Source organism: Camelus dromedarius, chromosome 21 (genome assembly GCF_036321535.1).
Source record: "Camelus dromedarius isolate mCamDro1 chromosome 21, mCamDro1.pat, whole genome shotgun sequence".
NCBI lineage: Eukaryota > Metazoa > Chordata > Mammalia > Artiodactyla > Camelidae > Camelus > Camelus dromedarius.
In genome coordinates this window covers 10390947-10674564 of record NC_087456.1, presented here as the reverse complement: position 1 = coordinate 10674564, position 283618 = coordinate 10390947, and the positions used below count along the sequence as shown (strand labels likewise).

At 47.0% G+C, this 283618-nt stretch overlaps 8 protein-coding genes across 20 annotated transcripts; 3 read left to right on the top strand and 5 right to left on the bottom strand.

Annotated features, from left to right (window-relative positions):
• Positions 1-19894: 19894 nt before the first annotated feature.
• UTP25 (UTP25 small subunit processome component) lies at positions 19895-42872 on the bottom strand. Its single transcript, XM_010992149.3, has 12 exons — positions 42667-42872; positions 41893-41932; positions 40934-41180; positions 38981-39151; positions 37300-37388; positions 35183-35593; positions 33235-33454; positions 30577-30779; positions 29256-29438; positions 29014-29126; positions 28100-28345; positions 19895-20980 (listed from the first exon to the last, which is right to left on the bottom strand). The coding sequence occupies exons 1-12, from the start codon at positions 42777-42779 to the stop codon at positions 20737-20739; spliced, it is 2280 nt and encodes a 759-aa protein (XP_010990451.2). The 5' UTR covers positions 42780-42872; the 3' UTR covers positions 19895-20736.
• Positions 42873-62113: 19241 nt separating this feature from the next.
• Positions 62114-78377, top strand: IRF6 (interferon regulatory factor 6). 2 transcript variants are annotated; one of them, XM_010992150.3, is made up of 9 exons: positions 62114-62336; positions 66155-66237; positions 66792-66968; positions 70480-70684; positions 71669-71797; positions 73817-73975; positions 75009-75401; positions 76100-76218; positions 76885-78377. In XM_010992150.3, exons 3-9 carry the CDS (start codon positions 66795-66797, stop codon positions 77107-77109), a joined length of 1404 nt encoding a protein of 467 aa, XP_010990452.1. In that variant the 5' UTR covers positions 62114-62336; positions 66155-66237; positions 66792-66794; the 3' UTR covers positions 77110-78377. The 2 variants fall into 2 exon arrangements, with proteins under 2 accessions (XP_010990452.1, XP_064333224.1); XM_064477154.1 differs by having other exon boundaries at positions 62116-62173.
• A 2863-nt stretch (positions 78378-81240) lies between these two features.
• LAMB3 (laminin subunit beta 3) lies at positions 81241-225011 on the top strand. 7 transcript variants are annotated; one of them, XM_064477147.1, is made up of 25 exons: positions 81241-81300; positions 92406-92545; positions 96944-97128; positions 180366-180465; positions 188903-189047; positions 199679-199793; positions 200329-200402; positions 204363-204554; positions 205884-205947; positions 206328-206521; positions 208901-209021; positions 209709-209897; positions 211129-211284; positions 211651-211847; positions 212141-212252; positions 212983-213361; positions 214609-214769; positions 214876-215096; positions 215353-215550; positions 215869-216013; positions 219738-219945; positions 220343-220484; positions 220905-221081; positions 221771-221924; positions 224480-225011. In XM_064477147.1, exons 3-25 carry the CDS (start codon positions 97074-97076, stop codon positions 224614-224616), a joined length of 3636 nt encoding a protein of 1211 aa, XP_064333217.1. In that variant the 5' UTR covers positions 81241-81300; positions 92406-92545; positions 96944-97073; the 3' UTR covers positions 224617-225011. The 7 variants fall into 7 exon arrangements, with proteins under 7 accessions (XP_064333217.1, XP_064333218.1, XP_031294502.2 ...); XM_031438642.2 differs by lacking the exons at positions 81241-81300; positions 96944-97128 and adding exons at positions 81501-81635; positions 187830-187894 and having other exon boundaries at positions 188893-189047; XM_064477148.1 differs by lacking the exon at positions 96944-97128 and having other exon boundaries at positions 81245-81441.
• Positions 81498-86966, top strand: C21H1orf74 (chromosome 21 C1orf74 homolog). The gene is made up of 2 exons (XM_010992155.3): positions 81498-81635; positions 82144-86966. Exon 2 carries the CDS (start codon positions 82238-82240, stop codon positions 83027-83029), a length of 792 nt encoding a protein of 263 aa, XP_010990457.1. The 5' UTR covers positions 81498-81635; positions 82144-82237; the 3' UTR covers positions 83030-86966.
• On the bottom strand, positions 83469-105742 carry TRAF3IP3 (TRAF3 interacting protein 3). Of its 2 annotated transcripts, XM_031438645.2 has the most exons (17): positions 105506-105742; positions 104459-104597; positions 101603-102006; positions 99621-99768; positions 99421-99484; positions 99135-99159; positions 98843-98872; positions 98654-98749; positions 92669-92740; positions 90253-90393; positions 89991-90128; positions 88642-88777; positions 88014-88076; positions 86437-86496; positions 85200-85336; positions 84346-84459; positions 83469-83725 (listed from the first exon to the last, which is right to left on the bottom strand). In XM_031438645.2, the coding sequence occupies exons 3-17, from the start codon at positions 101945-101947 to the stop codon at positions 83633-83635; spliced, it is 1662 nt and encodes a 553-aa protein (XP_031294505.1). In that variant the 5' UTR covers positions 101948-102006; positions 104459-104597; positions 105506-105742; the 3' UTR covers positions 83469-83632. The 2 variants fall into 2 exon arrangements, with proteins under 2 accessions (XP_031294505.1, XP_010990456.1); XM_010992154.3 differs by lacking the exon at positions 104459-104597.
• Positions 121734-156348, bottom strand: HSD11B1 (hydroxysteroid 11-beta dehydrogenase 1). Of its 3 annotated transcripts, none has more exons than XM_010992153.3 (7): positions 156282-156348; positions 143202-143315; positions 142346-142476; positions 141488-141599; positions 141174-141359; positions 123809-123952; positions 121734-122351 (listed from the first exon to the last, which is right to left on the bottom strand). In XM_010992153.3, exons 2-7 carry the CDS (start codon positions 143287-143289, stop codon positions 122131-122133), a joined length of 882 nt encoding a protein of 293 aa, XP_010990455.2. In that variant the 5' UTR covers positions 143290-143315; positions 156282-156348; the 3' UTR covers positions 121734-122130. The 3 variants fall into 3 exon arrangements, with proteins under 3 accessions (XP_010990455.2, XP_064333223.1, XP_064333222.1); XM_064477153.1 differs by having other exon boundaries at positions 143202-143337; positions 156282-156347; XM_064477152.1 differs by lacking the exon at positions 156282-156348 and adding an exon at positions 145788-145824.
• Positions 163760-164800, bottom strand: G0S2 (G0/G1 switch 2). The gene is made up of 2 exons (XM_010992152.3): positions 164648-164800; positions 163760-164490 (listed from the first exon to the last, which is right to left on the bottom strand). Exon 2 carries the CDS (start codon positions 164457-164459, stop codon positions 164148-164150), a length of 312 nt encoding a protein of 103 aa, XP_010990454.1. The 5' UTR covers positions 164460-164490; positions 164648-164800; the 3' UTR covers positions 163760-164147.
• An 876-nt stretch (positions 225012-225887) lies between the features above and the next one.
• On the bottom strand, positions 225888-254098 carry CAMK1G (calcium/calmodulin dependent protein kinase IG). Of its 3 annotated transcripts, none has more exons than XM_010992157.3 (13): positions 253982-254098; positions 243817-243937; positions 238947-239075; positions 235640-235714; positions 233912-234050; positions 233088-233211; positions 231704-231779; positions 230546-230658; positions 229712-229790; positions 228201-228288; positions 227538-227962; positions 226838-226965; positions 225888-226701 (listed from the first exon to the last, which is right to left on the bottom strand). In XM_010992157.3, the coding sequence occupies exons 1-12, from the start codon at positions 254019-254021 to the stop codon at positions 226875-226877; spliced, it is 1500 nt and encodes a 499-aa protein (XP_010990459.2). In that variant the 5' UTR covers positions 254022-254098; the 3' UTR covers positions 225888-226701; positions 226838-226874. The 3 variants fall into 3 exon arrangements, with proteins under 3 accessions (XP_010990459.2, XP_010990460.2, XP_031294509.1); XM_010992158.3 differs by lacking the exon at positions 253982-254098 and adding an exon at positions 253201-253417; XM_031438649.2 differs by lacking the exon at positions 253982-254098 and adding an exon at positions 251575-252352.
• Positions 254099-283618: the final 29520 nt, after the last annotated feature.

Below are 283618 nucleotides of genomic sequence, written 5' to 3'. Positions count from 1 at the left end.
CTCATGACAGATGACTGGCCTTTGTCAATTAGCCTCCCTGAGGGGCCCCTGTACCCAGAGGAATGGGTCCATAATCACCTAACAAGCACAGGAACTCAGGGGCTAACCCTGTTAGGGTTATAAAAATTGATCTGTGCATATTCAATATAATTAAAGAGTCTGCATTCATCCATAGAAGGCCGCAGTGGAATTTTCCACTGATGCCAAATGAAAATGGAAACTTAAGAGAGAAGTGGAGGTAGGAAGGCAGGAAGCCAGGACCACCAATTTTCTTTCCGGTCTTAGGAAATACGAGAAGAAACCTTTTTTAGATGGTAAAGAAAAAGAGTGAAGCAACAGACTCTGGATACAGAGAACCCAAGAGACCACATGTTCCACGACTAGCAGAGAAAAGGGCGTGGGGAGGGGCTCTGAGCAGTGGAATCCTTGAGCAAGACCGGCCCAAGAACCAAAGGGAATCGGTGTCATTTTTGCCAAGGGAGTATAATCTGGATACTCTAATCGGCCTTCTCCAGACACGTATATCTGAAGAGTTGTGCTCAGTTCACAGCCAATAAAATTGTATGCATTGAAATGTTTGCTTTCACCTGCACCAACCAGGAAACCATGGCTCCTGGATTTAGAGTCAAACAGAATCCTGACCCAACCACTCATGCATTTTATGACCTTGGTCAAACTACTTAATTTCTCTAATCCTCCACTTCCTTATCTGTAAAGCTGGGGAAAAAAAGTTCTCTCTCTCTCTAACATTTAATGAGTGTTTTCTATTGTCAGATGCTACACAATCTACAAATACAGTCTTCTTTACTCTCCACTGTCACCCCAAGAGGTAGGTGTTACTGTCTTTTGACAGGTAAGGAAAACGAGGCTTAAAGAGATAACCCCAACTTGCCCAAGGTCACACAGCTGGTGAGGGTTAGTGCTGGAACTGACACTTGGTCTAACTCCAGAGTCCACAACCTCAAACTGGGTGGCGCTGCCCCTCTGGCTGTCCTAAAACCATCTAGTTGAAGGAGAAGGGAGATTTTCCATGCTTCTGTTCAAATACAGCCAAAGGGGTACCCTCCCCACCCCCATCACAGCAAGAACTACAAAAAGAGTCCTCTTCTGCTTCTTTTTCAGTTAACAAAAGGCACAGAGGCTTTTTCTAGTTTCTTTTCGGTTTTGTTTTACCTCAGTGGCTTAGAATTATCCTAAACCTATAGACTGGGAAACGCAAATCTCAGCCCCTGGGTTTCCAGTGAACAGAATTATTACAAGGAACTGCCAGTTGTCAGGCTTCCTCGTTACCCTCCACAGGGCAAGGGCACTGCCAAAACACGGTCCCTGTTTCTGTGGGCCGTCAGTGGCTGCAACCTTGGAATTCAACCTCTCCAGCTCATTAGAACAACAAATTACCCAACATGAGACTGCGGAGTGCATTCAGACGGAAAATGGTCTCGTTCTTTACGAGGTGATTTAATTAGGAGCCAATTCCCCATCAGCTCAGTTGTCAGGGCACAGCCAGGGCAGCCACTGAGTAAACCACTGGGCCTCTGCCTTCCTGGCTTTGTCCTTCCTGCTGCCGCCTCTCGGATGAGGAGGAAAGAGCAGTTCGAGCTGGCAAAGGAGACAATGAGGCCTGAGGGCCATTTTGTACAGTCTTCTCAGAGCCTACTGACTCCGGCTGTGATTCTCCAATTTGTAGCCTGATTCTCCAGCACAGGGATTTTGAAAGCTTTTTGCTTCATCTGCTTCTCCCTTCTGCTCCTTGCCCCAGTCGTGACCTCCTGCAGCTCTGGTGGCTGAGAAAACAAAATGAATTTCAACGAGATCCTTGCTGAAAGTGTGGGACTCTGAAGGATGTTTGGGGTGGAGAACCAGAAAGAAATTGCATCAAGTTTGGTCGGTGCTGTCCAGAGGCTGAAAAGTTTCTAAAGTTGCCTTGGAAACTGAATTACACCCACGTACAAAAGCCTGTGTTCCATCCTGGACCAGTCTGACTTTGACATTTTGGTTGCATTGCCATTACCTTTTCAGCACTCAAACGTATAGAATGTTGATCTGTATAGATGATATGTTATTCTGCATCCTACATAGGAGCCTCCATCCCCCCGTCACAGATTTGGGAATAAGCAGAGGGAGAGTCCCCGAGACCCATGGGAACTTTTCTCGTTGTAATTTCCTAGAAGGAAGGGGCTAAGATGAAGTTTAGGATTAGTGACTATAAAAATGTACATCAGTGTTGAGAGGAGCAGGGCTCAGGGAGTTTAGTCTGGAAAGAATTCATGGAGAAAAGTGAGCTTTGAACGTGGTTTGAAAATATGTGACAGATTCGTGGCTCCCTTTATGCATATTTAAATTTTTTTTGCCCAAGAAAACCAAATAGTCTCAATTCTTTCTACTCACTTATGAAAAGTGGCATATGAATGTAATCTTTCAAAGGGAAATATTTGTTCACACTGTTGTAAGAAAGCATTCCTTTTCATTTGGTGTGCGGCTGTGATGGCATATGAGTAATTCTGTCACCTGGGGCAGTGTTTACCAAAAACTGAGCTGAGCTTTCAGTGGGTTGTAGAGTCAGTTGAGTGGGTCATGACCAGCACTTTTTAAAAGGAGATAATTGAATAGAGCAGAAAAGAACAGAAAACACCAGCTTATGATGGTAGGTGTGCTCTTACATGCACACTGGGTCACAGTATAAAATGCAGTTCTTACAGCTCTAAATTTGGCATCAGAACACCGAGGTTCTAATTTTGGCTCTTCTATTAACTAACTATGTGGCTGTAAGCAAGTACTTAATGTCCCTTCTCTAAACTTGCCTTTTAGCATCTGTAAGATGAAGGGCTTTGGTAAAATTCTAAGCTTCAGTGATTCCATAGAATATGAAAAATATAAATTTATTCCTGCATAAATGTACTATATCCCAGAGTCAAGGAGAAATTGGTTGAGGGTGTTTTGCATTATCTGCACTGTTGCTCCTCCAATGACATCCATGTAACTACTCAAGACTTAGCTAAGAGAAGCCCTTGGAGCCATCCTGCCACACTGTCAAAGGCACTCAAAGTTTATTGCAGGTTTTATGGAAGGGATATATCAAGTCGTGCTGATGTTTTAGAAATAAATCCATCAAAGACAGAAATCTTGGCACAGTGTCTTGCTTGTGGTCTAAACATCTCCTCTACTAATACTTCATCTCCCTGAAAAAAGAAATATAACAAGAAATACAAAGCTCTGTGGAGCTGGGGCCGAGCCGTGTGAGTGTAGAAACCCACCTTCCCCATCGCTTCCCATTCACCTGCAATGTCACATACCCATCCCAGAATGAGACGTTCCCTTCACATGTTCTGCACCCTAAGCTACTCCTCACTTCTCTGCAAATGAGCAAAAGTCTGACTTTGACCTCCACTGGCCGTCCCCCAGCCTTCAAGTGCAATCTGTCATGGCATTGCTCTGCAGACCAGACCCAGCCTGAGCCGGGACTTCTTGGAGAAGTCATGGCCATCAGTCTTCACAGGAATGCACCGCAGATGGCCCAGCCAAATTTCTGTGTGTCCTACACGTATTAAGTCATAACGTCCCTGAACCTGGTCCCCTCGGGCACCTGAAATTAAGATCTAAAGCAACTGAAGTCTCGATAATTGATTACAGCACAATTATAGCAATAATTGCAGTGTTTTAAAATTGTGTAATTACTCGTTTATCTCCCTCATTTCACTGTGAGTAACTTGAGGTGTTCCATTTAGTCACTATACCGTTAGAGCCCCCAACAGCAAGACCATGTGGCACATTCTAGGCTCTCCATAAATGCAGCTGAAATTCAGGTCATCACTGGAGAAGAGAGAAGGAAAGATGTTCTCTTAAAAAACAAGTAAACTGTTGGTGTTCTTATGTGTGGGATCTCACATTTAAATGTATTGTGTGTGGTATCAAAGTAATTCACTTCTAACCTAAAGGAACTGCTGACTCTTAAAAAGACCTGGAGATCACCTGGACCCAGGGTTGACAAATGGTGGCCTAGGGGTCAAATCCAGTCCATGGCTGGTTGTTATAAATCAAGTTTTGTTGGAACATAGCCACATGTTATCCATACATGCTCTTGTGCTACCATTGCAGGGTTGACTACTCATGACAGAGACTGACTGGCAAAGCCTGAAATATTTACCTGGCCCTTTACGTTAAACGTTTGCTGCACCCTGATGTAGACAAAGCACCTTTCTGATTTTATGTGCAAGGACAGCGAGGCCAGGGAGAGTAATGACTTGTCCAGACTCATGAGCAGCACAGCTGAGAGGATGCTCCGGGTCTCCACTGATCTGTCTCTCCATCATCTCTTTCCTCACCTGAATAACAAAAGCCCACTTGGACGATCTCATTCAGAAGAGCCAGGAAACTCTCCCGGGTCCCTCTGCTCTGCCAGGGAAGTTTCCCTGAGCCTCTCAGAGCTGCTGCATGATGTCCTGGTTCCCATGCATGTCTATCTGAAGGAGTGACAAGGTCTAGGCGTGAACCCGAACTTTGCCCACCTTGGAGTCAGACACCTTTGGGCGTGTTTGGAGAATCCTGGCAGGGACTTCCAAAGAGGGCTTTCCCATGAGACTCCCACAAAATGATTCACCTTCAGGAGCAAAGGGGAGATTTGCACAGATCTGGGTCCATGTGAGAGGAGCAGAGAAACGGAAGCAGGTGTTTCTCCCTCCAGGCACTAAGGATACCTGCCTGAGTCCCAGGGAGACAGGCTGCAGGAAGGAAAAAAATGAGCACTAAGTGAGCGGTTCCCAGCACCTGGCAGGGGTGTGGAGGGCCTAAGACAGGGGATTTGTGGCGCTGCTGTAGAGGGCTTTGGCACAAGGAGTGATGGTCCGCAGTTGTCTCCAGGTGGCTTCGGGGGCGTATGTGAGCTCTCTCATAGAACTGCCAGGACTGGAGAAAAATGACGGTGCTCGTGATAACCCGGAGGATTCTTCCGTGTGTGCATGTGAAACGCCCCCTTGGGGTCCCCTAGAACCGTCAGGGAAGACTGCAAGGAGGCCAGAGATGTCATAATAGCAAATGGGGCTGAACAAGTGAAATGATATTGTTTTTAGCCCCGGCTGATTGAGCAGGTAGCACTGACAGTTACCAGCGCTAGTCCCCACACCTGCCTCAGCCGGTGTTAGAGGGCCAGAGAGGCCGAGTTTGGGCTCTTCCCAAGCCGTATCCTCAGATGTGGACAGTTAGGCCTCTGAAGCTCTGTTGCTGAGTTTATTAACCCTGGTTCAATAGGGCAGGGAGAAACTCCAAGTCATTCAACAAGCAATTCCCTCACTGTCAGACACCGCCTGCCTATAAATATAGTCAATGTAGTTGATGGTGCTGGCACAGCCAACCTAAACTTGAGTGGGATCCAAAGGGATGGCTTTTGGCCTGTGAAGGAAAGAGCAAAAGAAAACAAACACTTGTTCAACAACCAAGAATCCCATTTATAGCAGGAAATACTGGCTTATAAATCTAAGGCTTACAGTAAATCAGACGGAGAGAGAGGTCAGTCTGTTCCATGTGGGTGGTATCACGCGGAACTAAAGACCATGGAGGGAGGTGTGAAAATGGCAGAAGTGAGGGCAGGGAAACTAGGCAGGGTCTGCAGTTTGGGTTCCATAACTTCTGAAAACCATTCTCCAGGCTCACATGTGATCCTGTGTGGTGACTTTAGTTGTAGGCAAATGGTATCTTTTTTTTTTTTTAATATTTTTTATTGATTTATAATGATTTTACAATGTTGTATCAAATTCCAGTGTAGAGCACAATTTTTCAGTTATACATAAACATATATATGTTCATTGTCACATTTTTTTCTCCGTGAGCTACCTTAAGATCTTGTATATATTTCCCTGTGCTATACAGTATAATCTTATTTATCTATTCTACAATTTTGAAGTCCCAGTCTATCCCTTCCCACCCCCCACCCCCTTGGCAACCACAAGTTTGTATTCTATGTCTGAGTCTATTTCTGCTTTGTATTTATGCTTTGTTTGTGTGTTTTTTTTTTTTTTTTTAGATTCCACATATGAGTGATCTCATTTTTCTTTCTTTCTTGCTTACTTCACTTAGAATGACATTCTCCAGGATCATCCATGTTGCTGCAAACAGCGTTATGTTGTCGGTTTTTATGGCTGAGTAGTATTCCATTGTATAAATATACCACATCTTCTTTATCCAGTCATCCTTTGATGGACATTTAGGCTGTCTCCATGTCTTAACTATTGTAAACAGTGCTGCTATGAACACTGGGGTGAGGTGTCATCCTGAAGTAGGGTTCCTTCTGGATCTATGCCCAGGAGCAGGATTCCTGGGTCATATGGTAAGTCTATTCCTAATCTTCTGAGGAATCTCCATACTGTTTTCCACACTGGCTGCATCAAACTGCATTCCCACCAGCAGTGTAGGAGGGTTCCCCTTTCTCCACAGCCTGTCCAGCATTTGTCATTTGTGAATTTTTGTATGATGGCCATTCTGACTGGTGTGAGGTGATATCTCATTGTAGTTTTGATTTGTATTTCTCTGATAATTAGTGATATTGAGCATTTTTTCATGTGCCTATTGATCATTTGTATTTCTTCCTTGGAGAATTGCTTGTTTAGGTCTTTTGCCCATTTTTGGATTGGGTTGTTTGGTTGTGGCAAATGGTATCTTATCTTATAAATAAGACAAAAAATATTACACATGCCAGTTAATGTCATGCCATCACGGTGTCTAACAAGCCACCTAAGGATCGTCTGATGCTCCAAGAGAGGTTAACTGAGTTAGATTCACTAATTATTAATGATGCGGGCCCAGACTCTATAAAGCTAGGTGCTAATTTGAGAAGACTGCTAGGCTGCAAATGACTTCTGTTCAGTAGAAACGCAAATGAATTCTGTCACACAGAAAACATAACCTCAAAGGGTCTGATCTTATTGCCACATAGGACAGTAACTAGTTCTATTTACTTTGCAAATCTACTTCCACAGCCTTTCTTCTAATGATCATGTGAAACGATCCCTTGCATTCTCTTCTGATTGGGCTTTGTCATCCTGCTAGTTCCTTCACTAATGAATTAGGCAAATCTTGGACTATATGTCTGTATGAGAATCATGTTTTTAACATTTTAAAGAACCCCTCTCCTCCATAATTCACTGTGGGCTTCCCCGTTTATAATTATCCACCTTATTCTCTATGCATTGTAACGAATTAGACTCATCTGGCTTTCATTTCTCAGCTGGCAGATTAGACAAGGTCTTTTTGTTTACAAAAAAAAAAAAAAAAAAAAAAGAAAGTTCCTTTTAGTCCTACTTCAAAGCCAATTCATTTCAGCAGGTTGCCTGGTGACCTTTCGGGCCTAGTGTTGCACTGGTTACTCCATGAATCACAGAAGAAAGGTCAGAGCACTGTCCTTACGTATCTTACAGACCAGCAGGGGAGATGAATCTTCTGCATTTTTTTAATAGTCATCTGCGTTGAGACATTGCTATGATATGCTCAGACCAGTTAGCTACCTTGAGCTCTGAGGCTAATCTAATTTTATTCTAGGATCTAAAAAAAAAAAAAAAAAAAAAAAGGCAGCAAGAAAGATGAGTGTAGCTGTAACAAGTTCCTGCCTCTCCTGGCTCTCACCCAAACTAATCAGCCTGGGAGATTGATTTCCCCTCCAGCCAGCATCTTGTTCAGCATTTCTGCTCATCATGCTTCTGGCACTGCTTCCTCAGAGGACTGTCCATCATTCCTAAACCATCGCTGGTCCTCTTGATAAATCAGCAGACAGATGCTGGGGATACAGAATGGAAATTCGGAAAGTATACCTGATTCACAGACTCATTTCTTCCTTCTTGTTACCTTGGCTTCTCACATCAGAGAGAATCATCAGGCAGTCTGGCAGGGAACCAGGAGGAGTCGGGGGGGGTGGGGGGTGGGGATGGGAGCACTTGGACTAAAAGGAGGAAGATTCCTGGGATGAATCTGAGGGAAGAATTAACTTCTAAATGGGGTGTCCTCTAACCTCTCTGAATTTTTATAGGTCTATCTTTGAGAAATATTTTAGAGAATGATGCTGACTGTACAGTTTCTTTAAGGTCAGAAACAAAGGCCAGCGTGTTCATTGTTGATACAAAGAGAGAAGGAGGAAAGAGCGGGCTCTGGCACCCACATGTCTATTTGGATGAGAGGCTAAGAACTTGGTGGGGGTAGAGTGACGAGGTGATGGGGACACATCTGGTCATACTTCTATTAAACTGCTTTATCAATGGAACCCAGCTGGGGTCTCCCAGTCCCTTCAAATCCAGATAACATTTGTTTGCACTGTCTGGATTATTCAAAAGCTAGAGCCCTCTCCCAGATTCTACAAATTATTAGGGGGGTCTATATGACCTTGTTCAGCTTGGGCTCCAGCTTTCTGCCCCTGCTGAGTTCTTGTGCTCTGCCCTGTACCTTCTGGCTGTTCCTTTATTCTCACCTTGGCTTTAACTCAAACGTGAAAGACGCTGGCCCCCTTTCCATAAAATAACCATTCCCACATGGAGATGAAGGAGGTCTATGGGCAGAAGTATAAACCATTTGAAATTGAGTAATAGATATTCCTCTTCTTAAAAGTCCCATGGCCACTCTGCCTTGTTGCTCTGCTGGCCTCCAAATCCTCTTGTTCTTTTATGCAAAGGCGCTGTGGTGTAGTCAGGGACATGAAAGCCGACTGCCACAGTTCATCCCTTAGTCTAACCCTCACTAGCTGTACACCCTAGGTAAGTCCCTTCACCTCTCTGTGCCTCACTCTTCTGATCTGTAAAATGGAGATAATAACCGACTTACTTCATAAAATAGTTGCGAGCATAAAAGAAGATACATATGCCAAAAAGCACATTGAAAGATGTTCAGCATCATTAACTATGAGGAAAATGCACATCAAAACCATGACAAGATACCCTTCACACCCATTAGGGTGGCTAGAATTGTAAGTTCAGATAATAACATGTGTTGGTGAAGATGTGGAGAAATCAGAACCCTTTGATTACACGGCATCAGGAGTGTGAAATGGTGTAGTTGCTTTGGAGAACAGTCTGGCAATTCTTCAAATGGTTAAGCATAGATTTACCAGCTGATTCGGCAATTCCACTCCAAGAGAAATGAAAACATATGTCTGCACAAAAAGTGTCCCTGAACGTCTACGGCAGCACTATTCACAATAGTGAAAAGGTGGAAACTATCCAGGTGTCTATCAACTGATGACTGATAAACAAAAGGCGATATAAGCACACAATGGAATATTATTCAGCCACAAAAAGGAACAAAGTACTGATACATGCTATAATGTGGAAGAATCTTGAGAACATTATGCTACATAAAAGAAGCCGGTCACCAAAGATCACGTTATATGAATCTGTTCATGTGTAATGTCCAGAACAGGGAAATCTCCAAAAAGATTACTGGCTGCTTAGGGCTGAGGGGTGGGATGGGGGTTGCTAAAGGTGGTTCATAGCTAAAGGATATGGGGTTTCTTTGTGAAGTTTTGATGAAATGGGCTACAAATGACCATGGTGATGCCTGCACATATCTGTGACTATTCTAAAAACAACTGAACTGTGTACTTTATTTTTTTCTTTTTCCCCGCTGGGGGAGGTAATTCAGTTTATTTATTTATTTATTCATTTCAATGGAGGTGCTGGGGATTGAACCCAGGACCTCACGCATGCTGAGCATGTACTCTGCCACTGAGCTATACCCCACCCCAAATTGTGTACTTTAAATGAGTGAACTGTATGGTATATGTTATATCTCAAGAAAGCCTTTGTTTAAAAAAAAAGAAGATGTATATTTATATTTATAGCAGTGCCTGGCACACAGGGAAGTACTGGGTCCTGAGAGGAAACAACAGCACATTTAGATGAGTTATGAAGGAGAGATGAATGAACCTTCCATTCACAAAGGTGTAGTAAGCGTTAGGGGAAACTAACAAGGTAGAGTGTCCCAGAGACAGGAGGAGGGAATCCAGAGGTGGGTCTGTCGTAGCAGAGGGGGGCCTGCCAGGGGCTGTGGTTTTCATGGTGAACGCAGCCACTGCCTGCCAGCAGCCCATCAGGGAGGAGCCAGGAGAATGAATGCTTCCTCATGGTCATGTCTCATCCGCTGGGACTCACTGGCATCAGAACCCACGGGAAAACGTGACATGCTCGCTGAGGAGCCCACATATGTCATCTATACAAGCTGACCTCCTGAGGCAGAGGCAATTAGTATTACGCGGACCAATTGAGCCTTCCCCCTCTTTCAGTCTCCTCCTAACAACCTCATCTTAGGACCAGTCTGCTAGGACCCAGCTTTTCCCACTGAACAGTCCAGCAATTCACTCAGTCACAGCTGGGGCTCCCCTTCCCAGGTTTGTGCAGAGGTCTTAGAGAGCCTTATAGAGTCTACAACATTGAGGAAAGGCCTTCTGATCTGGTCTTCAGTCACGTCGGCCTCTGCTGACTCGCTCACTTTGCAGACTTGCGCGATCTCTGACAGGGAGCAGCTGCATTGCTTTGGACCACGCTGGGGCACAGGAGGTCTTTGTTTGCAATGCTCTTCCCTGTCTGGACGAAGCCCTCAATACTCTGGCTGCTTCTGCCTCTTCTCCTCCAAGCTTGGCCTCAATGTCCTCTACCTCCAGGACCAGCTGACAAAGTTCTCTTGGCCTAGAAAATGTTGCTTCACCGTTCCCCCAGGGCCCCCCAAGGAAGGGAAAACACGAAGGGCTGCTGACTTCTGCGTGGGAATCTGCAGGAACATCTTCAGCAATGAAAACAGAACATAAATTAGTATCTTGGTAAGTCACCCTGCTTTGCTTTGATGGAGTTTAAGGAAACTGCCACACTCTTCTCACTCACAAGCGAGGTCTCTGTGGAGGTGCAGCTGCAATTCTTGTCATGGGGGGAACAAGCATAGGACTCAGCTGGTACTTCCTCTAAGCTCAGACTCCCGGCCCAAAGGCAATCCTACAAATGATGGTTCCTGGGTCAAATTCCTTTCCACGCCCAAGAGCCTCAGGATGCTTTTCTGACCAGGGAGGCTGAGTCAGCACAGCTTGATTTTATCTTTGTCTGAGGTTTCATAACAGAACAAAACCGGGACACCTCCCTGCCCACCCTAGTGGCTGGGAAGAACTCTGTGACAGGTGTGTAGCCACTACATCCATTCCTCCTCCCGTGGACACCTCCTCACCCCGTGTGGCTAGAGGTGGGAAGGGAAAAAAGGCAAAACCTCTAACCCCAGGGTGCAGGGTGACCACCTTCTGGGATGATTAGGACCCCAGGGAGAAGCTGTGCTCAGACTCTATCTAATGAAAAAGGATGAATCTGCCACTGGGGTGCAGGAGCGTGGGGTGATGCAGTGGCTGAGGGACTCAGAGGGAGCAGTAGGGGGCAGAAGGACTCACAGCCCCCGAAGTCCTTCATCCCCGTGGCTCCCAGAAACCAGCCTCCTGCAGGAAGCCTTCTTGGGCTTTGCAGAGGAAAGGGAACCAGTATCCCTCCTGCTAGAAAACGTAGGTTTCCCCTCCTGCCAGCCTTCATCACTGCCTCTAAGACACACACATGGTGTGCATGTTTCATTTTGTCATCTGTTTGGATGTTTGTTCCTTTGGTCCCCTGGGGAGGTTCCAGGATGTCTGCTCCCTCCCTTCCCCTTCACGCCCACCCTGGGGATTTACCACTTGTGAACTGGCACGTTAGGTAGTCACTTGGGTTGACAGTGCCAGCTTTCCTCTGCAAGATACACAAGGAACTTTTCTTGAGGGTGGACAATGGTTTGGAAAATGAAACAAGGAGTAAGATAGAGTAGTTGTCCTCAGCCTCATGGACAGATCTGGACAACCAATGGGAAAGTCCAGAGGAGGCTGCAATTAAATTTGATAGTGAATGATGATGATTTCACAGAGATGATTATTTGAAGAGGGGCTTGAAAGACGAGTAAGAGTTCAACAGTGGCGACCGGGCATTCTGTGCAAAGAAACAGGATGGCCAACGATCTCTATCCACTGACCTTGCTTTATTTTTTTCCAGCAGTTAGCACCATTTGAAATCATATTTTATCTAGCTTCTAATTGTTTATTTTCTGTCTCCCCCGTGTACTCTAGTTCTCCGAGTGCAGGAAGCATGTCTGTCCTAGGTGCCCCAAAGAATTCCTGCACATCGTGGGTGCTCAGTACATATAAGTGGGGCATGGACGAATCAGTGGGCAGTCCACGCAGAAGGGAGAGAGGGGACTTTGAGGAACTCTACAAGTACACATGTAGTTTTCTTTTATCCTCATAACTCCACCCCCAAGAAAGACGTCAGTCACTATCTCCAGCTTATAAATAAGGAAACTGAGGCAAGACAAAGGCAAGCAACTTGTCAAAGGTCACACACCCAGTAAAAGGTGAAGCTGAGATCGAAGCCCAGGCCAGCAGGTTCCAAAGTCTGAAACTACACCAGGAAGAGGCTAACAAAGGCTTGACTAAGTACAGCTGTGGGAAGGGAGTGAGAGAGAAGAGCTCGTGCTTAAGAGGTGCTGCACTGATCAATGGACCAGACGTGGCCACAGACTGCAAGGGGGGAGTCCCCTGCAGATTCATCTCCATCTGATCCCCTAGTCCTGACCTCCCGCCCCGCTGGAGTCAATCACACTTGGATGACAGAAAAACACGTGGCACTGGCCACTAACTAGCTGTTTAAATTGAGAAGACTTATCTAACTTCTCCATGCAACTGTTTCCCCTGCAGAATGGTGATGGATACCAGGTTTAAGGTTGCTGTGAGATGACGCAGGGAAAGCACCCAGGACAGTTCCTGGCCCCAGGTTGGTGTTCAGTAAATATTCACTCACTTCTCTTTACCCACTGCCTCCTGGCATCCTTCGGTCTGGCAAATACTGTTCCCGAGAGGAGGGCCAAAGGGGAAGGAAGGGTTAGGAGGACATCTGCTCTGGGGCAGGTGAGGAAATGGAGTCTCAAGAAGGAAGTGAGCGACAAGGCAGGCCGGGAAGAGGCGGGGGGTAAGAGGTAGGAAAGCGCCCAGCAGTTTCCTCCACGAGGAAAACTCTGACCCCCTAGAATGAAGGTTCAGACAAACAACCAGAATTCTAAGTCACGTGCCTAACCTCTTCTGTGCACAAAAGGCATTGCCAGGGCTGAGTGAAGGGGAAGTGAAGGAACATTTGACTTGGGCCTTATTTGTACAAATTTGGTTGTTTCTCCAAAGGAAGTTACTCATCACGTTATTAAAATTTGGGGTCTGTGTTTAAAGTGTTAATTTTTAAAAGTTATTTGTAAGTTTAACTACAGATTGCACCTAGTAGAGATTTTTCCATTTCTTAAAACATAGGGTATACTGCTCCTCTCAAACTGTTTCCTGAAATAAGCATGCTATTTGTGGAATCATTTTTATAAGGTGTTAACTTATAAACAATTAAATTATACCACAAGTTTTTGTTAACTGTTTTTGAAATTTCATTTCCTATGTGCTGGCTTTTTTTTTTTTTTTTTTTTTTTTAAGGCCTGGATCTCTGGCCTTTAAAAAAGCTCAGGAGAGCACAGGACAGCAGCCCCAGAGGCAGCCAGAGGGGAGGTGAAGAGGTTGTTACTCATCTTGCTTACAGCGCCACCTGGTGTTTATATGACACATACAAATGTCAAGCTTCCTTCTCCTTAAGCCCTGGAATTTGCTGAGTAAAATTCCCACAGCCATTTTCTGAAGCAACGTCTCTCAAAAATTTTTTTTATTCACTTAAAAAGAACAAGCCTTATAAGAAAGAATAACCCAAAATAACAGTTGATGCCCCACGACTTTCATTTTCTTTTAGCTCTGTAGTGTGAAAGGGACGGTCTACACGTAACACTAGTTAAGACTGACTGAGCGCTATGTGCCAAGCAGTGTTCTAGGTGCCCTCCAGGGATTAAGTCACTTAACTATTTTAACAACTCTTGGAGACAGGTATTACTATCACCATGCCCATTTTACAGACGTGACAACTGACACACAGAGTTTAAGGAATTTGCCAAAAATCGCACAACTAGAAAGTAGCAAAGATTTGAACTCAGGCAGCCTTGTTTCAGTGCCCGTGATTTTAACCACGGTTAAGCTGCTTTTCTGTGTTGGTGTGTGTTTCAAGAAAAGAGATCTTCTTAATTTTTATTTGGCTTGATATTAAGAATTTAATATCTCTGGGTAAAGCTCGATGGACCAAGGATAAACGGAGCAGCAAACAAGTTAAAAATATGCCTTCAATAATCCTCTGCTATATGAGACATTAAGCTTCTCAGAAGCATAGACTGCCATTTAGAATGTCATACAACCCAGGATGGCATACAAAACAACTTAATTAGCGTTAGTTTATAACAACCCCCCCCCCCAATATTATAATCCTCTCAGTCTTTTTAAGAGTTCAACAACTTTAGGAGCTCTCTCATTTTAAAAGGGTAATAGCTTCAATCTATTGAGTGCTTTTTGTTTTTGTTTTAGAAAAGCAATTATCTAGTGAAAAATGTGGGTTTGGGAGATCCTACCACCTAGATTCAAATGCTAGCTGTGTTACTGACTAAGCAAGTTACTTCACATCTCTAAGCATCCAGTTCCTCTACAGAATAGGGAAAAAAGATGGTGCATACTTCAGATGAGTGTATGAGGACTGACTGATTTAAAACACACAGAGAGCTTAGAAGAGTTTCCCACAGGTAATAAGTGTGCCCCATAATGTCTCACTGTAATGCAATGTGCCAGGCACTGTGCTAAACAGATTACCAAAAAACAAACAAACAAAAAAACCCACCTTTTAACGCAAGGGTCTCTCTATATAAACTGCTGGCTATTATTACTATTATTAATGCAGAAACGTATCTGGGAGAAAGCATACCAACTTGCTAACAATAGTTGTCACCAGATAGGCGAAGTTTTGATTTTATTATTTTTCACTGTTTGACTTGTCTTTGCTGAATGAGCACTGGTTGTTTTTTTAACAAGAAGACCAAAAGTAAAGAAGGACTTTTCTGAAAAGAACTAAGGATGACCGCCCTGGGAAAAAGAAGTCTCACAGAGGACGTGGCGGATGTCTTTGAATGGCTGAGAGTTAACAAGCGGAAGAGAAAGACTTGAACTGTGGAACTTCAGATATGGAGTGAGGACTGATGGACGGAGGCTTCACAATCTCTAGTGAGCAGAGCTGACTGAAAAGCCGCCAGTGAGTAGCTTATCCTTGAAAGCATTCAAGCAAGGCTGGAGACTGCCTCTCAGAGATGACCTATAGGAGACTCATGGGCCAAGAGGCAGATTGGATCACAAGACCTCTAAATTCCTACCAAACTGGGGATCTAGACTCATCACCTAATATTGCTTTGAAATACACCAGGAGAGATGAAAAAAAAGGTGGTCACCAGCTTTCAGAGAACTGAGGGGTTTTTCTTTTGCCAATTATCTTTCTGCTACCATTAGTGTCCATAAATGCTACAAGACATATGTCCTCCCTCATTCTTATGAATCCAGTTGGACTGGAGATGACAGAAGTGGTGGCACAAAGTCAGGGACACCTTAGCTCTCACTCTCCACTGTCACCAAATGGCCAGACATCAACCCTGAAGCACAGTCCCTAAGTTGGTTCCTGCAGAAACCAGAAGAAGGAATAGGCAGAGTCTATTTAGAAACTTCAGGACTGGTGATCCCATTTTCGTCCTCTGCATCAGTTAGGAGTGGCCAATAGAGCGTGGCCTCAGTGGCTTAAACAGATGAGGGATTTAGGTTTCACAGAAGGGAGACCATGCAGAATGGAGACAGCAGCCTCGGGATGTGATCAGAGAGCCTGGCTCCTTCTTTCTGCTCCGCCCTCCTCCGTGCACGGAGTTCCATCCTCAGGAGCTTTCAGCCACCACTTCTGTGTTCCAGGCAGGTCAAAGGGAAGAACAGGAGCAAAAGTGGTGTTCCTCTCAGTTTTAAAGGGCTCTCCTAAGAGTCTGCCCCAAGGATAGTGCTCGTTTCCCTGGCCACACCTTACCGCCACGGGACTGGAAGACGCAGTGTTTTAGCTGAGCACTTTGTCACCCAGTAAAATCCAGGGTCCTGATACTAGAGAAGTAGGAAGTGAATGCCACTTTTCCTCACGTCTCTCTGCAGGATAGCAGGGATGGTCCCCCACTTATGAGAAAGCCGAGAGGCGGCCAGGAGGACCTGTGCGGAGCCACAGCGGGTTGGTGGTGGTGTTGGTGCTGGCAGCCGGCTCAGGGCCAGCTCTGAACAATGATGGAGAACACAAAAGGCAGAAATCCATGAACATCTGTGGACAAACAGCAGCTGTGAGCCCAGGGCCATCTCTCGGGGGGGAGAGTCAGATGGGAAGATGAGAGGGGCTGCAGAGGGCAGTGAGGACGAGGGCGGCAGGATACCAGGCTCCATGTCATTCCCCGGGCTGTCAAGAGCTAGACAGCTTTGGCCCTGGCTCAGTTGGGAGAACAGATGGGCAGGAATTCAGCACAGCTTCCAAATCAGCCAAGCATCAAGACTGCCTTCCTTCCATGTCAGCCGAGGCTACAGTTCCCACAGGGTCACAGCCAGCTGCAGAGGCCCAAGACTGAAGACCGTGACAGCCTGGCCAGGGACGGCCATCCCTTGCCCACTGTGAGGGGCCAGGAGGAGCACAAGCAGGTGCAGGTGTGAGTTCATCCCAGCAGTGAGAGTGACACCTGGGTGGAGCTGCCCACCACATTCAGATTTCTCCCATTTCAGCCGACTCCTTTGGGGCATAGGACTCTAACTACTGAGACAGGCAGCCCATTTGTTTGATTAAGGAGCTGTGTTCTTTCTCGTGCCCTCACCTCCCACAGGAATGATGGTAATGTGGCCAGAGGCGTAAGGGGAACCCAGGAATTACACTGAGTTGTAAGCAATGCAGAGGGCCTCCTTCCCACATCCGACGACAGAAGGGCCTCACAGAAACAAGGTACACTCGATGAGGGGACAGGAACACGTGTTCAGCTTCAGAAAGAGGACACAGAATGCAGACTTTACTGCAGCTCTGGTGAGAGCATATGGTAGAGGAGGAAGAAATACGAAGTCTTTAGAAAGAGACCATTTTCTGATGTCACACGGAAAGGGTTTCTGGGGCTCACGGAGGAGGGAGTGACTAGGCCTGGGGGAGAGAGGGAGCTCTTCTCTATTTCCCTTTGCAGAAACTACATCAATTTTGGATTAGCTGTGTATCTACTCCCAGTTCACTGACTGTCATTAAAAGTGGAAATTTGTTTAGAATTCTATTTAGCTAGAGAAGCCAAAAAGCTTTTTAAAATGAGAAGTCTGGAGTAGAAACTTGGTATGAAGACCACTACCATAACTCCTCTAAAGAGAGAGCAGTGGGGGCGGGGGCGGGGAGGAAGGAAGGAGAGGGCACACCAGTTGTGAGGCTGCTCCCTGCTCCCCGAAAGGAGCAGTCTGTGCTTTTCCACCACATTCCTTCTCCACGACCGGCTGGCGCCTTGCAGCCCCCTGCAGGTTGCACAGTGAGGCTCTCTGGATGATTACAAAGCACTCCCAACCCTATTCCCTTACCCCAGGCCTTCTGTAATCTTGAGACCCTAGACTCATCAAAGCCACACTCTGCAGCCTGAAGACCTGCTCGTGTGGCCACGGGGAGGCTAGGCAGAAGGCGGCCAGCAGGCTTCCGCACCACCTGCCTCCCCTCCTTCCTCAGGGGCCCCCACGAGGGCGCAATCGGGGCTGGGAGGCTGGGCGAGCCCCCCTTGGCCCTCTAGGGTGTGAGGAGTCAGCAGGGATGCACACCCATCCCGCCGAGGCCATCTGCACTCAATTATAAGCCCTATGGAAGCCAGCAGAGGGCTGTTTAGCTGCTGCTGGTTCTCTGTGATTAGCTAGTTCTTGTCTTTTGAATATTGCATACGGTGCAGCCAGCTGTAGAAAGCATTCATGATTCAAAGCCTTTTTTCCCCTCAAAAAGAAAAGTGCTAAGCTAGTTGTTCTTACTATGGGAAGGAAAAAAAAAAGTTTAAACTCTTACTTCCCTACCTTAAAATTCCACCTCTCCCCAGGACTGGGACCATTCCTTTGTCTATCTTCTACCGGCACTACACAGGAACTTGCTGGCTGAAAAGAAGCCTTGCTAATATCAAGATAGTGTATAATTCCAGCTCAGGCATTGTTATCCGTCATCCAGCAGACGCTCTTCTCTGCCTTATTTTGTGTGAGAGATCTGATGTTAAGGCATCCTTTTAATGAAACCACTCCAGAGATTCAAGTCTTTGCAATCAGTTCAGAAGCCAGGGCCACTGCCAAGGCTTACTTTCTTTCCCAGGTGCTGAGCCAGGAACAGAAGCAACACTGCTTTGTTTGCACTTGAAACCCTCCGTGTTCTCTGTGGGCAAGAAGCAGTTAGCTGGCTATGAGCCAGCATTAAAATCAACAGGGATGCTTAATAAAATGTGTATTCCTGGGGCTACATGAGAGACTTGAAACCCAGGCTCACATGTGAGTGGAGATCCAGAGAAGATGGAGGTTTGGGAGTCTGTGAATAGTGATAATGAAAGCCATGAGATTAGCTACAATTCACAGGGAAAAGGATGCAGAAATAGAAGATGGGGGTAATCAGAGTCCCTTCTTCCTCACATCTCTGAACTAGGCAAATAAACTTACTTCTTTTCTCATAATATACAGGCTGGAAGGTAAATAGCAACACAAATATGCCAATAACCTCAGGGCACTCGATGGATAAGTTTTTTGTAGCATGGGTTTGGCTGGCTTAAGACGATAAATTTTCAAAACTTCAGGAACCCATCTATATATACGATGAATAGTTCTACTGTCCAGGTTGAGAAAAGAGAGAAATAAAAATGCCTGTTTAAATATTTAGCAGAACATTTCATGTTTTTTCTCTATTGATAAGCAACTTTAAGCATGTCTAAGTAGAAAAAAAATCTATACCAATTATGGATCGTTCCACTGAGGATACTGGAAGCCATGTGTCTCACCATCTGAGAAGAGAGTTACAAATATGGAAAGGGAGAAGACAAGACGAACCCAGTGGTATTAGTCTGAAACCAGAGGTATGGTGTAAATTCATGGTTCTCAGCATATGGATGCAGAAATAAATTTAGATACACACATGCAAATACTCCTGAATTCTGCCTACTGAGATGGCCTGGGACCAGTGGTTCCACAATAGTACTGAGCACACCTAGCATTCAAATCTTCATTTTAAGATAATTTTCCACTAAAGAAAGCAGGGCTGGAGTAGGAAAAATACAAGACAAACCTGGGATGTCTCATAATGTCAGAAAATAAAGAAATGCCCAGGTATAAGAGGGACATGTGAATAAGACACAGGAGCCAGCCTGAAGGAGCTCCCACTGGCCACAGCTGAGGCCATTCAAGCACCTAAAGGAATAATGATAATAACTGATCATAATCCACTGACTAAAAAATGAAATGATGAGCCCATACTCATAGGATTAATATAAATGAATGAATAAAGGGGGAAAGAGTGATTCTACAGTGGAAAAGTCTGGCAAGCGCCACCGTGAACAAGTGGTCAGTACTGTAGTGACGGGACAAGGGGATCAGGCGCCCGAAGAGAAGAGACGCAGCAGCATCACTTCTGTGCTGCTCCTGCCAGATGTGCAGTAACCTAACCTAACAGGGAGCAGCACGCAAAATACTCTTCTAAAGTGTCAAGGTCAAGAAAGGCAACAAAAAGCTGAGGTACCACCCAACACAAAGCCCACTGCAGCTTATGTACACCTCTGAAGAGCATCTTTTGCTATAAAGGACATTATTGGGACATTTGGCAAAATCTGAATGGGGTCCAAGGATTAGTGGCTATTTCCTGATTTGAGGTTGCATAGAAAAATCTCCTTGTTTATAGAAAATACACATTGAACTCAGGGATGAATTTTACGAGTGAGAGGCCCATCAAGTTGGTAATTTATTCTCAAATGATTTGGGTTCTGTACTTGTAAGTTTTCTGTCTGATAATATTTTGGAATAAAGATGTTTTTTAAAGGTACAACTTTTTTTCAACTTTGTTATATGGCTTAAAAAATGACTATAGCAATGATGAAGCCAATGGTGTTGAAGACGAATACTGCAACATCAAGAGTTTCACGCCATTATTTCTTGAAATAAAACAGAAATTGATGGTATTGTATATAATGTGATTTTTAAAGTGTATTATTTTAACTAAAACATTTATTATTACGAGTTAAAAAAAGATCAGTGAATGAATACTCTTCTAGGTTGAATTAAAATAGAACATTTAAGGTTTAAAAAAGTTTGGCTGGGGTAAAAATAACAGTTTTGCAAAACCTGTGTGATCCAAAATTAAGATGATATTCAGCAGCAAGAAATATTCCAATTTCTCGTAACCAGTTCTCACAGGCAAAGAAATGTATGCCTTACTTTAAGAAGGCGTCAAACAGAAATAGGCCAAACTGAAAGAATTTACCAAGTGTAATAAATTAGATGTAAAAAATCACCATAAAAGAATTTACAGCTTACCAAAAGATTCACAAGTAGAAGACTCTTTCTATCAGCTTCTCAGAGTCCCATTAGCTTTGTACTGATCTCTGAAAGATGTGTTTTACCAAAATTCGGTTTACATTGACCTTTTCAGGGAATATGACCTGAAAAGAAGTATCTGATAAGACACTGCCTTATCCTTCCTTGCAGCAGTCCTGCTTTGTGTAAGTGATCAGAGAGAGTCAAGAGTCACGTATCACGTCAAATACCATCTCCTGTCCAACAAGTTCTCATCTCTCTCCAGTAATGAAGAGGTGGACGTTCTTCTTGGACTGCAGCATCTGTGCAGCGCGCTCCACACCGACCACGGCGGCCAACCTCTGGGCGTCGTACTTGGAGTAGAGGACAGTGCAGGTCCAGGTGGCTTCCTCTCCTCTGGTGGTGGCTCTCAGCATGTTGCAGACTTCACTGTAGAAGTGGGGATATGTTGGCAGCTCATAGAAAATCAGGTTCCTGATACCTTTTATTGTGTATCTGTCAGAAGGAGAAAGAGAGGCTATGTCTACATGAGAGAATTTATGGAAAAGCCACCTATTCGTGTCATAGGCACATAGTCACTCTTGCTGCTTCATGCTCGAGGAGGATAATGGTACAAATGACAGACCAAAAGTTGCTCTAACTTCAACTGGAAGGGCTTAATTTTGTGACAATTTTTGAATTCCTAATGTTTGGCTTCAGATAATGATAAAATGAATCTGCATTTCTTGAGCCTACTTGAGCAGACTGAAGTAGGGTGGTGAAGAATAGATCAGGATTAAAAATCTGTCACAGAAAATTTAAAAAGCAGGCACTTCCGATTTAACATTACCCTTGTTATAATCAAGCAAAATAGAATGTTCTATAATGGAGAAGAGGTCGGACCTAGTACATAAAATAAACCGCACAAACTGTAAATGCATTCTCATTAGTCTTTTTTTGTCACTCTGTAGACACGTTAACTCCATGGCAGATGTCCTGACTTCATCCATTTATAAAATCTTGCCTGAGGACCCATTAGGCATTATGGGAAAGTGATTAGTTTCAACAGCTTCTGCATTTCTTTCCCTGCTGCACAGGGCTGCACGGTGGTGGTGGGCGTGTACACCCTAGGGACTGGCCTTACAGTTCCCGTTGAGGTCAGTCATTCCCTCTGGGGCTCCGTAACAAAAGATTTTATACGTTGACAAGGTTCTGATTTTTCCTGTTCGACTGCTGATGTTACACTCCCTTGGGAATTTCATGTTATTCACAAAGGATAAGCTTTCCTTTCCTTTTTATCCCAAGGCTCATCCTGATCTCTCTGGAGATCCTCCTCTTCCAAAATGTCACTGCAATCCATTACTTGGTTCACCTTTCCACAAAGAAGGGATTCTATTGGCTAATAAAGTTGAATAAACACAGTTCTCCCTCACTGGTTATCAAAACAAATGAAAACAAACACTGGGTTCCACTTCTGCTTAGTGTGTAGAGAACTCAGGAGAATACTGCTCCCATGCTAACAAGAAAAAGGCAGACTATCTACAACAGCATTTCTTTGCTTGCACCCAGACAGCTGGCGGTGCGCTGGTGTATGTTTTAACAACTGGCTCTCAGTGGGGAGGGGAAGGTGCTGATTTGAAGCATTTGCCAATTTCTGCGGTGTAAATACTCTACCATGGCCAATTTCGAGCTATCAATGTCATGATGCTGAACTTGGAGCTGGGAAGAGACGCTCATACCGGCGCTAGAGAGTTTCAGCCCATCACTAACTGAATTCCAGAGTGACAAGCTTGTGTGAAGACAGGACACACGAACTATTTCACCTTTGACAGAGCACGGGAGGAAAAGTGGGTGGCTGCCAAGAAAGTGGGTAAGAAGAAATCCACACTTTTTAAAAAAAAAAATTGAAGTACAGTTGATTTACAATGGTGTGTTACTTTCAAGTGTATAGGAGTGATTCACCCACACATTTATACATTCTTTTTCAGATTCTTTTCCATTGTAGGTTATTCAAGATATTGAATATAGTTCCCTGTGCTATACAATAGGTTGTTGTATATCTATTTTATATACACTAGTGTGTATCTGTTAATCCCTAACCCCTAATTTATCCCTCCCCTCTCCACACTTACCCTTTGGTAACCATGTTTTCTATGTCTGTGAGTCTGCTTCTGTTTTATAAATAAGATCATTTGTATCACTATTTTAGATTCCACATATAAGTGATATCATATGATATTTGTGCAAGGAAGCCACACTTTTAGCAAGTCCTTAAAGGGCAAGTGTGGATCTGCACGGTAGTTCAGAATCCCTGGGTTTCCCGGACATTCCTTGACTTCACATTCACTCACAAGGTCTTCTCCACAGGCCTCCACTGGGAGCCCTGGAGAAAGGCTGGAGGCAAGACAGAGGAGGTGAAGGGCTTGGTGGAAGCTGAGAGGAGAGCAGGACACTGAGACAAGACCCACCAGCATTGGGCCCCTCACTAAGCCACTGTCCGCTGGAGGAACTGGCAGTCTGTGCTGCATGGAAGGTAACTATGGTAACAACTGGACTAGATCCACAACTCCCATACCAGGGGCTTGACAGAAGAGGTGTGCCTAGGCCAACCACTTACTCAGGCACTACATTCAACTGACAACTGCAAAAAACACAGAAAAGCAAGAAAAAGACATTAAAAACATGAGGTATCATTCTATCAAGTCACTGGGAACAAGTAGGGTTCTGCAGAAATAAACCAATGGAATGTAAATTATTATTATTATTTTATAATTTGACAAATTTTGATGTATACACCAATGATACCACCACCACAATCAAGATAGCTAACATTTCCATCACTCCCCAAGAGGTGCAAATTTCTAATTCCCAATTTATCCCTTCCCATCCCCTTTACCCCCTGGTAACCATAAGTTTGTTCTCTATGGCTGTGAGTCTGTTTCTGTTTTGTAAATAAGTTTATCTGTGTCCTTTTTTTTAGATTACAAATATAAGCCATATCATATGGTATTTTTCTTTCTCTTTCGGACTTACTTCACTTAGAACGACAATCTCCAGGTCCATCAATGTTGCTGCAAATGGTATTACTTTATTCTTTTTTATTTCACACATATATATATACACACCACATCTTTATCCAGTCATCTGTAGATGGACACTTAGGTTGCTTCCATGTCTTGGCTATTGTAAACAGTGCTTCTAGGAACACTGAAGTGCATGTATCTTTTCCAATTATATTTTTCTCCATATGTATGCCCAGAAGTGGTACTGCTGGATCATATGGTAAGTTTATTTTTAGTTTTTTAAGGAACCACCATACTGTCCTATATGGAGTATAAATTATTATGCAGGTGTATTTGGGGCAGGGAGGAGGGGAAGATGGAACGAAGCAAACAAGTGGCAATGTATAGCAAATTTTAAATTGTCTACAGTCTTCGAGCAAACAAACTTTCCTTTCCAAATTTATCCTAAGGAAATACTGAGGTAACTATGCCATCAACTATGCATACGGATGTTCTTGGCGTTATTGTGTATAATAGCAGAAAACAACAAAAATCCACACATGTATTAAAAAGAAACTGGGTTAATTATCTATCCATACAATGTAATACTATGTAACCATTAAGAAGGATGCTATAGGCACACCTCATAGACTACCTATTAATTACACAGAAAAGGTATCTTTACAATGTAGAGATCTAGCAGACCCACCTTGACCAAGTGACTACATTTAGCATCACCAAAAATGGTATAAACTGACACCACAAGCCTCTTGGGCAGATGCAGTGGAAGAACACAATATCCTCTATGTAGAATTCTTACCAAAAAAAATGTTTAAGTTTGTGGTCCCCAAACTTTGCTGCTCATTGAATCACCTATTTTTTTTTTTAAATACCTATACTTGGTCCCGACCCCTAGACACTATGATTTAATTCATACTGGGATATGGCCTGGACATTCAGATGTGAAAAAGCTCCCAAGGAGATTCTAATGTATAGCAAAATTTGGGGATACTGATTTAAATAATAAGAAAACAGACAAATCCACAGTGTGGTACATTCTACAGGAAACCAGACTGGACTCTTCAAAAATGTCAGTATCATGAAAAAGAATGAAAGAGAATCATTTTAGATCAAGGTTTCTTCTTGGCACTACTGACATTTTAACCAGGTATTCTTTGATGCAGGGGCTGTCCTGGACACTGCAGGACGTTTATCAGCATCTTGGCCTTGACCCGCTTGAACCACTAGACCACTAGAACAACCTTCCAGCTGTGACAACCAAAAATGTCTCCAGATACTACCAAATGTTCCTTGAAGAGCACAGCTGCCCCTGCTTAAGAACTACTAAGACAGACCAAAGAAATATGTTAACTGAGTGCAATGTATGATTCCTAGCTGAATCTTGGATTAGTGGTGGGGAAAAACAGCCATAATGGTCATTTTGGGGACAACTAGGAAAATTTGAGTGTAGATTAAATATTAAATGATATTATTGCAGTAATGTTGAGTGGTATGTTAAGGGTGTTGTGATTAGATCAAAGGAGGTTGTTTTTAAGGGCTACAATCTGAAAGAGTTAGGGGTTAGAAATCTCCTGCAATTTACAGTCTAACAGTTCAGGAAGAAAAAATGAGATGTGAGTCAAGAGAGAGGAGACAGAGAATGTGGGTGTGTTCAAACGTAGCAAAGTGCTAACAGCTGGTCAAATCTAAGAGAAAGGAGTTAGAGATGTTCATTGGTACAGTCTTAAAATATCTTTTGAAATAAAATTTTCCCAAATAAAAAGTTGAGGGGAGGGAGGATGTGACGGAACTATATATATTAACTTAAAAATACATCCATGTCATACAAACGTCTTTACCAAAATGTTAACTTATTTATGTTCTTTATTCAATGAGCACAGAAAATATTTAAGATAAAAGAAAAAAAATCCTCATGTGCATACTGTGATCCCAATTTTCTAACTTTTTAAAATGTCTATGGTCTGTGTGTGTGCATGTGCACATATTTTTTACATAAAAAAGACAGGAAAGGAATACACCAAAATTGGTATTTATATCAGTGCAGTGAGATTATAGGTGATTCCATTTTTTAACCCTGTATTTTCCAAGTTCTCTATAATAATTGTGTAATATTCTTATAATCAGAGAATTTCTAAAACAAAATAAAACCACAAAGCCAAGAAAAATGTCTCTTAGTACTACTTTGTCCACAGCAGAGACTGGGTATCTCCTGGAAATAAGAGAATGTGACCAGGACCTCTTCAGAGGGATAATTAGTGCCAATTCCCTAAAATCTTCAGAACCCCTTCCCCTGCCTTCTTCCACCCTTGTACGTGCCCTGGGTCTTCAGTGACCCCCTACAAATAAGGCCCAACACCCCAAAAGGACCTAAAACTAAGGGTATTCTAGATGTCTACTTAACCTGCCAACTGCTGAACATAACTGACTTGAAAGGCTTTCCCACACACTCTGTAAAGTCCAGGTCTGCTACTTCTACAACTGGGGTTCTCACTGGGGTAGGGGGACTCAGAAACACCCCAGCAGCCTTTCCAACTCCAGAAATTTCTCCTCCAGAGTCTGCCCTGCTGTGCTAACCCACTAATAATGCTCCGAGAAAGAGCTGTGAACTGTCCTTCCTTCAGGGACCCCATCATGTGGGGTCCAATCCTAAGATTCTATTGGTTTCATATCCCCGAAAGAAAAAAAAAAAACTTTAGGTGGGATTTTTTTTGCTAGCTTGTAAATAATACAAATGAATTGTATTATTTCTAACACTGCCTACTTCCAAAGAGAATATAAATACAGAATTTCAGAGTTGGATGGATACTAAAGTTTAAAATACATGTACTTTACCCCAGGCCAAATCAAAAAATCAAATCACAAAGGCACTGCAGATCAAATCATCCATCATCACCTTGGTGACCAAAAAGTTCTAGTTGGGAATCTTGAGATAATTGGCAGCTGCAGAACTCCAAGGCACATTATTTCCATTAACCTCAAACACAGGCTACACCCACTAACCTGGTCCAGGGTATAAGCAAATAGCACATGTTAGGTTTGTCTTTATAGTGACTTTGGGGGCAAAACAGTTTGGTCAATAAAAGAACAGTGTAAGACAGGAGACTGCCCTGCCTACTTCAGAGAAGGGGCTCCTTTGACATCGCACCCTCTCCATGAAGAGCTGCTGTTTGAGAGCGGTCCTCTCCCCAACGTAATTCACTCTTGCTATAGACAGCCACGCTGGGAAGTTTTCCAATCCAGCCACTTCATTTAAAGGACTTGCTCTGGTGTCACGTCAAGCAGTCGGAAAACGAAGGGCTCTTAACACCTGCTGAGTGCAAACTCCCCCAAAACACCACTTTCCAACATGAATGAAAACCGCCACCTAAGGCAACAAGGCAAATGATGCCGCCAGCAAGCAGGCATTCATCAACACCCTTGGGACAAACAGCCCTGTCTGGGTAGGCAAGAACGAAGCCCAGCAAACACAAGTGTAGTCATTTCTCCTCTCCACTCACAGGTCACCTGGTCAGCATGATGCCCCAGGAGGTCACGTCATGCCAGCCGGCTTCGCCCCGGCAGGCTGCTGGGTTCCTCCCTCCCCATCCTGGTAAGGAGAACACTTCTGGGGCACAGCACCCTAATGTCATCATCAACTGAAAGGCAACACAATGCCAAGGTGCATCATCTAATCCGCTCCAAAGTCTAGACAATTTCTGGCCTTAGGTGTCAGGGATTCTCTGAGAAAACGTGCCCTTTGTTAGTATATGACTGAGAGTTAATGAAACAGTAAAGTCAGAATTGAAATTCACTGGACGTTATTGTGAATCAGGAAGGAAAAGGTTATAGGATGCACTTTCCATCTCTCTAGGTAAGGGCTTTTACATTTGGCAGCAGAGAGGATTAGCAAAACAATAAAACAACTGAGCTCTGGGGGCACAAAGGGCTGCAACCATCCCAAACAGTTAACAGAAGGCTCAATATTAGTTAACACTCTAATTAGAATTTTTTTTTAAAAAGGCCAACCCAACTTATTCTGTCAAAGTCACATGGTGGGGAAGGTAAGCAAACATTGAAGCCCTTGAATATTCAACTCTAAGCCCCTCACCTTCAGCTTCCTGTAAACATCAAGGGGCCCCCTAGTCCTGGTTCTCCTTGGCGCAGAAGCAAGCGCGGGGGCACCCACTCAGGACGCACCAGAATGTTCTGAATACGCGTGCTGTGCTCAGCTTCCATCTCCACAGACCACAGAGTCCCCAGGATTTTCTCTGTGCTTCTGTGACAGGTTCCTCCCTCTCCTGTATTCACTTAAGGTGCCCTGTCGAGAGCTGTTCAACTCTGTAAGGTTTTTCTAGAGGGGCAGACCTACAGCTACAGGAAAGTACCCCAAGTGTGGGCCCGCTCCAGAGCCACACACAGGTTACGCTGTAGTCACCCATTCGTTTCTACGTTTTCCAACAATGCCCACCTTGGGAGAAAACCATCCACCCAACCAAGAAGAGTCTAATCAGTCCCAAAACTCTAGCTTCTCTGCAGTCAGTGGGGTGACGGAGGACCTCACAACACGGCAAGCCTACCACGCGCTCAGAAGCAGCCCTCCGGGGAGGACACTGGAAACCTGGCCCTGCTTTACCTTTTGTAGAAATGGAAGCGCTCTGTGAGGAGCAGGAACTGCTTCTCTCCTTGAAGGAAGAAGTGTCTGGCCCTGGAGACACCCGACTTCTGGGTGTACTCGCAGATGTGGGTGAAGTTCAGTTCCTCCTTCTTGAAGTAATTTCGGAGACGCACAAAGTCAAAGTAGGAAGGGACATAGATAAGCGTGTGAGACATGACTGCATCACGATACTGAGGCAAAATCTTGTTCACAAAGAAGTTAAACCTGGTTTGGAAAGGCAAAGGGCAAAGTCAGTGGTCTTCAGTTGAGCCCCTAGTGTCACCGCTAACTGCATGATGCTGGGCAAGTCACAATCTCCCTCCAACTCCCCAAAGAGGACAATTTGGCCTGCCTCATCACAGGAAGACTGTGTGAAGGGTAAAACTTGTTAAGTACGTTAAAAAACAACTGCTACCACTATTCATCATAAGGAACAGATGTGACACCAGCCAGTCAACAAATAATTACCGAACACCTACCGCATGCTAAGCACCACTCTGCTACCATGGGTCCCGCGACTAAACATAATGAAGAGACGGGAAAAATATAGAGAGAATCAGAAAAAGTTCTTGCCCCAAAGGGCTTACAATTAAGTTGTTGGCATCTACCATTAAACAATATAATGTAATTTTAAAATGTCAATCTAGGAGGAAGCACCCCTGATTTACTAACCCTGCCACTAACTAGCCGGAAGAACCAGGGCAAGGTACCATTTCTCTGGGGCTTCAGTGTCCTCCTCTGTCAGTGGCATGATTGGGTTCAATTATTTCATTTCGTTTTATAAATACTAATCAATAAGGCCAACGTGGTACCTAATTCTAAATTTGTACACCAAAGTCAAATCTCTCTCTGTGGCCCCCAGGCATCCAACAGGACTGGGGAGGGATGGGTACCTGGCATCAATCACTGAAGCTAGGTTTTCAGCTTCCATCCTCTGGAAGACATGTGGGAGCTGCACCAGGACGTGACTGATGGAGCCAGTCATCGGGACGTTCCTCACAGCCACCTGCCAGGGGTCAACGAGAGCATCAGGAGGTAAGCCATCCCCGTGCTGACCAAATGCTATCCTCTCCTGCCTCGTGACTCAAATACACAATACTTCAGGAGGAGTCAGAGAAATAAGGAGAGAACCCACCTGGCCTTGCACGTTGACGCAGTACTTGTTGAACACGGAGTTGATCTGGGCATCCTGCAGGGCCCCGAACAGCAGCGTCTGGCGATAGTACTTGGACCAATTATTGAGGCTCCACATCCGCACACGAGAAAAGTCCACCCCATGTGAGTCCAAGGGCAGCAGGTTCATGTGGTTCATCAAATGCTTTGAGCAGAAATAATACTACCATTAATATTGATTGAGCACTGCTAAGCATTCTAGAGGTCTAGCGTCTTATTTACCCCCGTGAAGTACAGACTATCATCTCCCAAACCACGACAAGAAAACTGAGGCTCAGACGGGTGAGTGACTTGCCCAGTCAGGCGAACACCCCCGACAAGGTAAGTTCAAACTAACCACCTCATGGACCTTTCAAAAAGGATCAAGATGGTACAGAAATATTTCTTTTAAAGGAACTTTTGAAAAGTTACCCTGGTCATTCTACAGGCTACTCAGTTCCAGGCTCGGACAAGAAGGGAGATGACAGGGAAGACAGAACTGCTGTCCTTCCGTGACCTGGTTCCCAAAACATCAGCAGAGTCCCAGAGAGACTGCATGTGCCTTTTCCTCAATTAAAGACTGACTCAACCATCAACAAGCCTTTTCCATTTTAATTGTATTTTAACCTTGTAATGTATATTGAAGGGAAACAATGTATTCCCTACTTTATAAATAAGTAATCCCTGTTATTTGTCCCAAACTTCCTCCAAGCCCAAGGCGGTAGGAAAAGTAAGTTCTCATATGCCTTATGAAAACAAACCTATTGTTTCAAAGCAGTTTTTCGATCCTAAAACTAAAAACACTGCAGAGTATGTGGAGAGGGAGACAAAAATCACAGCACAAATTACAGTAGGGGGACAAAAACATCATATATTTCTCTGCAAAACAAGACCACACATTAAGAGATGTGAGCAATGTTTTCTCATCTCCACTGAAGACTAAACAAGAGAATGAGCATAAACTGTAAGAGGAATTATTTTAGATAAAGACATTCCTGGTGAGGAGGATTTTCAACCAACCAACCAACCAATCACACTAAAGTGGTCTATTAGCAGAAGTAAACTTTAAGGGGAAGAAATCTTTTCAGGAGATTTGAAGACATTGACAAGAATTTTTATCTTTTTGGATACTTTACTGACCAATCTGTGGGTAGAAGATGGGACAATATTTTCCACTTTCAAATTGGAAAATGTGGAATATTTCCCTGTTTCCAAACTACCTGAGTTTTAATCTGGACTTCAATAACCCTTTCAGACGCACACCACTGAGCTTCATGTCTCTAAATGTGAACGACCAACGTTACCAGGACATGCTCCCAGTTCTGCATCAGGTAAATGTCAGCTTGATCAATGATGAGAAGCTCAATAGAAGACAGAAAGTCAAAGTCTCTCTTCTTCTCTCCTTCTGCACCAAGGATGGTCCTCAAGCCCAGCGGGGAGGCAATGAGGATGTCCGAGGAGTAAAAGGGGGCATAGAGTCGGATGCTTCTCTGCAGTACTGCCACTCCTACAAAACAGCCAGGTACACGTGTTCATCAGCCACTGCCAAGCCACCAGCTTTCACCCTCTCAAAGTGCCCCCTCCCTTGTACCTTCCACACCCTCCCCCTTAGTGTATAATGGTGCTCAAACTGCTTTCTCTAGTAAGAGCAGCAGCAGCATCCCCCCTTGCATCTGCAGTCCCTTCTAGCTCTCACCTTCTGCCTTTCTCTCACCGGCAAACCTTCCAGAAGATTGTCTCTACTTTAAAATCTCCCACTCACTCCTCAATGCACTGCAATCTGCCTCTGACTCTCAGGATGCCACTCTTGCTAAGGTCACCAACAGTTCTGAGTTAGCAATTCAATGGCATGTTAGTGTTTATTACCATGAATGCATAAGCAGTGTTTTGAATATACCCTCCTTGAAATGTTCTTTTCCTCATTGGTGGTCTCTATGACTTCAACTTCAACTTCTCCTATCACAGACCTGGTCCTCGCAGGACACCACCAGAGCCAATAATCGTAAAAAACCCACACAGGGGACACCCCTCGGGCGCCAGACTCAGGCAGACAAGGGGTGGGGTGGGGTGGTGGGGAGTGCAGATTGCATTTCTGGACTCCACAGGACTGAAACAAGACAGCAGTTTGAGAGGCAACAGAGAACTAGGGAAAGGTTAAACAGTACAGTTCATCTCCCACACAGGGCTACTCTTTCCAGACAGGGAGAGGTAACTGTTTCATAGAATATACAGAAACAGAGAGTCAAGCAAAATGAGGAAGCAGAGAAACATGTTCCAAATGAAGGAACAAGATAAAACCCAAGAAAAGAAAAAAAAAAGTAATGAAACAGAGATGAATAATTTATCTGATAAAGAATTCAAAGTGATCGTTATAAAGAAGCTCACCAAACTTGGGAGATGAATGAACAAACACTGTGAGAAACTCAAGAAAGAGACAGAAAATGTAAGAAAATTCTAAACAGAATTTACAGAGCTGAAGAATATAATAAGTGAACTGAAAAATACACTAGAGGAAATCAGCAGCAGACTGGACAACACATAAGACTGGACCAGTGACCTAGAAGACAGGGTAGTGGAAATCACCTCAACAGAACAGCAAAGAGAAAAAGTATTTTTTAAAAATGAGGACAGTTTCAGGGATCTGTGGGACAACATCAAGTGCACTATCGCTGGCATTAAGGAGTCCCAGAAAGAGGAGGGAGAGAAACGGGCGGAAAACTTATTTGAAAAAATAATGGCTGAAAATTTCCCTAACCTGGTGAAGGAAACAGACATTAGGATCCAAGAAGCACAGACAGTCCCAAACAAAATGAACCCAAAGAGATTCATGCCAAGACACATTATAATTAAAATGTCAAAAGTCAGAGGTAAAGAGGGAATTTTAAGCAGTAAGAGAAAAACAATTAGTTACATGTAAGGGAATCCCCATAAGATTATCAGCTCATTTTTCAGCAGAAACTTTGCAGGCCAGAAGGGAATGGAATGATACATTCAAATATGCTGAAAGGAAACAATTTCCAACCTAGAAGGAAGAAAATAAAAGTCAGACAAGAAATAATGAATAAATGAAATGGAGATTAAAAATAAAAAATAAAAAGATCAATGAAATTAAGAGCTGGTTCTGTGAAAAGATAAACAACCTTTAGCCAGACTCATTAAAAAAAAAGAGTATCCAAATAAATAAAATAAAAAAATGTTATAACCGACACCACAGAAATACAAAGGATTGTAAGAAATTACTATGAACAATTACACACCAACAAGTTGGATAACCCAGAAGAAATGGATAAATTCCTGGAAATACACAATCTTCCAAGACTGAATCATGAAGAAACAGAAAATGTGAACAGATCAATTACTAGTAATGAGATTGAATCAGTAATCAAAAACTTCCAACAAACAGAAAGTCCAGGACCAGACGGCTTCACTGGTAAATTCTACTGAACATGTAAAGAAGATTTAATACCTGTCTTTCTCAAACTATTCCAAGAAATTAAAGAGGATGGAATGCTTCCAAATTGATGTCACATAACCAGCAAAACATTAATACTGAAACCAGACAGAAACACCACAGGAAAAAAGAAAATTACGGGACAATATCCCTGGTGAACACAGATGCAAAAATCCTCCACAAAATATTACCAAACTGAATTCATCAATACTTTAAAAGCATCACATCAAGCAGAATTCATTCCAGGGATATAAGGATGGTCTGACAAAGTGCATATAGAGGCAATGTACCTCAACATAAAAAAGGCATATACATCCACCCCATTAGCCAAGGTGAGACTCTCTCCCTTGGCAGATAAGATATCTCAAATACACCCTGGTTCTGCCAGGAGGCTGAGTCAGTGACCTATGAGAGAATGCCTAATTCCAGGCTTCCAGGCTTCCAGCTTCCAGCTACGGGCACCTCGCACCTCACGTGCCTCACGGTCTCAGGTTTGACAAGGAGGAATTACCGATCCTGAAGTGGTCATCGATGTTGCCGACAAACACAGCTTCGTAATCCTCAGGCCTCTTCAGGTTGGGTGGTCTCTCCTCGGGATCTGAGCCATACTCTCCATTAAACCTCTTTTTGTTGCTTACAATGATTTTCTTCTTGCTGTCGCCCTCAAGGAGGCTGATGAAGAGCTGTACCACCCGCAAAGCGGCTTCCCGGAAGGGCACCACTATCAGCACCTGTGGAGGGAGGGAGTGACGGGCAGCCTTGGAGGTGCAAGGGGAAGGAAGCACAGCTCGAAGTGAGCCTGCCGAGGACATGGTGCTAAGGAGCCCTCTGTTCTGCAGCCCGCGGCCAGGGACCATATGCACGTCACCCCCTCGTACACAGGACCTGGCTCAGTACAGGAGGCTGAGCATCTTTCATACCTACAGCAACACGTCCTACGGACTTTCATCTCACAGCTAACTGGGAGGCAATTCTTAAGCAGAATGTGGAAATACCTTTCAAGATAAGCTAATGTCCATAACAGAGTTGTCCACTAGCAAAGACCTAAGGACATAAACACACAAAGTTCTTTGAGGACTAGAAAGTTACTGGCTTTTGTCTCCCACAGAACTTAGCACAGTATTTTGATCCATAAGACTCAAAGATCACGCTGAATAAACAAATTAGGTGTAAGAAGTAGAGAATAAAGCTAGTAAAGAAAAGGACTAATGCATCATTACTTCCCTAGTACATTTCCTAGTGTATTTTCCAGAAATGATGATAAAGCGCTCCTGAAATAAGGTCGTATTTCAACAGGAAGTATAGGACTCAGTTTTCCAAACATTTCCCAAAATGCTTAATGTTATAACTGTTGTGGAAAAAAAAAACAGAAGATACTTAATAAATGATTAATTTCTAACTATCCTTTTGTAAACAATAGAATCAATGAAAATAACCCCAGTCAGATCAAACAATTCATCAAATTCTAAATGTGCTTTCTGGGTAATCTGCCTCTTGCTCTTTTTTTGCATTTTTAAATGGAAACAGATAATCTTATTATCCTCATGTTTGAGATTCTGAAAGTTGCCAGAAACGCAACTAGCACAGCCAGGAGGGTTAGTGATTCAGTCTGCTACAATGCAGGGATGATGGACTGATTCTGAAGAGGGCCAAGTTATCATCCTGGCAGTGACAGTAAGTGTCTAGGCTTTGGTTTCCCCAGTTGTCAAACAGGGGACCTGGACTACAAAATCTCCAAGAGCCACATCGGTATTAAAACACCAGAATCTTATTAAGCTCAATGAGAACAATCTAAGAAGATGAGGCTTCAAGATGGAGACATGCAGGCTAAGGGATGGGGAATGGAAGGCACAGTATCCAGCTCCATAACAGCATGGAAAGTGTAGACAGAATTAAGACATTTTCAATCTAAGACCCCAGTCCACTGGAGCTTAGGCTTAGGAGCCCAAATAAATGGGATCATCACTTTAAATAACTATACAATGGAAAAATGAGGATCTTTATTTTTCAAGGTTTACATATTTATGTGGCTTAGTGGAAAGAATCCTTGGTTCTAGTCCCATCTCTGCTACTCCTTCCCTGGTCCCCAACGAATCTGGGTCCACAGGTGTAACAGGTAGAGACTGAACAGAATACTCCTTAAGGTCCCAGCCAGCTCTGACACTCACAAAAAAGAGATCTATGGTAGAGTGTTACTTATGTATGCTCAGGGTTTATCTTTAAGGATAACTGTCATGGAGGTACCTCCTACTCCAGTTTCCACTTGAACCACTGTCAGAAAGTCCACTGAACCGTCTGCAGCACTGCTCTGACATCACCCGGCCCATCTAACAAGCTCACTCTTGGACTCATTCATTATTCCAATCATTACAACACCTGAGAACATGCTAAGTGCCAGGCAGCTGTATGGTAGAGCCTTACAGCCTCCTTGAGGGCAAAGTTCTCCTGCTGCCACTCACCTTGGGCCTTGTTAGTCCTTGGTCCCTGAAGTCGTCATCATCACCCACCCCAAGTTTCTGGCTTCGGCGTCTGCTGTTGTTGCCAAGCACCTGGGCATTGGCTTTGAGGACGTGGTTTATCACATGCAGGCAGTACACGTGGCGGATCTCTTCCCCGTTCTTCAGGGCAGTCCTTTCTGGGTAGAGCAGGTCACGGTAAGAATTCATAATTAAGAAGAGCTCCTTCTGGAGGGGTGTGAATGGGCTATTTGATTTTTGGGTTCCAGAGAGGAACTGGCTGTTGGTCTTGATCCAGGTGGATTCCAGAGGTTTCTGGAGATGAAGTGACTTTAAGTCAACATCCTTTGGGGGTTTAAAGGTTTCCAACTTCTGAAACTTGGATGAAAAGACAAGCTGGCCCAAGATGGGCCACTGGGGGAGAGATGGTCGAGAGTTAAGTCAGACGTGAGTTATAGTACCCTACCTTCACACAGTGCTTTATAATTCACCACAGCCTCTCATGACTTAGAGATCCTCTCATTTAATCCTCACAACAATCTCACAAGGCAAACACTATAATGCTCTTCTCACAGTTTAGGAAATGCTGAGATTCAGAGGTTGTATGGTTCAGACAAACAGGAGAGAACAGAGCTAAGGACAAGAGCCCAAGGTTTCTGACTTTAGAAATCTTGTGAGCTCTTGGCTGTATCAGTGGGTCACAAACTGCCATGGACCACATAGAATGTCAGAATTTATTCTAGATGAAAAAAAAGGGCCCAATGGTCAAATAACTTCGGTAAACACCGGAAAACCTAATCCCCCTCAGGGAGAGTCACATGCCCATTAGATACTAAAGGTTCTGCTGAGTCCTGTAACAGAACTCAGTTCCATGCCATCTAACCCAGAGTTTTTCACATGTACTTGGGCATGAACAAATTTGGTTCATTGTACTGGTTTTTTGTTTTTGTTTTTTTTGTGGGAGCCATATCTATTAGAATCCTAAAGAATAATATTTTGTGGAATACCAGTTTGGAAATGTTTGCATTATAACTGTTGATCTTAGCAATTAAAAAAAAGGATGACCTTAGCAGTAAAAAAAAAAAAGAATTAACTACTGATATATGCCAACAAATGGGATGACTCTCCAGGAAATTATGCTCCATGAAAAAAGCCAACCTGTATGATTTTATTTATAGAACACTTTTCAAATAAGAAAATTATACTAATGGAAAACAACTTTAGTGGTTACCAAGGGTTAGGCATCAGGGAGCAGGAGGTGGGTGTGGTTATAAAAGGGCACCAGGGAATAGGAGGGATCTTTATGGTGCTGAAAACGTCCTGTATGTTGACTGTGGTGGTGGACAGGGGAACCTATGCATGTGATAAAACTGTGCGGAAGTAAATAACACACACAAATGAGTAAGAACAAAAAACTGAGGCAACCTGAACAAGACAGGTAGGTTGTATCAATGAAAATCATACCAGTTCTTAATTGTGACACTGTACTCTAGTTTTGCAAAATGTTACCATTGGGGGAACTGGGGAAAAGAGCACGTGGGCTGTCTTTGCATTGTTTCTTACAACTGCATCTATAATTATTACCGCTATAAAAATTTCAACGAAACAAGGATGGCCAACTCTTAGGAATAACATCAGTGGTGGAAAACAAGCACCATAAAAACAAAGCAAAAACTGCTCCATACCTGAGTAATTTTGTTGTGAACCTGTCTCAGATATTTCAAACAAAGGAACAGCAGTAGCCACCGTTTCACTGAACACTTTCTATGTACCTGCCAGTAAACTAAATTACTTTTTAGACGTAGACATTACTGTCCCCCTCTAACACATGAGAAGAGTGAAGATCAAAAAGGTAGATTAACTTGCCTTGGGTCCTGAAATATCCCCTTGCAGGTGCGCACCTGTCTCAAGGGCACTCTTATCTTACTGGTCCCTGTCCTCCAGCTTCCCAGTGTCTTTTCTAGCTACACCTGTGCCCTACTAGGCTCGTCCAGCCTTCCTATGTCCTGCTCCCCATCAAGCCATCTCCCACTGGTATATATCATACATTCAGGGAGCCACTGAAACCCAAGACAACTGCTGCTGCCTCTCTGTAACTGGGATGACTGATCAACACTTACTTTTAGCTGGTGGGTAGTTTTGGTATTTGTGGCAATGGCCTGGATTTCTTTTTCTTTCAGTTCTTTGTTCACATGTTGTACAAATGGATCTAATTCAGAATAAAGAATATCAGAACACTTAGAGCAAATGGCAGGAATTTTTCAGTCTTCGTTAGTGAAAAGTATGCTGTTCTTCGTGATGTTAAATCGTCTTTTTTTCCCATCAACTTTCCCATCATTTATCCCAGTCCAGAGCTTAAAAGCTTCTCACAGGTTCATCTCCCTAAAGCATCTCTCCAATCACATTGCTTCCCAGCTCAAAAATCTCTGAAGAAACGTCTTGGTCTGAAATTCAGGGCACTACGGCATATACCTCTCCAATGAATTATACATGTTTTTGAATTATACAGCCCTCAAATTCTTCTGCCACTGTGGCTTTCCATCATTTAAAAATCCTATCCTCTCTTTCATTTCACTTTTGTATATCCAAATCGTATCAGTTTAATGTTACCCCCGGACTCACAACAAATAACTACCTCCCAGGAGCTTACTGTGTCGGGCACTGTGCTGGCTCCACTAAGAGGCCAGCTGTGGTCTCCTACACAGTCATCGACCTCTTCTCAAGTCCCCCAGCCTACCCACAACCCAGCCACCCCAACACATACACATGCACGTCCTACCTCGTCTAACTAGACTGCAAGATCCCTGAGAGCAGGTTCCATGTCTGATTTAACTTGCACTGGCCACCTAATCTTCTCTTCAGTCCCACTCATTAAGAAGCAAAGTTAAATGACCCATCCAAAGATCCAAGTATTAACACTTCAAATGCAGTGCGCCTTATATTAATACCTAAAGTAAGCAACCAGAGAAATTTTAGAATAGCTAAGCTTCCCAATGTTTCCTCCAGAGTTTTTAAAATTTTTGCTAGTTCAGAATGGGGTTCATGCCCTACTTCTACCTGCTGCTTCTCCCTCTTCCCAAGAAGAGCCAACAGAACTGAATGAGCCAAATGAGGATTGAAGTTACAGCTTCAATGACAAGCTGGTTGAAGAATGGCACTGGGACCAAAAAAGGCAGTCAGGACACAGAGTGAGACCAACCTGACTTGCCCCCCAGGCACAGGCTGAGATGTGGCACTTGGGAGAGAACAGAGACCTGCCTAAGCCTACCACAGGCAGGCCCCGTCCAGGAGACTGCCACGAGGCAGAGAGGCTGGGGAGACAGGGTGGAGCTTGCTGGCATCTGAGGTGCTCCCTGGTAATAAGGACCAAGCAGATTAGCCACTCCCAGGTCTCGCAAATCTGGAAAATGACTGCTCCAATATGGAAGACCCAGTGAAGGGTAGAGAGAAAAGTGCAAAGTAGTTTTCTCTTCTTTCTCTTTTTCTTCCTTCTCTGCCTGGGGAGGAAATCAGAAGTCTTCCCCTGACCTCATCTGTGGAAACGTGAAGTCTGGGGAACTGGCTTTCCCTGCTATCACTCTTAAACTGTTTATTCTCCTAAACAGCCCCCTACTCCCATCTCTGCTTAACCACTGAAAAACACAAAATATCTTTGAGAAGCACTTCTTCCCAGCTCTAGATCTAGCTGCTGAACTATCTGTTTTCATTGCTGCTCATTCCAATAACAGGAAGTTTAACGTGTACTAACCCATAATCTCCCATAAGCATCCGGTGACCGCAAACAACACACACTGTGCTGACCTTGTGATGCTTTCAGAGAACAGTTGCCTCCACTTTCCTCTTCGAGAAAATTGGTTTCTAGGCTGAAGAGTGACTCGTGTTTTGCATCTGTAAACTCCTCGGGGGATTCCTGTGATGTGCCAGGTGGCCCGTGCCCATCTTTTCCCTCAGGGTCAGCAGGTAAGGCTACACCTGCAATTTTGAGAAACATTCTATGCAATTCTTTACTACTCATAAACACAATTATACCTCTGTTGACAAATAAACATCTAATTCCTTAGCCTACATCAACACTGATGTTCACTGTTATTACTTACTTTTAAGCAAATTCAGGTGGAAGACATAAGTTTCAATATTAAGCCTGACTGTTGACCAAGTACGTGTAAGGATGTTCAAAGCAGCACTGATTATAAGAAATAACTGAAAAAAATGGTTTCATCATTTCTATCAATGGGGTACTAATTAAACTACCATATATCATTTACAATGGAGTACTAAATGATAAAGCAAATGTGAACCCACAATTACACACATGAAAAAAGGTCCATGTTATATTATTAAAGAAAAGAGTAAGTTACAGAAATTTAGGAGACCATTATACACATACACATAAATATATGCATATACTCGTGTTTGCTCATATATCCATAAAAAAGTATTCTGGAAGGTTATATAAAATGTTAAAGGTGTTTATCTCAAGGTGGTGGAGATACAGGTTAACTATACTACCCCCTGGGATAGCTCAAGTGGTAGAGTGCGTACTCAGCATGCATGAGGTCCTGGGTTCAATCCCTAGCACCTCCTCTAAAAACAAAATAAATAAACCTAATCACCTCCCCCAAAAAACCCAAAATAAAAATAAATAAGTAAATAAATCTATTTTTAAAAAAGAAAAAAGTTACCCTGATATTCAGACAATGGACTACTACTCCAGTAATAAAAAGAAATGAACTACTAATACATGAACAACATGAGTGAGTCACAAAAGCATGAGTACTCAAAGAAGCCAGACACAAAAGGGTACTTATTGCATACTTTCATTCATGTAAGTTTCTGAAACAGGCACAATTAAGTGAAAGAAAGCGGGTCAGTGGTTGCCTAGTGTCAGGTCTGGGAAACTGACTGCAAAAGGACAAAAAGAAACTTTTTGTAGGTATTGGGAAATGTTCTGTGTCTTGATTTTGGTGGTGATAATACAGATACACACACTCGTCAAAACCTATCGAATTACATACTTGAGTACACATTATTGTATGTAAATCATACCTCAATAAAGTTGATTTTAAAATTAAAGAGAGGGGCATGGGCTCATAGCTCAGTGGTAGCATGCATGCTTAGCATGAGCAAGGTCCTGGGTTCAATCCCTAGTACCTCCATTAAAAAAATTTATATATATATGTGTGTGTGTGTCTATGTGTATGTAAGTGTGTGTGTGTATATAAAGTTAAAGAAAAAAGTCATCTAGAATCTGAGTGAAACAGAGTTTCTTTAAGCTTTCAATCCCAGCTCTTCTCTGAAACCTCCCCTCAGTTTCCCTGGCAGCGTGCGACCACCCTGCATCTTCAGCATCTTACACTAGCTGTTCCGCTCAAATCTGCTGCTTGGGAAGTTCTGCATATTTTATGTCCATCTTCCATTAAACTTAGTTTCTCTAAGGAAGGAATAGTAATCTAATAAATTGAGACTCTGCCAAAACCAGAATTATGTTCCCTTTCCTCTCAATCAGGGGAACTTCAACTAGGACTCATGAAGTCCTGGAAACAGTAAGCAAATAAGTCATTTCTGCATTTTTCTGGCCAGAGGGTCCTATGTTTTCATTAGATTCTGAAAGATATCACCAACCTCAAGAAGGTTAAGTATCTCTGCTTCGGATCCATGGGCTTTCAGCCAGCCCATACAGTACAGGGCACTGTGCCCATGGGGCAATCTGTCTAGCCCCAGCAAAGATGGTGAACCCACACCAAAGACACTTACTCTCCTGCATTTCAGTAGACTCTGCCGCCATCTCCTCCTCCACACTGATGTCACTAGCACCATCTTCATGGTTCATTTCTGCCTCATCTACAACACTGTCTTCTTCCTCTTCTTCGTCATCATCGTCCTCCTCCTCCTCTTCCTTGGAAACATTCTTTAACGTGGCAAGTAGTTTATGGTAACCAGAAACTTGTTCTGGTTCACTCTCTGCTTCACTTTCAGAACTTGAAGTATCTGAACTCTCTGACTAAAAGGAGAATGGGAATTTTAAAAACAAAAATTATGTTGCTCTAGTTGTTACTCCACGAGTATCATCAGGCCCACAGTGTAACAGGTTCAGGCTTTTCTAAATAAAAATTAGCTTTTCTGTAAATACGCAATCCTATCTATTCAACCAAGCCAGCACCAAATTTGTTTAAAATAGCTAATCTAGCTGTGTTTTTAGAAGCTCTTCATCTTCTTTGAACTGCTAATGTTCCACATGGGAAGAAAGTCGACGAAAAACATAGAGCTTCAGGTTACAAGGTGATCTAAACTATGTGTCAGACGTTTGGCATTTTTAAAGGAGCCAAAGGAACATTACAATAAAACAAAAAACTACCAGTTTTTTTTTTTTTTTACTTTGTTGGAATGAGATAAGACCTCTGATGATTCTGCACTCTATTTTACGTTAAACAAACATAATACTTCTTAGGATTTACCAAGAGCCCCTTGCTAAGTCTCCTTAACAGGTTCTAACAGGCTAATCTCTCAGAGCAGTTTCAAACTCTTTGTACCATACTAGCTATCACAATGGCATTTTAACAGCCATCTGCATTCAAAACTAAGTAATATTACTAAAATAAGAGCTTACATCTAAAACTGAAAAGAATAGAAATGTAGCCAAACTCTACTATTATACATAATCTTAAAAATAACAATTCAGCATCAACAATCATAAAGAAAGTATAAAGCATTACCGGTTGACAAGTCTGTGGTTTTGCCTCCTTTGTAGAAACCCTAGAAGAAACAAGTAATGTTAAACTCTAACTACTAGTACAGGACAATTAAAAAAGACTAAGAATACAACTTTAAATGAAAATAGCATAATATACCATTATAAATACACTATAACTACTAGTTATGTAAAAACTACATAACCACTTGGACAAGGATTGTAAGAATATTACAGATAATTATTAACAAATAAAAGGTTTAACGAGATCACACGACAAATACTAGTCACACAATAACTCGCTCTCATCCAAAAGATGGAAAAACTTGGCAAATAAAAGCCTTTTTATTCTAGCAAACTTCTTAATTAGACTGTCCCACTGTTGAGAAGGTGGCCCAATGTGGTGGGATGAGCACTAAGACCATAATTGAGGGTCTGCACACTAACAGAGGAACCTACAAACTACATCAGTGGTGTCCCAAGGTCCCAAGTAATTCTTTAAAAACACAAAATGCAAAAACAATCTAGAAAATCTCTGACCATACAAAACCCAGCCCCCCCACACACACAGGGGGCGTGCAGCATAAAGCTACCCGCTCAACAAAAAGTAGGAAGACCCGTGAAACGCCGCATCTCAGGCGGCAAGCCGCCAGGACCCTCCAAGCCGAGGGCAGCGTGGGAAAAGGAGGCAGCTGCCCCGTCACTATCCCCCGGGAGACCGGCGGGCCCAGCGGGGAAACGCGGGCTTCCACTCGGAACAGACGCGGGCAGAGCTGGCCCCAGCCATGCCCCTCCATACCTGTCATAGAAGGGATGCTCCTCGCCGAAATCCCGAAGATGCCTCTTCTGCTTTTTAGTCAGGCTGCTAAGCAGCTGGCCCTGGCTCCGGCTACGGCTCCCGCGTTTGCCCATGGCGAAAACATCAAGTTAGCCCACCTCAGAGAAGCACGTCTTTCACCCGGAAGTAGTCTCGTCGACCCACTCACGCGGGATCGCCGACGGCGCTTTACGGTTGAAGCAGGGTGCCATAAAGCAGGGCCGCTTTACGTCGCGCTTGTACGACAGGCGTTAGAACTTCCTGCTTCCCATTCCGCCTCCTAGCGAGACTCTTTGGAAGCACATGCACTTAAGCTTAGCTTTTCTCTGAGCCCTAGAAAGAACAAGACAGGTAGGCTTTGGGCTTCCAGGTGTGGGTAAATGGGTGGGCGTGCTTTGTGCATCTGTTTTGGTTGTGGGAATCAGCCTCCATAAGCGTCTAGTAGAGGGGATGGTTAAATGCAGTGCCTTTAGCAAAATACCAACCAACATTTAAGGGTGCCGGCACATTCATCATCACAACAGTCACGGTAATAAGCCTGATAATGGAGATAAAAAAGCCAATGCTTAGAAAGAGTTACGTAAACACTACCAAGACAGGAGATGGAACACTAAGTCTGTCTGATGCTACCACAGGCTTTTCCCACTAGGATCGGCCACGTGCGTGTGCTATGGGGCAGAATGGAGAGGCAAGGCTAAGATTCCTGCCCTTACCCTACCCCCTCATTTTCTGAAAGTATTGCAAGAGCCCCTAGTAACAAATCTGTTCCGACACTTTTCATGTTTTCATGTTCGAGCAGAAATACCCCCAGAGAGATAATATGACTTTCCTAAATCACTCAGAAAGTCGATGTTAGAGAAGGCAATAAAACTCAATCAAGTGTCTCAAAACTGAACCCAGGCAAAGAGGGATGGAAAACTTTCAAAGGCGGAAGTAACCAGTTCTGTATCTTGATCATGGTAGTGGTTATACATTGTATATAATTACCAAAAGTAATCAAACCATACATTTTAAATTTATAAAGTTTAATGTAAGTAAATAATAACCTCAACAAACAGGAAAAAGCAAGAGACACAACTGGACTTCATTTGCCAGTGACATGCAGAATGTGCAGGGCTACTTAGGACCATGGGATACACAGAGACACTTTTTTTCCTAACAGTAACTTATATGTCATGTTTTATAAATACAAGTGCTAAATCATAGACCGCAGAATTCACCTTAATATTTAAGGTAAAACGGGAACCATCAAAGACGGTGTTTATTTGCTCTGCTATTAGAGGAGCTTCTGTGGGAGAATTTGAGCTTTGCCCAGAACCTTGTCACACCTATAGAAGTTGTACTAGAACTATTAGAATGCTATTCTTGTGGTTCTAGTGACCATCCACTACTCCTAATTAGATTCCAGGAGGTTGGGGGTTGGGTAGGGAGGGGAAGGAGGATGAAGAAAATATGCAAACAGGAGGTAGTGCCAGCAGCTGGCCCAGACAAGGAACCCATAAACAAACAGACATCTGTCTTCAGTCTAATTTCAAGATAGAAAGTACAGTCACTTATGTCAACAAAAGGCTGTTTGCAAAATGTCATCATATATTTTAAGGCACTAACCACAGTATAACCTTGCTGGAACAATAAAGTCAGATGTTTTTTCCTCCTCCCACCCTCTTCCAGGTGCCCTGGCTTCCCTCCCCAGAGGCAACCAGTTTCTTGGTGTTCTTCCAGAGAGCTTCTATAAAAAGCTATATTCTTGAGCACTTGAGGTGACTCTTTACTCTCTCCTGGTTTCCACGTCACTGTAGTCCTATGGACAGGTCTAGACTGTTCCCAGGTGCAGACAAAACTGTGCCGTCACTCCACCCAAGCGGTCTCATCATGGGCTCACTAAGCAATCAAAAAGGTGCCTCGCATCTGAAAATATTTATATTAGCATTTGACAACATAAAAGGAGACGCTTTGTGAAATTTTAACGTGAGAGTTCAGAATTTAAGCTTTTGTTCATGCCTCCTGCGAAAGTCCTCTTAGTAAAACCCGCACAAAGAAGGTGCGCGTGCCAACTAGCGAAGGCCCTGGGAAAATTGTAATAAAGGCAGAATTTGTTCTTCCCACACTCAGCCCTTCCTTTTCCCTCCTCCAGGGTTTTCTTTTATCTTGACCCTCAGGCACTTGGTGTTTTCAGGAGGTAGAAATGTTATGGGGAAAAGGGAAATAAGAATTACCTTGGTTCTTAGTCACCCAAAAAAAATTTTTTTGACAAGAGACAAAAAGCGTGATATAAGAAAGATTTTTATTAGTGAAGTAAAAAAAAGAAGTAAAAGAGAGCACACTCCCAAGAATTGGGAGCAGGCCAATCCCAGAGAGGAAAAGTGGAGCCTTTCCTTTGTTTTTTCTGTTTTTATATCCTGTCTTAGGGGTGTTTTCGTGATTGATTGATTGATTGATTGATTGACAGCTCAGGTTCCCTGAGATCTGGCACGCCCATCCCCTTTTGGGCAGGTTCATTGGGTCAGGTTATATATACCAGGGCCCCCTCCCATGCGCAGCTGCAGTGCTTTGATTTTAACTGGCTTCTTTTACTGGCCCTCATTTAAAGAAAGTAAAAATTTCTGGAGTCCCTTTTCCTGAATGCAGACACACTGCCATTTTCCGGGTTGTTCCTTTCCTCTTCCTCTCCCCTTGCCCAGTGCTCATTTCCATCTAAACTGCCTAACAGAAATAGTCCAGGAAATAATAGTTTATACTAGTTTGTAAAGAGATGTTGTTGAATTAATGTTACTTTTCAATTTGGGGAGACTCCCGAGGGTAATGATCTCAAGGAGTGGGAGAAGGATGGCTGTTTCTTAGGAAAAGATTGTCAGAAGATTCAGAAAGGTGTTCATTTTTCTTTGTTAAAAACTTTTTCCTTGGAAAATTCCAAGTATATACAAAAGTAGACAAAATGGTATAATGCACGCCCATGTACCTATCCCTCAGCTTCAACACAAAGCCATCCTGTTTCTTATATACACCCACCCACTACCCCTGATCCTCCACTCTGTTTTATTTTTCAAGCAAATCGCAGACATCGTATTATTTAAATGTATCTTTAAAAATACCTGAAAGATAAGTGTTCTTTTTTAACATAGCTACAATGACACTATTTCACCTAAAAAAAAGTGATAATAATGATTTAATATCATCATATATCCAGTCGGTGTTCAGATTTCTGATTGTCTCACACATGTTGTCTTTTTTTCTCACACTATTAGGTTAACATTCTCTGTACTTCCCATGAACACATTGTTGGATCTAGAACTTTGATCACACTTTGTTACAGTTAGTATTTTATGCTTCCATCAGGAGGTACATAACATCCTGGTGTACAACGTCTGGTTGCCTTTCATTGTGTAATGTTACCAGTCATTGATAATCAATGTCTAAATTCATTAGTTCATTAGAGGTCACATTCTAATTTTATCATAGAGGACAATATTTTAATTCTGTCATTTCTTCTTCACTTACTTGCTGGACTATTTCTATGAAGACAAACTTCTCCTTTTTGTAAATTTTGTTTACCCAGTGGTACAGTTTGTACAGGAAAGGCAGAATAAATGCTTGATTCTCTCCCTTCACTTACTAATTTTCAACATATGGAGTCAATTTGCTAAATCTTCTAATGCTGACTGATTAAGGTTTTTAAAAATTTTTTTATGTATTTATTTATTTATTTATTTATTTATTTATTTATTTATTTATTTATTTATTTTATTTTATTGGGGGTGGTGAGATAATTTGGTTTACTTATTTATTTATTTTCAGAGGAGGTACTGGGAATTGAACCCAGGACCTTATGTATACTAAGCATGTGCTCTACCGCTTGAGCTATACCCTCCCCAACAATAGAATTTATTTATTTATTTATTTATTTATTTATTTATTTATTTATTTATTTATTTATTTATTTATTTATTTATATCACTATGAACTCGTTGAATTATACAAATTGATGTGTTTTAATCCCTTAAATATTATGGTGTGTACATATACATGTGGTTTGAAAGAGCTTATTTGATATATAGCGATGTATTTGAAAAAAACAAACTACTTTCTAATGCAAACTACAGACAGTAAGCAAGAGTCCATCTGAGACTCTCAGCAGAGCAGGAATGGGAAGGTGAGGGGGCGCACAGATACTGGAGATGTTTGAGTTTTGAAACTTCTGTGATAACATAAGTGATAACACAGGCACATGGGTTCAAGATATGTTGACAGGGAGCCATTCGGAACCCAAAGGTGTGACTCTCTAACGATGGAAGCTCTGACACCTCAGCTACTGATTTGAGAAGATTCTGGGGAGGGTGTGTGTGCGCCCGCATGCCTGTCTCCTCCTAGAGGTCTTAAATCAGACACTGTCCCACATACAAGACCTGCTCCTCCACCACATGTATACACATGTGACTGTATACAGCCCAAAGCGATCCAGCCTCTCCCTGAGAGTGCTGGCAGAAATGTCTCTCACTACCCTTCTAATGAAATGAGCACACTTAGTCATGGACAAAAAATGTGCTAAACACCGTGTTCCAGGTGCTGTGCTGGCACCTGAGGCTAGGAGAAAGAATTAGCTCCTTGCCAGCCTCTTCAAGGAGTTCTCAGCCTTGTCTAGGTATGGATAAGTATGCAGATTATTACAGTATGGAACTGATAGATGCCTGATGCTAAGGAAGCAGCTAGGTGGGTGTTTTGGAGCTGGTGGGAAGGAGGAGGTGAGGGATCTGCTGCCATTGAATATTTGTCACTCGCTCACATCCATTGAACATCAGTATGATACTCAAAGTTAATCTTGATGCTGTGTCTTAAGCTTGTGTGAGTTGTTTCAGCTGACTTCATGAACAGCATGCATGCGTGTGTTCAAGACAGGATATGAGGGATGTAGGGCAACAGGAAGTTAGAAAGCTGTGTAGTCATCGGATTCCAGAGCATTGATTGTGTAAGGAGCAATGACATCTCTAGGCGGAGCATATTTTAGAAAACAAGATTATGTCTGAGAAAGGGAAAGCTTTGTAATGCACTTCAATGCCCACTACCGAACTTGAAAACATAAAATATTATTACATATACTTTCTACCCTTCCTATTCATCTGTATCTGTAAGAACTACCCGTTGTCAAACCCAGAGCCCGGCATACAGTGACCTTTAATAAATATGTTTCCTCAAGCTTAACAGAGGTTGATTTACATTTGCCTAGCCTAAAACTGAAATATTTTATCAAATTATATTCATCTGATTGAGACCGAGCTTAAAATGCTGTGCTAAAGGGATAAAGTTTTACATCCTTCCCTCTAGTGGAGTGTTTGTATAACTACACTCTATTTTTTCACATTTTTTCTGGCAGAGGCGCAGCATGCAAACATTCATTCATTTATCAAACATTTTCTAAACAGTTACTGTGTTCCTGTCATAAGGCTAGGCATTAAGGATTTAAAAAGCTCAGACCTCAGACTTTCCCCTTGGAGATCTCATAATCTAGTTGGGGAGACAAAGCAATTAACAAATGATTATACTCTCATGAACTAAAAGCTGTATGAGAAGGAAGTACAAAGGGCTTTAGGAACCCAAAGGATAAAGAAACTCATTCTGCTGTGGAGAGGAGGGGAGGAGTCGTGGGAAGTTGCACAGAGGATGCACTGAGGCAGGGTTTCCTGGATGAACAAGTAGGGAAAGAACGTTCCAGGGAGAGGGAAGAGCCTGAGCGAAGATGTAGAGATGTGTTTGGAGAACTGCACGTGGTCCATGTGGCTGAGGTGGGTGGGTGGGACGGGAGAGGCTGGAGAGACAGGCAGGTGAGGAGTCAGTCCACTAAAGACTTTGCATGCGTTGCTGGAGAGTTGAGGCCCAATCGCAGGTAAGGTGAGGAGCCAGTGAAGGATTTCAAGGAAGGGGATTATGTGATCAGATTTGGACTTTAGAGAAACCACAATGATGTCTGTATGGGTGACGAGGATATTAAATCTTCCTCTCTGACGCCTCCCTGGAGCCATGAGTTGGCAATAGATGCTGCCCACCAAGACTTGGGAGATTTTTTGTATTTTTACCAAATGTTTCCTCCCACTTCTCAACATTTCTGAAAACTAGTATTGCAAGTTTCTCCTGATAGAATCATCCTAAGTTAAGACTGTAGTGAATTCAGTTTATGAAATTCACACCATTCATGCTAGTTCCTGTGTGGGGCATGGTTACAACGTGAGGGGCTCCTATGGGCCAACCTCATGGGCCCTGCTCCCCATAGCTGTTAACTGCTTCGGTTCTCCCTTTGTTCCTGTGGTTCAGAGACCTTGTATCCATCTGCCCAATGAATGTCAAGATCATTCAAGTCACATGGTAAGCTTGAGATTTCTAGTAGACATCCAAGTGGAGAGGTCCAGGAGGTAATCAGATAAGCATGCACATCTGGGATTCAGGGGAGAGATGCAGGATGCCAGGATGCCCACATGGGAGTGGGCAGCGCATGAATGAGACTGAAGGAGACGACCTCATATAAATACAGAGAAGGAGCCTGAGAACTGAGCCCTGGGGCCTTGTACATTCCAGAGGCTGGAGGATGGGGAAGAACCAGCAGGGTGACCAAGGAGGAGCAGCCCATTTGGGGAGCAGGAGAGCTAGTGTTGTCTCCCATTGACTGACCGACCCTTCTCAGGAAAGGCAGGTTTACAAAGGGGTTAAGACCGAGGGTACTGGACTCAGTTGGACCTGGATTCAAATCTCAGCCACATATTAAGTACTAAGTGAGTTTATACTTCATGTATGCCACTGGGTCTAGTACAGGACCTGGAGGGTGTTTGTTGAGTAATCATTGATTGTGCACCCCTGTACCCTGGGCATATATTGAGTGTCGAAGGAATTTATGAGAAAGAATAAAACAAAGGCCCTGGCCTCCGGAAGCTCAGAGTCCAGAGGGGAGGAGCAGTCCTAGAAGTCGGTGATTCTCCATGACATCACAACCTAATACATTGTTGAATGAAAGTATGAGCCATGCACTGAGAGAACAGAGAGGAGTGATTAATCCAGCCTGCGACGGCCCGACTTAAATGTGATGCGTTTTTTTCTCATTTGTCTTTTACATGCCATTTTGCCCAAGAAATTCACGACTCTTCTGAATACCACCCATCAACCTACAACCTATGTGACAGTTTATGAAAATGTTTTTCTTTAAGAGAAAAGAAGAGGGGGAAAAAATCCTCAGGTTGTAGACTGTGGTCCTGCTTTTTACTAAATGAATGACTGTCTTGAATGAAATTGAGTGTATAATTGCCTATCAGCCCCGGTCAACAGTGGCTATGTTCTCCCACTTTTGGCTGCTAGCAAACCACCCCTGTGTGGTCCCCACATCACAGGCCTGACCACCGAGCCTATTGCATGTGGTGTGGTAGGCTTCAGTGATCTTAATCTTTTTCCCCGGGTGATGGATGATTTACCTTCCATTTGGGGGCAGCTTTTCTTCTTCACGTAGTGAAGCCCCAAGAATTTCAGCCTTTTTCATATTTCTCATGAACAAGATTTTATAGTGTTTTCTTGTGCTTTTTATTTCTCCTTATTTTCTTCTCTGTGCATTTATTCTGGTTAGAACTAAAAATTTTAGAAGTAAGATTTGTAAATAAAGATGTCCTTCATGAGTTTAGCATAAATTCTCTTTTTTCTTTTCTTTTTTTTTTAATTGAAGTATAGTCAGTTTACAATGTTGTGTCAATTTCTGGTGTACAGCATAATGTTTCAATCATACATATACATACATATATTCCTTTTCATATTCTTTTTCATCATAGGTTACTACAAGATATTGAATATAGTTCCCTGTGCTATACAGTCGAAACATGTTGTTTATTTTGTATCTAGTAGTTAGTATCTGCAAATTTCAAACTCCCAATTTATCACTTTCACCCTCTTTCCCACCCTGGTAGCCATAAGTTTGTTTCCTACGTCTGGCAGTCTGTTTCTGTTTTGTAAATAAGTTCATTTGTGTCTTTTTTTTTTTAAAGATTCCCATATAAGTGATAGCATACAGTATTTGTCTTTCTCTTCTGGCTTACTTCATTTAGTAGGATGATCTCCAGGTCCATCCATATTGCTGCAAATTACCATAAATTCTTGCACTGAAAATTCCATAAAGGCAGATGTAAGTCAGTGTTGAGTACAGTGGAAGACTACCCTTGTTCTGCAAACTTACACCTCCTCCAGCGCTGCCTCTAGATGTGATTAGGGCTTTTGGAGCCAGATGAATGTTTGGATCATCATGCCCTCCAGTCCTGAAGTAACTCCAACTGCTGCTCCTTTCATGGCTGGGGTGGATGACACTGAATGTATGTGGGACGAGGCGGGTTCTAGTGGAAAGGAGATGAGGGCAGTGTGGGTAAGCTTTGAGCATTGTCAACTGGGATCCAAGGAGGACATTCTTTTCAACCACCCAGGAATATACCCTGGAATCAGTGTTTGTTCTTCAGCCAACAAAAAAGGCCATGAGAAATCATTAAAAGAAAGAGAATTGTGTAGCCCTAAAGCCCTAATTTGAAAAGGAAGAAAACACTAGCCTTTTCTCTTAGAAAAGATAGTTAAGGTTTATTTCCTACAAAGGGTATATGCTATTTGAAGAGTAATCGTTCTTCAAAGTTGGCCCTGTGCTTCAGCCTTTAACTAAAAGGACTGAGTGTCTTTTAATGTAGAACTCTCAATGACACGGAATACAATGGACTGAATGTTTGTGTCTCCCCTCATCATTCATATATTGAAACCCTAACCCCCAATGTGATGGTGTCAGAAGCTGGCGCCTCTGGAAAAGTGCTTTGATCACGAATGGGATTAGTGCTCTCATAATAGGGACTCCAGAGAGCAAGCTCACTCTTCTACCATGGGAGGACACAGTGAGAAGATGGCTTTCTAAGAACTTAGAAGTGGGTCTTCATCAGACACAAAATCTCCTTAGATTGCCCAACCTCCATAATTGTGAGAAACAAACGTCTGTTGTTAACAAGCCACCCAACTATGGTATCTTGTTATAGTCCAAATGGACGAGGATACCGAGCTTCTCCATGAGTAGTTTAGCAAGTGGTCCAGTCTTCCCTCTGGTTTGGCCAAATCTCTAATGACGCCGACCCAGTCCAAAGGGTAGTGCTGGCACCGTTCATCTTGAGCAGTCACTGTTGAAGCCTGGTTATGCTGCAGGGGGCAAGAGCAGACATTCTCCCCAGCCCTGCCTGAGCCCTCCCGTGGCTCCCACCAACGTGTCACACTCGGTCTCAGGCATGCCATTAGCTCCCAGAGGTATAGCTCTTTAGGGTCTGAATTCTTCACTTGATGAGTGCACAGCCATTTCCCTAGGCACGCTGAGAATGTCAAGGCGGGTGGGTTGGAAAGAGGCTTTGGTATCAGGCTCACACTGTTCCCAGAACCAGCTCTCTGCTTCAGTGGGCTCCAAGCCCTAGGTCATCACTGTCTTATGGTGAAGGTCATTTCAAGTGGACTTGTCACAACTGTCCATCAATGAGTTGGCATCCCTTCTGTCTCGTCCAGAGCTAAGGTAGAAATGGTAGCTCCAGGCCTTACTGTTCAGCAGGTGTTTTCAACCTAGAAAAGAAGGCACAGACATGTCCCATGTGGCTACTCTGTCTGGAGAGTCCCAGGAGAGGGTGGCTACTGGGTGCTGTGTTGTGGTGAAAATCATCTGAAAAGGTTAAAAAAAACATAAGTCAGGGTAGGTGGGAGCAGCGACTGGGGCTGGCAGGGACATCTGCCCTGGTATTGGATTAGAAGAGGTTGGCCATCGCCTGGGAGAGTGAGGTAGGTATTTCTCATAAGAAGTGAAGGCCCCCCGTTTCCTACAGGGCTATGAGAAAAATCGCTTTCAATTATGTTAATTACAACAACAGAGCACTGCGCTTCTCAGGAGAGCTTTTTATCTTCAAAGGGGCCCCAGGATGGAGCATTACCGGATGACATGAAAGTCTTTGGAGTTTCGGAACTGCAGTCTGTAGTCGGAGGGGCCTAGCTGTGTGGGAAAGGCAGTGCCTGAGGAATTCTTTTGCTTCAGGATGGGGAGCAGGTTAAGGCAGGGATATGTGTACGGAAACTGGCCCTCATCTCCCTGAAACTGGAGAGGCAGGGGGATGGAGTGTCAGCCCCGGCCAGTCCAGTTCTCCTGAGCCCTGCCCTCTGTGTTGGGTTGCCCGATAAACACAGGACACTCAGTTACATTTGAATTTCAGACAATCAAAAAGCACACGGATGCACTGAACGTTATTTGCACACACAGCCCATGCCCAATCAGAGGCTGGGCTTCCTGCCCAAAAGACTCCTGCCGGAGAGGTCAGCAAGTCAGGGCGTGTTTCCCCAAGGCCCCAGGGAACCAGCAGTCTCCAGACCTGCCGAGACCCAGCCTCTTTCCCACCTTCCTGTGGGAATGCGAAAAAGTCCTCCTTTCAGCTCTCCAGGGGTGGGGACTCTGGGCTGGGCTGCTGGGCACACAGTCCAGCCTTCTCAACTCCTTTATTTGCCTTGGATTTGGGGATGAAACAGCCTTGGGGACGGAATGTCTCCAACTTCCCTTCCCTCCCCTCGCGCGTCTTCCCTTCTCTGCACCCTGATACCCACCCCACCGCTCTGTAGCTGGAGGGGAAAACCCTGCAGCCACCCAGCCACCCGTCACCCTGAGCAGCTGGAATAGGAATTCCTCTGTGACAAAAACCAGAGAGAAATGGTCACTGGGCTGAGATGAGCTTCGTGCCTAGGCAGTGGAATCCAGGCCGCCAGGACGGGTCTGGGCTTGAGCTAGAAATGCTGCCAGTTTTCCGGGCTGGGCGGGAAGGGAAGACAAGCCAGCACTTGCCGTAGCACAGAATAGCAACTGGGAGGTGGCTGTGCTCGTTCCCAAACAGCGAAACTTGCCTCCCAGGGCCTCCAGACATTCAGGCACTTAGAGAGAGGTTCCCAGGCCCCTAAAGCTCCAGATGCAGCCCCTGGGCTCCGTCAGTCAGGGTCAAGGACAGAGCAGGTTGCCTTCTTCATGCCCCCAGGACAGACAGATGGTCACACACATCCACATCCTGGGATATTACTTCAGGCCTGTGGGCAAGATTAACATTCCAAAGCTCAGTTTCCCCTCTATGATCTAATGGAGAGGGCTCGGAGTCAGACAGACAGATCGGGCCCAGCCAGCTTCCTACTCACCGTTTACCAGCTGAGTAACTTTGGAGAAGACTCTTTCAAAAATTAAATTTAAGAAGAATCCCACACTGATGAACTTGAAAATAAATCCATTTAAGAAAAATGAATATGTGCAAGAGGAACCTGGGTGACTGGCCAGCAATGCAGCGAGTTCCAGTAAAGAAGGAAGAGCGCTGAGCCATGACTCTTCCTTCAAACACAAGATTCTGGAAAAATTCCAGAAATCGGTAAATCACTCTTAAAATTATATGGAGGAACAACAACAGCTCTCCCTCATGAATTGTAATAGTTGGTAAAACATGCTAGTGTTTCTTTCTCTCCCTGTCCTTTCTTAGTAACTTAGAAGTTTATGAATAAATTAATCAAAAGTGACACACTCAGTTCACGGGCATCATTCAAATCATTACCTGCCACTTGTGGGAGTATGTTGAACACTGAACAATCTGGATTTATTGACTGACTAACTAATCTACTATCTGATTTGAGTAAGAAAGAGAGGAAGGAAAGAAGGATTGATTTTATGTCAACTGAGTAGATCTTAGCAGAAATTCTGACTCTTAGAAGCAAGCCTCCAACACTGATACTCTATTTCCTCAAATCGCCTTTCACTGGCTCTACTATATTCCCACCTCCTTTCATCTCTATGTGTGCAACAGCCACGCCCAGCTCTGCTCATGAGGTTTGTAAATAATGAACAAGAGAAGAAAAAACTTTGAAGCTACCTGGTACCCCCAGGGGTTTAGTCGGCCAGGCTCCTGGCCAGCAAAGATCTGATGGGTCCTTCTTTGGAGTTGAAAGACCCAGAAGAAACTGCTAGTTCTGGCAACTCAACGTTTTGCAGATGTCACTGGGCTGGGGAGGGACAGGTGATGAGTGGCCTGCCTCATCTCTGATTCCTAGGTCTGAACAAAATAAGAGAGGGACAACGGTCCCAGAGAGTGGGATCAGAAGTTTCCCAAGGTGGGGTTAAAACCAGGTGGAGCCGCACACAGGATATTGGGGCTGTCCCCAGGATGTGGGGACAGCTCTGGGATAGAGGATGGTATAAAGTTCTGATGAAGAGCTGTTTCTACTCTTCGACTCTTATTCCATCTTATCCCATCTCTCTTGTAAAACACTCTGTCTATTTCCAACGTGAACCTGAGTGTGGCCACTTCCCTTGTCATCTGTTACCCTCCATGAGCCCCAGTTTCCTCCAATGTAAGATGGGAATATTAATAACTCACCCATACATGTACATTTAGCAAGTATGTTTGCACACCTACTGTGTGCCAGGCCATGCGGCAAGCACTGAGAACACAGTGGAAATAAGACAAAGTCCTTGTCTTCCTGGAGCTTGTTTATAACTCCAGTCAGAAGCCTCCAAATGGCAGCTTCTGGGGTGAGGGGGGTCATATGGCTCATGTAATTAAAATAAAAAATAAACTTGTTGCAAACATATAAAAAGTTGGAAGATTTTATGTAAAATTCTAGACTTCCCAGTGGTAAAATTGGGCCTGTCTTTCTGGACAGCAACTATCACCCAGAACTCTGGCTGCTTTCCTTAGAAAGAAAGCATGCATGCTCTCCAGGTAGCCATGGTCCACAGCATTTCCGGACACTCTTACCCTGCTCAAAATTTAACAATATTTTTGTTTATTTGTTTGTTTACCTAAAACCTTTTGATGCTCCCTTGCCGTAAACAGGAGAAAGTCCAACTCTTTGATATGACATTCAAAGCCTTCCAGATCTGTTCCCTGCCTGATTCATCCCTATAAATGCTACACACTAGCAAACTACAGTTTCCTGAGCATCCCGTGTGGTACCTCTGAACCTTTTGCCATGCTGCTCTTTTTGCCTAAAATGTCTTTTGCTTCCATTTATCTATCCAGATAATTGACCTTTAGACATCTTCCTCTTGTGCAGACTTCCTATTCATCAAAGATGACTTTCCTCAAAGATGCAAATGATCCACTTGAGTCCAAACGGGCATCAATTGTTCTACATCTTATGGTTGGATCCAGGGACCTTCCAATTGGTGATAACTTATAAAAAGCCTCAGCTTTCCCAATAAATGGGAAAAGCGTTCTTCGATCTCTACTCAAATGTCATCTTCTCTGGTTAGTCTATCTGAAATTTTACTTCTCCCTTGCCCCCTCCCCTTCTTGGCCTCTTTTGCCTTGTTGTTCTTAGAACTTATCACCAACTAACAGGCTTTACTTGTTGTTCTTATTTATCTTGGTTATTGTCTGTCTCCCCCACTAGAATACAAGCACTATAACAGCAGAGGGTTTTTTTTTTATCTGTCTTGCTCATTACTGTATCCCCAGCACCTAGAACAGAGCCTGGCACACAGTAGATACACAACAAACATTTGTTGGATGTGTGAATCAAATTTCTTGATTCAGTAAATATTGGGAAGTCACAGAATGTTTTTGAGCAGGAGAGTAAACCGATCAGAGCTCACAGAGGGCTGGAGGATAGAAGCTGGGGTGGGGGTGGAAGCAGGGGATAGGATGTGGTCCCAGTAATAGAAGGCTGCACAAGTGAAAGTCTAAACAGAGGGCTTTAGTAGGAATAGCAGACAATAGGAGGCAGTAAGTTTCGTGAGGGCAGGGTTTCCGTCTGGCATATAGGAGGCACTGAGGGATGAATGAAGGAATGATTCTTGTGTCACACGGGGTATGGAGCCAGGGCTCTGGTTTAGGTCTGTCTTAGAAAAGATCTGAATCTTTTCTGCTCTTGACTCTAAAGTTCTCCCAGCCAGAGGTTACATGAGATCAGCACTGAACTGCTATATTTGTTTGTCCATCTTCCCTTCCTTCTTTGATTGGGCTAACCCTCCATGACTTTATCACCTTGTAGGCCTCAGCTTAACTCAGACAAATTGAGACTCAGGCTGTGGGATCTGAGATGAGGTTTGGGCTCTAGATCTCCAGGGGCATCATCGAGATCAAATGACCTTTTTGATGGTACAACCAAGGTTGTCAGTGATGCAGAGAAATTAGTGTGGAAGGGTGCCACCCATAGTGTGGAAATTCGTGGGCCAGTCCTGAGCCACTCAAGAGAGTGAAGATCCCTGTGGATACCATGTTTAGCTTCTCTGCAGAAGCACAGGGTATTGAATAAGTGGCTCATCTTGGTTGAGGCTGGGTGTGTGGACTGGGTTGAGAGGAAGTTCCCACAGTAGAGGGGTCAGGGGGCAGAAGGGTGGAGGTGGGGCTGGTACTTAAAGAACCCCCTTGCCCACTCTTTAGTTAGCTACATCTCCTCAAAGGAATTATTCACTAGGCTTTGAGATCCACACTTGGACCTTGCCCCTAATCCAATAAACAGAAATGAGGAGCTTCACAGTCTCCCTGCCCCAAGAATAAACAGATAGTAACTCATTTCTGAATCCTTCAGATTTTTATGATGAGAATGCCTGGTGCCCAGACCTGGGCCAGATCTTTGCCTAAAGACAGGAGGTGTCACAGTGGAGAAAAATCACATTGGCTGCTTAACTGATTTGCTTTATTTATTTCATTTAATCCTCTTGTCAATCCTGAGAAATAGGCAGTCTCTTTATGTGTGAGGGGAGTAAACTGAAGCCCAGCCACTTACACAGCTAGAAACTGAGAGAAGGGAAATCTCACAGAGCTAGGAATCATTAGAACTACAGGGTGACTGTAGGATTTGCTCAGCTCCTTCAGATGAAGGGGCTCAGGCTCACACAGTGACAATGACAAGCTCTGCTGTCACCGAGTGCCAAAGGAAGCCCTGACACCCAGGACCCCTGGCTTCCAGGTGCTCTTTCTTCTTTCTTTAAAAAAAAAAAAAGTAATGATAATATTTTTCTTCTATTATGCATATCTGCATAAAGAATCAAATAGTACTAAAAGTATTATAGTCAAAACATCAGCTGTCCCCACTCCTCACTTTTGCTGAAATAATGTTTCATCGCCTAATATTTTCTGTTGAAATCTCTTATCTTTTCTTATCTCCCCTCTCATGCTTTTATCCTCTCTTAACCTTGTGGGTTAATGTCTTTTTCTATTTCCTTCAGTATCATTTTACTGGAATGGCCTGGGGAGGGAGATGAGATAAAACACATTAGGTCGATCAGTCTTACTGAATGGAAGTCCAGTTTCTTACCATACTGCCTGCACCAAAGATTCTGTATCCCCAGATAATTCATTTTTTCTGAATTCAATACATTGTCTGGACCAGACACCTAGCCCTGGGCTAGGAGCCCCTGGCTTGCAGGAGTTCTTGTCTGGGCTGTGCCTTGTTACCCTCAAGGACTTGACTGAGGCCTGGAGAGAATGATTTGCAGGAGGAAACGAAGAGCAGATAATAGCAGCGATGAGCCCTCCCACCCCCGCAGCCCTGATCCAGTTTCAGAGAGCTTTTACAGCCATGGTCTCATTGAACAGCTGCAGATAATCACACGATAGGTCGTTTGGTGCTGACCATGAAGTCAAAATCCAGACACTGCTCTGTCTCAACGGGGCAATGCATTTGAAATCAAAACTGCAAATCCTTCTGCTTGTGGTAGCTATAACTTCTTATTTGGCTCCTTTCTTTGCAGATCCAATGGAAGCTTCCTTTGCCAAGGGACAAGGCAGTGAAAGGAGGAAGAATGGAGGGAGGGCCGCTGGGGGCAGCTTACTTCCAAGGGATTTACTCAGCTTTGTTTTTCCCTCCTCCTCCTCTCACACAGATCCAAGTTTGGAGTAAAGACAGCTGCTCCCCTGAGAACACCAGTGGTCAGCTTGGTTCCAGGATAAAAAGAGAGAAACAAATAACTCTGAACACTTTGGTGAGGATTTCTCCTAAAGTTCCCCACCAAAGTCTGTGGCACTGTCTGGATTGGAACGTGAGATTCATTTATGGATTTATTTCTGCTGCAGCTTCCGTGGCAGAAGTCTCAATGACTCTAGGATTTGGATTGCATTCTGGGATGCCGCCTATGGAGGATAAGGGGACAGAGAAATGGTCAACAACCAATATGTGTCACCATTTAGGGTGTGGTTTAGGCAATGTATTGGCTTCATCTGCAGTCCCAGGACTGGATGGAGCCAGAAATAAACCAGGGTGCAGAAAGGACTTGGGGGGGGGTAACTGATGGCCTCCAGAATTGCCTTCCAGAGGCTCACTGGGGCCCAAGTTCCTCTGAGAGAGCACAGAACTGAATTGTTCAGCTTGAAGTCCCCACTCCTTCCTCAGCAGCCCCACTGACACGCAGCCCAGTCTCAGAGACTATTTGCTGTCATTGATTCTGGGGACACTAAACTCTTCACTGTCACTGAGCCATCAGGAAAGCTTCCAGTCGCCATGCCCTCTGCTCTGTCAAAGAAGAGAGTTGGATTTGGGTCACATTACTGTCATGTGTTTGATATTATAGAGGCTGAAGCCTCTAGGTGGTGAAAGAGACCCCTCCTCACCAGGTAAGAGTTGCCTGGGAGTCGGAGAGGGAAATTCCCCGATTCTCTGTAGTTGTGAATCAGGGCTTCTGTGCTGAGACGTACATCCCACTGCCTGAAACTCAGACTCACAAGTGAGTCAGCAGTGCCCCACCTAAGCAGGGATGGAGGGAAAAACACTGGGAACATTGCAGGCTCAAGGCACAGTGGGGATGTTTGAATCCCGAGAGAGATCTTTTGAGAACATAGAAGAATTAATTCCTCTAGAGCCCTTGCGGGGGCTTACAAGATGTTCTTGCTTCTCAGGCCAAGCAGATGAGGTATGTTTCAAGCAAAGATGATTTCAAGGTGGCCTACTGCCAGCTCTCATTATTTGAAGAGCCCAGGAAGTTCCTCCTGATTGCTACCTTAATTATTCTTGCTTTATGCCCTTTCATTGATTCTTCTATAGAATGACACAAGAGCTAGGACTTTGTTTTATTCACCATAGTATCAACAAAGTCTAGATATATGGTTGCTGTAAAATATATGTATTTAACAACTAGTGCAGCACCGGTCAGAATAGACTCTGGCTGGGGCACTGAGCAGGGGCCAAGTGGAAAGAGCCCTGGGCTTGGGTTCTAGTCTTGGCTTTGTGGCTAATATGCTTGGTGACCTTAAGCAAATCACTTGACTTCCCTGGGCCTCAGTTTTCTCATCTTTAAAAAAGGGATATTTGGACTAGAGTTTGCAAACTCATTTGCCTACAGGATCAGGCAATTAAAGTAAATGAGAAAATCCAATAGGGTTGTCCCTGACTGTTCTGTGTGGACTCCCTCTAAACAGGCAGCTGTTGCCTGATGGAACTACTGGTCCAGGCAGTTCAGAGCATTTGACTCCTCAAGGGATGCAGAGAATCTGAATGTTTATGTGAAATCTGGTGTTTAAAAAACTGTTTGGGTTAAACAAACATCTCTAAACCAGTTTCACCCATAGACTAGAGGATTTGAGGGGCCCTCACAGCTCGAATTTTCTGATTCCAAATATGTGTCTTTCAAAGAAGATCCTTAAGAAATCATCTTAGTTATGGGGATTTCAGCACAAGGGAATGTCTGTGTGTGGGCCCATACTTGTATGCCACTGGGCTTTTGGCTCCCTTCAAATGACACTCTCCTGGTGGTCTTCCTCCCCCCCACCCCTCCGTCACACACACCTGCAGCAGACTGCTTGCTCTCAGGAGCCCAACGCTGGGCCAGATGGAAGATGCTCCCTGCTCACTGAGCTCATCAGCAGTCATAGGCTGGCCATGCCGATGAGAGAGCCCTTCTCTTACCCTCCGTGAAGGGAAGAGTGGCCACAAGTAGGGGTGAGATGGAGGCTGGCTGAGTCAGGCTCTGGGCTTCGCTGCCTTCCCTGGCTGGCTGTGTCCCCAGGCTGAATTGGAACCAGGAGTCAAGCCCACATTATGACCAACCTGGAGCCCTCCAACCTGTCTACATTAGTTTGCTGGGGCTCTGGGGACAAAGTAGCACACACTGGGTGGCCCAAACAACAGAACTGTATTGTCTCACAAGGCTGGAGGCTAGGCATCCAAAATCAAGTTGTCTGTGAAGCTGGTTCCTTCTGAGGACTTTTCGGGAAGGATCTGTCCTAGGCTAGTCTCCTAGGCGTGTAGATGGCTTGGGACTCTCCCCATCCTCTTCCCTCAGTGCCTATCTGTCTCTGGGTCCAAATTTCCTTTTTTTGTAAGGATGCCAGTCGTATTCGATTAGGGCACACCTTAATGACCTCATTTTAACTTGATTACCTCTGTAAAGGCTCTCTCTCCAAGTAAGGCCACATTCTGAGACACGGGGGAGTTATAGGACTTCAACATTTGCATTTAGAGGGGACACAATTCAGTCCCTAACACTACTCCCTCAGAGTCTTTCACTCATTGCTTTTAAGCTCCAAAACCTAAGTCTCCTCCTTACACCCCTTACCCGTGACAGCTCAGTGCTTACAGGACATACAGGCCTTGAACCTCAGGTAATAACAGAAGATGTCATTTTATTCTGTGAGATACTGTCTATACGATACTTTTTATCCTTATATCAATAAAAATTGTAAGGCTTTATACTGCACTTGGGAGATGCCAAATACCGTGCCAAGCACTTTACATGAAGTAATTTTTTGAATGTCCACAACCCCCCCCTGTGAAGAGGTAACATTATTTACCTCACTCTACAGATAAAAAACTGAGGCCCAGAGAACTTAAACTTTCCCAAGTCTGTAGTAATTGATGGCGTTGGGTTTGAATCTCAATAGATTGGCTCCGGAGGCCAGGCTTTTAATCATTGCCAGATAGCGTTTGGAAAAGACAGGAACTATTATTCCATTATTCTCACTGAATAGATGAGGAAACTGAAACCAAGCAGCTAAGTAACTCATCCAGGGTCACAGGGGTAAGAGGCAGAGTAAAGGCAGGATTCCTGCCCTAGAAGCCACGGGCTTCCCTCGGAAGGAACCAAGTGTCCTGCCTCCCTTACACAGGCCCACAGGTAGTAGGGCCAACTCCCAATCTCTAACCCCTTATTTGTGGTTAACTGTCCCCATACCGCCGGGTGAGTATGGGGCACGAAGGAGGGGAGGCACCTCCTTGACTTAGATCTGACCTCCCAGTTGCTTCCAGTTCCCCAGACCACCAGCCCCGAGGGTTGAAGTCTAGGCCCCGGTCTGGGAATTTTCTCACCCCGGGTTAGAAACGGGGGAGGGCGGTGGGGGACGGGCTGGGCGAGGCCGAGCCGCCCAGGAACACAGAGTATCATATTTCTCGCAACTCGCCAATCCTGAACGCAGGAGGGCGTGGCCACACCTGGGGGCGTGGCTGGACGGCGGAGGGGGCTGCGGCGTCCTGGGGCGAGGCTCTGACGTGATCTCGGAGCACCTGGGCCGGGCAGGTAAGGGCCGGTGCGGGACTGGGAGCGGACCCCGCGGTCCCTACCTGCGCAGAGCCAGGTGTTTCTTACCCAGCCGGTGGAGGAGCGCGGTGGCGACGGACGATCTTAACTGGGGAGTTGGTTCGGAGGAACGTCCGCTTCTGGCAGCCGGATTGAGGAAAAGGTGGGGACGCCAACTTCTGGAGACTGGCTTAAGGGGAGGGAGAACACACCCGCTGGTGGAGAAGGGTCCCCTCCAGGGTTTGTGGGGTGAGGAAAGTTTGCTTAAGGACATCTGTTTGTTTGGGGATACCATCTGGGGCTGGGTGTCCGTCGCTCTGCTCCAGGTGGTTTTTGGACGGGTCCTAGCCCTAGAGAGCTAGGCCCTTCCCAACAGTACCCCCCAGCCCCACTTCTGTTGACTCCCTTTCCCTCCCTGCCCAGCTGAAATGTACTGCTCTCGGCCTCTACCCGCCCACCATCGGGTAGAGCTCAGGTGCCTCCACCTCTCGGGTCCTACCAGCTGTATCCCAAAGAGGGCATTTCTTAGGCCGGCTCGCCCTTAATCCTGGTGGGTGTCTTGGGAAATTGAGGGTAGGGACGGCCAGTAACTTTAGCCAGTGTGTTTTCTCTCCTGGAATTTGTTTAGCACAGTCGAGCCCTTGGCCCTGGCCCTGGGAGACACCCGTGAATTTCCAAGTAGCCAAGCTAGGCCCTGGGGAGGGTGGCGCCGGGTGTGGTTGCTCTGGGGGTGAGGCCCTCTTGCCTGAAGGGGCTGGAGGGCGGGTGTGGAGAAGTGAGGAAAGTCTTCCAGGCCTGGCTGGAAAGCAGGCCCGGGGTGCCGCTCTTTACAGGGAGCGAGCTGTGTGGAAGAGGGGTCATCCCTGCCCCATCCCTGCCCCAACCCTGCTCTCTTGGTGGATGTCAAAAGTGGAAGCCAGGGAAGGGAGAGGGAGAAGGGGTTTGAGTAGGGGTTGGTGATGACTGGTACTGGTCTAGGAGAGTCCTTTAGGGTTAGATGTATCTATAATGCATAACACCAGCGCTCAGTACCCTGTAGCTCCCTCTCACCAACCCCCAACTTTGATCAAGCAGGGAGGAAGGGCATAGGAATTATGGCTAGTGGCCCAGAATTTACCCCTAAACCGAGCTAAACTAAATGGAGGAAAAACTGAGGAACTTGGAAGATGGCATTTCAGGTCCCTCCAGGAGGAAGGGAAAAAGCAGGACCATCGCTGATGCCTGTCTGCAAGAAATGAGGGGTGTGTTTTACTCTGAGTAAAACCACTGACAGTTGAATCTTGGCTTTGGGTTGGTGGTGTCCCTGAAAACTGGTCTGGGCAGGGGCTGCAGAGGTGCAGTAGGGATGTTTATAGGGGATCTCTTCCCTTGAGTAGGGGTGTGAGAGAGGATGGTTCATGCCTTGGGGAGATTGAAAACTTCCCCACGTGAGGGGAGTGGATGGGTTAGCATCTTTGTTCTTTGGCTGGTTGAATACTTGGTGGAGACACAGGCCTTGAATTTCACTTTGATGGCAGCTAGAGATACCAGGGATGAGTTCAGGTAGGCTAGGGTAGTTCTATGGGCATTGGGATTTGAGTGGTGAGAGTATTTTGAAAGAGAACTCTGGTTTAGGTGTGTTTGGGGTGGGTGTCATGCAGCTCCTCCCTAACCACTTCATTGGCCCTCTGTGTTGCTTGGATCTTTGTTGATGTTTTTGGTTTACTTTCTTGGTGTATAGAAGGGAAGGACTTAGAAGTCTGAGTGTAGTGGCAGGATTTGGTACAGCACACTCTGACTTAGAAGTGTTGGGTCCAGCCCCCAGGTAAAGTACTTTTCTGTGCCTCAGTTAACTCAGCTGTAAAATGGGGATGATAGTAATACTACCTCCACATCATGAGGATGAAATCAGACACTTAAGTAAAACTGCACATAAAAACTGTAAAGCCTATGTAGATAAAAAGGGTTGTTGTTACCATGGTTTAATTAGCTGAAGGCCATCATCTTTTATACCTTCCAATGGCCAAGAAATGTCTTAGCTTCCTGTGGTTAAAAAATACTCCTTGTGGTGTTTGGTTCTTAAGTTATGAATCAAAACATGTCATTGTAGGAAAATGTGGATCCTATATGAAAGTATATAGGCAAGTATAAAATTCACCCATAATCCTATCACCAGGTTACCATTAAGAACTTCTTATTGCATTGGTGTATTATTTCTTTCCCTTTTTTTATTCTATGTGTGTATGTATGCAAGTGCATGTTATGTTACAAGATGGAGACACTACTGTCCAGTCAATATGGTATGATGCCTTTTCCCCCCTTAACTACCTATTTAAACATTTTTCCAAATCCAGTAAAAATTCTTCAGATGCCATGATGGCTGCATGATGCAGCAGCCTATGAATGTTTTGTTAGCCATGTTCCTCTGTTATTTCAGTTGCTTCCAGTTTTTTCCCTCTCTGCCCGTTTTTATCATCTTCGTTACTGGGTGGCAGGTGGAGGAGATCTTGGCTGACTTTCCGAAGATGGACAGGGTTAGCCCGGCTGGAGGTGGGGCCTGGAGGAGGAGGCTGGGGCAGGTGCCATCCTATGTGGTGCCATGTTGGGAGAATGGTGAGAACACAGGGCTCTAGATCTTAATCGTCGATCTCCATGGGTGGCTGCGTCTCCCTCCCCATCTCTATGTGCAGTTCCTTGTGTTGGCCTGGTTGTCTTAATTTTTTCTTGATGTGCTGTGGATCAGCTAGGATGAGGCCTTTTCTTCAAAGCCCGTGATGCGTCAAGAGGCAGAATTGACGTGTCAGCAAGGCTCAGGGGAGGGACTGACCAGTATTGCAATAGAAATTCTCAAAAGTCCCTCACTAGGTTGACCAGTTTGCTGCCCACTTCCCTTTTCTCTTTGTTTTTCCCTCGCCCCATCCCCCTCACAGAGGCCAGGACTGAGGACGAGGAGGCTAGAACTTGCCCTGGGGAGAATATGCATTCCCTCCTCCTTGTGAGGTAAATGTTCTTTGGGGTGTGATGGCTTGACTTGCTGCCCTACAAAGCCACCTAAACTAAGGCCAAGAACTTGGGGGTGGGGGGCACTAGAGCCACGTCACATGCCCACTGTGAGCTTTGCTCCCAGGGGGAGAGTTTCAGTTGCAGGACTTGGTAACTGGGTCAGAAGGCTCAGGTGAGAGCAGGTCCAGCCTTGCTCCTAAAGTGCCAGTGGCCGAGTTGGGTTTGAGTTGGGTTTGAGTTTTCCCGCTTGTTGGGTACCTGGCTGGGGAGAGAAGTGGGGTTACGGGGGCAACCGCCTCAGCTAAGCTCCTCCAAGTGGGAGCCCCCAGCTAACTCAACTGGTTTGGTTTCCGAACTGTGATCCATGTGGGAATCTTTCTGGTGTGAAGGTGACTCAGTTATGTCCCTTTCCTCATGCCATTATGGGGTTTGAGCAGCTCCAGCGTGGATTTCTTCAGGAAGTCTGATGAAAACATGGTGTTTGGTAACTAACACTGTGCTTGTCACACAGGAGCTGACGATCAAATATTTGTTGAATGAACATTATTTTGCAGGCATCTCTTTCTCACCCGAGCTAAAAAACAAAGTCAAATAAGAACACCAAAAGAGCTAGACACAACATCCCAGGCAACCAGTTGTCCAGTGATGGTCTTTCCTTTAGGCGCCCAATCTGGGCAGGCTTTTGTTTCCCCGCTGTGAGTGCTGGCTACTGCTGGATGTTCTCTGCTACGCTTCGCTCTGCCCTTGTATTTTTATGAGAATCAATTGCAGACTTTACCCAGGCTGGCTCCTGCAGCCAATCAGTTCATCTCAGTCTCTGTGGGTAGATAAACAGACCCGGGTGAGGAGGCTGCCCTGGCAGGGCTTCTGAGCTTTCTCAGACTCAGTTACAGGGAAGGGTTCTCAGGCTTTGTCTCCACTGCTCCCAAGCCTTCTCCCAGACACTGCATTGTCTTGTGGATAACCAGCTTGGACCCCCCCCCCTTTTTTTTTGTACAGAAACTTTGAGTGATCCAGAGAAAGGAAAGCTGACTTGAGGCCCAGCTCTCAGATCCCCGTGGATACACTGCCTGCTCATCTATGTAAGTGAGGACTTTGGAACCAGGACCTGTCCCTCGCTTACTTTTCTCTCATCACGATGCTGTCATTTCTTACGAAAATATTCCCACTCGCCTTAGTTGTCTAAAAAGAGAGTGTGCCTCAAGTTCTTGCCCATATCCTCGCTGTTTCCGTAACTTTTTTCTTCCCTCTCCTGAGATGAGATTAAAAAGAGCAATTTCCCTTCTCTTCCAAAGCCCTTGGTACTTCACGAAGGACTATGTTCCAGTAGGGATGACATCATCTTTTTATTTTTCTGCTTCAGGATTTAAACAGAAGAAATGCGATCTACTTACGTGATAAGTCTGATTTGGCTAGAGCATGAAGTATAAATGGCTTTGGAATAAGAATCAAAAGAACCTTTTAACCTCTCTTCTTTTCTTCCCCAGCTGGCACAGTTGATTCCCATATTCAGTTTCTTGGCAGTAATCTAATGAAACTGTAGCCCTATCAAGCGGGAACAGTGGCTGGGAACTTTTCCCAGGGGCTGGCCTAATACTCCTGCTTTCTCTACTTCTCCCCCCTCCCCCCAACCCAGATCATGGCCCTCCACCCCCGCAGAGTTCGGCTGAAGCCTTGGCTGGTGGCCCAAGTGGACAGTGGCCTGTACCCTGGGCTCATCTGGCTACACAGAGACTCCAAACGCTTCCAGATTCCCTGGAAACATGCCACCCGGCATAGCCCCCAACAGGAGGAAGAAAATACCATTTTCAAGGTAAACGTCTTCTAGAATCTGACTCGAAATGTTTTCCAGTTCTCTCTGACCTTTCTGGTTCCTTGTTCTGTTCTGTTTTCAATTTTGGCACGAGGAATGTACTAGATCTGTTGCTGATGCAACAGAAAGAATGTTTATGATGTAGGGGGGGAGCAAACTTAGCCGGCATAGTAATTTCTCTTGTTGGGGCACGTCTGTTATGGTTGAGGTCATATATTCTTTCCCATCTTTCCCATCGGTCAAAGGTACTCAACTCACAAAATCATGTCCCAAAGGATCCCTGGTGCAGTTGCCTAAACTCCTGGAAGTGTGGGTAGGATGTGTTTGTTCCTAGAGCTCCCAAGGGTCAGCCAACAATTGACACTTCCCCTTCATTCACTAGGTGTTCTGCTTTGGAGGGAGGTGCTTGGGCCAGGGAAATGGTTATCCAGACCAGGGCAGAACCTCTGAGAGTGAGCATGCCCCTAACATGGCCTGGAGGGTGGGTCTTGAGGGCCCTCTGCTTGTTTTTCTTTTGAAATTAAAATATTTTGCCCCATCTGTAACCTCCACTTAAAAGATGACTTAATTACAAACTTTTTTATTCTATAAATATGTTTTCTTAAATAAAGAATAGCTCTGATATGAGAGTTATTTTGCTTAACTGGAAATAAGACTTAATCACGTGGCATTTTACAAAATTAAAGTGAAGCCAAAGTCTCAGACAGAAGTAGGTGGGAAACTGCTCGTGGGAAGGGTGTTCTGTGGTTTGTAATTCTGAAGCCCGTGCCTCTGATGCAGAGCAGCTTCTCTGCACTGGTCAGTCTTCCACCTCTTGTGTAGCTTTAGTTTCTGCACCCTCAAGACATGGAGAAGTGAGTTTACCCATTTCTTCCCTGACTATAAGTTAGAAATCAGAGGTAAAATCCAGTCCCTACCCTGGGCCTCTCAAGGTTGATGCCCCAGCGTTCTTGCTGAGATTGTAGTGGGAAAGGCGGGCGCATATCTCAAAGGAGGGCCATCCTGGAGTTGTTTCCTGCCCAGCTCAGTTATATTAAGCAGAGAGACGAGAGGTGGAGAGAAAATTGGCCCGAGAGTACTTAGCAAGTAAAGAAATGCTTTTAATTTAAAAATTACATAATGATGTAAAAGTGATAAGGGGAACATCTGTAAACCAGCATCCATTATTCGAGCTGGCATCAGAGGGGGAATGGGCCTGCCTTGGCCCAGCTGGTCTCTTGCTGTGGCCCTGGTCTGAAACTGACTTTGCTGTTGAAGCGTCTGGTGGCAGCTGGCTGTCGGGGAAGAGGCTGGTTCCTGAAAGCCCCGCTCACGAGAGTGATCTGTGTGCTTAGGGCTTAAGGAAGTCTGTGGGGAGCTACTTTGTCTTATTTATATCTGTGTATCTGTTTACAGAATGCTAAGAGAGGGCCTTGGGAGTCAGGAGAAGAGGGAGGTGCTTTCACAGATCCCAAATTCTGACAGGCTTCTGGCAGGATGTGGGGTGTGGGGAGTGACGACTAGCATTAAGTGAGTGCCTACTGTATACCCTGTGACCATTATCTCATTTAGTTCTCGACAACTGTTTAAGGGGGGGCGTCACCCTCATGTTGTAGATGCGAAAGCTGAGTCTGAGAGAGGCTACATAATTTGCCCAAATCACACAGCCAATAAGTGATGGGGCCAGGATTTGAACCCAGGCCTGTCTGGTCCCCCATTTTCATACAGCCCTTTCTGACCAGCAGTCGGAAGTCCTGGCTTCAGATCCTGCTACCATCAATTGCACGTGTGGTCTTGGACAAGTCACATAATCTCTTTGGGCTTTAGCGTCCCCTTCAGTACAATGGGGATGAAACCAGTCTTGCCTGCCTCACAGGATTGTTGTGGGAATTGAGTGAAATAAAGTGTGGGAAGGGACTTGTAAATTACCATACAAATGCAGAGACTATGTCCATTTTAGGTAGAGAAATAGGGGCCCACCCAGTGACCAAAATCTCAGAAGCAAGACTCAAACAGTTTGAACAAGGAGTGATTCTAGATCACAGTGATTGCCATGTGGTGGGTACCACTCTGCTGCCTCAGCCTTGGGTCCTTAGCACCACCTGATTGGGCCCTGGGGAGTGGCTGCGTTGTGAGCAGGAAGGCTGGGGCTGTGGTTCTGGGTTAGTCTGGCTGCTCTCTGTGGAAGGGCAGGGATTTGGGGAGCCACAGAAATTTGCAGACCTGGGCCAAAGTCAGCACAGTGTCAGCCAGCTGGGTGGGGCCAGCGGGGGAGTGGACAGCGAGCATCAAACAAACAGAGGGGACAACAGCAGCCAGGTACCACCAGGCACAACTGGAGACGTGCCTCTCCGACACTAAGGACCAGTGAGGTTGAAATCCCCTGCAGAGGGCTGGATGGAATGGTGCCTACTGAGTCGCCCACCCAGGGCAGCAACTTTGTCAAACCTCTTCATCCCATACTGCAAAACTAGCGGAGGAGCCCCTGGCTCTGGGAAAATGGTAAGAACAAGTGAGTGACTTGGAGGAGAAGGATTTAGATTAGCTATTGGAGGAAACTGCCTCATGATTCTGAGGCTCTGCATGGAGTGACTGAGGGAGACCAGAGATCTCAAAGGATGGGGCAGAAAAATTCCATTTTGGCTTGAGGAAGAAGCCTGTGGTCAGGAGCAGAGGCAAGGATTTGGGACTGGACGAATGATATTCCCTATCCACTGGAACAAGCTGGTGTGTGCTTCCTGATCCTGAACTCTGCCAATGATACCCCCCTTTTCTGCACAAGAACGTATGTCACACTCCTGAAGAAAGCGTAGAGATCTGAGAATACATTTGCCGTGGGAGAGGGCGGACCTTCCGTGAGCAGAAACATAAATGCCTGTTAGCCCTGGAAATGGAAAACCAGAGAGGTGGGGCCAAAGTGGTCTTAGCCCTGGCCACCAACCACTGGTGTTTCCAGCAAAGTCTTTCCACGTGGGAGTTTGAAGACGTAGGGAGAGGCAGGGGGTGTGAGTTTATTAGGACTTGGGGCCCTCAGCCTCAAGGTGAAGCAAACTGAACCCCCAGAGTATGCTTCCTGCCTTCCTACAGGCTGTTACCCCTAAAGGCACTTGGTTTCTAAAGTTATTTGGGCATCGGATTAAAGACTGACAGGGGACCAACTAAGTTAAAAAGAAACTACCTGAAATCCTCTCTCTACATTTACCATTGGCATTTTGGTGTGTATTTGTTCCAGACTTCTCTTTTCAGCCCTTCATTATGGCCATTGTAGTCTTGACAGGTGGTGCTGGCACCAACACTTGAGATAAGTCTCCTCTTTTCAAAAGACGGTATTTGTGTGTGGCTTTGTTTCCCTTGGGCCCTGCCTTGCCTGGTCCCCAGGGTGGTGTTTCCTGCTGCAGGCTCTCTACTTTGGGGTTGGGATGATGGGGCAGTCAGGCTGGGGTGTGTATGTCTTGTCTGTATGAGGGAAGGTGGGCACACTTTGCAGTTTCTGGGCCACAACAGGCACTCACTGCAGTTTCCTATCCTTCAGGCCTGGGCCGTGGAGACCGGAAAGTACCAGGAAGGGGTGGATGACCCTGACCCAGCTAAATGGAAGGCCCAGCTCCGCTGTGCTCTCAACAAGAGCAGGGAATTCAACCTGATGTACGATGGCACAAAGGAGGTGCCCATGAACCCAGTGAAAATATATCAAGTGTGTGACATCCCCCAGCCCCAGGGCTCAATCATTAACCCAGGTGAGGACCCAGCTGCTGGGGAGAAGGCTCCGGGCTGGACCCTTAAAGAGACAGTTGACTTGAAAAATGCCTTGCTGCCAGAGTTTACGACTGGTAAACAAGAAAGCCTTTCCCTAGGAAGGACCCAGAGAACAAAAGACAGAAACTCGGCAAAGTCTTCCTGCTCACTCAGTGGAACAGTAAAGCATTAGAAAGTAGAGGGAGTATAGAGTTCTGTAAAAATAGCTTCTCGTGGGACTCAGCACTGAGAAGAGAGGCCAGATAGTTCAGAATAAAGAGGGATTAAAACTTAGAAGGTTTGAGTTCTAACCCTGGTTCTTTTCACTTCACTACCTGTGGGACATTGAATCCAGTCCTTTGAACTTTTGAGCCTCAGTTTCTTCCACTGTGAAACCTGGGCTCTCAGCTTTCCTGCCTACTTCAAAGGCTAGTCTGAGAATCAGTTGACATGACATGTGACAGCTATTAAGTTCTCTTTATGAACGATGGGTGAGTGATCATTTAATTTGTAGGTCACTTTTGTTAGAAGAATACTACCCAATCCTCCTATTTACTCAATGTTTAACGAGTTCTGATTATGAGCCAGATAATTGAGACTTGGCCTCCAGTGAATCCAGTGAGGCCCTGCCATGAGAGAAGGGTCTGTCCTCACATTTAAGCTTACAGAGGAGAGAAGTTGCAGTCCATGAGTCCTTAAAAAGGGTGCTAAAGTGTAGGAAGAGGTGTAGAGTAGGAATTAAAAGATTTCCAGGAGAAGGGACTAGGGTCTGCAGCTCCTGGATAGGAGAGGACGAGCTTGCACTCGGGCTCTGTAGGAAGAGTTGGAACTGGGGTGAACTCTTGGTTCCCACTCTTTGGCTAGGGCACTGGGGGTGCACACTGAACTCACTGGCACTCCCTAGCTGGCACAGTGGGTCAGCTGCAGGGGTGGCAATGCAGCCTGAGCGGCCCACTTACGGGCTTGTATGTCTGTTTCTTGGGTAGGATCCACTGGATCTGCTCCTTGGGATGAGAAGGATAATGATGTGGATGACGAAGATGAGGAAGATGAGCTCGACCAGTCACAGCACCACGTTCCCATCCAGGACACCTTCCCCTTCCTGAACATCAATGGTGAGTAGGGGCAGTGGGTGGCACAGAGGGATGAGGAGGTTGTAAGGGGCTTTGACTTTGCAGCTGTTGACCGCTCAGCCACCACTGCACTGGGAGCAGTGACTGGATTTTGAGGCCAGGCTGCCAGTCTGTTAGCAGGTAGGGGTCATAGGCAAAGGAACGCCTCAGGCCCAGTTACCCCAGTGGGGTGGCTTCTAGGCAGAGAGAGCATCTTCTGAATCTTATGTGATAATTCAGAGAAATTAAAAATTTAAATTCATTCTCAGTTCCACATGCAAATATATCAGCTGTTATGAATTTTGCCGATTTCCATCAGGTCAAGTGCAGACATCATTTTCATGAATTGTAGACAGACTCTTCCACCTTTTCTCTTGGTATAAATTTTCTGTCACTTGCTTAACAGGATCTACTCTGCTAAGGCTGTATCATGGGAAACTTGCGACTTCTACAGCTCTTAATACTAGGCTCTGATAGAATTTATCTACTAGAGGCTTTATCTTATTTTTTTTTTAATGGACTTTTGGAATTCAGCTTCCTAGGAAAAATGAGTTTAGAGGCTGGTGGGTCCCTGTGTGACACAGCAGGTACTGAATCTCCCATTGCACATCCTGAAGATGCTCAAACACAAGGTGTATTGCCCTTCCACAGCATCTTCACTTGAACTGACATGCTCCTGGTCACATGACGTGCATTCAGTTGAGCAGCTTTTCACTGCCTTTCTAAGTTCCATCTGGCTGCTACGGGTCAAATGACAGAGACTTGTGCCACCTAGAAAATTTAGTAAATCAAGATGATTCCTTTAGGATTTTGGAGTACCCTACTCTAGGTGAGGTCCCTATCTTTGAGAGTCAGAAAATGATTCTTAGCTGTCTACTTTTCCCCCTTCACTTACCTTGTCATTTATAACTTTGCATCCAAGTGATGAGTAAAGAAAAATATCATAATACTCTCTCAGGTCAGTATGGCCACAAGCTACAGTCCCACTTAGCAAAATTTTTAGAGTTGGACATTTGGAAATATGAGATCCTCTCCCAAATCCTTGGTTGACTCAGTCAGTCATTCTCACCCCTTAAAAGGATGCAACCTATTTCCAGGATCCTGATTTCCTATTTCTTTTCACATTTTATTCAAGCTGATGTTGTGTGGCCTTATGTCATGGGCCATTTTGGATCCTTTATGGAAACATGAGCATATATTGAATACAAAAAAGTAAAATGGGTATGTAGATTCAGCCAGACTTGTACACAGAGGGTCAAAGAAACACTAACCTCTGTGATTGCAGAGCTGTTGGGCAGAGGAAGAAGAATTATTGAAGAACAGATGCCAAAAAGATGAGGCTAGGAGGAAAAATCTGTAGACTTTGGAGAAAGCCAATTTTGACAATAGCAGGAAAGTAGGATGGGCTTTTCATTCTCTCTCTTAAAAGCTTTAACTGGATCCTTTTGAATAAATAATATTCTTACCTGGTTTAAAAGTCATAATGGTACCAAAAGGTAATCAGCTGAAAGGCTTTCCTTCCATCCTGTCTCTGAACATCCCAGTTCCTTCCCTGAAGGAGACAAATCTTTCCAGGTTCTTGAGTACCCTTCCACATGTTTCATGCAGGTAAACGTATTTGTTTATTTTAAAAGGAATTTTTATTCATTAACATTTACTTGAAGCTAATCAACTAATTCAGTTGAGTTCACTTTATAGAAGATAACCAGCTTCTACTTAATTGCTGGGTTCAGATTTTGCAACAGGGAACCTCTCATTCATGTGCATTTTAATTTAACCCCAGAGAAAACTCACTTGTCTGTTAATCATCAGCAAATGCATGTTTTCAGAATTATGAGTTTGAAAGAACTAACAAGATTAGGAAGCAGAAGCAAGGGAACCTTACGGCTTTTTGTGTTTGTTGGGGGAATCATTGACGGGCTGCCACATTGAGTCGCGGGACTCTTACGAGTTGACCTTTCAGGTTTTCGATGTGCTTGTGTGCGGTGCCCCTGCCTGCTCACCCACATCCCTCTGTTCTAGGTTCTCCCATGGCACCAGCCAGCGTGGGCAACTGCAGCGTGGGCAACTGCAGCCCCGAAGCAGTGTGGCCCAAAACCGAGCCTCTGGAGATGGAAGTGCCCCAGGCACCCATACAGCCTTTCTATAGCTCTCCGGAGTTGTGGATCAGCTCCCTCCCAAGTAAGTGAGCCTTGGTTTTCTAGCTGGGTCTTCAGCTCCTATTATAGTCCATTTCCTGCCCCACCTTCTGCCTCTGTGTCTTTGCCATGTATAGAATAGTCCCCCAGGGAGCCTCTGTGTCTGGTTCCTGGCTGGCTGATGAGTCACCAGGAAAGAAGTAAAGAAATACAAGCCCATACCTACTTGGCTCTGGGGATGCTCTGATTGGTTGCAGTGCAGCTGTTGGTTATTCACCTCTTGGGTGGGTGGGAAGGCCTGGGTTTATCAGTTTGGCCAGGCATTTGGGGACAAGGCCAGTTGTGGGATAGGGAAGTTAATGGCTTTGGATTTGGTCAAGGAGGCTCTTGGATTTTGAGAGGCTTTAGGACCCAGAGAAAATCTCTTTCTGAACTGGGCAGATACAGCTCAGTGAAGAATCAATGCCATTGCTCCATCTCCCTTTCACAGTACACGTGGTGGGCGGTGTGAATACTAACATCTTGTCCAAGAGGCTGATAACTTTGATAAGACTTAAAGGTTTCAGTGTACACTTGCTGAGTGAAAATTTACTTTGCTGTGAACTATGTCCTTCTATGATCTATTTTTAGCAGAGATCAACAGTGAGTGCTCATATGTATACTTTTCAGTACTTGTTCCTCCTGTATTTTTAAACAGTGAGCCAAAAATGGTACACAAACCAGGTGCCTTAGTTTTTAGCTCCTTCCAGTGCCTAGTGATGTGAAGACTCAGTCCTTACAAAATGGGGAGATCAGGACCCAGCACTTTGGTTGGAGAAATTCTAGCTATTAGGGTGTGGTGACTGAACAGAGATAGTATAGATGGACTTTGAATTGTTTGCTTCAAGGCAGCCTTTTGAGTGACCATTCCAGGGATGTGTTGATGTCTCCCTTTATTCCAGGAAGGATAACTATAGCAGTGGCCTTCCTGAATGCTGGTTGAAAGGTGGCTTGATCTTGACGGACCTGCAGAAGTCCTAGGGATGGACAGGCAGAGCAGCAGGGCAGGAGTCTCACTGTCCTCTCTCACCTTGCAGTGACTGACCTGGACATCAAGTTTCAGTACCGTGGGAAGGAGTATGGGCAGACCATGACCGTGAGCAACCCCCAGGGCTGCCGGCTCTTCTATGGAGACCTGGGTCCCATGCCTGACCAGGAAGAGCTCTTTGGTCCCGTCAGCCTGGAGCAGGTCAAGTTCCCAGGTCCAGAGCATATCACCAATGAGAAGCAGAAGCTGTTCACCAGCAAGCTGCTAGACGTCATGGACAGAGGACTGATCCTGGAGGTCAGCGGTCATGCCATTTATGCCATCAGGCTGTGCCAGTGCAAGGTGTACTGGTCTGGGCCATGTGCCCCATCGCTTGTTGCCCCCAACCTGATTGAGAGACAAAAGAAAGTCAAGCTATTTTGTCTGGAAACGTTCCTTAGTGGTGAGTCTTTTCAGATGATTGAGGATGGGAACTGCTCCCCAGAAGTATGTCTTCCTCCTTCCTGCCCCCCTTTCCTGGCTCTGCAAAGGTCTTAACCAAGAAATTTCTTCTGCAGGAAGTCAAGGTAGAAGAGAACCTTGACTCTAAAAGTGACCTGGGCAACAAAGAAGGTTGTTCCACTGCAGAGCTATGTATTTGAAGCCAGTTTTAGGTTGGCTGTGGCTCCTTTATTGCCAGAAGAGGGAGACAGTCTTGTCATTGCTCCCCAAATTCTACAAGCTTCTCCTTAACTTTGGAGGGTGACCCTGTTCATCAAAATCGGCAAAACATATACTCTTCTCATTTGGGACATATCTGAGTGGCAAATTCAAGCAGACATGTTTAGAGAGAGCACTGAGATGTGACTTTTCCAGTGTGATTTGAACCCCACGTCTAGTTTAAGTGATGTCCGATAGAATTCTCTGAAATGATGAAAATGTTCTATCTTTGTGTTGTTCAATATGGTGGCCACTAGCCATGTGTGGCTATTATGTAAATGTGACACATGTGACTAAGAAAGTATTTAATTTTAATTAATTTAGATTTACTAGCCACATGTTGTGGCTGGTGGCTACTATACTGGACAGCATGAAAGAGGGTATTTACTGAGTAGATATGGAATGACCTGGTACACTTAACTGCTCTTCCACATTCTGCAGATCTTATTGCCCACCAGAAAGGACAGATAGAGAAGCAGCCACCATTTGAGATCTACTTATGCTTTGGGGAAGAATGGCCAGATGGGAAACCCCTGGAAAGGAAGCTCATCTTGGTTCAGGTGAGAAGATAATAATGTGTCAACAATTCTTTGCCTTTCTATCAGTGCTTTAGCCTCTAGGTCTGGGATTGAACCCTGAGTGAGGAGCCATCAGCCTGGGTGAGTTTTAATCCCATCAGATGGGGTAGCGACTCAAGCTTTGTACATTGTACAGTAGGACCAGGCTGGAGAATACCGGGTCCTCAAAGTGGAGGAATGCCTGATTCAATGGAGACCTTATTCTCTTACTGACATTGGAGTCTTGCTGGAACCTAACAGGATATGACTCTTTCCAGCTCTTTTAGAAAAACCTTTTGAGTAACTTTTAAGAACATGTTCTTATTTGAGGAAATGGCAGCAAGACCACTTGGATTTGGCTGTGGATTTGTGCAACAGGACAGGCAATACATGAAATTTGGGTAAAAGTCTTGCTAAAGAAGCAGTTATTTATTTAGGCATATGATGTGATGCTACATCTAGGTTCTTTACCTTCATTTGAACCAAATTCTAAAGTGAACCTTGGCAGGATGGTCCAGAGAGATGAAGGCATATTCTGCATCTAGAACTTAAGAGTGGAGGGGGGCTTCCCCATGGCCTCACTGGTCCTTCGTTCAATCTTGGATTCCTCCTGCTGTTTAAAAATACCCTTTTATCAGTAGATACTGGTGTGCTCTGTGTTCTGAACAGGTCATTCCAGTAGTGGCTCGGATGATCTATGAGATGTTCTCTGGTGATTTCACACGATCCTTTGACAGTGGCAGTGTCCGCCTGCAGATCTCAACTCCAGACATCAAGGATAACATTGTTGCTCAGCTGAAGCAGCTGTATCGCATCCTCCAAACCCAGGAAAGCTGGCAGCCCATGCAGCCCACCCCCAGCATGCAGCTGCCCCCTGCCCTGCCGGCCCAGTAATCACGAATGCCATCTTCCTTCTCTTTCTTTTTTTTTTTTTTTTTACAAGATTGTACATAGGGATATTTTTTATTATTCAGATTTAACTAGCTTTTAAACCTTTCTTCTTTCTAACAATGTTAGTACTCTCTGACTCTCCAAATATGCCTAGCTTGAAAGTTGATTTAATTTATGGAAAAAATCACCCTTCATACTTTTTTTTTAGACCTCCCAATGGTAGTGTCATGTAGAAGGAAATCTGGCCTGGGAGTTTGCACACCAGGGTTCTAGCTGCAGCTTTGTTCCCAATGGTGTGACCTTGAACCAGGTCATTTAACCTCTGGGCTTCAGATTCAGTCCTGTTCAAGTGAAGGAGCTGGAATGATGCCTGAAATAATGCCAGCTTTAAAACTCTGACTTGCTGACTTCATTCTCCTTGTACAAGGCAAAACTGCCTGGAACAGAACCTTTCTGCCTTGTTTTTACACCACATTTTTTTCTTGCTTTCATTAAAGTCCCCTCAAGCACTGATTTGTCCAGGATTGATCTCCGTTTGACCTGTTCTGCTAGTATAGTAAGCCCGCTCCCTGGTGGGGGAAGTGAGAGGGAGGGGTGCCGGCTGGTTGCTTAGGAACCAGGCTTGATATCTAAATAGAAATAGGTGCCAAAGTCTGAAAGTCATCCAGCCTGTGGAGTAAAAGCTCATAAACTGAGCTTCTAAAGGGAAGCTGTTGACATAGAAGGCTTAGGGATTCTGTAGAAGAACTGGTTATCAGGTGTGCAGCTTGTCACCTCTCAAATACAGGCATACAGCGGAGAGATTGTGGGGTCAGTTCTGAACCACCGTGATAAAGTGAATATTGCAATAAAGCAAGTCACACCAATTTTTTGGTTTCCCAGTGCATATAACAGTTATGTTTACATTCTACTGTAGTCTGTTAAGTGTGCAATAGCATTATGTCTAAAACTACAAATGTGCATATCTTAATTAAATAATGCTTGATTGCTAAAAAATGCTAACCAACATCTGAGCCTTCCGTGAGTTGTAATCTTTTTGCAATAGTAACAGCAAAGATCATAGATCACCACAACAAACATAATAATTAAAAAGTTTAAATGTTGTGAGAATTATCAAGATGTGACACAGAGACACGATGTGAGCAAATGCTTTTGGAACAATGGCACCAATAGGGTTGCTTGTAGATTGGCTACAGACTTTCAATTGGTAAGAAACACAGGACATGCAAATTGCAATAAAGCGAAACACAATAAAATGAGGTATGTCCATACTGCTGTGTATGTGTGTGTGTGTGTGGTAGATGAGAGTACAGACCTGGTGATAGCCTTCGAAGAGGAGAGAGCTCTCTTTCTCTTTTTTTCCTGCTTTGAGGAAGACCTGGGAGTGAGCTGGGCATCCAGAACAAACTCCTCTGACTACAGAGGAAACAGGGACCATTCCCCCTCGTATGGAGATTTTTCCAGTCTTCCTGTCACTTGGATTTTTTGCACTTGGGAAAAATGAGATGTTGAATGTGCTGGCTGAGCAGTGCTCTTCTGGGAAAGGCTCACTTAGCACAAACCTGCTTGTCTCCCTTCCTGGTGAAGGTAGCTGGGTGGGAACCATTATGGTGAAGACTGGTGTAGAACCATTATGGTGAAGACTGGTGTATGCCACCAACTGGTCTGATGTATTAACTTTTGTTTGGTCTCTGACCCTTTTGCTCTTTTCTTTTTAAAGGTGAAATTATATGTAATTTAAACTTGAAGACCTAAATGGAAAGCAAGATGCTAATCTCTGGTTGCAGGCCCCCGTCCTCTGGAATACTGATACCTATTTGTGCCATGTTAAGAAAGTCCATGTCTGGTCTGCTACCCTTAAACCAAGCCACCTCCTACTTGCTCCTGAAGTGGAGCTAGCTGAAAAGTTGGGCCAGCTTTATTTCAAAAACCATAAGCTCCCCTTGATCACAGGTGGCAATGGGACTTATTTACTGAGAATGCTGTTGCTGAAGTATGACCAAGGGAAAACTGGGTGCTCAGCTGTGAGCAGAAGTTGGGCTTCTAGAGAGCAGGAGACAGGCGAGGTGTAGAAACTTCATATTTTGGGGGCATTTTGTTGAGTGGGTGAAGTGAGGGATTTGGTCTTGATGTCTGGCTGCCTCTGTCTGTATCTGCATAACTCAAACTGAAAAAGAACCCGCAGTAAATAAATTGGGAGAGAAGCTGTGGGATCTACGCTGGTCCCTTCCCATTATTCTGTGAGATGCTAACAGCCAGGCTGTCCACCTGGATTGGGGCCCAGATAATGTGAACTGGCAAAGTGTAAAAAACAGTGTTCTTAAGTGCCAAGAAGGATTGAACTTCTAGTATGTGACTCTAATGGGAAGTTTATGAATATATCAGAGGAATGGATGAGTGGTTTTAACTCAGTATCTGCTTGACTACAAACTTGCTGAAGGTAGGGACCGTTTGCCTTGGACTTTGCTGCTCTTAGCACAATAGCATCATAGCTTCTTCCTTGTTTTTTTTTATCCTTTTCAGAAAAGAACACTGGGAGAGTGCACGCAGGGCTTTCCACTGATCTCCCTTAGTGCTCCTTCTCTGGTCCTGATGCCGGGTGCCCTTTTTTTCTTGGAAACTGTCTGCTATCGCCTTTGGAAGCCCCAGCACTCATTCCCTTGGTGTTTTCTACTTCCTTACCTTCACCTTGCTTAAGACTGGGAAGGGAGTTAGATGGTGACACCGGCTTTTCATTTCCTTCACTGTCCACCCCACTAACCTAGATTAGCTGTAGGTGTAAATTGGGGGTGCAAATGTTGGACCTGGGCTGGTCCCTTGCCCATAAAACTAGGTCCCTGGCTTTATGTTCCCATAGCACCCTATACTTCCTCTTTCAGAATATTCAGTTCCCTTCTAATTGCTCAGCATCTGTGTCCTGCTTGACTACAAACTTGTTGAAGGTAGGGACTATTCGTTTTGGACTTTGCTCTTCTTAGCACAGTGTCTAGTACATAGTATGTTCTCAAATATTTATTGTTAGAATAAATGAACTAAACAAGTCTTTCATTTTAGGAACTGATTGCTAACTACCACGGAAAAATCAAATAAATACGAATAACAAAGACATTCTAAAATTAATTTCTAGTCTCTGCTTTTGACTGCCTCTGAGCTAAGAATCAACGTTAGAGTGAGAATCCCTACAAGCTGGTCCTCCTTCCAGGCTGGCCCCACCTTTACTCCACAGTGGTCCTTTTTCAGTCTGAAGATACCACCAAGGTAGAGCCAGGAGTGAAACTTCCAGTATAGGTGCGCGCAGTTCCCTTAGCCTCTGCCCTGCCCATGTATCAGTAAATTTGGGCCATTTCTTCACATAGGAATTTTCTCAAGAAATTCTTTCCCTTCGTGGTATGGGTCATTTTGCTGGGAATTAAAGAGGTGAAAGAACATTTTTTCTTCTTAATGACCTAACTGAAAAGCTTCTTCATCTCTGCCTTATGCGAAGTCAGCAAACTGAATTCCTACAACTTGAGCTCCACAAAGGTGGGGTTTTTATCTGTTTTATAGGCTTTGATAACACCAGCGCCTAGAAGCGTGCCTAACACGTATTTGTTGGGTGAATACTCATTCCCTTCACACCCTGCCTAGAGATGGCAAACCTTGGCCAGGTCACTTGTCCACCCACTTCTCGGAATTCAGCCTCTCAAATTTAGGATTTAGACAGATCAAAGTAAAAACAACAAAATTTTGCAGCACTACCCGCAGGTGAGGATATTATGCAAAACACGTCGCTGGTCTTGAGATAACTTTCGTTTGGAGGGGAAAATACATTTCTCCAGAGACAAATCAAAGGGTGTTTTAACGCTCTGTGCCCCGCTTGCACATTAAATGGGACGCCAGACTTAAGCCAAGGGTAGACCAGGGCCAAGGGCCGAGCCGAGCGAGGGCGGCAGCCGGTTACCAACTGCGCCAGGTCCCGCCTCCTTTCGTCCACTCCCGCCCCTTCCGCTTTCCTACGCAGACGGGCGGGGCCGGCATCTGTCTGGCCGGAAGGGGCGGGCCACAAGCGCCCACACTTCCGGCATGCTGGGCGCACTTCCTTGCCGGTGGTTGTAAGGCGAGGCGCACGAGTGGACTGGGTGACGTCACGGAAGGCGGACGGACGACGCATGAGTCGGGCATGCGCAATGGACCGACTTCGCCGACCGCTCGCCGGTAGGCCGTAAGGGGCTTTCTTATGGCGGCGTGATTTGCACCGTTGCGGTTGCGCGCCGGTAACTCGCCTCCTTCCTGGCAGCGCGCAGGAAACTGGAAGGAGTTCCTGAGCCCGCGAACCTGCAGCGGAAGTAGAAGAACGTATGTGTGTGTGAGAGACCTCTGCCATTTAACATATCACGATGCTATGCTCAGGAAAGGGAGGCTGTGGAGGCTGAAGTGGGCCCATCTTCTGAGGTTCCTGAATGTCCATCAGAAGGGGAAGGCGGGGCCCGCAGAAGTTAAAATCAACCCTCTCGCAGTTCTAACCGATTTCACTTATTTTATGCCTCAGGGTGAGTTGGTTGGTAGTCCACTTTCTAGTGTATAGTTTAATCAGATTGCTATTCTTACAGCTACTCCTGGCGGGAAGCGAAGGGGAAGTTGGCTGTGAAAAGAGTGCATTTGGAACTTAGAACTGTCTCTCAAAGGGCAACTTTAGGTGAAATGCTCTGAATATTGCCAAAGACTGTCCTGCCTCTTCTCTGCCCCAAATTCCTTACGGTTTGACTCAGAGAAAGCAAATTACAACAGGTAAAATTTAGGATGGAAGCCAGAGAGAGTATAAATCTCGCCATGAGTTCAGAAAGACTCATGAATTTGAGACTAATGGAGATTTAAGTCAACTGAAAAATCAGGTAGTGTTGGTGGCCCCATCTTGTCTGGGCTGGGTTAGCATTCCAGAGCAGAAGGAGGAGGGAAAATGACCTCTGGAAGATGCTGTAAGACTTAAGGGAAGGCTGTTGGCAGATTTCCTGGTATGTCATTGGTGTTAGTAATCCCCTGCTACTGCTTTGTTTTTAGGCCCTTCTTCAAGTGTCTGGAGTCAGAGATGCGGCCCAGGGGAGGGAACTGTGGCTAGTGAAGGAGGCCATGCTTAATATTGCTTCCAGATCCCATGTCAACACCAAGTCCTCAGCTGCTGGTGGCAGCTGCTCAGCAGACCCTGGGCATGGGAAGGAGACGGGGCCTACCCCAAGCTGTCTGCCTTCACCTAGCTGGAGAGGTGCTGGCTGTGGCCCGGGGACTGAAGCCAGCTCTGCTGTATGATTGCAACTGTGCAGGGGTGTCAGAGATCCAGAACTATCTGGAGGCGCTGCAGGGCCTGGGCTTCCTGACCCAGGGACTTCACATCCTTGATATTGGAGAAAACAGCCTGATTGTCAGTCCTGAGCATGTATGTCAACATTTGGAGCAGGTGCTGCTTGGTCCCATAGCCTTTGTGGATGTTTCCAGCTCTCAGCCTCACCCTTCCATCTGCTCCCTGGATCAGCTTCAGGCCTTGAAGTCCCGCGTGGCTGAGATCATCACACATTTGCAGGGGCTGCAGAGGGACCAATCCCTGGCAGCCTCCTGCAGCAGGCTCTGCTGCTCAGATTGGAATCTCTGTACTGTGTTTGGGATCCTCCTGGGCTATCCTGTCCCCTATACCTTTCACTTGAACCAGAGAGAAGACAACTGCTTAGCCATGACTCCACTACGGGTGTTTACTGCCCGGATCTCATGGCTACTTGGTCAACCACCAGTCCTGCTCTATTCCTTTAGTGTCCCAGAGAGCTTGTTCCCAGCCCTGAGGGACATTCTAAACACTTGGGAGAAGGACCTTAGAACTCGCTGTAGGACTCAGAATGACTTTACTGACCTCAGAATCTCTTCCGAGATAGTCACACTGCCGGCTGTGGCCCTCTGACTGTAACTCTTTTCCTGTGTAGAAGGTACTCAGTAAATGATCACCTCTAGATCAGGGACGGCAAATAGGAATCATCTCAAGTGCCAATTCTGAGCATCTTGAGAACACTAGGGAAGAATGTTGCAGTCAGTTTGCTATTTCTGTGTTAGGAGTCCTCTAAGCTGACATGTCTATTCATTTTTCACTGGATAGGAGATGGAGGGAGACTGTGGAGAAGAAGGAGGGTGATGGAGGAGAAGCAGTATACCGTTCAATGGTAGTGTAAATACACCTGCCCTGTGCGGGTAGTGTCTGCCAGCACGTAGAAGGACTGGGCATTACTGCATGCTTATATACTTCCAGCTGAACTGGACTAGGGAGAGTAGACGAGGATGCTTAAGTGTCTCATATTTGTGATGTGATGTGTCATTCAGGAATAAAGAGAGTTCTGAGGAACAGAGACCGTAGGTGAAGTTTGTTTATTTTTACAGTATTAAAAAAATAATAACGAAGTCAGAAATCTCAGGAGAGTTGGAAAAACCCACACTTTAAAGTACCCAAATCTGAGTTTTTAATTGAGTCTCTTGCTTCTGATTTCCATCCAAGGCAGCTGTCACAGGTTATTCAGATCATCAGGCTGTCCTTATTGGCCAGGAACACTGCCAGTGCTGTAGCGACCAGGACCATCATCATTGGAAGCCATCGGCCACATTGGCTCTGTGAGGAGGGAGGGGGAGAAAAGAGAAAGAGGCCATGCGCTGGTCAGAAAAGATACAGGCAAAAATAATCTTCCTTTGTCCTGTTCTAGCCCAGTGAAAAACCTTGGGTTGGTGGAGGAGAAAAAGCCTTTTACATCACTGTCCCTCTTACTTTGTCACATTCCTTGGGATAAAACAGTGGTCACTGGCCCGTAAGCCAGGATTACTGGCCCAGGGAGCCACAGTCAGAGGGGCCAGATACTTAAATACTGATACAAATGATCAAAAGTGGAAAATAACTGAGCAAAATTGTATTACTCTCTGTTTATATTCCTCAGTATGTTTGCTCTCCTCTCTCTGTCCTTGCACTATGCTCATAATAGGCTACGAGAACACCATTTCATGCTTTAGCTAACAGTAAGTTTTTCCCTTCAGGCTCAAGAGTTCCATGAAAATTAGGCCTGGATGCGTGAGCCACTGTTTCTCTCCGTAGTTGCTATCCTGTCAATGTGGTAAAAACCAAGCTGCACGGGGCAGGCTGGTCAGATGTTGGCATGGCTGATCAATTTTACTGGCAAGGTTTGCTAAAGAAGGAATCATGCATCATGTAGGGCTGCATGGGAGGATAGACCCTCTTACTCTGGGAGGCGGCTGCTGGCTCTGGTTCAGCTCTTCTCGACAGTGCTGCAGCTTCCGCAGGCAGGAGAGATACTCGTCACTGAGGTTGTCTAATTCTGAATGCAGTTCTCTGCACTAGGGGAGAACACCACCAAGGTCATCACTACCAGCCGTGTTGGGTACAGAGCCCAGGTAGCAGAGAGGGCCCTGTGCAAGTTACCCTGTTACTCATGTGGAATTTTTACCCCCCTCCTCCCTTCCCAGCCTTTCTCAGAGCTTTGCCTTTTGTCTGTCTCACCTAGTTTATCCATAATCTGTTCATTTAAATGATTGATTATAATGCATATTATAGTATATATTATGCATGTAAGTGCTTTTGTGTGACAGTTGTATGTGCAAGTTCTTTGTAAATGGGGACACCTCAAAATGAAGTTCTTACAACACAGATGACCTGGAAGTGATCTTAATGCAAGTCTTTTTGCCAGGAGCTAGTTAGTTGCAGTAAATACTTCCAGAGATACGTATGTTTGTGAGTATGTAGATAAGAGGGGTTTTGTTATTTAAAAGACTGTATAAAGCTTTAAGATACTCAATATACAACAGATTTTGAAGCGTTAATGTATTTACTAATAGTGTTTGAGTTTAGGTTGACTCTAAAAGGTAACTAGTTAGTAAAACCTTGAATAAGCATTGGTATAAACAAGGAAGGCAAAAGATAAGCTACCCTGAAAGCAAAGCCATTTTGTAGAGGGCAGTGAATACCTGCAGGCATCCAGTCTCACTTTAAGCTATGAAATGCCTGCTGCTGGCTGCCTCCTGACACTTCCCCTATCTCTGTAGGATAAGCCCCTCACTATCTGAGGTCACCATCTCACCTCCTTTTCCTTGGCCAGGAGCTGCAAAGTTTTCTTTTGGAGCTGGTCTCTGATATCCCAGTCTTTCTCCTTCCCTGTACCCTCAGGCTCCACTTCGTTATGGGAGGGCTTTGGACTCCACACGGGCCAAGCCTGATCTAAAAAAAGCAGCCAGATTCTCCATGACAGTGAGACCCACACCTTTGAGGAAAGGGCCCCATCACTGAGAGGACCCCTGGGGGTGAGAGGAAGGGGCGGGAGGAAGGGCCTGTCCCCGGCCAGATTGCGAGGAATTCAATTCTCTGACTTTTGAAGAACTCCTATTGGGACCTGGCTCAGCCTGAGCAGAGAGCTGGAATTTGAGCCCCTTGAGGGCAAGGTTGGCATCTTACTTTTCTTTGTATCCCTAGTCCTGACTAGTGCCAGGTACTTTTAGAGACTACTTATTAATTTAATTTCTTTGGTTGCATTCACACCTTTTGTCTGCTCAGTTTGCTGGATGCTTCAGTATAACTCCTTTTTCCTTCTGTCCTCATCTCAAAATGATGAGAATGGCAGTCATATCCTAGAATCCATCTTCATGTAGTTAAAGATAGCTTTTCAGCCACCTGGCACTCTTAATCTTGGTGAAGAGAGCATTGGACTAGGAGTCAGAAATTCTGGATTGTTGTCATAGCTGTGTCCTTAATTTGTATGACCACAGACCTTCATTTACCTTCATTTTCTTATCCATACTACGTGGGCATAATACTTTCTGCCTTCTATTTTACCCAGGGACTATGATAAGAAAACAAAAGGCCATGAACAGTGGGTAAGTGAGGCGCTTTTGCCCCCTCCAGATACATATGAGTTCTTCTCCAGGGAGCTAAGGCAGCAGACTGAGGGCTGAGAGTGAGGTGACTTGCATGTGAAACGGTTTATACTTGGGGAGCTGGGTGTGGTCTGGAAAGTCAAGTGTAAAAATTGACATAAAATCCTGAGTTCAAAATCAATTTATTGAAATGTTCAACACAGACATGTTTTCAGAGGGAGTAGAAATCCTTTTCACAGTTTATATACTTCTCAGGATAGGAGGCTAACTAGTTAAAATGTTCTCAGAACCAATGATGAGTCCTTAAGAAGTTCCTCCAGCTCCCTGACCTAACAGACTCCCAGAACTGGCTGGGCCTCCAAGAGGTCATGTAGCTCCATCCCCCCTGCCTCTAGGCAGGAAAAGAAAGAGCAATATCTTAGAATTTGTGGAAATAAATTTGCTGACCTTTCTTTGTTAAGAGTTTCTCCTGTTCTTGAAGCTGTACGGACTGACTCTGAAGTAGACCTGTTGGAAAACACAAGGAACTTGTCTGTGCTAGCATGTTTACGGCAAAGAGTGTCTTTCAGAGCTTTGCTTAGAACCTTAATTATTAATTATGTTCCCATCTGTAGTTGGTTGAATTGTGTCCCCACCAAATTCATATTTTGAAGTCCCAACTCCCAGGCCTTCAGAATGTGACCCTGTTTGGAGATAGGTTCTTTTTAGAGGTAATCAAGTTAAAATAGGACATTAGAGTGGGTCCCCCTCTAACATGACTGGCGTCCTTATAAGAAGGGGAAACATGGACACAGACATGCATAAATAGAAGACATGAGAAGAGACAGAGAAGACAGCCATCTTCACGTGAAGGAAAGCGGTCTAGAACAGATCCTTCCCCCAAAGTCCTCAGAAGGAATCAAGCCTGCCCAGCACCTGGATTTTGGACCTCTAGTCTCCAGAACTGTGAAAAAAATAAATATCTGTTCTTGAAGTCACCCAATTTGTGGTGATTTGTTATAAATACACCATCCTTATATGTCTTCCTACATGTCTTTACCTTTAAGTCTTTGCCTAAATGTTACCTTAGAAGAAAGGCTTTCCCAGATGACACTGTGTGAAATAGCAACTGTCTTCTCTTTAACTCGCTTTATTTTTTTTCTCTGTAGCAGTTATTAATGCTGGACACATAGTCATTTGTTCATAGAAACTCCATACTCCACTGGAGTGCTCACTAAGAATGTAAGCCTCGTCAGTGAAGACACCGCGCCAGTCTGTTCCTTACTGTCCCCTCAGTGTGTGTCTAGGGAGCCTGGCGCTTGGTAGGGGTTCAATAAATATGTACTGAGTAAATAAAGGTGTGATTTTGAAGTGACTTCTTGCCCATCCAGCTCCCACTGTGCAGGAGCCCGGCTTCTCCCTGGGGTTCTTTCTTTCTCCCTTTCCCTGGTGGTTGCCTTGCTCTTTTCATGTCCATCGCTGTTTGCAGGAAACTTCTCGGTCAGGGTGTCAGAGGTTAAGGTGATGGGCACCCAGCAGAGCTATTAATTGATTCGGATTCTCCAGCTTTTCAGAAATTGCTTGCTTTTCTTCTGAAATGGTCCTTTTCCTCTTTGGCCCCCATATGAAGTTTTGAGGTAGTTTTCAATTGGCCTGAGGCATATGTCATGTGAGCTTATTTTCTGAACCATTCCTAGTGACAGTGGTCTTTGTGACATATTCATGTACATAATAAGTTAGAATATATCAAGTAACCATCTTAGAAAACCCAGCACTCATTGGAATCTGCAGTTCTGGGGGAAATGCAGGTGGTGTCATTGGCATGGAGGAGAAAAGTGGAAACAGAAAAACAGGCTAATGTGGAACTTGTGAAGAGCTATGTGAATGACCTCATTGCACAAGAAGAGGGTCTGAAAATGTACAGGTAAAGGACATGCCAGGGACTTGGCCCCCAGCCCTCCTCTGGATGCCTTTTATGGGGCAGGAGCCCCAGGAACACCAAAAAACCATCCGTGTTACTTTCTGAATCTGGAAAGGGGACTTACCCTGCAACTGCTGTACTTCAGACACCAGGGCCAGTCTCTCCTCCTCTGACCTCTTTAGTTGATCTGAAAATGAAATAACGCAAACTGAAATAGAAGAACCTAAGACTTAATGAGCTCCACACCTGAGGATGGGAGTTAGTCATAGCTGCTGTCTTGCCCATGGCGTCTGATATGGGTCAAGTGGAAGTTGCTTTTTCTCCTGCTTGCCCCAGGTCTGAAGAGCTAAATTAGAACCCGGCGACCTCAGTTTTCATCTGCATCAACAGTGGGTTGAATTAAGGGTTGTATCTGCACATGATTTGGTCCTCTCTCAGCTGACAGGCTGTGGCTGGGAAACGTTTATCACGCTTTGTGTTTCAGCTGACCTTTCCCTTTCAAATTAGATACGTGGCCTTGACACACGCGACTGTGGTGGGAGGGGTGGGCTGGAAAAGAGCTGATGCTCCAAGATCCTCTAATGTGGCGAAATTAATTTTCAGTCTTGGATGATTAAAACAGCCCTGCCTTTTCCTCAAGGTAAAATGAAATTGCAGAGTCAACCTAACAAACAAGTCAAAGACTGAATCCTCTCCACCCAGCTTCCTTTCTCTGGGCGCCCTCAGCCAGAGGCCCCCAAGGAGAAGGGTACCTTGTAGGTGCTGGGTATCTGTGCCACACAGGTCTCTGTCCCCCTGCAGACGTTCAATCTGCGCCTGCAGCTCCTGGTGCTCATTCTCCAAAAGTTGCAGGGCCTGGTTCATCTGTAAGTCTCTACTGTCTGCCCCCTGGAAGGAGAAGGGGGTGCCAGCACAAGCAGATCAGTGCTAGGGTGGAGGTAGGGGGGCAGATCCCAAAGAAGAGGACAATCGTAGAAAACTAGAATTTTAGAGTTAGAAGAAGTCTTAGGGAAGTGGAAAAATAAAAGTTAAAAAAAAAACAAAACTCTTCACTTCGCTTTATTCCTCACACTAATAACAAATAGTGCATTAGATTCTTGATATTCACAAGGGATTCATTTGGGTAAATGCCCAAATTAAGGAATACCAAACCATCACCAAACCATCACTTTTCTAGGTGCCTTCACTTTGTCTTTACTTCTAATTCAGCAGCTATTGATTTCTTTCTTCTTTTTTTTTTGGATAGAGTCATTTTTCACAAAAAATTAAGTTGAAAAGAAAAAGGCCTTTGTGAGAGTTGCCTTGTAGGTGATTCGGGGAAGAGAACAGTGATGGGTGAGATGTTGCAATGCAGTGGCCAGCACGGTTCCCACCTTTGATGATAAGACTCACCCTCTGTCTCTTATCAAATGGGCTCCTCAGACCCCTGCTGCAGTAAAATTGTAAAGAGCAACTTTTGAGATGAGTCCTTAAAATTCTAAACGATGTACGTAAAATCTATGAAAAACAATAGCTAATATTTACTGAGGGCTTATATATGCAAGACATTGTGCTACGTACATTCTTTGCATGGATTACCTCACTGAACTCTCATAACAATCGTATGACATAGGTACTGTTGTAATCCTCATTTTTTTGAGATGAGGAAACAGGCTTAGAAGGTTAGCTACCTCCTCTAAGGTAACACAGGTCAGAAATGATGGCACTCTTGAGAAAGCCAAGGGTCTACTATAATGGCTTAAAAAACGCATTGGCAGGATGTGTTAGTTGATACTCAACCTGTAAGCAAATCAGTAACATTTTGTCTGTGCTAATAGTGGGCATTTCTGAACTGGATGCTTTGCTGGGATGGGATGCAGAGAGTGGGTTGGAATGTGACAGAAGGCTGATGAATATTCCAGGCCAACCTTTTGCATTTGGATGCTGTTACTCCAATGAACACTTAGGTTATTTGTGTGAGCAGTGCAGACATCCTTGCTAAAGTCAAAAGTAGATCTAGGGCCCCCAACCCAGCAGCAGCTTCTTCCAGCACTGTTGTCACCCCCTCCCTCCCCTAAACCCTGCCTTCCCTCTCGACTTCCCTCCCCCCAGAGCCTGGTACCTGCAGTTTAGACTGAAGCACGTGGAGCTGGCTCTCCAGCTCTCTGTGCTGGCTTCCCAGGGTCTGCCAGTCCTCCTTCAGAGCCTCGTACTGGCTCCTCCACTCTTCACACTTCTGCTCGGCCAGAGCCAGGGACCGCTGAGGGAGATCAGAGGACAGGGTGGTGCCTTGGGGAGTTCCAGGAAGCTGTGTAGCTGGTTCCCTTGCCACCCAGGCCGCCCCCAGGGTTCCCAGCCCCAGGGATTGTGCAGCATCCCCACACCTGCGTGCTCTGCAGTTGCTGTTCGGCGCTCATTTTCTCCTCCAGCACCTTCTGCAGTGACTCCTTGGCCTTCTGCTCATAGCTGTTTTTCTGGTCTTCCATCTCTAATAGCACCTTTTTCATTCCCCCAGGGGAGTATTTCTGTAAATTTGATGCAATTCAACAAATACACACTGAGCTTGTGTGTGCCAAACCCTGAGCAGGGATATAGAAATGAAAAGATGTTGGTCCTTGCCCACAGGGCAGAGATGCCAGTAATCTGGTGGACCTTCTTCTAGGCTGGAGGTGGGTAGGGAGACCCCTCAGGTGATGTGAGAGACAAGTGAGGGTAATAAACTGCCCTGGGCATGCTGGGCATTGTCCTCTTGGCCTTCCACAGGCACTTGAAGTTCAACAAAAACCTGCCTGGGGAAGGAAGGAAGGAAGGAAGCGATGGGCTACGTTGTGTCTGCCCCCTCACCCACTCAGTGACCAGCATCACCACCCACCCAGTCTCCCAAACCCTAAACCAGGGAATCATCTTTGGTTTCTCTTTCACTTTCTCCAAGGAATCAGTTGGTCATTGAGCTTTGTCAAGTCAGCCTGTATCCCTTATCCCTACTAAAACCTCCTTAGTCCAGGCTGTAAAAACACTATTGTATGGAAGTCTTGCCTCCCTTCAAACCATTTTTAGTCCTGCAACTAGAGGGTTCTTCCTTAAAATTCAAGTCTGATCATGTCACAACCTGTATAAGCCTCTCAGTGGTTCTCAGTGTCCAAAGGATCAGGTCCAGACTCCTTGGTGTGGCTCCTACTTACAAGCCCAGACTTTCATTCCATGCTGCCTCCACCCAAGCTGAACTGCTTGCAGATCCCCTAACACCGTGCTTTCCAGCCTCTGCCTTTGCCCATATAGCTGCTTCTGCCTAGAGCATCCTGGCCCACCCTTTTCACCTGGTTAACTTGTACTCATGCTCAAGATTCAGCCCAAGAATCATATAAATTCTGAGAAACTTGACTAACCACGCCTGTTCCCCAGATCTTTATGGCTGAGGTAGTTTTTCTTGGTGTTTACATAGTATCCCCTGTACACCTCTATCTTTCTAATCTATTGACTCATTTTTTTTCCCCTTAAGGGATTGCAGATTCCTAGGAGGCAGAGAGCATTTTTTAAAAAATAAAATGATCTTTGTAGCCTCAGGGATCTGAACAATCCTCAGTAAGCTCAATTAATTTAAAAAAATTAATACATTTGCATTTTTTAGGATTTCTCCTGGCTTCAGGATCAAGAAAATGACACAAGAGCAGCTTTGCAAAGTCACTGAGGGTCTTGCCCTCCCCGTGCTTTTCATTTTTATGCCCTGTGATTTTGGGGAAGGCACGAAGTTTTTACTGTCAATTCTGGATTACCCAAGTGGGTAAAAGATAGTCTAGATGATGCAAATTTAGGAGTAAGTATGAAATCATTTCGATTTAGCTTTGGAAGCATCTGAAAATTTGGATTTAAATGTTGAGTGGGTCTTATGTCCTTGGACTTGTCATTAGAAACGAGGTACAGGAGTTACGGGCTGAGGTCATGCATGGGTAAGTCCAAGTTACTGGACTTAACCGTGCTGGTCGCTGGCTAGCTTTATCCCCCGTTGAAGATGAGTAGCTGGCATTCTGGATTATATGTGTTTCTTATGAGCTTGGCATTATTTAGTTCATGAGAGCCTGACAAAGTAGGTCATACTGAAAAAATAAAAGTTGTGAATCAGCAAACCCGTAGACTATAAATTGTGTTCCCCTGCAAGATTCTGTGTGGCCACCTTATCTCCCTAACATTGAGTGGGAGCAGTATGGCTGGTCTACCTCATTCTCTTATTTGCCATCTCCCCCCTGTCAGATATCCATCACTTCTCAAGTATAAGAGCTGATTTCTTTCTATCTCTTATAATCCAGGATCAGGCCGATGAAAAGATTGCCGAAGCTGGATAACAATAACCCAGAAAGCCAGGAGTCACTGTCTTTTACTTTTTCCCAGGGATTGCTACTAGATAAAAGTTGCATGGAATGAAAACCATTTTGCAAGGCTTCATTATAACATCCAACTCAACTGTTCGAAAACTGGGACAAGTGAAGTTCCATTCAGGTGGGGGCGAATCTTTACCAAGGGCCTCTCCCTACTTTTCCAGGTATTTTCAAGGTTCCCTGGAGCTGGCAGAGTGCTTGGTGCTGGGCTTCCTTCCCCAGGGTGCAAAGGGGAGAAGGCGAGGAGAATGGAGGTAGTGTTTTGAATTGGAGACCAAAGTGAAAATGGCAAAGCCAGAACTGGGTGAGTAGAAATGGGTGCATTAATCTCTAGTAGGTGACGTTTCTAGAGAGTAGGATTGAGGTTCAAGCATTCTCTCCTTTCATTCTGGATTCCTGGGCTAGAAGTATCCTCCAGAATGCTTACCTGGGTACAGGTGTACAGCTGGTTTTCTAAGGTTCTCAGTTTGCCCTTCAACTTGTCTTCATTCAGCTGACCCTGGAGCAAATGGATGAGTTAATGAGTTTGGGCCAAAACATAAGTTGCAAAGAGCTTTGTTCTGTATTCCCAGCCTACTGCCTGGAACATGGTCTGTGCTCAAACGGTGTTGTGGAACTGAGCTCTTCCAGGAGGTAGGGAGGGGGAAAGATGACAAAGGATATTTGGGAAAAGGGGTATTTTCCTGTTTCTCTGAAATAGGAGAGGGAAGAATCAGACTGGTCCCCGAAGTTCTCTGTGTACCTTGAGGTTTTCTGTCAGATGGCTCAGGGTGTCACAGCAGGAGTCCATTGTAAGGAAAGCTTCCAAGCTCTCCTTTTCTTCCCTCATTCCCTGTCCCCCCTGTCTGTCTAGGCACTTCTGTACGTGGACCTTTACCTCCAGAGGCCAGTAAGACTAAAGGGGTCTCCCCGCCCAGGGGGAACGTGCATTCCCTCCCTCACCTCCTGCTATGGGCTACGTTGTCCCCCCCCCCAAATCCGTATGTTGATGTCCTAACCCCCAGTACCTCAGAATGGGACTGCATGTGGAGATAGGGTCTTTAAAGAGGTGATTAAGTTGAAATGAGGCCAGCAGGGTGGCCCCTAATCCAGTACGACTGGTGTCCTCATAAGAAGAGGAGATTTGGACATCAGAGCGTGCAGAGGGAAGACCACGCGAAGACACAGGGAGAACTTAGCTATTTGCAAGCCAAGGAGAGAGAAGAAACCAACCCTGTCGGCACCTTGATCTCATGCTTCTACCTTCCAGAACTGTGAGAAAATACAGTTCTGTTGGTGGAGCCACCCAGTCTGCGGTACTTTGTCACAGCAGCCCTAGTGAGCTAACACAGTCCCCTCCCTGCCACACACACACACACGCGTGCACACACACACACACACTAGACTCAAGATGAGAAATTCTTTAAGAAAGCAGGAAAGAGAGGAGAGACATTAAGGCGGGGTATGTGTGTGTGTGTGTGTTTGGTTGGTGGTGGAGGTGGTAAGAGGATTTCCCAGAAAGCCAGATTCTACTTATTCAAAAGCTGGGTTTGTCTGGTGGCATTTTGGACTTTCCACGAGGGATGCTAATTTCAAGAGTGAGGGTGGAGAAAGGCAGGCAGGAAGGACCTTATCTGTTTCTGTTTTTCAGTATTCTGCTGAGTAGCGAACGACTCCTTTGCTGTTTTGTTCTTTCCCCCGCCTGCAGATGTCTCCCTTTTTCCCAGGTTGGAGGTGGGTTCTCCCAGCGCTGAGTTTTATTATGAGGAGGTTGGGGAGAGGGGAGTGTGCCACTGACGAGAGCTACTTTCCCAGAGAAAAAGCCGTGGGTCTCTTTAGCAGTAACTGGTTTTCATATCCTTTCTCTGACTTTCCCAGCCAGACCCTGTGGGACACTTGTGAGGTCTAGAGATGACATTTCTCCTCCAGTCTGAGATGCCATGGCCCCTCTCAGTCAGGCAGCTTGGACGTTTCCACCCTTACAACGTTTCTGGTCTGTAACGGTCTTGGGGCAGAGGAGTCTCTGTTTTGAGGTCTCTCCCCCTCAGTGAGTTTCAGGGCACCAGGGGGAGGCAGGAAGTGGTATCTCACAGCTCCTATTTTGATCTTGTTTGGCTGATTCGCCTAACCATGGGAGCCAGGGGGTGCCCCCACCCTCTCTGCTTCCTGTATTACTCAGCTGGGCCTTGCAAAAGCAAAAGGCTTTGCCAAAAATAATTTTTCAAAGTGCCTCCTGCTATTAATGTTTTTAATGTCTCGTGTGAGAGCCGAGAGTCAGGGATCTGGCATCTGTAATAACCACAGGGCTTTGGGACAGATAAAAGAGATGGACAAAGACTTCCACTGTTCTGGGCTTTGGAGTAACTGGGAAAAGTTACTCCCCTGAGTGGCCTGTTCATTGTTAATCCACAAGTCCTGAAATCAACTCCCTCTTCACCCCAGCTCCTGGTTCAGATCTTCTGACTCTGTGTTTTCCTTTGTCTAAACTCTCACCAGGCAGAATGTAATCAAACCCTAAGGTTAGCCCTAAGTCGGATAAGGATAAACCTAAGTTGAGGGTTTATCTTGCTATAGTTTGGGAAGAAAACAGATGAGCCCAAGGCAATAGTCTTACATTTTCCCCAGTCTCCTACCCTTCCTGGGTAGCTCCCTTTTCCTTCTTTATTATGGTTTTAATCCGATATTTTGCCTCTTCCAGTTGTTTTTGTAATTTTAGCCGCACCCCAGATTACTTCTCCATTCATGTTGCAATAGAAGACAATCCAGGATAGCCCCTTCAGTGGGGAGGAAGGGCCCCCCAAGTCTGGGGCTTGAAAACATCTCTGGTCCACAGCTCTGCCTTCCAGACTCCCCAAGGCAGGCAGGAGAGTTGCAGCCAAGTTGTTGCAAATGGGGCATGTAGTTTCCTGGTCTGAGCCCCAGATTTCCCCGCATGGAGCTCCATGGTACAGTACGGGGAAAGAACCACTTCTTACAGGCTTATTGTGGACTCATTTTGGCGTTGGCATCCCAGGAACCCAGGGCTCAGAGAGCACAGTACCCCCGGTTGTGGAAGGGAGTGAGGTGGGGGCCATACACACCTGGTGCCGGTCTGAGAGCTTCAGCTTCTGCTTGGCTTTTCCCTGCCTCTGCTCAGTCCTCCAGGAACACCACCACCTCACCGCAGAAGCACCAGCCCTCAGTCCACCTCTCTGCTCTCCCAGAGGTCGCTCAGGGCCCGCAGCCAATCCCTCGCCGCGCTGTCATCTCAAGATCTCATTTCCACTTTGCAGAACTTAAAACCAAACCCAAGCATGCCCTGCTCTGGGTTTTGTCTTGCCGGGTACTGAGGGCTTGCTTTCTCTTCTGCCTGAACCGTTTCCGCTCTGAAGCTCAGACCCAGCTCAGGCACCTGTGCAGTGCCCCCCAGGGCCTGTCACATCCAGAAGGCCCAAGGTCGGGTTGGAGGTGGGGGCGGTAACAGGAGCGGATCCTTGGTGTCCTAACAGAGTTTGCAGTGAGCTTCTCTGCATGAGAAGTTGAAGATTCAAATCACGGAGACCAAGTGGAAGAAATACAGGCCTGCCCTTGACTGAATGTCAGAGTCCCTGTTTGTGCTGCAGTTTGGGACTGTCCTTTCCTTGAAGTTGAGGCTTCCGTGGGATGGGTAGGGGGTTGAATTGTCTTGTTTTGGGAGAAGCAAGAGCTCTTAAATGAAAAATCTGAGACTGTTTTTCTTAAAAACAGGAAACTGGGGTTGGCGGGAGGAGGAAGATAAGAAGGGTGCGTGTTGGGAGGGGAGGGAGGGGGAAAACCGCAGCCAGAGGAGCCCCTGCTCCCCTGCTGGAGGTGGGGTGAGACCGCCCTCCCCATTCCCTCCACCTTCTGGAAATTCAAGCTCTGACCGTCTTCCCTGAGATGTCGCATGAGCTCTCACCACCCCTACTCCCACTCCTGCTCAGAGCCGTGGTCCTTGTGGTTGTCAGGGAACCTTTTACAGTGCAGATCTGATCAGTTGCTTTCAGCTTGGCTCCACAGCTGTATCAGTCCTTGTGCAGCCAGAGCGAGCACGACTGCACAGCTCCTGGACCAGCTCCTTCTGAGGATGGGCCAGACCCCTCTAAGTGCAGGGCTTCACCCCTGAGTAAAGTGTGTTCCCATGGTGACCCTGCTCATTGCCTGCAGCAGTTGTTCTCCAACTAGGGTGGCGTGCATTCTCATGGATCCATGCTGTATATGTTTTTCTTTGAAAGGGAATCTGTTAAGTATTTAAGTTTGAGATGCCCTATCCCACAGAAAACGTTCAAGCGCCGTAATTCTAGAGACCTGTCTGGGACCGTTTTGGGCTTTTATCTTTGGAGCTACTCTGACACGACCCCTTTGTTTCAGTCACAACCTGTTACATCCTGTGCTTTGTTACCCCTAGGCCTATAATCATTCTGCCTCCTTGACCTTAAGCACCCTTTTCCTTTCTGCTTTTTCTTCCCCTTCCTCATTCCTGCTTCTGTACTGGTAAACTCCTGCTCATCCTTCCCGACCCAGCTAAAGTCAGCCCTTCCCTTTGGAGCCGACCCTGTTCCAACTCGGGCAGAAGAACTGCTCCCTTGCCTTTCTGCTGTATCACTCTGTGGAGAGTGCTGTGACCACGTGAGCACACCGCATCAGAGTTCTACCTGTCTCTCTCTCCCTGGCTGATGTGGGAGCCCCTCAGGAGTAAGGACCCTCTTTCTTTCTGTCCCTGTAGCGTGTGGCCCAGCACATAGCTGGAACTTACCAGATGTCTATCGAAAAAACGAGTGAGCCGATCTCAGTCTAGTTCAGGACCGGAAACCACCTGGCACACGCAGCTGTCTGTCTTGGGCTCCCACTCAGCTATGAAAACGACTTCCTTAACCAGCCAGTGCCCTGAACATAGACACCTAAATCCAGGTACAGTGACTGGCGTGAGGAGGGAGGGCTGAGCCTAGGAAGTCTTTTTTGCACCACTGCAAACTTCTGTTTCGTTCCACGCCCTCCAGTTCCACCTCTCTGTCTAAGCACAGCTGTCCCCGTGGTAAGGTCAGACGTTCTTGGAGGCCGGTGAGGCTGCGTGTTCTCTCTGTGCACTTCGGGCTTTATATTTGTATAGCTCCCTGAACATGAGAGTCTAGGGGCTTTCAAGGTGGGGTCCAAGGACCCCTAGGAATCCCTGAGGCCCTTTCTAAGGGTCTGCAAGGTCTTCCCTTTTCCAACTACATGTCTGTATGAGGCCGTCTTTTCCTCATATTTTTCAACCAAAATAATGTATTGATGGCAGACTGAATATAGATGCAAATAGGAGAATCTAGGTGTCTTCTGTTCAGACATGAAAAAGATGTGCAGAAACATAAAACAATGCTACTCCTCTCACTATTTAAAAAAATACTTGTTTTTCATAAAAATATATAATTTAGGTTCACATGTAATGGATTTATTATTTTTAAGATTCTTTTTTTCATTTCTAAATGGTAAGTACATTTGGGCTTTAATATTTTTTTTAAGAGTCTAAAGGGGTCCTGAGATTAAAACCTGGTGACTCATTGCATTAGACTATGTCATGCTCTGGTTCTTTGCCTGTGCTGTATCCCCTGCCCAGAATATAGTTCCTGTTTCCACATTTGCCTGGAAAATACTTATATAACCACAGATGTTTCCCTGGTTCTCCCCGTCTCTGGAGTCATTCGTTCCTCCTTGGATTCCACTATATCCTGAAACATTTCTTTTGCTTCTCACATCTCTGTATTGTTTAGGCGTCTGTCTCCTTGACAAAACCACAAGCTCTCCGAAAGCAGAAATCTGTCTAATTAATCTCATTATTTCCAGTGCTCAGTGCAGAGAACATGATCTATGCATATTTGCTGAATGAATGGACTGAAATCAGGAGGTCTGAATTTTAGTGCCAGTCCGGCCTCTAACTAGCAGTGTGACTTTGGACACATCCCCTGACCTCTCCCACACTCAGTATCCTCATCGGCAAAGTGAGGAAACTAGACTAAGTGATCTCTAAGGCCCCTTCCTGCTTCGACGTCCATGTCTGGGCTGAGTAGTTGGTGCATGACGGTTTGGAGTTAATGTCGGTGTGAATTCCATTCAAAAATAGTTGACATTTACCACAGTCAATAATATTAACCATACTGGGGTCTTCCTGTTTTTCTTCCAACAAATTAAAAAATGAAAATTCTTGCCCCTTTTGGTTCTGGGTCTTCCCTGGGTGTTAGCAGCAGGGCCCTTGGTTGATGACCCTGGATTTAACCAAGCTCTCCCATGTATTTACTGTAACACGTCTGACCTCTAGGTCTGTACACCATGCCCCAGCTCCGGCCTCCTCAGTGGTGAGGAGGCCCTTCTCTTGCTGGGATGGTATAGAAAGAAGACTAAGATGGGCACACATAGAAAACCCACGAGCTTTGTTCAAAGAAAGATTTCATTCCCTTACCTTCCAGGAGCTGTCAGAAGCCCGAATCAGGGTGGTCAGTAGGTCCTGGAGAATCACCATTTTTTGTTTCAGAACCAGCTCCCTTTGTAGGGCCTCCTGGGGGCCAAAATTCAAGAGGATAAGGTTAACCAGGAGGAGAAGGGAGCAAATGGATGGAGAAGCTGAGGGGAGAGATCACATGTCACTTACTTTGAGGTACTCAGAAAGCTGGATGATTTCCTAGAGAGAAAGAAAAAGGGTATTCAGGAAGACTGTAGGTCCCCTGAAGTCCTAGAATGTGGACCCAGAGCTAAGATTGGCTTGTGTCGAGTAAACTTTCTTCCTAGGCTCAGAGTCCCTCCAGGCCCCCACATCTGTGTTCATCCAGCTAGAGGACTCCCCTCCATCCCAGCTGAGTTTACCATGGAATTCCAGAATGTCAGAGCCTGGAGGAACTTAGATGCCATCTGATTCAACACCTTCACTGGGAGGATTTCCTTACCTTATCTAGAACTGCAACTCCAAAACTGGAAGAGAAGAAATAAAAACAAAAATGACAGTAGATCAAAGAAACACGCATGTTGGGGGGCAGTAGGTTGCTTCCTTCTGTGATCTCTTCTGAAGAGCCGGGAGGGTGGCAAAGGTCTTCCTCTTTCTTACTTAGGGTGGGATGGAAGTTCACTGTGTTCCCCTCCACATTCTGGGTGAGAGTATTCAAGTAAAAGCTTAGGAGAGAGGAGTGGGTGAGATGAGAGGGAGTTGGGGTCAGGAACATGAAAGGCACTCACTTGGTTTGCTGACTGGCATCGTTCTTAATTGTTGGCTGTGTTTCTTCTCCCTTTGTCTGAGTGCCTGGGAGATAGGGGATAAAGTGATTCAGAACCTGTGGGAGAGGCAGTGAGTGAAGTGGTGGGACTTCCCAGTGAGCCGGGACTGCCCTGGCAGGTTCTCTGCAGGCCCCAGTGAGTGAGGGAGACTCTGCTCTTACCGCGGTGGTGTCTGGGTGGCTTCTTGATGGGAGAGTCCTGTGGTGGAAGGCTCCCAGCCTGGAGAGGGGGGTGGTCAGCTAGAGCCCTCCAGGTGCCTGAGAGAGGATGGTGCTGGGCTGGAAAGACCTGGCAGCTGGTCCCTGACACCTGGAAGGCAAGTCAGGGATGCTAAAAGCCTAGATAGAGACTCTTAGAACAGGATTCTCTAGCTGACTGCAGAAAGATGAACCAGTGATCAAGTTTCAGGTCCAGAAAACCAAAATAACCCATTCAAGCCTTCCAGGCTATAAAGTTATCCCTGCTCCTGCCCTCCCTTGTCCTGGCCGGTGGGAATGTCCTCCTCTGGCCAAGCAACTGGGGACCTGGGCTTGTCTCCAATTCCTCTCTCTAGAACCACTGATCTACCTTGCTTGGTCCTAGCCACTTACACAGCCAGCATGGTGACATGGAAAGAGAACTGGTCTGAGGTGGGAGTGAGTGGATCTAGGATCAGGTCCTGCCTTTTCTTGGCCTCAGTCTCCCGTGTGTGTAATGAGGACTTTGGAGGAGGTGATCTCCAAGGTCCCTTCCGTACTCTACAGACAGCTTCCTTCCTCTTAGTAGTAGCTGGAACCTTGCTGAGGTTTTGTGTGAAGAGAAGGTGGAGCAGGCAGCTGCAGGGAGGGTGCAGTGGTACTTGTTGCAATTTTGTCTGCGATTTTTATATTTTCTTCTTACAAACTAAACAGTTCTATGTTTGTAATGTAACACCAAAAAGCTAAGAAATGCCTGTGGCATCTAATCACACAGACTAACTCATCTCAGTCAACCTCACATAACTGATAGGACCAGGAGGAGTTCTGTAGGTACTTGTATTTTCTGTTCCTTTTCTCCTTAACATTGTTATTATTATTATTTTTCAACAAAAGCATTCAGAAACCTTCTTGCCTTAGAAAGTACACAGTTGGTTTTATTTTACAACTGGCCTCCAGGATCATTTTTCTGGACAGCGCCTCCTATTGTGGCTAACCGAGGCACCGGTTTGAAAGGCCTGCCGGAGCACCTGCTCTGGGTGCAGCACAATCTCAGGCACTTCCGGGGAGTCCAGAGGCCCCATCCCTGCTGTCACCATGCCCACAGCATGGGTGGGAGGACACACAGATGGTTTGCTGGCTGGGGTCATTTCAACATACCCTGATTTTTGCCAACACTGCTCCTTCCCAGGCCAAACTAATGGGCCCTCTGAGAGCTACACAATATTAGAGGATTTATAACCTCGTAAGGACCACAGAGAGCAGAGGTGGCCTGGAGAAGCTAGGAAAGCTAGGGCTTCCTGGATCAGATGAGGCCTTAGGTGAGTGAAGCTAGTCGAACTGGAATGGCCCAAGAGAAAGAGAGCAGGTGGATGGTGCAGCAGCCCTACAGAGAACAGAGAAGAGAAATGTGTGTGTGTGTGTGTTTCAGGGAGGGGCATCAAGAAGATACCTGGCCCATAACAAGCATTCAGTGAATGGGTTTGTTTTTTGGGGGGCGGGGGGAGAGGGGAATAGGTAATTAGATTTATTCACTTATATTTTTTAATGGAGGCACTGGGAATTGAACCCAGGACCCCCTGCATGCTAGGCATGGACTCTACCAATGAGCTATACTCTCCCTCCCAGTGAATGTTTTTTGAGTGATGGATGAATGAATGCTGCAGAAGACATATTCAGATAGGCTAAATTTGAACTAATATTAAGAATTTGTTATGGAGTTGTTTTCAAATTATTTTTTCTGTCCTAAAAGGCAAGTGCAAAACCAAAATATAGCTAAAGAAAAAATCCCCCAAAACACAGCAACAAAAATATCTGAATGAATAAATGGCTAAGGTCGTATTTATTATATGGCAGAGGAAGAAGGGACTTCATTTAAATCACTTTTTAGTGACCTTGACCACACCCACCTGTCTTGGTACCCACTACCCCATCCCCTCCAGACCAGTGTGTCCCTCGACATGGCCCACCTGCTGTCTAGGGGAAGAGATCCTGTTGGCCCAAGACAAGGACTCCTTGAGGTCAGTTGCCTGGCCCCCTCTTCTGGAGGGACCTTGCTCCCTGGCCCCAGGGCTCTGTGCCTTGCCTTTCTCCTCCACTTCCAGGTTCCTCCGTCTGGAAAACTGCTGTAGTCGAGCTCTCTTGAGCTGTTCCCTCTGCTGGGTCCTCTGCGCCTTCCCCACCTGGCGGCAAGTGGTCACGTTGGGGCGGCAGCGGCGGCTCTCACGGGTCTCCTGCCGGCGCTCGCATTTGGCCTCGTAGCTCTCAGCCCACCGGGCCAAGCCAGGGGCAGGCCTGAGGTCTGGGCTGGTCATGATGAGCTCCTGGGCACCTGTTGTGCTTGGCTTCCAGTTCCTGGAATAGCTGCCTGGGTCTGCCAAGTGCCAAGAGGGAGGCGGAGGGGAGGGGTCAGGAGATGGGCAGAAAAATGACTATCTCCCTGGACGAGGGGGCAGAGATAGCACCATGTCCCATACATGTAGTTGAAAACTGAGGAGAGGATCATGTCACATTGGGACTCAGGACTCCTGGGTCCAGTTCTTTAGACTAGTTTCTGCTATTCTCTGGCCGATGTCTCCCCTTTTGCAAAGTGGCAGGATCCCTCCAGCTCCCACTTCTTCCTTGAGCAAACATCTTACCCTGCGTCTAAGTCAGGGGAACGTGAGAAATAACTGATAAAAATCACTAAAATCACATAGCCTTTTGGATGGCGGATGGAGATGAGTTCCTTTTCCAGGGACTTTAAAGAACCAGTTACATTGGCTCCCTGTTTCCCAATCTAAAAGGAAAGTCAGCATCTTCACTGCTCTCTTGGCCTAGTTGTTACTAAAATAGGTGAACGGCTTTTCTCAAGGCCTGGGTGGGTAGCCATACCCCATAAGTCATGGCCAGTCCTGTACCTGGTACCCACTGCCCTCTGCTGAGCCGTTAGCCACTAGCTTGTGAGCCTGGTCCTGGGCGTGGTTGAGGAGGGAAACCTCATACTAATTCCTCCAGTCGTGAAGTGCTGCACTGATCCACTGGCACTCCACTCCTGACCCAGGACCAGGTTCTGACTCTCAGGTGCAGATCAACTCAAATCAGTATTGGCTGAGCACCTACCACTTGCCCATCACTGACCAAAACCCATTTCAGAGCTCTCAGCTCGATGTCTCTCCAAGCAGAGGGTTCCATTTTTGTAGAATCACCTCCCTGTTAGGGCTAAGTATGGTGCCAAGTCTACTTCCTTAGCCCAGACCCAGATTGTGCCATGGAAGCCAGCAACCACATGGATGATGCCTAAATAAGGCTACTACACAAAAACGAAACAAAAGCAAACAAACAAAAACAGTAACCAGAAGTCCCCAGGGAACCAGGCGTGGTGTAGAGGCCACACTTGCTACCCTACCCCTTTGCATGGCCTCACCTGCTCGTCCCACATCCCCCAGCCCTCATCTCTTCTTCCTTCTCTGTGCCCCTCTCTCTTTCCTGCTCTCCCTCACCTACCTTCTGCAAATTTGTTTATTCTCCTAGAACCCTCTGGCAGCTGGGCTGGGTTAGGGCTGGGCTTGGCTGAGCTGGATTCTGAGCACTGGAAACTCTGGTCCCTCCTCATTGGTCCCTGGAGTCAGTCCAGAGACTGATGAAGGAAGAGGGACTCCCCCTTACAGCTGTCACCTCTCCTTGCCCGACAACCTCTCTATCCCTGGGAACCTAGCTCCTGGGTAGGTCAGAGAAGGGCATCTCGGCTTCATCAACCAGCAGGCATTTGCCAGCTCTGGCCCCTTGGGTTTATTTATAGGTCAAACAGACTCAACAGGTAGCAGCCTCTGTGCCCCTTCATTGGAACTTCCCCGCTTGTCCTAGTTCAGTCTGGAATTCTCTGCAGGATTCTTGCTCTCTCTCTGATCCTACCACTCCTTCCTGGGATCATGGGTGGGGCAATCTCACACCCTGAGGTCAGGCCCTGTTCCCCTCTCCAGTGCCTGACTCTCGAGGAGTGGAGGGGCATCCTCTGGTCTCAGCCAGGCAGAGCCAACCCCAAGCAGAACTGTGAGGTTGTCAGCGCTTGTCTGCTTGTCTCATCCATGGGTGCCTCTCCCCTTTCCTTAGGCTCTTCTCACTCCTACTCTGTAGGGTCCCTTGACTTCCCACCTGCTCTTTCTTCGTTTAAAAACTTAGGAAAGGATCTGAGAGGCCCATTCATATCAAGTTATGAAAGACTGGATGTGCAGGTAGACCCCACGTTCAGAAGCTACACTTGTGGCACCCCAAGTCCTAGCCCCTGGCAACTCTGCAGTCGGTGGGGGAGGCAGGGAGCCCTGACCTGCACTCAGGCTGTGTGGACTCATGTCCTGGCTCTGTCACCTACTGCCCATGTGCTTTTGAACAAGCTGTTAAATGTCTCTACATCTCTGTCTCCTCACTTATATAGTGGGAACCTACTTCATAAGTTTATAAGGAGTAGAGGGAAAACCCATGTCAAACATTTGGGACATAGCACACAATAAATGTTAGCTTTTTATAATACTGTGATTATTATTACCCCGTCCTACTGATCTCTGACGACAAAGGCCCCGAGCTAACCTAGCACTCCAAGACCATGAGACCACAAATGCCTTATCCTCCAATCCCCCGCCCCCTTTGTCGTTGACAAGGTACTGTTTACCGCATGGAGGGGATGCTGGCCCTGGGCTGAAATCATAGTTACTGCTGCTCGGGGCCCTCTGACTTCTGGGTGTGGGCTACAGGTAGAAAGGACGACTCTGAGGTCTGGATACAAGCACCACCTCAGTTAGGCCTGGCAGAAAGGTGAAGACGAGGGTGATGAAGAATTGTTGTCTCACCTGCTTGTATCCCGCCTTTAAAATACGGGGCGCTAGCTCCCCTCCCTATTTGGTTCCAGGTAATCTGCAGGCTTTGTAGAGGAGGCAGATCCTTTGACTGGGGAGAATCCTCCTGCCTCTTGCTGTGAAGAGGAGAGAGCTGTGGGGCAGAGATAAGTGTGTGGGTTCTGTCTACACCAGTCCACTGAAACATGTGGCTGCCCTGCCCTGCTTCCTGGCAGGCAGACGTTGGGACTCGTTACGGAGAAGGGAGCATGCCCAGACTCCCAGGAGAGAGCACCTACCCCAGTAGGATTTGGTGTGGGTACAATCATACCCAGCCTTCCAGGAAGTCTTGACTATTCTGATTTGCTTAAACACAAGAAGCCATGTGAGATGGCTGACTGGCAGAGATGGGCTCTAGAAGAAAAAGGAACTGGTCCCTGTGTGGTTCAAAGAAAGGTCACTGGGCCACTGCCCAGGCAGCCCTTGGCAGCACGATGGGGCCCGGCTGGACCTCTGGGAGGAGGCAGCACTGGCCAGGTGAGGCTATCCTCACTGCCATAGGGAGAGATCAGGGCGCTCACACTAATGGTGCTTGGTTGCTGCCTTTCCAGGTCTCTGCTCCTACTTCCACTGTGTGTGCGATGAGTGACCTCCTGCATGAATGAATGGTCTATCCTTCCTCATCCAGAGCTCTCTGCATGAGCGGAAGAGAGAAGGGCCTGCACCCAAGCTGCTGGAAAGGGGCTTTGTGCTCTGGGGTCCCTGCTGTTAAGGGAGCTGTGAAATGTACACCCCATCACTGGGGAGCCTGCAGCCTTAGTCGCTCAACTTACTGCAAATCTAATCTATTGGATGGAGCAGAGAGGGATGGGAGCCGTGCCTCTGGAGACCAACATAGGACACTTGCCCGGTTACCCAACCCCCAACACTTTTAAAGGACACCATCTGCTCCAGTGTGTCCCCCTTCAGCCCAGGGAAGCTGGCCCGACAGCGTGTCTTCTGCCCCACCCCAGGGTCGGAGGGCCCCAACCTGGACACAGCAGCCTCCTCCTCCTCAGTTACCTGGGGTCCCAGGCTCCAACCCAAGCAGCTCAAGAAAGCATCCCACCGCCTGGGCAGATCTCCGCTCTGGTCTCGGAAGGGGCCAGCTCTCAGTCCGTGGCACTGGGCCCCCTTTGCATTTCCCTTCTCGGTCCTGTCTTTCTTTTTGCACAGCAGCCTTGCTGAAACAGGAAACAGACAAAGCCACAGTACGTGCTCACCCCAGTTCCTCTCTCTTGCTCTCTGGCATGATCGGAGGGGCCCCTGAACCCTTGAGGCCTCCAGGGCTGCGCTCAGGAGCTCCTCCCACCAGCGGGCACCCCAGACACCCTTTCTCTCGCTATTTGATTGGTCTGAGTTCTCGGACAGTTTCAAGTCAAAATCCCTTTCCAGGATTAGACGAGGATAGGTCTCTGGGTCAGATTCAAGTCTTGCAATTCTACGAGGGGAAAAAAGTGCCTTTTTGATGTAGAAGAGATGTTCCCAGTGTAGGTTGTCATGTGTATCGGGGAGCTCTCTGTGTAAGGATTTTCTCTTTCCTTTAGTCGCCTCTTTCCAGCCCTGGTGGTGCAAAGAGTTTCTGCTCGTCTAAAGTGCTGGTGTCTCTTTCAGAATTCTGGAATGAGGCCAGCTCTGCATTTGCTTCTTTCTGAAGCAATGGGGTCGGGGGTAGGGGGACATGAAAAGATGGTGGTTGGGTGGCTGGGGGACAAAGCTATAGCAGGCGGAGCCTTATGAAACTACGTCCTAGTCAACTGAACTAGGAAATCTGGGGAAAAACTAAAAGGAACTTATCTGTGTGCATTGAAAAGAAACTATTACAAATGCTCTAGTCAGGGAATTCCCAAGAAGTTCAGGAGAAGAGGGTGCAGAGGGAACCGGATTGGGACATGTTAACTGAGTAGCTTTGTAGCGTTGTATGATTAATCTTGTCTGAATGGGTGACTTAACATGGCTCCCGTGAAGTCTAAGACTTCACAAGTGAGGCGCGTAATGGGACTTTTAAGTAGCTGTGATAAGATGACAATTATTGCGTGTCAGGATTATGTCACAACCTTCTCTGTTGCCTACTACTTCCTCCATTCTCTGAGGAGAAAATGAGCAAGGAGTAGGCAGGGAAAAGAGGGCAGAGGGTGGATTCTCAAGCACTGGAACTGAGGACAAATGACATTCCCTCAGAATGAGAGACAGTAGCCCAAGGTCCTGTGTCTGAAGCTTGACACATGGAGATGGAAAGGAGTGGAGGACAGAGGGGTTGGGGAGCCCAAGATGGCAGAAGGGGAGAACGTTATCGGCACAGAAGTGTGAGAGGGTTCTGGGGGTTTAGGGCACTAGAGCGTAAGAGAGGACAGGCGATGCTAATAGGGGTTTCTCTGGACCAACTATTTGGGTTCCACTAAAAATCAGAAAGAAATGTGTATGAAGTTTAAAAATCCCTTTTAGGGCTGTGCACTCAGTGGGGGTACCACACCTACTTTAACTGGCGTTTGGAGAGGTTAACAGTGTGAGCTCAAGGTCACACGGGTTTGTTTGACATCAGAGCCTGAGTTCTTAATGCTGTATTCTGAGAACAGTACAATTGATGAGTTCGTCCTACCTGTCTGTCTGTATGGAGAGAAGGAGACAGAACCACACACACACTCATGCAAAAGAGAGACAGAGAAAACTCAGGAATGTACCTTATTTTCAAACACCCATGAAGCATCAAAAAATGACATGTTGATCATAAAGCAAACTTCATTTTAAAAAAAGCAAACATTAAAAAGTGTTTTGATCTCTTACAGCCGGACTTTCTGACCATAGTACAGTAAGATTAGAAATACATAGCAAAAGTTGGGAGAAATAAACACTTTAACCTCTTGGAAAAAATTTTTCCTGGTTTACTCTTGAAAATATAGAGGAGACCAAATATGCAATTAAGAACGCCCTGAAAACAATGCTAATGAGAATACTAAGAACAACATCTATAAGGTATGGCCTCGGCATAGTCTTAAATATTTATATATTCATAGTCTTAGACATTTTCATGACTTAAATAAGGAAAATTAAAAAACAAATTAGCTATTCATTTATTTTCAAATAAATTTCTAAAAAATGATCAGGAAAACCAAGGAAAGGAAATGAGAACAAAAGGAAGACAAAAGGAGAGAGCAATAGAATCAATCAGAGTTTAGGATAGAACTGATAAATTCAGGAACGGGTTCTTGTGCACGTGGAGAGAGGTCAAAATGCCAATAGAAAACAAAATAAAATAAACTACTAGCTAGCCAAATCAGTTTATAAAAGAGACAGCATATCTGTAAAAATGTATGAATGATACATAGAAAGTAAATATAATTCAGTGGAAATTAAAATAAATTTAGAGTTATTTGTGTAACTATGGGAGTGTTTTGAAAGTCTGGATAAAACAGATTTAAGAAATTCTGTGACTTTTCCTATGCTCCAAGAAACAGCACTAAGAAGTTAACCTTTTAAGGGGGGTGGTTCCCCTTGTGAGAGCTAGTGGTTCTAATCTTGTTCCCCCTTTGATGACTCCCTCTTCATTTTTGGGGAAATGGCAACCTTGACTCTAAGAAGTTGTTCTTGCCTTAGAATTACCCCTGGCACTCCCTCCAACATTTTCTCAGCAGTGCATTCCTCAAGTCTAAGTTATTCATTTTAGAATAATGTCACAGACCCTCAACAGGAGAGTACCTGGTGGCCTTGGAACCCCAGATTTGCAGAAGGTAGCAGAAGTGGGTAGTGAGGGGAGCTTGGAACTCCAAGCCCTGCAGAGCTGCTCAGGGCGGGCATACTTAAGTCTATTCCCGTTCAAGGTCTCCCCAATGCAGACGTACAGACTCTTCTCTTTAGTCTTCCAAGAGCCTAGTTGGTAACTGTTTAATCAGATGTCCACACAAACATCCCAAGGACAAATATTCATGCTCAGAGGTAATGCAGTCTAAACTCATCAGGAGGAATGCAAATATTTTCTTAATGCCTACATTTGCAAGGTTACTTCTCTGAGTGCAGTTACAACTTCACATTCATAGGAGGACAGAATTCTCAGTCCTCTTCTTCTCTTGAGTTGCTTTGTGTTATCACTGTTGATAGAGGAACTTTTGCTGTGATAAAACCTCAAAGTTAGATGCTAAGAATCTGAAAGGCCTCACCCGAAGTCACAACTAACTGGATCCATCCTTGTGGGTCCCAGCAGTGAGCAAGGGACAAGTTACTTTTCATCCGAGGCTCCAGAAAAGGCTGGTCTCACTGGTTTTGACCTTGAAGGGTACAGACAGGGTGAAATTTCAAGTGTGGGGTGAGGGCGGAGCTGTGTGTGTGTGTGTGTGTGTGTGTGTCTATGACAGAACACACAGAAAAGCAAAGAGATAGACATATGAAAAAATGCTCAATATCACTAATTATTAGAGAAATACAAATCAAAACTACAATGAGGTATCACCTCATTCTGACACCTGCCAGAATGGCCATCATTCAAAAATCTGCAAATGATAAATGCTGGAGAGGCTGTGGAGAAAAGGAACCCTCCTACACTGCTGGGGGGAATGTAGTTTGGTGCAGCCATTATGGAAAACAGTATGGAGATTACTCAAAAAAACTAAAAATAGATTTACCATATGATCCAGCAATCCCAATTCTGGGTATATATCTGGAGGGAACTCTAATGCTAAAAGATACATGCACCCCAGTGTTCATAGCAGCACTCTATACAATAGCCAAGACATAGAAGCAACCTGAATGTCCATCGACAGGTGACTGGTTAAAGAAGTTGTGGTATATTTATACAATGTAATACTACTTTGCCATAAAAAAGAATAAAATAATGCCATTTGCAGCAACATGGATGGACCTAGAGATCATCATTCTAAGTGAAGTAAGCCAGAAAGAGAAAGAAAAATACTGTATGGTATCATTCATATGTGGAATCTAAAAAGAAAAAAAGTATGTTATAAACTCATCTACAAAACAGAAACAGACTCTCAGACTTAGTAAACAATTTTATGGTTACCAGGGAAACGGGGTGGGAGGGGATAAATTTGGGAGTTTGAGATTTACAAATGTTAGCCACTATATATAAAAATAGATTTTAAAAAGTTTCTTTTGTATAGCACAGGGAACTATGCTCAATATCTTGTAATAACCTTTAATGGAAAAAAATACGAAAAAGAATGTATGTATGCATATGCAAGACTGAGACATTATGCTGTACACCAGAGATTGACATGTTGTAATCGACTGTAATTCAATAAAAAATAAAGAAAAAAGAAAAGCAAGGAGAAAGTTAGGCCAGAAAAGGAGGGCCTCCCAAGGGCCCATCTCTGTTTGAACCAAAAGGCAAAAACACACATTAATCTTCAGAGCAACTTGGTTCCTCTCCTTTAGACTTTATTTCACATTGTGTCACCTTTGGCCTGCCTGAAAACAAAATGAGGCATATCTCCAAGTCAAATATTGTCATGACTTATCCCCTAGGTGTGCCACAACCCTTTCTGAACTTTAAAAATTACTGCGTTTTAGGGCTCAACTAAAGCACCACCCTCCTCTCCCCAGTGTGTGTGAGTTGTCCCATAATAGGATTCTGAGAACTCCTAGTTTACCACTAAAAGGCCACATTATTTATTTTAAAACAATATAGATATGTAAATTACTGAGCTACCAAAAGTTATTTCACAAAAAAATTAAAAGTATGAAGCTTCTGTTCCTTAAAATATACTTTCACTTGTTTTACTTCATTTATTATTTTCCTTTTTTTTCCTAATTGAAGTCTAGTTGATTTACAATGTTGTGTTAGTTTCTGGTGTACAGCATGGTGATTCAGTTATACATACACAGATACATATTCTTTTTAATGACAGGTTACTGTAAGCCATTGAATATGTTCCCCTGTGCTGTACAGTCAGATCTTGTTTATTCTATTTATAGTAGTTTGCATCTGCCAATACCAAACTCCCAATATATCCCTCCCTCCCCTCTTTCCCTCCGGTAACCATAAGTTTCTTTTCTATGTCTGTGAGTCTCTGTCTGTTTTGTAAGTAAGTTCGATTGTGTCATTTTTTTAGATTCCACATGTAAGTGATATCGTATGGTGTTTGTCTTTCTCTGACTGGCTGACTTCACTTAGAATGACTATCTTTAGGTCCATCCATGCTGCTGCCAGTGACATTATTTCATTCCTTTTTATGGCTGAATGGTATTCCATTGTATATCTATATACCACAACTTCTTGATCCATCTGTCAATGGACATTTAGGTTGCTTCCATGTCTTGGCTATTTTCACTTCATTTCTATATGGTTTTTCCATGATAGCCTAGGTAGTCAGAGCCAGTACCTCTGTCTTAAGCCAAGAATTCTGAGAACGTCAACAGCAGTGCCTGGACTCACTAGCACTGTCATTCCACAGACGTTTGCTTTCTAATAAAATCAGGCTATTTAATAGTGTTATCCTCTTTCTGAAACTGGCAATTTTCCTTTGTGGTTTAAACTGGTTTTTTTTTTTGTTTTTTTTTTTTTTTTTTTTTTTTTGCCACAGCTTTGGTTAAACTATCCCAATTATTTCACTGATGGCCTCACATTCCAAACTGTAATATCCTTCAGAGCCTTTTCTATGCATTTCACACCATTCTGCACTTACCTTTCTGATCTGTTTTATACTCAGCACAATCTACTGTCCCTAACAGAGAATATTTGAAATTGGTGCAGTAAAATAGAACCAAAACTGACCTCACCAAAGCGCTGACACGTTAGCCTGCTGTCAGCCTGCTCCAGGGAGAGCACTGCAGAGCTGTGCTCTGAAGAACGACTATGAAGGCAGCTTGGTGGAGAAATGGCTCAGAAGGCACTGAGATATTCTTCAATTTTCTTTTTTCAGTTTTACAAAAATTGTAATCTGATACCATTAAAATAATTTTTAAAATAGAAAAATAAAGACCTCATCTTACCCCTCAAACATGAATTAATCTCATATTTTCCACACCCCCTTCTAGTTTTATATATACATGTATATATCTATAGAGAGAGAAGTATAGTCAGTCTACAGTGTTGTGTCCATTTCTGGTGCACAGCACAGTGCTTCAGTCATACAGGAACATACATATAGGCGTTTTCATATTCTTTTCACTGTAAGTTACTACAAGGTACTGAACATAGTTCCCTGTGCTATACAGTATGAACTTGTTGTTTATTGGATTTTCTGAGAATCCTTCTGTATTTCGAAGCGAGAGACACTCTGCCAGAGTTCAGTAGGTGTTCTGTGCGATTCATTGGGTCTACAGATGTAATTCTTGGTGTATTTGTGGGAGAGGGCGAGCTGTGAGTCTGTCTACTCTGCCATCTTGGCACCCCCCCCCCCCTTCTAGTTTTTATCTGAATGCACACATCTTTTTTTTTAACCAGGGTTTGTGTAGTGAATCTACAGTTATGTGTTTGTTTTTCCACTCAATACTGTATTACAGTCTTCACATTTTTACATTTTTCATATTTTTACCTTTTAGTGTTGTCATGATCTTTCATAATGTTAGTGCACCATGATCTGTTTAATAATTTCCCTATGATTGGATGGTAACCATGTCTACCTAGCATTGCTCAGGATAATTATTAATCACTGGTTAATGCAATTTAATAGATAAAAGAAAAGTAACTACGAGTTATAATAATTTTCTGTAATTACAAGGATAAATTCAGAGCTGTGATAACCTTCAACTTTGGAACAAGATTACTATATGTGTCACATCTGACACCTACTCACCAGAGCTGCTGTTTTGCCCTGAGTGGCAGGCAGCCCAGGGCAAAGGTGCTGGGAAGTAGGGCTGCCCGAGTTGGAAGCCTGGCTTTACCTTGACTGCCTGTTTTCATAAATTATTTAACCTCTTTGCATCTCCATTTCCGCCTCTATAAAGTGACTATAATGATAATCCCTACTCTACAGGATTACTTAAGGATTGCATGATATAGACACTTACACAACACTCAATGAATGTTACCTGTCACTATTATTTTAGCAACACGTCTGACTTGGAGCATCTGTCCTTGTGACTTATTAATGGTTGATGCAGTGGGTCCTCACTTGGACCTGCAGTTGTATGAATGTGAAGCAGTACTTTCAGTGAATTTTTGTCTGATATAATTTTTCTGATGTAATTTCATAAGTATATTCTTAGGATAAAAAACATTTAAAATGATAACCTTGAAAGATTAGTAAACATGTGTACCCTCTCCATCCATGGGAGGATGGCAAAAGTATAAAATATATAAATTTTTAAACTCAACGCAATTCAGCTGACCAGGTTCTTCTCCTCCTCCTCCTCCTTTCTTCTTTCTTCTTCTTCTTCTCCTCCTCCTCCTTTCTTCTTCTTTCTTCTTCTTCTTCTTCTTCTTTCTTCTTCTCCTTCTTCTTCTTTTCTTCTTCTTCTTTCTTTCTTCTTCTCCTTCTCCTTTTCTCCTTCTCCTTCCTTCTCCTTCTCCTTCTTTTTTTTTTTTTGGTGGGAGGAGGTAATTAGGCTTATTTATTTATTTATTCTTAGAGGAGGTGCTGGGGATTGAACCCAGGACCTTATGCTCTACCACTTGAGCTATACCCTCCCCCCCGACCAGGTTCTTCTAAGAATATGTGTTACATTAGTCTCTGTGGAAGAAAAATATTTGAGGTGCCTCATAGAGTGCCCCCGACCCCGCCCCACTAAATACGTATCTAGTAGGCCATTTAACTTCTATATTATATTGGACCAAATCAAATGTGTTCTGAAATAAATCATGGGAATCATAACAGGACTGACCTCACAGGGCTATTCTGAAGATTAAATAAGATAACATTCATATAGCAGAATAGTGCCTGAAGATAGTAAGTATTTGGAAGTGTTTGCTAATAAGTGAGGTGAAAAAAATCATCCCAATGTGTTGATACTCTTTTTAGTTTTTGTGTGATGTGACTGATAATTTGATTCATATGGAGATTTTTATGGAGGAAAATCATTCAAATTTTTTTAAAATTTTATTTTGGGGAGGAGGTAAATAGGTTTTATTTATTTATTTTATTTAAATGGAGTTACTGGGGATTGAACCCAGGACCTCCTGTATGCTAAGCGTGCACTCTAGCACTGAGCTATACCCTCCCCCTCAAAATTTTATTTTTATGGAGATTTTTGTCATTTCTAATTTTTAGCTTTTACCACAGTACTGCAAGTGTACATCTTCATGCATGCAGTTGTGTGTGTGTGGTTTTTTTTTTAAAAAACATTGTAAAAAAGCAAGTATTGTGTCCTCAAAGTAGCAACAACATATTAATCACAATTCAATCTAATTTAAGACGTTAAAGTTTAAACCATAAATGTATGCTTTATAGAGGACAGTCAGGAGACAGGTTACAGGTCTGCCTCTTATAGCCAATCAGCCACAGTTGTGTGTTCTCTCCTTTTCAAATATTTCCTTTAGGATAAAAATCTCAGGAGTGGGTTTGCTGGAGCAGTTTCATGGAGAAGCAGTTTAGTTCTGATGAGAAAGTTTTGCAAGAAGTGGGCAGGAAGGAATAGAGCTAAAGTTCAGAGCGCTGCTGGAGAAGGCGAAGTCGGGGTGGGGGGCCCTCCTAACAGCTTGACGGCTTGGTGCTGCTGGGTGTTAGCAAAGGGGCAAAACCAGGATGGAGTGGTGAAGAGAGTAATGGTCTGGAATCTGGAGAAATGACCTTGAGATCCACCTATACCTCTCTCCTGAAATGCAAAATTGTTTTGCCTCCATGGGTCTGTTTCCTCTAGAGCCTTTCCAGTATTAGGGTCTAAGAGTCCTTTGATTCTCAAACATGAATTACATGCCAAGCCAAGCTCTGTGTTCAGTACCAGGGATGCAACAATGAGTACACTACAGCGAGTCCCTTGATGGAGTTACGTAAGATAACTTTAAAGGTAAATCTTGCATGTAGTAAACTCAAGTGATAGATAAATATAGAAATTTATAGAGGCACGGGAGAGGTAGAGCACCCATCCCAGCCTTGAGAGGTGGGGCCCTGGTGGAAGGGAGGACAGTTTTCCTAGCAGAGGTAATTGTTGAGCTGAATCTCAAAGGATGAGCAGGAGGTAAGCCGACTATGGGGAGAGTGAAGAGCATTCTGAGAAGAAGAGATGGCCTGGGCAAAGGCACAGTGGGAATAGCTGGGTGCCTTCAGAGGACCAGCAGCTTCATGTCCACAGGGAATCAAAAGCAGAGCAGGTGGCCTGAGATGTGTCTCAGGAGATGTGTCCTTCCACATCACTTTAAGGAGTTTAGGTTTCTTATGGGCCAATTTACCCAAGGATAGCTTTGGATATATTGCAGCCTCCACTCGCAGCCAAGAATCTCTCTTTATTTCCCGGTATCCTGACATTTTCTTCCCCCTTGAGGCCCAGAGCATCTTGCTTTGGAGGATGACCACTAGCTGTCGCTATTGACCCGCTCTGACTCCCCACCGCTAAACGCCGGTGGTGCCCTAGGCCTCTGGATCCTGGCGGCCCTACCAGACGCTCGAGTGTCGCCCCGCCTCCTCTAGGTCTGTTCATCTGCCCTAAAAGGTGACTCACAAGAAGGCTCGCAGTAGAGGAGGTGGTGGTAACCTGGGCGCGAACTGGGGGAAGAAATTGTGGTGAAGAGCGGTCCACCGCACCACCGCATTCAGCCACTGGGTGGCGCTGCCACCCCTGAAAGCAAAAAGAGGCTTTGGATAGGACTACTCTGCTCTTCCATCGTGGGATGGGGTGGCTTTGGCGTCCACTCTGTTACCCAGAGTTCCGGGTGCCACAGGACTGGTCAAGGACGGTGTGAGGGAGGTCCCGAGCACACTGACCCAACAGTCCCCGATCAGCCAACATTGCCATTTACTGGGTCCTTCAGGCCTCAATGTGTGTGTGGGTCTTTAGACCTGTCCCCAGTTCCCACCCTCTGGTGGAGTATGCCCTCCCAATATGCCCTCTGCTTTGGCTTCTGTTTCCTTATCTGCTTTCCCAGAAACTCCCATCTCCAAAGCCTCCTATTCAGCAGGTGTTCATCTGGTACTTTTCTGCTTTTAGGAATCCATTTCCCCTTATCCTTTCTTCTGTAGCATTGCGGTGTGCTCTGGGTCCATGTCCTCACCCTGTGTGCAGACTTAAGTCTGCTTCTCCTGACTTTTTTTTTTTTTTTTTTTTTTGCCTTTGGGCACTGGAGTTCTAAGTCCTACTTTACCTTTTTGAAAATTCTCTCTTTTCTTGTCTGCCTTTTCTTTCACATTAGCCCTGTTTTCATCCCTGTCTCCCCCGCAACAACTAGACAATGTAGACATATTCTAAGTCTAAGTAGAAAAGCTGTGAGTCTAACAACTAGAGAAGTCAGGTTAAGAACTGTTGAGAGGGGGCAGGATGTAGCAGGTGAGGGATATCCTGGCTTTCCTTGGCATCCTCCATGAACTGGTGACCCTTGGGTGGGATGGAGATCTCGGGGTGCTGAGAGGCACACTGAGGCAGTTTGGCTGGAGACAGTGTGAGACCGCATGAGCACTGATGTGTTCTTCTCCCTCCACGCTGCCAGTTAGTTTGGTTCGCATACCTCCTTTGAGAAATTAAGGGATGCTTCTGGGACTTGATTAACATATGTGTCCTAGTGCTCTGGGCTGGGCACTAATGAAGAAGAATGGGGGTTGCTGGCAGATCTCCTGGTCAGCAGGCAATGCCGGAGCAGGTGATGGCCTCTCCCCAACACGTAGCACCCTCAGAGAGGGGAGGGAGCTCACTCTGGGCCAAGACGGGGTTTGGCCTGTAATTCAGGTCCCAAAGGACTGCTTAGTAGCATAACTTACGCTGACTTCTTTCTGTAACACAGCTTTAGAGCCATGGTCTCCAAAAGGGACATGTTGGGGGAATGACTGGGGGGTGGGGAAGAAAAATATTAGAACTTATTTTTTATCTTGTCTTTTTAAGATTTCTATTTTTTGCATATGTTTTGTGTTCATAAATATTAAATGCATATATTATGTAAACAGTAACTGTGTATCTGTCAGAAATACATATGCCTCATCATGTTTTTAATGGTGAAATGTTGGATCCAAAGTGTCAGAGACCACTGCTCTGGAGAATCTTTGAAGCTTGCCGGGGGCTCTCCGGAAGGTCTGAGATGCTGGCCCGGAGCAGTCCAGCTGAGGAGAAAGGCCCAGCCTGTGTGGACAGGCTTGGTGGCGGGGTGGGACTTAGCCGTCCTTGAGAGCGAGCGGCAGCTGGGTGACTCTCTTCTGTGCCAGTGTGAGTCACTGCCTCTGAGGTCACCTCCGGGCTCCCTGCTACCTGATATTGAGGGCTTTACATTCTTTACTGAGGAGAAGGATTCAGAGTTTCTCAAAGGGATGTTGGAAGAAGTGGGAGGCCTAGGATGTCCTCCAGCATGAGGGGAGCCGTGACCATTAGGACTTTGCAGATGGTCAGTGGGCGTGGCTCCTGTCTCCACAGTTAGGAGTCTGGCATCTTAGGGGTTGTGTCCTTCCGCTCTGACTGTCTCAGACCTGCTTCTGAGGTGATTTACATGTGTGACAGACACTTGTGGTTGCCTAACAGAACCCCATTTTTATTTGGGGTGGAAATGGGCTCAGCTGAAAGTTCCATTGCTCAACCTCTTTTGAAGGGACGGGGTGGTCCCATGACTAGCCCACAAGAGGGGAGCGGACATCCTGGCTGGGCATTCCCTGTTGGCTCTTTAACAGGGCTCAGATTCAGCTGGTGTACACCTTCATCCCTTTGTGTTTCTCTCTCTTTTTTGGGTGGGTTGGGGGGCCTGAATCACAGTGTGATGCTGAAGGTGGAGCAGCTGTTTTGTGAGATTAAGACTTCAGACTGGCCGCCTCTCTCCCCTTCTGAGATGGCCCATGTTCTGCCTATGGAGAGTGTCTCTTCCTGAATAGACCTACTTTCACTTAACAAAACAAGACAAAACAAAACAACAAACAAACAAACAAACAAAAAAAGCGTTCAGCCTGTGCTCAGTATAAGTCAGCTGCTCCTTGGTTCTGCGCACTTACCACTTACTGGGCGGCATGGGGAAAGTGAGAGAAGCCGTGAAACAATGTTAAGGTAGTTAATAAACTAAAACTTTGGTCTTTCCAAGGATGTGTTGGTAAATGCTTAACAGCTGGCTCTCCAGAAAAAGAACAAAGCCCCGATCTGTAACATCTGCCTACTTCCATGATGTGGATGCTCTCACAGGGCCGATTTGAAGCCACCAGTTGACATAGTGAATATGTATTAGAAGAGACAGATGTCATCGGCTCTCTCAAACCTGCACAGCCAGCTCCACCACCCACCCTGACTTTCACTTCCCACATTCTTGGCAGAATTAGTTATTCTTAAAGGCCCAGCTCAATACCTCTCTCCTCCTGCAAGGACTTGAAAGTCACAGGACAGCTTGTTTGTGTCACTGCTGGGGAGGAGGGCGGGACCAGTACTCCCTGAGTCGGAAGGTGTTCTCGTTCCTCAGCTCAAAGGGTGTCAGCCTCTCGCGTGAAGTCGACGGCCTTGACCCAAATATGTCTTTGGGCCTAAGGAGGACCCTAAAAGTTCAGGCTGAAGGCAAAACTGATTTTAATCTGACCTTGGCTATAAATTTGTCATCTGATCATGCTCCTGTCTCGTCAGGTGTCTCCTTTCATCCTAGTCAGCCTCCCGCCCCACCCTGTGGACGAGCTCTGGATCCTGTGTCTGGTACTTCCACCCACACACCTTATGATTTTCCCTGCCTCGCAGAGCTGACAAAGATGGCCAGGCCAACATGTGCCTTATCCCACGTGCTCTTCTTACGATGTGACGTGACACTCCTCTGTCAGGAGGTGGGGTCTGCAGTCCTCTCCTAACAGCACATGGTCAGTCAGGAAAGGCAATAAGCAGCCCCCTGGCCCTGTCCCTCAGGGCATGTGCCTTTGGAGCCCAGAGCCACCGCGTAAGAAGTCCGGCAGCACTGAAGCTGCTGTTCTGAGAGACCATGTGGACAGGCCACAGCAAGCAAGAGGTGCTCGGGGAGCCCTCAGCTGTCCCGGCTCCAGCTGGGCGAGTGTTTCCGGTTCGGGCACAAGCCACGTGCTCCATCGAGCCTTCAGATGATTCTAGTTCCTGGCCTTAGAGCCACCCCCAGCTGTGCTGCGGCAGGGCAGAAACGCACTCCCCTCTCTGAGCCCTGCCCAGCCCGCAGACTCGTGAGTGAAGTCCACATTCCTCTGAGGTCCTGGAGATTAAGACTTCCGCATATCTTTTTTGGGGACACAATTCCACCCATAACGCTGCCATTACAGGAATAGTAGGTCTGCTCCTCCGAGGGAAGCCATCCCTGATTTGTCAGGTCTGAGAAGTTAGCCTCCCCATTCAGTACACTCACACACACGTGCGTGTGCACACGCCGCCCCATTGTATGTACTATGTTAATATTACATATATAAGATTGTTAACATAAATGGGGTGATGCTGTACATATTTGTGAGCAACTTTACTACACTTACCTGTGTGTCTTGACGGCCCTTCTGTGTGAGTACATATAAATCTACCTCATCCCTTGTTATCGTGATATAGTGATTTCATACTGTTGATGTCCTATGGGTAGACATTAAAGTTATTTTCAGTTTTGGGGTTTGGGTTAGCCCTTATCACAAATGTAGTGTTTGGTGACTTGTAACTTTCCTAACAGTTATTACAAGAATTCCTTGTGGTAAGAGAATATTTTGGTTAAAAAATATTGCTGGGTGGCCTCAGATTGGAGTCAGAATCCACTTTGCGTGATAAATGTGAGAGCAGAGGAGGTTGGAGGCTTGCACACTCTCAGGGGTCAGAGTCAGGGAAGAGGTGGAGCCAGCAGGAAGCACTCTGAAATTCAGAGACCTGGCCCGGGGGCCCTTCTGAGTTAAGTGATGCCCATCCATTGAGTGTAAACCCAGTCTTCCCTCCCGCCTCTGAAACATTAGGAAAAGGTGACATTGCTCACAATATGTTCAGGGAGAGTGGAGTTGCTTTGGGAATCCACAGAGAAGTGCTGAATCTTTGTGTCACTGTGGGTGAAGAGTGATGGGCATCTGGGTTCCACATACAGTGAGAATACAGACGCCCTGGCACATACAAGATAAAGTGAGCTAGGCAGGCCAGGGTCTTTTAAGTGGAAGTCATCTGATGACAAGAGCCATCGTGATGCTGGTACCACTGACATTAGAGCGTGGCTCCCGAGAGATGGGGCAGAGCTCTAAAGGGCAGGGGTGCCAGGTGAGGAGCCAGGTGAGGACCCTCCTGTGAAGGGCTCTCTGAGAGGATCACTACACCTTCCTGCTGTGAGACAAAGCTGAGTTTCTTGCTATTCTAGGAAAGGGAAGTACCACCTTGAGGGAGTGGATCCTTTCAGAATGGGGAGGGCAAAGGGGGCTGTTGATGAAGTACTGGAGTCCAGTTTAAGGTGGGCCTCCAGGGTGGAGGCTTGATTAGGACTAGGGAAGGACCGCGAGGCTATCATTGGGGCCTGGTGACCACAGTGAAGACAGGGATTTGAGGTCAGGGCTCCAAAGAGTCCTGAAGGATAATAATCATTTGATGTTGTCTGTTGAAATGTTGAGCATTTTTAAATTGTTTTCAACATTTATCTTCCTGGACCGACTTGGAATAGTAAAGTCAGGCTGCTGAAGATAAGGAAATTGTAATGTCCAGGCTGGTGAAGGCAGCAAACTATGAGGGTGTCAGTGGTTTCAGTCTTCAGACCTAATTGCTGAGGTCATCCCTTTGGGATTCTGGGGAAAGCCTCAGTAAGTAAGACGTTTAACCTCTACCCATGCAAATTCTAACTTGCTTTGAATATTGTCCCCACCCTTCAGTAAAGGAATTTCTGTGCTCCACCTTGTCAACAAAATCTGTGAGGAGGGAACCTTGTTTCTACAGGAGACTGAGGGGTGTTAATGTGCTTGGTCAAAAACCGACGTCTACTAGACCAGGTTTTACTAGATCTGTGTGTGTGTGTGTGTGTGTGTGTGTGTGTGTGTGTGTATTATCATGGTACAGAGTCAGAAACCAGACTTCACATTTTTGGTCTGTTTTCTCATGCACAGGTGCATTCAGGTCGCCCCGCTCCCTAGCACTGGGCGCAGCCTGGGAAGGACCTCTTTCTAAGTAAAGTCCAGCCACATCCACACTCCTAGATCCAGCTCCTTGTCCGTGTGGCTGGCAGCTCCGTGGTCTCCAATTTTTCTGCTGCTCAGCCATTTAGATTAAGAGGCAAGAAAAGGAAACTTCCCCTGTACTTACAGGCCCACGTCTTGTGCCCCAGCATCACTTCCCACGGAAAGCCTACATTTCAGAGTGTCGGGTTTGTGCTGCGTGCACTCCATCTGCCCCTCCAGAGCTCTCTCCATCCTTTCCCAGCCTACTCTGTGCGCGGGGAGGTTGACCTCTATGGCTTACGTCGCTCTGCCCTTTGCCCCTCTGTTCAGCTAATAGAAAATACCAGCGAGGACTCAGAGGGAGAGAAGAGTGAGGCTGGGGTATTTATTCCCCCAGGCCCCTCCTTCATGGTCCCTGGTGGGCCGGTTGCATCCCTAAATGGAATGTCATCCCTAAATGGAATGTGTGGCACTCTGCAAGCAGTTCTCTCTATCTGGGCTTTCAGAACAGGCCCCTCCTCTTGTCCAGATGGTGGGCCGAGGGCTGGAAATTGCAGCATCTTGCCCTGACATACTGCTTGACCTTTTGTGACTTCCCCGTAACATTGCCCACACTTTTGTAAATAGTCTCCTTTTTATCAGACTCTGCTAAAATTATTCAGTTTGCCATCTCTTATCTGCTGGCCAAGTAAATCAGTTGTTGACATAGCTGATGTTTTGTTTCCTCTTTGCTTTTAGTCAAGTGAGGCCTGGCAAGTATTTGCTATATATTTGTTGAATGAATGAATGAATGACTGTAAATGTGTGAATGGCAGGATATGAACTCCAACCCCTCCCTCTACAAACCTCTCATATACTGTTGAGCGTTCATATGTAAAGTATAGATGCTTTATGCACTCTGGGTACAATGAACAGATGTGGGTTCTGTGGCTCAAGTTTCCACTGGGTTTGCCCCAGTGACTCATACTCAGATGTCCTCCTTCCCAGAGGAGCAAAAGAAAATAATATAAAAAGTGTCTGAAATGTACAACATGCTAAAGACATTATGTCCACCAAATGAAGAATAAATAAAATTTCTTCAATTTAAGAACAGATAAAAAGTTCAGATCACAAAATAAGAAAGGTACATTGAAAAACTTCACAGGTATAGGTTATGGTTTTAATGGAACCATACTGAATGAACTGAAGTTACAGCTACCTACCAGGTATGAATTTATAAAGTGTCTGCGACCTTTATTAAGTTAACATTAAGCATCATAACCATTATTACATGTGAGGTAAATTTGATGTAGCTACCTTGCAATTATACTTAGGGTTACCTTCAATTTCACAATTGCTGGTTCACGACATTCATTATAATTACATTTCGACTGTACAAGTGTTAGAGCAACTCTGTCAAATTGTGAGATGTGATGTGTGACTGGCAAGCCCCTGGGGACACTCATTTATCTCTCTGGGGAGATGCCTTCGTGATGGAACTCGGATCAGTCTCAGGCAGAATTGTCCCAAGCTCTGCTATCATGCTCAGCCCTAAGGAAGTCCCTAGTTGTTAATAAATTTTTCCATATTATAACTTCTTAAGGAGAGGAATTCCAGGATCTTCCTCCCTGGATTTCCCAGCAGGAGAGAGGTCAAGATTGAGCTGTCATAATACACTTCCTCCTGGCGCAGAGCTCCCCCTTTGATAATCTCTAAGGCACATTCTTCCTTTGGAGACGCGTGTTTTACGTCGAGTATCCCAGCCACTGCCTCCATGGCCGTGTCTGTAGAATGACGAGGGAAGAGGGGTTATCCAAGGCTAGCCGAGTCCACGTGGGGGAAGGCCTGCAGACACCAGCAGCTTAGCTCTTGGGGGCTGTTTGCCAGTGCTCTGCAAGGCCCACGGGTCCTATCAAGAGTATGTGGAGAAAACTGAGTCTGTTTGGGGCCCACTGGGCCAAGAGAGGCTCCGTGTTCGTATCGGCCCGTCTTCCTAGACGAAGGTTTGTGGGGGCAGCTAGAGGGTACTAGCTGAGAGAGTTGAATCGTGCTTCTCTCTTGGGTGTTTTGGTTGGAGTGAGGGAGCAACATGGGGGAGCAGAATGAGGACAGAAGTCAGATGATGACCCAGTAGCTAATGGGAGGTGTCAGTGGGCAAAACCAGAGTGCTGTATGTTAATGACTACTGGTTTGTAAAAAGGAGAGGTGGACAAGAATCGAGGCCTTCGTGCCCTTGTCAACACCAGTCACTTTCACTTGGAAGGAAACAGTTACCTGCTCTCTCCTTCCAAATTTCCATGTCCTTCTCACCTAGCTTCTCTCTCCATCCCTTTCTTGTTTCACTCCGTGTCTTTGTCTTTTTTGTTCTCTCTCTCTTGTTCTGTAACTGCTACTCAATAAGTCAAAGTTTTCTTATCATACTTGCCACATGTTTTAGATAAGCTTGTGTTTGGACTTACAGAAAAGTTGTAAAAATTGTGCAACGTTTTTCCTTTTATCCTTCACCCTGCTTTCCCTAATCATAACATCATACATAACCACTGTACAGCTGTCAAGAATAGATACGATATAATTGGAACAATGTTACTAACTAAACTGCAGACTTAATTTTTTCACTAATATCCTTCTTATGTTTCAGGACCTTATCCAGGACTTGGCAGTAATTTCTTCTTTTCCCTCTTGTCTTTGTCTCTGATAGTTCCTCAGTCTTTCCTGGTCTCTCATGGCCTTGACACTTTTGAAGGGTACTGTTCAACTGATTTGTACAATGTCCCTCAATTTGAGTTTGTCCATTGTTCTCATGATTGGCGTGAGGTTATGCATTTTTGGCAAGAACACCCCCAGAATGATACTGTGTCTTTCTCACTGCACCATATCAAAGGGTTCATGGTATCGATGTGTCTTATTACTGGTGATGTAATTAAGAAAAACTTGTGTGTGATAAGTTTCATATAGGAAAGTAACCACCATTGAGTGTTCATGAGGCCATAAGGTGTTTAAAATAGGGTTGGGTGATGAGTGTGGTGTCACTCAGCATACTCAGTGGTCAGAATGCAAAGAAGGGTCAAAGTGTAGTCAGGGGCTCCACTAGTGACAGAAGGTCCATTAAAGGGACTAGTGGTCTCACTGGCTCTCAGTGCATTACACACGATGATGCCAAGGAGTTCAGCACCCTCTTTACCTACAATGGGAAGACAGATAATCCATTCGCAGGCCATTTATTCCAATCTCTTGACCTTACCTGTGTTTATGAGGCCGAGGAAACAGAGAGTGATGGACACATTGACCTTGGTCACGGAATATTCTGTCCTGATGGAGGAGAAGAACCCATCCAGAGCAAACTTGCTTGCAGAATAGGCAGCAATGAGTGGATTAGATATTTTCCCTAAATGATAAGGAAATAAGTTAACAAGGTGACCCATTTCGGCCCCAACAGAGTGGATCTGTGCTTTATCTGTAGCAGCCTTTGAAACCCCTTTGGAGTCCTCTTACTCTTTGAATCTCAGTTTCACTCTCTTCCCTAAAAAGATTATCATGCTGTGTTGAATTTTTGAAAGAGAGAAATCATTAAGGTATAAAAGAAACTCCCCTTCCATTGGGGAGGGATTAGTTATATTTTTAGGAAGGGTGCTAGATAAGTGGGATTACAAAAGAGCCATGTAATTCTCCGGCTGCTAACTCTTCCACCTCTGACCCAAGAGCACCGGAATCCAAGAGTCTGGCAAGAGCTCTCTACCAACACAATAACCTATCATTTATTTATTTTCTACGCAAGAGAAATGAAAATTTCTGGCTTTGTTTTTCTAGTCTAGACCACTTTTCTTCCTTTTATCAACCTAGTTAATTCGCACTCCGTTTTTGGAGGACATGTGGATGTATGCCTAATAGCATAACCTATTCTTTCCAGGAGGAGGGAGTAGAAATGTCCTGAGACCTTCTCTTTGCTGAGCCTTGTTACAACAGCTACTTTAAAATCCTTGTCTGCTAATTTTAAAATCTGGGTCATTTGAGGATTGATCCCCATTGGTTGTCTTTCCTCCCGAGTATGGGTCATATATCCTAGTCTTCCTTGTGCAGTAATTTTTGATTGTATCCTTGATATTTTAAGAGCCTCTGAATCCTGTCCTCCAAAGAATGTTGATTTTTTTTATTTTTTTATTTTTTGGTGGGCAGTTATCTCAGCTGAAACTCTGTGTCCCATGCATCAGGTACCAGCTAAAATCTCTCTTTTAATTATTTGAGCCTTAACTGGGCTTCTTGATGTCTGCACTGCCTGTGAGTAGTTCAGGGAACAGAGATTTAGGAAGGGTTCATATATAGAATTTGGTGCTCTTCCACTGTGGCTCTTTCCTTTCTGGGACGTCTCCCTTCACTTTCTGGCTGCTGCAGAAACTCCAGACCCTGCCTTCTGGTTCTACGTGGTAGTAAGATGGCAGATTTCAATCCCAAATAGGACACTGATTGGGGCTTGCCCTTAGGCAACAAGCTATGAAATTGAGAAACTCACCTAGGGTCAGTACCCTCTTTCGAGTATCAACAACTCTCCAGTTTGTCTGCTTTTGCTTCTTCTCTCCCGTGCTTTCAATGGTTGTTTTCTATATTTAGTCCAGTTTGTTATCTGGGGAAATTTGGCCTGTTAGGTATTGCCCTGCCATGCCTGGAATTGGAACCTCTGTAAGTTTTTGAAAATAATAAAGTTACATGCCGAGTCAATGAAGAAAGAATGTCTTAGTCAATAAAGATGCTGGGAAAGTTGGTTAACTAATTGGAAAAAATTGTTAGTTCCTTCAAAAATTATACATGGAGAATTATAGCAGACGATGTTGTCTACCCAATATCCATTTTCCTTCATTTAATAAAATAATCTAATTTTGTTCAGGACAGCAATGTGTTCAGATAAAAATATTTACTTCCTCAAGAGTCCCTTGCTCTTTTGGGTGGCCATATTACCTAGATCTGACCAATGAGAAATCTAACAGATGGCATCTTCAGGAAAGGTATTGATTACCCCATAAAATAGATGAATTCAGGTGGCATGCGGCTTTTATATTTTGCCCTTTCTCTTTCTTTCTAAATGGACTTCAGATGTGATGCCTAGAATTGCAGTAGTCATTTATGAGCTTGAGGAAGAGCTATATAATTATATAACTATATAATTATGTAATTAAGGAGTATCAAACAAAAATGTGGAATGAGCTTAGATTCTGGAAGATATAATAAGTCCATTAAACCAGCTCTGAACTTCTTATTACCTGAGAAAAAGGAATCTCTATTTGTGTTAAGCCATTGTAAGTGGAATTTTTGTTACATGTGCAACAGAATGCATCTTCTGACTGACACAAAATTCAATCAGAGAAGGAGGATAATATAGGTAAACACTTGTCAGTTTGGTTATGAAAGATCATCCTAACATAAAAGTAAAAAGCATGTAAAGACAGAGACTATTTGATTATATAAAATGTAAAATTTCCATATGTCAAAACAATAATTACAATAATATCACTATGACGGTAAAGGGTAAATGATAAACTAGAAAATAATTTGCAACATATTAGGCAAATAAAAGCTTAATCTTTAATGTATAAAGAACTCTTAAAAGGTAAAAAAAAAAAATAGAAACAGATATCTTCAGGGAACCACACCATCCTCAATTCTCAATTATGAGTTTTGGCTTCAGATGACTCTACCGTCAAGTTCCAGGAATGGCTGTGTGACACAGGATGTCCAACCAGAGTCTCTGATACCACTAGGCTACTGACTAGTCTCTGGCTGGACCCAAGTCCCAGGCAGAGCTTCAGGACACACTGTTGTTGCCTAACTAGAATTTAGTTCTTTCTTCCTCTGTGACAAAATCCCAATTGAACTCATGTTTCCACCTGCTAACAGAGACTGCGGTTTTCTCTCAAGATACCTTCTGTCCCTCTTCTTTGGTAGTAGAACCCCTGATTTGTAGCTGGGTTCATATCTGGAATGAAGTCCACATTCCTTAGCTTCTTTCAGCCGGTTGTTGCCAAATGACTAAGTGCTGTCTAGTAAGTTGTACACAGAAGTGTGTCATGTGATTTCTGGGATATATCTTTTGTTTTTAGGGTTTTTTTGGTGGGGGGAGTAATTGTTTTATTTATTACTTATTTTTAGAGGAGGTACTGGGGATTGACCCCAAGACCTCATGCATACTAAGCATGTGCTCTACCTCCATATTCTGAAGGGAGTTTCTAGACTCCCTGTGTATCTTACGTAAAATGTGGTAACACAAACAAACAATTCCTCCCAACCGCCTCCGAACCCTAAAAAGCAAAATCAAGTTTGCAGCACATAGACCCTCAACCATCCTAAGGAAATAAAAGGGGGTGAAGGTGAAGAGGTCAGAGAGGACAGGAGTTGGGGCAAGGAAATCAACAGTGTCTCAATGATCTTCCAAGAAGAAGGGGCCAGTCCTTGTGACAGGAGCTTCAGCGGCACCTCATGGAGAACTTGTCCCCAGGAGTTTGATGGGTACTAAATGCTGGAGTTTGACCCAACCTGAGAGGCACTGGCTAGGGGCAAGGCCATTGCAGACTAGTGCAAATTGTGTCATACACAAGGGAACTCTCCTTGGGGGGCCTGAAATCCGGTCCACACTCTGCTCACTACCCTTTGGGTCTTGTCCCAGGGCTTATCCCATCTCCCCTGGAGTCATTTCCGATCCTGCCCCAAAGGACAGTCCAACGTGGTGAGTGTATTCACCTGTACTCCCACTGTATTCCCAAGGTATGAGGGAAGTAACATAAGCGGCTGCTACCCAGTTCACAAGAACTATCAATATTTCCAGCAGGGGCCTCCAAAGAACCTATGAAAGCACCCAATGCAAGAGTCAGGTGTGGTCATCCTCCCAGCCCAGAGAGCATGAGATTTCAACATGCACGGCGGCCAGAGGAGACCGATGCTATAATATCTGGGTACCAGCCAAGTAAGATCTATCCTACCCTGAACTTGTTTTCCCTGCATTCCCCTCTTCCTTTTATAGGAGAGGCTGAAGGGAGCCTGGTGAGTAGGAGGAGATGGGAAGCAGGAGGGAAGGCTGAAACACATCTCTCTTTCCCATCCTAGGTTTCCTACAGCAGCAGGTTCAAGCTTGACGAGAGAAGCTTTGGTTAAAGTTAAATTAAAAATGACTGGACATTTCAATTACTGAAGCAAGAACTTTCCTGAGACTGGAAGCACCCAGAGAGTCTTTTATTATCTTGGAGTGTTGTTATCTGCCCTAGATCACATCCAGGTTCAGGGAAGAACTCACCCAGAGAACAGGTCTGAAGGAAAGAATAAAGTTGCTTTTTGATTGCACCCTGTGAGATCCACTTGTTCAACTACTGTTCATAAAAATTATTCCAGAGTATGAACCTAATTAAATCAAATGAATAAATAAATAAATGTACTATTCTAATATGCATGAAGCAGTCATGAAAGTGAGGGGATTAGAAGCCTGTGTGCTTTTATCTAGGGTGAAGTTTTGGTTTATGTAGGGAGAATAGAGCCACCACAGCAGAATTCATACTTTCTTTCTCTCTATATGTGTGTGTATAGAAAGATAGATAGATAGAAAGATAGATAGATAGATAGACAGACAGACAGACAGACAGATAGATAGATATGACAGTCAGATTTATCTTCTGGGAAGTTTTAGACCACAAAGAAACAGCTATGGTGACCATATTTTCTGAAGCAAAATATGGGACATGGAGTCTGACAAGTAAGAGTGCAGACCTGGTGATAAATGGGACAGACTGGTTGCAATTAGCTCTGCCCCAGAAATGCAGGGACTTAGCCACTGTAGAAACAGCAAGAGCCAGAGGGCTGGCCGATTAGCTATGCGCTGGAGCTTGTTGGCTGAGCAGAAGAGGTCAAAAGCAGGCCTCATGCTTTTGTTCATCCACTCCACACCCTCCATCCCCAACTGCTTTGCTGAGACTGAAATTATTTCCATTTCAAAGGCAGATTTTCAACGACTTTAATTGAGAACTCAGATGAAAGCGTACAGGGTTGGAAATCTTCACTGCACGCCTTCAGACTTTCAGAGTGACCCCAGGAAAATGCACCACATCTTCTGCTGAGCAAACCCCAACTTGAGGGTTCATCAGGCCTTGATGACTATGAGGCTGGGAACCCATCTTGAGTCCTGTCCATTTTTTGTAGCTCTTCCTAAAACTTTGTTTTCAGCTGGGACCCTCATGGTCTAAACTCCAGTTGTTTGGGCTGAGTTGGGTTCTGAAGGTAAATCCATCTCTTTATTCCACCCTGGGAAACCTGAGGTGTCGTCATAAGCTTTGAAACAACCCACACTTCAGTAATAACTGAAGCAATGGGAGTGGATGGGATTGCCCAGGGAGACTGCATTGAGTGAAAAGAGATGAGGGCCTGTGATGGAAATAGTCCCAAGGAAACCAACAAATGAGAACTGACAAGGGGCAGTCAGAGCAGCTGGAGGAAAGCCAGGGAAGGGTTTTGAAGACAAGGGAGGAGTGTATGGTGTTGAAACAGCACAAAATCCTGCAGAGATAAGATAAAATCTATTACTAAATTTCACAAGGTGACTTCAGCAAGAGCATTTCTCTGCAGGTACAGGGCCTGTGAAACATAGCTTCTCCCCTTGCCTTAGAGCCTCAGCACATCTCCCAAGGCAAGAATAAAAGAACAGATTTTTAAGAACCTCTGCAGTTGAAGGATGGGCCCAAACCAGTCCTACTGGCATCACCAAATCTCCCACATGCAACATAGTTGTGCTTGGAGAGAGGAGTGTTGTCAGTGTCCTGTGTTCATCCACCAGGGGTCAGGTTCATCCATCAAGGGTCAGGGGAGGCATTTGCATTCTCTTCCCCTTGAAGCCCACTTGAGAGGGGCTTCAAGAGGATCATTCAGAGACCTTTACAAATGTACCCTAGAGTTTGGAGACTAGTATTTGACTCACACCTGGAAGTCTAAAAGCAAGAGGCAGAGCTGGAACTGTCCTAGCTTGAAAGCAAAGCTCAGTGCGTTGTGGGATCAAATATATCCACACACAGTGGGCTTCCCAGAGACCAAATGTGGATCTGGTGGAGGGGAGCTGGGCTGAGGTCACCTGCCCAGGGGTGGGTCCAGAAGTCTGGACTGATCGAGGCCCTGGAGCTGAGGAGGAAGCTTAAAGGAGTGAGCTAGAGGAAGCATTGCTCATGCCAAGTGGGTCTCCTGCAGGAGATCCCTGAGGAACCCATGAAAAAGCCCCACAAAATCCACCCTCACCTCCTCCAAGCCACTAGAGCCCTAGGATGGGGATTTTTTTCTTTTGACGAAATTTCAAACCTATGGAGGAGGTGCGAGAATAGTACAAGTGACCTTTCCACCCCACCCCCTCCCTGAACTATCTGAGAGCGATTGCTGTAACTGAGGTGATTGCTGACCTGACGTCCCGTCGCTCCTGAATATGTGAGCATGCGTTTCCTACACAGAGGGACATTCTCCCACGTAACTATCCAAAGGAAGAAAGTAATTTGTTAGTTTCCTAGCCCTGCTGTAATAGCTGCACAAGGTGGGTGACTTAAGACAACAGAAATGTGTCTTCTCACAGTTGTGAAGAGCAAGAGTCTGAAATCAAGGTGTTGACAGGAAGTGTCTCCAAATACTCCAGGGGAGGGAGAATCTCCCCTTGCCTCCTCCAGCTTCCAGTAGCTGTCAGCATTCCTTGCAGCTACATCACTGCGAGCTCTACCTCAGTCTTTACATGGCCCTCTCCTTGTCTCCTTCTGTCTTTGTCTTCTCTTCTGTCTCCTATAAGGACACTCGTCATTGCCTTTAGGGCCCACCCAGGTCATCCTGGATGATATAATCGCACGATCCTTGACTTGATTGTATCTGCAAAGATCTTTTTCCCAAATAAGGTCACCCAGCCAAATTCAGGGAATTAGGATGTAGACACCTCTTTTGAGGGCCACCATTCAACCTACTACATTAACATTGATGTATCCCCATCATCTAGTCCACAGACCCCATTCAAGTTTGTCACATGTCCCAGTAATATCCTTTACAGCAAAGGATTCAACTGAGGATCACATGTTGTGTTTAGTTGTCATGACTCCTTAGCTTCCTTCAAGCTGGAACATTCTCTGGTCTTTCCTTGCCTTTCATGACTTTTACCCTGTTGAAGAGCACTGCCAGTCATTTTGTACAAGGTGGGATGCTGGAGCTGGCTTATACTGACTGGATCATGAGAGCTGATGGTACAGTTTTCATTGATTTTGCAGGCAGGTTGAACTCATGTTGATACGGCTATAGTGAGATTATATACACCATGGAAATTCTCCAGATCAGATTTGTTGATGTTGCCCTTCTAGAGAGCTAGTTGGTAAATATTTACTGGCACACTGCTGATAAATGTCCCTCAGGTTGGGTTTCTCTGATATTGCCTCATGATTTGATTCAGACATATGTTTTTGGCAGGATCACAGAAGTAATTCTCTTCCCTTCACACTGCATCCCATCAATTTATTCCATTACTTGTGATGCTAGTTAACTTCTATCATTTGATTTCAAGTGGTATCTGTCAGGTCTCTCCACTAAAATTATTCTTTTTTCCTCTGTAATCAATAGGTATTCTGTAGGATGATACTTTTTTGTTGTTTTTAAACTATCTTAACCATGTTTAAGTCTATAGTTCAACAGCATTAAGTACATTCATATTGTTGCACAACCGTTACCACCATTTATCACCAGAGTCTTCTCATCTTGCAAAACTGGAACTCTGTATCTGTTAAACACTAACTCCCCATTCCCCCTTTCCCCCAGTCTCTGGAAACCACCCTTCTACTTTCTCTCTATGATCTAGACTACTCTCAGTACGTCATACAAGTTTAATCATACAGTGTTTATCTTTTTGTGACTGGCTTATTTCACTTAGAATAATGTCCTCAAGGTTTATCCGTGCTGTAGCACACTTCCTTTCTTCTTAAGGCTGAACTGAATGCATATCCCACATTTTGCTTATCTGTTACCTGTTGATGGACATTTCAGTTGCTTCCATGCTTTAGCTATTGTGAATAATGCTGCCATGACCATATCTCTTCAAGACTCTGCATTCTAAAGATACTGAGTCACTACGTTGCACGCCTGAAACTAATATAACGTTGGAAATCAACTATACTTCAATTTAAAAAGAAAAAAAGAAAGAAAAAGACTCCGCTTTCAGCTCTTTTGAATATATACCCAGGAATGGAATTTTTAGATTATATGGTAATTTTATTTTTAATTTTTTAAGGAACCTCCATCTATTTTCCACAGCAGCTGCACCATTTTACATTCCCACAAACAGTGCACAAGAGGTCCAGTTTCTTCACATCCTGCCAACAGTTTTTTTTTTTTTTATTGGTCATCCTAGCAGTTGTGAGGTGACATCTTCTTGTGGTTTCAATTTGCATTTCTCTGATAATTAGTGATGTTGAGCATCTTTTCATATACCTCTTGGCCATGTGTATGTCTTCTGTGGAGAAGTGTCTATTCAAGTCCTTTGCCTGTTTTTGAATCAGGTTGTTCATTTTGTTGTTGTTGAGTAGGGTGGTACTTTGAGACTATGGAAATACTGTGTTTCTTATTAAATTTTATCCATTAGGTTTACCATCCATTGATGTTTCCTGGATGAATTATGAGTATGACAGTTGCTAAATGGTGATTTTACTAATTTTATTATTCTTTCTATATTTATCATTTGGCTTTTTACTATATGGAAAAACCTTCTCCTCTCCCCATTTATTTATTCATGTATTTATTTATTTATACTATTATGGATTCTTAGTCTATGTAACAGTTTACAATCTATTATTATCATTACTATTTATTTGAATGCCCCAATGGTCCCAGATTAGGTTAGGGGGAGCCACGAAAAGTTTCTGTGTTTTAGTAATGTGTCTCTATTAGTCTTCGAGCAGTCTTTCCTTACTGGCACAAGAAGATTCTCAGATTCTTCTCATGCCTTTCTGACCACTGCCCTGAAATCAACATTTCTCCTAGAAGTCCTGGTTTCTTTTAGTGGAGAATGATATGTAGAAACCAAGCTCTGGGTGCTAAGTGTGCTCACAGGGCCTCTCAGATGACAGAGCTAGGAAACATATTCACTCACCTATCTATATTTCCATGTCTATCCATGTATACAAACTATTGTCAGACCAGCACCTCCGATTCCAGTTCATCATCCCAGAGTTCATTCTCATTTTCTTCCTTTTCATAGTTATAACTCCAAAAGTGAGAATCTAGCTTCTGTTATCCTCGAAATATATTATTTATTTGATTAATGCCCTTGTATGTGATTATTCTTTAGTTGCTTCTGCACCCTCTGTGTGGACACCCTCTCCAGCCCACCTGGGCTCTGATACCCCTTGCCAGGCCACACGGATGCCCTCTTCACTGCACGCTGGGCTGCCTCATTGTAGCCCCCTTGCAGATCCCCTCTCCGCCTCTCTTGGTTCTGACACCCCATGCCAAGTGCCGCGTGGACAAACTCCTCAGCCCACTTGAACTCTGAGACTTTACACCAGGCTACCATTGTTGACCCTTGTGTGGACACCCTCCTTGTCTTAGTCTCGATATCCCAAGTCAGATTGCCACCGCTTTTCAACAGAAGCAATATTTAAAGAAGATTATCCAAAGGAAATGCAAGTGACTCAGACAAGTCTACCATCACCTACCCGGCTTCTAGCCTGACTGTGCCCTCCTTCATTGTGGCCTCACTCATTAGACCTGAGTCAATGCCTGTATCTGTCTAGGGTGGTCATCCTAAATGACTTGGGGGATTGACTTAAAAAATTCAGCCGAGCCAGTTGGATACGTCTTCCTTAGGGGAAATTTAGAGTTGGAAGATTGAGAGATCAAGAGAGTTGGCAATAGGGCTGAAGTTCAAGAGTGTACTGAGAGTTGTGATGCTGAGAAAGGACTGTGACAGCTGGACTGAACTCTGAACCAAATGAAGCAGAGACTGATAGAGAGAGAAGAAAGAGGAAAAAATGTACCGAGAGAAGCAGATATGGCAAAACCATGCTATCTCTGGGAGCTCCTGGAGACTTCTCAGCTTCAATTCCCTTGAGGTTAGCTGTCTCCCCGGGGCGGACTGAGACAGATTTGTGCCCAGTGTGGGCCAATGATTTGGCACCCTTTCACAATATTATTCTTTGAATATTGTTCACATTTAATTATTTAGGGAGTACAGGGGAAGACTAATTTTCTAATGCTAGAAATAAAGGATTCATTATATGCACTTATTCCATGGAAATCCCCAAACTAGGCAACTTCATAGAAAAATGTTAAATAACTTAAAACTTATGTACTAAACTTAATTCTGCCATATAGTGATTGGATTCTGACTTTCAGTTGACTATGGTGGCTGACTTCAGGCTACTGGCTGTTTTTCTATTGACTGTGGTCACATTGACTTCAGGTCAGTTGGCTATTTCCAGCATTGGTCATTTTACTTGTAGGTGCATAGACACGTTGAAAGAAAAAAATTCTACGACAAATGTTATTATACATATATCTGTGACTGGATTGATGATTATTCCTTGATAGATTCTTAGCATTATATATGCTGGGTGAAATGATGGGAACACTTAAGGCTATTGGTACATATTGCTAAAGTGCTTTAGGTAAAATGAAAAATGAGGGATAAGACTTAAAAATCAATAGGGGAAACTAGTTAAAATGAATAAAAGAACCATACCCATTCCCACTAGGAATGTGTGAGTGCCCATCTCACACCTGCTTTGTGGAGTTAACAAAGTCTACAACAGTTCACACTTTTGTAGGCAAACAAACAGCAACAACAAAAAACCAATTGCTGAAAAATGTTAACTCTGCAAAGTAGGTGTGAGAAGAATACTCATATGTATCCTCAGGGTGGGGATGGGACATGATGCTTATATTCATTTAAATTGGTTTTTACTTTTGTATATTTAAAAAGTTAGGTCCTTTATTTTTCATTTTATCTAAAGCAATTTGGAAATATGTACCAATAGCCTTAAAAATGATTCCATCATTTCACCCAGGAAATCTAGTACTAAGAATTTATCAGGGAAATAATCATTAACTAAGCCACAGATTTATATACAAGATACTTGTTTTAGGGTTTTTAAAATACATTGAGAATAACTGAAACCGAGTCCCCCTAAAACTGAGATCACCTGCTGAGTTTATGATTAATCTCTGTATCCAAAACTTTATTCCTTTTCTTGTCCCACCTCTGTTCCCCTCAAGATTGAGAAGTATCAAAGATAAGGAGGGATTGAAACTGAATGGGACCCTGCAGGGCCCTCCCAGGTACAAAAGCCCCTCCATGCCCCCATTTCTTGTTTGTAAAAAAAAAAAAGGCTTTAGTCTCCTTGGCCTTCTCCAAGTCCCAAAGAGTAGACTCAAGCAGTTAATGACTAGGACAAGAGCCACAGGACTCCTGTTTCCTCCTGAAGGGATATAAATAACAATCCAATACATATCTTTGAGTTGTTCTGCAGAAACTAAGAACCACCCCCACTCCTGCGTCCCCTCCCCATATACACAGACACACTCAGGTGGAGGACGGTGACTACATGCTGACCACAAGCATGTAGACCCTAGACTAGCTGTAACCAGAAGGTTGATGATTGAGATTCCTGAAAAACCACCCTGTTACCTCGCCACCAACCAATCAGAAGAAGGTCCATAAGCTGATCATGCATCCTATGACCCTCTCCTCCAACACTGTTTTAACAATGCTTGCCTTAAAGCCAACAGAAAATTTGGGTCTTTTGAGCACAAGCTGCCTATTCTCCTTGTGTAGTTCCCTGTGATAAATGCTGTACATTTTTTCACCACAATCTGGTGTCAGTAAATTGGCTGGCTGTGTGATGGGTGAGCAGAACTGAGTTCAGTTCAGGAACGTAACCTAAATATCTGGCAGTAGGGACATAATTGCTCTGTGTCTATCTAGAAGGAAATGCTCCAAAATACTGGCATGGTTATGGGTGATTTTTATTTTCAGCTTTATACTTGTCTTCATTTTTCCAATTTTCATAGTGTGTGTGTGTGTGTGTGTATGTGTAGCTTTTATAATTGTGGAAACATTTTTAAAAAAGTTCTTAGGGGTACTGCTGTTTCCATTATTTTGTGCCTTCAATTTATAGTCTTGTATGAGAGATTTATTTCAGAAATGATTTGTTTCCTGCAATGCTTCCTTCTTTTGAATATAATCTTATCGATATACTGATCCTATTCTTTTTCTTTTCGTTAGGAAACTCAAGAGTCAAATTAGAAACTTAAGCACAGCATCTATATTGAGTTTAATTTTGAAATTTTTATATTCTTCTTTTCTTAAGACCTAGTTTTTTATTTGTGTATTTCCAAACAGAGTCTGTTGTGGTAAGCCTTCTCAAACTCTTTGGTGAGTAAACATAAAGGTGTGAATGGTGATAGAATCCTGCTATTTTCAACAGGAAGGGTACTTGAATGAAAGCAGTGGTCTAGCAGGGTTAGGGTGCCACAACTACTTAAGCTCTGTCCACCCACCCCTTCCAAGGGAGTAAACGTGGAATAATGGTCACATGGATTGAATTACAACCTGCACTAAATTGTCACATCAGAGAGTCTTCTCTTCCGCTTTCAGATCTCCTCTCACCCCTCCTGGGGGCAGATACAACACTGAACTCCGATGTTGGGTCCAGAAAATTGTTTCCGTCCTACAGGTTTTCAGAAACAGATTCACAGACATAGAAAACACACTTATGTTTACCAGGGCGGAAGACGGTGGGAAGGTTTAAATGGGGAGTTTGAGATTTGTAGATAATAATATATATAAAATAGATAAAAAGCAAGTTCATACTGTATAGCACAGGGAACTATATTCAATATCTTATAGTAACTTATAGTGAAAAAGAATATGAAAATGAATACATGTATGTTCATGTATGACTGAAGCATTATGCTATACACCAGAAATTGACACAACATTGTAAACTGACTATACTTCAATTAAAAAAAAATATATATATACAAATAAAAAAATCCTACAGGTTTTGCCTGAGCAGTCTCTTTTACATTTTTTAATTTTTTTATTTTTTGGAGTGTGTGTGGCATTTTTATTGAAGTGCAGTCGATTTACAATGTTGTGTTAATTTCTGATGTACAGCATAGTGATTCATTTGTATATACAACAATGACTCTTGAAATACTTATGTCCAGGCTCTGATCTCCTTCTGGCCTTCTTTCAGATCCTGAAGATGACATATCCATACACACACATGCCTCATCTCCCTGTATTTCTCCCCACGCCCCTGCAAAGAGTCCAAATCCACAGCACTCCACCATCGTGTAAATACCTAAATCCACAAGCACAGACACTTCCATTCACCTTGGAGATTGTGGTCCCTGAAAATTATTCCTGAGGTAATTAGATATAAGGGTGAAGATTCATCTTTATTAGAAAAATTGGAAAAATTGGGTGAGGGATAAATTACCCCATTCTACTGTACTTCCTAGGCTCCTCGGCATCCTAGATCTTGGTCGCCACCCCTTCCCCCCTCCCCCCCAGGTCATATCCATACATTAGGCCTTAGTTAATCTTTCAGGAAACAGTGGGTGCCAGAGCTGAAGCCAAGGATGAGATTAACATCTGTATGTTCCTGTCTTTATGAAAGTAGCATTTTGCATATTCCAAGTCCTGTTAGTTGATCTGTGTGGTTTAGAAGCCTGTTCCCCCCTACCCCATGCCATCTTTGTAATGTAGAATTCTTGAAATAGGGTTTAGACCACACAGGCAGCCCTCAATGGACAGACAGGTTAAAGTCCAACAAATGACTTTATACACTGGTTTGAGGTTTCCTACAAAAGCATTGTCTTACAGGATATTTGCGTCTGGCTAGTCTGCTTATAATGTGCCTGACATACCACACATTTTCATAAAAAATAGTTTGAAACAATGTTGGGAATGAGTAAACCAGGAAAGGAATAGTTTGAATAAGACTTAAAAAAATATAACTTTATATATATACACACACATATATATACATATATACATATATATATATATATATACACATATATACATATATATACACATATATAAAAAGTTGATCTTTTCCAAAGAAGATTTACTTGGAGAAAAATGAGCAGGTAACTGGAGACATTTAATGGAGCTTCCAAAGAGAGCTCTGAGCATTCAGAAGTTATTGGCAGGGTTCTTTTGCTCCTTCTGATGTGTTTTTCATTTTGAATATTGAAAGAAACCGAGGGTTTTATTATGTCTAGTTTCACTTCAAAAAATGTCTTACATGTTTCGTGATACAGAAGACTGGCCATCCGTGCACTTGAACTAGCCCAGCATGGTCAGCATTTGTGTTATAGTTGTTGTTACTGGTATTTGTACAACCAATGAAGCCGAAAAAGAGAAACAGGAACAGGGTTTCTAAAGGGATCTTAGAAAAATGTAGTAGGTAAGAGGAAGAGGAAACGTTTAAAGGGATCTGGTGAGGACTGAAAAAGACCTCATAGGAGGTGAGGTAAAATGGATGCTTTAGGAGAGAGGGCTCGGGGTGAGGGGGTGGTGACAGGGTTTGTCCATGGCTCCCTAAGGGGGCTTTAGATGCTGGCTTCCAGTTGTCCTGTCACAGTTATGGGGTTCACAGAACCCAGGGAGTCAAAAATGGAATGACTTTTACATTTCTAAAATTGAGCCTAAGAAAACCTTTTTTGACTAATGGCAGATAAACTTTTTCCAGATGTTTTCAAATATTCTCTGCCCAACCCAGTGATTTTTTTTTTTTAGTCAAATTGGAGTATTAATCTCTCTGTCTCCATTTGTTTTGCAAATACCATCTAGGTATTTTCTTTCAATTCTTTCACCCACCCCACTGCCCCCTGCATCATTGCCTGACGGACAGGATTTTGTTTTTGTGATGGACCTTGAATGTGAGCCAGATCAGGTCTGGGATGTGTGTGCACGGTGTGAGGCACGCATGTGGGGTGGCCCGGAGGGAACACTGCCTCTCATCTTATAGGCATGGGTGATGTGAGAGAGACTGTTAATTGTTTGCCAACATCAGTATCCCTTGATTTTCAGTTGGATACAAGTCCACTTTGAATAAAGACCTACAGTCGCAGTCAGCTGTAGCATATGAGAAGTGTACAACATTCAAATTGTCTTCTTCCTTCTCCATTTTCTCTAGCTGGAATTCTGACATGATAATGAACCACCCTGGACCCAGAGGGGAGGATTACGCCCAGGGATGGTGGTGCTGAGATAGAAGGTTCCTAGACAACTTTATGGGGCAGGACAACCACAGCAGATCTAAACTGCTTACCCCTGACTGTTTCACGATAGAAAAATAAAATCTGCTTTGTTTAAGCCATTCTAAATTTGAGGTATTGTTACAGTAGCTCAACATCTAGCCAACCTAGCATGTGGTGGAAGGAGGGGAGGCCAATCAAAGTGACTCGATGTTACACATCACATAGAAACTTGATCAGTAGGTGCCAAGAACTGTGTTGAATGGTGGATGGATGTGGACTGTAAGGAAATTCCCAGAGGCAGCATACTGTCTCTGTTGATGCTCAAGAAGTAGCTGAGGCTTTAAAGAACATATTAAAAGTATGGGATTTCCATGCAACGTGATACTTGGAAGTGCACTGGGGATAAGAACTATTGCTGATCACTGCAGTTCAATGAACGACTTAATACAGTCCACGGAAGGAATGATGAAGAAGCCATCCCAGTACTCTTTGGCTGACCTTCAAATCAATTTGAGGTTTAGCATCCCATGTTTGTGGAATTCAGATCTTAAGGAGGACAGATTAATGAACATACTTGCTGTCTGTTTAAAACAATATAACCTGTGTAAATCAACTATACTTCAATTAAAAGAAAAAAAGAATATAGCCTAGAGCAGAGAAATTCTTCAGTTAGGAAGAGAAAGCAAAGTGTTTGTACTTTGCAAATTCACAGACACACTTTTAAGCAAACAGGCTGGACTCTTAGCTATGCAAACAGCAGACACAAAGGAGAGTAGTCCAGCTAGATTTCTACTTCCCAGAGTCCACAGAAATGATGAGGTAGCATTTGGTAGGTGGCATTTGGTTTGGAAACAGAGGCTGTCAGAATTTCATCGTGCCCTTGGACTTGTATGGTAATTCTGCTCCTTCCGACAACACCTAGGCTGTGTGTACAGTATAGAAAGTTAAATTCTCCAACCAGAGATGAAGCACACCCTTTGCTCAGAGCTGGATGTGTTCTTTAATCAAATGAGATCGTTAAAGCCACCTACACCATGACTGATGTGAGAGTTTTGGCCAGTGCCCTGGGATGGGCTGGGGATGTGCCCAGCACCCTCTCACTCAGTATGCATCCGGAAGCGCTCCCTTCCTTTCAGCCCAGAGAGAGGCTGTGTCTGGGGAGGGGTGGGAGAGTCTGTGTTGTCTAGGAAGCACAGGGATGCATATCAATCACTCTGTTTGTTGGGTGGCACAGACACACTGCCCTTTTATCCCATCTAGGATGCGGAATCTGTTACAACAGAGATGCTGCTCTTACTTACAGTAATAACTCATGTTTGTGAAGTACTTAAGAATTTACAAAGTCCTCTAAGTTATTTGTTTTTACATTGCTAGGAACCACATTTAGAGGGCGATTTTGAGCCTGGTGTTTACCATCTTCCAGCCACATCCTTCTACCTGACTCAACAAACACGTGTGAAACTTATCTCCTGAACCTGTAAAGCAGTGGGCTCAGGGAGTCCCTCAGCTGGAAACTCCCTGGCTTTTTCCTGGTGATAACTTCGGATGCTGCCACCATCCAAAGCATTGGGGACCCCTCTTGATGACACAAGTTCTCTTCACAAGTATTTCTCTATATACACTCCCAACCCTGTTGGTTGTTTAAAATGGACTTTTTATGTAGAAAGTTCAGATTTTTGAAGAGCACCCCAAATATAGGCAGGTCTGTTATGATAGGGTGTTTGTTTCTGTCATTCATTTCATTTTGCCTTAGCTTAACCCACTTTTGAGAAAATTGTATGTTGTTAGAACATGTCACTTCTCAGTGTTTGTTTGTTTGTTTTTTTGCATCAATTAATGTCACCAAGGTTGCAGAGGAAACAAAATCCTTTTTATCTATGGTGACCAGGTCTCTCCCTGAGTCTCAGGACAGGTTGTACCTCCAGCAGACTCTTGATGACTCTCTGGATTCCAGTTTGTTGATCACAAACCACAAGGCTTCGAGTGAGCATTCCAAATTGCTGCTCTTTCTCTGTTACATCCAGGGATCTGGGAGCCCATCTACCCCGAACAAACCTTCATTTTTATGGTTTCACCTGTTCCCAACACTGTCTCGGTTAGTCAGTATACATGCTCCTCACCGAGCTTACGTACCCAAGTGTCTTATTGGTATATCTGCCTGTCCATACACCTGGGCAAGGTGTTCATCAGCTTTTGCTTAATGCAAATGCTCACTGTGAGCATTTCAACTTCCGGTTTCTATCGTGTTACTTCTCTGCATGGAGACTGATAAAATGCGTGTGTGCGACACAGCCCCCGACACCAGCATCCCTAGCACTTCCCCCGCTCCTACCCTCCACGCTGGTCCTGGCCCCACTCACCAGCCATCGAGGAGACGACCACAATGCTCCCATTGCTCTGCTTCAGCATGGGCAAGGCGGCCACGCTCAGGACCACGTAACTGAGGAAGTTGACTTCCATGATTCTACGCACGAGCTGGATGTCATCACTAAATAGATCCACAGGAGTGCTGGTGATGTGGTTGAGAATCAGCATGTCGAGTCCCCCTGCAAGAGATGGCGGGGTGGAGAGAAACCATCTGAGGCTGATACCTCCACACCGCCGCCCCCACTGAAATCTCCCTGGTGATCCCTAGGGCAAAGTCCAGAAGAGGAGACAAGAGATGCTGTCTCACCCATGAGCTTTCCAGCTTTGGCAACGAATTGCTCTGCGAAGGTCATGTTCTCCATGGTGCCAGCAACGTAGTGTGCCGAGGCTGCTCCGAGCTCCAGGCAGTGGGACACAACCTGCAGGGGCACAGCGGCGACCATGGCAGTCTCGGCTGCAGACCTTTGGGCAGCAGTCTCTGATGTGATGGGGGTTAAATGAGAGGTTGCTCAAGGCCCTATTTTGATAAGAAGAGATGTGTGTGTGTGTGTGTGTGTGTGTGTGTGTGTTGTTAAATACAACTTGACACAATATGTGTCCTCTGTTTGAAATACTACCTGGAACAAGGTAGGGTACAAATGGATAAATCACTGTGCTGGGGTTTAAGTCCATGATTTGTGCTCAGGAGTTTCTGTGAACGGATTTTTTTCTGAACACATTATTGCTACGGATGCTAGTTTCTGTGTGGGGAGCCCTAGACTTGTGAATATTTGTATATGCTTGGGTTTGTGAGTCTGATTGTAGAGGAAGGTATGAGTCTGCATGGGTACAAGGATATGGATTCATGAGTAGGTACTAGATGTTGGTATCTGAGCACGTGTGTCTATGTCTGTGACTCCATGTGGAAATATGCATGAAGAGGCATGTCTGTGAGTGTATATAGCCCAAGAATTTTGTGTCTATATATGTGTGCATAAGAATGAATACTTAAATACATGTTTTTATATTCCTGTGGGTGTTTGGGTACTTAAATCCTGTGTGTGTGTGTGTGCGCGCATCTGGGTATGACTGTGCCGGCTTCTGTGTGTTGGCATATATATATGTATATATAAGAACACATCTGGGCACGTGAGGGTACATACAGCTGTGGGCATAGGACCCTCACCTTCTTTAGACCTTCTTCTGACCTCGCTGTCACTGCCACATGGGCTCCCATCTTCGCCAGGTGGTAGGCCATCTCTCTTCCGATCCCCTTGCTGGCCCCCGTGACAATCACTTTCTTTCCTTGAAGCATCTCTGGGAAACCCCCAAAGGAAGTGAGGACCACGCGTGGCAGCACCATTCCTCCTCCCACTCCGGAGGTGGGCAGCCTTATCTCAATGTCTAAACGTTATGAGCCCAGATCAATTTATCTCAAACTGCATGAATCAATGAAGGAACAATTCAAGTCTTTCATAAGCATTCTCTGAAATGGGGGTTGGTGTTGGTTGCTCAAAACCTTTAAAAAAAAAAAAACCCTATGGACAGAGGATTCAGCTAAAACCCTGGAGTTCCAGATATTTCTCTACTCATCCAGTTGCTCAATTGAAATAAAATTCAAAGGTCATCAAAACACATGTGCTCACAGAGATTCCAGGGATTTTCTCTCACTTCTATTTAGTCATCAAGTCCAGAACTCTTTCTTGTTTCCCACTTACCCGTCTCCACAGAGCCCAATTATCTGGTTAAGCTGTGAATTTTGGAATTACCCTCATTTTTGTAGGGGATCTGGAATCACTTGCGGTTAAGGGTGCCCCATAAAACACAGACTGTTTGGTCATCTTCTAGCTACATGCCTACCCCGCCCCACACCCCTGTTACCCAGCTTGTGGCTGGGGGACAGAGAAACACAGTCTTACCTCAGGGTCCCCTCTTGGGCAGCAACTCTGGGGATCAAGAACTCATTTTGGTCCTCAGAAGCCCTCTAGACATCCCTGAGTTTTGAAATCTGTTTCACCAAAATTAGGCACATTGGTACTCACCTGGTCTGAATTCCTCATTCGCAGAATAGAAGTAGTAGGCCAAGATGATCCCCAGAACGGGGAGGAGATATTTTTTCATAAAAGCCATCAGAGAGGGACCTGGCCCGAGGAGCCCTGTAGGACACACAGAGAGAACCTACAGAGCTTTCTACAACCTCCTCGGCAGGCGGCAGCCTCTGAATTGTGACATCAGGGACGGGGGAGGCTGGAGTAGGCTTAGGCAGCGCTAGCCAATTTCCCTGTCAGAGCTGCGATTGGCTTTGGGTGGGATCCCACTTGTCCCTGGCAGCCTGCATGGTGGATTTCATAATGGACAATGTTTACTCCATTTCATTGAGCAAGAAGAGACTTCCAGATGGCCAAGTTCATGACTGTACAGGACTGGATTCCTGAGCATCCCTACCCCGAGCCCATCCTCCTCCTAACGCCGTTTACGCCAGGAATCAACGGCCTTTCAAAAGTGGGGTATATCAAAGGTGGAGAGAAAGTGTGTGCGGGGCTTCTGGGGAAGTGTGAGTAATAGCAGAGCGAGCCAAAGTCAAGCAAATCTCACACTCAGCCCCACCTCCCAGTCGGAAGCAATTAAAAATAATAGCACAAAACAGAAAAATAAGCTTAAGAAAAAAAAAAGCACAACTTGGGGGGGAAAAAAGAAAACAAACAAGCCTCTAAGCCCCACACTCAAATTCAATGAACAATATTACAGCATCAAAGGGGACTGCAAGGCGGCCAGAAAGCTGATGGTGGGAAATCCATGCATGGTCGAGACTCTCAGACAAGTGCAACGGAATGTACGCTTCTTACTTTAGCAGCAAATAAAGAACAAATAATGAGTGCCAAGAAGAAAAGGCATGAAGCTATTAAACTAGGTCTTATAAAGGCTATAGAGGACCAAGAAACATGGAGGCAATGGTAGGAAGAGGGGGTCTGATGCGAAAAAAAAAAAAAAAAGGAACAAATACCATTGAAACAAAACTAGCCTGAAAAGCCCTCATCCAGCTAAAAATTGATCTAGTAACAATAAAAGGACTGGGGTCGGGGAGAAACCCCTATTAATTTAGAATTTATTGCAGAAATACAGAAATAACCACCTTGCTATGTCTGTAGCAAGAATTCATTTAGGAACAGCCCTCAAAGAAAATTTAAGATATATTATCATTCAGTTTTTCAACTTAGAAGCAACTAACTGAAGTATAAACATTACCCTGTCACAGAGCAAATCCAGAATTCTACAAGTTACCAAAGGAGCCGAGAAAGCCATTTACATGTAGTGATAAGAGTGAGGATCAATGCACTGAAGGAGGACCTTGGATTGAAGGTGGGGGTTGGAGGATTCACACAAGATTAAGAGAAACTGAATTATGACTCCAAGTCTGGTATCTGGAAACCCTCACTGAATTTTCACTTCAGAACAAGGGAAAATAATTTAAGACCCAAAGGAGATGAAATAATTTGTCAACAAAGGCCCACAGCTGTGAAGTTCACTTCCAGAAGACAGTGGAGATTTGAGAACAGTTGAGGACTCGATGGAGGACAAAATAGGAAAAAAAAAAAAAAATTAAAAAAATAATCAAGTGGAAAATTACATTATATTGTGTCAGAACTGCAAAGTGCAAATGCACTGTTTTATAAAGGACTTTATGCTACCAAGCTGTGTTACACACTAGACTCTAGAGGAAAAGGAATTTCAGTTTTATTTTCTTCATAGTATACTGCTAGTAGCAAACAAATAAGAACCAGGGAAAAATTGCTTTCAAATACGATGATGCTAAAATGATAGGAAGATGATCAGACCAGGGAAGGGAAGTTTCTTGTCCGACAGAAAAGAATTTTAAAATACCCTACAGAAAATATAAATTAAAAAAAGGCAAAAATAACAGCGAGCCGGATGAACTGCAGGTGATAAACGCATTGACCGATGCTGATTGCTGGCTGAATTAAAAAATGAAGTCCAGCCTTAGGCTGCCTCAAAAGACACATTTAAACACAGACACATGAAAAAAAAAAGGAAAAAGCCCCACAAGCAGATTAATAATGAGATGGCCAAATAGCTGTCATGCTGGGGACTAGGGATAGAGAGCGAGCATCCAATAAAATAATTTTCATGGACTTCGATGAAACAATTTTTAATCAGTGAAATGTGTTAACGAGAGATGAAACCAATGTGCAATGGCAGATGACACATTCCATCTTAGCCGTTCTGAAGAGTTTCGGTCTCAGGATCCCTTTACAGTCTTAAACGTTACTGAGGATCTCAAAGTATTTTTGCATATGTGGTTTCACCCATTGATATTGGTACTGATGTATAAGGAATTAAGACTGAGAAAAAAATTGTTTAACCCAAGAATACAGAAGCATCCATGTATTAGCTTTGTATTATTACACAACCTGTAGGCTGGGGAAACTCATGAGAGGATGAGAAGGAAAAAGGGTGAATGATGTTTTAATATGATTATGGAAATAGTTTTGACCTTCTAAACTCCTAAGAGGGTCTTGGGGACCCATGGGGACCACACTTGGACTACATCATGTAGTTACCGTGGGTCCCCTGTACGTCTGTATTTACACGCCTGGTTCTCTCATTACCTTGTAAACTCCTGGAGCGCATGCACTATGTCTTTTTCATCTTTGTCTCTCTCCGTCCCTCTCGCCTTGCTCCAAAATAGGCATTCAGTGAACTTGTGCTGTTTCAGGGTTTCTGAGGCACTGCAGCCATGAGAAAATTGCTGTCTTTCTGGAGCCTGTTTTAATCCAGGGAGGTTGCTGGGATTTAGCGTTCTGTCCAGAACCGATCAACCCCTGCCCCCTAATTCTCTTCTAGTGGTGCTCAACAAATTGGAAAAGAGAAAAAAAAGGCAAAAGGGAATTTGAGTGTTTCACCTAGCATTTGTCTCCAGTCAGATTTTCACCAATCAAATAACGTTCCTTTTGCTGCCATAGCGACAAAGCAAGCTGCGCATTCCTTCACGCCACCCCTCCTTTGTAAAGCACTGACCATCTATGTTTTAGAGGAGGCTCTCAGTGAAATGCCTTCCACGTGACCTGGCCATTTCAAAACCCCACAGAGAATGGGTCCCTCTCAGCTGGAGGTGCGTGTCTCTCCGACTTGACCACCCCCACCTATGTAAACGGGGTCAAACAAAGCAAGAAGGGGAGAAGAGGGCAGGGAGTTGAATGGGAAAGGGCCTCTGCGGGATGGGTCAGATCTGGGAGGACTACCAGGAGGTGGCAAACATGTGAGGAGAAGGAGATGGGCAGGTAAGAAAGGCTTCAGAGAAGAGGTTAACCTTGAGCCATATTGGAACAAGAGCGGGAATGCTCTTGGCAAAGGCAGAAGGGTGAGAGTGAGCACTGAGTTGGGTTCCAGGAGTGTGCAGGGGAGAGGGGAGCGTTGGTTTGTAGAACATTCCATGCAGAAGAATGCCAAAGGGGAATTCCTGTGCGTCTGGCATAAAGTGGAGGTCATGAAAGGAGCACCTGTCATTTTGGAGGCAGCGGAGGCTGGAGTGCTTTTGGGGACGGCTTGGTGGCTTTGTTAAGGAAGCGGCCTCTTACTTGTGAAAAGGAATCCTGCCCATGGAACAGTGGGCCAGCTTTGGAGGTGGGTGAACCCTCTGTGTTGGGAGGTGCTCTCTTCCTTCGGAAAGCAGTCCTGACAGGTCGAGATGGAAGGGATCTTAGCAGAATGTGAGAATGCATGGAAGTCTCCCCTTCCCTCACCCCTCCCACCCCACCCCCTTCCCCATCCAATTCCTCAGGTCTGATTTTTTATGATCTCCTAAGTCTGTGTCATGTTTGCCAAAATCTGTTGTTAGCTATGGAAATAACCATCATTTTACATCATTTTGTCTAATAACATGGACTCCTCCCCTCCCCACCCCTTCTTCTCTCTCCCCTTTATGTCTAACAAGAGGAGAAGTCTTATTTGTCAGCCCTTCTGCAGGACCCTATTCCTAATGGACAGGCTTGTATTTTCCAACTAATGGAAGCTCAGATGCAGGAAAATGAATGAGAGATGGGAAAATCTGCCCTGTGTCTGCCATCCTGTCCCCACCAGTCACATATAGTCTGTGGTGGGGGGACTGGTGCGGCCAACTGCTTGGAATCTGTTTCCCTGGGAGAGCCAAGAGCCTCTTGGTAAAGAATAAGTCCCCTAATGAGAGCCAGAGCCTGGCTGGTCCCTGCCCCTCAGTGGGGGTGGGGCAGAGACAATTCCAAACATGCCGTACTTGCAGTTTTCAGGTTTTCCCCTGGCCTGTCTCTTGTGGACTTGCATTGGAGCTCTAAGTAGCCACGTGTAGTAACTGAAAAAGTTATTCTCTGGAAAGTTTGGTGAAACACGGGTAGCACCAGGGAGCCATGAGAGGCCCATAAAGGGGAGAGGACTGACTCCAGCAAAGCCACCACGTAGCTGCGGCCATCTGGAGTTTTTTTCCTTGGTTGTTCTGTTCAGCCTTCAGGGAGCACGTGAGGTTGGGACAGCAGCCTCCGCTTGGTGTTATTCTAGGGTGCCAGTGACTTTGCATTCGAGGGAAGCCACCTCCCTTTGGAGGAAGTAGGGTTGCCACGTTTACTAAATAGAAAGACAGGACACTCAGTTAAAGTTGAATTGCAGATAAACAATAAATACCTTTTTTAGGAGATAGATAATCTCAACTATTGCATGGGCTATACTTATACTAAAACATTATTCACCGTTTATCTGAAATTCAGATTTAGCTGAGTGTCCTGTGTTTTATCTGGCAATCCTAGGAGTGGCATGGAACCTTGGGAACACTGGAAAACTGCGCCTTAGGTGTGCACAAAGCATTTTTGGCCATGGCTACTGATAGAGACGAGACCACCTTGTCTACCTTTACTACAGTGGAACCCAGCCACCTGGCCACAGACAGCCCCCAAAAGGCCCTCAGTAGGAAAGAAGGAAAAAGGTACATGCCACAAGGTGGCTGAGTGATTTCATCTCCCAGCATTTATTTAGGTCTTTCTATAGGTCAGGTCCTATGATCTATTAAAAAACCCAAACCCAAAAAACAGTAAAATGCTTTCCAAGCCCTAGAAGGAGGGAGATATATGACATTTCAATAAATGAAATGTATGAAGTGTTACCAGCACTAAGATGGAAGTCTGTGGTGAGGATGGAAAGAAGGAAATAGCCCTTTCCACGTGGGGGATGGGCAGGTAGGAAAGGCTTCAGAGAAGAGGTTAACCTTAAGCCATATTGGAACAAGAGTGGGAATGCCCCTGGCAAATGCAGAAGGGTAAGAGTGAGCACTGAGTTGGGTTCCAGGAGTGTGCAGGGGAGAGGGGAGGGTTGGTTTTAGAACGTTCCATGCAGAGGAAGCTGTGTGAGAAAATAGAAGGAGGTGTGGAAGAGAGTGACATGTTTGGGAAACTGCAAACAATTCCATATGGCAGGATGACTGAATTTCCAGGGATGGGGTTCCATGGGGAGAAACCAGCCTGGAGAAGTCAGCAGGAACCACATCCTTGAGGACCCTGTACTTCAAGACATGAAACCTCTGCACCCTGTGGTCTCCTCATCCCCATCCCAGGACTCTGCCTGTTCCCTGGCCCTTTGTACTCCCTCATGACCTTACGCTGAAAGTTCTGGGTCCCCTGTCCTCTTCAGGCTCATCAGTCCAGCCCCACTCCATCCATCAACACCTCACTCTCCCCGGGGCTGTGCTGGATGTGGCCTTGACCGCTGTCAGCTTGCAGCTCTGGACCTGTGCCCAGCGATGTTTCTTGGGCTCCCCCCACCCACACCCAGCTAGATTTTCCTCCCATGTGCTCCGCTTCTTGGTTGTATTTACTTACCTGACTTCTCAGGAGCCCCTTCCACTCCTGCCCCTCTCTCCCTTTCCAAAGCATCTTCTTCCCTTGGATTCTGTCCGTATATATTCTCTGGGCTTTCTTCCTATTCCTCTGACTGCTGCTTCTTGTGTTCTTTATACACTCTCTCTACCTTTTGGATTCCTTGAATGTTGGACTTGGCTTTCATTCCGTCCTCACTATTTCCTTCTCTCTCTGTCTTTTGTGTGTGGCTTCTCCCACTCTCATGACTCCACTTGCTATCTTTATGCTGATGAGTCTTAAAAACCTCTATCCTGTGCCGCATTGTCTCCTAAGCTTCTGGAAGTCTAACCACCTGTTTCGTCTCACCACTCTACCCCCATTCCTTCTTATCCTTCAGATTCTACCCTTCAGAGTGTCCCTTGGACACCTAAGGTGCTCCCCAAACACCGGTTATTTCTCTTGTCAGAGCTCCCATCCCTTTGTCTTCGTAGTTGCTCATTTGTCTGTTTTCCCCTTACATGCAGCTCTGGGAGGGCTGAGACCTGGTCTACGTCCAGTATATCCCCAGTGCTTAGCACTGTGCTTGGCACACGGTAGGTACTCAAAAAGAATTTTCCGAGTGTTTAATGGAAAGTGACTCCTATACATACAGACAAAGATGTCTGCTAGGTATTTGAAGGTCAGGAGAAAGGTCTAGGCTAGAGATACAGATTGGGGAGAATTAAATCATATTCTTTCAAGTTCAAACCATAGGAGTGGATGACAACCCCAGGGAGAGGACGAAGGGCACTGTGGGACATTACAGAAGAGGAGAGCTGGTGGAGGGGAGCAGAGGGGAAGCAGGGAGCAGAAAGACCAGAGAGAACAGAGAACCTGGGGCCGGGGTAGGACGGTACTCTCAGTGAGATGCCAGAGGTCACAGCTTTGAAGCTTCTGTGAGGTTGAGGAGGATGACAAGTGGCAAAAACACTTTGGGTCTGGATATAGGAATCACTGGAGTCCTGTTAGAGAGTTCTGAAAGCACTAAAGCCGGAATGCTGTGGCTTGCAGAGTGCTGGACATGAGGAAAGAAAATGTTTAGTGTGAGTGTGGGGAAGCGGGGACTTTTGAGGAGCTCTGGAGGGCGGCAGATGGGAAGGAGGGTTCTGATTTTTTAGGATAGCAATGAGTTAAATTTTCATCCCCGTTTTTGAGCATTTTCTCTGTGCCAGATACTGTGCTGGGTTCAGCATGTTTTCAGCTTGTGGGAAAAATCCAACAAAGTTCATAGACAGCATTGCTGGAGGGGCATGATTTAGGGGTCTGAGGATCTGGCACGTGACTCCAGAAAAGGAGAATGGAGGACGTAAAGTGAGGGTGGATATGGAGCCCTTGTCCTCTGCTTCCAATTCAGTGAGTTTTATAGCTTAGTGAGTTTCCTTCGATTTTTTTTTTAAACTGAAGTATAGTCAGTTACAATGTGTCAATTTCTGGTGTACAGCACAATGTTTCAGTCATACATATTCATACATATATTCCTTTTCATATTCTTTGATTTTTGAGAGGCAGATGGGTGTGGCTTCCCTGTCTGTCCATCTCTCTTGGGGGAGGGGGAGGAAGAAGGCGGGGTGGTGGTGGAGAACTTAAGTTCTCCTTTTCCTCAGGCTTGACTGCAATATGTAATGCTTATTCTCATTTCTGCCTCGTTCTGCTTCCTTCCTGATCTTTGTGTACTTAACACCTGTAAGGCAGGAAAGTCTTTCCCATGTTGGTTGAACTTTTCCTTTTCTGTTTTATGGGAGGTTCACGAAGTTTGAAGGCTTGGAAGCAGCCGGGGAAAATGGCCTTATAGGAACTGAGGGAGAATGTCTAGGTTTAGGATGCTAAGAGTTTTAACAGGCTTCTGCCAGCAGAGGGAGCCCCAGGGCTGGGAGAGAAAGCAGACGGCCAGAGTTTAAAATTACAGGGATGGGGGGATCTTTATTTCTGGCAGTGTTTTTTAGCAGTCCAGAGATTTATGGGTTAAGATACAAGAAGATGAAAGAGAAAGGGAAGGAGGAAGACAGACTCACAACATACCGATATGTTACACACACACAAATCACATATAACCCCTCTCCTTCACCCCTCCCTACACACATTCACAATTTCTGCTCTAGTCCGGTGGTTCCTAAACGTTGCTGTGCAATTGAATCATCTGGGGGAACTAAGGGAAGGTTCCCAGGCCCCACCAAGGACTGTTGAATCAGAACCAGCAAGAGCGAGACAAGGAATCTGTATTTTTGCAAAGCTCCCCAGGTGATTCTGAAGTAACCTTTAGAAAGACCGGCAAACTCCTCTGGGTAATTAGGTAAATACTTTAAATATACCTTGTTCGAGACTTAATTTAATGGCTCCAGCTATCAACACGCTGACTGGTAGACAGAATGTAATCCAAGGAGACTGCTGTTTTGACTGAGCCATTTCTTTCTTCTCTCTTTCTTTTCTTTCTTTCTAAATAATTTTTGTATTTGTTAATATAATAATACATGAGGAGGGTTTACAAAGTCACATGGTAACAAAAGTCTTATAATGAATAACAGCAATCATGTTCCTCCCTTCCTCACGCCCTAGTCCCATTCAGAGGCAACCACGTTTTAAAATCTTATTTCTTTCCTCTAGGAATCAACTCCATATTTTAAAACATTTACTGCTATTTCTTGAGTCTGCAATTTTAGAGATGATCTATTGACTGCCTACTAGGGAATATTAGGACTTCTTTGTTTTTACTCATTCCCTTCCTTCTAGCTATTAAATCACAATTTTAATTAAATCAGTAGTCAGTATTCATATTATTATGACTAATTTTTTACATCTTAGCAATGTAATGTACTATGATTGCATTTCTTTTCTTCTATTTCTCCCCCCCGTGGGAGTTAATAACCACTCGTTTTTGTTTGTTTGCTTACTTAGTTGTCCATGCTCTCCAAATCATAGGAGCAACAAAATGCAAATAAATTGGTCAAATTAATTGGATAATCTGTCTGGTTTTGTTCCAAGGGGACATTCCCTCTGGAGCCCCCAGTCTTCTTATTCCAGTCAGGACTAGGATCTAGGTAGACTGATAGCCTTTGCCATTCACCTGGGAGGTCCGACTTTTTCTTGGTTGACTGCCTCGTGAATGGGAGGGAACTTTTTTTAAGACCTTGGATGCAGAAGTACTGTTGTGCATTTAGCATCTTTACATGGGCTTTAATCCATCAGACCCTGGCCACACATACTGTCAGCTCTGCCTGCTTGTCCTTACTTTACCCTCTCCCTGATTCATTGTTTGGCTGGGTAAGGATTTCAAGATTGGAGATGATTTTCTCCCAGAATTGGAAGACATTGCTGTATTGCCTTTCAGTTCCCAGCTTCCACTGTTGATACAGAGAAGTTCAATTACTGCCTGGATTCTTGATCCTTGGTTTGTGACCTGTTTTTCTTCTCTCTAGAACTTTTGGGAATCCTTTTCTTTCCTGAGGCTCTAGCATTTTAAATTATGTACTTTGGGGAGAGTCTTGTTGTTGTTGTTGTGTTGAGCACCTACTGGGTCCTTTCCACATGGAAATTCAAATCTTTCATTACGGGAAACTTTGGAGAAATTATCTTTTTGGTTAATGCATTCACCTCCATTTTCTCTATGTTCTCTTTTTGGAAATCTTATTAGAAGATGTCACAGCTCCTGGATGGATCCTGTGAGTTTCTTATTGTTTTTGCCTTATTTTTCATCTCTTAACCTTTCTGTCCTACTTTCTTGGAGAATGTCAATTTTATCTTCGTGTGTTTCATTTTAATTTTTAAAGTTCCAGTTGTATTTTAAAAAGCTCCTGTTCTCTCCTACTTTTTAAAAACTTTGGCTCCCTGATCTTCACTGACAGATACACTGTCTTCCCTTATTCGTGGGGGGATACTGATGTTGCCTGGGCTATTGCCAGTTTCTTCCACTTTCTCGATTATCTATGTTGGGGACTCCACCATCAAAGTCAGAGGCTTTCACTTGATGCTTGGTGATCCCTGGCGTACATTCTGTGGCTGTTAGAAGCTCTGTGTGCGAGGGCAGGGCTTGTCAACAGTAGGGTTCCGCTGTAGGATAATCCAGAGGCTATGTGAAGGTATCATTGTCTGTAGTCTTTTTTTTTTTTTTTTTAAATTTCTTGGACACTTTTTACAAGGAGGAATCCTTAATTCTTCTGCCTGGGAGGGGGAGGTGCTGCAAAAAGGTGAATGCAGAGGGATATAAGCTGGGCTGTGCCTGTTTGGGGAGCTGAGCCAGGACAAGGGGCTGGGGAATCTCATCTTTCAGTGTGGAATCTTCCTTTTATCCTCCGTCTCTAGCTCCATGCCTAAGCCCACACTCTGCTGAGCCCGATGTCCCTGAGCCGGCGCCCCTGTGGCCAGTTTCTCCAGAAGATAAACCTTCCTTCTTCTTGGTGGGCAAGGGAGGAGGGAGGGGATTTGGAGTGTCTCCTCCTACTTTTGCCGCATCCCTCTCTCTGCACGCTGAGGTTCCCGGTGCCCTAATCCCTGAGCCTCTCCTGGGCTCCGTGGCTTCTTGCTGGCGCCTCGTCACGCGCTGTGGGCTCCAGCAGTCTCCGGCTTGCTAAGTCCCTCGTTCACCCACTTGTATCTTCCTAGAGGGTGCTGACATTTCTCGTCTGCTGTTGTCTCCATTCTGGTTCTCTTTGTCCTTGTGATTTATAGCATGCAAATTCTCCTCCTGGGTCAGCGCACTTATTAGGGAGCAGAAATGAATGATTGTTCAAACAGCACGTTTAGCCCTGGAGCCCTCTTTTGAGTAGCCTCTCAGGCTTGACATGAGAAGAAGCGTGTGGTAGCACCGACTTGTATTCCTCCCAAGGTACCCAAGAGTCAACAGTGTGGGAGTGAGACTTTTTCTTAAGTCATTTGAATGGAAGAAAAGGAGGGGGGAAATATTTCATTGATTCATTTATCCATCTTCCCCAAATGTTTATTGAGCACGAATAAATGCCCCCAAACTGTGCTCGGTGCCAGAAATATAAAAGCTGAGTAATATTTGGTTCAAGAAGATTGTAGTTAAGTATAAGGAAGGTAGACAAGTAAATCAAAGTTCACGATAGCATAATAACAGCATAACAACAGTGTAATTGTAAATCAGAGCTCACAGTGGTGTAGTCAGAATGTGCACTGGGTGCACAGAGTACAGCCGAGGGCATCCAAGTCAGCCCAGGGCAGTGGGGAAGCCTTCTGGGAGGAGGTGGCCCCGGGGCTAAGCTTTGAAGAGTAAGTCCAAATTATGGAGATGAAGAAATTTGAGGGAAGGCCATACCAAGCAGAGGGAACTGTTGTGTTTTTAGGGAAGGAGTCTAGAAATAGCTTAACATGTCAGAGTGACCTCCAGTAGGCTGAAATGGCTGGAGCCAGAGTCCATGTTGGGGAGGGGCCTGAGTAAGGAGGGGCCCATCCCTGAACTAGAAATATCCACATCAGTCTACAGCCTGATCCTGGACCTGCTAATGAGAGGTGCAGAAATAAGAATATCTTATTCTCTCTGTGAATTTGAGCAAATTAAAAAAAAACATTATTTGTAAAATGAGGATACTGTGAGATCATATAAACAGATGAGATATGTAAAATGCTGGCTCAGTGGTAGGAATGTAAAATATTCCAGTTCTCTCGTGACCAGCCTGCCTTAAAGCCTTCTTCTACTCTCTCTAGTCCCCTGAGAGTTACAAAACAGATTCTGGAAAAGCTTAACTGTTAGGAAAATCTTTTCCTTCTTCCCGTGTCTGCCAGGTAAGCATTACTTGAGCATCTTTCAACTGAATATTTTATTTTATTTAATCAGAAGTTGGTGGGTGGCTGGGGCACCTTCTTATAAAGTTTGGGTGGTTTCTTAAAAGGCCCCTGGGTGGGACCAGGATAACTGATTTCTAGTCTCCCCTCTACCACTGACACATAGGTGACCTTGACAAGGCCCTGCCCCTGCCTTGGCTTCAATTCCCTCAGCTGGCAAACAAGAGGAATTAAATTAGATTACCTTAAGATTTGTTCCAGCTCAGAAATTGGATGCATGGAGGCTTTTAGCTGTACTGACATTAGTGTAAAGAAAGAGCTAGGGTTTTTGGATTTTATTTTCGTATCATACAGAAGAGGGAAAGGCAGTTCCTTTCAAATTCTGGCAGGTGAGCAGGAGCGAGATTCTTCTATCTCTCCTTACCTCTCCCACCCTCCTTTCAGCTTCTGACTGTGATTTACTCACACAAAACCCAAAGAGAAATACTGGCACTAAAAGAGGGAAAAAACAAAACAAAACAACAACACTTGAAGTCTGTCCTTTTGGCTTGTTAAGCTCTGTTGGAAAAGTTGGGGGAGCAGGTCTCTTCAAAGCCAACTGTTATGTAAACACACCATCACGGGCTATAGGCACTTTGAAAGCCTGTGCTGAGCTATTTGAATCCCCCCAAGTGATTGGATTAGTAAACTTCTACCTTCTGGAAGATACTGTCTATTGACGGTCAGCGAGGGTTTGGGTAAATGAGGGTGTGGGGAGTGGGGAAAGCATTTCCTGTTTCTGTCAGGTTCTCACTAATGGACCTGAAAGAAGTGCCTTTGAACTCTGTCTGAACAGGCTCAGGTCAGTATCTGGAGCAGCAGAGGGCCCCGGGATTTAGGAATAGGTGAATAACACGGGAAGAATTTTGATTGACAACTTTCGGCCTCCCTTGGTCCATTGGACAAGACTCCTTGAGATAAAAGGAGCCTTCCTCAAAGCTCCAGCTCTCAATATTAAAACTATTAAGCCAGCTGATGATTGGATGCAAAATAGAGGATACCGGCACTCTTAGCAACGCCCAAGATACAGCCTAGGGTTTGTGCTCTGTCATCGCTTTAAAGTCACTTTATAATAATGCTTATGACCTGCAATCTTCGTATGATTTCAAAAGAACACGCAGACATTTTAAAAACTATTTTTACAACTTTTTGCTCCAACTTAACTTTTTGTCCCAAAATGATCAGAATGTGCTCAATGCCAGCAACAAACATCTGGTTCCATCTGTGTCTTATCACATCTTCCCTCCTACACATTGAAAGGCTTATTGGGCATTTCTTTTTGTTTTTGTTTTTTGGGTTTTTTTTTTTTTTTTGACCGCATTTGGCATTGAAGTCTCTCTCAGCCCAGCCCTCCAGTTTATTCCAATAGAGGCATTATTTCAGTAGCGGTTTTTGAGGACCTAGTATGGACTAGGCCCTGACACCTATAGTGATGCTATTATATATTATTGTGATTTTAAAAAGTCTTACCTTGAGGTTTCAACCAAATTTGACTTCTTTTTATTGGTCTCCTTTTTCCTTTTGCTTCTTTTCTCCCTCTCCCTCCTCCTCTGCCTTCCCTTCTGTTTCATCTCTCTCTTCCTCTGCGGGAAGGGGAGGGGCAGGATTTCCTGCTCAGAAGTTGGTTGGTTTCTGGGAGGAGTCAGAAGACCTGATTTGGGGCTGGAACCAGCTGCTCTGTCACCTGATACAAGAAGGTAAAACCCAGGCCAAGGAAGAAGACCTTTATGCTAGTACTATCTTGCAGCCGGGAGGCACCGGGAGACAAGCCCCAAAGGAAGGGAAGAGTGGGCTGGTCCTGGGCATCACACATCAGGGCTCCCCAAAGGACAGAGGACCCCTGTGGCCGTCCAGGGTGGGAGTGCTTGGAAGCGGTCCTGGTTGCCCCGGAGACTTATCCATTACTGTTGTCAGCTCTAGATCTGCCAGCGGCACACCAGGCAGACCCTGTCCCACCCTTAGCAAGTGCTCACTCTTGGATTCCTGGCTTTGCCGCAAAGGAAACTACTAAAACAAGAACTGGGTTTGGGCGGATTTTCCTTCCCCACCGGGAGAGACTAGCAATCTGATGTACTCTGTGAGGCTGTGGGTCCAGTCGTTTCTCAGTTATTAACTCCTTAGAGAGTCATCTATGTTACTTATAAACCATTATGGTGCTCACATCCACTGGAGTGTGGAGTAGACGGCAGAGGGGAGACAGGATCCAGATGGGGTAGGGACTCCACTTGTAGAGACAGGAATTCCAGCCTGATTCACACGGACTAATGATAGAGGGTCCCCTATCACGTCAGAGGGTTTCATTCTTTAAAACTAAGGTAGAGACAACAAGGTGTCAACAAAAAGTTTACTTTCTTCATCTAGTTATTTATTCTCCATTCAACAGATTAATGAGCACCTGCTCTTTGCCAGGCACTGGGCTTGGAACTGGGAACAGAGTCGTGAGCCGAACTAGACAGAGCCGTGCCCTGGTGGGGAGCATAACTAACATGGCTGCACACTGAGCTCTCTGTGCCTTGGGGGCATAAATTAGGAAGGGCTGGAATTGCTGGGTTCTAGTGTCTCCTTTAGACAGCATCACTGGACCGATTTTGGATAGTCATCTTTCTGTTTCTTAGCCAAAACGGAACACTGGTTCTTCCAACAACGCTGATACCTGCAATATTTACCCGTTTCTTTATCTACAGGCTCCCAAGTCTTAGAGGATGGAAGACTTTTTTGTCTTGTTTTTCTTTCAGGAGCCAGTTGTATCTGGAGAACTAGCTTATCCACTTTGTAAGGCTCTCTGAAAAGGTCTCGTCACACACTGGATGTTTTCTTAACTGCCAGTTTTGGATTTCAGTTAATTTTTTTTCTCATTAAACTCCCTAAGTAATATTAGAGCTCATTAAAAGAAAAGAAATGAAAAAAAACAAGTCTCCTTTACTTCAGCTGTTGGGTCTACTCCAGATTGCTCTTTGAAAGTTTCCTAAAGTCTGTTTTCATTTTTAGTTTATAATTTTCAACTTTTTGTCCAAGATATCTTTAAAAGAAAGGCTCCTGGAATTGTCTTCTGTACTGTATTTTCTAATTTTTCTCGCCCTCTTAAGGCACTTTTTTTTTTTTTTTAAATTTCATAAAGCTGAGTTATTTAAGTTTTTCTTTTCTTACCTGGCTGCTTTCAAATATTTTTCTCCAGCTGAAGGACTAACAATTAACTGAGTTAGTCGGTAAAGATCTGTAATCCAGAAGAGTAAATACCTAATAAAATCCCAAATTATGTAAAAGATTTATGCCTGGCTTCCTGAGATTTAGGAAAATCCTTAATTATAACTCTTAATATGGCTCCAGACCAGGGTTTCAATTTAACTTCGTTAGGGCTGCCTTCTGGTTTAGCGATTTTACAATGTAATTGCTTTTTTTTCCCAAAGAAAACTCTGGAAAAAAAAAATGGCAGCTCATATAGAAGATCAGGTAAAAATAAGTGGAAGAGAAAAATGAAATGAGGGTGGGTTCCAGAAGGTTATAAGTGTCTTTGAGCAAGACCATGCTGGACTTAGAATTTTGTTTTTTAAGGCCTAAGCCTAATCAAAGAAGCAAACTGCTAACTCTTTAGATTTCTGGGGTTCCTCTTAAATGTATTAATTTATTGATTTTGACATGTAAAAAGTTCCCTCATGGTGGCCATTGTTATTCTAAACTCAGGGTTTTTGCCCTTTATCAAAGTAAGTGCAAGAGTTAGGATTACAGGGCACCTGTATACAGGAAGCAGGCACTCGTCGGAGAGGAATGTGCCAATCTGATGTAGAAGAACCCAAGAAAGCCGAGAGGGTTCACTTAGTAAGGATGTGTGCCCGGGAATGGTTGTCTTGGATTCCCCTTCTAAGCCAAGGTTAGGGAAGGCCTTGCAATCGATGACCTGAAAATTTTTGACCCCAGGATGTAGACTAAAATTGACTTCTTTTCACAATGAGTAAGACAAGGAGGGCTCTCATGAAGGTTTTGTAGGGGTCCCAGAGCCAGGGTTGATTATTTGCCTTTTCCTGAGTAGGTCACCTGTGTAATGGACCTCGAACTGTTGTCCCTTAGGACCGGATTGGATTGGTGACTTATTGGGCCGGTTCATATGGAACACTTCCTTATTTGTATATCAGAAATAAGGCATTCCAGAACAACAACAACAACAACAAAACACGTAAGACTTCATAACATTGATAAACAAAAGCAAAGGAGAAGTGAACAGCAAGGGAATAGCAGTTTAATGGCAAATATAGTTATCAAATGGTATACCTCCAAAAAAAAAAAAAAGAGTCTGATGAACTTATATGAGACCTATGTCTAATTACTCCGTGGTATACCACCCAGTCAAAATGTCTAATGACTTACCCAGAGGCCTAGGTGTAATTATTTACCAGAGTGTACATCTATAAACTAAAATTTCTATTACTTTACACAAAGACTGAGGCCTAATGATTTTATACAAAGACCTACTTGGTTATAAATGACAGAAGCAGTGAAAACTCAGTGAAACTACTCACATTCAGATTAGTGTTGAGACTGATTACCTGGCAGTAGATCTGAAGGGCAAACAGAGTTTAGACACAAGGAACCCAGTAAGTATACCTTTTGCTTTTTGGGGAAATGTGAAGTTCCGAGTTTGGTGTACTTTCCTGGACATAAGTGGGCTGACATCATCTGTAGAAGCGTATTTATTTGTTGCTTGGTTGGCACTCTGAAATATATTTATGGGGTGAGTCAGTTCCTGGTTCGATGGCTCTCAGAAGTGAGGGACTGTTATCGACTGGTTGGGGTGTAAAATTATGTTACCGGAGGTGAGCTGTCATTGATTGAACTGGTGGGTTTACGACTGGTTCTGGATACCATGATTATAGAACAATCAAACTTTTCCTAAGAATGTGGAAACATCTTAATATTCTCACAGTTGACACCTACTAGTTGTTTTCATAGAACATAGGACAGGTCGGCATCTGATATAGCACAAATTTATGTACATATATTTATTAATGTTAATAGAGCAGACTTTTGTGGTGTTTTGTCAAAGGGCAAAGTGACTAATGAGGGCTTCACTATGACTAACTGTGGGAACCCCTAGGTTAAAGGACCACAAGGGTAAAGTGTTTTCTAAGAGAGGTAAACTTAATCAGGAAATAGTTTATTTTCAAAATGAAATCCGTTACTTTTAGTAGTCATCCAGCAAGAAGGAAAATGTTTACTATGCTAAGAAAAAGAATAAAGAGGCACTGAAAACATAGAGAAGAAGCAGGCTGGAATGGGAAATACATTCCCTATTTGGTAGTTGTATTAAACAGAATGCTAGCATCATGTAAGTGGGTGGGACCTCAAAGCTCATCTAACTAACCTCCCTCTAAGTTCAGAAATCTCCTCTCCAGTTCATACCATCCCCGGTAGATGATCTCTGACCTTTGCTTGGGCCCTTTTAGTAACAGGAAGCTTACTATACATCACAGCTCATTATGTTTTGAATTACTCTGATCTCTTAATGACACATTTCCTTGCACGCCTACGTGTTAATTCTAGTTCTGCATTTTCAAGCCACGTACCACAAGTGCATTTTATTGGACTTTGTTGGACCAATATGACAGCCCTTCAAATATTTGGAGGCAATTGTTATGTGACACTACTGTATCTTATCTTCTCTAGATTCATTCAATTTTTCTGTATGTGACAGGGTTTCTGAATTTTATCTGCCCAAGTTACTCTGATCTAAGCAGGTTTTTGTGTGTCAAGATCTCTCTAGAAATATAACAATGACAACTATCATTGGCTGGAGGCTTACTATACGCCAGGTAAGGCTGTAAGCACTTTATATGCATTATTTCATTTAGTCTGCAAAATTATCTCACTCAGAAGGTACCGTTTTATAAATGAGGAAAGAATTGAAGTAACTTGAGGCAGAGAGTTTATAAGTAACTTGTCCAAGGTCTTAGAGCTAGCAAACAGTGGAGTCCAGCCAAAGCAAATCCAGGCATTCTGACTTAACTTCTTCGGTTTCCCACCTGCCAGACTGCAAAGTAAAACAAAACCACCTCTTTTTCCGTTTTCCTGGAATTCTACTTCTGCTAATAAGGTGTTAGTTTAATTTAGCAGCCCTGTCACAAATCCTTGTTGGATTCTACTGAGCTTGTAATTAGTGAAAATATCTAGGTCTTTTTCACATGATCTGCTGCTAGAATAAGTCTTCATAATTCTATAGTCATGCAACAGGTTTTTGGATCTGAATTCTGTGCTGTATCTTCTTCCCTATTCAGTTTCAATTGGCTAGCATCAGTGCATGGTTCTAGCCTATTAAGTCATTTTGAACTCTGACGCTACTATCTTAGCTCCGTATCACCAAATAGAACTGATAAGTGTATCTTTTATCACTTCTCCTAGGTTGCTGATAAAAATTGCCAAACAGGAAAAGGCCAAGGACCATTTTTGTCCCTGTGTGGGAGAGGGACTTAGTTTGATCACAACCAGACATAATCTTGCGAGGCAACCTCACAACCTTAATTCTGAAACTATTAAACAAACCATTTTCCTTTCCTATCCTTTCACCCAGGATTTCTCAATCTCAGTCCCATTGAAATTCTTGGACCAGAGAATTCTTTATTGTGAGTGGCTGTCTCGTGTGTTATACAATGTTTAATGGCATTCTTGGCTTCCACCCACTAGACAGATGCCAACAAGAGTACCCCTCCTTCACTACCAGACAAGCAGAAATGTCTCTGGACATTTTCAAATGTCTCCTGGGGGATGAAACTGCTTCCCTTCCCGTTGAGAACCACTACTCTCACTTTATACATAGATTAATTGAGACATCAAGTATATATGAAGAACCTACTGTTTGCCTAAGACTTGATCATTTCTTTCAGCACTAAAGAGGAAGACATCAAGAAGATTATGCTATGAGAGAAGACCAGCTCCGTATAACAACTGGGAAAAAATGGTCCATTACTGCATGATCTGGTATGAGAACCAGACTGACTGACCTGTAAGAATTCAGAGAAATGAGAAGAATCAGTGAGGACAGAAAAGATTTCAATAGCTCGGATTTGATGGGGTTGGGTAATCTGAACATGAATAGGCATGAAGCATAGCCTTTGAAACTAAAAGTACATAGGCGTTTCCTACATATTTAGGCAGACATGTAAAAAAATATTTTTATATACAGGCAAACCAAATAACATAGGCATTACCTTCTCAAACAAAAATCGGAGTCCATGATTTGATATATAGTTTGACAAGAGGCAGGATATTTGAAATCATACCTCTCCTGGAGAATTTGAGGTATATGGTTTCAGAAGGTGTGGAGATCGTGGGTTGGAGGGCATTCAGGTGGGAAGGGTAATGTGAACAAAGGTGAAAAAGACCAAAAGGGACTAGGAGGGTCCTGGGGTTCAGCCTGACAAGTCAGGTAGAAGAGCTGAGATGCAGGCAGGTCACAGAGACACCAGAAAACCTGGTACAGAAGTTGAGGCTCTGATGGTTTTTTGGGGGAGGAGCAACAGGATGCATGGTAGGGAAGGAAGGGCTCCATCCCCAGTCTGGCAGTGGATGTTTTGGGGCAAATTCTCTCCCGCTAGAGAGTGCAGAAGGTGGTTTGAGACGCTGAGAGCTGGACCAGGTGGTGGCTGTGTGGGTGGACGAACAGGAAACACAATAGGCAAGGCACTTGGGAAGGCCAACTGAGAGAATAAGATTGGGTAAATTCCTGAGTTTTTTGGACACTTAAGGTGAGGCTATGTCACCTTAATACAGGGCCAAGTTTCCCATTTTGGAAACTGGGGAAACAGTGGTTCCATGGCTATTCTGCTCTTCCTTTAAGTATGTCTCTTTTGCCTTGTGTGTCACTGGATTCTGACTGCTTTTTTGTTTGGAGTGATGAGGAGAGATTTCAAGCAGAGATGGCACCCGATCAGGGCCAGAAATGCTGCACAGGACTTTGAGTTGGCAGAAATAAAATGGAAGGGTGTATGTGTGGGAAGAGGGTGGTGGTGGTTGAGAGTCTGATCAGAGGCAATGGCACGAGCCTTGCTATGTCTGCAAAAATGCACAGGCAGTGATGGCGAGAGTGAAATGTCTGGACCTGGTTAGGGCAGGAGATGTATTAAAATCACAAGGAGAGTGGCATTAGGCTTCTGTCCCAGGCTACCTCTTTAAGAGCCATTGCTTAAAATTTCCTATGTTGAGCCCTAGAGTGCCACCTTCCCTGGAAGAAGAGGACTCAGGTCTGTGATAACCAGTTTTTTCCCCCTTCTAACCGAAGGCTTCACTGTATTTTGAGTTTGTGAGGAGGAAGGCTGGGTAGAACTGGACATCCAATTAAATGTTCTTGGGAGATTGCCTTCCCTCTTTTCCTACAAACTAGCTAGTTTCTTCCGTCCCTCCGTCCCTTCCTCTCCTTCCGCCTCCTTCTCACATGCTAAAATGCAGTTAGGAAGAAAGAGGTATCAGCCACAGAGCCTCTGGGGCACAGGTGTGAGATGGCAAATAGGTCTTCTGATCTGGAATTAGTCAGTATCTCTCATTCACTTACTCTAGCTCAGAAATTGATTTATCTTGTTTTTTTTAAAAAAATTTTTTTTCATTTAAAAAAATGTTGGTGCTAGAGATTGACCCCAGGACATCGTGCATGCTAAGCATGCACTCTACCACTGAGCTATACCCTCCCCTCCTTGATTTAGCTTCTTATCTTAAAATGCTAAGTCTGGGAGAATTTATAAGAGTGTCTCTTTTTTCACTCCGAGCACAAAGCAAAAACAAATTCTCAACAGACTTATAAGCATGGAACATCAATCTTGGAATCGGAAGCATTCAAGCAAGTGTTGCCTGACCTTCAGCAAACTGCTCTCTCCGCTGTGCAGTGTAAGACCCCCCTTCACCAGCAGACCTGCTCTCCCTGCTGCCCACCCTAGGAAACCATGCCCCCCATGAATCAGATGCTAAGACAGAGTACAAAACGTTTTTTTATTTCAAAATGCAAAATGGTAGTCACTGTAATAATAATAATAATAATAATAACAATAATAATAACAATAAAAACATAAAAAGGATGTCTTCTCCTTTCAACGCAGTGTAAAATGGTAGATGCACTCAGATAGCTGACAGGTACCTAGTTTTGGACATGTCATCCCTCTTCAGTGCTGCACAGCAGCAAAATTCAGTCCTAAACTCCTTTTGGTGGATCCGTGTGGTAGTTCAGTCTTAGAAGTCAGTGGCTTCTCAGGAGCAAGTCCCAATAGCACAAGGCTCCCACGGGAGCCCGACCCTCGCGCCCTGGCTCCCTCTTCTCCCTTGTCTCTCTCCCCTTCCCTCCGCCGCACCCCCCCAGGGTTCTTAGGAGGCGTGCAGCCGGTTGGAGAGGGCCCGGCAGCCTTGGACGGCCTCCGGCGGCTTGTCTTTCTCCAGCGGGGCCCGCTCCCGCAGGGCCTTCCGCTCCTGGGCGGCCCGCAGCTCGGCCACGGCCGCCTCCCGGTCCCGCAGGCGGTCGGCGGCGGTGAAGGGGCTGCACAGGGTCTCCATCAGGCCGAGCACCGCGCCGACGAGGGCCAGCACGCCGCCCAGCACGTACAGCCTCACCAGCTTCCGGCCGGGCTTCTGGGCCATCAGCTCCTTGGCCAGAGGAATCAGCTCCTGGATCGTTTCCATCTCGGCTCCGGGCTCTCGGGCTGGGAGTGACCTGCAGGAGGAGCGGAGCAGGAGAGGGGGACCTTTAGCTACGGAGGATGGTTCCAGCTTCCAGAGCACCCCTCACTCAGCCTGCCCTGGGGAGGCCGCAGAGAGGGGAGCCCGCCCGGGACCCCGCGCCCCACCGCGCTCTTCTCCGCTAGGCTCACCTAGGGGCGCCGCGCGATCGGCGTGTGCGGGGATCCCGCGCCTCTGCGTTCTCCTCCTCCTCCTCCTCCGCAGCCGCGGCTCTTCCGGAGGGAGACTCCGCAACTGGTACCGGGACAGCGTCCCGGGGCTGCTTATATTTTTGCTCCGAGCCCCGCCTCCTGGGCTCCCGGGGCTGGGGCCCGTGCAACCAGAGCCAGAGAGAGGAGGGGGAAGAAGAGGAAGAAGGGGAGGGAGAAGAGGAAGGGGGTGAGGGGTGGAGCGGGGCAGGGACCTTCCGGGAGGTGGCCAAGAGCTGTGCACTCCTGGGCCATGTGAGCTGGGGGTGCGGGGGAGGGAGGGTCTGGTTGCACAAGGGTGAGGGCCCGGAGCCCAGGGAGGTATCCGCGTTCATTTCCAACCTCTTTCTTCATGGTGTGGGTGGGTCACAGCTTCCCTCGTTCGGGGCAGCCTGAGAAGGACCCCTACTGAAGACACCTGGGATTCTACCTAACTGAAAAATTAGTTTTTATTTAGAAAGATTGTCATCTTTCCACACACATAGGGATTGGAAATAGAAGGCAAGGGGGAGGGATCCGAACAATGAACAGAAGAGGTCTCCAGGCTTTGTATAACACAGTTGGTGCTTAGACTATTTCTTTTTGGTCTGATTGGTTTTATTCATAAGTGCTTGCAATGCTATGGTCACTGGATAGATAACAATCCATTGAGGGTGATCTTTATGCATAGATGTGGGTGTGTGCCCACGTGGGTGTGTGTGGTGTGTGGTCAGCCTCTGTTCCTGCAGGTGTTTGTAATCTTGTGTATCAGGGAACTGCCATCAAATCCAAACTCTCCCACTAGGAAGTGAAATTAGGGGCTGGGGGGAGGTGAATGTGGAAGGAGGCTATTGGTAAAAGTTGTCTGCTGGTCTGGACTGCAAATATGTCATGCTCTCCTGAGTAATTATTTGCCACTTCCCTGCATCTGGGGGCCAACACCGCTGTACCAGATCAGCTTATCATTGAAACTGTTTAGGGGCAGAAGGGTGAGAGTTGACAATTTGGGCAAGAAGCTAGAGTAGAGAGTACTTTTGAAAGCATGAGGAGAGTAGGATTAATTTTAATTGGGTTTAAACATCATCGCCTGTCTGGGGGTGTGTTCTAGTTGAGCTTTGGTTATCCATATACCAGAGTTAGTTAGCAAGTAGGGGAAAGGAGAGACACCAGGCCAAGCACCTCTAGCAGAGAAAGGGACGGGGCAGGGAGAGGAGGGGGAAATCGGACTGGCCAGAAAATTGCAAAGGTCAGTGATGCAATCTTGCAACAGCCTGTCAACGTCAGTCAGGCCAGGCCGAGCGCTGTGGGGAGGGACTGGGAAAGGGATGTTTCAGGGATCATATATTTGGGTCGTTAGAAATTTTAACATTAACCTTTCTTTGGGGTCTGAGGCAATTTCCCAGACAATTCAGTTTCAAAAGGCAACACCACCACCAACCCTTCACCTTGGCTATTCGTAGTTAAGCTGTAGCGTTTGTGTGTGCAGACTGGGCAAAGTTACCTAAGGAACTTATTTAAAACTCTGCATTTTAGTCTGTACACAAGCAGTCAAGGTGACAAGGGGCCAAGTTGAGATTATTCCTGGAAGCTTGTGTTTCCAGCTTATTATTTTAACCTTGTCAGGCCGGAAAATTCTGTAACAGGAGAGATGACTATCAGTCTCAGCATTTTCTTTGAATCTTCCTTCTAATTTTGAAGAAGTCTCTGGTAGCTGGCAGACATGATCTCTGAGCTTTCCCGAGATCTGTGTGAGCTTCAACCTCTGTGGCTCTGGAGGGGCCTAGGTGGTGCGTCTTAATATAAGGGCTTTCACGTGGTTTCTGCTCTGAAGGTGAGTCAGCCCTTTGGAGCCTTGGACCCAAAACTCCGAAACTGACTCTTCAGTACGTAGTTTCAGTATTTCTGTAACTCAGAGACAACCCAAAACTCTGAAATTGACTCTTCAGTAAGCATTTCCGGTATTCTGTAACTCAGAGACGCAAACCGCACGTCTTCCAAGGTCAGCAGACTGTAATTTATGTGGGGTTCCCCTTTCTTGCGATATGCTCTGGTTGGGTTCATCACCTCAGAGGGGTTTCCCTCTTTCTCTGAGAATCTGACTTTGGTCCCCAGGCCCCACCAGGTTGCTGGCCAGGCTAGGCAGAGAGGGCGGTGGCAAGTGGCATGGACTGGGGTCACTGGTGGATTTGGTGTTCCTGGTTTAGGTGGTAGCTGAGGCTGAGTGGGAGATGGTGGGAATAGAAGGCTGAGGAATCTAGGGTTGCCTCATGCCTGGGAGTTCCTGACACAGCTCCTCTGTCTGGGTGGGAAGGAGAACCCAGTTTCTAGGTTAGGAGTGTGGCTAAGGCTTGGGAAACGAAGCATGCGTTTTGACTGCACTGATATCTCATTAGAGATATAAAGGCTTGTGTTGCATCGCGCAGGTCAACCTGGCAGAAGGGTGACCCGCCATCCTTGCTTGCCTAGGGGTTCCTGAGGGATTTCTCCAGGATGCAGGACTAACAGTGCTGAAACTGGGACGGTTCCGGGAACTAGAATCCTTGAGTCTATCCTAACATTTAATTCTTGCCATTTCTAGGAAGGCAAGAGAGGTCAATTTAACGCTCGTTGATTTTGCTTTCCAAATTCCTTTCTCCCAAACATTAAAACGTTCAGAGCTATCAGCAGAAGAAGCCATCACAAGGGGGCAACATGTGGTCCAAGGAATAAGGACAGAAGAGGGATGGCACTGTCCCAACAACTGTGCCTGAGGGTTGGAAGGAACAGAGGACAGCAGCGGTTCTTTGGATGGCTGATTGTGTATGAGCCTCAATTATTACTATTATTATTTTGTCAACAGCTTCTTGCTGTTTACCAACATCACTGCCCACTCCTCCAGGAGATTCCAGGGGGCTGGAGGAAGGAAAACATCCTGGGAGACATAATAAAACTATTGGTGTACCTTACACTCCAATTTTTTTTTTTCAGTCCTTGAGTTACTTTCATTTCGTGTAAATTAGTTTTGGAGGGAAAGTTCTTATCTCTCAAATATCAGTGGGTGGTTTTTAAATCTACACGTCTAACCTTTATCTTCCTCTAGCCTTGTACATTAGACTTCTAGAATCTAGACATTTCTGGGTGGATATCCTGCTTTTATCACAAGCTTGCTACTTGTAAAACAAGACCTCCACTTTTCCTGTACCCTTACAAACTGAATCACCTTCTCAGTATGCTTATTTCTAGCAGTGGCATCTCCATTTTGCCTGTTCCCTGAGTTAGAAATACAGGCATTTTCTTGGAGAGGTCTTCCCTGACCACTTTATCCCACCATTCCCTGCTGGATGCCCTGCTGTATTTTCCTTTGTAGTGCTTAGTACCTGGCTTTATACTGATGTAATTATTGGTTTGCTTTTGTGTTGTCTTCCACACCCATTAGAAGATAACCTTTATGAAGACCAGAACTTTGTTTTATTCTTTATTGTGTCTGCAAAGCCCACTATAATCCTTGGCACATAGCAGGCAGGTCCTTAATAAGTAACTATGGGATTGATGAATATCTTCCCCACTGGACTGGTAGAGGAGGAGCTATGTTTGCTAAGTTTGCATGCAGTCAAATATTTAGTGGATACTCAGAGAAACATTCAGGGTATGTTTGTATTTTGGACCTTTTTTTTTTTTTTTTTTTTGACCTTTTGTCCTCTCCTCTCTAATTCACCTCAAACACTACCACCAAATAAATCTTTCTAAAATTAGGAGGTGGGTATGGCTCAGCGGTAGAGCATGTATGTGCTTAGCATGCACAAGGTGCTGGGTTCAATCCCCAGTACCTCCATCAAAAAAAAAAGAAAGAAAGAAAGGAGGAAAGAAAGGAGGAAAGAAAGAAAACAGGCTTAAAAAAACTTCCTTAAATTAAATATTTATTCTTAATTGCCCTTTTAAAACCAGATCATTTCTCATTGCCCACGTGATACACTTTTGGATTCTGCATGTTAAATTGACTTGATCAGTATTCTTGGATCCAGGACCTCTATCATGTGACCTTCCCATCTCACCTAACTTCAAACCCCATTCTTCTCCAACAAGGAGGCTTTGTTCCACAGAGGGTTTCTCAGAGCCCAAGGAACAGTTCATTCTCACTGCTGCCGCCTCACCTTTGCTCACCCTCTTCTTCCTCCCTGAAGTGCTGTTCTCTTTCTACTCTGTCTTCCTTCCTTCAGGTCACGTGCTCCAAGAAGCCACCACCGCCTGTGCCAGCACACACTGCTGTCTCCTTTCTGTGAATTTCAGCTGCCTCTGGCTTGTACCTTGCAGGCTGGCGCTGCACCGTGTGTTGGTTTATACAGCTCTCGTTTGTTCCTGTGGGCTTGCCCCATCTCTGCAGAAGACCAGATTTTTGTACCTTCCATGTTGCTAACATATAATAGGGGCCCAATCAGTGCTGGTTACATTGACCTGAAAGTCAGAACTGGGATAACGATTACAAAATGATCAGTTAAAACTCTCCTGGGAGGTTATTTTAGGCATAGTGACTTGTCCTTGGTTCAGAGCCTTGGGCTTGAAATTGCCCAAGACCTGGCATCTTGGCTGGGTTCCCTCCACTCTGGCTCCCTCACCTTTCACTTCTACTCCCAACTTAGTGTCTGACATTGCAGCAGTTGGCTCACTCTCGGGCAGCCCTCCACTGCTCCTGGGACCCCAGGGCCTTGACAAATCAATACCGAGGAACAGATCATTCATAGACGATTTGCTCTTGTCCCTCTTGGCTTCTGGCTGAGCAGAGCCACCAGCTGCTGGAGCAGGCAGGATGGGCTGGGAGCAGCGGCACCCTGCAGCCCACATACCACAGGCACAGTGCTGTGCAAGTTTGATCAGCACAAGAAGCTTCCTTCAAGCTCAAGTGCTAGCTGGACTTGAGGATGGGTTTGGGGACAGTCTTCTTGGCTTCCATGATATCATATTCTCCTAGTTTTTGTCCCGTCCTATTCCGGACACTCCTTAGTTCTTTTTTTTTTTTTATTGATATATATATTATTGAGATGCAATTGTCACATAACACTGTTAGTTTTAGGGGTACAGCATAATAATTGGACATATGTACCTATTGTGAAAATGATCACCACAATAAGTTTAGTTAACATCCATCATGGCACGTAGTTTTCTTGTGATGAGAACCCTTTATCTATTTACTTAAATATTTTTTTAATTTTTTATTGAAGTGTAGGTGATTTACAGTGTTAGTTTCAGGAGTACAACAAAATGATTCAGCTATACGTATACATACATATATATTTTCCTTCTGGATTCTTTTCCATTCTGTGTTGTTACAAGAAACTGAATACAGCCCCTTGTGCTGTACAGTAGGTCCTGGTTGTCCTTAGCTCTTTTTCACGCTTTTGCTTTTGACCTAACGTCTGAATGCAGTGTTTCTCAGGACTTAGACTGGAGCCTCTTTTCTTATTGTGCATGCTCTCTTTAGGTAACTGAGTTTATTCCTGAGGCTGTGTAGACAGCAAGCAAATCTCAGCTCTAGACCTGGGTGTCTCCCTGCCTGTTCTTATGTCTTACAGGTGTCGAACTTCCCTTGTCTAAAGCCAAATCCAGTATTTCTACCCTATAAATTTTCACCACCGTCTTTCTTAATCTAGGCTTCCCTGTCTACCTAAGTAGCTCAGGTCCTGAGTCTGGGGGCCATCCTTTGCTCCTCTGTCTCTGACACCTCTCATGCACAAACAATCACCAAGACTTGTCATTCTACCTCTTAAATATCTCTTGATTTTATTTGCTTTCTATCCCCTCTGCTGCCCTCCTCGTCTAAGCACTTGTCATCTCACCTGAACTATTACTGTGGTCTCATAGCTGGTCTCTCTGCTCCGGGTCTTGACCATCAATCCAACCCACTCAAATCCATTGTAATCTTAAAAAAACAAGCAAAGCTGAGCGTGTCACTCTTCTCTTTAAAACCCTTCACTGGATCCCCACATTGTCCTTTGGATAATGTCCCAGATGCTTTGCATGGCTTATACGTTCACCCGTGATCTGGTCCTTGCCTATTTTTCCAGTTTCACTACATCTATAATCTTCCTCAACCCTTGCTCTCTAGGTGCCAGACACACTGTTCTTCCCCAGCTTCAGATCCTTCCTCAGGTTCTCTCCCCTTGGCACGCTTTCTTCATTTTTTCCCTTGACCTGGTGAACTCTTACTCATCCTTCAAGTGTCACTGTACTCACTTCCTCAGGGAGGGCTTCCCTACTGCTTAGATGAGGCCAGTTCTGTTTGCTTCACATGCCTCCTCATGTTCCCTTTCACAACTCTATTGTCTGTCTCCCTGGCCGGACTGTGAACTCAGTGAGGGCGGGAACTGTGTTCTCAGAGCTAGCACGATTGCATATTTCCTTGGGGGGTTTCATCAGAGCCATCAGTTTGTCTTGTATTGAACTGGTTATCCTACAGGCAGTGGGAAAAATTGATGGATTTTAGCAGCAGAACCGTTAGACAAGGTCTCCATTTTTAAGTAGATCACGGTGTATGACCCAGAGAAGAATGCATAAGAGGGGAACGAGCTAGAGGCAGTGAGCGGGACATTGTCAGAAAAATTCAGGCAGGAGGTGGTGAGGGACTGGGCCGAGACAGAGACGGTGGGGATAGAGGGAGACAGGTTTTTATCATGGTTGTTGTTGCTGATAATATGATTTTATTCCAAGAAAACCAATAAGCCCTAGTAAATAGCTACTATAATTTTAAAAGAATTTTATTGAAGTATAGTTGCTGTACAACGTAAGTTGCAGATGTACGGTATAGTGATTAACAAGTTTTAAAGGTTATACTCCATTTATAGTTATTATAAGACACTGGCTATATTCCCCATGTTGTGCAGTAGATCCTTGTAGCTTATTTTATACCCAATAGTTTGTACCTCTTGCCCCCCCACCCCTACATTGCCCCTCCTCCCTTTCCTCTCCCCACTGGAGAACCACTAGTTTGTTCTCTGTATCTGTGAGGGAGACAGGCTTGAATGATAAGTTGTAGGCAAAACTGGACGTCTCAGTACTGTGGGAGGGAAAGGAGTTGGAAGTGACCCCCAGGTTTGGAGAAGAAAGGAGGAGGAACACATTTGGTGAGGAAGAGAGTGAGTTCCATTCTCTATTTATGGGACATGCAGTCAAAGATGCCCTGGTAAAATAGAAGGACCCAGACAAGGACCCTTCATTTTCAACCACCGGAGCGATCTGCATCAGTACCAACACGCTCTACCTTCTGTCACCTTACTCGGAGGGCAGCATCCCTGCTTCCTTCTGTGCAGAACTGCCCTGCCATCTCATCTGATTCGTCTATTTAAGGTCTTGGAAGTCTACAAATAACTTAGGTCACTTTGGGCTGCCTGTAAAAATCTAATTCAAACTGGTTTAACAATAAGAGAAGTATATTGTTTCACAAGACAGAGATTCCAGGATTAATTCAGTAATGTAACTTTATATATATTTTAAAAAAAAACTAAGTGCTTTCCATCTTTCTAGTCTGACATCTTCAGCATGGAGACTTGCCACAGCCCGACTCATATTATGGTTCCAAGTTAGCTGTCATGGTTCTAGGCGTTGCATTCACTATGACAGCATCCAGTGCAAGGAGAGAGACTGTTCTTTTTCTTTTATCAGCAAAGATACCTTTCCTGGAATCTTCCTAGAGGCTTCCTTTCAGTGGCCAGAACCGCATTAAACGCCCATCCCTAAGACTCCTCCTGAAGGAGAGGGTTACCACCATGACCTTGGACTGGTGGTTCTCAAAGGTTCTTTCTGGGACCAGCAACAGTAAGATCACGTGAGAACTTGTGAGAAAAGCAGATTCTGAACCCCTACCCTAGAGCGGCAGAATCAAAAGTTCTGGATGTGGGATTAGCTGTCTGTGTTTTTTAAAAAGTCCTCTAGGTCATTCTGATGCATGCTAAAGTTTGGGAACCATGGGCTAAGGCTAATCTTTGAACTGGGGAAAGGACAACAGCCCAGAGGACTCGAAAAACCCTGGGGATCTATAAGCAAAGAGAAAGGAGGGTAGGGATTTTGGCTACAAAGTCAGCTTCCTGCCAGATCCTTCCTCTTTCCTAAATAATCACTTTCTCCTTCTTTATTATAGTATCCCATCAGTATACAGTCATACTCTGCTATCTGAATCTTAAAAAGCCTAGTCCATGGCCCCAGGTCACTATCCCGCTGCTGTCAGGATTCTTTGTAACTGAAACTGTTTATTAAAAGTTGTCTACAATCACTGTATCCATTTCTTCATCAGCCATTCACTCTTTTACCCACTCTCATCTGGCTTCTATCCCATCAGTCCACCAAAATCTAATGGGATGCTTATTAAATGAACTGAATTTTAGCATTCAACAGATAGAACCATTTCTTCCTTCTAGAAACACTTTTGTTCTGTTTGCTTCAGGGACGCTGCCCTCTCCTGTTTTTCATTGCACTGTTTTACTTTCTTCTTCCAAGATCACCTTTGTTACATCTTCCTTCTCTGTCAGTCAGTGGTCCTCCGCCTTGAATGAACATTAAAATCGCTGGGGAGCTTTTAAAATTTCTGCAGTCCAGGCTGTACTCGAGACCAATTAAATCGGAAATTTCTCCAAGCAGGACCCAAACATCAGTAATATTTAAAGCTCTTACGGTGATTCCAGTGTTCAGCCGAGATGAAAGATCATTGCCCTTAATGTTGGGGTACCCCAGGGCCCCACCACGATCCTGCTTCTCCACCTACATTGTTTCTTTAGGTCAGTGGTTCTCAGCCTTGGCTCCAACTTTAGAATCATCCCGGGAGCTTTTAAAGACTACCGTGGCCTGAGAGTTCCCCAAGATGAATCGACTCTGAATTCCTGGGGTGATTCTAATGTGTAGCCACAATTGTGAACCACTCGTAAATGATTTCCTACAGTTCCATGGACTGGGACTCAGTGCTTTCCTATAGAGCTTTCTGCAGTGATGGACGTGTTCTACATCTGTGCTGTTAAATTTGGTGGCCACTAGCTGCTTGTGTCTGTTGAGCCCTTGAAATGTGCTTAAGTGTCTGATGAACTGAATTTTTAATTTAATTTTAATTAAAGTTAAATTAAATCACCTTATAAGTGGCTAGTGGCTACCATTAGCTTTATGTGCTAATGACTCTGAAATTGGTTTCTCTCTCTTGAGCTCCAGGATTATGTAGTAAGCTGTCTAACAGATACCTCTTCTTGGATATCTAATAGAGTATCTTTAACTTAATACATAAAAAATGAAATTCTCGATTTTCTTTCTTCAAAATTTGTTCCTCTTCTAGTCTTCCACATCTTGGTAAAATGTTATCACTTTCCATCTGATTGCTAAAGCCCCAAACATGGAAACCATCTTTTTCTCCCTTTCTTTCCTCATCTCTGTCAGCCAGTTTTTCAGCAAGTCCTGTTTGTTCTCCTTCCAAATATACAATTTGACTCTGTCCACTTCCCTCCACCTCCACTGCCTCCAGCCTGGGCCAAGCTGCCATTATTGCTCACATAGAGTGGTCAAAGCTAAAAGTCACTGCATCCTTAATATGTGGTTTCTAAGGCCTTTGTGTGTGTTAACTTGTTAATCCTACAAACAAGCCTATGAGGTGGGGAACCTGAGGGACAGGACGCTTGAGTAATGTGCCTTGGATTGCACAGCTAGTCAGTGGTGGAAATGGGATTCAAAACCACACTGTCTGATCCCAGGGTCCATATCTTCACCATTCATTTTTCTGTCTCTCTGACTGGTTACAAGGCCCTGTGTCAGTGGTCCTTAATCCTGCCTGCAAGCTGGAATCACCTGAGGAACTTTAAAAAATCCCAGTTTTCACAACCCCACCCCAGGCCAGTTAATTCTCTTGGGGTAAAGCTTAGGCATCAGAAATAAAAAAAAAAAAAAAAAAGAAAAAAAGAAAAAGAAAAAAAAAAAGAAAAAGAAAAAGAAAAAGAAAAAGAAAAAGAAAAAGAAAAAGAAAAAAAAAATCAGGGAATTCTCTTATGTAACTATGTGAAGAGCTATTCCATCTATGACACAAGGCCCTGGTCCACCTGCCTCTCCCACCAGTTTCAGCCCCCACCTCCATCACACTGCTCCCATCCCTTCTTCCTACCTCTAGAAGAGGCCAAGCTCTTTCCTGCCACAGGACTTTTGCACTTGCTCTTCCTCTGCCTGGAACATCCCTTTCTGGTGTCTTCTGGGGCTTGAGGAAGACTTTAGAGGTTCTAATCCCTGAAAAGATTGAATGCTCTAACCTGCCCATGTAAATCAAAATGAAAACAATATTAAACTTTAAAGTATGTGGAGGTAAGATGTACAGCATTCTTATTTTGCCCAAAGTGTCTGTTTCCATGCCTTTTAAAGTATATTAGATATAAAAATTTTCAAAAGAAATGTTGCCTCCACTTTGCTGGCACCTTAGATACATGTTTAGCCTGCCTTGGGAAGTCCATCTCTTAATCTCTCAGGCTCATCCCAAGGGTCACCTCCTTGGAGAGAAACCTCTTATCCATCGTTTCTAAAGTGACACTCCCAACATCTGGAGACCCCCATCTGTCATATCACCTTGGTTTTTAAAAAAAATATTTCATGAAAGCATTGAAAGCTGTAACTGTCAGAGCTAGTTTCTAGTTTACTGGTTTACTGCTTGTCTCTTCCACGAAGGCAGGGTCTTGTGTGTCTTGTTTGCTGCTGTCTTTTCTTGTCTTCACTTAGCACAATGCCTGGTACAAAATAAGTGCTCAGTGATTATTTCTGGAACGGAAGGATGAATGAATGCAGGCAGATGTATGGCAAGTGGAAGCGAGTAGATTAATCCCCAGGGAGACAGGCCAGCTTGGGTTGCCACTGTGTAAATGGGTGTCTTTATGGGGTGAGATGGGAGAAGTGAGTTCACAAAAACAGAGGACTTCTGATCGGTTACAAGAAGGGAGGGCCCTGGGGAAGGTTTACAGCTGAGGAGGGAGACGGCAGCAGGAGCATGCTGTGATGCTGGATGGATTCGGGAGACAGTGAAAGCTGGTATTTATTTTTAGGTTGTAATTTCCCTGTGTCAACTTCAGATTTTCAGTAAAATTTCTCAAGCCCAGCAGCTACGTGTTGTGTTCTGAGGAGAATGGGGGAAAGGACCGTGTGTTTGTGTTTGGGACCAAAATAGGCTGGAGAGACCAGGGGCAGCATGGAGAAACGGTGAAAAGGAAGTGAGAGTGGCTGAGGACAAGCAGCAACTGCAATGAATTTGTAGCATCTCCCTAGAATTCTCAGAACTATGGTTGTTCTGGTAGTAGAGGAAAGAGTGAGTTGCATGGGTAAAGAGGTTGAGGTCACTTTGGTTGTACAATTATTAAATTATTTGGTAATTATGTGTTCAGTGTCTGTGTCCCGTGAGACAGTAGTCTCTCTCTGGACAGGAATCGTGTCTGACTTGTTCACAACTGGGTCACGGCGTGCCTGGCATTGGGTGGGTGCTCAGTAAATATTTATTTTGTGAATAAATGGTTCTGGATGTTTTTGTGTTTCTTGGTCAGAGGTCAGGAGGGTTTGCTGTGAAGTGAGGGGAAATCTGAAGAAAAGCCCAGCTCTGAGACCGAGGACCAGGCCGAAGCTGCGATCGGAGAGGGTTCAATACACAGACTGATTAGCTAAGAGGATCCAGACCCCTGCGCAGGCCCCAGGGACACCTGGAGGGAAAACGGGTACTGTCAGTGACCAGACAGAGAGGCCAGGAAAGCAGCAGATCGAGTACACAGAGGCATGTGGATGAGAGAAGCCCCCTCAATGCCCACGCGAGCCCCCGGCACACCGCTGACCCCCAGTGAATCAACTGCGACAATTACTCCTAGGCCCACTTGGCTGTGGCAAGGGGTTTCTTAGTGTACCAGCCCTGGTGCCCACGGGTTGAGACAGCCTGAAACTTCTGGCAGGACAAGGACAGGCAGGGACTGAAAGACCTTTTGCTACACACGCCTGCTGATTCTCTAGGAGTGACAAGAATCCTTAACACACGTGTAGGGACTCTTGCTTCCGGCAGACCCCCCCCGCCCCATTTGTGCCCTGTTCTCCCCTGGGGCCCACATTTATCCTTTTCATTACCTCTCAGGCTTCTCAAAGCTGGGGCTTAAACGCCTTGAGGACCTGGATCCATGGCCTCACCCGGGAGGTGTTTCAGTTCCAAATATCAGAATTGCTGCCTGTTTGATTTCTGGCCTCTCCTGAAGTGTCAGCTGTGGTGGGTGGAATTGAAAGCCCAGCCTTGGAAGTCTGCTTGGAAGTGGTCAGCTCATCACAACGTTTCTCAGGTTCCAATTCTCAAGGGAAAAAAAGTTTTTTTGTTTTTTTTTTTCCTGGATGATTTTTCTCTCTATGGTGTCTTGAGAGGGAGTTATAGGGTGATATTCCTGGTGTCTCATTCTTTTAAACGCTTTTTGGTCAGTTTTTCCTCGCCCCAGGGATCCATACTGGTAAATCAGTATCTGTTTATTGAGCACTTAACTATGTGCAAATGTGATGCGCTCATTAGGGGATTAAAAAGAGTGGCTAAAGGTTGTCCCTGGTCTTAAGGAGTTTGTAAGCTAGGTTTGGGGACAAATCACAAGATAACCAAACACTGAATAGCCATAAGTGTGTAAATTTGAGATAGAAGGGATTTACAACACAGAGCAGAACCGACTGCTAATTGGACTGAATCAGGAAGGTCTGCTGCTGCTGGAATTTAGGAAAATCTTATAGAAAATAGCAGAGAAGTCATCACTGATCCAGGGGTCTGATCTGAGTCTTGAATTTAGGATTTAGCCAAGTACACAAGAGGTGGAGAGGGCAATGTTCACAGTCAGAGCCAGATAAATCAAGCCTATGTGTGGTCAAGGGAATGGAATGGTTGGATCAGAGCATTTGTGTGAAGTAGGGCCAGAAAGGCTGTTTTTTTTCAGCAGGATTCTGAGAACCTGACTGTGGACTCTGGACTTTAATCTGAAGATGATGGAAGGTGTATAGGTCAAAGTGCTTACCAAACCCACTTCGCAAGTGGAGCTCAAGGCCAAAACTAGCAAGATGAGATGCGATAAGAAAAAAGTGCAAAGGCACGTGAGTGCTTGTGTGTGTGCATCTGTATGTTTACGCATGTCTTAAAAATAGCACAAATTCAAGATGTCGGCAACCTGTTTTAATGGTATTTGACTTGGAATAGATAGAAGTGTTAATGTATCTTATGTTCAATATGAGTCTTTGGTGTGATTTGGCCCAGTGGTGTTCCTCTTAGGGACTGGAGTGGCTGCATGTCTCACAGGTATTTACCCTCTGAGTACAACTTGCAGAGATCCCACTGTCTATGTTTCTAAGGTCTTCTGGGGTGGAAGGGGGCATCTTGTGATGCTTTAGGTTTTGCAAATTGAAGCATTCACCATGACCATTTTTCCTACCAGTTTCCTTGAGGTGTCATATTCTACAGATTATCCTATCATTAATTTTCTTTTAATGAAAAACAAATTCTCTCAATCTTGGGAGTACAAATGTTGTAATGGAAAGTAGATGGATTTTTGGAAGCTTAAAGATCTGCTGTTGGATTCTGATTTCACCCTATACCAGTTGTGACAGACAATGCTCTGTGCTCACAAAGTCTTTTTCCTCTTCTGGGCACGTAGGAAGATCACGTAGGAGCCCTGTGAGTAGTTCTGGCCAGTAGGTTGTAAGCAGCGTGACTGCGAAGCTTGGAGGAACTGGGGAGAATTCCTCCCTGCTCCTCTAACCTTGCTGCCGTGACCGTTAACGCCAAGTGTCCTGGTTGGTGCAGATACAAGATGGCAGAAGCCCCTGAGTGACTGTGTAGAACAGAGCACCTCTCCCCTCTCCCCTGTCCTCATCGTACTTTGTGGAAGCAGCAAACGCTTGTTGTGTTAAGCTGCTGAGGTTTCTGTGGTTAGTTCGTTACTGCAGGATAGCCTAGCCTAACTTGACTAAAACACTAGTCCTGGGGAAGGGACAGACTGGGAGTTTGAAATTTGTCGATACTGACAGGCATATGCAGAATAGATAAACAAAATTATACTGTATAGCACAGGGAAATGTATACAAGATCCTGTGGTAGCTCACAGCGAAAAAGGCTGGGACAATGAATATATGTATGTTCATGTATAACTGAAAAATTGTGCTCTACACTGGAAATTGACACAACATTGTAAAAATGACTGTAACTCAAAAAAAAAAAAATAAAAAAAAACCAACCAAAAAACAACACCAGTTCTGTGTCTTTGTCACTTTGGGCTGCTCTAACAAAACCCCATGGACTGGGTGACCTAGGCAGCAGGACATTCATTCTCACACCTCTGGAGGCTGGACGTCCAGGATCAGGGTACCAGTAGGCTGGGTTCCTGGTGCGAGCCGGCATCCTGGCTGGCAGACGGCTGCCTTCCAGCTGTGTTCTCTGGTGTCTCTTCCTCTTCTTATAAAGGTTCTAATCTCATTGCAGGGACTCCGCCCTACATGACCTCATCTGATAAACCCAATTACCTCCCAAAAGCCCTCACCTCCTAATACCGTCACATTGGGGGTTAGGGCTTCAACATACGAATTTTGGGAGAACATATTCAGTCAGTAACACTCAGTTACCTTGCATAAGCTACCTGATCATTCTGAGGCTGCAGAAAAGGGTATAATAATAAATCCTTCAAAGAGCTGTCTTAAAGGGCTGCTGTGAAGCTTAAATGAGGGAGCGTAGAGATGGTGTTCAGCATGGTGCCTTCCTTTCTCACACATCGAGGAACTGTGCTACGTGCTTTCTTGACATACATCTAACAGCCCCAAGAAGCAATACTCCTTAAGAAGGGGAAACCCTATCTTACAAAATCCACAGTGACGTAGAAAACTTGTAGAACTCTGGGCAGTCTGTGGTTTTAGCGGAAGGGCTTCAGGGCAAAGGAGGGAGCAAAGAGAGGAAGGATTAATTACTTGTAGGTGAACAAAAACCACCCTTTTTCTCCTGAAACTTCTTACTTTATTTTTACTGATTATTCTAGTACAATACACTCATTGTGGAAGATGAGAGCGTCCAGAGAAACACAGAGAGATGGGAAATGTTAGCATGTTGAATATTCGCTCCCTGTCTTCTGAGTATTATTTTTTCTTTAGAATTAAGTAGATTTTATTTGTTTTATTTTTTATCTTTTGTTTTATTTTTCCCCTCATTTCCCCCCACATTTGTTTTATTTCTCCCCTCCCAAAACCATCTCACGAACATTTCCCCAGGTTATTAAAACCTCCTTATCAGTATTTTAGATCAGCAGGGGGTCAGTTTTGAATGACGGTTTAGAGGGAAGGAATTAGATTAGGTAAGATCTCATCACCCTCCGCTGTTAGGATACAGACCAGACTGTAATCTGTGTAAGCAGAGGCCCCAGGCAAAGAAAATGCCTTTTCTCAATAGGCCTCAGACTTGCAGGGCAAGTGCCGGGAGATATGTAACAAAAGTGCTGTCCAGACCAACTTTGACTCCTCTCCTTGTCAGGTGTTGGAATCTGGTTTTATTAACTCTTGGAGGCCATAAAACACTAAATCATGCTTACACTTGCTCCTCTGCCCTCTGTCCTCTGTAAACCCCTCCCGCCCCCTGTCCTTTATCCAGGAAGGCCGGGAGCATTATCCTGCTCTCGGAGAGCTGAGCTCATTTGGCCCCTTGACTGCCCCCTCTTCCCCTCTGGTCCAGGCTCTCGGGAGTTGGCAGCCCTAAGGAACAGAGTGGAATGTGGGACCTGGGGCCTCCCTGGGAGAGGAGGAGGGAGCAGCCCAGGCCAGCCCGCTGCCAGGTAAGTGAGCTATGAGATATCTGTATGGAATGGTATTTGCTTTTTGTTAAGCTTGCTGCAAAGACTGCTGCTCGTACGCCAACACCTGTGTGTGTGTGATGCACACACAGGGACAGACCCTTTGCGGAGCACGCACTGAGCCATGTGCTTTGCTGAGAGTTACACAGGCATTGTCTCCTTTGATCTTTATGAAGACCCTCAAGGTAGATCGTTATTACTCCCATGGGATGTAAGTGGCTTTGGTTGTGCAAAATCACAAGGCTGTTGATGCAGAAACAAGGCTTGCACCTTCATCTCTCCCACTCTGAAGTCTAGGCTTTTAACTGCTGTCCTAAACCACCACCCCTGTGAGCAGAGCATCCTGGGGCTGGAGGGGGCTTCAGGGCAGCTTTAAAACATATTGAATGTCCCTGCCCCTCTGCCAGTTGATTAAGCCTCTGGCTGGGGCCTGGCCTAACTCTGTGATTTTATAAGTTCTGCAAGTAATTCTGAGGGCAGCCTGGGTTGAGAACCGGTAAAATCCAACACCTTTATTTACAAATGATGAAACTGAGGCCCGGGGGTGTGGGGGGCTCTCCCAACTTTATGCTTTGACTGAGATGCAGAGCTGGAGCATTTCAGAGCTGTTCAAGTCCATGCAGAGACCCGGCGTGGCCACAGGCACTGCAGGGAGGTAGTGATTAAAAGCCTTTGGGGGGCTGATTCCAGTTGAGAAGTCAGGTGTGCCCATACTCCCTCCCCTCAAACCGCAAGATGCTCAGTCCTCCATCCTCAGCCCTCAAATGCCAATGTGAACATTAGGGAATCGGATTTGTCTCTCTAGTGGCCCTTTGAGGGATCCTGTTCGGAATTTTAAAGTCCCGGGAGGCAGCCCTCTGATAGCCTGGGGAGCAGATCTCAGGATGCAAACGCCCCACATGGCTCACAGCCCTTCTGAACGCTCGCTCCTGACCTCACCTGTGGCCGCATGTTGCCCCTTTCAAATGTGTGTCTCTCTCCTCTCAGGCCACGTGGCCAGCTCCACATGACAAATCTATGGCCAAAGGTCATGGAAGTTGGACTTAGGTCCCGGGAGCCTAGTTCCCAGAGGGCAGTGGCTGGACAGTAGGGGGAGGGGAGGTTGGGGGTGGAGAGGGGTGTGGTCGTGAGCCGGCCAGTCTGCCGAGGAAGATGGGGAATTTGGGAGGGCAGTGAGGGTGGCAGAAATGCCAAGATATTCCTCTCTCTTCTCTGGGGAGCCATGAACCAGCGTTTGACTCCACCGAGCTATAGGCTGCACTGGGCTGTACTCCTCAGGAGGGAGGGGACGGGACATTTAGGGGTGCACCCTGGGGGATAGAACAGAAGAAGCTGAGGCCCCTGACACAGGAGCTTGACCTCAGGGGAGGGGATCCCCTTCCTTGGGTGAGGGGGGTCGTGTCATGCTGTCATCATGCTCAGTCTTGTTTGTTTAATCTCACCAGCTCTCCTTGATGTTTGTCCTGTCACCTTCCCTGCCTTCCCACCCCTTATGGGGCGCCCAGGTCCTTGCCCAGAGCAGCTTCCTGTTGGAACGAGGGGAACCCTGCTGGCTGGTGTGTGCCGGAGCCTCTGTGATGGGGCATCCAAGGCCAGCATTTTCTCCATCTCCACAAAAGAGGTTGTATCCATGGAAAACAAGCTGGCAGGGACCAAATGGTGTCTGTTCTGGATGTTTCTTCAGCATCAGTGTCTCCCCAGGGGTTCCCGGTCAGATTAGCGCTCCAAGGGCACCGCTTTCAGATGCTGGGTCTTGATTAGGTTTGGGAAACACGAAGTTCAGTGTCTAGTGGGCTCTAGTCAAGGGTCACCAAGGGTGGGGGCAGGGAGTTCAGGCGCTCTTAGGCCCTAAGTAGTGGTTAGAATGTGAGTGCTGAGCAAACTGGTCTGGGTTCAGATGACCCCTTTCCAGCTGGGACCAAGTTAGTGAAATGTCCCTCATTTTTCTTGTCTGCAACGAGAGAACGGTGACAATGGTCTACCTGCACAGAGATGTAGTGAGCATTAAATGTGCTGATACGTAGAAAGTGCTTAGAACAGTGCCCGGCACACAGTGAGCTCGCAGAAGGATAGCTGTGGTTAATTTAGGCTGACTGCCCGACTCTCCTAGACCTCAGGCCGAGGCTGCTGTGCATGGCTGTCAGTTGGACGGATGTTCAGGTGGGAAGGTGAAGATGTGGGGAGAGGTTCCCTTGGGAATAGAGTCACCCCATGATGGCAGCCCAGGCTCCCGTTCTGCGTTCTGCTGGCCCTTGCCAGAGGCTGCATTCCTGTCTGCGCTCAGGAACATAAGGAACCACCCTCTCTCTCTGGTTCCTGGAGGGGTGCACGGAAGAGTGACCTATTGTCTGGGCAGCTGAGCAGTTGTGCTGGATGGAGACACGCCAGCTTTAGTCACGTGGCTAATCCCCAGGGCCCTTCCTGGAGCCCACCCTGTTCCACAGACGAGGACTCAGCCATGACTCATTGGATTCAGGTGGTGCCTGAGACTTAGTCACCAGGTGCCCCTTCCTCCACCACCTGGGATTCAGATTCCACAGCCTGGATCAGGCTGTCTTATCCTTCTCAACCTCTTCTCTTCTTCTCTCCTTCTCTCCTTCCCTGCTCCCTATCCCTTGATCTCTCATTGGTCAGATCTTGGCTGATCTCCTTGGCAACATGAACAGTTTGAGCCCGACAGAAGGATGATGGAGACAATGGCTCCCCAGGCCACCCGCACATCCTGTTAGAGACATTGTGAGGGACGACTGACAAGCAGGCAGAGAGGGAGACTGCCTGCACTGACATAGTGGCATTTCTGTAACCTGGGGGTAGGTGCTTCCAAAGAGATCTTCCCCACCCCTCCCTCTGCAGCTGACTGATGTATGAATTTCCACTATTAGTCATTCACCCTGGCAACCAAAAGCCCAGTCTGTCCCCTTTGAGAAATGCAACTCTGCCTACAGGGCATGGGGAACTCTTTAAGTTGTATCAGTGATTCCCACTTCAGTGTGAATCCATTCATTCCACAAATATTGAGCACCTACTATATGCCAGGCACTATTTCTAGGGACTCTGAAAACCACAGTAAACAAAATGGACAAAAATCTCTGCCATCTTGGACATTACATTCTAGTAGGGGGGAGGCGAAATAAATGTGATGACTAGGTGGACTGTATAGTTACAAAGTGGTTAAGTATTGCAAAACAAAACAGAACAACCCTTCCATGATGTGTGGTAGGTGGGGTTGGGAATGCTAGGGGGACAGGGATAGGGCAGGGAAGTTGGTTGTCATTTTAAATACGGTGGTCAGAGTCGGCCTCCTTGGGAGGGCAGCATTTGAATAAAGAGTTAAAAGAGGTAAGAGAGAGAACTTTGCAGGCGTGGGGGAAGAGCGTTCCAGGCAGAGAGAGCAGCTGGGGCAAAAGCCCTAACTCAGAAGCAGCCTGGTAATTTGGAGGCACAGCAAGGAGGCATGAGGCTGGAGCGAGAGGCTAGAGCGGAGAGGAGTGTAGGGGTGGGGAAGGAATGCGTTTGTCCCATCTGGACAGGCACAGGCTGGGAGGGTGGAAGTGGGTTCGAGTTGCCTTTGGAAGTGGGAGCTGACGGAATTGCCAGAGGGATCGATGTGGGTGCGAGAGGGACCGGGGTCGAAGAGAACCACTTTCCTGGGCATCTGTTCTAACGAGTCAAGCTCTGAGGTCGTGGAGGGTGGAGAACTGTGGAGCAGGACTGAGGGTGGCGGGAGAGGAAGGGGACCCAGAGGGGAGGCTGTGGTGTTGGAACATCGCCCCCACCTCACCTTCAGCCCTGGCTGGGTCCTACCTCAGCCTCTGCCTCTATTTTAGGCTTCTTTTCTCTGAACAAACTGGATTCTGAAGTTCAAAGTCTGTACCTGGGGCCCTGCAGTCCTGAGGGGACTAGATCCCCACTGGGGAGCGCTCGTGTCCCTGAGGAGTGAGGCTGGCTGGGCTCTCCTTGGGGTCTGCAGGAACAATGTTCTGGATTTGTCTGGGAACACATGGGTAGGATGGGGGGGGTGCCTAGGGTCGGGGTGCCCAAAGCGAGCAATTGCTGTTTCCCTCTGTGTAGCCAAACCACTGCGGGACCTGCCCCAGCCTGTGAAGTCTGAGACAACTATTTACCTGGGCTCCTGGGCTCCTAAGGGGAGAGGAGGAGGGGGATTTAAAGGGCCCAGCCTGCCCCACCTGTCTGAGGATCCGTGATTGCAATGCCTGCTCCTTCTGCTGAGTTAACTATTCTTGAGTTCTTTGTCACATCCTCTTCCTGGTGGTGGGCAGGGGATGGGCAGCTCCACCAGGGGCAAGCTTCCTCGAAAGCTTGCATTCAGGGAATTGCAGAGGTGGAGAGAAAGAGACTAGGCGGCTGGGCTCAAAGCCCTTGGCCGGTGTGACCTTTCTCTGTGGGGGACTGGAGGAGGGGGGACGGGAGGGGGGGTTTCTCTGTGCTCCTTTTGCAGATACAGGGCCCAGGAAGGCAAGCTGCTTGTCCTGATCCTGGCTTGTTGAGTTAAACCAGATTTCAGTGGAATGCTTACAGAGGTCCAGACACTAGCATTTATCGGAATGTCCATTATGCGTCTGAACAATTCATCGCCCATTTGCTAATTACAGTATTTTCCCCTGCCATCTGGGGCTACATTAGAACCTGTGGGTTGGAAACAACCAGTTTACCACTTAATCCACAAAATCTTACGTTTTCCCCTGAAGCATTCTGAGACCAGTTTCTTGGCCTTAACCTTCCAACTGTAGAGAACTCCCTGCTTAGGAGACACTCACAGGCTGGAATGGCTCGTTAAGAGTCTCCTTTAAATAGACACTTTGAGGCGACAACGTTCCCCACATTGCCAGAGTAGGCTCTCCAGGGCCAGGATCTGGACTGGATGACCTTCCAGGTCTCTAAAAGCCCTCTGACCCTAACCTGGGGGGAAGAGGGTCCTCTGAGACAGCCTCTCGATCTGGGCCTGTGACTGCTATTTACAGGGGCTCTCAGCCTGCAGCCCAAGCCAGGAGCCTGCCCAGGGTCCCACAAAGGAAGCTGTGTCCTCAGGCCTGGCGGGGGGCCAGGAGAAGTCATCAAGTTACGTCTCAGCCTCTCCTTCCTCTCCTTGTGGTCAGGTCTGCTTTCTGGCCCTCCAGGCCAGCATTCTTGCCCAGGGCGGGAGGGGCCAGGGGACCAGCCCTCCCTGAGCTGAGCTGTGACTCACAGGCAGTTACCTGTCCCAGGGCTCCCTGCCAACCCTGCGAGGGAGCCGGAGGGGAGACATTTAGAGTTCATTCCTGTTAATTTGTCCTAAGCTTTCCTTGGGTGAGTTGGGCTCTGACCTCTTCCTGATGAACCAGAGCCTTTTAATTCCCCAAGAAGTGGGATTTTCCACTTTTTTGTTTCCCTTTGGGAGGGGTCTGGTGCTTTCCAGGGTCCTGGCTGTCTTCTCCCCTTCTGGCTCGGTGACAGGTCTGGGGCTTTTACACTCAATGTAAAAGCACTGATCCTTGTGTGCTCTGCTTGGTCTTCTGTCCGGAGTGGTCCAGGACACAAGAGGAGGCTGACCTCTACACATCTTGGGAAAGTACCTGCACAGTGCCTGTCACAAATGTGGCGCCTCCCCTACCCCAGGAATCTTGGTCTCCAGCGATCACTAACCTTTGCCTGGTGCAGCTCCCCTCCTCTCTGCAAGGCACCCACAGGCAGGGGGGCACTGAGAGCTTGCTGTGCGGCCTCTGGGACCGACCCACCTGCCCAGTCCTGTCTGGGTTGGGGGTGGAGGTGCAGTGACGGCAGATGGGCGTGCCAGCTGCCAGATTCCTGAGACCCGCCCTGCAGTGGGCTACGCCCAGCCGGGGAGTCTCCAGAGGTGAGGCCGTTGTTTAAAAACGGGGAGCCAGGCGAGGAGACCCCCACATTCAAGGGGAGCTCTCAGAGAGGCGATTCAGAGAGAGGACCTCGGCAGGCAGCTCGGAGCAAGGTATGTGACCTGCCTTCACCTGCCCGGTGGGGGCCGGATTTGGAGCAAGGGTTGTGTATCTGGGTGTCGGGCCTGGTTGCAGGGGCCTGATTCATTCCTCTTCCTGGGAGCTCAGCTGAGCTCGCGCAGTTCCAAAGGCTAGGTTAAGTGTCTGCCACTGTTTGGATTGCCTTTTCACATCTGATAAGCATCTCGGTGACTTAGAAGAAAGCAGGTTCAGAGCTGGGCTGTGCACAGAAAGGAGAGGGTGGGCTGGGGTGCTAGAGCTCTTCCAAAGGCTGCTCAGAATGCCTATCTGGGCCGGGAAAGGAGACAGCTCCGGGTGGGAGAGCAGAGAGAGCACTGGAGGAAACCAGAAGATGGGGCTCCCTCCTCGGCCACAGTTAGCTGTGAGATGTCAGGCCTCCTGTCTCCGCCCTTGGCCCCTGACCCCTCGGGGAGGGGATAGGAAGGAATGACTTTGAAGCATTAGGATGTATGATTTAAAGATGCCAGGAGTGCCCCAGTTCTCCCTCTGCCCCTGCCTCTCCAACCGCCATCCCTCCATCCCAACCTGAGGAGTTTGTGGCTGTCATTGGAGCAGAGCGAGCATCTGATCCAAGGCAGAGGTGGGCTCTGGCTGAGCAGGGGTGGGGCATGCCTCAGCAGGGCAGCTGGCATGCCTCTAGGACCCTTCAAGTATTCACCCCTGGCCTCCTTCAGAATCCCTGCTCTGTGGCCTCCCAGCCCCCACTTCTCCTGTACAGCCTCAGCCCTTCATTGGAGACATTTTGGGTTGCTTCTAGTTCGGATGAAATCCTCTCACTTTTTAAAAACTGTTAGGCCTGCCTCTCTCCCCATCACATTCCACTACCTGCTCAGCCCAGAGCTGTGGCCACCATAGCCCCACCCTCGGGGTGGTCTTGGGTGGTCCTGGAGACCATGCCAATGGCTCATGTCCGTCTTTGACCCATTCACCTTTGGGCCTGTAGGCTGGGCCATGTTCTGAGAAAGGCCAGTCTTCTTTCTTGGGCCTCCGACCTCTCTACAGCTCCTCTACTGCAAAGGGCCCAGCCCTTTCCTGCTCCCCACACCGTTGTCATTATGATCGTGTGGGGCAGGGCAGGGTCAATCCTCCTCCCCACCATCGCAGAGGGGAAAGCTGGAGTCTGGGAGGGGCGGCATTATCCCAGGACACCCTGGGAGTCACATGCCAGCTGGGACAGGGGGCCAAGACTCCAGCATTTTCCAAGCTTTTGGCTACAGAAGTGCTGTTCAGAAGTGTCCTAGGTCAAGACCCTAGGTAGAGACTTCTTGAGAAAACACAAGCCCACAGACAGAAAGGGCTCCTGCGCCCCAGGGGTTTGCATCCTTTCAGCCAGACTGCTTTGCTCTGCCCCAGGTGAGGTCCTCAGTGGGGATCACCCCATATGCTGAAGATGAGGCCACTCCTTCTCCTGTATTTTGGTGAGTATCCCTTCCCATCTTTCTGGGCCCTATCGTACAGCAGGGAGGGGAGAGCCCTGGGTGAGGAGGCAGCCTACCAAAGTGTGAGCTTCACCTGTTACCCCGGGGTCCTGGGGTTTGGAACACTCGTCTACCGGGACGCCCATGAGGTCTCTCTCTTCCTGGGGGCTTTTGAAGAAGATGGTCTTGAGAGGCTCCCATGTGTCTTCTTCTTCCTCCCTGAGGGTGGTGTGTGGCTTCCCCGGTGCCCTGCGCAGTTGATTTTCCATCCTCTCACCCTCAAGCTGGTCCCAGAGCCATCGTGGCTTGAGTTCTCAATTCCTGGTGGCTTGCAGCTGGGCACTCACAAAGTGTGGCGGGGTCACCTTTACAGATGAAAAAGCAGACAGAACGCAGGTGTCTCCCAGTGTCCCTCAAATGGCCAGCAGCCAGTGCTCCTCTGGACAAACGCCACGCTGCTGGCGAGGAGAGTTGTGGGCCTTATGCTGGTGGCCGAGCATGTGTCTGCAGCTGATTCTAAAGCCACATATGGATGCCACATTCCCAGGATCATCCGGGGTTTTTACTTGCCAGAGTTTCTCCTCCTTTCTTTCTCTTCTTTCTTTATTTTATTTTTTTAATGTTTGTTTTTTGGGGAGAGGCAATTAGATTTATTGATTTATTTATGCATGCATGTATGTATGTGTTTATTTAAAGGAGGTACTGGGGATTGAACCCAGAACCTCATGCATGCAGAAAAGCACCCTACCACTGAGCTATACCCTCCCTGCTCCTCCTTTCTTTATAAGTTGTGGGTTACAGACTATAAAATCAGTTTTTTGACCAGACACATCAGGATTGCAATCACTACCACCACCAGCAGGTGGGATCATGGAGAGGGTGATGAAGAGGGTCTAGTCTTGCTGGTCGATCGATGTCTGCCTCCCCGAGGGACACGGGGGTGGCTGGCTAGACCCCCCTCTCTCTAGGCTGCACCCCAGCACCTCCTGTGGTTTCAGTCTTGCCCAGCCTCCTGTGTGCCCAGCAAGCCTGCTCCCGTGGGGCCTGCTATCCACCTGTTGGGGACCTGCTCGTTGGGAGGACCCGGTTTCTCCGAGCTTCATCCACCTGCGGACTGACCAGGCCTGAGACCTACTGCACCCAGTATGGAGAGGTGGGTTCTACCTCCAAGGCCTCCAGGGGCTGGAGGAAGGTGAGGTGGGGTGGGGTGGATGAGGCCGTCATTTGTTCACTGAATACTTAGCGTGCTCTCAGTTTAGGCCCAGCCCCATGCACTGTGGGAGAGCCAGAAAAGCATAAGGCCAGATCTCTGCCTCTTAGGAACTTGCACCTTTCTTGGGCAACAGAAAATGGACTCATAATTAGCCCGGTAGCTCTTTTTTTCTCTTGATAAACCTGGAGTCTTTTCTCAACCCTTGGGTCTGGGCAAGACAGTTTCCCAAGTCTTGGGAATCAGCCAACAGATAAATATTGATCCTCTAGGTGTGTGTCATTCAAGATGCCATCTCTGGTGGACAACGTTGAGGCTGGTGGAGCCCGGGTGCTGGGAGGTGTGCGCGGGGCTGCACGTGCTGTCGGGGGAGCTGAGCTGTGTGCGGCCGCTCTCTTGCCGCTGTCCCTTGGGCCAGTGTTTACGGGTGTGGCTAGAGCTGGTAAAAGACTGTATGATTGTAGGCTGGGGTTTACCCTCCTGTGTTGTGCAACTGTCACGCACGAAGAGGTGTCCTCCTTACCTCTCGGCCTCTGCATGTTTGGTCCCCGTGTCTCACCATCCCAGATGAAGTGGGGAACATTCAAACTGCTTTTAAGGACACAGATCAGTGAGATAAATGAGGAAGTGATCGAAGTGTGCAAGGAGGTTCAGCGGCTCAGCTGTGATAGGCAGATGATCCCAGCAAACCCAGGAACCGGAGCACTGTGACCTGCATCAACTCTCATCGCCTCTTTGGGCAACTGATTTTTTTCAGAGAGCTGTTGCGACTTTTCCTCTCCATTGCCTCTGGACCTTCCTGGTAGGAACTTTGGCCTTCTTTTCTTTTCCTTTCAGCAAGGTTGGTGTCTTTCCTTGTTCCCCGTGTTTGTCAATGTGGATATCACTCAGCGTTTTCTGGTTTCCCAGTTGCCTGTCTCATTTGGCTGTTTTTTCTGCCCTCAAAACATAGGTTTGCATAAAGGACAGAGTGAGGGAGTGATTTCCCCCAAGTCTGCCTCTTTGAGGGGAAAAAAAGAGACAGAGAGAGAAAGGGAGTGAGAGAGATTGATTGCCATGAAGGAGACGTGGGTTATCTGTGGTTTCCTCTTTCCAGGATGTCCTGGTCCTCAGGACCGTGGAGGTGGCATCTGTCCTGCCTCTGGCCTCACTGCTCTTCCAGTCCCCAGTGTTCACTTGGCTACTTTTAATCACAGATGGTACTGGGTAGTGGCTTTTGGAGGTGCTGAGCAGAGGTGGCTGTGGTCTCTGCATCTCACCCACTTGGATGTGGGAAAGCCCATTTGACAGTGTTGGGTAATCTGGCCAGCAGCAGGCGCGTCCTCCCCGTGGGTCCAGATTACTTCACAAGCATCGGGGCTTGGCAATATTGAGCTTCCTAGGCAGCAGAATGATTTGAACTGCCCTCTTCCCACACGCCCTCAAATCTTGCGCCCTTGAGCCATGTCCCCAGATTTCAGGGAGTCCTGTTAGTTTCCCTCCTTGGGCTGACCCACCTCTGCGAGGGAAGCAAGAAGAGATCAGAGGCCCCTGTGCTGGCACGTCTCTCGGCCGCAGCCCTGTCTGGACAGCCTCTCTCCCTCTAGACCTGGGGCTTTGGCTTCACCCTGGCCTGCCCTCTGCCTCTCTCAGATGCCCCAGGAAGCCAGCTGCCTTCCCTGCTCCTGAGCAGCCCCTCAAGAGCAAAACAGGGTGCTTGCAAAAGAGACTTTTGCAACCCCGGAGATGGATAAATCTCAGTTATTCTGCTGCTGTGAAAGTTGAGAAGCCTTTTTTTTTTCTTCTATAAGCGGGGATCAATCCATGTAACCTCTTGGAAGAGTAGATGATAGGGCATCTCGAGTGCAGTGTGTAGCCCCAGGTCTGCCACTAACTTGTGGTGCCATCTTGGGCAAGATCCTGCCCCTCCTCTGTCTCATGGCCCCCTTCTGTGAGCAAGTGATGAGTGGCCATTAGGACTGCTCCTTGCTCCAACTCTCTTGGGGAAGGAGCTGACTGCTGAGAACCAGCTTCTCTCCCCCTCCCTGCCCCCTCTCCGTCTTGTCTGATTTCTCTTTCCTGCCTCCTTACCTGCCTGACCTCCTAGAGGCCACTGGTCACAAGCAAGGAAGACACACACTAAAGGCACAGATGCCCACTCTGTCTAGGTGTGCCCTGAGCCCTCACGGGGCACACTGGTGGCTGTGTGATGAAAATTAGGAATCCAGAGTTAGCTCCGCTGAATTTTAATTTCATGTTTAAGTTTGTCTTATTACTAAATGGTATCATGGTGACTAGCATTTACTAAGCACCCGTTATGCATCCCAGGCATTGTGCTAAGAATTTTCTACAAATCAGCTCAATTACCTTTCACAGCACTCCGTGAGGTGAGCTATTGGGAAGTTTGGGTGTGCACTGGGATCCCCGAACGTCTGATGGAAACACACAGGGACCGAGTTGTCTGAATAGTTAAAGATGGGGGTGTGGCGGCCAGCCCCGGCTGGAAGCAAGGGTGACAGGATGCAGGTCTGACTTCCGGGTGCCTGCCCCTCTCTACCCCCTGCCCCACCCGCGTGTATGCACCTTTCTTAAGCCAAAGCCTCTGGTTAGTGCCTTTGTTCTATTTCCACCAGGGGTCACCTGGTGAGTCCTGAGCCCAGTAAAAATTACCCAGCACCTGCTGCCTGCCTGCCTGCTGACATGACACGAATGCCAGTGCAGTGGGGATTTATGACTCTCGGACATTTCAACATTGCCCGCTCCCCACTGCCAACCCCGGGGAAACTTAGGAGCAGTGGGGACTCCTTCCAGTTCCAAAATTGTCCCTCCCAGCTCTGGATCTCAGAGTGCGGCTCCTTTTTGTGGGTCAACCTTAGCTCATTGGCGTGTCATCTCCTCTGCCTGATTTTGTCTCACTGGCTAAATCCTATTGGCCTTGGGGGCTGGTTTCTGTGGGTTTTGGGTCCATATTGCAGCCCTGACAATGGACAGAGGACTTGGCCAGCTTTGCCTTGTGCCCCTACCCCTCTCCCTCCCCTGCTTGACTTCACCCTTCTGGGCCTGCCTGCCCTGACTGCGCATGAACTGCCTGGGCTTGAACCCAGCTGTCCTTTAAAACGGCCTGAGGCTTCAGTCCCACCCTGTCCCCTAGCTCTCTCTTCTAGCTCCTCGGTAACCTCTGGGTAAACTCACTGTACCGTTTTTCCCTAAAGCTCAAAGCGTGGATGAAAATGTCTGTGATGTCTCCTGCCCTTATTCTGTCCTGCGCTTTCCCTGAGCCTCATTTTCTCATTTGAAAATGTTAATACTGACAGCATGCACTTTAGTGTTTTGTTGTGAGGACCGGATAAAGGAATGAGCCAAGTGACCACCGGCCTGGTGTCTGGAAGATGCGGAAGGTTCCATCCCCTCCCCTACCCGCCTCCCCGGGGACCTGTATCTGCCTGCAGAGGCAACCCCATCTGTGACTCTCAGTCCTGAACGCTTCTTCCCTGATCAGGACACCCACACTCAAATGCTTGTTGAAATCAGCCCGCCCTCGGGCCAGTCCACTCTCTGCCTCCAAGGTGACCCTGCCTGTCTGGTTAACAGTGGGCTGCTGGAGAAGCTGGAGGTGGTCGTGGTTAGTGGAGTCGCCCAACTGGGGGTGAAGACGCTGTAGCTTTGGTCCTGGTGACAACACTTAGAATAGGAATGTGACCTTACGAAGGCCATGGCTACTCTCTAGACCGCTGGGTCCCTATCTATGGAATGAAGGAGTTGGGTTAGTCAACCTTTGCTCAGCTCCAACATCTCCGCCAGCTTCTCTGAGGTGGCCGGGCTGTGTGGGACCCTGAGGGTCTGCTGTGGTCTCTGCCAGGCGAGCACTGGTGGGGGCTGAGCCCTGCCCTTTCATCATCTCTGGGCTGGTGCACACTCCTAGGGAACCAGTGGGTTTTGCCTGGAAGCTTTCCAGGCCTGATTTCTGCTTCTGACAATGTCTCCTCCAATGCTGTGTCTATTCCCCTAAATGCTTTATTTATCCCCCGCTCCCTCCCTTTCTGGGGGAAGACTTAATTACCCTGCTGCCTTAATAACAGTCTTACACAGTGCATCCCTCAGGTTAATTAGCCGTGGAAACCGAACAGCTGTCATTTTTATCTCTTGGAAACAAGCTGAGGAGCAGTAGCCAGTTGATGTCCCCTCCTCCCCACCACACACACACACGCGCGCGCGCGCACACACACACACATATGCACATAAGCGCACTCACGCCCACAACACACACCCCAACCACCACTGCCTTTCCGTGTTTGACAGTCGTCTGGTTTCCTGATCTCTGGCATGGCTCATGTGTAGGCAGAGCATGTGTTCCTGTACATCCTGAGGTCCTTGTCCTCTGCTCACAGAGGACTTTGGGCCCATCTCAGACCAAAATATCTGCTTTCTGTTTCCCAGAAGCTCTTAGCAGGCCTGAAACTTTCAAAGCTCCTACTGTTGAGGATTTACTCTTTTAGATGAAGCATCACTGAGTTCTTTGTTTCAAATGCAAACGTCCTTGGGCAAGGCATCCTAACAATCTGTCATCATTTATATTTCAGCAAAGGTTTGCTGATCAGAAAATTGGCTGTGGCTTTTTCAAAGGATCCCAAGAGAATAAGATCTAGGAGGAGGAAGTTTTGAGGGGATAGGAGAAAATGAAAAGGGCCACTGTGGGGAAGAGTCGCTGTCTGAGAGAAGCAAAACTTGGGTTGGTGGAATGTGACATTCTTGGATCCTGGTTGTTATGGGCTGGGGAGGGCAGCTTGTGGGGCTAAAAAAAGAGAAGAGAGAGGAAAGGTGATATGGAAAGGCTTGGACGCAAACCTGGGTGGCCTCCCAACTTTGCTGGCCTGGCTCCTCCCCGCATCGCTCCTTGAGTCAGGTCCCTGAAAGTCTCTGGACTGTGCCTTGCAGACCTACCTTGCTTCTGTGCCCTCGGGGCTGTAGGAACCCTGGTTACTGGTAAAGCCTTCACACGTGCATGTGTGCAAACCAACTCCCTGCACTCAAGTCTGGAGGGACACCTCTGTTTCTGGAGCAGTCTGGGCTCGGGTTGAGGTTGCCTTTACCAGGGAAGGAGAGAGGGGGCATCCTGCAAACCAACTCACTCTAGTCCCTGCAGTTTCCCAGGGTTGCCAGCCGACCTCCATGTCCCTTGAATCAGAGCAGGCTGAGAAGGTTTGGAGGCAGAGAGCCTGGGAGAGAAATCCCCACTTCTTCTCTTCCTAGCCACTGTGAATTTGGACACATTTCTTAGCCTCTCTAAGACTTGCTTTCCTAATCTGTCAAGTGAAGTTACCCACCATTTAATACAATCTGCCTACCTCGAGGACTTTGGAAGGATAAAATGAGATGACGTATGTACTGTCCCCAGGACAGAGCCTGGTGCAGTGTAATTTCCAGGTGTGTGGTACACGTCACTCTTGCCGTCAGCTTCAGAACTGAACTTTCTGAACTTCCTTTGGATGGAGATAAGGGCTGTGTTGAGTGAAGGCTTTGCTTGAGATGTTACCTCATGATGGGACGGTGAAGTTGAAAGTGCCTCGTCACACTGGGGCTCTGCTCCCCCCTGGCACCACAGCAGGCCCCGACTTTTGACCTCTGCTGGCCATATCCACTGACATGGAAACTGTGTGGCTGAGGATCCCAGGGGCTCTAGTGGAGGCCTTGCTGACCAAGGTCTTGAGGGTCCCTCTTCCCCTGCCCACTTTGCTAGGACGAGTGTTTCTCCAGTACGGCGCCTGGCCAATGTCTTATTTTTCTCTTGCACCCATTGCATTCTTGTTTGGAGTGTCTTTAACTTCGGAGCAGACAAGCTGGAGTAGGGGAAAATTCTAATAGCATGTTAGAGCAGGAAGGAACTTCATTATCTCATCCCACCCCTGCATCTTACCAATGAGGAAGCCGAAGTGAATGTCTTTTCTTGCAGGCAGCTGGATTTTTTTTTGTTTTTTGTTTTTCGTTTTTTTCATCTTGGCTTCCTTTCTTTTGGCTCTGGCTGGCTGCCATGACCCTGCTCCTTAGATAGACACAGGCAGTCTCTGGCTTGCCCGTGGGAGGGAGCTGGGCCATGGATAACCAGAGCCTGTTTTCCTATTTCTTCCAGCATTAGCTCTGTGTTCTGCAAAGACACAGAGCTTTGGATTGCATTGTCTTCCTTTTCCCAACCTTCTCCATCGTGATTCAAGCTCCTGCTGACTCTTGCTCTCTCCTTTGCCCTCCCCTCTGCCCTCCCCTCATTCTCTGGCAGGGTTTGTTTTCCGGCCAGACTGCTGAGCTTCTAGAAAGCTCCAGGAGAAGGGAAGAGACCCAGCCCTTTCAGATGGAGAGCAAGCAGGAGCCCAGCTGGCCGGAAGCCTGGCGGGCTGAACTGATAATAATGCTGCGTCTCTGCGGTAGCACAGCCAGGGGAATGCTGGCCAAATGACCGCAGGTTGGGAGGCAGCTGCAGCTGCGAGCTTCCATCTCTGGGAGAGACAGAGGCACGTAACACACACGAGGGGAGGGGAGGAGTCTCACGCTGAGAATCTCACGCACACACACAGTACATATAGACATACAAGAATAATATAGAAGGGGAAACTGAGGCCCAGAGAGAGAGGGATGAAATTAGCAGCTTGTCTTCACATGGGCTTCTGCCAAAAGCGGCTCTATTTTGGGGCCCCATCTCTCTAGCTAGTTGACAAGCAGAGCTACTTAAAATACCTGTCCGGAGCCTGTTGGCTTAGCCTGTCTCTAAGGATTGAGCTTAATCCCTCCTTTAGCCGTGTTACTGTGATTAGCGGCACGTAGATGCTAAGCCAGGAGGCCATCTGATCCCTCATTCAGTGTCTGCACGCTGGGAGGAAGGTGGAGAAGTCATGGCGTACCCCAGGCAGACGATGGAGACAGGGAGGAGGCAGGGTGACGAGTCCATGCTGAGAACCCTGGGCATTTTCAGTTTGTTTTAATTTTATGATAGTGACTGAGTATAAAAGTTAATTTATATCCCAGGTATCAAAGTTTAAAATGATTAAAAAATAACAAAGAAAAAAGTCACCTGCACTCCCATTTAGCAGAGATTCTGGGTTAAACTGGATGCATTTGCCATTTTTTTAGGTCAGAATGGCTGAATGTCAGCAGTGCCATATGGTTCAACCTAAGATATTAGTGTATTTCCTTCCTTTCTATTCCTTTAAGAATGTATATTTGAGATCATGACGTATAAACAAGCTTATGCCCAACTTTTTTTTTCATAAAACATTATAGGGTAAGCATTTTCCCCATGCAATTAAAATCTTCCTCTAAACAATCTTTTTAATCATTGCATAATATTCCATCATTTGGGACTATCAAGGGAGTTCCCACAGTTCCGTGTTAAGCTAGCTCCTGTGTCCCATGGCCCAAAGGGTCAAAAAAAAGAGTCTTGTTTCTGGCAGTCTCTTGGCCGGGGAACAGGCTGGGATCAGTTCCCAATGGAGCTCCAGGGAGCTCTGGTAACAGGCTGCTGGAAGGCAGCTGGCCCTCGTCTCTCTGCGGGACATGCGCTGAGCACAGACAGAGGATTGGGAGTGGAAAAGTTTGCCCCTGAGAGTCTGGGCAGAGTGGGCAGAAGGGCATGCTTGCTGCCAGGGACCAAAATAGGATTCTGGAGGAGACTCAGATTCCAGCAAGAGGCTTTTTCTGCCCAGAAAGAATTATTTTAAGTACTCAGGTATTTATTTCAGCCACTGACACATCTGCAGTCTCTGTGTTAACTCAGCCGGGTTAGCCTGATAAGCCGGCTTTCTTCCCAAAGTGCTTTCTCTGCCTGAGGCTCCCCCATGGGCGGCCTCCAGGGGCAGACCAAGCCCTTTGAGTGAGACACAGATTGTCTCCCTTCACCACGCTTCCCGTGATGTCTGTGCACCCAGGTGGCTTCCTAGTGGAAATGGGACAATGACAGAGAGGGAGGGAGGGAGGAAGAGAAGAGGATGGGAGTGGGGAGAAGGAGGTGAGGAGGGACCCTCTCTGGTGCTGATGCTGTCACTGGCTGTCAGTCAACAGGAAAGTCACATAGCCTATTGCAGCCTCAGCCTTCTCACATGTGAAATGGGAATACTACTACTTACCCCGTAGGGGCTTGTGAGGCTTCAGTGGGCTTTGCACTGAAACTCCTGATACAGTACCTGGCACGTGGTCGGCATTCCCATCACTGACTGTTGATGTTTGTCCCCTCGTCACTCCCCCACGCCTCCTTTTAAACTCCCTGTGTGCAAGGAGGGTGAGTCTCGTAATCATGTCAATGAAAATGCTCGCACTTACTGAGCTTTTACCAGACATTCACTAAGTATTTATAGAGGACCTATAAATACACCTATAAAAACGTGTGTGCCGGGCACGTTTCTGAGCACTGGGAATACAGTGTAAAGTGAGTTCTGCCCTCGTGGGGTCTGCACTCGAACTGGGGTTGGGGGAGGCCGATGGAAAACAAATACTGTGAGCCAGTACACAGACAGTAACTGAACGATGTGTCAAGTAGAGATGTTACTATGGAGAGAAGTGGAGCAGGGCAGGGGTGGAGGAGGGGTGAGGGAGGCAGCGTGGCAGGGAATTCTGTTTTATACAAGCCCTTATGAGAGTATTAAACATCCCCCCAATTACTGTTTAATAAAGCGCTTTGGGACATGATGAGGACATGTCCAAGCACCAGGAAGGGTGATGATTCTCTTATTTTGCAGGTTGGAAGTGAGAGCTGGCAAGTAGGGTGGGAAGTAGAGGCTGGGGGAGCCAGGACTCCTGCCCCCTCCGGCCTTCTCCACTCTCCAGGCTGTGTCAGCGGTGCGGAGGGAAGATGGCGGTTGGGGGACAAGTTTCTATAATTCAAAGCGCAGACTGGATGTGTGAACTCACTCCCTTAGGGACTGCGCTCTCAGGTTGATCAGTTCAGTCTGAGATGGTCTGAGATGTCGACCTCCTTAGCTTTTCGCCTCCCCTGGACGAGGTGGAGGCTCAGGGGCTGGAAGGCCTCAGAGGAGGCTGCCTGAGTTTCCCCCTGGTTCTGGTGTGTGGAGGCTTCAGGGAAGCAGAGGCCTGGGGAGCGTGGAGGAACCGTTGTCACTACCCAGAAGGACCTGCCAGCCAGGGAGGTTCTCATCTAAGCTTTTCTATTATGTGTGGGTAAATTTGGAGCCCTCTGAACAGTGTTCTTTATGCTGGGCACAAGATTTGGAACCATGGTTACTCAGACAAACATTTTATGTGTGTTGCATGAGGAACCTGGGTCACAGTGTGTCTGTGGGTGTGTGTGTGGGTGCACGCACGCACATGTGGACAAGCTAAAAGAACAAGGGCCATGTTCTCTGGCTGTGTTCTTTTCCTTGGTGATGCTGTGAGGCCCATGAGGTTCAGCTGGGTCTCCTGTCTCACTCCAGGGTGTGGGCAGGGAAGGTGACGTTTTGGGGGACTGCCCCATTGAGGCTGCTTCCTTCTTCATTGCCCACCTTGACCCAGATCTTCATGGGGAAAAGCCCTCTGCCCTCAGCCCCAGGGCTGCAGGCTTCCTCTGCCCTCTGCCTTCCTGGCCTTGGGACCATCTACCTGCAGAGCTCCACCTGCCTGGAGACCTTGGGCTTCTCTCCTGTGGCTAGGGGATGCCAAACCCGGGAAAGAGCCTCAAGTCCCAGGTGGCAGTGCTGGAAGGCCTTGGACATCATCGAATGTTGCTAGAATGTTGGCTTCCTGACAGCAGGGTCTTTGTTTTGTTCATTACTATAATTCCAGAGCCCAGAGCAGGGTCTAGCACATAGTACACCCTCAATAAATACTTCTTGAGTGATTAAATGACTCTACTTCAACCTCCGTTCAATTTACAGAGGAGAAAACTGAGCCTTGAAAGTGGGGTCCTGAGCTAGGACTGAAACCCCCAGTTCCCTTGTCTTTTTTCCCTGTCCCCTCTCCCTGATCCTGAGAAACTCGATTTTCCCCAGGCTGCCAGGATAGAGTAAGATGAGATATAAAACTCTCCAGCCTGCACGCAGCACAGAGTAGATGCTAAATTAATGTGAGTTCCTTTCTTTCTTTCTTTCTTTCTTTCTTTCTTTCTTTCTTTCTTTCTTTCTTTCTTTCTTTCTTTCTTTCTTTCTTTCTTTCTTTCCTTCTTTCTTTCCTTCTTTCTTTCCTTCTTTCTTTCCTTCTTTCTTTCTTTCTTTCTTTCTTTCTTTCTTTCTTTCTTTCTTTCTTTCTTTCTTTCTTTCTTTCTTTCTTTCTTTCTTTCTTTCTTTCTTTCTTTGCTCTTAGCAACTCTTCTTGAGTTTCTCTTTGAGACAATGACATGTATGAAAATTAACTTTTTTCTACCACCTCATACCTCTTTCCCAGTCACAACATCTATTGACTCTTTATTTAGCTATGGGTTAGGAGGGACACAAAAGACTTAGATGAAAAGGTAACCAATAGCCTTGCTTTAAGAGATTGATCCTCCAAGTGTATTAATGAAATCAATGGATCACTAAAGGTAGGATTTCCATCCAGGGAATATTCTGGGCTCTCAGGATGCAAGGGGAGAATTCTCTCTGGCCACACCTCTGAGTCTTTGGCATCTCCCTGACCCACAGTGGCAGATGAAATGCTGCAAGTGTGACTCCAGGTTGCCTCACAATTACAACAGTCACCGAGTGGAGAACGTGGTTTCATCCTCAGGCCCCACGCGCTGGTGGCAGTCACAGAACGGTAAGGACCTGCCACCACCAACGGGAGCCCAAATGTGTGGATGGTCCCACAGGATGGGGGTGGCAGAAGGGTGCCTGGGAACCTATTGGGTTTCCCAGGCATTTCTTACAAAGGCGGGACATGGGTGGTTGACAACCAGAACCTTCTGTCTTTGTATTTGAGGTCTTTGAGATGTAAGTAGAAGAATTTATTGGAGGTTAATGAAAGGGCATGAAGAGAGAGAAATGCCTTAATTTCACTCTACTTAGTCACTGTGGGCTTGCTGAAGGGACTGAGCTTTGGAAACAGATTTGTGATGAACAGAGATGTTGAAACTCTTAAAGGTATTAGGAATATCAAGCGATGGTGGGAAAGAAATTTGGCCAAGAAGAGATAGGATCTTGAATAGGTAATGTAAGTAGAAACACCCTCATACCACTCCTCTTGAGAGGGAAATCCGAGAGTGAAGTTTAGAGAGTTTCTGACCTCCCAGAGCCTTCCACCCAGGGAAGGTGGGAACTCTCTGCTCTAAAGTTTCTATGTGTTGTTTTTCCAGATGTGAACCCTGTCTCTCTGCAGCTGGACCTGGACAGGAAATTCCAGCTTCAAGACATCACGATGGATTTTAAGGTGTGCTTCCTGGGCATGGCAGGGGATAGGAGAGGGTACTCTGGGCCATGTGGGCTCGAACTCTTGGGGAGCACAGAGTCCTTGTCTCCTCAGGCTTGGGGAGCTGGCACTACATGCTGGGTGGGCCTTCCTTCCCCATGCTGGGGTGACACTCACCCTGAGCCTATATCTGGGTGGCAGCAGAGGTCCCACTCCTGGGAGAGCAGTCGCACCTCCAGGCTCCTTGTCCCAGCTGTGTATGGTTATGTATCCTCTACCCTTCTGCACCCCCACCCTTCATCCAGCTAATTAACTCAGCTCTACTAAGCCTGGCCACTTGCTATACAATTGTGTGTTCTTGGCAGACTCTGTTTTAATAACTTAGCTGACAAGATTGAGTTTAACAAATAGCCAAGAACTGGCCCATCCTCATGTTACGATGTGTGTTTGGAGCGATCTGCTCACTCAGTGCAATTACTTCTCAGGTTCTGCTTTTAGGCCAGCCTTCTGAGATCCTCCTTTTGGAGGGGACATTTTCATTCATTGTGACAGGTCTTTTTTTTTTTTTCCTCTTTAGAGATTTTATTTTTTTCTTGCTATAAAAATAGCTAAATATTTAAGGATCAAATATGATCAATGAGATTAGATGGTGGGGAAAGGGGATCTCATGTTCAGGAGTTAAAATGAGCTGTGAATTAAAGCAATAGGACCTACTTTTTCCTACGTGGCTGAGGAAGTTGCTCTAAGACCTTTACCCCAAGAACAGGTAAACAGTATTTTGAGAAATGCTAGTGTCATCTGAGTAGATGCCCAGTCTCTAAAGGTGACAACTTTGAAGGGCAGCATTCATGTGGATGAATACTGTTAGTCTCATTGCTTCTTTTCATCACTCATCCATTTGTTGATTTGTCCATTCTTACTATATACATATTGAACACTGGTTATATGCTAGGTTTGGTGCCAGACCTTAAGGATAAAAAGATGAATAAAACTAAATCACTGGCATCAGGGGAGGGTATAGCTCAGTGATAGAGTGCGTGCTTAGCATGCATGAGGTCCTGGGTTCAATTCCCAGTACTTCCACTAAATAAATACATAAATAAATAAATCTAATCACCCCCCCAATAATCACGATCCTCAAGTTGCTTTGGTCTATGTGGGTAAGGCAAAGAGCCAGAGCAAGAGAGTGTGATGTGTACCCTGCTGTTGGTGAGAAGAGGCGTCAGAGTGCGCAGGAGCTTGGTCTGTCCTTGGCGGGGTGAGTCACCCGGGCGAAGATGAAACTTCCTAGGTCAGTAACAGCCAGGAGGAGGTTAAGTTCACTCCAGGCAAAGAGAACAGCAGTGCAAAGGCCAGGAGGCAAGAAGCAAGAAGGTTTGTAGTTGGTGGTGGGTGGGGGGAAGGCAAAAGGATGCACATAGGGTCTGGAGGGGCAAATGTGTGTATGGTGGTGAGAGGTAGGAATGTGGAAAGCTGCAAACCGATGAGAGATGAGGCTACAGATATAAATGGGGAGGGGGAAAGTAGATTAAAGACTCATCTATTCATTCAACAAATGTACTAAATGCCTACTATGCGCTAGATGCTGGAGGTACAACTGCGAATGAGACAGACAAGGGGCTTATGGTTTACTGTAGTGGTTCTCCACCAGGAGATATCTGGAAATTTATAGAGACATTTTTCGTTGTCACAACTGTGGGTATGCTATAAATGACATTTAGTGATTAGAGGTCAAGGATGCTGTTAACCATCCTACAATGACCAGGACATCCCATAGCAAGGAATTAATTATTCAGCTCCAAATATTAGCAGTGCCAAGACTGGCAAAACCTGGTCCAGTGGGAGGAAAATAAAAAGCAGGAAACCAACAAATAAAGAGTCGGAAATTGTGGGACATCTGTGAAGGAAACAAGTGAGATGCTGGAATAGGAAATGGTGGCACCAGTTGGGTGGGCAGAGGATGGGCAGAAGATAGATAGAAAAAGATCTCCATGAGGAAGTGACGTTTAAGCTGAGAACAGATGATGTAAGGAACCTACCAGGGGGAGGAGCATTCCAGGCAGAAGGGGCAACGTGAACAAAGGCTCTGAGGAGGGAGGGAGCGTGGTGTGACTGACGGCTTGCAGAGATGGAGGTGCACAGCAGCATGAGACGGGGTGAGGAGGCAGGGCTCAGGTAGCACAGGGCCTCTTCACCCAGGCTCAGGAGCTCAGATTTATTCAGAAATAGTGGACAGAAGACTGGAATAGATAATTCACCAAAGAAGACATACAAGTGGCCAACAGGTATACGAAAAGATACTCAGCATCATGGACCATCAGGGGAATGCAAATCAAAAGCACAGTGAGATGTCGCTTCACACCTGTCAGAATGGCTGTTATCAAAAAGATAAGAGATAAGTGCTGGTGAGGATGTGGATAAAAGAGAACCCTTATGCACTGTTGGGGTGGAAATGTAAAATGTACGAACACTATGGAGAACAGTATGGAGATTCCTCAAAAAATTAAAATGGAACTACCATGGTCCAGCAGTCCCACTTCTGGGTAGATATCAGAAGGAAATGAAATCAGTGTCTTAAAGAGATCTCTGCACCCCGATGTTCATTGCAGCATTATTCACAATAGCCAAGATTTGGAAACAACCGAAGTGTCCATCGGTGGATGAATGGATAAAGAAAATCTGACACACACACACACACACACACACACACAGGAATAGTCAGCCATTAAAAAAAGAAGGAAATTCTGCCTTTTGTGACAACATGGATGGAATTTGAAGGCATTATGCTAAGTGAAATAAGACAGACAGAAAGACAAGTATTGCATGTTTTCACTTGTATGTGGAATCTAAAAAAGCTGAACTCGTAGAAATAGAGAGTAGGATGGTGGTTGCCGGGGGCTGGGCGTGGGGGAAATGGAGACATGTTGACCGAAGGGTAGAAACTTCCAGGTGTAAGGGGCATAAGTTCTACAGGTCTGAGTTACAGCGTGGTGACAGTAATTAGTAACGCTGTATTATGTACTTGAAAGTTAAGAGAGTAGATCTTAAATATTATCATGACACAAAAAAGGTAATTATGTAAGAGATGGGGGTGTTAACTTTATTGCAGGCATCATCTCACAGTATATAATGTGGATCAAATCATCACGTTTGCTACACTTTAAACTTGTATGTGTTATATGTCCATAATAGCTCAATAAAGCCGGAAAAAAAGCCAAATCATTGCAAGTCATTGGAAGGTTTTTAGCAGAGGAAGTCACGGCCCACTTCACGTTTTAGAAAGAAAGCCCCTCCCGTCTGTTTGGAGGTTGGGTTTATGAACCCAAGGAAGTGTTCCCAGCGGGGGAGCTGTCAGCATGGAGACCACACTTAAAGCCGTGAGAAATGGAAGAAATCATGGAGGGAAGGAGGAGGCACATGAACAATATGTCATGCTAAGGGGCTTGCATTTTTACCTTTAGGCCAATGCAGACCCATTGAGGGGTCTCATGCAGGGAGTGACTGATCAGATAACCCTGTAGGTGAAGTGGGGAGCGTGGTTTGGAGAGGCTGGACAGAGGCTGGACTTGAGTTCCTGGCTGTTGCTGGGATTCAGGCTCCGCATGAGCAGGGCCGAATTCTGGCCATGGCCACGTGGGAGAGAGGGAGGAGGGACAGACCCTACAGGGGGTGGCTGAGTGTGGACAGCGGGAGTATTTTCTGGCCTGGCCGCCTGGGGGGTGGCCTGAGCTAGGGATCATGCCTTCTGGAACTCAAATCTCCTTTCTATTACTTTCCACGGTTCCCCTGGGGAGAACCCGCTGGGGCCCAGCGTTTGCCAGATTTGGACCTGAATGCCGCTAAGCCCACTTGCCCCACTTGCCCCCCATCTCCCTCCCTCGCTGGGGTTCTCGGGGGCCACCAGCACCTCTTTGGGAGCCTCCCTCTGTGACTGTGTCGTGGTCACTCAGGCCCCCATCCTGTGCGTGTGTGTCTCCGCAGGGGCCCATGCCTGCTGGCATGCTGATCGAGCGCTCCTCTGACTTCGGCAAGACCTGGCGGGTGTACCAGTACCTGGCTGCCGACTGCACCTCCGCCTTCCCCCGGGTCCGCCAGGGCCAGCCTCAGAGCTGGCAGGACTCTCGGTGCCAGCCTCTGCCCCAGAGGCCTAACGGGCACCTGGATGGGACCAAGGTAGGCAGAGGGCACCCTGAAAAGTCAGCCCGGGAGAAGTCTCGCACGTGCCAGGCTCACACGGTCACCCGGGCTCTGGAGAGGTGATGAGAACCGCCCCCTCCCCGAGATAGTACGCCCTGCTGTCTTCCCTGAGCTCCCCAATAATGGCCCCTCTGGGCACCCTCAAAACACTTGCCTCGCAGCCTCTTTGCTGCCCGGGAAGGGTATTTCAGAAACACTTTGGGTGCACTGCGCAACCCAGCCGCACTCTCTTCCATGGCCTCCTCCCCCACGGCTCGTCCCCAGAGCCGAGAGGGGAGCACCCACGTCACTCCAGTGCAGGGACTTGGAGGTGGCTAGTTAGATTCCAGTGAGCACATCACACATGGCTAATTTAACCTCAGGTTTCGCCTTGCTGAGCTCCACACGAGAATGGAGGTTTCGGTTTGACCCACCTACCTAGCTCCATCCTCACCCTTTGGGAACCTGAAGTGGAAGCTGCGGTTCCAGGTCACCTGAACTTAAACCCTGAGCTAGAAATGAGAGCCTGCCTCTAGAAACAGCTCAGACCGTCTTTCTTCCCGAATCCTCCCACCTGGAACCAGATCCTTTCATTCCTTTCATCACTGCTTTTCTCTCCTCCTCTCTCTGGCCCAGGCTCAGGGGAGACCCCAGAGCTGCTCGGAGCGCCGCCCTCCCTGTGGGAAGTGTGGCTCTTTCTTTCTCCTGCAACGGGTCCTCCTTGGTTCTAGCTGTATCCCAATCCACATTAACCACCTTCCCCAGACCCCGCATCAGAACACGGGACTTGTCCCTGATTTGTGCAAAGTTGACATGAAAACTCTTCCTGGGAGATGCAACTGAAGTCACATCCAACGAGTGTTTTTGATTAAAAAGGAAAAGCATCATGGAAACAGGGGTTGTCTAGAGGGTGGTGGTCACCACGTCCATGTATCCTTGGGCTCTAGACCCTCTCACTCACCTTGGGTCTTTGGAAAATTACTATCACCTAAAACACTTGTATGTATGTGCATTATATATCTTACAGTAATTTCGACCCAAGGAAAGCAGGAAATTCTTGGGATAGCTAAATTTTCAACTGGAGAAGAGAAGTTTTACACACAGACACACGCATGTGCACACACACACACACACACGCTCATCTAGGGCTAGTGATCATCTTGCCCCTGCAGGGTGATTGGCAGGCCTCACATCCATGGTCCTCTCAGGCTCAGGTAAGAAGGACCTTAGGCCGAGGAGGATGGGGCATTGAATGGAGAGGCCAACTTCAGGGCTGGGGCACAGCTGACCTCTTCCTCAGCTCTTCCCTGTCCCCGCTCTCCATAGGTCCAACTTAACCTTATGGACTTAGCCTCTGGGATTCCAGCAACACAGAGTCAAAAGATTCAAGGTCAGTCTGGCTACTCCTCCAGTCTCTGGGACTGTGGGTGGGAACAAAACAGGCTTGCAACCCAGATGGCCAACGTTTCCTGGCCTTTCCTACCTCTGTCAGCAGGGTGGGATTTAACACCTGCCCTGCTTACCCTACAGAGGTATTGTGGTGGCCCCAGAGACTCAAAAGAGCTGAGTCAGAGTGGAGGGGGTCTCTTCCGCTGGGGGCGGGTTGAGGGCTGAGGATGGTGGCCCCGGAATCACCTCATGAAGGCAGGGAAGATGGGATGGAGAGACTGGATTCCTTTCCTTATCATCCTGCCCTAGGTGACTCCACCTCTAACTGCATCTCTGTTTTCCCTTCCCCACCCCTCCCTCCTTGTTGTTTGTCCCCCTCAGAGCTGGGGCAGATCACAAACTTGAGAGTCAACTTCACCAGGCTGGCCCCTCTGCCCCGGAGGGGCTATCACCCTCCCAGCGCCTACTATGCCGTGTCCCAGTTGCGTCTGCAGGGGAGCTGCTTCTGCCACGGCCACGCTGACAGCTGTGCCCACGGTCCCAGAGCCCCTGCCGGCCCCTCCACCACTGTGCAGGTGACAGCCCAGGGCTGGAAGGGAGAGGGGAGGGGGCAAGACCAGGGGGATGAACCTTGCAGCGATGTGGATGACCCTTGCAGCGATGTGGATGGACCTCGAGATTTCATATGAAGTGAAACAAGCCAGTAAGAGAAAGAAAAATACCACATGATATCATATATATGTGGACTCTAAAAAAAAGACACAAATGAACTTATATTTACAAAACGGAAACTGATTCACAGACATAGAAAATGAACTTGTGGTTACCAAAAGGAAAGGGGGTGGGGGAGGGATAAAATGGGGGCTCAGGACTTGCGGATACATGCTACTGTACATAAAATAGATAAACAACAAGGTCTTACTGTAGAGCACAGGGGAGTATATTCAGTATCTTGTAACAGCCTATAATGAAAAAAGAATAGGAAAAGGAATATATATATATTATTCCTGTGACTCAGGAATTACAATTCAGTGATTATAACTGAATCACGATGCTATACACCAGAAACAAACACACATTGCATATCGAGTTATGTCAATTGGAAAAAAAAAGACCAGGGCAGACTAAAGATATCCTTGGGGCTCCTGTAAAGGAGAGAGGGCACTAAATTTAAGACTTGAGTATTTAACCTTTTAGCAATGGTGAAAAAGAGTCTCAGTGATTATTGTTTCAAAGATCGGATTTTGTAGCACTGCCTTATACCTGCTTTATGGTTTGAGATTTTACCCTGTTGCCCATAAGTATACGTGTGGCTGTTGGAGGGAGTTTGAGGCGCTGCTTCTCAGCCCTGGCCGCACGTCCTAATTTTCCTGGGGAGCTAAAAAAATTCGCCCAGACCTCCACCCTCAGACACTCTGGTTCTTTTTACTGTGTTTTAAAGTTCCCAGGTGATTCTAACATCCTGCCAGGGTTGACAGTCCCTCGTCTGGGGACTCCAAAGTCCCATTTAGAGGTGAGATATGGGAGCAGGATGAGAGAACAGAGCCAAACACAGATGTTGGGTCCACCCCAGCCCAGCCGAGTCAGATGCGGCAGAGATGGAAGAGAGAAATTCAGCTTAACTAGCAACCCAGGGGATTTTGCTGTGAAATCGAACTTGGGAACCAGCAGTGGAGGAGAGAGAACCTTGGGCCAAGAAGCTGAGGGAGCTGCCATGCCACTTTTCTGGGGTTTCAGTTCTTCTGTTAGCATACGGGAGCGTGACCTATGCCCTGGGGATAGAGGCGGGTGATGAAATCATGTACAATGGCCTGCAAGGGAAACACAGGTGAAGTGAGCATCTGTCAGCTTCATCCTTTCCTGTTCTGGGCCAGTGCCTGCCCCAGGCTACAGAGGAGGCCAGCGGGGGATCAGAGCCAGGGATGTGTCATCTATTAGGGCCATGCACAGAAGACCAGAACACAGGCGGAGCAGGGTGGCTGACATCCGAGGAATGCAATGTGCTGTTGGATGTGGCCAAGGGAGAGCGCCTGCCCACTCCCGGCGGTTTGCTGATCTGGCTGTACCCTGGAATCACCACTTTAAAGAAGTTCCCAAGCCTGGGCCTCGTCCCTGAGATTTGGGTTGAATTGGGCCTGGAGAATGGGTATTTTTCAAAGAGCTCCCCAGCTGATTATGCAGTGCACACGGAGTCGAAATCCATGGAATTTGAGGGACTGGGCAGGCCTGGTGAGGGAGGTGCCGTTGTAGCTGGCAGGACTTGGCTGGTGGATAGAGAGAGAAGAGACTTCTAGCCAGGAAAGAAAAACCTCAGTCCTTGCCAAGCAGAAGTGGGGGGAGTCGGGCTTGTGCTGGGAGAGCTAGTTCACCTGGGCTGCACTGGCGGAGCAGCGGGGGGATGAGGATTCAGGTCCTCGGGGAGGCCAGGCTGCAGGGGTGGGCTTGGTTTGGAAGACAATTAGCACACAATTGCTGTTCTATTTTTATACCTCAGTGAATCTAGTAACAATTCATCATCACATTCTCATTAGGCAAAAACCACTGCTATCAGGACTGTGGGATGTAAATCTCCAGAGGGTCCACCAGCTTCGAGAACCACAACCAGTTTACCAGCAAAGCTGTCTGAGCACCTTACAGGTGCTGCTTTGGACCGGATACCATGGGGACGGCCAAGTGCAAGGACTGAGCTTTTAAACAGCGAACTAGAGGAGCAGTGCAGGCACACGCACACACGCAGGCACACACACACGCAGGCACACACACACACACACGCACCAATGACACACAGGCAGATAGCTGGGTGTGTCGCAGGATCTGAGTCAAGGCTGGAGAAGCTGGAGGCTGAGCTGGACCCTGAGTCATGCTGGGTGGGAGGGTCAGAGAGGAGAGGGCAGGTCCATCCTGGGGACATCCCTTTGAGAATGATTCCTGGTGACCGATGGCGCCTCTCCTAGGTCCATGAGGTCTGTGTCTGCCAGCACAACACCGCTGGCCCCAACTGTGAACGCTGTGCGCCCTTCTACAACGACCGGCCCTGGAGCCCTGCCAATGACCGGGACCCCCACGAATGCCAGAGTATGAGCCTGGGACCAAGCCCCCACCCCCAGTGACTGGGCGGGGTGCTGGCCCCTCTGGGCCTTAATGACCTCACCTGGGACACAGGGAGAATCTGTTCTTTATTGTTTAAATCTCAATCTAACTGCATCCCTGCCATTTAAACTCTCCTGGCTCTTTGGGGAAGGAGAGGGTGTTTGAGTTGCATCCTCCCACTGCCCCCCAACCCTTCTCCTCAGCCGGGCCTGGAGGGATCACAGCTTGGGCCAGGCTTCTGATGCCACACAACTTTCGTGCTATCCCCAGGCCCTCCTTTTTCTGGCCTCTGCAGTTGCCTTATCCTGTGTAGGGCAAACCTGAAGGCAGGGCCCCTCCTGGAGTAAATGAGGGAAACGAGGGTCCTCAGCCCAGATAGAGGCTGTGAGCCAGCAGGACCCAAGGTGGCAATGGGGGGAGGTTGGCATGGGGCCATGCAAGGGGCTCCCTTTGGCCCAACACTTGGACTTAATTCTTGAGCTCGTCCTTATGCTGCTCGCCTTTCTTACTGGCTGTATAACCTGAAACAAATTACACAAGGCCTGGGCCTCAGTTTCCCAGACCCGAGCATCTTGCCGAGTGGCTGGGGACACCAATGAGTTAGCGTGGAACGTGCTCTGTAGACGGCAACAGTGCTGGTCACACGTCAGCCTGGGGACTCTCCTTTTTCAGGGTGTGACTGCAATGGGCACTCAGAGATGTGTCACTTCGACCCAGCTGTGTTTGCTGCCAGCCAGGGGGCACATGGAGGTGTGTGTGACAACTGCCGGGACCACACTGAGGGCAAGAACTGTGAGCGGTGTCAGCTGCACTACTTCCGGAACCGGCGTCCCGGTGCTCCCATTCAGGAGACCTGCATCCGTGAGTAGAGGCCCCTGGGACCCAGGGCCTCATCTGTCGGTTACTCCCTACCTGCTCCGGGCTCAACGGAGCACGTGTCCCTGGGGATGCACACGCCCTCAGGAAGCATGAAGATTTGGTCGTGTGTCAGGACTTGTGGGCATTTGTTTTAACTTAGCTGTACCCTTCTGAGCAAGTCGCCTAACCTCTCTGGATCACCAATCAGTCAATCAAGCATTAATAGCCCTTATTTTAAGCATAGGGAAGAAAAAAATATATACAAGATACCATACCTGCTGTCAAGAAACACTCATGTTGTCTGGTAAGATAAACCACATGCATGGAAAAAAGGACAAAGCATTTTGTCCATATACATGTTAATTGCCTTTACCGTGTTGTAATGTGGTTTGCTTTTAATTTTTCTGTTTCTGCCAGTATTCAGAACCCCTCAATGGCAGAGGTTATTCTTATATTCTTAGGCCCCCAGCCCAAGGACAGGCAAATAATTGGTACTCAAGGGATGTTTACTGAATGAACATGTCAGTCACCCAGGAGTGACTCAACATATCCACAAGGGTCAGTGGGTTCACATAGGAGAAAGCAAACTGGGCGGAAGCACTCAGATTTGGACGGGGTTCATCAGGAAAGTCTTTCTAGGTGAAGAAAGAGTCTTTGTTTTGAAAGCCATGAAAGGGGTCAGGGCGTGGTGGGTGGGAGGAAGTTCGTTCAGTTTCTGCTGTTACTATCTGTTTATGGAAATAGGGAGAAGGTCTTGAATTTGACTTCTGTTTCCAGCATTTACTTGCTGTGTGACCTCGAGGAAGTTCTTTGAACATCTCTGAGCCTCAGTTTCCTCATCAGTACAATAGGGACAAGCATCCTCACCTTTCAGGGGTGTTGTGAGGATTATATAAGGTGACCTGCAATAGGGCCCAGCTCAGTGCTTGCCAGAGTCGTTCAGGAAATAAGGCAACAAAAACTGTTACAGTATCTCACGTGTGCCAAGCACTGCTGCACCTGCTCTGCGTTCACTCATTTATTCCTCCTAAGAAGCCTATGAGTGGTACATGGTTATTCCCATTTTATAGATTTGGAAACTGAGGCACAGAGGGGTTAAGTAACTTGACTAAGTTTGTAAGCCCCAAAGTAGTGGAACAAGGATTTCAACCAGGAAGTCTGGCTTCTAGAAGGTGCTCTTAACTCTCTGCTTTTCTTCTCTGTTCCTACTGTGGTGGTTGCCTTTGTCTCTCAGCCTGCGAGTGTGATCCGGATGGGGCAGTGCCAGGAGCTCCCTGTGACCCAGTGACTGGGCAGTGTGTGTGCAAGGAGCACGTACAGGGCGAACGCTGTGACCTGTGCAAGCCAGGGTTTACAGGACTCACCTACGCCAACCCACAGGGCTGCCACCGTGAGTAGGGGGCTCAGCCTGCTGTGGCTTGGGGCAGGCGGCCTGGGGCCACCAGATCTGAGATCCGCCCTGCTCATGGCACGGTGTGTTGGGTGCTATTCCACTGGACTCCAGCAGGTGGCAGCACAAGCCTGAGATGGAAGGTGGGGCTGAGTCAGCCAGTGGGAGGGAGGACGGGCCGCCAAGCCGCCAGGTGCTGGGACTGGTGGGAAAGCGGGGTGGCCGTGTGAGTCAGCCAGGCTGTCTGGAGGGACTGGCCCTGCCTGGTTCTTTTCCCAGGCTCTCCTCCCCTCTCTGATGCATGTCCTCTGGGGGTGAGTTTTGGTGGCCCGTCCCCCTAGCTCAGCAGCCCTCCCTCCTGTACAGGGTGTGACTGCAGTGTCCTGGGTGCCCGGCAGGACATGCCGTGTGACGAGGAGAGTGGGCGCTGCCTGTGTCTGCCCCACGTGGTGGGTCCCAGATGTGACCAGTGTGCTCCCTATCACTGGAAGCTGGCCAGCGGCCGGGGCTGTGAGCCATGTGGCTGCAACCTAGACAACGCCCTCAGCCCCCAGTGCAACCAGGTACTGTGGGTGCTCAGCGGGGGAGGGGTCCCGTGCACCAGCCTCTGTCTCCCCTCTAAGAGCTGCCCTTCTGGGCCTTTCAAAGGCGGGCCTGGCTGCTTCTGTCCCCATGTCCCTGGGGAGGCCACCAAATGTCCCTCCCTCTGTGGCTCTCAGCCTTTGGTAATGCCACATTCGCACACCTTCTGCAGGGCCGTCCTGGGCTTGGACTTCAGAACTTGGGTCCTAGTGGGAGCCCTTGCTTTGGGGGCGCCCAGGGAGGTTCGGCTCCCTGACCAGGCTCTCCTCGACAGTTCACAGGACAGTGCCCCTGTCGGGAAGGGTTTGGTGGCCTGACCTGCAATGCTGCAGCCATCCGCCGGTGTCCCGACAGGACCTATGGAGACATGGCCACTGGATGCCGAGGTGTGCTCTCTGAGTGGGGGACGCCGAGGCTGTGGGGGCGTGTGCCTGGGTGGACTTGCGGAGGGGTGCGCGTGCGTGTGTGATGTGGGAGGACATCCCAGACTGGTACACGGGCCCTGGCAACCGTGGGAGTGCTCGCTCCCCACCACTGCCCCAGGGCTGATGTCTGGCCATCGCCATGTCCCCCGTCCCCTGGACAGGAGGGTTGCTTTGTCCCCACTTCCCTGAGGAAGCTCTTCCCAGAAGCCGTCTCCAGGATGGTGGCAGAGTAGGGAGGACACGTCCTCTCTCTTCCTAGATGGAGAAGGCGAGCCCTGGGGGGTAGTCAGTTTGACAAGGTGTGAAGAGGTCTCAGCTCTGCCCCCTCTAGGGGAGTCGCCCCCTTTTCAGGCCTCAGTTTCCTTGTCTCGGGAAAGGGCACACTGTCTCAGTGGCTTCATCTGTAAGAATGAGAAAAACAAACATCCTCTGTCGCAGAGTGGGTGTGAAGGTCAGAGGCGTGACTGTGTGTGCACGGCGAGCGTGAGGCTCAGCACAGTGCCTGGCATGCGGCAGGTGCCGCGGGAGGGCTCGCCTTCCTTGCTTTCCTCACCGTGACTTCGTTCTGGCCTTGACCATCTTATTCTAAGCCCGAAAGACCCTGAAGCCAGACCTTCTCCTCGGGCTCTCCCCACCGGACACCTGATCTTCCCGACCCCCTGGCCTCTGACCATCATTCCTCCCACCCTAGCCTGTGACTGTGACTTCCGGGGAACCGAGGGGCCCGGCTGTGACAAGGCCTCGGGCCGCTGCCTCTGTCGCCCTGGCTTGACCGGGCCACGCTGCGACCAGTGCCAGCGAGGCTACTGCGACCGCTACCCCGTGTGCGTGGCCTGCCACCCCTGCTTCCAGATCTACGACGTCGGCCTCCGGGAGTGGGCCCTGCGCCTTGGCAGCCTCCGCAACGCCACCGCCAGCCTGTGGCTGGGACCGGGCCTGGAGGACCACGGCCTGGCCTCCCGGATGCTGGATGCCAAGAGCAAGATGGAGCAGATCCAAGAGATGCTCAGCGGTGCCTCTGTCCCGGAGCAGGAGGTGGCCCAGGTGGCCAACGCCATCTTCTCCATCAGGTCATTCCCTCTCCCTGCTGAGCACTGAGAAGCATTACTCCTTATGGGCGCACCTAGGGGCATGCTGGTCCTTCCTCCCATCGGGACAGCCCTTCACCCTCTACCAAGCCTTGTCCCAGAAGCCTCTCTTTTAACTGTCACATGAGTCCTAGGAAGTTGGTGTGCAGACGAAGAAACAGGCGCAGTAGGTGATGTGACAGAGCCACGTGGCCCCGAGGGGCAGAGCGGGGGGCTCAGAACACAGGCCCGAGCCCAGGGGGGCTCAGCGCACAGGCCCGAGCCCAGGGGGACTCAGCGCACAGGCCCGAGCCCAGGGGGGGCTCAGAGCACAGGCCTGAGCCCAGGGGGGCTCAGCGCACAGGCCCGAGCCCAGGCCCCGTGCTCTTTCAAGTGCCAGGCGCTGCTGCTGCTGGCGGGAGCATCAGCTCTGGATTAGTCAGCCTGGTGGAGGGCAGCGGGAGGCAGGGCTCTAAAAATACCTTGCATTTGCCTTCAGAAAGAGAGCGGTCCGCCCACAGCCCCCTCCTATCAGCAGAGGCTGCCTTCTCATTGACGTTCGGTTCTGGAAGTCTTTATAATGAGTTTGCATTCCCTGAACCCTCCCTTACTGTGGGGCAGCCCAGAGCTGTCCGGGTGTGCCACTGACCTCGGTCTCAGAACTGAGTAGGGAGTCCATGGGCATTTGGTGGGCTGGATGTGCAGGCCTGGGGTCTTCCAGGAGGACGGGCCATGCTGAGCAAAGCTGGGACTCGGGGAATGCAACGGGGCTGGGAGGGAAGGGTGGTGGGTGTGGCCGCAGAGAGCGTGGGGGCCAAGACTCCCTGAACGTGCAGTGGTGCTGGGTCTAGGCAGACGACCCCTTTCAGGGGGGGACGACCAGTGGGCAGCAGCTTGGGCAGCGCCGTGGGCGGTGTGGGCCACAGGACACAGACTCGAGCCTGGTGGCTGACGTCAGCCTGCAGCGAGGGAGGAAGGGTCCAGGGATGCTCCTGGTGGAAGCCGTGTGGGGGCGGGGGTGGGGGACAGCCGGGAGTGTTAGGGTCACCACACATGCCAAGGAGGGAGATCGGCCTGCGGAGGGGTGGAGGGAGGCCTGCGGACTTTGCCCAGCAGAGCCCTCTCTGGCCTGTGGCTTATCCTGAAGGCCTGTTTTTCCTGACTCAGTAGCAGTTTCTCCACGGGAATGCCTGGTTGTGGGGAGGCAACCCCCTTCCTGTGTTTTAGTGGGAGCTCCTCTCCCACCTCAGGCGGACTCTCCAGGGCCTGCAGCTGGACCTGCCCCTGGAGGAAGAGACCTTGTCGCTCCCAGGAGACCTGGAGAATCTGGACAGGAGCTTCAATCGCCTCCTCATGCTGTATCAGAGCAAGAGGGAGCAGTTTGAAAAAATAAGCACCGCAGATCCCTCAGGTGAGGAGGGGCGCTCAGACACCAGGCCACGCCCCCCTCCTGCTCCCCCTGCGTCTCCAGGCCTCCAGGTCCAGGCTCAGCGCAGTTCCCCCTCTTCTTCCCACAGGAGCCTTCCGAATGCTGACAGCGGCCTACCAGCGGTCATCGCAGGCTGCTCAGCGGGTCTCCGACAGCTCGCGCCTGCTGCTCCAGCTCAGGGACAGCCAGAGGGAGGCTGAGCGGCTGGAGCAGCAGGTGGGAGGAGGGGGAGGAGCCGGTGGTTCCCGGCTCACGGCCCTGAGACTGGAGATGGCTTCCTTGCCTGATCTGACACCCACCATCAACAAGGTGACTCCTGCCATAGGGCCCCACTTCCAGCTTGTCACTCATCAACTGCTGCACCCCATTTCCCATTGGGGTGATGTGAACTTACTGCATCCCCACTTGTCCAGACCCTTAGTCCCTCACGGTGTGCTCAAGAAGAAACAAGTTTCTGGTATCTGGTTGCCATAGAGATGTCTGGCTGTTTGTTTCCCAGGTGTGGGGTGGAAGCGATTGTTGGGGAGACTTGGGGACCCTCTTTGATGTCCCCATCTCTCCACAGCTCTGTGGGGGCTCCAGGCAGATGGCTTGCACCCCAGGAGACTGCCCGGGAGAGCTGTGTCCCCGAGACAACGGCACGATTTGTGGCTCCCACTGCAGAGGCACCCTTCCCAGGGCAGGTGGAGCCTTCAGGACAGCAGGGCAGGTGGCCGAGCAGCTGCGGGGCTTCAATGCCCAGCTCCAGCAGACCAGGCAGATGGTAGGTGCGGCAGAGGTGGGGCTGGCACGCCTAGGAGGAGGCAGAGGGGACAGAGCACCTGGGCAAGTCAGAGTTTCCATTTTTCAGCCAGGAAATGAAAGCCCAGAGATGCCAAGTGACTTGCCCGTGACCCCACAGCAAGTGACAGATAATGTTTGAAGCCAATGTTTTCACATCATTTCTTCCAGGGCCAAACTGAGTTAGTTACAAATGTTTCCCGGGTAGATCTTGGGTAGCAGGTGCCCACAGCATCCCCGGGGCTGCTGGGAGGCTCTCTTGGGGTCTTGACCACGGCTGACCCATTGTGTGTGTCAGCAGATCAGGGCAGCGGAGGAAGCCGCCTCGCAGGTGCAATCAGAGGCTCAGCGCCTGGAGACCCAGGTGAGTGCCAGCCGCTCCAAGATGGAGGAAGACGTCAGCCGCACCCGGCTCCTCATCCAGCAGGTCCGGGACTTCCTCTCAGGTGAGCTGGTCTTCACCCTCCCCTGGGCTGATGTTTTGACTCCCTTCTGTGCTGAGTGCCGTGTTTCCTGTCCAGCTGCTTCCCTGGTCTCCATGGCCCCTGGGCCCGCCCCCATCACTCACCTGGAAGGCTGCCACTGCCTCTAGGTGTGGTCCCATGTCTCTTCCTGCTCCCCCATGGCCTGTTCTCAACAGAACAGCCTGAAACATCTTTGAAAGATGTGTAAGGGGTGGGGATGGGGTCACATCCCACTTAAGCCTAAAATCCTTCACTGGGATCTTCCTGTTCCTGGAATAAACTCCCAGATCCTTATTGTGGTCTCTGTCACCTCCTGGATGTGGCCTGCATCCTCTCCACTTTGTCCTTGAACAGACCAGGCTCTTGCCAGCCTCAGAGGCTCTTCCTCTGCCTGGAATGCTGTCTCTAAGGCCACCGATTCTTGCCTTCCAGGTTTGCGTTTAGATATCTCCCTTGAGAGGCCTTTCCTGACCACCCCATCTGGTCACCCCCCTCCACGCCATTCCCCTCTGGAATCTGACATTTACTGTGCTGCTCCAAGCCTGGGAGGCTGTGGTTGTTGGATTCATTTGTCCAAGAGTGTGTTTGTCTCTCCACTAGACTCTAAACTCCGAAAGGGCAGGGAAGGCGTCTATCTTGTTCACTGGGTCCCTGGCACCCAGCATGATGCCAGACCTAGAAAAGCACCCAATGTTGGTCGAATGAATAAATGAACCCAGTCCCCTCCCTTGCTGTCCTGGGGAGTGGGAAGATCCCAGGACAGGACTCTGGACATCAGGGGGACTTTGGGCAAGTTGCTTTCCTCTTCGGCCTCATCTTTGGCTTCTGCCAACTGGGATGGTAGGATTTCACAAGTTTATTCCAGGCATCAAGCAACTGATGTAAAATGTGTTTTGAAAAATTAAAGGTGCTGCAGGAATATGAGCTGATATTATTAGATTTCTGGTCCCTGCCGGGGAATCTGCTTGGCTGGGAGCCCAGTTAACATGAGCTGAGGGCCTGGTGTAATGGCATTCATTCTTCCTGCTACTGTTGTGGTGCCTATGCTCCGAGAGGCCAAAGTCCCCTCCTGTGTGCAGGTGGCAGGTTGGATTGAGGCAGGAAGGCTGTGCTGAGGTGCCCTGGCTGGTCTGAGGCTGCGCTGGAGTCAGCCTCCCAGAGAGCCCCAGAACGGGGGAGAGTGTCACCTGGATGCAGGGAGATGGTGCCTGACGTTGGATGGAAGTCTGAGGCTCAGACCCGCAGATTAGGAAGGCTTCTCCTGAGTGAAGCCGAGGAAGGCTGGACTGCCCCTCTCCCTGCATCAAACCCAGCCAGGGGCGGGATGTGGGTAGGAAGCCTGTCCTCGGGGCGCAGCCCAGGCAGAGAGTTGCCAGGTTAGCGGGCTCCTGCTGTCCCCTCAGTTGTACTTGTGTCTCAGGTTAAGTCCTTGGACAGGACAAGGGGCAGAGAGAAGCAGCTCCTGGGAGAACTGAGGACGATTCTTACAGTCTCCCTGGCTGTGGGTCCTAGTCTCCAGAGACTTGACACAGGAGGCACAGGTAGCAGCTGCTGTAGACACGCAGGGTCACAGCGAGGGTGGGAGAGGGGAAGACCAGTGGACGCTGTCTTTCCCAGTCTTCAATGGGAATGACAAAAGTAATAGATCAGCTTTACTGAGTTCTTACCAAGTGCCAGGCACTGCTCTCCATGCATTGCATTGTTTAACCCGAATTGCCTACCACTTTGCAAGTGAGGACTCTAGATACCAGGAGGTTAAGAAACCTCCCTAAGGGCAACCAGCTTGGAAGGAGGGTTCACCTCACTCCAGAATCCACACTCCAGATTATTGCATTGTGAGGACACACCACACACACACACACACACACACACACACACACACACACACACTTTTGCTTCCTTGCCTTTGCTAATGTTTCTCCTCTCCCTGCTTTGTCTTCCCTGCCCTGCCCCACCCCTCCTGACTGGAATCCTTGCTCATCCTCTAAGAATCCCCTAGGCACCTCACTCTCCAAGAAGCCTCCCTGGATTCATCAGCCTGGGCTCGGTGCCCCTGCAAAGGCCGGCCCAGCCTCCGTGCTTACCTCGGTCACTCAGGGCTGTGTTTCCTGGCCCCGCTAGGTTTCGAGCTCCGTGAAGGCAGGGAGCAAGCCCAATTTAATGCACAGTCTCAGCTCCCGACAGCCTGCTGTTTGGAGAAGTGAATGTTTGCTGAGCCCACCCCGAGACTCGGGAGCCCACCAGACTGAGTGTAACTCAGACCAAGCCCTCGGGGGCAGCCGAAGTGATGCAGAATGCAGGAAGGGAGCAGCGGGGTGGAAGTGTGCTTCCGTGGGAGGCTTTCTGGGGAAGACTCATGTGAGCCTTGTTTTGAGAGTAGGACTCTGGGTTAGGTGAGAGGTTGTTGGTTTCTGTGGGGAGGTCCTTGTGAAAGCTCAGAGTTGGGAAAATGCCCACTTCAGTAAACTCAGCCACAATATGCCTTAGGTTCCTGTATTGTGTTGCTCTGGCCCCGAAGGGACATAGCAATAAAGAGGCGTGGTTTCCGCCTTCCAGAAATGTCCTTCCATCTGGCACGGGGACGGGACTGGGTCTGGGACCTGTGTAGCCAGCTGGTGAGGAAACCCTTGGATTGCAGAGTAAGGCTGGGCGTGGGGCCCCAGGGGAGTTCTAGTCCTAGTGCAAACCATGTGGGTGGGCGGGCGCCCCCTTCCCTACCACCTCAGTACCAGCTGAATCTATCAAAGTGACCGGGGGAGGAGATGCCATCTCTGAACCCCTGACCTTACTCTCTGACCCAGAATTGGTTTGGCAAATTCCTGCTAATTGATTGTGTCATTTTATCCCTGGAGGTTGGGGATCGCTATTCCCATTTTGTAGATTTAGGAAACCGAGCTCAGAGAAGCCAGTTGACTTGTCCCAGGTTGCTTAAAGAGTAAAGGGGAGGCCTGGGACTGGACCCCTTCAGTATTTCATTCACTCTACAAACACAGAGTGCCTCCAAGTGCCGGGCACCCTGCTAGACGCTGGGATGTAGCTGTGGATGAAAGCCAGTCGCTGCCCTCATCTTGCTCACATTCTAGTGAGGAAACAAACAGAAAACCAGATAAGTGAGCTCAGTGTCGGGCACCTGGCGGGGGGTGGTGATAAATGTCAGGGAGAAAGATAAAGCCGAGAAGGAGGATAAGGCGTGTGGGCAGAGGGTGGAAGTTGTAATTCCAGATTGGATGGTCTGGGCTGGCCTCTCTCAGAAGGCGGCATGTGAGCAAGACTGCTCATCTTTATCCGCCTTGGCAAAGATGAGCGCTCCGGCCAGAGGAGGGGCAGGTGGAAGGGGTCTTGCTGCCAAGGAAGCAGTTCCAGTTCCTGGCAGGTCTCCCCAGTTTAGGGCTGATTATGTTTGTGCTCCAGGCATTGCTCAGTCCCAGCTGTCTGGCACCACCTCCTTCTCCCGAGCCTGCCATTTCCTGCTGCGCCACGCAGTTGCCACAGCTGTCCCAACAGTCATCCTCCCACAGCAGCGTCCCCGGAAATTCTCAGAGAAAGGGCGTCTGAGTGTGCCCGGGAGGCGGCGGCAGCTCCCTGGGCAGCCAGGACAGAGATGCCACAGCGGTGCTCCCCACGGGTGCTGCTCAGCCCCGAGAGGCCTCTGATCTCTGAGGGAGGTGGCTGGGCTCCCCTGGTCCAATGAACTGCTGTCTTCCAGACCCTGACACCGATGCAGCCACCATCCAAGAGGTCAGCGAGGCCGTGCTGGGCCTGTGGCTGCCCACGGACTCTGCCACGGTCCTGCAGAAGATGAGTGAGATCCAGGCCATCGCAGCCAGGCTCCCCAACGTGGACCTGGTGCTGTCCCAGACCAAGCAGGACATTGCTCGGGCTCGCAGGCTCCAGGCTGAGGCTGAGCAGGCCAGGTACGGCCCTGGGCTCTGAACTGCTCCCAGAATCAGGCTGGGGTTTTGCACCCCCCCCCCCAATTCTGTTGCTGGAAGCAAGGGAAGAACCTGTGCAGGTCAGAGGGGCCGAGGGCTGGGAGACGGGAGGGGTGCTGTCCGTGGTGGGGGATGCTGAAGTGGTACACAGCATCCACGCTAAACGCCACGTGGCCCCGCCTTCCATATTGGAAACCATGCCCAAAGGGTGCTTACCTGCTTGGTGGGGTCCTGGAATGGAAAAGCTCCCGAGTTCAGACTCCTCCTTGGCCTTGGCTGAAAAGGATATTCTCTGGGGCTGAGGAGTGAGTTGGACCACACATCTCTTCATTCACTCTGCACCCATTCTCCCCTCTCCCTCCTGCTCCCCTGATCCCAGGAGCCGGGCCCACACAGTGGAGGGCCAGGTGGAGGATGTGGTGGGGAACCTGCGGCAGGGCACAGTGGCGCTGCAGGAGGCCCAGGACACCATGCAAGGCACCCGCCGCTCCCTCCGGCTCATCCAGGACAGAGTTGCTGAGGTGAGGCATTAAGGCTTCCTTCCCCTGCGTGTGGGAACAGACAGACTCATGGAAGGCACAGAAGGTGGCATAGAAGGTGTCAGATAGTGACCAGGGTGGAAACTGAGCTGGGGCCCTAAAGAAGGGGGGTCAGAAGCCTTGGGCCTGGCTTCCAGACTTTGGTTTTCTGGTCTCGTGGCCAGGGGCAGCAGTCAGGGTGGGCTCTGAGCTGCAGCAGGTGTGGGGGTCAGCTGAGCCGGAGAAGGGGGAGGCCTGGATGCCAGGGGGCAGGTTGGGGATTGAAGGGAGGGGACAATGTTCTGGTTGGAATGATGTCCTGGTTGGAGAGAATTTCTGTGGCCTGATGAATTGGAGGACAGAAAAATGAAGGCTGCCTTCTAGGAGACCCACCCCAAACCCCAGGTTTCTCTTTCCACAAAGGTTCAGCAGGTGCTGGGGCCAGCAGAAAGACTGGTGACCGGCATGCTGGAGCAGCTGGGTGGCTTCCGGGCACGGATGGAGGAGCTCGGCCGCCAGGCCAGGCAGCAGCAGGCGCAGGCAGCTGAGGCCCGACAGCTGGCAGAGGAGGCCAGCGAGCGGGCGCTGAGTGCCCAGGAGGTACGGAGAAGGCAGCGTCAGCCTGAGGAAGCACAGACCACGGGCTCCAAAGCACTTAGAGTAACAGTTACCCTAAACTATCCAGAAGGGGCTTTAGGATAAACATAAACCTGGCCGGGCATCTGCATCCTCCCCCCGGCTGCCTTCGGTGGAGCTGGCCCAGGGATGTTGGAAGCGGCCTGTCCCATTCCTCCCCCTTCACAGATGAAGTGGTGGCTTTGTCCAGGACTAAAGCACATCTAAAAGCACTTGATCCGGAGCTTGTCCCCTGTTGTGGCTGCCTGGCCTGGACAGACGCTCTTGGCTTAGTTCAACCTCAGCCCCATCGCAGTCAGAATGAGATCAGCGAGAAAATCAAAGAGCCATTCTCAGTATCCCCAGGGGACCTGCAGTCCCAGCACGATGGCCCAGCTGCCAAGCGTACTGGGTGACAACTGTGTGCGTGGCCCTGGCTCAGGCAGTGAGGTGGGGAACGATGGGGCCTGTAGCTGGAGGGAGGGAAATACAGAAGTTAAGGTACGGTTGGTGGCCCAGGAGTTTTCATAGGCAGAACCAACCCATTGGGAACAGTAGGAGGCACCGCATCTCTGTGTGCTGATTTGGGGGAGAGCAAGTCCTTTCGCCAAAGGCCTTTAGGACTTTGGATGATGACGATGATGGTGACACGGAGACTCTTCTGCCTTTTTCAGGGATTTGAGAGAGTAAAGCAAAAATACGCCGAGCTGAAGGACCGGTTGGGTCGGAGCCCCGTGCTGGGCGAGCAGGGCAGCCGGATCCTGAGTGTCAAGACAGAGGCAGAGGAACTGTTTGGGGAGACCATGGAGATGATGGACAGGATGAAAGGTGAGGGGATGGTCCATGGACGTGGACTGCAGGGCATCCCCGAAGGCTGCTCCCCACCCAGGGCTTCTGCAGCCCCCTCTTGTTGGAGCTCTAAGTGCTCAGGAAGTGAGGTCAGTCAGGAATCCTGAACGCCTAGTATCGTGGGGCTGTGAGGAGAGGAGAGATGTTTGCAAGACTCAGCCTGCCCTCAAGAAGCTTGCCATCTGGATGGGACCCTTTTTCCTATTGGCTGTCAGCTTCATGGAACTGTATTTAACAGCACCAGGTGGTCTGTGATAAAAGCCCCGGAAAATAGGAGCTCCAGAGTTTCAGAGGATAAATAATGTCAGAGAGAAACGTTCAGTGAAGGTAACGTTTAGAAAAGATAAGATTTGAGGTGGGCCTGGAAGGATGAGTTGGCCTGGGAGAGGCTGTGAGGAGGAGGAGGACCAGCAGGACAGAGGGGGTGGGAGGGAACAGGGCGTGTTCTGAGGATGCGGGCAGGACCACAACTGGAGAGGAGGGTTGATGAGACCAGAACAGGCGGGAGAGAGCAGCATGGGGCCAGTGTGGTGGGTCCGTGGGGCTGGCCCTGATGCCAGGATGGGGAGGGTAGACTCAGCCCTGGGGACAGTAGGAAAGCATCCAAAGATTTTGAATATGGCAAGACTTAATGAAAGGAGATATTGAAAGGGTTCTGAGGTTCCTCAGAAAGGAGAACAGGGATGTTCAAGAACCAGGCTGATGTCTGAGACCCGATGATGGGTCACTGTACTGGTGGGCCCAGCAAATGCCACAACCAGAGTTGCTCTGACTTTTAGAGAAAGCTTTTGACAAAACTCTGCCTGGCTAGCCAGATGGACCCTCTGGAGATGGGTGGGCTGGCGAATTGACAGTGAGTAGGTTGGAGGCTATGGCCAGTCCCACCTGAAGAGGGAAGTGAGAGGAGCTGATCTACATGCAGGAGCCCAGGGCTGGGTGAGTACACGCCCTGGCCTCGTCCATCAGTGTTTTGTACGAAGATAAAGAATGTGCTTATCAGATCTAAGGATGACAGACAGTTAATACACTAGGTAACAGAACCAGCATTCTAAGGCATTCCCAGAAGTCTAAGAGGATGGACTGAAACTAACAGGATAAACTAAGGAGAAAAACCCTCTCTCGCTCTGCCCTTGCTTGGACCTAAACTCACAAGCGTAGCTCAGGTGAGGCCTGGCGTCTCGGTGGCTAATGCAGCTGAAAACACTTTATGTAACTGGTAAAGTGATGAACACATGCAGGTTGTTGCTCACCTGAAAAAGACCCTAAAGTTTTGAGGAACTGTAAGCTTGATGTAAGTCAGAAGTGCCTTGCTCCTGCCAAAAGAGCCAATAACTACAAAGCAGCATTAAAAATGGCATTAAAAATATTTTGTAACTGGTGAGTCCTGCACCTACCAGTCAGAAAAAGCTCAGGTTTAGCCTTGCGGCAAACATTTACTTGCTTGTGAGAAGTTCCTTTTCATTGTAGGGTATGGGGAAGATCGCGGGTAGGGAGACTCTGGGGACGAGGACCAGGGAACAGAGCAGCAGCTGTAGAAATGTGTCGTACTGACCCATAGATCTTTCTGGGTGCCCACTGGTGATAGCCTGGTAATAACCCTGTTCCACTCTGCTGATAGCATCTCAGAAGGGATGCTGCATACATCGGAGGGAGGCTGACCAGGGCTGGGAGGCAGGGAAGGCCTGATGATTGTGTAAGATGAAGAGCGCATGAAGGAACTAGGGAGGTTTCATCTGTGGAGGGTGAGGCCTCAGACACGTGAAGGACTGACTACCAGGTGGGAGACAGAGCAAGCAGATTCCGACACCCCTCCAGACCGACCTGGGAAAATCGGGGGGAAGCCAGATGTGGGCAGATTCTGCCTTTATGAGAAGAATTTTAACAACCCCAACTGCCTGAAGTTGGAGCCTCCCTGCCCTATTCCTGGAAAATTCAGGCTGAAACTGGGTACCGGCTCTCATGAATGTGGTGGTGGGGTGGTGGGGGGTCTTGCCTCGGATGACAGTAGGGACAGGCTGGACCAGACCACATCCTTCACATCCTCCACATGTAATCTGGTGGTGGTCTACAGAACAGACCAGAGCAGGAGGACTAGGTCTCTCTGGAGTGACATTCTGGGGAGACAAACTGGGGAGGAGTTCTGGTGCCTACCCACTTAAAGATCGTTGGCGGGATGACAGCTGTCTGGGTCTAAGAGCAGCAGGTTTCTAGTCTTAGGGCCAGTGGCCTCCTTCATCGGCCTGGGACAACTCTGTCTAGAGCAGAGAAGTGCAGGGGCAGGGGGATGCTTGGGGTGGCAGCTTCCTGGGTTTGGCCCCTATCGTGTGTCTCTAAGAGTGGGAGAGGGGCTGGAGAGGCCTGAGCCTGGAGAAAGCTGCCTTAGGGCCAGACTCCCCACGTGGAGGTGGTCGTGGAGGTGATGTCTCCTGCAGGTGCTGCCTCCAGGTGGGTGGGAGGGGAAGGAAGGGCTGGGAGTCTCTGGGGGTCTCACCAGCTCCTCCTCCTGCCCCTCTGCTGTTCCGTCTGTCCCCCAGACATGGAGGTGGAGCTGCTCCGGGGGAGCCAGGCCATCATGCTTCGCTCGGCCGACCTGTCGGGGCTGGAGAAGCACGTGGAACGGATCCGCAACCACATCAACGAGCGCGTGCTCTACTACGCCACCTGCAAGTGACCGCTGGCGTCCAGCCCGTGGCCCCGCTCCTCTGCCCTCTTCACCTCTGAGGGTCACACTGGGTTGGGAGACTTTCTGGCTCCAGGAGACCCTCATGCAGCACAATGCCCAGCCTGGCCCGCCTTGTGGTGCTGCTGTTTGGATTACTGGGCTGCAGCTGAGCCTGATCTGGTGGGACAACTACATTTAAGGGACAGAGATGGTGGTGGCGGGCCATGTCATTGTGACCAGGAGCGCCAGGTGGAGGGAGCTTGGCTGGGCAGGGTTCTCACCCTTCATTCTCCACTGAGGCTGAATCTTGGACCAACACAAAAACGTAAATAAAAATGATATTCAAGTGAAAAGCTGAATAAAGATCTCTGGAAAGGAGCCTGAAGGTTCACAGAGGGAAAATAGTCTGTCTCCCCATGAAGTCAACCCTTATCACTTGCTTCTGTCTCCTGTCTGGGGCTCCTGGGTGCTCCCCTGAGCAAGCCCGAGGCTTGCTGGCGTGTGAAGTGCCGGCTGTCCCCCCCAGCTTTGTCTAGCTGGCTCGTCACCCAAACTTAGGGAGACGGGGCCCCTTTGCCCCAGGGTCGGATGGAGTCCACCCCTGAGAGACCCAAGGAGCTGTTATCATCTTTGAACGACTGTCCAGTGTCTCATTTACAGATGAAGAAATAGAAATTCAGAAAATCCAGAAAAGGGAGGTAAGATGTTTAAAGTCACACACAGCTCCTAGAGGCGGAACGAAGACCGGACTCTGTGTCTCTTGTGATCACAAAAAGACGCTGTAAAAAGACGTGTGTGTGTGTGTGTGTGTGCGTGCGCTTTGTGCCAGGCATTTTATCTACGTTAACTTCTTGGTCATTATTCATCACAGTTGTTATTTATCGAGCCCTGTGCTAGATCCGTCACCTGCATTATCTCATAATGTAGGTGGCACTGATGTTCTCATTTGACAAGTGAGGAAACCAAGGCACAGAAGGCTGAGTAGCTCCCCGCCAGGCCACGGATGTGGCAGGCAGGGCAGAGCAGGACCTCAAATCCACATCCATCTGGTACAGGCATTAGGAGGATGGACCCTGGGGCGGACTGCCTGGGCTCCAATGTCACTTGGGTCATTAGGTGCCCGGCCCACTGTGAGCGCCCAGCAGCTCCTGCCGTCGCCAGGTCCTCCCCGACCCCAAGCTCTCCGGGCGTTTTCCACTCCACACAGGCTCAGAAGTCCCTGAGCTGCTTCTGACTTAGAGAAGAACCAAATGAAGCCTCATAGAGAAAAATATGTCCATTTTATTCAGCACAACACTAAGCATGAAGGTGGAGGGAGCAGGGGTTTGGGCAAGAAAACTGGGGAAAGACAAGAACCATGTGCCTGATTTTCAGGGAGAACAGGGAGTGGAAGCAGGATTAGAATTACTGGCTGAAATGAACAGTCGGCTTCCCATTGTCCCTTCACTGAGTGTGTGCGTGGAGGGCATCTGGCCAGGATAACCATTCCTTACGGGACCTCGTCGTCGTGGGTTTCCTTTCTTTTCATCTTGGATGGGGGCAGGGAGGGAGGCGGGTCAGCAGTGTGTGGGAGAAGGCTGGCCGGGTTGGGAGCTCATCCTGGAGTTGGGATTTGAACTTGGAGAGCTCATAGGCAGACCACGAAGCTGCCTGGCCTTCATGCAGGTGGGCAGGTCACTCTGGCCATGGGGTCAGAGGCCGGAGAGTCAGGAGGGAGGTGCACTGAGCGGGGAGTCTGGGTAGATAGATGCTCTGTATGGCTTTGCTCGGAGAAGGTGACACAGCCTGGCCAGCCCATTAAGCTTTTCACGACAAACGACACAGATCTGGGCAAGAGCTACCTAGACACACTGCACAGAGCCACAGCACGTAGGGGAGGGGGCACAGAGCCGGCAGGCCAGGGGGACCTGGGAGCTGGGATGCCGCTCCTCCTGCCCACAGCTTCAGCGAGGCCGCCACGCCGCTGCGGGGCGCTCACTCTCCGGCTGTCAGTGAGGGTCTGCTGCTTCTGATCAGCCCCTGCTTGGCTTGCTCCCCCTTCCTCCCGCTGCAGGGTAGACTCCAGGTTTGGAATGGCGGAGCTGAGCATCTCTCCTGCCGAGGAAGGGGGTTCAGGGTGGGGGTGGGGCTGCAGCCTCTGGACCCCATCCTTGAGACTCTGGGACGGGCCTTTCCTTCTGAAACGGACGCTCCGCCCCCACCCTGGCCCTCCTGCCTCCAGTCTGCTCACCTGAAAATTGCGGTGACACAGGCATGGGTGCCGGGGATCACATAATGAGACAGACTCCGGCCTGCCCCACCCGGCAGTGGGAGCTGCCGCCTGCTTTCACTGGCACCATGACCTCTGATTTGAAGTTCCTGGAAAGGAAGCGAGCAGCAGGCTCTGGAGCTTTTGAGGGAGGAAGAGCCAGGACAGTTTCCTGCGCCTGCATCCGCTCAGCCCTGCCCCCTCCTTTATGAGCTTCAGAAAGTGGAGCCCTAAAAGCGAGGATGGATGAGACATCCAAGCCCCCCCGCTCCCCCTACAAACACAGAAGCCCTGGAAACTTGAGGAATCTATGCTCACCATTCACACATAACGTTTTCTGCAGGTGTTTATAATCCCTGTTGCTTCACTAAACCTTTACAGGACCTCTGTGAGGCAGGCTGAGCAGGTGCGTATAATCTCATCAACCCATTTTACAGATGAGCAAATGAAAAACAGAGATATAGATTGAAAAGACAGTGGCCACACAGCTGGTGAGGGGTGTGGACAGGACTGGAAGCATTTCCCTTTACCCCCTACCCCCAACCAGAGCCCTTACACACTACAGAGCTGCCTCTGAGGGGTAGAGGCCCTTTGGTTAATTTCTTTCAGCTCCATTGCCTGAGTTCTTGCAGACCCAGGCTGAGCAGGGCCAGGCCTCAGGCTTTGGCTGAAAAATACATACTGTTTTTTGTTGGCCTTTTTGAGGAGTGTGGGCTCGGAGCAGTAGGAGGACTTCCCTTTGGTCCCGATGCTCAGGCAGCTGGAACAGCAGCCACAGGGCCCGATGGCCAGGGGCCCCTGCTGCATGGGCACCAGGCTGCTGCTGATGCGGAGCGAGCCATTGACCAGGCAGTTGAGGGACCTGCCCCCTGGGGCAGCGGGCCGGGGGCCGTGCTGGCAGGGCAGGCGGGGCAGGGCGGGGAGCCCCACGCTCTGGTCCAGGGCAGGTGCCGCGGTGACGGTGATCTCCGGGGAGCTGGGCCTCAAGGCTTCGGAGGCTGGCAGGCTGGGCTGCCTGTTCCCCACCTCCGGGCGGACCCCCGGGCTGTGCTGGTTCATGTGCAGCTTCCTCATGTGGTGCACCACGGCCGCCGCATTGAAGGCTTGCTAAGGAGACACGAACCAGCCTCTGCCTGTCTGCATCCTCGGAGGGCCCAGCGCATCCTCTGGCTTGCCCTCTGCCCTGTGGCCTCTTGAAACCCATGTGCCCTCTTCTCAGTTCAAAGAGGGTCCTGACAGCTTCAGTGTCTGCCAGGAAGCTCCAAGGAAGGCCCCTATCCCACCTGCCCCTGCCCAGCCTCCAGGGCCCAGACAGCCTGCCCGCCTCCTGGAGAGGACCACCTACCCTCCACTTGCTCTTGGCGAAGTTCTTCTGGATCTGGAGGCTGACTGATGGGTAGATGTCCCGGTGGAGGGCTGTGTTTCCGTTAATCCTGTGGGCACAGAGGGGACACTGGGCTGGTGGTGACTCCAGGGAGTCGGCCAGGCGTTGGGCATGGGGCTGTGGATATGGGTCCAGGTAGAGCTGAATGGAGCCCCCAGGGGAGGGCAGCCCTTAGCAGGGAAGGGCTGGGACCAGGGCTCCTCTTTCCCTGGGGCAGGTCACTTGGGGCCTATGCTTCGGCAAAACGAAAACCTTACTTCAGAGCAGGATCAGCAGCCTATGGCCTGTACTCACTGCCTGTTTTCACCCTGGGACACAGACACACCCACCCCTTCAGGTGTGGGCTCTGTGGCTTCCCTGCTGCGCCGGCCGCTTGAGCAGTTGCCCTAGAGAACATATGACCAGCAAAGCCTCAAATATTTCCTACCTGGCCTTTTACAGAAGGAAAGTTTACTGACCCCCATGTCAGAGGGCATTTGGGTGATCACCATCCTTTGGCTCAAAACTTTGCCCGGAATTCACCTCCTCCTGAAAACCCTCGTCGGTGAGGCCACCCAACACAGGCTGCCCTCTTCCTGTCCCCTTAGCCTCTTACCCACCTACCTCTAAGTGTCCCTCAGACACCTGCCATGAACATAGTACTTCCTAGGTACTGAGGGACCCAGATAAGTAACAGGCGTGGCCCTGATCACGAGGGCCTAACAGTATAGGTCTGGAACCTTGTTTCATGCCATGAACTAGAGTAATTCACGGTGAGCAGTGCAATTGACATGGAGGGGTGGGGAGGTCTGTCTGGAATGCAAGAGCCAGGGCTTCTGAGAAGGGCAGAACCTGCTCAGGATCCACATCCAAGGTAAGGGGCAGGCCATTCTAGGTGGTGACAATGCCTGGAGCCAAGGTGTGATGTGGAAAGAGCTTGGCATAGGAGGCAGGGGAGGGCCGGGAGAGAACTGTAGCCCTTAGGCCTTCTGGGACAGAGAAGGTGTGCTGGGAACCCTGAGCAATGGCATTGGAGTAACAGATCAGGCCAGATTAGGGAAACCCTAGGCCTGCTGTGGTGGGAACTGGGGAGCTTGTAAATTCTTGAGCAGGGGTGTAGCCTGAGGAAAAGAAGTGTTTCAAGATTTTATGTACCTGCTTTACCAATTGGTTGCTTTGTGCTTGTTCTCAAAGCACCTTGCATGGAAGAGGCTTTGACCCTAGAGTAAAATAATGCCCCTAAGGACAGAGCAAAGCTGCCTGTCTCGCTGCATCTGCCTCCTCAACTGATGACCCAGCTGCCGGCATGGGCCAGAACCCACGTAATTCAATGCTGTTTGCATCTCTAACTGGACCTGGTGAGCACGTCTGTGCCCCCTGGATGCCTCTTCAGGAAACAGCTCAGACGCTGGGGAAACACACTGTGAACAAGTCAGCGTGGTACCTGGGGAGCCACAGGCTGGGGTCTAGGGCCCGCCCAGTTCCGCACTCACCAGGGGTGCCTCAAGGCCTTCTCACAGGTGTACCGCTCATTCGGGTCCTTCTCCAGCAAGTGACAAATAAAATCCTTGGCTAAGGGGGACAAAGCAAAGACACAGCAGCTAAGGACCAGGTTTCATGACATGGAAATTCACTTCCAGGCTGGTGGGTGGCAGCAAAAGCATCTTTAGCTAATCTTCCAAAGAGGCAATTTTAAGTCTTGAAAGAGAAAAAAAAAAAAAATCCAAACCACGTAACAGCTACCCACCACAAAGCACCAGAGAGGCTCTGGGCAGCCTCACCCACACAGCATCACAGATAAGCTCTTGTCACGAGGTGCCGATGTGCCTGAGGCCCCGCGGGTGCCCGTTTGCACCTTCAGGGCCAGCACCTCCATGGGTGAGCGCTGGCTTCTCCCAGCGCTGATCTCCACGTAATGGACCCGACAGCATGTAATGAATGCTGGCCTTCCCACACACAGACATCGCACGCTCTTGGTCTTTGGATGAAAAAGGCAAAACTTGGCCTTGGGTCGCCACTCCTGCCTGGAACACGCCCCTGTGGCTGGCTCTGCCCTTCCGGCCCCTCATCTGAACTACCTCCCTTGCTTTTACCGGGCACACTGTGGTTTTGTCTCCGGGAAAACAAAAGCACGAACCTTAGATACAAACCATTTACTTGGCCTTTGAACCAGACGAAGATTTCTCCAACTTTCCCTGGCAAACCTGTTCGCTAAGGTTCCCCGGGGACTTTCAAGAGCCAGGGCTGTCATCCTTTATTGAGCTCTTTTCCCTGGGCAGCCTTTGCCTGGAGCCTGTTATTTTGTCCTTCACGTGCACCAGTCTTACCTGACTCAGAAATGTCATCCCAGAATGGAGACTCAAACTCGTAGTAGCCCTCCTTGATCTTCTCAAAAAGCTTAGACTCAGTTTCTTCATAGAAAGGGGGATACCCACACAGCCTGCAGAGGGACAGGAAGGAGGTATGCCGCTGAAGAAGCCCACCTTCCCTGGGCCAGCCTCTCCCCTCTGTCCAACCTCACGCTATGTCCACGGCCAGGCAACAAGGGGCCCAGAGCAGCAGCGTGACCGGGACACGGATCTGCCTCTGATTCAGGAAAGATGCAGTTTCCATCAAGTGTTTCTGCAGAAGCCTGCTTGGACCAGGCAGCCCTGAAAGGCCGCTTTGCCCATGATCTCCCCTAAGCCCTCGCTGCTTCTCCATGTACCTCCCCCGACTCCTGGATGATGCATAAAACTTCTTTAAGAAGGATGGTAGAACGTCCACTTGAATGTAAGTTTCCAGAGGAATTTTTTAGGCTCTTTTGTTTATCATTTTTTAAGTACCTAAACCACTGACTGGCACAGAGTGGACAGTGAATATTTGTTGAGTAGATGAAGACAATAGTTATAAAACACAAGTTGAAGAAATAGGGAAATGAACTAAGGAGTCAATGAAGAATCCCAAGTTACTTTCCTAAGAGCGAAGTTTGCTCTAGGTGGGAAGGGCTGCTGGGGAAGGGGTGGTGAGCGGGTTTGGAAGGAAGACGCTGGGAACATGTGGAGAGGAGCGGGGACCAGGTTCATCCAGACCATCATTCTGCCTCGGGCTGACGTTGCCAGGAGAGAAATCTGAGATGTGAACATCCTACCCACTTGGCTTCCAAGCTTGGCTTGGCCTCTGCCTCTTGCACTGCTCACTCCACAGAGTGGGACTCAATACATTTATATCCAGCACATGGGGGTGGGGGTGCAGGAAGAAAGTGTCGTGCGGCTGAGCAGTGGGTTCACACTGAGCTCTGTTTTTATAACCTGGTAGAGATCAAGATAAGAACATTTGGTGCTGTGTGTATGAGTAAGTGTGTGTGTGCGTGTGCGTGTGCACGTGTACCGGCACATGCCTTGGAGGTGGATGCTGCTTGAGGAGCTGAGACAGAGAAGGGAGAAGAAAGGGTGAGCAGGCTCTGAGATTTCTCAGGAACTGAGCCAGTGCCAGCTTCTACTCACAATATGTAAGTGATGACGCCGATGGACCAGCAATCCACAGCCTTGCTGTAGGGCTTCTGGGCCAACACTTCTGGAGCTGCAGCAAACCAAAGGCAGAGTCAGGGCTGGGGGCAAGAGGAGAGGGCTGAGGGTGAGGGCCAAAGGTTAGGATGAGGCTGAAACTCATGCAGGGCAGGGACTGGGTTTCTCCCAGCAGACTATATCTTCCTCCATCAGACTGCAAGTTCCTCCATGAGAGGGCCTAGGACTCCTTCATCAGACGGGGTTCTCCAGGGCTATGTTTCCCCCATTAGACTGAGTACTCTCTGGAGGCAGGGCCTGTGTCTCCCCTCTCAGATGGGGGCCCCCAGGGCAAGGACTGTGTGTCTCCTTTCAGCCGGGGACCTCTCTCCCACTGGACTGGGATGTCCTTGAAGGCAGACGTTTCATTAATTGAGGCACTTGCAAAGGGCAGGCAGTAGCTGCCCCATCAGCTCTGTTACCTTCTGAGGGCAGAGCTTAGTCTGGCCCATCGGATCAAGAGCTCTGTGAGGGAACGAGCCACCTCTTCCTCTGACTGGTTGCTCTGGGGCAGTAGAGAGCTGCCTTCTGTATGTATCCCAGATATCAGGGGTTTGTATCCAGCGGGATTCAATGCCTGCTGGTAAGTGACCAGCTTCTCCTTTGGGGAGAGAGGAGAGTCCCTCCCCTGGGTCAGGGTTCTGCCTCCCACTCCCAGCCCTCACCTGGTGATGAGTGGCTACGAGGGAAGGGGCAGCAGTGGATGCTCCGAGTTTTGACTTTCTCCGTCCTTGGACCCCAGGAATTCTCCCTCCTGGTACCCTGCCCACTTTCACCTTTCTGGGGGCTCTGGAAGCCTACAGGGCTGTTGGGTAGGAGGCTCCACCTCTGCCAGTTTCCTAGGGCATTTCCTTGGTATATATTTGGGGCCTATGACTGAGTTCTTCAGATCCAGTCTCAACACTATGCCTCCAGGGTATCAACAATTAGGGGGTGGGGGGCTAAAGTCTCCTCCGGACTGGGAGAAAGGAGAAGGGGCTAGTGGGCAACCGCTCAGCAATCTACTGGTCTCTGGAATTGTGATCTTGTTTCTGCCCCTGGTCTGGCTGGAAAGACAAAGGCTGGAGGTCTATCTGCAAAAGTGAGAGCCAGAGTACAGATGGGGTAAGGGGACTCAGGAGTAGAATGTCTTTAAAGATGCAGGACTTGGGAGCAGTAGGGGTTGTTCCAGATGCATTGGCTGGCCCTGAACCTCATGAGTGACTGTTCTACCAGGATCATCTCTGAAATGGAACCTGGTCTGCTCACAATAGTTCTCTGTGAGTAACATCCATGTGGTGGAATGTAGCCAACTGGTCAACCTCCCTTCCAGTCCCATACTCACCGACATAGCCTGGGGTCCCACAGGCAGTGGACATGACACCACTCTGTTCCATCTTGGAGAGACCAAAGTCTGTGATCATAATCTTAGAATTCTCTTCAGGGGTGAGGTAAAGCAGGTTTTCAGGCTATGGGAAAAAAGAAATATCAAGTAATGTTGGATATAATCACCTAAAAATGTATCTCTTTCCTTCCCCCAGTATCTGATTTCTTAGGAAGCTGCATCCTGGGCTCCTGATTTCAAGGTCAGACTCATGTCCCTCCATTCTTCCCTCCTTCCTCCTACCTGGACCTTCACCCTCTGTAATCCAGCACCTTGTGTTTTGCTTTTGGCTCTGCCTTTACTTAGCTTGATAGTTAATGTTCTAACTTACTTACAGTTATACAGTTAGCTTAGTTATAGTTAATGTACTAACCCTTCCCTCTTCTCATCCCCAATTACCCTAAGATTATTTTGTTTTCTGAGGGAAACAACCCTTAGTTTATCTTCTCTAATCTCTCTAAAGTCTGGTGCATGCCTGGTGCAACATTGCCTCTCAATAATAACTTACTAAATTTGTCCATTACTGTGGCTGGGTTCAAAAAACATGTGGATGATTTTGGTATCCTAATAGGGTGAGACCTAGTGAAAAGTTCAGGAAAAGGCTGAGGTGCAAATTAATAATGATGGTTCAGTAACTCAAAATTTGTTTTAGAATCTGAAGGTGAAAGGGGCCTTAGGGATCAGTAAGTCCAACCCTCTCATTTTACAGAGCTTAGACTGCCCACGACCCATGCAGCTTCCTCCAAGGTCACTGCCGTTTCCCATCGAGGACCCCGCCTTGGCACCTTTAAGTCTCTGTGGACGATGCCATTCTCGTGGAGGTATTTCACTGCCGACAAGACCTGCCGGATCACCAGGCTGGCATCCTTCTCTGTGTAGACACCCCGTTCCAGAATCCGGTCAAAGAGCTCCCCACCAGAAACACTGTGGGCACAGGGACAAGTGCAGGAATTCAGTTCTTATTTCAGGCCGAAGGGACATGAATGTGTTTATTCTGGAGCCATGGGGCACAGTTGTGGCTAAACAGGCAGGTGCCCGCAGGCTGTGATTTGAGGGGTGCAGAGAGGACTAACCCAATCTCAGAATGCAGCCTTTCGGTACCTGGAATATCACTAGGGAGTTATTTCTTTGGGCCAACCATTGACCTCTCCCTGGTAACTTCCTTTAAAATGCATAATGCCTCTGGTTAGGGTTTTGCAAGAAGCCAATAATCCTTTCCTGGGGACATGTTTCTTAGCTGCCTTCTTTCCTGGCCTGGGACACAGGAAACCATGATGAAAGGGAGAGGTGAAGCTGAAATCAGACGAAGTAGGAAAGAGAAAGTGTGCAAATGAGGCTAACTATGCTCATGTCAGGATTTCTTTCCTCATTTTGGAAAGCTGAGCTGCCTAAAGCTGGCATTACGAGGTAGAGTCATAGTAGTGTTGTCAGAGTAGTGTTCTGAGGCTTAAATGGTATGGTATCTGAGGATTCAGAGGAGCTTTAAGATCAAGTCCAACACCCATCTCTCGAATGTCATCTACACTATTTTTGCCAAGTTTTCTAGTCAGTACCGGAAAATACCAGTGGCAGAGAACTCCCTCCCTCCTAAGACAGACTGTTTCATCTTTTGTCACTTTCTTAATATATATCTATATATCATGAAGGAACTCAACTTCCTGTAGTAACTGCAGGTGGCATTGGTTGTGGAAATGCACACATGACAGCACCATGCAGCAATAAGGGAGTAGAATTTCTCCAATCAAAATGCACACATCCTGCTCCTTTTGTTTCTGTCTTGAAGCTCTGGGCTCTGCTGTGGGAGCTGGAGGCCCATGAGAGAGATACTCTTTGTACACAACTCTGAATTCCTGACTCAGAGAGGCCTGGGAGTCTCTGCAGAACTTCAGTGACATCTAAACCTGCACACCTTTCTCCCTCCCCTTAGCCATCTGGGTGACTGTGTGCTAATCCTGTTGCATTGGCCTCATTAAGGTGCCACATGGTCCTTGCCCACTTGTTAGCGCTGCTCTGGGCCCCTCCAAGCTTATTTCCTTGGCTGCTTGCTACCACTATTCACTGGGCCTCCGGTGAGCCCAGGAGTTAATAGCCTGAGTTAGCTCATTACAATTTCTGTGAAATTAACCTATCGGTCAAAGACATTGCATCCAGCTACACTGAGCTTGCAGATGGATGCGTGTGTGTGTGAGTGAGTATACATGTATTTTATACACAGTAGCATCTCTGAGCCCAAGGCTGAGCCCTCAGGAGCACTGACCAGCCCTACAGCAGCCACTCTCAGGCAGAACTCTGATGACAATGACACGGAGTCCTTTCTAATGAGGCACCGTTTCTGCCCTACGCTTGGACGCACACATACACACAATTGCAGCCTGTTGTTAATTGAACCAGAAAGAGCTCTTAGCATTTCAGAGCCTCTTGAGTTAAATCGTGCTTTGTCTTTTCAGCACCTTCCTTCCCTCACCACCGACCCAGGGGCCCCAGGGAGAGGAAGCGGGTCACCTGTCACTTACAGCTGCATGACCAGGTAGTAGTGAGTGCTGCTTTCATAGATGTCCTCCAGGGTCACAATGTTTTCATGCTTGATCCTGAGGGAAAGCAAGGGTCGTGGTGAGAGGTAGACGGTTCAGGCTGTCCAGACAAAGAAGGCAGATTCAGCCCTGCTGGACTTTTATTTCTATTAGAGACTTTTGATGACAATGTTTAGGAAGATCAGGTCCTTGTGAAGCCTTCCTAATAAGTAGGCAGTCAGGGAAGAGATTCCCCAAATGGTGTTTAATCCATATTTTGAAATGGATAATTCATCCTCTTGCCTTCAGGGAACACACATCTCATTGTTACTCCAGGAATTAAAGAGTTAAACTTTACCAAAAGAGAATGTTAAAAGAACTGAGATTTAAAAGAACTTATATGTGGAACCTGAAAAAAAAGACAAATGAGCTTACTTACAAAACAGAAACAGACTCACAGACATAGAAATCAAACTTACAGTTACCGGAGGAGGGGGGAAGGGGATGGGAAGGGATAAATTGGGAGTTGAGATTTATAGACACTAACTACTATATATAAAATAGATAAACAACAAATTTCTTCTGTGTAGCCCAGGGAACTATATTCAGTACCTTGTAGTAACCTATAATGAAAAAGAACATGAAAACGAATATATGTATGTGTAGGTATGACTGAACTATTATGCTGTGCACCAGAAATTGACATGACACTGTAAATTGACTATACTTCAATTAAAAAAAAAAAGAGCTGAGGGAGTCTAAGGGGGCATCTATCCCCAGGTTATCCCACAAAATGGGTGGAGGCCAGATCTTCAGAAAAATGGCATGAAGGAAGTGTACCACAACAGGAGGCGCTGGGTTAGCTAAGCCTCCTCTTGGGTAACCAAGGAGGAAGTGTTGCAAAAGTATTGTTCCAGGATATTGTGAGAAGTAAGACAGAAGCTTGTTGTGAGGGTCACTTCTGTGGGATGCCTGAGATCAGTGACTCTTGCGCAGAGGCTATTTTGTCTCTCAGGGGACATATGACAATATCTAGAGACACTTCTGATGGTCACAACCAGGGAGGGGAGACATGCTACTGGCATTTAGTGGGTAGAGGCAGAAATGTTGCTAAAGATCCTACAATGCTCAGGAGAGCCCTCAACACAACAAAGAATTCTCTGGTCTAAAATGTAGGGGGATGGAGGAAGGTATAGCTCAGTGGTAGAGTGCATGCATAGCACGCAGAAGGTCCTGGGTTCAATCCCCAGTACCTCCATTTAAAAAAAAAAAGTCAATAGCACTGAGGTCGAGAAACCGCACCCTGGATTACCTTTGTCTGGGGTTACTCCGAGGCTGAGGCCAGCAGAATAATCATATGAGCTGACGGGCTTGGCTTTCCGGACAGCAATCCTATGCATGCCCTAGCAGGAGGAAGCTTCTTGGAAGTTTCACTCGTGGGCATGCAGCACAGGGGTTCACCACTTAGACTCGGAGTCAGTTGGGACTGAGTTCAGATGGGACTCAGGCACTTACTAATTGGGTAACCCGGGCTGGCTTCCTCAAATCTCCTAAGCCTCACTTAGAGTCTGTAAATCTCTCTCACAGAATGTTATCAGGATTAAAGGAGATAATGCACGTAAAATGCTTAGTACAGTGTCCGGGGAAAGTAAACACAATCAACAGTAGCTAGCATCTTTAAGATATTTTAAAAAATACAGACCTCAAGCAGTGATTATCTGATGGATTCAACTACACTGATAAGCTGTAATGCTAACAGGAATTTTTCTGTGATTTAATCACCAAACAGATATTTATTGAGTGTCTATGCTGTTAGGGATCGGTGATGCAATGCAGTGATAAGAAAGACCAACCTAGTCCTGGCTCTCAGTGAGTTTACAGTCTCTCTCTGCCCTAATCTCCCTGGAGCCCAGACCTACATCCCCAACATCCTACCAGACGCCTCTAGGTAGAGATAGGTGGATATGTATATTGAATATGTTACAACCAATCTCTATTTCCTCTAAGCCTACACATCCTTTCTGTACACCATCACAAGCAATGATACTACTGTTTACAGAACTGATCAACCTCAGGGTCTTTTTTATGCTTTTCTCTTTTACACTCTTACCAGCCAACCCCAAACCTAATCACTTCTTTTTCTGAAATAACTCTTGAATCCAGCCTAGCTGCCACCACATGATCTTGCCACTACCTTCACTCACTTCCTTATCCTTGCCTCGATTATTGAGAAAGTCTTGTAATTGGTCTACTGTCTTCCAGGCTCACATCCTCCAATCCATCCTTCACCATGTTTGAGACTGTTGGCTCTAAAGTATAAGTCTGATCGTGGGAATTTTTACTTAAAATTCTTTGATGAGTTTGCTCTGCCCACAGAAAGAAGTCAACATTGTCTATCATGGCATCCAAGACCCTTTATTATCAGGTCCCACTTGGCCATTTTAGTTTCATCTCCTGTCCCTTGATGGCACTCACTCTAAGTTCAGGGGCTTCCAATGGTCACTCTTCCCTAACATTGCTTGCCCTTCCATGATTCTATAAAAGTTTATGCTACACTCAGCCTGACTCCGACCTCTACAAAATTCTACTCATCCATCAAGGTCTCTCTTCTTTGAAAATGTACCTAAAATCCACACTTGTAAAAACACATACAGGCAGCACAAATCTCTGTCTCCTCCAAGTTCTGCCTTTTGCCAGCGTGGCTCACCTCCAATGGGACTGATGTCTGTTATGGGCACCACCATCTCTGTTCACAAAAAAGTAAGCTCCTGAGGGTAAAGAATTTTGTCAGCTTCATCGTTGTGGTCCTGATGCCAGTATTAGGCATCACCAGGGGGGTTCCACAAGGATTCGTTGTATGAGTCCCTGCTGTAAACATCTGATGGTTTATTAGCGTAACTTCCATCAGGACAGCTGGGGTGCTGAAACTACACTTGCTTTGGAACAATTTAAGGCTAAGTTTCCAAATCTTGTTCTGCATCTTTCATTACTGATTCTTCCTGGTTTTGACCCTTAGCTGATTTTCGTTCCTTTAAGCTAGTTACCCTGTGGTCTATGTGCACAATCAGCTCTGCTACCATTTGTTCACTAGTCAAATTGCTGCCAAAAGGAAAAAAAAAAAAAAAAAGAAAAGATAAGAAATCAGCCAAGACAGCTACTATCTGGCTAAACATAGCTGATGGGTCCAACTGACCTATCAGCTCAAACAAAGGGAGTAATAACTTTGGGGGTGGAAATCCTGCCCCAGTCCCTCTTGAAGGTAATATTGTCATCCCACAGTTGTCCTCGACCCGCCCTAGGACCCACTCACTTTTTCAACACAGCGATCTCATTCTCCAGGCTGCTGTCCCGGAAGGCAGGTGACTTTTTGATGCACTTCAGGGCAAAGAGCTTTCCAGTTACCCTTTGCTTCACCAGGAAAACTTCTGAGAAAGCTCCTCTGAGTAGAAGACACCAAGAGATAAAAGTTAGTACTGGCTGGCTAGAGACCAGTGCTGGAGGCAAGAGCAAAGGGGACAGGAGGGAAGGTGTGGCTGGTAATCGGTTTCATTGTCATTATGGGCATCTGATGAGCTGCATCCATGCGAGACCCTATCAGGCAAACCATCGTGTCTTTCATCCATCACGTGGGAGAGACAAGATCCTACCACAGACTCAGGGACTGGGAAGCCCGTTTCTGAGTTCCGTGATTTGGGAATGATTCCCAGAAACTCTGCTTCTATTCCAGAGATGTCTCCACTTGGCGAACCCATGAAAAAGAGGCCACTGCAGAGTTGATTTACTTTGCTTCTCCCAACGTGGTGCAGCGTGGCACACTGCGTGGCAGCTGGAAGTAGCCCTGGAGAACAGGGCTCCGGCAGTGAGAGAGAGGGGACTTCTGTATCAGCTCTAGATGGTGATAACTGCCCCGAACCAGTGCTCAGAGGCAAGGGGGCTGAACACCCTCTCACTCAGTAGGATCTGTGAGGACAAAAGGCAGAACCCAGCAGCTCAGGGTGGGCTGTCTGAAGACGGAGAGAATGGAACCCAATGGGAATACAGGGTAGGATTCCAAACTGTAGGATTCTTGGTTTGAAGGGGATCCTCTGGAGACCAGGTCATCAGAATGGCAGTTAGATAGCAGAGGACGCTGGAGCCTGGTTGCCCACGTTATAACCTCAGCTTTTTAGGTAACAAGACACTTGACTTCTATATACCCAGTTTCTTTATCTGAAAAGTGGGAATGTCAGTAGTATCTGATCCATACAGTTGTTTAGGAGAGGACATGAGTCAATTTATATACGAAGTGCATAAAAGCGTTTTTGACATCTAGTAAACTGTACGTGCTAGATCCGATCAATGTTATTATTACTATCGTTATATGAATACCCTTAGGGAGAACATCTGGCAGTAACAAGAGGAGACAGAGCTTGAGTGAGGAAATAGCGGCACCATCCTCCTCCCTGCCAGCTGGGTTTTCTAGCGTGGAGGCCCAACAGCAATCAAGCCTGTGTAAGGACTTCCAGAATCTGCATGAGAAAATGCTTGGTGCTTCCTGTGTCTGAGTTTCCTGTTTTCCCAGCTGCACTGGGAACTGAGTTAATCAGAGATTTCAGAGCTTGCTCCATTCATTCATTCACTCACTCATCCCTCCAATCAAGATTTATTGAGCACCTACTGAGTCTTAGACACTGGAGAGAAAGAGGTAAGTGTTTCTGCTCCTAAGGAGCCTGCAGACTTAGTGAAGAACATGGACAAGAGAGCAATTAACGTGCGCTTTGAAAAATGTTATTCGGCATTCAGCAAGCACCTGTTGGGCTGACAGAGCCTCTCTGTGTTAGGTACTGGGATTAGGGTTGGTCTAGTTTAGACTCTAGTGTGAGAGACAGACACACACAGATCAGCAGGAAGGCTTATGGGACCACAGAAAACAGACACTTAAGACAGGGCCTCTGCCATGCTCGGGCAGGTTACACACTGCGTGGTTCCAGGAGATGCCCATCCCCTCGGAGTCTGTATGTTTCCATACTTGTTATAATATCTTTCCTTTACACAGCAAGCTAGAGAAAAGGGTGCTTTTCCTCATGTATACAAGTGACCACTTGGGATGGCTGAGAAGCACATCATTCACGGATCTCCAACTTAAGAACACGCTGAACTCAGTTTTAAGGGATGAATGAGAGTTAGCCCAGTGAAAAAACAAGTTGGAAGTGGTGCTGCAGGTTGGGGTGGGGCAGAAGCTTGAGAAAAAGCCTGGAGGCGTGGAACAGCAGGTAGGGATGGGGCTGCTGCGGGCAGTCCGGCACCTGCTGTGAGGCAGGGAATGAGGGGAGGCAAAGTGGACCAGCACCAGGTCCTCTGCCTAGCTGCGTATGGAAAGTGCTCAAGTGTCTGTGTGATGGATGGATGGATGGACGGACGGATGGTTGGAATGGGCTGTCTGTTCTACTCATCTTTTTTTTTTTAAATTTTTTTAGGGTAGAGAGGTAGTAAGGTTTATTTATATTCATTTATTTATTTTTAATGGAGGTACTGGGGATTGAACCCAGGACCTCGTGCGTGCTTAGCACGCACGCTACCACTGAGCTATACCTTCCCCCCGACTACTCTTCTTTAGACCCCGCTCTCCTTGCCTTAAAATGAGTTGAACCACTTGACCTTAGAGATTCCTTCCACTTGTGACTTTCTAGGATCCCCCCTTCAGAGTTTTCCCTTTCACCTGTATCTTTCGAACCACACATAGATGGTCCCCTGATTTCAGAGCTGACACCCACTCTGGGCTCACTTGTAAAATGAGATCAAGCTCAGACCTTCCTGGGGGACGGTTTACGCTGCAGCGTGTGGCGCTGTCCTGCCTCAGGCTGCCTTCTGCATTGTGTGTGTGTGTGTGTGTGTGTTTGGGGTGTGTGGCAGGAGCACAGGAGAGGAATTGGAAGACTTAGTTGTGCCATCTGTCAGACTGGGGAGCAGCGAGCTAGTTTTGAGCAGCCAAGCTTGCTCGGGTCAGAAGGCAAGACAGGCAGAGGCCTCAGAGTCAGGGGCGCTTGCGAACTTGACTTGTGTGTCCTGCTCTGCAGAGCTCTCTGCTCTTGCTGGGAGCCTGGGTGGTGGAGGACGAGGGGAGAACCAAGAAGCAAGTTCTTTTCCTGGGCAGTGAAAGGAGGAGGCCTGGGACTTGGGTGACGTAGCTCTGTTATGGACTAGTTTTGCCCAGTGTCCCTACAGCTGCCCAGGGCCCTGGAATTGTGGGTGGCATCTGGGCAGATTTAGCAAAAGGCTATTTTCCCTGGTAGGCTGTCCCAGAGGAGCTGAGGACTAGAGAAAACGGGCCTTTGTTAGGGGATGCTGATGTATCCTGAACAGGGGAGGCAACTGTGTGCAACTGTCTCGTCTCCACAGCACGCCACCTGGGAAACCCTCTGGGGTCTGCAGTCTGGGCTGCCTGTCCTCGTCCTGAGCACCACAGAGGTGCCTTCTCTCTGGCTGTGACTTGCCCCCAGTCGTGTCTGCCTGCTCCCCTCCAATCAGTGTTGGGCTGGATACATTAGAGCCACCAGAAGCACTTAAAATTGATTCACGGTCTCCGGGTCCTGGCTCCTTAAATTCCGCTTTAGTAGTCCGGGACCAGAAACCTGTATTTTTCTGAAATTCCCTAGACTGAAATGATCTCAGGGAATCGTTAATTTTCTTGAGGGAGACAATGATATTGTGGATCCAGAAGAAAATGCTCTTATTCTTAGGAGATGCAAACAGAAGGATTCAAAGGCAACGTGTCATGATGTTTGCAACTTGTTTACAAATTGCTCAGCAAAGTGTGTGTGTGTAAAGCAAATACAGTGAAATGTCAATAACTGTCGAATTCAGGTGGTGGGGATATTGGTGTCCACTGCACTATGAGCGCAACTTTTCTTTACTTAAACTCTTTCCCTGCTAGAAGATAGAGGCATGAGCTCCCCAGGGGACTCTGCTGTCCCCCTAGGTTTAGAAGCTGCTTCACTGAGCTCCTTGAGGGGGGTGTGCGCTCCAACACAAGTCTAAACAGATGGTGAATACACTCTTGTCAACCTGGGCTTCTTTCTTCCTCCTGCTCTTCATTTTTGGGATGCTTTAGCAAATCATTTCCGATTCAGTCCTGAGCATTGCCTCCCTCTCCTGCCTAACCCCCTCCCGGGCCACACCTGTCTTGGCAAAGGCTGATGCTCTGATGCCAGGGCAGCTACAGAGACCCTCCTGCGTGCTGAGTGTCACCCTGGCTTGCGATGGGAGGGCTCCGAGGCCGCCGCTCAGGGCCCAGCCATCTCCTCCCCGGCTCCAGTGAGCGTGTGGGCAGCCGTCACTGCCTGAGGTCACCGCCTCCCAGCCAAGGCAGAGGGAGCTAAACTTAGCCAGAGCTGGCTAAAATGAAAGCTTGCTTGACTGGACAGCCCACTAAGGGCCCCTCACTTCCATGGCCCAATTAGCCCAGGCTAATTAGCTGACCAGCTGGGGTTCTGAGGCCCTGGGAGCCTGTGGCCCGGAACCGCTGCCAGCCTGCGTCAAAGGCTGCAGCCTCCCCCGGCGGAGAGGCCAGACTAAGGGCGAGTCAGCTCCAGACAAGATGTCTCTGCTCCTCCAGCCGTGTAATCACTGTCAAGGGGCAGGCACAGACACCCTAGAGGCTGGTAGGAGTTTGGGGTACAGTGTGATCTTATTTTCCCAACATGGTACCTAAATATGGAGCAGAGAGGATGCCAGTGGTGGGAGCTGATTCAGGTGTGGGTAACCCATCAGCCCTAGAAGCGCCTTCTTCCGTCAAGTCTATAGCAGACAATGGGTTTGACCTGTTCACTGCAACATTAGGGCTGGGGGATGAGGAAGCTGGGTGAGGGGGCCCAGGGAGATTCTGGGGTCAGTGAGTCTCCAGAAGTGCTCCAGAACTCCTCTTTCCTGTGACCAGGGCAAGGATCACAAGTTGTCACAGATCTGGAAGCAGGGCAGGATCTCCGGAGGGTGAGGAGGTAGAACCTGGGTGTCAGGGCTGGATGGTCCTCTGTGTTACCCGGGGTGCTTCCCTATTTGACCTCCCCAGGCCCCTCAGAGCTACTGAGCTGGTGTTACCACAGACTCAGTCCTGGTTTATCATTCCCCACTGGCCCAGGACCACTCTTTTCCAGCTCCCCACGGCTGGCAGCCCAGCCGCCCCATCTCCGCCCAGGACTCACGAGCCCAGCACTTCCATGAAGATGAATGTTTTCCGGATGTTGGTGGTCTGTTTCTTCCAGGAGCTGCAGTCATCTTCTTCCTTCCGACCCATCGCCTCCAGAGTTGAAGCTTCTGGGGATGCTGTGTTTGAGGAAGGGAAGAAAGGGTCTGATCAGCTAATTTCTCAAATAGGAGGAGAACAAGTTGTAAAAAGAGTCTAAGATACTCACATCATTCATGTAAAGCTAGAAGGAAGAATTAGGAGCAAAACCTGGATAACTGGCAAAAATCAGGCTTATTCTATCCATTTGCTCTTTAAATGAATAACAAATTTTACTACTATGTGCCCATTGTGCCTGTCCTGTGCTTCTGGAGTTTAGAGTCTAGGAGTTGAAACTCCACTTTGTACAAATGCATTTAAGGACAATAACGCACACATGTGTAGATTGACATGGGACTATCCACCTTGAGGGGATCTGAGCTGTTTCTTGTGAGACCAAGTGATCACCAAGGTATTTATTCAGACTACTGAGTCACCAGACTTCTTCCTGTGGTCACAGCTCGGCTGCCTCCCCCTGTCATTACTATTAACTTCTCTCCTACCTGTGATGGGTTAAAGGAATGAATATTAGATGAATGAGCGTTGTGTTTCCTCGTAACTCCCACAACATTTAGCAGAGTGCTAGAAAAATAGTTATTTGTTAAAATCTGAATTGGGCGGGGGAGGGTACAGCTCAAAGTGCTAGAGTGCATGCTTTGCATGTACGAGATTCTGAGTTCGATCCCCAATACCGTGTCTAAAAAAATAAATAAATAAACCTAATTACTTCCCTCCCCCCTTCCCCCACCAAAAAAAAAAAAAAATCTGAATTGGAATGTGTCCTGACTTTATATGAGTTCTGGAGTCACTATCTTCGTTCAACAGTCAAGACCCACGACGTGCCAGGGGCTGAATATGCACGGTGACTGTATCCCTGTAAGTAGCACCTGCAGTAAACCCTCCCCGTTGAGCAATGTCTATCATTGGTTGCCAGCTGGGACCCTGGCTGATGTAATAAGAAATGGAGACCCAGAGAAGCGGTCTTAGCTTCTAGTGAGGCAGTTAGAGCAGATCTCACATCTTTCATAAGGATGATTCAGAATGATTATCTGAAGATCAGATCATCTAGCCAAGGTTATAGAGCTAATCACTTGCATTCTAGATTTCTTCTTCAAGATTTGGAATAGAAGCTATGTACCCCCCCACTGCATCACACTGGATTCCAGCCCCCTGCCGTCTCAGTCTAGTGTCTTATTTAGCATTTTTCAATGCACTTTAAGACAAATGAGTTCCCGTGATATTTCATCGAAAGGTAAAGTTGCTGATGGTACTCAGTGTATAACCCAGTGGTCAGATGGACCACACAGGTGATGACCCTGCCTTCCTGGGGCCGGCAGCCCGGAGGAGCCAGGCAACGAGCAAGAAAGCTAACAGGTGTATAGTGACGAAGGGTGGTTAAACCACGAAAGAGCAAAACCTGAGCTTGTAAGACAATCAGGGAGGGTCTTCCTTAGAAAGAAGGGTGAGCCTCTCTGACCAGGTCACATTTAGCTGAGATGGGAAGTTGGTGAAGAAGCCAGTTAAGCATAGAGCATGTGAAGCGGCATTTTGGCAGAAGGGATAAAATATAAAAGTGCAGAGGGGGCAAGAGACTGAAGGGACAGTGCGGCTGGAACAGGCTGAGCTCTGTTACGTTAAACTGATGTATTTTCATTCCTAGTAACCCCCACCCGGAAGATACATGTCATAAGACAGGTTCTGTGGTCGAGAGGGAAACCTTTTCTACTGTTAAGTCCCAGTTGTGAGGGGACTTGAGACCCTAGGAATAAGAAGGTGACACAAGGAAGGAGAGAGGTGTGGAAAAACTGACACTTTTGGCCCAAGTGGACCCTGAGAAGGAGATGGAGAGACAGAGGGTGTGGCTGTCAGAAGCACACATCTTTGCTTTCACCCTCTCAGGGTAAACGTCCATCCAGGAGTGGGGGAGATCGGTGACAGCAATGGGTGGGCTTGGGTGGGCTCCCCAGGACCCTGCTGGTGGGAGACTATAAGCCCAGGAGAAACTCTGACCACAACCACATTTAACAGGTGGCAAGTCATCATGGGGCAGGCCGAGAGGGGGAAGATGGGTGAGATGGTGTCACGACCTGCAGGGACTCCAGAAGTTCCCCAGGGCCCGTGGGGCTGGAGCCAGCCTGTACAGGCTCATGATGACTGACCGTATTTATTTCTTCCATCTCCATGCTTGGTGGCCTCATGTTGTTAGCTTGGAAAGGACCACAGTGGGAGTATCTACACCATGGAAACAGGGAAAGGCTACCATCTGGGCTCCTCCCACCCCTACCCCCACCCTCCAAGAGCCAGACCTTAAGCATTTATCAGCTCCCCTCTGCCCTCCGCCCTGGTGAGGGGATACAGAGTGGCTAGTGGACCTGTACTGGGGTCCGGGAGAAGAGATGGTTACAATCAGGTCTTCTCAGGTGGGATCAAGTGTCTGGGATCAGGCTTTTAGTGGAAGGTGTCAGCATAATGCCCCAGGGGCCAGAAGGGACCAGGCACACTTCGGGCATCACTAGTCCGCCTCTGCTGAGCTCCCAGAGAACTGGGGCCTGAAGTCGCTGATAAGCCTGGGGCCCCTTTCTCCCATGCCACAGCCAGGTCCGGTAAGTACCTCATGACAGAAAAGGTCACCTTGAAATAGAACAGGAAGCAGAAAAGCCATATCAAGTCTCTGTGTTTTCCTGGAGGACACTGGGTCTGCTAAATGAGACTCTATTAAACCTGAGAAACTGTAATGGGTAAGTTCAAATATAAAGTTCCCTGTCGCCCTTTTTGCTGCCTGGTAGGGTGGGAGTTCACAGGAAAGATTTTATAGGAAATAAAGAAGGTACCTTTTCTTTGCACATTTTAGTCTAGCGTGCAAATGGGCAGCCTGGCTATGTAATGATTGGTGCCTATTATAAAAAACACATGTAGGAAATGTTAAGAATTCCTTTGCATTTGATACAGCCGAATACAGAGCTGGTATAACCGTGTATCTTCAGGCGCATGTACTGATTTCTTCCCTTTGACAGGGTGGCAGCCCTGAGGGACCACAGCAGTTCAGGGGCCAGGCACTGACCAGAGGAGCACTCACCAGCAATGCAGTGGTGGGCTGACCATGGACTTGAAGGGCCCAGCTACAAAGTGGAGACCAGTGAGCCCCGACTGGCAGAGATTGCTTTGGGCAAGAAGAGAGGGCTATCTTTAGCCAGACACCATTCTGCAGGCTCTTAACCTCAAATCCAGCAGCTTCCACTGATCAGAGTGGTTGGCATCTGGGCTTGTACCAAATGCTTCTTATGGTAGGGGCACGCCACAGCTGAGAAGGAGGTAAGGGGCATGAGGGCAAAGGGTTGGAGGTTAAAAGGAACCAATAACAGGGTTCGTTTGTGTGACTCCCTCTCTGTCTCTCCCCTCCATAGAACAGCAGGGCTGGAGATGCTGCCTTTCCAGGTAAGGAGCCAATCGAGAGCCTTCTTTCCAGCTCTGGCCCATCAGCTGGACGTGCGTCACTCCCCCTTCTGGAGCCCCCATGGAAGGACGGCCCGCTTTCCAGGAGGCAGCGCCACCTCATTAGCAGATCTGTACTCGCTGTTCTTTCTTCCCCACCGCTCTTAAAAAACTTAAAAACATAGTATTCTTAGCCTCAGTGAGGCTATAAGAAAACCTGTCTCTCGCCCACCCCTCCTCCCATACACTCAATCCTAACAATTTAGTTCCATCTTCAGAGCCACGTGGAAAGCTCAGGGGCCCAGATTTGAAACCCCACCTCATTCCTGCCCCTCCTTGACTGTGGAGAAACCTCAAGGCCGGGTGCCCTGCATGGTGGGGGTCCACAGTGTGCTCTGAGATGGGGCTGGGGGTGGGGTGGGGCCTGTTCGTTGCTGCCTCTTGCTTCTTTCCCTGAAAGTCCTCCCCCTCCTCTCTTGGCTTCTGTAACTGAGGCCCTTTCAGAGGAAAAGAAAACACATTCTGAGAAGGTTGAAGTTTTCATGATTGCTCTCATTTGGTTCTAAAGTAACCCCCGCAGGGCACTGCCTTGCTCCTGGCTACTGCCAGTTGTGTGGTGTTCCGTGTGACTGATAGTCTTCTTGGACTCTGGGGAGAACACTTCAGAGCTGGGGAAGGAAAAGCTCTTCCTCAAGGGCAGGCTGCACTGCCTTGGGGTGGACGCTGCCCCTGAGTGTGGCCCTTTCTGAGCTCCTGGGAGGAGGCCGGGGACATCCAGGCTGGCTACTGACGAGGTGCTGGGCAGAAACGCTCAGGCCGCGAGCCTGCATGGTTCTCATGGAGTGTCACTGTCCTTCTCTCCTTCCCAGGCTCCATCTGGTCACAGGGGCAGCACAAGCCCCAGACAGAAGTCTAACCGCAGACGAAGTTTATCTTCAGGGCCCTCCTCATTGCCATCACCACACCCCAAAGGTACCAAGTCATCTCATGACACCTCCCTGCTCTGGATCCTCTCTCTGATTTTTTTAAAAAAATATATATTTATAATACATATTATATTATATATTTTAATATATTAATGTGTGTGTGTATACACACACACACATTTAAAGGAGGTACTGGGAATTGAACCCAGGACCTCCCTCGTGCATGCCAAGCACGTGATCTACCACTGAGTATACCGACCCTGGATCTGCTCTCCGGACCCTCACTCCTGCCTGCGCTGGTCCACATGGCCTCCTTATCCAAAGTTTTCTGTTTTGAGCCACAGCCACTTAGTTCTGCTCTGAGATGCTTTTTAAATGAATCAGTAGGGCTCATTGCTTCAAAAGGCCACCCCACCAGATGAGCTGCCCCAGAATCTCAGGGGCACCATGTTTTAATCCAGAGGCATTCAGTTCAGTCCCAGCCAACGTATGTTTCCCAAGCCCACAGTAGGTTCCTAAGCTGGACGTGAATGAACTGGAGGAGACGGAGACAGGGAAGGAAGGAATCTTGGAGCAGCACATCTGCAGGCTTCAGCCCACAGATAATGGTCCCCAGCTCTGCCTACGGGAGGAGACCTCGCCAGGGCTCTCACTTGAGGCTTCTGAGCAAGGAGGCGCAGATGACTCTGGAGCAGAGTGACCAGGTCACAGAGCCTTCCTTCCAGGTGTATCTCTTTTACTGACCCCGGATGAATCAGCCCACCCACAGGTTGCTTTGTAGTTTACTTCCAGGGTTTTCCATGCCTTGAGAGCATGACTCGGAAAGGGGTGTGGGTCTTGGGAGGGAGGTTATCCGTTGGCTCATCTTTCTTAAGAATGTGCTCTCTACCTCCAGACTGGGGCACACAGAATCATGGCAATACAGAAGTCGTCGGTTTATCAAGGGGCTAAAAGACTAAAAGCTGGGATACTTTCTTGCCTGGGCCCCAGTTTGCTGGACTCTGGCCCATCCTGGACTGTCCATCATGTTCTGGATTGAGAGGCACACTGGAAAGAGGTCAAGTTCTGACTCTAGTCTTGACTCAGCACCAAGCAGCTGTGTAGCCCCAGGCAGATCACTCTGCCTCTCTGGGCGTCCAGTTTTCTCCTTAGTGAGAAGAGGAGAATGGACTAGATTAGGGGTCCCTGACGTTTGTGATTTAGAATATCAGTCCCCGGAGACTCCCTGTAAGCCAAGTGGATTTGCTACCCACCCCTTCTTGGACATTCATGATCCGTTTAGCTTATTAAAGGCTCTGAGGGCTGGTAAAGACACCTGCCTGATGCTCTTTAACCTGGCGTCCCCCAGCTTTACTGGATTGTAATTGGAAATTCTTGCCTTTCACAACACCTGCTAGCATCGAGACGCTCTAGGGTTGCTCGAGCTTGCTTTGGGAAGTGGGGACCAGGCCAGCTCTGATGTTTTGTGATTGCATATTTGAGCAATCTACGAAATTTCCAGCAGCCAGCTGCCATCACTCACAGTCCTACTTCCTTCATGGTGTCACAGGCATGTGGCTGGCTCTGCGTGGGCTGTCAGAACCCATTTCTGATTCATGGGCTGCAGCTCAAGTGGATGGTCAGCTTGCCAGGGCCCAGACCCTGGACCCTGGACCCTAAAGGCTCCTAGAGACTCCTGGCTGGATGGAACCTCCAAGGAACACGGGCTCCCTCCCCAGCCTTCCCACTAGCCCTGCATCTCAAAGGCCAACTCTGCATGCCAGTTTCTGTTCATAAAATCACAGAGGAAGGTGGTTTTTTCAATTGCCTCCTGCAGTTTATTTCAGGCTCAAACCCACATTTAAGTTTAACCAAATCCCTCCTGCTGCAGCGACAAGGCAGAATCCATCTGTTGCTTAAGGTTTATCCTGTGCCTCTTATAGGGGCAATAAAGAGGAAATGAGGGGCTTCGTTGGTGGCTGAGGGGTCAACACATAAGAGTCACTGGAGAGAACAGGGCATGTTATTCTTAATGTGCTCAGTTTCCTCATTGGCTGGATGGGAATAATCACCCCTGCTCTGTTTATTTCTCGGGATTCCTGTGGGCGTCCAACACATCAGTGGGCACGAAAGCATTCTGCAACCTCTTAACTAGTGTGCAGCGGGCCCACTTGACAGGCACACAGATTAAACCCTGGGGAGAGAGAGGGGAAATAAATGATTTAAACGGGGCTGAGCACAGAGCAGGAGATGTGAATCTGCTGTTCCCTCAGCTGGCCTTGACTCCCATGTGCCTTTCAGGTGTGACCCACATCTCACTGTAACTCTAAAGTGTTTGGAGATGTGATTTTCCGTCCGTCATAGTCCTGAAATGCAAACCAACTACTTCATCTGGCCAAACAGGAAGACAGAATGTGTTGTAGTAGTGGAGGAAGCCCGGCCTGCACTGGGGGGTCTTTCTAAGCAGTGTTCAAGGGTCATGGGTTTAACTGTGTGTCTGCCACACGCTGCCTTTCAGCCTAACGCCCATGCAAGAGGTGTCTCTTGGATACAGGTGTGGGGCTCAGCCTACAGCACCTCCTGAAAGAGGGGGGAGTCTCCACCCGGAGTGGGGGTGGGGGTGAGGAGAAGCAGGAGGAAGGGCGAGCAGAGCTCAGGATGGCTGTGGCCAGAAAGCCTTCCCCTCCCCACCTCCCCGCTCCAGGACGAGTCATCCACAGCACGCCTGGCTGGGGCCGCCCCACCCCGCGCTGCCCATCACCAGCTTGCTTTCTCGGCAGCAGCTCAGCCCCAGCCCCCTCCCCAGTGACCATGGCAGCGGGCCTGCAGTTGTAGCCACAGCCTGTTTGCAGACAGCCACCTCCCCTCTCATTCATGCTGCAGCTCATTCATTCCACTGCCTCTGGCAGGCTGAGGCTGGGCCCCATCACCCTTAGGCACTCAATTTATTTCTGGCCGCGTGTGCACCTGTGTGAATGGGGGAGAGGGAGCCTGGGAGGCACTCTCCTTTTAGAGGAGGATTCTTTTCAGTCCCAGCCAGAATCGCTCCCAGACCTCAAGGTATTCGCTGCCCTAGACTGATCACCTGGGTGGTCACTGTGCTGGGTGCTTTACCAGCACCACCTCGTTCAATGCCTTTCAAGGTAGGTATCATTAACCCTATTTTATAGTTGAGGTGCTGATGGGTAGAAATGATAAGAAAAATGCCCCAAATCAAACAGATAGTAAATGACAGAGCCAGGCATGAGCCCCAGACCATCGGACCCCAAGAGCAGTCTCCTTGTCCCCATCATGTAACCTGTTGCCTCTTTGCTGGGGGTGGCTGTCGGGATTTCACTTACCTCTGCCCTTATTCTGAGGATGCTCTCAGGTAATCCCGACAACGGACTGAATCCCCCTGGAACACATGGCTTGGCTTGAAGGATCTGGGAATGGCTGGATCCCGGGAACACTCAGCATTGAGACTGTGGCTGGACGTCTACCTCGTGCCCGAGCTGCGACTGGCTCTAGCTCAAACCTTTTCTCACTCTAACCTTGCGTTTCTTTCCCCAAGTTCTGTCCCATCTCTAAAGAGTGCTCTTATTACACGTACACCTGCCCACACCATCGCTATCTGTAGTATCATGGAAAGGTCACTGATTAGGTCAGAAGATCTGGATTCAAATGCTACTATCATCAGATGGATACCATCAGTATCCAGCTTTGCAAACCTCCTTGGGTCTTGGTGGTCTCATCTTTACTAAGTGAGAAATACTATTTGCCCCACCTGCCTGATGGGCTTGCCTGAAAGATGATTAATTACAGGCACATTAGTCACTGTAAAGTGTGGTCCCCATATCAGGCATTACTAAGCACTTCGTATTCTGGCCTTTTAGGTCTGGTCTTTGGCCCTTGTTAAGCTTGGGTCAGTAGGACCAGGGGCTGGCCTCTGTCTCCAGCTTCTAGTCTGGGAAGGATCTTCCCCTTACCCAGGACAGAACCTGCTTGACTCCCTTGACCCTTCTCAGAGATTCTCCTCCTCGGCCATTTGGCTGCAGAACAAGCGCTGCAGCCAGGCCAGCAGCGAGAGCCCTGGCAGCCACCTCCGGGAGCCTCAGGGTTAACGTTTGTGCGTCAAAGTAACGTGGAGAAAAGGGGCCACAGTGCGTATGGGGGTGGTGGTGAATCCAGACCTCCTCTTAACCATCTTTACCTGAGAATTGAACTAAGGAAGTTTAGAGACCGGAGGGAGGTAAAGGAGGGGCCTCGTGACTGACAGCAGTGCCGCCGCTGAGTTCTGCATCCTAACGCACCAGGGACTGGAGGGGGAGCTGGAGCCGGCTGCAGACCCTGCCAGGAGGGACTGAGCCTGGTCCGCCTTCCTGGGGTCTGCAGAGCCACAGGCCGTTTACAAACCTCCTTTTTGCCCTCTGGCTCTTCTAATCCTCCCAGCGACCTGGACAGGTCAGCAGAACCAGCGTGGGCATTGTCCCATTTGACAGATGGGGTCAGAGAGGTTAAGAGGTGAAGGTTGAGTCAGGAGGGAGGGATGCGAGCAGGCAGGAGGTCCTGACACCCTGCAGATGGACAGCCCCTCCCAGGCACAGAGCCTGGAGGACTGTCCCTAGAATGCAGCCTGCAGGCAGGCATTGCAGGAGGGGCATATACAGATATTTTGCTGCCTTTTCTCTGCCCAGAAGTGCAAAAGGTCCCCACTAGAGCCAACCCTGGAGCGATGGCTAGATGACTCCCTGCAGGGGTCCCACCCGGAGCCCCATTCAGACTTATCTTCTGAGAGACAGCTACAACTTCCCCTCTACCAGGAGAGTCAGGCAACACTGGAACTGGGGCTGAAATACCCAAGTTTTGTTTGTTTGTTTTTTTTTTTTTGCAAAAGTGGCTCTTCAAACCCACTGTCTAGGAGCCACACGTCTCCCACTAAGCAAGGAAATCTCCTCAAACCCAACAAAGAAGTAGGTTCCTCTTACCCAGGGACTCCGAGAGAATGGGGCTCGTGGTGCTCCCACTCCAGCTCCTACAGGTCTGTGAAGATTAGCTGCTCCAGAGCTTCAACAATAAACCGAATTAAAGGGGAGGAATGCAGGGGTTTTCTTTCCCAGGACCGTAACCAGGCAGCCTTAAAGGGGAGGAAGAGCAGCGAGGGCGGCTCACAGCTCTCCCTCCTTTCCTCCGCTTTCCTCTCCCTCTGAGCAGATCCAGAGAAATGCTTTTGCTAAGGGACCCTTTTATGCCGTGTGTGTGCGCGCGCACGTGAGCACGCATGTGCGCGTGTGTATAATTGTGTTTGCACTGAGATGTGTGATGGAAACGGGGGAAGAATAAAAAGCAGAATCAAAACATCATTCAAGGTTTCCATTGGCCTGAATGGGGTGATAACAGAAAATCAGAGACTGTCTGTCTCAGGTTCCCTCTTAACCACTCAGTTGCTGGTGTATATTGTTTAAAAACACTTTCCCGAGTGACAGGATATCTGCATTGGCTGGGAGGAGAGACAGAACAGCCCTCAGTGCCCTCCAGGCTTGTTCTCTTACAGAATGCGGGGCGAAGTGCTCGGATGTCCCGCGGGGGACCCTACAGAGGGTAGTTTCACCCAGTGTCTGTGGTAAGTCCCCTCTCCCCTATTTCTAGAAGCAAACCATTCTGATCCCCAAATCTACCATCTTCTTCTCGGTCCTAACCCACTGGTCCCTGGGAGACCATTCCCCTCCTTCTGGAAGCTGTTTGCTCCGTGTCTTCCCTCGCACTCACCTCTCTGCCCCGTCCTCGGCCAGGCCTGCGCCGTCTCCATCTTTCATTGCAGGCTCCTCGGATCCCCGTCTTCTGCCCTCTTGCTTTCTCTTTCTCTACTCTCCCCTTAATCCTAACAAACTCACAGGGTTTTTTTTTATCATCATCATGCGAATGCTTGAAATTAACACCCCATCCTAAATCTCAGCCTCCAATGTCCACTTCCATCCACAAAAACCTGAACTTTTTCAAACCCACAATCCTGTCTTTCCCAGTCAGCTAAAGGACTACCCCTCCCCAAACACTCCTGTTGGAGACCCAGGTGCTCTCGTTTTCATGGTCTTCCAAATCCAATCAGCCGTTAGGTGTTGCACTGAATTCGCTTTTAAATTAAGCCGTTCCAGTTAACATCTTTTAAAACCCTTTTATTATTTATTTATTTTTATTTGAAGTGTAGTTGATTTACAGTGTCGTGCTCGTTTAGTACCTTTCCATTTTTAATCATTTGTATTTTGAAAATAAATAATAGATTCATACGGGTCAGAAATCAGAACTCTGTTAAAAGCCATACCTAGAGGGCCCTCACCCCATCCACTCGGCACCCACTCCTGCCCCCTGCCCTGCCGTGTGCAGGTGGCCGCTTTCATTACTTTCTCGTGTTCTCCAGTATTTCACGAGGAGACAAACAAACAAATATGTATATATTCCCTGCCCCCACCCCCTTTCTTACACAAAAGGCAGTAAGTAAATGCTGCCTCTTTCAAGTTTTCATCTCTACAATCTTAATTCAGGCCCCCTTCCCCTCTTGGGTATTGTTGGCCTGGTGGTAGACAAGGCTCCAACTGGTCCCTAGGTGAGGTGGTCGATTGGGATAGTGAAAAGTGGCTCTGGAGAAGACTTCTAGGTTGGACTCCTGAGCTGTCTATTGAAGAGGTGAGTGGCCTTGGATAAGTGGCTTAGCTTCTCTGTGCCTCAGTTTTCTTCATCTGTTAAATGGGTTAATTGCTGAACTTATTTCTTACACTAGTAGGATGGAGTGAGACAGAATGCAAGTTGCTTAGAATAGTGACTGGCACTTGGTAGGCCGTCCATAAATGTGAGCTATTTTTATTTTCTTTCCCATCTAACTTTCATTTTTGCTAGAATTATCTCAATAAAAAAATTGCTTTCACCTCAAAAATATCCATTACCTACACAATAAAATCCAAACACTTCAACCCATCACTGAAGGCATTCCAGGATCTGGCACAAAACCATGCCCCGTCCCCTGAGTGCCTTCGTTCACCCAACCGACACTCCAGCCATACCATGGAAGACACTGATTCCTAACACATCACTTATTTCTAAAGCTCCTGACCTTGGCTGATGCAGATCTGTCAGTGTCGAATGCCCTTTCCTCATTCTCTGCCTATGGAAATGTTATGGATTTTAAAAGACCACGTCAAATGCTACCTCATCCATGAAGCCTTCCATGATTTCCTCACCCTGTTAGAAGTAATCACTGCTTTCTCTGGGCTGTTCCCTGAACTTTTTGTCTATGACTCTCCTGAGTTCTTAATCTTTTTCTGTTTTGAATTCTAGTTTGTGTTTTCACTGCTGTCTCCCTTCTTTTTTTTTTAATTTTAAAAAATTATTTATTTTTTAATTAATTCATTCATTCATTCTGTCTCCCTTCTTGAATTGAGAGTTCTTAGGGCAGTGATTTTTCCTCTGTTCCTGCCCTCTTGTCCTCCTTTCCCGAATCCTCCTCCTGTGTCTGGCACAGGGCAGGCACTCGGCCAATGTTTTATGATGAACCCAATAAGTCCATCAGCCACCAGAAGTAGAAAGGCCTTAGAGAGTCATAATTAAATAAGATATGCTCTGCTGGTGGTTAGTGTACGTAGTAAGTACTCAGTAAATGGTAACTCTTATTAATTAGTATTGATAACAAGAACAATAGTGTATTATTGTTATGGGCCTAACATCCTGTTCATTGCTTAGATTCTCCGGGCATAGCATCCCTGAGGAGCAGCCGTCCTCCCCTTGTGGGAACACTAGAACTGGGGGTAGTCAAGCAAGGCCCATGGGCCTCAAAGATGTTTCTCTCCATAGGAAGCTGAATTCTGCCCCTCTGGAGTCCCCTGCCAGCACACATGTATGTACACTCATTCCTTAAATATTTATCAATCACTGACTGTGTACCAGGAGTTGAGGATAGAAACCAGACTCAGCTTCTGCGCTTTTAGAAATTCCACTGTCCAAGCTCAGGAATCAGTCAGCTCTGCCCTTGGTAACTCAGAATATGTGACTCTGTCCTGCAGGGTCCTTGTATTCTGGTACAGGTTTGAACTGGGCAAGGAACTGCCTGTCAGCGCCAGGCCACCAGCATCCTTCTCCCTCCCCACCCCCCAACTCCATCCACCGGCACACACACCGCTGGTCCTGGAGAGCCTTAGAGCCAGGGATGAATTCTTAGCTGCAGAAACAGAAACAGGTTCAGCGGATGCTGGGTACCATGGAAGAACGTGTTGCCTCTTTGCGCTGCATTCAGAAGGTGGATGCTTTTGCAGGTACTGAAGGGGCCATACACCAGACATCAGAGGCCAGAGCAGGGACAGAGCATCCACTGCTCCAGTATGGGTGACTGGAAAACTGAAGGGCCTTCGGGAATATTTCCCAAAGAGATGGAAGAGAGCTTTTTGCGTGATAACACACGCAGGATCGTGCACACACACACGTGCGCACTTGCAGAACCATGCTTGCAATTTTAACCAATTTGGATTCTTTTAATGACCTTATTGCTGTTTTCCCTAATCCACAATTCAACCAAGTATTTATCAATCGTCAACCACGTGCCAAGTAAAAGACAAGACTAAAACACAAAGAAAAATCAGAGACCAATCCACAGTGATATAGGGTGCTATTAACTCGTGTTGTCACCAGAGATGAGTCCACGTGAGACGGCTGTGGGTTGGAGACATCAGGAAATGTTTCATGGAAAAGTTTCACGGGAGTCAGCGTGGGCTTTGAGGAACGGGACCAGATTTGGGAGGTGTGGTGGGTGGGGTGGGATTTGGGAAAACACAGAGCGTGGAACACACAAGCCCGTGCTGGAGTTGTGGAGGTGGCCCTGCAACGTGGTGGGAGACAGTTTGGCCGGGCAGGGTGTTGAAAGAGTGAAGGCTTTGGTCTTGCCTGCAAAGGCAGCAGAGCCGTCACTGCAGGTACTTAAGCAAGGCTGTTGGTGGGAACCCAGTGGTGATCTGCCTGGCGCTGGGGGATATCGGAGGCAGGAAAATCAGCAGAGAAGCTTTGCAGCCCTGAGGGGATGAGGGCTTGAACCAAGGGGGAGCAGGAGTGGAGAGGAGAAGGGAGTGGCCTGAAGGGGGCGCCATGGCCCGTAAGGGAGCATCCTCATCTCACCCCCCCAAAAGACAGATGGGTCCGAGCTTATCAAGCTGTTTAGTTCACAGGTGATGCTGGAAGAGAAGTGGCTGAGTGTATACTAAGTCTCCATCTCTGCCGCTCCCACGTGGTCACTCTAACCCTCAAACAAAGTAAGGAGTCCTCCCATGGTTGGGCTAAGGAGGAGAAAAGGGAGACGCGCTCGCTTGTGAGGTTAGAACAAGCCTTTGTCCGTCAAAGAGCAGATTCTTGCCTCCCCTTGGTCTGCACTGTCTTTTATTTAATTAGAGCTCAGACTGAGATTTTTGGACAGCAGATGACAAGACATAATGGGCGCCAGGGCGGAAAAGGAAGAGAAAACAGCCTCCCTTCGCTCATTCATGCAACAAATATTTGGTAAGCACCTACTCTGTCCTGGGCAATGCACCGGGCTCTGAGCACACAGCCACAACACAGTAGGCACAGCCTGCCCTAACGGGTCTTGTATCCTGGCAGTAATGTCAGATTTCAAACAAATACAGATCATGACAATTGTGATGAGTACTAACTACAGTTTATGGCATTAAGAGAGTATATGTTAGGGGGAATGTTACCAGCCCTGAGGAAATGACTTTCCACCTGGAATTAGAAGAAAGAAGAATCACCTACAAGAAAAGCTGGAGACATCAAAGAATAGCATGTGTAAGGGCGCTGGGGTGGAAAGGAGCCACACCTACCGGAGAGCCAGAGAAGTGCATTGTGGCTGGGTGGTGAGAGCCAGAGGGAGAGGAGCCCTGAGTGCTACTGGTGTGGCAGGAAAAGGAGGAAAGTGTGGAAGGCTTTCAAAGTATGATGGGAAGGATGGCGAGAGGGGGAGGGGCCACCAAGGAACAAATACCCCTGATGTCAGAACACGTTTCCAACTGAAGTTGGTTAACAGAGAATGGAATGGGCACAGGGAGGAGGTCGAGGGGAGAGAATGGAAGTGACAGGACGGCAGAGACAGGCTGGCACACAGGTGTGGATCAGTGTGAGACTTGGTACTTCAGTATTTATTTGTTTTAAAAATAAGACACCAGATTTCTACTGCTTCCAGTAATAGGCATGGTCTGCATTGTTCCTGCAGCCTCCAATGTGCTCCTTTTAAAACCTGAGGTGGACCTTTAAAAAGTCCCCTCCCCTGAGTACCCTTCCCTGGATCCTCAGGCAAAACAGACCACCCTCTCTGATCTCCTAAAGCCCGTCTCTGCCACCGCTTCCACCCTGCTCCACTGCAGTGGAAGTTGGCCCAATACATGTCAAGTTTGCCCATTATTGACAATCTGAAGGTAGAATCCATACCTCAATTACCTCTATAACCACCATATGACATTGTCTGGCAGACAGCATATTCCACAAACGTCTGCGAAATCAAAGGGCTGAATAAACCCTGGAAGGAGCATTTTCTGGTGTGTCCTGAGTTTGACACCATTAATGGTGGGAGGAGGAGGAATTGGGTCCATTTGTAACAGGCTACCATGGGCTGCCCCTACGCACATACAGAACCCAGAAGAAATAGAAAACAGTTCAGTTCTTCAGGTTTTGTTGCATCTTCCAATTTTTTAGGGTCTGTAGAGCTGGATGTCGGGTGAGCCATTCAGTCCACATCGCTGGCTGCTTCCCCACGGCCCTTCCACCTGGGGAGGATGGTATCAATTACACCTCTTCTTTCGAATGACTCCTTCATCCTAACTGCCCTTCCCGCGCATCTTTCTATCCTTCTCAGCCTCTGCCAAGGTTCAACAAGCATTCAGCTATATCTAGTCTACCCCGGCTCAGGTGGGGGTGGCTTTGGCTCTTATAAGTGGGATGTCTACAAGGTAAGAAGATTTTCATCTGATCCACTTCATGTGTTTGCTGTTGTCTTTGTGCTGTTGTGTGGCCTCTGTGTCACCTTTGTTGGCCTGAGTCACTTTCCCAAATGAGCCCAGCTTTGGTATATGACATGTTCCAGGAAGAAGTGGGGGGCAGGATGAAGTCCACCCCACTGGGCGTCGAAGTTTTGGCTGATGACCTAGTCAATTTCTATGTGGGAACTCGCTTCTGGTCTTCGGCAGAGGTTACAGTACTTTCTGTTCTGTGTTCATCATTACCTGCATGCTGGTATCCAAGGCTGGAGGAATCAGCCACAACTCTCCAAGGTCACCAGTGTGACCTTGAAAGACAGCAGAGGGAGGGGGTGTGATCAGGAGTAGTGAGTGGGCAGTCATGAGTATCACTTGCCTAACCCCAAATTTTACAAAGTACCTGATCGTCCAATTTGATTTTAATCTCATTTTCCTGTTTCTTCCTAACCATCCAGGGAATGAACAAATAAAAGGACCGGCCTGTAAAGGAAAAAGGACGGTGGTGAGAATGTCACTGAAGAATTTAGCCCACATCTCCACATGTACAAGCAGGTCTTAGACTTGCCCCTGACTGACTGGGGTTTAGGTGGCCTAGCATTTGTTCCCATGGCATTTTTGCTGTCTAAACAAACCGGGGTGCGGCAAAACCTTAAGGACCTTCCTGTCCTCCTCTGTCAAACTGGCCTAATGATGCGTCTAGCCCCCGAGTCTGTTGGGGTCCAGCGACATGAAAGGATGTGTAGGAAACCTGAGTGGTAACGTTGCCCTTCTTCCCGGGTGGAACCACGTGTCCAGCGCCGGGTCCCGCCCCCGCATCGGGCAGTTACAGCCCAGCAGGGCTGTCGCTCTTGGCTTCTCCAGAGAGAAGGTGGCGCGGCAGGGCTTCCTTGCTCCCAAGAGTGAGCTGCCACTGCCCTCTAGTGACACCCTTCTGCCCTGACCTGGTCCAGCCCTCTGGCGGAGGGGGAGAACACACTTTTTTCTTGGCTGGGCTGTTTCTGACCAGCTCTTCCTCAAAATTCTCTGTATTCCTGCTATGGGTGGTCAGGCTGCTCTTTTTTTTTTTTTTTTTAGTTTTCTAAGAACTAACAAATATCTGTCAGGGGTCTACTATGAGGGGTGGGCAATGTGCCAGGCATTGAGGTGACCCTCCTCCCCTCCACCCACCTCCCTTTGCTGTCACGTGTCCCTTGGCGGGTGGGGAGATCTCAGACCAGTCATGTGCAGGATGTCCACCTTCTGAAACGTTACAGGGGTGATGACTGAGCCTCCCACCCTGCTCCCCACCCCCAAATGGAAAGGACCCAACAGGACCAAAGAGATGGCCTGATGATTATCTCTGTCCCCATGGTGCCCAGGGCAGAGGCATTCCAGAAGGATCCAGCTATTGAGGAACTTGTCTCCTGAACGCATAGTTGATGTTCAGAAGTGCCTCCCCAGAGAGACCCTGCAATTCTGTAATATGTGTACCCCTCTTTGAGAGGCATAGTGAAGGGGTGAATGGTCAGGCGTGAGGGCAGACTTAGGATTGAATGGGGTGTTCTATTCCTAGCGGTGTGACCTTAGGCATGTTTCTTAACATTTCTGGGTGTCTGTTTCTCACATGTAAAATGGACCTAAGGGAATGCTTTCCTCAACAAGAGGGTCATAGACTTCAGTGGGATGATGTATATCAGGTGCTGGGGGAACAGTAAACACTTAGGATGTGGGCCCTTTGGGAGTGTGACCCAGTTGGAGACACCACAGGGACCAATACAGAGAGTAAACAGCTGCAGAGAGCTGGGTGGAGGCAGCAGACGGGGCCGGGGAGGGGACAGTGTCCGTGTGGATGGAGAACGTGGATTCGTGTATGCACATGCCTGCAAGCCAGGTGCCCGGAACAGATGATTTCCATGTACAGTGAGGGCTCAGCTTAAGAGCCCAAGGTGGAGAGGGGACAGGTCCTCGCCCCTCTTGGGGTAACTGTCTTTTCCAGGAAGAGGAGCAGTCCTGAGCTCCAGAGCGCTCTAGTACCCAGGTGAGGCCAGTGGATGGCCTGGTGGTGGACTTAGTCACAAGCTGGGGTGGGAGGAGGGAGGGAGAGACAAAACCTCTCCTTGATGATGGGTTTGGGAGGGTGACAACCAGGACTTTTGAACACAGAATGCTAGGACCTAAGAGCTGGGCATTGTTCTGGGGAAGCAGCGCCAGGGGAGAGCGGTAACAAGAAAGCCCTCCTTCCTGTGGGCCTCCCTCGGCACCTGCTGAGGGCAGGTAAACCCCGTCTCTCCCCCACCCAGGCTTTCAGGAGGAGGGGGGCTCCTGAGGCCGCCGGCAGCCTCACCCCCGAAATGTCCTCCTCTCTTATTGTTCCTGAGATGGAACATTTCAATAATGGAACCGATGATAAGTAGGAATCAGCAGGAACCACTTGCTCCTGGGGAAGAAAACAGTTGCTTGATTTAGACACCAGGTCTCTCATCTGACTGTTCGCAGCGCCGTGGTCCAAATTTGACCTTGGGGGATGGACCGAAAGAACCTGTCGGAGGGAGAGAAGTGCAGGCACGAGGCCTCCCGGGCAAGGTCTGTGGGCTGAGAACAACGGCCTGCCTCGTCTCTGGGCCCCGCGTCGGGGACAGGCGCAACGCCCTCCACGTCCAAGGCTAGTTCGTGCGCCCCATGTTGGCGGCGAGCGTGCAGCCCCAGGGCTGGGGAGCCGTCTGGCACTGACGCGCTGTGTTGCGCAATGTTTTGATTTCAACTTTCAGTATTTCTACCTCCCCCAACAGGTGGGAGGAAGCAGGGAGGAAAGAGTCTGCCCGGGCTTTCTACAACCTTGGGGAAAGCAGCCGGACAAGTGGGTTACAGAGACAAGCGATTACCTTCCTGCATCGATGGCAAGGCCAGTGTCCTCGGTAGCGTTTTCTACCACTAATTTCCTAAGTATTGACTGATCCTGGGGTCCGGAGGGCCTCAATTAGCCTACTGAAAGGGTCACTTTGGGGCCCAAGCCTGCAAGATGGGGTGTGGGAGGGAGAGGGGAGGAGGCATTTCTTCTGTTCCTCCCCCGGCCGAGGGCACAGTGGACTCCAGGGGCAGAAGGAAGGAGCAGCTCCAAAGGCAGCCCCTTTTCCTTCTACAACCCTGGGACGCTTTGGAGGGATCAGGCTTTGGAACAAAGCCAGGCCAGTCATGCCGGACATTTCTCTGTAAGCTAAGGCTGGCCTTGTCACAACCTGAGGATGGAAGGATTTGGGGCCAAATGGAGCTTGGCATCCAGAGAGGGGGCTGAGGGGCAATAGCTGGTAAGTATGGCAAATCAGCACATCCCAACGTTCCCACAAGACGTGATGGGGGCATCGCAGCCAGCGTGGGGGGAAGGGCAGTGGGGGCCCAGGAGAAGGTAGTGCTCTGAGACTGTCCTACCATCTGCCTTTGTGTGGGCTGCTTCCCCTCCCTGGCGTGTCCTCTCCTTTTCTGTTGAGAAGATCACTAACTGTGCTTCCAGAACAGCTCACATCTTACCTCCTTACGAAACCCTCTGTGACGAAAGTGATTCACTCTTTCCACAGTGCTGGGTAATGTCTTGTCACTTTTCTATCATAGTCAACATTTTAAATTATTAAATAAATTTCTTTCACTAAATATTGAGCCTGAGGGCTCAATGGTAGCAGCTACTTGGGCTTTAAGTGCCTAGTGTATAGCAGCTAGCAATTTATTAATTCATTCAACAAATACACATTAGGATTCAGGAAAGTAGGCTGACCCGCTAGCATGGGGGTGACATTTGTTGGGAGATGTCCAGGCGAAACTCCAAATTCAAGGTGAAGGTAGAGACAAAACTGAGGAAGGGTCCTTGTCCCAAAGGAACTGGGCACTGGGCAGAGTTTAAATGCAGAGATCCCAGCACAGGAGTCCAGGTTGGAAATCAGGGTCAGGGAGGAGAATTCGTTGTAGGAACAAACGGGGACTCAGTCACAGAGTTGAACATTCGCCCTGAGAAAGGCTGACTGAACCTCACAAACACTGAACAAAACAACCTTTTAGGCTCCATAATGGAAGGTGGTCCTGATGTCTGAGCTGGGATGGGGCTGAGTCTGCAGCTGCGGGAACACGGTTGAAGGGGTCTTAGCTGCAGTTGGAGGACTGATGGTGCCGCGAGTCAACGAGCCAACAAGCCAGAGTCCTGGACCATTGCTCTGTCCTCTTCTCCACAAAGGGAACACAGACATCGGTAGCCAGTCCTCCAACCCAGAGCAGGGCGGCAGTAGCACACCTGATGGCATCTCTGGAGAATCAGCCTCCGGCCGCCATTAGGTAGTAGACGAGTGCAAAATGTGGAAGTGAAACTTGCAGAAACACAGATGCACCATGCACACACGTACCAGCTGTCCAAGCTTCCCTCCGGAACCTCCTTCTAGTTTTTAATCTCAAGAACTTTTCTGTGATTTTTCTCTTCCCATGCAGAGCATCACACGGTGTTTTGGTCCAGAGCAAGACTCCCGGGAGAGAGTCTGCTCTTAACACGTGGACTGGAGAAGAATGGGTTAGAGCTCAGGTGTGAAAAACATAAATGTGGGTGGTGTTTAATCATCACAAAAACAACCAGAAAGCGAGGTGGAAAAGTCAATTTATCTCAAGTCTTTGAATGAAGACTGTTCAGGTCCTAGTGCCCCTTGGCAACTTCTCATCTCATAGAAGAGGTTTTCATTCTAGATTTGACTTCTCATTGGGTGACTTCAGATAAATCTGGGCCTCAGTTTCTTCAACTATAGGATGGAAGGAATAATGGAACTTTGACAGCGTTCAGTCTGATGAGCATAGTGGATAGCTCCTGTGGGTTCCACACAGCACTCTGTCCCCCTTCTGGGTACACACCCCCAACCCTTTCCTGCTGGGAGATGCTCATGTCCTTGTCACATGGCTCCAAAGGGAGCCATCACCGCTATGTAGAACGTACCCTTGGCCACAGTTGACGGGTCAGTGGTGAGCTCAAGTCAATTCAGTCTAGTTTTGCTGTCAAACGTACTCACTTCAAATTTAAGAAAAATCGTTTCTTTCAGATTTTCCTGGGCATTCTGAATTTTAGAATTGTAGATAATAGGTTGTGGAATTGTAGAGAGTTGAGTCTAGGCATATTTAGATCATGTATGTCTATTTTCTCTGTTAGGATGTGAATTCCTTAAAGGCAGGAAGGAACACTTCCCCCAAGGGTCCTGCAGTCCCCTCAAGTTTGGCTTGTCTAAAACTAGGCTTACGTGGAAAGTGAGAAATGTGAAGTTGGAAGCATGAAGGGTCGGGGTGAAGTGGAGCCAGAAAACTGAATGTGACGTCTTCTTCCCACACCTGTTCCTCCACCTGTATCCTCTTAGTCATCCAACCTGGAAGCCTGAGTCACTTGGGCCCCCCCTCCTGCCCCCACCTTCCCTCACCCTTTCACATCCAGTAAATCTCCTAGTCTTGCTGATTTAATTTCCTAATTATTTCTTGAATTCTCCCCTTCTTCTCCATTCCTTCATGGTTTGACTTCATCATCTCCTGCCTGGATTATAGTTTTATCTCTCTCCCATCCCCATTCCTCACTAGCCCTGCCAGAGTGGCTGATCTGTACTGCAAATCTGAATTCTTCACTCTGATTTGAAGTCTGCCCAGGGCTCCCCATTGCTGGCAGGATCAAACCCAAGGTCTCTGGCACAACACAGACCTGGCTCAACTCCCTGTGTGCAAGTAGCTGTTTCGTGTTTCATGGACTTTTTCGCGCTGTGCTCTCCTTGCAGCAGGAGATTCCCATCATGCATTTCTTCACCTTTAAAACCCATCTCAAACTTCAACCCCTTGAGAAGCCTTCTTTGGACTGTTTATGTGCCTCTGTCACTCAATATATGACTTTGTGTTGAAGTATTTTATTTTATTCATTTTTAATTGAAGTATAGTCAGTTTACAATGTTGCATTAATTTCTGTTGTGCAGCATAATGGTTTAGTCATACATATACATACATATATTCATTTTCATTATAAGTTACTACAAGATATTAAATATAGTTCCCTGTGCTGTACAGAAGAAGCTTGTTGTTTATCTACTTTATATATAGTAGTTAGTATCTGCAAAACTTGAACTCCAAATTTATCCCTTCCCACCTCCTTCCCTTACTGGTAACCATAAGTTTGTTTTCTATGTCGATGAGTCTATTTCTGTTTTGTATGTAAGTTCATCTGTGTCTTTTTATTTTTAGATTTCACATATAAATAATATCATATGGTATTTTTCTTTCTCTTTCTGGCTTACTTTACTTAGCATGATGATCTCCAGGTCCATCCACGTAGCTGCAAATGACATTATTTTATTCTTTTTTATGGCTGAATAGTATATATAGCACATCTTCTTTATCTAGCCATCTGTTGATGAACATTTAGTTTGTTTCCATGTCTTGGCTATTGTAAACAGTGAAAAATATTTTCTTAATGACTTTCTCTCCAGTTAGACTGCAAATTCTTTGAGACTAGGGATCATGTCATATTCATCTTTGTAAGCCTCAGTTCTCTGTAAATATTTAGAATTTAGCAGATTCTTAGGAAATGCTGAGTGTGAGAAAGAAGCTTCTGGGCTCGTCTGGGAAACTGCCAGCAGTGTATGTGCAGGGAGGTTGAGGAGGCTCTGGGGGAGAACCTCAGTGTATGTCTGCTGATGGGATATAAGAGGCCAGGTCTTAGGAAACCAGGATTGTTCTATAGAAGCCAACGTGCAGGGGAGCCAAGGAGCCCCCTGGGAGAAGTCTTCTGAGCTGTGATGAGCCTGATCTCGGGGAAGACACCACTTGTTAGATGAGGGGAGTAGAGCCTGGTGGCCGATACTTGAAGTCACCTTTGTCTCAGTGCTGATATATGCTTTCCAGAGGAAAAAGTGATTGTAACTAAAAGCAGGACGTGTTGCTTCAACAAACCCTGTAAAGCACTAGAGCACAAACAGAGTCTTAACAGTGTTCCATGAAGGGGGAAGAGCCATTTCCCACTGACTCCCCTTCATGCTCAGGTTGGCCATGCGCAACAGCACAGGGACTGCGAAGGGCAGGACGTGGGTGGTGGTACGTGATGGACCAATGATGGTGAGACCAACAGGTGAGACCAGAGTGGCAGGTGGAGAATCCCCAGGCATCTCTGAGCAGCAGTCCTTACAGGGACTGTCAGCCCAGCAGAGCAGAGGTGCCATGAGCAGAGAGACTTGCTTAAGGGCAAGACATGAAACAGCCCCTGAGGATTTACAGTAACACTGGGGCAACTTTGCAGAAGGCTTTAGGTTTGATGTGAATTGATGTTGAATTGGAGGGTCAGGATGGAAGAGAGAGGAACGTTTGGGTTTTTTACTCAGTGAGATTTTCAATGTCTATTGATAGGCTGGAAAGCTGAAGAAATTAGTTCTAGAATCTAATTAATTCTTCTAATTTTTCTTTTTATACCCTGGACATTGACATCCCCTTCTGGCCCTACCTTCCTATTATGGGTTGAACTGTGTTTCCTTCAAATTCATATGTTGAAGTCCTAACCCCCCAGGAACTCAGAATGTGACCTTATTTGGAAATAGAGTCACTGCAGATGTAATTGTATGAACTCATTAGGATGGCGCTAATCCAGTGTGACTAACAGCATCTCTGCTCTTATAAAAAGGGGAAATTTGGATACAGATACGGACACAGAAAGAACACCATGTGAAGATGAAGGTAGAGATTTGGGGCGACGCCTTTACAAGCCAAGGAACACTAAAGATCGCTGGCAAACCAGCAGGAACAAGGAGAGAGGCATGGGACAGACTGTCCCTCGTGGCTCCCAGACGGAACCAACTCTGCCGACACCTTGATTTTGAACGTATCGACTCCAGAACTGTGACAGTACGTTTCTTTGCTTGTCACCCAGTTTGTGGTGCTTTGTTACAGCAGGCCTAGCAAACGAATACATCTTCATGGGGACAGAGAGGACTGAACTGGGGGTGGGAACCTTGTGGAGCTGAGCAGGGCTGCAGTAAGGAAGTACCGAGGTCAGCCTGCCTCTCCGGCACGAGGGCTGGAATGAGAGCTATGGACGATCCCAAGTCTGCTTTGTAGCTCTCTCAAGATGTGGAGTTGCTGACACTGTGAAATCCTCAAGCCCTATTGTTTTCATTCTCAGTCTGAAGTCAGAGCCCAGGGGGTGCCCCTCCAGGAGCTGCGTATGCAACATGCTTTACATGTCAGAATCAGCTGCGAAATGAGTGGTTATTGCCTGTTTTTCAAAGCACAATTCCCACTGCTGGTCCATCTGACTCTTGCAAGAGAGGAAAGATACGTTTCCATGCCTTTGACCACCTGAAAACTTGGTCAGAAAGAACTGCTTTAGTCACTGCTTGATGGCGCTGTGTCTTGGTAATGCCCAGTACACCCCTGGACAGGTTGGGGTCTTTCACAATACAGACCTTTGACGCAGAATAACTTATTTGAGCACTTAGTTAATTCCCTGTCTTCTGTCTTCTCAGTCGGACCCCAGCCTGCAGATACAGGTTTGAAGCCTCAGCAGAAATTGTGAATGTTGAGTGTGTGTGTGTGTGTGTGTGTGTGTGTGTGTGTGTGTGAGGGAGAGAGAGGGAGAAACGGGTGGAATGACTGACCTTGGATCTTTGATAGCTGTTTAAACAAAATAGCCAATATTTGCTGATTGCCTTGAAAACTGTAGTGTTTCAAAATCATTGCCAGGGAGACTTTGAACTTTTATTAAGAAAAACAGGAAATGAGAGAATTGTAAACCCCAGGGAAGAAATCTGACATTTTGAGGCCACAGACCGACTCCCTCTGATGCACTAACAAGGACTGTTGAGTATCCTGTTTTGGGTCAAACAAATCCCATTTGATGGTGTAACATTCTCCCAGAAATATCATGGAATGACCAGAGAAGGCCACACGAAAGCTCACGAAGCTCTTTAAGGCACTAGACTAGCACCCTCTGCTGGCCATTCTTGGACCAGCCCTTTCTGCCCCTAAGTCCTACACATTCCATGGATCAGGGAAAAAACGAACTCATTGCATTTCCCTCTCCCAGCTGGGTTTTTTTTTTTTTTTCCCTAACTCCTTCATTCCAAATTTCTTGCGGTGTGAGGGTCTTTGATCAGACATAATAAAGGAACAGTTTTTATTAGCGTAGCTCATGGATGTTTTGAGAGCCTATCACTGTCAGTGGGAGAAAGGCTTCTTTGCCATGTAGATGCTCTAACGTGAAGAGTTGTTTTAGTCACTACTCACTGGGACTGCCCCTCAGTAGCGCTAAGACTTAAAGCCTGATTCTATGATGTTGTCAGATAAGAACCCACCACCAGCCCAGCAGTAGAGTGAGAGGGGGAGCTCGGATCTCAGGGGCAAACACTGCAGCTGGAAGTGTTCCTTCACGTGGAGGAGGGCCAGAGGAGGGGTTGGGGGTGCAGAGGGAGAGAGTGAGAGTAAGGGGATTCCTGGGTCCCATTTAAGGAAGACCCGGATGATCTGGGAGGCAATTCTATGGGAAAGGTCAAGAAATGCCTTGTCCCATCCTCCTGGTGGCTGATCAACTGCTAGGAAGATTGCTATCTTTTAGGGAAACAGACACCATCTGCATGGCCTTCTGGCCACCGGGGGCGTCAGTGAGGGTTCTGAAAGACCCTCTGTTGGGACAGGATTCCATTTCAACATGTTTGGCGTGAGTCAGCTCCTTCCTACATCAGAAGAGCTGCTTGTGTGGGATGCTCTCTCTGCAGAGCTGTTTGTGTTTAGAATATTTAGGTCTGAAAAAAGCTGGCTTATCCAGAAACCAACCCTTCCCACTGTAGACTCTTCTCCTCTATCTTTGAAAATAAAATTAACTGCACAGTGATGGAGCAGAACAGTAGTTAAAGACATGGACTCTAGCGGGGAGCGTATAGCTCCGTGGTAGAGAGTGTGCTCAGCATGCAAGAGGTCCTGGGTTCAATCCCCAGCACCTCCATTATGAATGAATAAATAAATAAACCTAATTACTCCTCGCAAAAAGAAAAAATGAACTCTGATGTCAGACTGGCTGGGTAACACTGTCCCAGCTGTGTCTCTTACTACCTGTGTGACCTGGGAAAACTACATGACCACATGTTGCTTCAGCTTCCTCGTTTACAAAACGCGAATGTGAACTGTACTTACCATGAGGGTTGTTGAGAGAGATAAATGAGTTAACACACAGAAAACAGTTCCTGGCACATAGTAGTTATTGCCTATCAGCCTCACAATCATCATCATCATCATTGTCTTCATCATCATCCTCATCACCACCATCACCACCATCATCATCATTATCACCATCACTGTCACCATCATCATTGCTGTCATCACCATCATCATCATCACCATCACCACCACCATCATCATTGTCATCACTGTCATCATCATCATCATCATCACTGCTCTATGACCCATGGTAAGAAGCTTTATTGTGCCCCAGTAACCACCATTCTATTTTGATTTGGTTGCACATGTTCCTGAGAGTGAGAAGAAATATGCCTGGTGGTAGGGTCCCAGTACCAGTGCTCACTAACATCCGGTTCACCTCCCTCTCCTTCTAGGCGCATGGAAGGCTTCTGCCTGGAACATGGGCAGGGCCATGTGAGTAGTTGTGGTTGGTGAAATGTGATGGATATGGTTAGTGTCATCACTTCTGGGCTGAGATGATTAAAAGCCCAAATGTGCTTCTTCACTTTCTTTTCCTTTATCACAGCAACTGAGAAGCTCAGGTGTTCCAGAGATTGCAGCTCTACGAGGGTCGTTCATCTATTAGCTTGGGTCCTCCAGTGACAACGTGGAACAGACCCGCACTGACTCTTACTCCATATGCAGCATGAATAAGAAGTAAACTTTCATGGTGTGAAGCCACTGAGATTCAGGAGTTATTACCCCAGCAGAGCCTTGCCCAGGAGTTCTCAGTCCAGTCTGCTTACCTGGGGACAGGTTAGAAATGCAAATTCTCAGTCTCCACCCCATATATACTGAATCAGAGACTGAGGGTGGGGCCAGCAATGTGGATTTTAATAAGCTCCCCAGGTGAATTTGACGCAGATCAAGTTTGAGAACCACTGCTCTTACCTATCCTGAATAAAACATGTGGCAAAGGCCGGGGACAGCTCCGGCTTCTCAGCCCCCAGTTATACAGGGACTTTGCCCCTGTAGGTGGTCGCTGTTTGGGCTTTACCTCTTCCCATTGGTAGAGATATTTAAGCACCAGCTACTTCAGAATAGTTAGCATCACATAAATCACGGCCCAGGGAATTTACTTGAGGTCAACACACTGCTGGGAAATGGGTTCATTGATGCTTTAAGAAGGCGAACACTTTCTAGTTCTCTTAGGTGTGTCTGAAAAACGGTGGGGTTTATTGCTCTCTTTCTTACTCTCTGCTCTATAGCCCCAGGGAAGACACGGTCTAATGAGCCCTGTTTCACCGAGGAGGAAAACGAGGCTCCGAGTGGTCCAGTTATTAATCCATAGCACTGCGCTACAGCGCTGGGGCTCTGCCTGGCACAAGTAGATACTCAGCAAACGGTTGCAGAAGAATGAAGATACAAGAACACGGGCTGGCCGGACACTTTGCTTAAATGTCTGAGCTTAGCTGTGTCTCAGTGCTGGTGCCCATCGCTGTGCCTGGGTGGGTCCCACCAGCACCAAGGCGGCACCTTGGCAAAGGGCAGCGCAGGAGGGACAAAGGAAAGGGCTGAGCAGGAACAATCTATCTGATCCAGCCCTTTCTGAGCCCTTTGCAGAGCTGTCCCAGAGAAGTGAGAGCCTGTGGTCAGCAGAGGGCAGTATTGTTCCAACAACTACCGTGTGGGGAGCAGGACGCTCGCTCCCATCCGCTTGGACAATTCTGAAGGAATTGACTGAGGCCAGAGAATCTGGTCCTTTTGAAACACAAAAATAGCTAACAAGATGGACACCTTCATACCCACCACCTCTATTAGACAATGAGTATTTCCTACATAGTTCTTTCAAATTTGCTGTCTGAAAGATTTCATAATAAAATGTTAGACGAAGAAAGAGGACAAAGCGCTAAGCCGTGCTATCTCGCTGCATTAGTGAGTAGCTCACCCACCTGGACCAGTCCCGCAGACGTGTGCACTGACATCAGTCCTTATTAAGTGCCTCATGCTTAATGTTCATCATATTCTCGCTGCTCAGAGATCTGTCCCCAAGAGCTCCCTTGCTGTCTTTCCTTCCCTGCCCTTCCTTCCTCTTTCTCTCCCTCGCACTCTCTCCTTTATCCCTGTGTCTAGGCATGAGTCTAGGTGGATGGCTGATGGGTTAGCAGGGCCAGGTACTGGGGTAGGTGTGAAAGACACAACAGATCCCATCCTTTAAGAATTTAGTCTTGGAAAGACAAACCCACAGAAGCCGAACTTAAAGGAGAAAGGCTGGAGGACATTTAAATCATGTTCTCTGAGCCACAGGACAAATACAGGCTTAAGCCTCTGACTCAGACCTTGGCAAGAGGCTCTGAACTTCTTCAGGATTTCTGCATCATGCACTTTCTAGAATGCACCTCTTTCATATCTCCAAATGCCTCGCAAGGTCCTCCAAGGTAAAGCTCATCCCTGTACCTAAGAGAAAAAGGGACAGATTCCTTAATTTGGCTGCGAGAGGGTACTCCGGCTCATCCAAGAGGTTGCAGATGAACCTCCCCTGGTCTTGCTATAATCCATTCTTACATCCACCCGAATCATTCCAAGGCTCTGTGACCCATGGGTGACCTAGAGTTGAGTCAGTTCTCCTAGGACCACTCCAGCGGAGGCAGGGCTTCGCCAGGATCTAAGTCAGCCTGGCTTCCTGGCCCCAGGCACCAGCTGAGACTTCTGAGATGGGAGCTATTTCCTACTGCGCTGCTGCCGGAAGAAGCCAGGATGCCCCACTGGGATCTGGGTGTTGGGAGGTGAGAGGCACCATTAGCAGCCATGGCTACACTGGCATTGGGAGATTAATGAGCCTTTTTGAGTAACGAATGTAGATACAGCCAACTGTTGGCAATTAGTTAGAGCAAAGCCATGCTGCGCTTCGGCTCCGTCAGCTGGGACCCCTAAAGGAGCAGAACAGCAGGAAGGGCAAGGCAGAAAGGAAGAACTGGAATTCCACCTTCCCAGTCTTAGGCTAGCCCTCTCGGTCTGTCCTGACCCTGAGCTAAGCCTTCTGTAATCAGAGCAATCGGATAGGTGCCACTTTGATTTGCCACACCTAGAAGGCCATGAGGGTCTGTAAGAGGTCATGCTGTCCACCATCCTGTCTTGACTTAGGACCACAAAGGAGCGCTTCTCAAAGTTGAATCGGAGTATCGATCACCTGCGAACCTGGGAACCTTGCTCCCAGGTGGTTGCTAATGCTCCTGAACCAGGGACTGCACTTTGAGTCTCAAGGCCCATAGCACCAGGGAAGAAGGGAAGAGTTGAGAGAGAACATGTATTTTGGTTAAGTTGAGACCTTAGAGTTTGTACTTCATTTATCATTTATTTGTTCATTCAGCAGTGTCCAGTCTGTGCAGTCGGTGCTAGAGCTGGATTCACATGTACGGCTACAGAGATGGGGTAAAAAGAGCCTGGAGTAACCAGAGCGATGCCCTGGGGTTAACAGGAGGAGCGTGGTTGGTGGTGGTGGTGGTGGTGGGGGCGTGGCAAGCAGGTCACACTAGGGTGGGCTGCCGGAGGCTGCGAGAGCCCGTGCCCTTCCTAAAGTTGCAACGACTGTAGCCAACAGCCAGGCAGGCAGGGGGGAGGGAGAAGTGATGCTCACATCGTCTTCTCTTTCAGAGAGAAAATGCATCCTAAAAGCAGTGGGAGTTAATTTGCTCTTCTGTAATCAATCACCCTGGACAGAAGCAAAAACACACCACAGCAAGCCCAGAATGGCTGAGAGGAGGTGCTTGGCTGGCAGGCAGGGAGAGGACTCTGTAGAGAGGATGCTTTTCTCTTTATGGATTTAAAATAAAATGAATCTTAAGGACATATGGCTTCAGTGTGCATGTGTGTGTATGCGTATGCGTGTGTGTGTGTCGAGGCGGGAGTCAAGTCTAGAGTGGTGCCAACCTTCCCCAGACTTTGAAGCAGTCTGCAGCTCACCCTGTTGCCGGGTCTCTTTTTTGATGCATATTTGGGCATCAGGAAATGATAACTTCAGGAAAGGCTTCTCAGTGCTCCTCCCTCTGGTAAAGGTACCCTGGAGGCAAGGAGTTTCCATTTACCTCTGTGATCGCTGGATAGCTTCTGTTTCCTCCTGAGCCTCAGTTTTCTTCCCTGTAGAACGGGGAGGTTCATTCTCCTTTCTCTACCCACATTGCTGGACAGGAGGGGAAGGAGGTGTGTGGCTGAAACTGATGTGAGATGAACTCCAGGAGAACCCGGTGCACTGGTTATTTCCATCTGGGTCTTGCGCTTGGGGCGAAAACAGCCCAAGCTAGTCTCGCGCGGTAGTTTTCGGGAACGCTGTGTGATACAGTGTGCTGTCCCTGGCTGCCCCGTCTCACTGCTCAGAGATGTGCCCCTAACCAGCTCCTTTCCTCACTTGCTCTCTTTCCTTCCCTGTCCTTTTCTCTTTGTGCTCTCCCTTCTCCTCAGACTCTTTCCTTTACCTCTGTATCTAGTGTCATCATATTTTTCAGATTGAAAGTTGGGATACAGTCTGACAATGGTTCAGGGTATTTGCAATCTGGGCATTTAAGGGCATTTTAGAATGTATGATTGCTCTAAACAGGCTTATTTATACTTCTTCCTTTGCCCTTCTGCTGCTCTGAGCTATAACTACATGGCCACAAGCCACCCAGTTGGGGTCAACGTGATGCCAAATATCCAGATGTTCAAATATGTCCAGATGGTACATTTAATTTTTGCAGTTTTGCTTATTGTTCTGGGTGCTTGGATCCCTGTGGACACAATTCAGTAAAAACAAATAGATGAATAAATAAAGATAACCTCTATAACCCAAGCAGTGAGTTGTTTAGCATTTTGTTTTCAAAACAACTGGTAGACAGATTGGGATATTTTTCCTTCCTGCTGGCATTGTTTTAGTGGTGTGCTATGCAGACTTCACATAAGTTGTCTCTGACCAAGCTGTCTGGGGACCTTCCTAGAAAAGAGATTCTTCCAGTGGAAGAACTGCCTGAGGAAGGAACATCATAGCTTGGTTTTCTGGAACCACAGGGTCTGTGTAATAGTGAGTGGAGTCCCTCAACCAAATCCTTATCACACTGTCCATCATCCACACATCTACTCTTGTACCCATCCATTCTTCCATCCATCCACCCATCCATCTGTCATCCACTCATCTACCCATCCATCCATCCATCATCCACCCATCCACTCATCTACCCATTCATCCTTCCATTCATTCATCCATTCATCCATCCACCTACATCTTTACCTACCCACCTGCTTTTCTTTCCTCCCTCCCTTCCTTGTTCCTGCCTGCCTTCCTCATTTTTCTCCTCCAGAACTTTTATGTCTCCTATGTGCCTTGCATGTGCTAGGTACTAGTCCTTACCTGCTAGGACTCACAACATGTTAGGTGAGACAGATCTGCACACAGCTGTTAAAACAGTTGTAGAGCTTGCACATTTGCACCCCAGACCTGTCTTTGGACAATCCCACCTTCTCCCCCTGGCTTCACATTTCCCCTCCTCTCCATGGTGGGGACACTGTCTTCGGTGTTCACAGCATCTTAGAGAAGGGCTGCTCCTTTGTGGTCTTTAGATCTCAAGTATGGGTGGCTAGAAGAAGGAGTGATTTATATATAAAATTTGAGTGATATCCTTTTCTCTCCTCACCCTCTAGAGTTCTTAATTCATGTTTCTGCACAGAAGTGCAGCCCTCCCGTCTAGGAGCGCAGCAAACCTCTGATGAGGTGAAGGATGCTTCTTTCCTCAGAGCATCCTGCCCCCGCATCACCACCTACCCAGAGGCAGCAGATGGACAGGGAGGCAGACCCATTTATTTATTTCAGTTCTGGCTGGGGTCTAGCCTGGTGGGAGAATGTAACCAAGAGAAGGCTTGTGGCTTTTGGAGCTTAATTAAACATATTTACAAGATCTAGGGCTGGTTAACTAAAGAGGCATAGAGACAGAGGCTTGTATTGTGTTATAAGATTAATAAACCAATTAAATAAAGATTGCGGCAGCTTGGCAGCCCCATTGGGGCAGGAGGCGAGTTTGGCAGCTGCTCTTTCCTGATGGTTGTCACACATTTTAGAAGAAAAGACAGCCTACTCTTCCCCCCCCTTCCTTGAGAGAATACCCCAGGCTGTTGTCCTGTCTAATCGCTCACACTGCTAGTCAAGTTTTTTTCTAAGCTGTAGGTCGAATGTCATGTTTAACCAACTGAGGAAAAAGAAAACAAAAGCTTTTTCTTCTCTTCTAATCCTTAAAAAAAAAAAAGCTCCAGTATGAGACCATTTATTTCTCCCTGTGATGCCCCGTTCCTGAGAGCAGCGGAATGGGGGAGGCAGGGGAATTCTGGGAGTTGCAGCAAGCAACTGTCAGAGTTAGCACTCTCCTCCAAATCTTGGGCCCCCTCAGGATCAAATCGCTGTTTGGATTTTTGCCTGTGTTATATTGCTTTAAATGCCTTCCCTCCCCGCCATTGCCTGGGGCATAATTAGTGAACACAGACCTATTTGCAAAGTCCAGTGAAGACCCTTCTTTTCTGAAGCAACAAACTAAGTACCTAGGCCTATTCAGGGAATAGCAGTGAGGGGTGAACCCCAACATGCTTCTCTTTCCTCAAGATCTACAGGCAACCCCCTTCGCATCCATTCAGAGGCCGGGGCTCAAAGTCTTCCTGATTAAAACTGTGAGTGAGACTATGGGCACACGGGTCCCCCACGATGGGATGTATAAGTTAGGACCCTTCGCCTTCGGTGATACCCAAGATCACTAAGCATGTGAGGAGCGTCTTCCTGGGCTCAGCTGTGTGATCACTGTGCGCTTTGGGGGCCGCTGGTGTTGCATCAGCTGCCTTGGTTTAGTTTTTACAGCTGTCAGACTTGCTCTGATCAGGAGATTGTAGAGTGCTGACGGGATGGGGCAAGTGTCAGGAAAGAGTCGAGGTATTTATTTCCTTTATTTGCAAAAAAAAAAAAAAAAGTGGGGGGTAGTAATTGTATAATGATTATAATTAAAAAAATAAAATCTAATAAAATTATTATACTAAAGTCAGTTCTGCCCACTTTATAAAACTGGCAAAGAAGCAAGGTGAATAATGTCTTGGAGAATTCTGGAAAAAAAAATGAGTATTTGCAGTTATCAGGCCGTGCTTGGATTCATTTCTGGAACAAAATAGGGAATAAATGAATGAATCAGATTGACCTGGAACTTACCGATTTTGATCTTCTCAAGCTGTTTAACCTCTTAGAGCTTCATTTTAAGTGGACATGATAATATCTGAGGTCAAAAGTGTGGACTTTGGTGTCATTATCAGGCTTTCTCACTTACTAGTCACTTACTTTTGAAAGGTTTATTTGAGCTTCATTTTTCTCATCTGTAAAATGGGAATGATCATAATTCTTACCTAATAGGATTATCATAAGGACTGATTACTATCATTCATGTAAAGTTTACAGCTTAGTGTCTGGTACATAGTACTTGGCATAATAATAATAACTATCATAACCTTAATTATTCTGATGGATAAATGAGATTATGTACATAAAGCATTCTGCACAGTATCTGGCACATAACAAGTGTTGAATAAATAAAGGGCCCCACCTCCTCTGCCTCCTAAATGAATGAACCAGTCTATGCATGAGAAACCTGGCCTGAAGGGGTTTCCCATTGAACGAAAGGCTGTTGTAACGGAGAGTGGATAGAGCCGGAGAGGTTCCCACGCCTTTGAAAGCTCTGGTCCACAGGGTCGCTGATTTCTCTGGGGGAAAGAAATGCCTGTAAGGAATCAGGTGGGAGAACAAGGTGGAAGAGCCCGACCCTGCAGGAAGCCCAGAGCTGGCTGCCAGGACCCCTCCTCAGCCCCAGGCTCAAAGGCAGTGCGCTTAGGTTTGGCTCACATGCCTTCCAACTAGCCTAAAATCTATGTAGCGCCGCACCATCCTTAAGTTAACATCTACAGTTTTCTCCGTAAGTTGAAACCATTCCAGAGGATATGATTGCAGGGTATTATAAACACTGACTCTTTAAAATGAAACCATTATCACTTGTTAAATGCATTCAGTGACATCTAAATACCACAGTGTGTTGATATCCATTAATGAAAAAGAATATGAAAACGACTATATGTATGTATATGTATGACTGGGACATTGTGCTGCACACCAGAAACTGACACATTGTAACTGACTGTACTTCAGTTAAAAAAAAAAACAAACCTGTGAGCAAACTGTTTCTTTACCATTGGGAACTTTGGTTTCATTCTCTTTCTTATGTCATCTTGCTATTCTGTCTCCCACAGAATTCTGTTCATATGTAGTACGTTTCTATGCTTGATAGTCCTTTACTGACCACTGAATACGCATTTCTGAAATAATATTATGTATGTATTATGTAATATTTTAATTTATTTTTAATAGTGATAAAAACAAATAAAATTTACCACCTTAAGTGTTTTTAAGTGGCGTTAAGTATACAGACATTGTTGTGTTTAATACGAGTTTTTAACATTAAAATATTTCCAGAAGGTTCTAATGTTAAAATTAATTCTTGGATAAGTGATTATTTTACTTATTATCAGTGCACAAAAAATAACATAAATATAACATAAGTTTTGTCAATAGTTAAATAGTAAGCATTTATTGGGACTATATTTCTTAATAAGATTAATGGCATTCTCCCAATTAAATAATAAATATTCCTTATTGCTGGAATGAGAAATGGTGATACATCAATTCTATTCTTATTTGAAAACTGTTTTGTTTTTTATAGATGTGAATTCTGAGGAATCTTTCTCACCTGAATAAGTTGATAGGAACAGGAGATATTTTATTTTGATAACTTCATTAATTATTCAAATTCTTTTTGGGTTAAATGCCCCAGATCACGCAGTGACCCATCGTCAAAGATTATTTTCTCCTTCAATTTTTGTTGAAAGAGAAAACACTTCCTGAGGGATTTGTTATCTATCACTAGAACTATTCACTTTCTCAACTTCTGGGATTAACTAAAGACTTTTCTAGAATTTATTCAATGACTATTAATTACAGCTATTTTTTTCACCTTGTCTAGTTCAATTTATTTTTTAAAAAGGATTGGAAAATCAAAATACTGTTAATTTTAATCTACTTTTCCCAATGTAATTTAAAGAAATAAAATGTTCTATTTTATTACATGCTCCAGTCAAAAGACACAGAGTGTCAGACTGGATAATAAAGCAAGAACCTTCAATATGCTGCATACAAGAGACCCACTTTAGAGAGAAGGACACATATAGATTGAGAGTGAAAGGATGGAAAAGGATATTCCATGCAAATGGAAAAGCCAAAAATGCAGGTGTAGCAGTACTGATTTCAGACAAAATATTACATGCTTAAGTATCTTTTGGTCAAAACCTTAGAGCTCAGATTTAGCCCTTTCAATTTATGGGAAATGTATAGCAAAGCCAGCCTTCCTTGTCAAGCCAATCTGCAAACCAGACTTCACTTTCACTAAGAAAAAGCCTGACTTAAATTTTTAATTCAAATCAGCAATACAATACGATTGGGGAATATTATGAAAACCACATAAGAAGGATTACTTCTGATCTTGTAAAAAAGATTACTAAAAGCAGTCAAGATCAAAATCATGAAGAATATTATATAATGACTTTATTTCATGAAAAGTTGTGGAAACAACTATATGCTAAATCTATATGCTGTTTCAATATTTTAGTAACCTATAATGAAAAATAATATGAAATGGAATGTATATATATACATGTATGACTGAAACGTGATGCTGTACACCAGAAATTCTTGCAACATTGTCAACTGACTATACTTCAATTTAAAAAAAATCTATATGCTGTTTCTCATCATTTAATTTGCCATCATTCAATGTTGTGTGCTGCCCAAATTGTAAGTCATTTATGGAACAGAAAGCATGATAAAAGGTGTAACATTTTTTAGTAAATCTGTATGTATTGAACTTTGGAATTAACTTTTGGGGATAATTAAATAAGAATCTTACATGGAAACACAGAAATAACTCCTTTAATTTCATTAGACATTGAGATAAATTCTCCAACACATTTAATGAAAGAGAAAGTTATATATATACATATGTATATATGTATATATATATATATATACTGCTAAAAATGAATTTGTCTAGCAGCTAACATTTAATTTTCTTTTTTGATTAATAGGAGGCGTAGGAGGGAAAATATTTAAACATTTTATAAGATGAAGTACTCTCAGGATTGATTGTAATTGGAATACATATCTCACTATATTCTTTGATAAAATAGATTTTAACAACCTATTGAATAATGCACAGTGCATTCAAAAGACATCACATAAAATTTTTATCTGTGGGTTATATCCAGTACAACTTGTCAACTTTAGAAGCCCCTGAAAACGTTTCAGTTGTATTTAAAAGAATCGCTGTTACAAACCTGTGCTGGTTTGGCTGTTCAAACGCCTTGTTGTTTTTTGCTTTTCTGGTTTTGAGTATTGAGAATAGTTCAAGAGGATTGCTTTTCTTTAATACAGACGGTGAGGGGGAGCCATTTTTCATCTGCATTATTCCTTACAAGGTCGTCTTTTCTTCATTCTACCCAGACCCTGTCAAAAGCAATGCGTTCGTTAACAAGACTTAAGGAGTGCAGAGATGGGGTGTCCTTACCCAAAATGCCAACGCACGCACAGCTGATGCTCCATGACACATCTGATTAAAGGCCACTTCTACGAGAGTCCGCTACCTAGGGTGTGACTTTCTCTTACCTAAAGAATGGATGGAAAAGGGAAGGAATGGAAATCCTAAGATGGGGTTATTGCGCCTTAATTCATCAATAAAGAGACTTACCTCAAAATGATATCTCAATTGTCCTTTTGTTTGGTGCGCTGAAGATTTTACATCCTGGAGAGTACACCATAGTACTGTCAGGGATGGGTGAGGGAAACACCTTTCTTTTGTAAAGTGGGACAAGGGCGATTAAAAAGGGGGAAAGTGAAAAAAGAAAACCAAGTGACACCAGGAAATAGCGTATGTGGAATCTGAAGACCTGCAGTTGATAAAATTAGCCCTTGGAAAACCCTCATGTGTGGAATGTCTTTCTCTACCATCTACACACACACACACCCCTTACAAGCTCACATTCACGCTAAACTGCCAAACACATTCTCAGACACCTTCACACTTACACACGTTCTTGCACTCCCACACATATACGTTCACAGGCTCACAAACACTGAAGCATACCCTTCCATCCATAACACACTCATACTCATTCACACACTGACTTCCGTACTCATACACATCCATAGGCACCTACACTCATACATGTTGCAGAGGTTGGTACCAGGCCCAGAGAGGTCTTCTATTTTCTTTAGGTCACACAGCACAACTGTGTGCCGCGGTTTTAAGACTACTCTTCTAGGACATCATCTATCACTCCCCTCACCCAGGCTACAAGTCTTGCTTTCCTTCCAGGAGACTGGGAGTCATCCGATTTTCTGTTGAGATGTTCAGCCCCTCAGTCTGCTAAGGCTCTGGGTCTCGGCAAGTCCACTCTAATCCCTTGGCTGCTCCGAGCTGCATCAGCAAAGCTCTGCCTCCCCAGGAATCGGCCGTGATTCTCTCTGAGGCAGCACAGCCAGGGGGACCTGCCCTAACAGCATAGGAGCCCGGGAATGTACGCAACTGATGCTTGGTTGGCTGGCAGCAAACAAGTATCATCACTGATGTGCCCAGACACACTCCTGCCCCTCATGGTCCTGCCTGTCCAGCCCGAGGCGGCGTGGCTGGCCGAATGGGGATGGTCACCTTGCAGCATGGCTCCAGGCCTGCCCTGAATGTGCTGTGTGACCTGGAGCAAGTAAAAGACCTCTCTGAGCCTCCCACAACCTCTGCAATGTATGCGGGTGTAAGTATGTATGAGCTTAAGTATACAACGTACGTGAGTGCATGAGTGTGTGTGAGTCTGTGTAAGAGCTTGAGAGCATATGCTGTGTGCGTGGATGTGAGTGTGTGGGTGTATGTGTTTCAGTGCAAGAGTTTGTCAGTGTGAAGGTGTGTGAGTGTGTGATGAGTGTTAGTGTGTGTGTATGTATATGCAGATGGTGTAGAAAGGGAGGGTGAGGCAAAAGGGAATCTTAAAAGGAATTTTAAAGCATCTTTGTATCTCCCAGTAACGGGTGAGGACACATAAGATGATTCTACTTCCTTCAACAGATACTGATGTGGTCCATACGATACATGTTTGCTGCTGGGCTCAGCACTGAAGTTCAATGGTAAAGCAGACAAACATGGTCCTTGTCCTCATGGAGCCTATAGTCTTGGATTCAGATTGGAACACAGGCTTTAGCACTTCCGTGTGGGGTACCACAGGGGCTGTTAGGGACTGTGGGGACACACAGGAGGGCACATGGACACAGCTAGAGGCAGTGCCCTTTCTGCCGAGTCCTGAATAGAGAGCATGGGGTCGTGGATGGGGAAGAAGCAGAATGCTGTGGGCGGTGCTGTCCAGTATGGTAGCCACTAGCCGTATGTGGCTGTAGAGCACTTGAAAACATGGCAGATCCAAATTGGCATGTGCTATAGGCATAAAATACACATCAGATTGTGAAGACTTGGTATGAAAGAGAATGTAAATTACCTCAGTATATTGTTATCCTAATTACATATGTAATGATAACATTTTGCATAGACTGAATTAAACAAAATATATTATTAACGATTAGATCACCGGTTTCTACTTGTTTTTCAGTGTGGCTACTAGAAAACTCAAGACGACATAAGTGGCTCTAGTTCTTCTGGCCTTTTTTTACTGGCTGGTGGTGCTCTAGACCATGGAAATGGTCTGTGCAGAGGTTCAAGGGGTTTGGGGAACTAGAAGTGATTTCTCATTGCTGAGCTTGGGGTTTGGGAGGGAGCTGGTGAGATCTGGAGAGGTGGTGGGGCAGCAGCCTGAAGGGTCCAATGAGCCCCTTAAAAGCATCACTGAAGGCAACAGGGGCGATTTTAAGCAGGGGCATGCCTTGAGCAGATCAACGTGCTTTGGGAATTCTCCTCTGGCTTCTTCATGGAAAATGGAATAAGAAGTGGAGGTAAAACTGACAGCAGGAAGACCAGGCAGAAGGTCCTAGCAGTGATCCAGGTAAGAGAAGCCAGTGGCTGGGCTTGGGTGTCCCCACAGTGGATGGAGAGAAGTGAGCCATCAGTGAGCACATTTATTACAGACATGGAATCATTTTCACAAGGAACCCTGCAAGAACCAGAGTCTTCAGCGTTCGCCCCTAATAGTCATGGAATCCTCCAATCACAGACTGATGGGGCAGGAAGGGTGCTCGGGAGTCATCTGGGCATTCGTACTTAGGGCTTCTGATAGAATGGAGCTGTTTAATCCCAAACCTGAAGAACCATATAACAGGTAGGTGTTTTGCTCCCTGGGCTGGACCGAGGAGATTTTTCCTCCCAAGGGAGGCTTGTCAAAGCAGCGGCAGCTTGAGTGCATCCCGGGAAGCGGGCCACATAACCCATCAAGCCAGTCTTGCATGCATCTCTAACAGGTGGCTCTGGAGGCTGCTGTCCCACAGAACATCTGGGCCTGGCACTAGGTTCTCTTTCTGCAGAGGTCAGTGCTTTGGCAGATGCTTGGGGATTAGCAGATGCCTATTAAGACTGGCTCCCTGGTCCAGCCCACAGTCTGACATTCTCAGGAATTTGATGCACCTGACTTAGAAAAATCATCCACTGCTTGGCAGCTGTCCTTAACACAGTCTCCCAACTGGTGCCCCCATTGCCAGTCTTGCTCACTGCCCTCAGGCTCGGATTCTTTATCTGTGACGCTGAAATCCAATTACTTTCCTCCCCTGCCTCAAAATCTCCTGAGATCATCCAAAATGTTTGGTTAAAACCAGAGATCACAGAAAAAGAAGGGAAGACAAAAGAAGAAACAAAGAACACGTGTGACAAATAGCAGTTAAAAATGTGGTAGTTAATGATCTAGCCATGTCAATAATCACTTGAATTATAAATGGTCTACATATAGACAGAGAATGTCAGAGTGGACAAGATAAAAAGCTCCAGCTGTATAGAGAGATACGAATAGGTTGGAAGTAAAGGGATGGAGAACCACTGCTTCGGCTCTCGCGAACGGGTATCAGGCATTTGTGCTTTTGATGAGTTTATTAGTGTTCCTTTTCATAGGAAGATTTTCAATTCAACCTTTCTGTGAAATGAAAGGACTTACCTCTTACAGGAGTTTAAGTGAGAAAGAAAGGGGCAACCTCACTAGG

Excerpts from the sequence above, each read along its gene's own strand:
- UTP25 (XM_010992149.3), bottom strand. The coding sequence starts at position 42,779 with ATGGGCAAACGCGGGAGCCGTAGCCGGAGCCAGGGCCAGCTGCTTAGC. Across the intron at positions 41,181-41,892 it reads AACCACAGACTTGTCAACCG|TCAGAGAGTTCAGATACTTC; the intron begins GTAATGCTTTAT and ends TTCTCCTTTTAG. Across the intron at positions 29,127-29,255 it reads GCGTCAACGTGCAAGGCCAG|GTGGCTGTGAGGAACGTCCC; the intron begins GTGGGTTCTCTC and ends GACCCCTGGCAG.
- IRF6 (XM_010992150.3), top strand. The coding sequence starts at position 66,795 with ATGGCCCTCCACCCCCGCAGAGTTCGGCTGAAGCCTTGGCTGGTGGCC. Across the intron at positions 71,798-73,816 it reads CCCCTTCCTGAACATCAATG|GTTCTCCCATGGCACCAGCC; the intron begins GTGAGTAGGGGC and ends CCTCTGTTCTAG. Across the intron at positions 76,219-76,884 it reads GGAAGCTCATCTTGGTTCAG|GTCATTCCAGTAGTGGCTCG; the intron begins GTGAGAAGATAA and ends TGTTCTGAACAG.
- C21H1orf74 (XM_010992155.3), top strand. The coding sequence starts at position 82,238 with ATGTCAACACCAAGTCCTCAGCTGCTGGTGGCAGCTGCTCAGCAGACC.
- LAMB3 (XM_064477147.1), top strand. The coding sequence starts at position 97,074 with ATGAAAACGACTTCCTTAACCAGCCAGTGCCCTGAACATAGACACCTA. Across the intron at positions 199,794-200,328 it reads CTGGTGGCAGTCACAGAACG|ATGTGAACCCTGTCTCTCTG; the intron begins GTAAGGACCTGC and ends TTGTTTTTCCAG. Across the intron at positions 213,362-214,608 it reads AACGCCATCTTCTCCATCAG|GCGGACTCTCCAGGGCCTGC; the intron begins GTCATTCCCTCT and ends CTCCCACCTCAG.
- TRAF3IP3 (XM_031438645.2), bottom strand. The coding sequence starts at position 101,947 with ATGACCAGCCCAGACCTCAGGCCTGCCCCTGGCTTGGCCCGGTGGGCT. Across the intron at positions 99,485-99,620 it reads GCCACCCAGACACCACCGCG|GCACTCAGACAAAGGGAGAA; the intron begins GTAAGAGCAGAG and ends CCTATCTCCCAG. Across the intron at positions 92,741-98,653 it reads CTTCTGACAGCTCCTGGAAG|GGTCAGCTGAATGAAGACAA; the intron begins GTAAGGGAATGA and ends CATTTGCTCCAG.
- HSD11B1 (XM_064477152.1), bottom strand. The coding sequence starts at position 145,809 with ATGCGCTCCAGGAGTTTACAAG. Across the intron at positions 141,360-141,487 it reads CAAAGCTGGAAAGCTCATGG|GGGGACTCGACATGCTGATT; the intron begins GTGAGACAGCAT and ends CATCTCTTGCAG. Across the intron at positions 123,953-141,173 it reads GGTCGTCTCCTCGATGGCTG|GGAAAATATCTAATCCACTC; the intron begins GTGAGTGGGGCC and ends CTTATCATTTAG.
- G0S2 (XM_010992152.3), bottom strand. The coding sequence starts at position 164,459 with ATGGAAACGATCCAGGAGCTGATTCCTCTGGCCAAGGAGCTGATGGCC.
- CAMK1G (XM_010992157.3), bottom strand. The coding sequence starts at position 254,021 with ATGGAGACGGCGCAGGCCTGGCCGAGGACGGGGCAGAGAG. Across the intron at positions 230,659-231,703 it reads GGCGTCATCACTTACATATT|GCTGTGTGGGTATCCCCCTT; the intron begins GTGAGTAGAAGC and ends GTCCCTCTGCAG. Across the intron at positions 229,791-230,545 it reads GGATGACATTTCTGAGTCAG|CCAAGGATTTTATTTGTCAC; the intron begins GTAAGACTGGTG and ends TGTCCCCCTTAG.